This window comes from Amphibalanus amphitrite, unplaced genomic scaffold, assembly GCF_019059575.1.
Source record: "Amphibalanus amphitrite isolate SeventyFive unplaced genomic scaffold, NRLGWU_Aamphi_draft 000460F_arrow, whole genome shotgun sequence".
In the NCBI taxonomy this organism is placed as follows: domain Eukaryota; kingdom Metazoa; phylum Arthropoda; class Thecostraca; order Balanomorpha; family Balanidae; genus Amphibalanus; species Amphibalanus amphitrite.
The window spans coordinates 193,338-481,695 of NW_024881954.1; the positions used below are offsets into that span (position 1 = coordinate 193,338).

The 288,358-nt window shown below is 50.0% G+C and overlaps 9 protein-coding genes across 14 annotated transcripts; 6 read left to right on the plus strand and 3 right to left on the minus strand.

Moving 5' to 3' along the window:
* The first annotated feature begins 3,953 nt into the window (after positions 1-3,953).
* On the plus strand, positions 3,954-97,662 carry LOC122391891 (growth factor receptor-bound protein 10-like). Of its 2 annotated transcripts, none has more exons than XM_043386212.1 (13): positions 3,954-4,090; positions 4,747-4,823; positions 30,298-30,410; positions 40,532-40,691; positions 50,923-51,047; positions 61,102-61,188; positions 89,152-89,289; positions 89,757-89,963; positions 90,757-91,074; positions 92,328-92,466; positions 93,322-93,448; positions 94,760-94,853; positions 96,504-97,662. In XM_043386212.1, the coding sequence occupies exons 3-13, from the start codon at positions 30,318-30,320 to the stop codon at positions 96,696-96,698; spliced, it is 1,683 nt and encodes a 560-aa protein (XP_043242147.1). In that variant the 5' UTR covers positions 3,954-4,090; positions 4,747-4,823; positions 30,298-30,317; the 3' UTR covers positions 96,699-97,662. The 2 variants fall into 2 exon arrangements, with proteins under 2 accessions (XP_043242147.1, XP_043242148.1); XM_043386213.1 differs by having other exon boundaries at positions 90,757-91,026; positions 96,504-97,661.
* Positions 97,663-98,745: 1,083 nt separating this feature from the next.
* On the plus strand, positions 98,746-100,598 carry LOC122391893 (ribose-phosphate pyrophosphokinase 1). The gene has a single exon (XM_043386214.1). It carries the CDS (start codon positions 98,943-98,945, stop codon positions 99,897-99,899), a length of 957 nt encoding a protein of 318 aa, XP_043242149.1. The 5' UTR covers positions 98,746-98,942; the 3' UTR covers positions 99,900-100,598.
* Positions 100,599-107,617: 7,019 nt separating this feature from the next.
* On the minus strand, positions 107,618-119,005 carry LOC122391894 (TATA-binding protein-associated factor 2N-like). 3 transcript variants are annotated; one of them, XM_043386216.1, is made up of 7 exons: positions 118,901-118,926; positions 112,494-112,567; positions 111,501-112,199; positions 111,132-111,185; positions 110,552-110,595; positions 109,263-109,313; positions 107,618-108,333 (listed from the first exon to the last, which is right to left on the minus strand). In XM_043386216.1, exons 2-7 carry the CDS (start codon positions 112,556-112,558, stop codon positions 108,320-108,322), a joined length of 927 nt encoding a protein of 308 aa, XP_043242151.1. In that variant the 5' UTR covers positions 112,559-112,567; positions 118,901-118,926; the 3' UTR covers positions 107,618-108,319. The 3 variants fall into 3 exon arrangements, with proteins under 3 accessions (XP_043242151.1, XP_043242150.1, XP_043242153.1); XM_043386215.1 differs by lacking the exon at positions 118,901-118,926 and adding an exon at positions 118,721-118,871; XM_043386218.1 differs by lacking the exon at positions 111,132-111,185 and having other exon boundaries at positions 118,721-119,005.
* Positions 119,006-119,205: 200 nt separating this feature from the next.
* LOC122391895 (60S ribosomal protein L27-like) lies at positions 119,206-124,012 on the plus strand. Its single transcript, XM_043386219.1, has 4 exons — positions 119,206-119,403; positions 119,902-120,124; positions 122,080-122,222; positions 123,915-124,012. Exons 2-4 carry the CDS (start codon positions 119,906-119,908, stop codon positions 123,961-123,963), a joined length of 411 nt encoding a protein of 136 aa, XP_043242154.1. The 5' UTR covers positions 119,206-119,403; positions 119,902-119,905; the 3' UTR covers positions 123,964-124,012.
* A 2,770-nt stretch (positions 124,013-126,782) lies between these two features.
* Positions 126,783-145,202, plus strand: LOC122391887 (DISP complex protein LRCH3-like). 2 transcript variants are annotated; one of them, XM_043386206.1, is made up of 12 exons: positions 126,783-126,948; positions 134,150-134,316; positions 134,835-134,982; positions 135,266-135,369; positions 135,919-136,050; positions 136,506-136,645; positions 136,991-137,294; positions 137,619-138,034; positions 138,420-138,557; positions 139,296-139,373; positions 140,870-141,117; positions 142,981-145,202. In XM_043386206.1, the coding sequence occupies exons 2-11, from the start codon at positions 134,172-134,174 to the stop codon at positions 141,074-141,076; spliced, it is 1,812 nt and encodes a 603-aa protein (XP_043242141.1). In that variant the 5' UTR covers positions 126,783-126,948; positions 134,150-134,171; the 3' UTR covers positions 141,077-141,117; positions 142,981-145,202. The 2 variants fall into 2 exon arrangements, with proteins under 2 accessions (XP_043242141.1, XP_043242142.1); XM_043386207.1 differs by lacking the exon at positions 140,870-141,117 and having other exon boundaries at positions 126,813-126,948.
* A 188-nt stretch (positions 145,203-145,390) lies between these two features.
* On the minus strand, positions 145,391-219,284 carry LOC122391888 (beta-arrestin-1-like). Its single transcript, XM_043386208.1, has 12 exons — positions 218,994-219,284; positions 215,663-215,706; positions 205,311-205,402; positions 200,226-200,416; positions 196,672-196,768; positions 187,301-187,382; positions 165,948-166,168; positions 164,021-164,093; positions 150,961-151,104; positions 150,088-150,174; positions 147,710-147,844; positions 145,391-146,612 (listed from the first exon to the last, which is right to left on the minus strand). The coding sequence occupies exons 2-12, from the start codon at positions 215,698-215,700 to the stop codon at positions 146,516-146,518; spliced, it is 1,257 nt and encodes a 418-aa protein (XP_043242143.1). The 5' UTR covers positions 215,701-215,706; positions 218,994-219,284; the 3' UTR covers positions 145,391-146,515.
* A 20,835-nt stretch (positions 219,285-240,119) lies between these two features.
* LOC122391889 lies at positions 240,120-246,489 on the plus strand. 2 transcript variants are annotated; one of them, XM_043386210.1, is made up of 3 exons: positions 240,120-240,323; positions 242,838-243,296; positions 245,491-246,489. In XM_043386210.1, exons 2-3 carry the CDS (start codon positions 242,852-242,854, stop codon positions 246,483-246,485), a joined length of 1,440 nt encoding a protein of 479 aa, XP_043242145.1. In that variant the 5' UTR covers positions 240,120-240,323; positions 242,838-242,851; the 3' UTR covers positions 246,486-246,489. The 2 variants fall into 2 exon arrangements, with proteins under 2 accessions (XP_043242145.1, XP_043242144.1); XM_043386209.1 differs by lacking the exon at positions 240,120-240,323 and having other exon boundaries at positions 241,784-243,296.
* Positions 246,490-257,030: 10,541 nt separating this feature from the next.
* LOC122391890 lies at positions 257,031-260,660 on the plus strand. The gene has a single exon (XM_043386211.1). It carries the CDS (start codon positions 257,382-257,384, stop codon positions 260,466-260,468), a length of 3,087 nt encoding a protein of 1,028 aa, XP_043242146.1. The 5' UTR covers positions 257,031-257,381; the 3' UTR covers positions 260,469-260,660.
* A 13,937-nt stretch (positions 260,661-274,597) lies between these two features.
* Positions 274,598-278,088, minus strand: LOC122391902 (trithorax group protein osa-like). The gene has a single exon (XM_043386228.1). The coding sequence runs from the start codon at positions 277,772-277,774 to the stop codon at positions 275,528-275,530; it is 2,247 nt and encodes a 748-aa protein (XP_043242163.1). The 5' UTR covers positions 277,775-278,088; the 3' UTR covers positions 274,598-275,527.
* Between the last annotated feature and the right edge of the window lie 10,270 nt (positions 278,089-288,358).

The following is a 288,358-nucleotide window of genomic DNA, read 5'->3' on the forward strand; positions in this document are numbered from 1 at the left end:
GCCGTCGGTGCTGCTGGCACAGCTGGTCACCCTGTCCCAGTTGCCGGCAGACGAGCTGACCATGCAGATGGAGACCGAGATGCCTCCTCGGACCGAGCGGCCGCCGCCGGCTGGCCCGGAGGCGGACCCGCTGCGTCACTACCTGCCCGTGGTACTGGGGATTGTGGGTGGCCTCTGGTTCATCCTGCTCGCTGTAGCCATCCTCTGCTACGTGCAGTCGGAGCGACGCAGCGCGGCCGAGCCGCCGCCGCCGCCGCCGCTGGCGACCGACGCCACCTCCTGTCATCTGGCTGACTCGGATGAGTCGGGAAGCAGCGGCTCTGCCAGCAGCGCCTCGCCGGGAGGAGGCTCCCTCACCTCCGCGGCCACGACGGTGGCGCCCTCAGACGAAGGTAGCGGCTCCACGCACGTGCAGTTCGCAGAGCCGCCGGTAGATGACGAGGTGGTCGTTTCGACCTCGTCCCAGCACGCCATTGACCGTAGGGCGAGCATGTATAATAGCATTTTTTCGTAACGTAAGCGACGCAGTTTGCAGTGGTGGAATGATTAAGTGATGAATGCCGGACCCGATGCCTGATGTATAAAGGGAAGAAGCGGAACGTCTATGATTAGACCTACGATGACACAGACTACCTATCGAAAGAACGGAGATGCTCATAAAGTATTAATAATATAATTGCAAATGGTGTGATAAGTTGACGTTTGGCCGACGTGAATTCATCTACAATTGAGGATGCATCGAAGCTGGGTAATAATTTACACATTGTCAGCCGTCAGGAACACGGATAAGCCACGAACTATACGGGCCACGGATCACGGATACCGCCCAAATGGTTCTCTGCTATTACAAATGCAAACGATTCAAACTAGTTTTACAAGTGTATCGAAACTTCATCCGTCTATGCGTTTTCAAGTTTCAAGGAAACTCAACTGTTTGACGTCATGGCTGACCGAAATACAAAGTTGTGACGTCACGGGACGGGGAGTTGGGAGTGATGACGTCATTGAATACGCTAGTCTCATATCCGTGTGTGCAGCTGAACCGGTGGAATATATAATGGGAGCAAGGTCGAACGCAATTATTAATGATTGCGGGGCGGGAACTGGTAATGGATACGCAACTACGCAGTAATGGTGCAACACATCCGTGTAGCCAACGCACGAATATCCGTGAAGCTGGCACCGACTACCGAAATTGTCGTGATGGACATGATGACGCACGAGTCCGATCCCGGAGATCCCCCTTCATTTCACGTCATCGTGGACTGAGTTATGCCGAGGACGGAATAGACGCTGACGATAGACACGTCGTCTCGTGCTCACTCCTCTACCGCGGTGGAGACGATATAGCCCTTCCCGTTTCCCTTCTCTTGACCTGAAGTCAACTTTTTAACATCTTTTGAGGTCAAGCATAGACCTCTGTACAGGGTGTCTCAAAAGTTCGTTCACACATTTCCCATGCCAATAAAGCATATAAGAACCGGCCAAAAGTATAAGGTTTTGGTGTCTGTGTGTACACTAGACAAATATGCATGCTTTGACAACTGATTAAGAAGGTTGGAAGCCAACCCCTTTGCTGTATCTCCAAAAATATTTGCCCATACCGATTTTTGTTGCTCCGTCAGCTGCCGGAGGCTGATAAAAGGTTACCAGCTTTCAAGCTCTTGCAGGGGAATCCCCTGCAGTTTCTGCGTCGGATTTAGTTTTGACTAGCTCCCCGGCAACATCTGATTTTCCCTGAAAGCCGACAGCTTGCATCGACACCATTCTTGAGTATTTTGTAGGCATTCTCTGGCGCTAACTCCTTCATGAATGACTGGCGCCGACATCCCAAGCGCCATTTTCCTTTTCAAAACGACCCCAGTCCTGAACAAACGGGAAGTGCCAGGAGTAAATTTTTCGCACCATATGGTAGCAGAATGTGTCGGACGTCTGTTTCTCAGACACATTGTGCAAATTTTGCAAATTCCAAGCGCTCGTCATTCCCCATGCCAAGACCTTCGCTCGGTTGCGGAGTGTTTTCCTCGGGAGATGTTCTGCTTTGTAAACGGCCCAAACCTGTCCATCGTGTGGTTTTATCGGGATTTTGTTTTTAAAAGAAAATTATTCGCTGCAGATCTGCCTCTTAAAACTTCGTTAGACAACATTTTACAATAACTGACACTTTTGGAGGGTCAGGTGTCCTTGGCATTGACGATTTTTGTGTTTTTGTCCCCAAAAATTAGCGGTATAGATATTATAAACAATTTTAAATTATAATTTGTCTTTATTTTACGATGGCCTGCACTTTTTGAAAATGGGTAACCTCTGTCTGTGACCTTCTTGCCAGTTTTCAATAGTTATGACCGCATTTTCAGCTGCTTTCCGGAACACGAGTCTGCTGTCGTGCGAGGGTCGTTCAAAACGCCGTTAGTCTCGCATAATTTCGTCCTTCAAAAATTTTAGCCACCGTTTTTATGAGATGATCATCATGTTGCACTCATCCTCGCCGACCCTTAGCCATGTGTCATTTCCGACTTAACCATTCTCATTACTCCTGAAACAGAGAGTTTCACAACATACCCGACTTTGCAACCTACATTTTCGTGCCTGACCCATGGTCAGAGGTGAACCCTTTTTGTGAGCTCATGAAGGGTCGAATGCACTTGAAAACAATGAGACTTCTTGAGGAAGGTTGTCACCAATGCCCATGCAAAATTTCGACTGTTAATTTCTTGTTGATTCAGAATTATTGACAAAAAAGCATGGCTGGTACCTGTGAACGAACTTTTGAGACACCCTGTATACAGAGGTCTATGGGTCAAGCTATGGAATCGACGAAAGCAACTCTGTGCTATACCGGCTATAGTAACAAAAATGCCATTTATTGTCTTACTTTTCAGCAATAGGTACTGAAGGAAGATAACTGTAGGAAGAAATATGATGACCTCATGAAAGGTCATCATTAGCTTTGGAGAATGACTTTTTCATAGATACATCATGCGCGAGTGAGAACTACTCGTAGACGTCCCCGCCCCAATGCATGATCCGGGATCCCGCTGCGCCGCCCTGGCGGCTGGCGGTGGCGCTCTATCAATAGCCCTTTTCGTGATGCGGTATCTCTGCCGGTACCGTTCACGAGTAATAGAACATTTGTCCCAAATAGTCACAACTCACAGTCAGAAAAAATGATCTGTAATAGCTCCCGGTGGCCTGATTTGTTGGCCTCCCTGACTCATGACTGAAATTGTTTCTTATTGATTTTATACTATCAATTGAACGCTTCCTATCTCTTGTCGTTATAAGGCCGACCAGGCTGGGGTAACGGGAACATCCCCGCCCCCCCCCCCCACATTACGAGGTGTCACGGTCACTGACCAGTGACCACCGTAGACGTCTTTCTCCAGCTCGTAAGTCATAGACGTCTACGGACTACATTCTGCGCCAGCCGTTTCACGCATCCAATCGTAGCTTTCTCATAAAAAATTAGTGGCAATACGCCAAGGGCTCGGGATGCTGCACCATCCCAAGCATATCTGGAGCGCGCGTCCGCCTGGCGCCTGGGTATCCTCTCACCTCTGGGACCTGCCGAATCCACAACAAACACTTCCCACCGTACAGCCTGGCGCGCTGCGTCGCAGCAGTTTCGAGACTGTACCGTCTCTCTACTACGATCTGTTTTGAACGGGATATGCGTAGTAAATACGGTTCGCCGCTCTGCGTGCGCTCAGCTATAAAACAGAGGAACGAGAAAAGCATTATTTATAGTAAGGCGACCACTATAAAACTATTTTGGTATCTATTTCAAAACAAGCATTATCAAACATAGCGTAGAGATTTGAGTAAAATGAGGTTTTGTTGTCCCGTGTTTGAGAGCTGAGCGCACCAAATGGGCGGAGCCTCGCCGCTCGTCAATATCATTCAGCGTTGCGCGCGGGACCGCCAGGCGGCGCGTGCGGCGCGCCCCCTATGGCGGCGCGCCAGAACTTTCAGTTGGAGAGCGACTGTGGACGTGTGTGGACAGCTCCCGTTTGGTTGAGCTGAGTGTTCACGATTTTTGGGAAAACAGATAGCCAGCAGTAACCTAGGGAGTCGCTGCGTACGACCTAAGGTATGTGTGACTGTCTTTCAGCTTGTAGACGACCCAGTGCACCTTCTGCATGCCTTGACCTGCGCTGTCTGCAATTTTGCAATGCGAAACGTTCCCTTGACTGGTCAGTTTCTTGTGCGGCGCCGTGGCTGAAAAAAAACTGACGCATGATGAGGCGTTCCTTCTCTACTATTTGCACATCTTCATGACCCACTGCCGCGGCTCGAAAGCTGGAGCTTCTTTACTCTCTCACTGAAGCAACGTCAGCTGCTTGTGTCGGTTTCACCGAGTCTTGGCCCGGATGTGCGCCGAGCCACTAACCGGACCACTTCTCGTTCGTTGGCTGTTCATGAGTGAATTTAACACTCGACGTGGTGCTTGTAATTGTGTTTTCATAGTCGCGGTCGTCATTCATGAAGCACCGTCATTCACTCATTCATTCATTCGTTCATTCATTTACACCGTGTTCCCTGTGGCCTGTTTCTTGGTTCTTGCATATTCACTTCGTATCGGGCAATTCTAAAAAGCACGATATGCTGCGTGGTACAGCAAAGCCTGACCGACATTTGATGACGTCTCGAGCCGATTACGACCGCTCACGGTTGATTTACCGCGAAGCCGTTTATTTACTCTGTTACTTCCGGTCCGCCCGCTAACCAGCTGGTTTTTCCCCGTAGGTTCCGGTGGCCCCGAGCTGAAAATATAGGAGGCCTGACATCGTCTCTGAAGGACTTGGCGTCGTCTGCTAGACGAGGTAAGTTCTCATTCAGGGTCGTCCGTCGTCCGTTGTCCGTCTGTATTTGTCGCATGGCGTTGTTTCCGTTACGGAACTAGCTACTTCCGCCCTCTCCGACTGTCTTTCCAGGAGGCAAGGCTACGTCGCGCTGGGCTGCGTGGTGGCACTCGATAGGTCTGAATGCTTTTCGTATTTGATAATGAAGTCTGTAGGTGTCTGCCCTCTGATGACGTCTTTTGCTAACGCGATGGTGTCTTCCTTTTGATGGGGCTCAATGAGACGGCTGCGAGACGGTTAAAGGGACCCTCCCACCTTCAAAAAAGTTAATGAATTGGCATAAAAGTGATGTAGCGTGAATCACAAAGAGCGAAAATGAACATCTACCAAATTTTACCGGAAAATATTCACCCGTTTTCGAGATATAAGACTTTTATTTTTGTTTACTTTTTGGGAACTCCGCTGCTTCTATGACGTCACATAAAGGTTTTCTTTACGTCGGCATTTGGAAGCAATAGTTTGGTATCAAAGTGCGACAAATATTGCGCGAATGATGCGTTTATCTTATCAAGGTCAATATATAATGGCCAATAAAGGATTCCAGGACAATTCTTCTTATGGCATTTCTTCGTATCGCAATTCTTCGTCTGCAAATCTTCGTCAGGGCATTTATTCGTATCGCATTACTTTGTCTCGCATCAGGGTATATGAAAATCGGCTCGCATTTCTTCTTCAACGCAAATATATGCAAGAGTAAGCATTGATGGACAAATAAATGCACCGACGAAGATTTGTAGACGAAGAAATGCGGACGAAGAAATGTCATGCGAGGATTCGTTCGGGTACCATGACATTTATGTGATTTCAAAGTCAAGGTCTAAATCAAGCCAATAATCCAAACTATCAAAAAACTATAAATATTTGTTTGTCTGTCACAGAGGTCTCAAGCAATATAAGGTTGACATATGTTGAATCAAAAATCTACTGCCACAACTCACATCTCCTGCCTTAGTTTATCATTGTTGTTTTAACTTGCTTTCAAGAGAAACAGAAGCCAGTATCTGATATCACTTCAGATGATTGTTTCAAGATCTGAGTTCAAATGGAATTAAAAGCAAGATCAAGATGAAACAGGGATTATTGCTGTTAAAGTAGTTTGGCCATGATACAACAGGCACATAAATCATTAGCCAAATCAAATACTGGTTGGTTTGTCAAGATGTTTGTTGTCTGTCGTCTGTCGAGCTGCTATGAACACTGAACGCTCTCACTCTTACTTTAAAGAGAGTAGTTTAACTTGAATGGTAGTGAGCTGTAATTAGACAAAGCAGCTATTCAGTGCTCACATCAAGCCAGGCTAGGAAATGGCATCAACTGTGGTGGGAGGAAGCAGGTTCGGCAGCCCTATGTTGTAAACTTCTGTTGTGTCTTGTGTTTGATCAACTGATGTTTTCTGCTCTGTTTTGTGCAGTGATAGTAGCAGGTAACTGCATGCTTGTCAAATTATGTGAATAAACAAATTCATAACATTGCATTTTTCTCTCCATGCAAGGAACAAGTAAGATATTGTAGAAAATGTAATAGAGGGCTGCATTGCTGATTTTGCACTTTATCAGAGCTTTATTTAGAATTGCTTTCCTGAAAGCTACACACAGGCCACAGCACTGAAATTCACAATGTCATAGCTTTTGGCAGAAAAAAAGAAAAGACTTACCTAGGTTTAAATTGGCTTAAAGTATGGCAGAGCAGGTCTTGATGCGTATGCCCATCCGTGTGCTTGCCGAAGCCGAACTGACTGCAACACATTAACACTGACCCACCATGGTGGCTGGCATATCCTGAACTTTCACCACTCTAAACAAGACAACTTTCAGCCCCCAGCATTGTATTAAAACACTGTACATGACACTCAAAATTTGTTTCAGTGCCATCCACGGACAACATCAGTCGCCATTCACCAGGCCAGTAAAAACAGAATAGATAATAGCTTCAAACCCATGTAGTCAGAGTTACTAGGTCTGCACCTCAAAACAAAATCCAGGTGACATTCACCACGCCAGTAAAAAACAGGTACTTAGGTAACGTATCAGCTTCAAATCTGGTAGCATGTTGGTCAGACTTTACAATACCATATTTACATGGAATAATATGATACCAAACAATAGTGCAACCATTCTGGACAACAAAAGTGTATGATAAAATTAATTTAGAATACTTTGGCAGCATGATTTAAGAGCACAGGCAGGTGTTACCTACCAGCCTTCTCAATGCTCGTAAAACCAACATTGTAGTTTTGATTTTACCTTACATGATAACACACTTGGCTGCAATGGCACATTTAATTTAATACTGTGAAAAGACCAGTTATAACCACTTCACAAGCACAATTGCACCTCATGCCGACATCCTTTTCCAAAGACAGTCAGCAGCGTCTTTCGTCAAAACTGGAAGATCAATCCCCTTTCAACTGTTAACATCAAAAATATTTCTTCATGGTGTGATCTCCATATGGAAACCTTGCAGGAAAAGAATTAATGTCAATTGTCAGCTCTTCAAATTTCTTTGGACTTTAACTTGCAGTACCATATCCAGTTTGCTTTGATATTTTGTTTTTTATTCCATGTTGAAGTTGAACACCAAGCTCCAGATATAGCAGGCAGCTTGATCATCATGGTAAAAGTAATCTTCGGCCTTGGTATAATATCAGTCCAAGTTCCAGTGGTGGGTACCTTCTAATATTCAAATTAAAATGAAAGCAATAGGCTTTCTCAGTGCCGACGACGGATTTCACGTTGATAAAAAAGGGAGCTCAAGGTCAGCAAAACTCGGGTTCAAGGAATGGCGGGCGTTGAAATGACTGCTGACGTCATCAAAAAACCGCTAATGGTTAAGAGATAGGGACTAAGCTGGTCCCACCCTGCAAGTAAAGGGAAGAAATTTCTTGAACACCATAAAGCTGCGGGGGTTGCGACCAGGATAAATGGTGATTTCTGAGCCTGGCCGCAAACTTGGCTATCTCAACTCAAAACTAATGTTAAGGTGGGATGGTCCCTTTAAATTGTGTGATATAGCCCGACCTCACCCCGCTCTATGATGAACTCTGATGAGGGATGCCGTACCCGCGGAGCGAATTCAGACGGCTGGGAAAGCCCGACGGCGGCGGCGGCGGCAGAATGACGCAGTTTGAACGTCGTTCCGACGCCGGGTCATCAACCCGGCCGGTCGGGCGCGTTGACCCGTGGCCACTCGCCGCGCGTCGCGAGACGTTTCGCCACGTTTCGCAGTGTCTCCGCCGCAGTGTGGCGGGGTTGGCTTACTTCGGTGTAATACCAACACATTGGGAAGACGTATGACAGCGTGCTGGACAAACGCGCGGTAGCTCGGGGAGTTATGAGGTGGATTAATTTGGCGGATCTGAACAGGAAGCCCGTGAGGTCGTGCACCGTCGGGCGCGGGGCCGCGGCGGGACTGGGGTAGATCGATACAGGGGAGAGTGACACCCCCTGACATGTTCCGACCTGCTACATGCCTATGGGGACGGGAGGGAGGGGAGAGGGCCAAAGGTGGGCCTAGAGGGGGTGATCTACTTGACTACAGCGGCGTCGAGAAGCTAGGCCGTACGGCCAAAGTTTTGAAGCCTAATTTTTCACTGGATCTTGCGCATGGAATAGATTTCTTACCCGTTAGATACTGCACTGTGCACTATTGAATTATTCATCTCCTATCATGCCTACCCCGCCTTGCTTTACTTTCATCGTGAACCGCCTCCTAGCATAATTATTTACTTCAAATCTCTCCGCCATCCTCAGCCCTTCACCTTGGCTGTTTCGCGCCATTTCTTCGCCGCCCGCGGCCGACCTCGTTGGCGCCACATTCAAATGCCCTGTGTGCCTCCTCCTCCCTCCGCCCACCACGCGGCACCGGAGCGCGGAGGTGGCCCGCGGCGATGGCCCGCCCCTCGGAGCAGTAAACAGGCTACCGCCGCCCGTGTGCCGACGCTGTTTGCCACATCAGACATTCCCGGCCCCGGGATGCAGGTGTGCTCACGCGGAGAATAGTGATGCAGAGGTTTCTGCCGAGGCTGGAGCTGGGGCGTTGTTTGCTTCCGAAGTTAGAGCTGGTTTATGGGCAATTTACTCACGAGGTCAAAGCCGGCTCATGTCTCACGGGTATTCCCGAGGTGTCAGAGCTAGCGGACGGGTTTTTGTGAGATCGGAGCTGGCGCACTGTGGCGTGTCTTCTTTTCTTTTTGGGAAGAGTGAAAACGAGATGAACTGTTGCCGCTCTCTGTAATGGATGGAACGGCTTGGGCGTTGGACGGTGCGAGCGTCCACTGTCCGAGGTGTCACGTACTATGGACATTGGACTCTATGAGCCTCTGTCCAGACGACTGTGAAATGGCCATCGAACCGGCCACCGACTGTGAGATGGCCATACTGTGACAGCCCCGAACTTTTCTGGCGTTTGAAAGTTTTATGGAGTCGTGCGCCAGATCCGGGATGCATCGGTAGTCGATATGTCAATAGCAGTCGAGTTGAGATGGAGCGGACTGGGGTTTGCTCACAGTGAGGTAGTCTGACTGAGGTGTCTCTTCTTCTATCGCTGAGGAGTAACAATTTTCACCGCCCTTTGCCGATACTCATCCTGCGCCGACGCCCCCAATCGCTGCACCAACGCCCCTCGAACGCGATTGTTCAGTCTTTATCAACGCCCCTCTTCTGATTGTCCGACTTCTGGCGCCCACTTCACCGATTTTTCTGGGAATATTACACAGCTGCCGATTGCTTTGACGTCTCGCTGATGAAAACCACGCAGTGAGAATCGGAGCCCTTATCTCGTATCCCAACAATCGTATCCCGTGCTCATTCTATTTTTATCTCACCGGCTCTATTTATCATCCTGATTACTGTAATCGTTGACCTAAAAATAGATTCGTGTGCTGCTGCCACTAGTCTAACAGTGGCTCGCCATTTGAAGGTTAAATTCATCACAACTTATTTGCTAAGGAGCCGCAGGTCATAATTCCTGCAGTCTGGTCCAGCAAGGTGAAATGCCCACATCGCTGAACTAATTGCCCCGAACACGGTTCGAACTTGAATGAAAGGGCAAGGGAGAAAAGAAAAGCAGCACATGTTACGCTCTTTCCAGTGCAGAAAACGGCAGCAGCCCATTTCTCTCTCGTCGGTTCCCGTTGATAAACGTCATTTTATATTTCGGTAACATGTACGTCGCAATTACACATCTGCAATGCTTCTAACAAAACGGTTACGAACCAGACACAAGATCCCCCCCCCCCCCCCCGAGACGACGACCTAACGACCTTCGTCACTTCTTCTGGGCGAGCGAACACGCGCGCACCCAGTGCTCTGGACCGGACCCCCCCCCCTTCGCGGTGACGCGCGTGCCTGTGCACAAGGTGACCCCCGTGTGCGTTTGCCTGGACCTGGCCGGACATTGGCTTCACTGGGTGTTGTGCGCAGAACCACAAGTTTATGTGGCCGTGCCCTCGAGGCTCCAATACCGTAGTTTGAAGTCTGCGTCCTTCTGAAGGCCGTGTTTTAGGGGACCGGCTTCAATGTATTGTTTATATTACGGACCCACAATTCGAACCGAGGCGTGGGTACCGTGTGGTCAAGGGCGACGGACGACGGTAAAGCCACGTGGACCATGACAGCATTGAACCAACCGCGTGGTGCGCCGGGACAGCCTCTAGTTGTGTGCCGCAAAGTCTTCGTACTGAGGGACCCTGTGAACTCCTTTTCGTCGGACCCTGTGAACTCCTTTTCGTAGTTTTCCCCTGATTGCGCAGTGAGCTGACCTTCCTGACCTCAGCCAACCTCGCTGACCTCTTAGCTGACCTCGGTGACCTCTTAGCTGACCTCGCTGACATATGGCGGCCGGACGAACTGCAGCCGCCAGCTGATTAGCGGCGTATTTCAGCGGGCCCTAATTCAAGCCGACAACTGCGGACCGGCATGGTGTTAATTTCCAACATTAACGTATTTATTCTGTGTCATTTGTGACATAATGACCGGCAAAGTGGCAAACATAATTCTTTGGCCAACGAACTGCTGCCACACTTATGAGGTGAGAATTATGGTCTGATGCACCGATGCTGTGGTACAGCTGCGGTTGTGGACTTCCTGTTTCGTGCTGGGTCCTAGCTGAATGAATCCAACGTAAGCATAATTCGCTGTCATTTGTGTACGGCTTCTGGAATGTAGCCCATAAATTTGCACGTGTCTACTGGGGAATTTGATAAACCCATTCAGTAGTGGAAGTCCGCACTTTATAAAGCGATGGGGTAAGCTCAGTCCATTTCTGGCTCGCTCCCTGTGCTGCCGCCGGTGACAGCTAAGGTCATTGGGTCACAGGGTTGGGCCATAGACACCGGGGTCAGTTGACCTCCTCAGCAACAGCCCAAAGCCCGCTCCCGTTCTCCCTTGCTGAGCTCTTCACCCAACACCCCCAGCCGTGTCCACGTGGGGGTCCTGTGGGGTCGCTGCTCGGGGTGGAGTACGCCCAGCAACCCACCATTATATTGCCAGCCCAGGTAGTCGGTACCGGTTCGGGGCCCTGATCGCCTCCGTCTGCCGCCCCCTGCGAGTGGCCCCTGTTGCCGAGCCCGCGTCGCTAGGCTGGCTGACAGGACGAGTTGAGCTATATCCGGAGAACTGTTTATCACACCGCTGAGCCCTCGAGTTTCCCGCGAAACGATAAGGCGACTTCTGTCCCCGGCCAGGATAAGGCGATGCTTCACTACGGTGGGCTCTGAAAGGGTTTCTCTTCAGAAACAGAAAGGAGCGCTGTCAGGAAAGGCCGAGTGACTGCTGCCCATGTGGAATGTTGTTGTTTATTGTTCGTAGCTGAAAAATCGGCAATTGAATTAGGCGAGACACGTACTGTAATCGCCGTACCGTTTCTCCTTGATACTTTTATCGATTGTTGTGAACAACAGCGGACGGTTTTCCCAGTATCCCCATCCTGTTTTCAATAGCTCCTCCCTCCGCTTCTGTTTCTGCTACTCGCCATTCTCACTTTCCCTCCTTCCTCTCTTTTTCTCCCTCCATCACCGTCCCAATGCACACTGTGATATGTCATGAATATTTTACACACTTGACAGTATGCTGTCACCCCTATATCGCTTAGTTCCATTGACCTACTACGCAGCTCGCGGCAGAGCATCCCACACCGGAAAATCCGGCCTAAAAGCGCCCCAGTTGCATTCATTTGAGAGGTGCAGCGCAGAGTGGACTTAATGGAAAAATGAGCGCGCATAACTTCATTTATGAAAAAATGTCAGGGCCATGAAAACTCCCCAACTCCTCAGCCTGCTCAGTTTTTGCTGACGTCTTGGCACGCACTTAGCACATCAACGTAAAAGGAACTCGAGGTCATGATATGGTCTCCTGCTCTTTCAACCATGGACTGGTATGGAGCTTAGATGCATAGGCAGCGGAACGGGGGGGGGGGGGGCACCGGGGCACCGTGTCCCCTTGATTTTGGTATTTTAACATTAGCCCTATGGGCGTTGCATGGAAAGAATGGGACCAAAAGTCGGCAGCGCCCCCCTTAATGGAAGGTGTTTCTCCGCTACTATTTATATGATTCAAGCCTGACTTCCCACGGATTTGCCTCTAAAACTTGGTACGTCCTGGCTGTGAAATTGAATGCTTGATGATAATGGTAATGTCGGATGTAGGTCCATGACGCCTGTCGTGATCTAGTGGTGTGAAACGGCCTGTGGTTTTGTTCCCCGTCAGATTTCGTTGGCTGTTTATTTTTCTGCTGGCGTATCGCAGTTTGTCATTTGTGTGAACATCACGTAACTCATTTGCTGGCACGGGATTTCTACTTCATTCAACCATTCAACCGTTGTGATTGCTGGCATTAGCTTGAACGGAAGATGTTGTATACGCGCTCTGGCGGAAGTACACTTTGCTACACTTTTGTTTGAGGGCCGTGACCTTTTCGGAGGAGGCGACCAGGGTCACGGGAAGGCAGACGTAACCCTCGCTCGTGCCCTTCAGTCGGGGTTGACCCAGATGTCTAATGACTTCGATCGCCGGTCTCACCACCAATAATTTGTCAAAGGCTGAATGCGCGCTACCACCACGGACGAGTGAAATATCCCGTTTTCCGAAGCTGTGGTTGGTTTACTAGTATTTGGGCGCGCTGGAGTTTATTGTTAAATACATTGCCATGATGCGCCTGCTGCCGGCCGGTGGCAGTGCCCGGTCCAGTGACGCTGACCAGCAGTGGCGGTGGCGTTGACCCTGTGCCTGATGACGGAGCTGGTGGCATCGACCTGACCCTGCCGGCCTCCCCAGTGGCGCAGCTGACCAGCAGTCCGGCCGGACGGGCGTGGGAGAGAGCCCTGCGTCGGCGACCGCTTACGCCACGGGCCGGGAAATTGTGGGACAAGGCCACTCCGCTGCGTCACACTAACACTGGAGCGCACCTTGCTCAGAAGGTCCACGCTTTGCGCCGCGTGCGCAGTTGCGGAAAATGTGGAAAGACGAACTGCAAATTTAGCAACCTGCAACCAGACGCCTATATTTAGCGTGCTAATTTGGTGAGCACTGACGTTTGCAATACGATTACGGGAGTGTTTTTTTCCGTGTATTATTGATTGGACATGTTGCATTTCGTCATTTTCTTTCTAATCGGGATACCTAGCTATCAGACGGTTGTGCGCAGTATGACCAATGGCACTGATTATCTTCATCACAGCAGGCTCTGTGTTCAAAGCTGAAAGCTCCATGATTAATGGCCTTGTTTGTTGTTCGCCCGTTGCTTAAATCGCTATTCATTTCAATTTAAGTCATGAGGATTGATGGCGGATGTGTCAACTGGGCAGCTGAGTGCACAGATCATTGTGATTTGTCGACATCACATTGATGCTTCTGGCGCCGCATCATTGCACGCGAAACTGGAGAAGACCAGCGAACTGCGAAATTTTTATAGATTTTGGCGGCGCACCAGTAATAAATACATGCTGCTCATCTCAACGTCATCGTTCGTCGATTCTGCAGAGTGCAAATAATTGTTTTCTGTGGCGTAGTTTACCTTGATTTTGGCGACGGAAGGATATTTAACCAATAACACACTGCGTGACGCCATACATTCCGTCACTCCCTGGTCCGTCGATGCCCCAATTTCGACAAGTTTTAGCATGTCCCGACCGACACACCGTCCACTACCCGAGGGCCGCCTGAACGGACCTCGGGGCGGTGCGTTTGGGATAGGCATTCCCCCACGTGGCGCGACGTGTTCCGACACGTCTCGCCCCCGTGGCACCGGGCTACCGGGCAGGAGTGCGATGTACTACGTCAGAAGTCCTACGTGCTCTCACGCTCATTGAAGTTTCATGGCCAATGACGTGTCACGTGCTACCCGTGACTCATGTGCCGATCAAGTAGCGGAGCAGCACATACCCTTTCAAATCAATCCTGACAGCGTTTTGCGAGATATTCGCCAACGCTCATCATCGGTCAGATAAGTTCCGTGAGTCATCTCTACAGTTGGGTGACCTTGGTGCGGTCATGTGGTGGGTCAAATGAGCATCGGAGGAGCCGGGTGCTGTTATCCACGCCCCTCTGTGGGCTGCGTCCGATCCGATCGTATCCTGATCCTGATCCTGGTCTGGCTACACTTGCCGGATGTGTCTGGGAAGGGTGTGGTCGATTGGAGGCCCACTCCAGTTGAGCGACCTCCATCCTGTCTGACGAGGGGGGAGGTACCGTTACAGGACACGCATGGGAGGGAAGGCGAGGGGAGGCCCGGGAGGGAGATCGGTGAGCATGTTGTTTTGATTATCAGTTGGCCTAAAATCAGACGTGTGCACTATGCAGTATGCACTTTATACGTCTTGGTAACCAGGGCCTCGTTTCATAAAAGGAATTACTTACGGCGTTCCGTCAATTATGCCAGATTTGGCGTATTTGATGCCAATTCGGTTTCATAAAGCCGGAGACCGGAGTAATTCACGCCATCGAAAGTACGGAGCTTCATTTACGGCAAATGCTCGATTCCGGACCAATTGATGCCATTTGGGTTTCATAAAACGACGTAATTAACGCCAAATATTTTATCAAGCTCTTGATATCAGTGGTGTAAACTACGCACAAAAATGTTGCGTGATTTTGAATTAATGTGAAGATTCGAAGCTAATTTTTAATATATTTAATAATGTTGAGCCCGGTGAGGAAGAAAGAACAGCCAAAATGAGAAAAAGAAACTGCAAATCTTCTGTAGGGGAAGTTGGGGCAATGCCGGAGTTGGGGCAAAGCCGAAATTCGAGATATTTCGAAAACTGTACGACATGAATGCCACCTGTCAGTGATGCTCTGAATCTTAAGTGACTACAATTATCGCATGTTTGTTACGAGTCGTCATTCGGAAAACTTCGGCTGTGAGGGCGCCAAGAGCGTTTTCAAGGTACGTTTCCCTTGTACTACATGCGCCTTTGAAGCTGCATTTGTTACTCATTATGCTACCGTTTGTCTGGCCAATTCGGTCAAGTAATCTTCAGCATGTCTTTGCATAAGTGTGCTGCCTATTTGAAATTTATACAGCACGTTGAAAAGTAATGGGCCTGCAAATGAAAGTATGGCTGGCTGGGGTAATGCCGAAAACGTGCAATTACGCACGTTAAAGCACGCTACATGGACTTTACTGCTGTAGAATAGCAACGCGTATTTTTAGCCACACAAATTACACTTTCAACCGACACAACGGCCTGTTACCTATAAGGAATGATTTACCTGGCATTTACCTGGCATCACACAATTATAACTTCCAGTGTGCACCAAGCGTCCTCAAGATCTTAAACGCGTGTCAGCTTTGATGAATTCTGGATAAAGTTTGAGATAAAATGGCAAAACATCAATGTCGGCATTCCCCGTAGATCATTTTTCCCATTTTCGGCTTTCCCCGCAGTCCGGGGCAACGCCGAAAAAGTCACTTCTTTGATATTCTTAGTTTGTGTGCTTAACGGTATGCGAATTCATCAAATGCGCCTGGTATGTTTGAAAGGCAAACGACTGGCCTCTCAAATGACGCCAACAAGAATAGCTTATGTTGTCTACGTTGCGTGCTACAGGCGTCAGAAAAAAAGTATTCGGCGTTCCCCCAACTTCCCCTACCAGTCGCTTTTTGTGGCCACTATCGGAATTTTGTTTATTCGCCGCGCCGCGCCACTTTCGTAGTTAGGCACTTCTGCTTAGCTGGCTTTCTGCTGTTTTTAATATATTGTTTTAATAAAGGATGGTCATCAATATCAATTTTGTGTTTTCATACATAATTTTCAAGATTTAAATTCAACATAATTGTTTTATAAATTCTCGTAAAAAAATAAGTGTTTGTATGTTGGTGACCTTAAGCCCTAGTGTAAAGACAAAAGAAACCAGACTGACCTCCAGATGATGTGAAGACGATGCTGTAGTCGACGATGATGAGGAGAAGACGACGAAGAGAGGACGACGAAGAGAAGTGTGCACAAATTTTCGGCCCTAGGCCATCCTCAGGTGATGAGAGGGGAGGTAGAGGTAAGGAGGGGGAGGGAAGACCACCTCCGACGGTCGCCGCGGCGAGGCACCAACTGACGCCAGACGGAGGTTTGAAATGACACCAGTTGGCGCGCGAGGTGACCTGCAGCGCCACCTGTCTCGGTAGGCCATCTGTCGGTCACCGTTCGGACTGGCAACTCCTTCAGCCGCCGGTTATAATATCGGCCATGATGTGGTTTGGGTGTTCAGCGATGGTCTGCGGTCTCGAATAAATAGCGATTCTGCGATTTTCCTGTTTGGGCCGTCTTTGCATACCATCAAGATGTTGATGCGGAAGCAGTTGGTGATGTCTGTTTGTTCGTTTGGGTGGCAGGTAGTCATGTGGTCGCCGAGGGGAGTGTCCGGGTTTCTGTGCCGCGCGTCTCGGAGGTGCTCGTTAAATCTCAGTCGCACGCTTCGTCTTGTCTCTCCGATATAAATATTCCGCGTCTTTACTTTTTCACACAGCTCACAGGCTATCTCATAGACCACATTTTTTGTGTGACACCTGCCACCCAGACCGCTCATACAAGTCGCGCATTTGCGACCCCCTCCAGGGCAGGGGGGCGGTACCAGAGCGGAGCGCACTAGGCTCTTTTTGAGGCTATTGTCGTTTTTCCACGCCACTTGGAATGCCAGCCCTGACGCCCGGACTGTGCCCTGGATTTTGTGAGCGAGCGAGTCATCGATGAATGGCAGTGAGATGAATGTTCGGTCATCTTGGCGCCGCCGCGCCCGGCTCTGTTCGTTCTGCCTTTCCCGAGGTATCGACATCACCTGGGCCGTAGAGGAACGAACCAGACGCGGCGGGTAACCGTTTGAGATGAACAGATCTGTCACCTTGGCGACACTCCGGTCCCTTGCGGCGGGGTCAGATGACAAACGCACCGCTCGTTTCAGCTGTGCCTTCAGCACAGACTTTTTCATCTGAGCGGGATGAGCAGAGTCATATGGCATAATGATTGGGGCTGCCATGGGTTTGTAGTAGAGTTCAGTTTGGTAGGTGCCATCTGGGTGGATTGTGACCAAAGTGTCTAAGAATGGTAACTGTCCTCCGTTCGTATCTGAGCGCTCAGCTGTGAATGTGATCGACGGGTGTACGGTGTTGATGAACTGTAAGTACGCGTCCAGTTCCTCTGCTCCGTGCGGCCACACTCCAAATACGTCATCGATGTATCTGAGGTAGAGGGTGGGTTGCAGGCGGGGTGAGCTCAGAATACGCTCTTCTACCTTTCCCATGAATACCACCGCCAGTGGAGGAGCGACGCGGCTGCCCATCGCAATTCCCCTCGTTTGTCGGTAGTACCTGTCACCGAATCGAAGGTAATTGTTGTTAAGGCAGTGAGAGAGAAGCGTCTTAACATCGGTCAGTGTCAGACCGAACATACAGATGTTGTCTGCATGCCTCTCTAGGAGTTCAGTGGCTGTCTCGATCGCTTCATTTACTGTATGTTCGGTCTGTATGTTCGGTCTGACACTGACCGATGTTAAGACGCTTCTCTCTCACTGCCTTAACAACAATTACCTTCGATTCGGTGACAGGTACTACCGACAAACGAGGGGAATTGCGATGGGCAGCCGCGTCGCTCCTCCACTGGCGGTGGTATTCATGGGAAAGGTAGAAGAGCGTATTCTGAGCTCACCCCGCCTGCAACCCACCCTCTACCTCAGATACATCGATGACGTATTTGGAGTGTGGCCGCACGGAGCAGAGGAACTGGACGCGTACTTACAGTTCATCAACCGGTGCGAGCGAGTTTAGCGAGTGTCATTTGAGCGAACGTCATTTGAGCGAACCACTTTCAGCGACTGGCAACTTAGCGAATATCAAATTGAGCGATTATCAAATAAAGCGATTATCAATTTAAGCGAAAGCTATGTTTCAGCGACATCTATTTCGTCGACTACAGTTTGAGCGACTGTCATTTCAGCGAAACACTTCATCGTCCCGCAACGGTGTTTTTTTTTCTACTTTTGCGAGCGTACGTGCGACGAATGTTTCCGGAACTTTTCATGGTTATCCGGAACTGGATGGCGGATGTCACGTTCAAAGTTCAGACATCAACCTTCAAATTTAATTGGAGCTTAATGTCTGAACCGCTTTAATTTTGATCAGTTCCCCATGTTGTAAAATTTGTTCTTGGCCCCAAGCAACATACGAATTTCCAGATATTTGGGCGAGGTCCCTGAAACATAGACTGGATCCCCCTGTGCCATCCCTCGAGTTTATTATTGGTCCTTGGCATTCCTTCCGTCGTCCTATCTCTCACGTTCCACATTTCCAGATCAAAGTTGCAGAATGAAGCCAGATATTTTTTCTGGTTTCCAATCTTAAAAACAAATTTTTAATTTGCCACGCGCAGCTTGAAGCATGACACATACCTACCAAGCGGGTATTCCAAGGGCGAGAATTCCCGAAAAGTAGCAAATGATTGACTTCCGTCGCGTTCGGTTTCGCTGTAACTGTATTCGCTCAATTGGTACCCCATTGACCTCCATATATTCGCTCAATCTGGTTTCGCTGATTCTGGTCCTCGCTTAAGTTGATATTCGCTGTGATTGAATTCGCCGACTTGGCAATCGCTGAAAAAGTCAATCGCTTAAATTGATAATCGCTGAAAAGGCTTCGCTCAAATGTCGTTCGCTGAAATGACGCTCGCTCAGGTGTCGCAGAACCTTCATCAACACCGTACACCCGTCGATCACATTCACAGCTGAGCGCTCAGATACGAACGGAGGACAGTTACCATTCTTAGACACTTTGGTCACAATCCACCCAGATGGCACCTACCAAACTGAACTCTACTACAAACCCATGGCAGCCCCAATCATTATGCCATATGACTCTGCTCATCCCGCTCAGATGAAAAAGTCTGTGCTGAAGGCACAGCTGAAACGAGCGGTGCGTTTGTCATCTGACCCCGCCGCAAGGGACCGGAGTGTCGCCAAGGTGACAGATCTGTTCATCTCAAACGGTTACCCGCCGCGTCTGGTTCGTTCCTCTACGGCCCAGGTGATGTCGATACCTCGGGAAAGGCAGAACGAACAGAGCCGGGCGCGGCGGCGCCAAGATGACCGAACATTCATCTCACTGCCATTCATCGATGACTCGCTCGCTCACAAAATCCAGGGCACAGTCCGGGCGTCAGGGCTGGCATTCCAAGTGGCGTGGAAAAACGACAATAGCCTCAAAAAGAGCCTAGTGCGCTCCGCTCTGGAACCGCCCCCCTGCCCTGGAGGGGGTCGCAAATGCGCGACTTGTATGAGCGGTCTGGGTGGCAGGTGTCACACAAAAAATGTGGTCTATGAGATAGCCTGTGAGCTGTGTGAAAAAGTAAAGACGCGGAATATTTATATCGGAGAGACAAGACGAAGCGTGCGACTGAGATTTAACGAGCACCTCCGAGACGCGCGGCACAGAAACCCGGACACTCCCCTCGGCGACCACATGACTACCTGCCACCCAAACGAACAAACAGACATCACCAACTGCTTCCGCATCAACATCTTGACGGTATGCAAAGACGGCCCAAACAGGAAAATCGCAGAATCGCTATTTATTCGAGACCGCAGACCATCGCTGAACACCCAAACCACATCATGGCCGATATTATAACCGGCGGCTGAAGGAGTTGCCAGTCCGAACGGTGACCGACAGATGGCCTACCGAGACAGGTGGCGCTGCAGGTCACCTCGCGCGCCAACTGGTGTCATTTCAAACCTCCGTCTGGCGTCAGTTGGTGCCTCGCCGCGGCGACCGTCGGAGGTGGTCTTCCTCCCCCTCCTTACCTCTACCTCCCCTCTCATCACCTGAGGATGGCCTAGGGCCGAAAATTTGTGCACACTTCTCTTCGTCGTCCTCTCTTCGTCGTCTTCTCCTCATCATCGTCGACTACAGCATCGTCTTCACATCATCTGGAGGTCAGTCTGGTTTCTTTTGTCTTTACACTAGGGCTTAAGGTCACCAACATACAAATATTCAAGTTGAAACAATGCCCTACATCCAAGAGGCGTTCCGACAATTAAACAAAAATAAGTGTTGACATGAAATTGTAATTTGTAGGACGCTTGATAAATTACGGTAACTACGCAAATGTGCTTAGTTACTGAGGTGTAAACAATTCCAGGGCCTCGTTTCATAAAAGGAATTACTTACGGCGTTCCGTCAATTATGCCAGATTTGGCGTATTTGATGCCAATTCGGTTTCATAAAGCCGGAGACCGGAGTAATTCACGCCATCGAAAGTACGGAGCTTCATTTACGGCAAATGCTCGATTCCGGACCAATTGATGCCATTTGGGTTTCATAAAACGACGTAATTAACGCCAAATATTTTATCAAGCTCTTGATATCAGTGGTGTAAACTACGCACAAAAATGTTGCGTGATTTTGAATTAATGTGAAGATTCGAAGCTAATTTGTAATATATTTTATAATGTTGAGCCCGGTGAGGAAGAAAGAACAGCCAAAATGAGAAAAAGAAACTGCAAATCTTCTGTACCAGTCGCTTTTTGTGGCCACTATCGGAATTTTGTTTATTCGCCGCGCCGCGCCACTTTCGTAGTTAGGCACTTCTGCTAAGCTGGCTTTCTGCTGTTTTTAATATATTGTTTTAATAAAGGATGGTCATCAATATCAATTTTGTTTTTTCATACATAATTTTTAAGATTTAAATTCAACATAATTGTTTTATAAATTCTCGTAAAAAAATAAGTGTTGACATGAAATTGTAATTTGTAGGACGCTTGATAAATTACGGTAACTACGCAAATGTGCTTAGTTACGGAGGTGTAAACAATTCCAGTTGTGGCTTTGTGAAACGGATTTATTTGCGCTCCGTAGTTTTGAAAGGGTGTGAATTACGGAAAGGTGTAAGTTACGGCAGAGTTTTATGAAACGAGGCCCAGTTGTGGCTTTGTGAAACGAATTTATTTGCGCTCCGTAGTTTGAAAGGGTGTGAATTACGGAAAGGTGTAAGTTACGGCAGAGTTTTATGAAACGAGGCCCAGATGTGAAGAAGAAAAATATCGATATGATTACAGCATATTACATCTGCTTCGTTTACTGTTGAGCCGCTGTATCTTGAACAGCGATATTGTGGGTTATGCTTCGTTCGTGAGAGACTCGTTGTTTTGTTCCCCGCTTGTGCCGAGAAATTCACGATAGGCGTGACATGATAGCAGCTCTGTCGCTGGTTTGACCATGCCTGATTGTGTTAGCTGCTAAATTCCGTCATGAACTGTCATTTGATCCCATAATGACCACGAACAGCCGAGCGATGGGGTTCTTACCAGCTGTTTCGTTGTCCTGAGTTTGTTCTTTGAATAGCCTCTAACCTTTAGAGGAAAAGCGTTAGTCGATCGGGGGGGGGGAGGGGAGGAGGGATATGTCATTTCTGTACCCTCTTTCGGACTGGAAAAAGTATTTACGCAAAATAAATATACCGACGAGAGTCAAGTGAGATGACCAAAAAGCGCGTAAAAAGCCGCTGTTCGGAGAACCTTTCCGAGAACCTTTCGAAGAACAGGCAGCTCGTTAAACCAGCTACACCTCGGAGCCCATTACCTGAATTTAGTTAAGTGCTATCTGCGCCTGGACTGTCACTCATGAGGCGCTGTGCACCTTTTCACCATTCAGCGGAACTGACTCCTTTCACGCCTTTCAGTGGAACTGACCAGTTGACTTATGAGAGAGAGAGAGAACTTTGTATTTACAGACACTTAGTCCAATGCTACATAACATGAAGATTCATGGCACTCCCAGAGCATCATTCCATGCCGCTCTTAGCGGTGATCGCCGGCGTATGTCACTGTCAACCAGGACATTGATGATCGCGTTGGTGGATGCATCTAAACGCTGCATGAAACTCCATGCTGCTTTTCGGTACATCACGTCAAAATTATCTAATCCTTCACACACATGCATAGACGAAGCGCTACAGAACCTGGAGTAGCCAAAGAATATTCTGACAGCATTGTTAAGACACACTTTGAATTTTCTTATAACCGCAGCACTATAAGCACGCCACAAGTGAACACAGTACACAGAAGCACAGTAGGTCGTGAATAAATACTTTTTCACAGCATACGTACACATGCCAAATTTGCGAAGAGGTGTCGTTTTGACAAGTCTGGTAGCTGGTGTAGTACGTTTTTGTTGCCTCGAGCCGTGCATGTCCAATCCCTGATCCGTTTCTCTACGCATGTTGGTTGTTAAGTCAACCTTTGCAGTCCGTTAACCTGCGGTTGAAGGAAGGAGAAATAGGGCAACAACCAAAAAGCCATGCACAGGGGAGCGCTGTACTTGGGAACCGCCTTCACAATGATCTAAATTATCGCGACACTCTGGCAAAATCTCCTGGTGTCTAACTGGAGTCCTACTGGAGTCGGTGACGTTGTGATAAATTATCCCAGTGAGACCCATATGATCGACTAGTCGCGACGCAGCTGCCGCATGGAAAATTGGACGCCTTTCGCGAGTTGGCGATGTATGCTAATACGATCACTGATCTGTACCAATGCGTGCTGTATTGCGTGCGATACCACAGTATATTATGTCTGATAGCGTAATTTTATGTGTGGTTACGGTTGAAATGGCTTAGTATGGTGGTAACCATGATAATTCGCAATATCAGGGTTTACTGCTCGTTATAAAACGGTACGCATGTGTTATAAACGCGAAATGTGCGATAACATGGCATAGCATACGATATATATGGCTCTACCTTCAGCAGCCCTGTCATCACCTTCTTAGCAAATGTGGCGTTGGCAATTCCGTTTGCCGATTCCAACAGCTGTATCGAGACGATTCGGACAAAACCTTGGCAGCGGTACATATGTGGACCGTGTACGTGGCTCCTTCCGTGTTCGCTGTCCCACTGACCGCATCAAATGTGCGTACTGCGCAGGAAGTCCCTCCCTCCCCTCCCCCTCCCCCATCACAACGGGACTGGGACGCGGCGCAGGTAATGGGGCTAAGGTCATCCCTCCCCTCCCTCCCTCCCCCCACACCTCGGACTGCCTGCGTACTACGCATCTCCTCCCCTCCCCAACCGCAATATGGCGTCCATGTGTTCGATGCGACACATGGCTTCACCACACGGAATCGTCACGTACGAACTCTTAGAAAAGAACCTCCATATACCCTTCCTTTACGCAATCGACAGACTCGTATGCGAGCCTCCATATATATGCGAGACGCTGGCAGAATCTCTATGGAACTGCTGCATTACCTGATACGCCGGGGAGTTTACCAGTTCGCGGTGAGGCTATACACGGCGTTGTATCAGCTGGCTGATACCAGGTACTCCACCAGTGGTGATGTCTGAGAGCGAAAATACTCCGCCCCGCGCCGATGTCTGCCAGTGTTTGTTCACCGGTGATTGCGGATTGTTTGTCGTCGGCGATTGCCGTATCTGGTAAATGCGCTGCCCCGTTGGCTGAAGCTTTGCTCAAGTGGCTGCGTTGTTTGTAGTCACATGATTTCCCTAAGGGAAACTATATGTCACATGCTGAGTTGTTAGATAGGGTAGTTTTTAGACGTTGGGTCCCACCTATAATGCGCTCACAGTATGAAATCCTAAAATTCATTGCAATATTCACTATTTGGCTGCTTTCATGTTTACATTGTGGATTCCTGCTTGATCCCGCGAGCCCACAGCCAGGTATATCGTCTAAATAGCGATTGAGGGGCTCCATTTCCTGTCATTTAGATCGGATCGTGATCTCACGTAATGCACTCCAGTGGTCTCAAATGTCGATCTCCGATCTCTGGAAGACACCTGCACTGCTCAGAAGCCATCGGATTCGGAAGCCATCTGCGCCATTGGATAACATGTGAGACCCCGGGGTCAAGGCGTGGCCCCTGCTCCGGACCTCTGAAGTATTGACGAGCGAGAGGGGTCCACTGGGGGCATCACGGCCCCTCCACGTGGCACTTGCTGGACTTATAACCGCTGACGCCTGTTCACGCTTCTGCTGACGCCTGTTCACGCTTCTGGTGACGTCTGTTCACGCGGTTGTTCTGTACTCAGCGCAGATTGATGATGCTGACAGTTAAGGAATCGCACGCTCCTTTCGACGTTCGTCTGGCGTTATCGTAGAGTGCTGGGTGACTGGCAAGTTGGGAGTCTGTTGGCGAATGGAAATCCCACTCATGGTGCAGGCTGGCGCGGGCTCTCCAGAATGCTTCTCAAGTTACACATAACGAGGGAGGGAAAGTTCGGAGAAAACGCCTTACTTGAATCCTTGCGGGTGACTCGAATCTGTTCGTCGATTTTATTTATACACATACGATAGAAGGCTAATCGAAGATGTAGCATACATACATTTAAACGTTTACTTAAATCGGAGAGCTGCTAGCAAAGATGATTCATGGATGATACCATGAATCAAACACATTATATGCATGTGTTTTCGCCGACCGGAAGAGTTGCTCCTCAATTCAGATAAGTAACGGGCGCGGACGGTTTGATTTGGATTTCCCCTTGCACTGCGGTCAAGTCACTTTACCTTGTACACGGTGAGCTGTCCGATGTGCAGTTGTGCATTGTTGAATGTGCACTGTGCACGGCATGCATTGCAGCGCGAACGGAGCCATGTATCTGAACGGGATCACCCCAGCGTTTGGTCCCATGATATCGGCAGGCTTTCCCGCCTTCTGCTATGTAGTACGGAGCTAACTTAGCAAACGGACCTCTGTCCAAGATCGTTGACCTCACAGCTCTGAGACTCAGAGCATGGCAGACCGTCATGCCTTCTTGGTCTTTGAGATGCGTCGTAGCATGTCATTTAGCGGTCATTCCACATGCTTTGACCTCATCTGGCCTCTGCAAGGCTGCTGAATTATGCGCGGTCAAGACAGGCAAGGACGGACTGCCGTTTTAGACCTGCATTGATCTAATCGTAGCTAGCCTGTTGAAATGTATCACATGCAGTGATGTGAGAGATGTGGATGGATGTATTTATTGCAAACGGGTCATCGTTTATGTAGGTATTTGTAGATAGAAGCTATTAAAAACACATTGTGACGAATCTCTTTAAAACACATTGTGCCAGCCTGTATGGATGCGAGCTTTGGGTAGCGTATCGTGTTCAGAAAGCAGCTCGCGAGCTGTGCGTTGCGTACCACAACTGCTTGAAAAGGCTTCTCAAGGTTCCGAAGTGGGCACGTAATCACGAACTCTGCCATGACCTTGGAATGTTGACTTGTCCAATGCAAATAGCATATAGACAGATGTTATTTTGGCGCCGCCTTTCGCTCTCGCCCAACACTCTGGTTGCTGCCGTGTTGGCAAGTCCAGCTGGCCAAACGGGGCTGACGGCCCAAACGCACTTGCGACTGCGTCAGCAGTATGAACTGAATGATTTGGATTTGTCCGCCATCTCCCCTTCTGAGCTAAATAATGTGTTCGTTGCGCGCATCGAAAATGTTGTACGACAGAGGGGGAATGATGGTGCCGCAGATCGGTTTGTGTACCAGTTGTTCTAGGGATCTTGCTGTTTTGCATTAGTTATTTTTTGTGTATATTGATGAATGATGTGTAATGTATGTGTGCGGTTTGTGTATTATATGTACCGACTTCGGTATGCAATAAACATTATTATTATTATTATTATTATTATTAGTTGGCCCTCAAACTCTGTTGACCGCACCAGTGCAGAGGCATGGCAGTCTTGAATTAATGTCCCTTGACATGCAGCTTGGCCTCTTTGCCCAAGACCTGGCAGCGTTAAAGGGACCCTCCCACCTTCAAAAAAGTTAATGAATTGGCATGAAAGTGATGTCGCTCGGTTCAGAAAGAGCAAAAACGAATATCTACCAAATTTCATCGAAAAATATTCACCGGTTTTCAAGATATTAGACTTTTACTTTTGTTTACTTTTTGGGATCTCCGCTGTTCCTAGCGACTTTATTTGAAAGTGCGGCATTTGTTGCGCGCAAAGCAGCATATGCCACCGCGTGCTACCAAACGTTTTAGTAAAAGATTTAAAATCGTTAGATCTCCGCTGACGTCACAAATTCTAAGGGGGCATACCAATGCATTAGCCCCTTAGAATCCGAAAACTGCAAGTTTGAAATTCGATATCTCCGAATTAAAGCATTTTTCGATGTTGTGAGTGCCCAAACCGGTATGTTCAGGCCATGGCCATCAATTTGGCTATCTCAACTCAAATCTAATGTTAAGGTGGGAGGGTCCCTTTAAAACAACTCAGTACCCGCAATTTACCTAGATAAACCGAAACGCTTTTTCAACCCCGTCGACAACGCCAACTGCTGCACACAGGGCTGCGGAGTCGGAGTCGGAGTCGGAGTCGGAGTCGGAGTCGGAGTCGGTCGGAGTCGACAGTTGTGACCGGAGTCGGAGTCTGAGTCGGAGTCAATTTTAGAAACCCGAGCCGGAGTCGGAGTCGGAGTCGGAGTCACCGAAAATCTGTCGACTCCGCAGCCCTGCTAGTTCTGCGGAGTCGGGAGTTGGAGTCGGTCGGAGTCGACAATTCTGCCCGGAGTCGGAGTCGGAGCTGGTTTTTGAAAGCCGGAGTCGGAGTCGGAGTCGGAGTCGGAGTCGCCGAAAATCCATCGACTCCGCAGCCCTGGCGCCTGCACAAAGCTTTGGCTTCAAATGGCATGGATCGCGAATTTAGAAATGTTTAGTGCTGACTGAGCCCTTCTGCCACACTCAGATCGGCTCGGTATTTCGAACACTGCTCTCCAGACGGGTCCAGGTTCTCAGGGTCTTGATCAGGAGCGAAAAAGGAGAGATAGCGTGATGCTGTTCTTCTCTTGCATCCCCTCACCGCCGCGCCGGCGTCTCTCAAAACGGACCGGGATGACCCGGAAATCGTCGGCTCTATCTCGCTGTTCCGTTCGGCCGAAATTATGGCGGTTGCGTCAGCACAAACTGCCGTGTGGCCACGGTATATTTTCCGCCGGCAGCCCTGAATAATATAAGACCGCGCTGAATTGTGATAACCGGCCGTCGTGACGTCACTGGGCGGTGTTGTGACGTCACGGGTCGGTCGTTGCATCACTGTCGCCGAGCCGCGTGTCAGCTGAGAGCAAGATGCCATCGGGTCTGGACGTGCAAATGTGGGTTTTATGCGTTCATGCAAATGGGTTTCTATGGGCCATTCAGTCACCCTATTCATCTGTATGGGCAAGGAGTTTCTCCGGAAAAGAATGTTTTTACGCTAAACCACTAAGAGCTGCACAAATAAATGCAGTTTATTATTCAAGCGACCATTATAGAGTTCAGTGCAAGCGACATACCTCAGCATGGTTCATTATTGTCTCGAGGTGAAGAACTTTCTGCTCAAATGATTTTCACCGTAGTTTTCACGCATCGTTTCGCCTGTGGTTCTCATGCGAACTTTCAGCATTCGCTTTTCAGCTGCGAATCCCCACCTTCTCGTGACTTGGATATCACCTGAACGCTATCGTGTCTCATGACTCATGTGATACTGCATCAGCAATGAGCGTCGACTGCCGATCGTCGGTTCGAACCGACTTAGTTCTGAACCCACTGTTCGCGGCCGCGGGTCAGGCTTCGCTCTGAACTCAGCCAAGGTGACGCGACTGACAGCATGGAGGCTACGACGACAGTTTGGGAGACGCCGATCGACGTGTCAATGGTGGACTTTTCTTTCTTTATATATTTGCGAATTTATTGTTTTTTTTTTTTTAAATGCGCCACAAGCTTTACCATGCAATTAGATGTTCAATTCTGCGCGCTCGGAATACCTCGTTTGTTTTTTCATTGTGCATTTATACCCAGAACTACTTATTCCCGTTTCATGGTTATGTTGCAGATCTGAAGGGAACGGTAGATAGATACCGGTAGAGTCATACTCATAACTCGAATGCCATCGTAAATTACATGCGAATTCACCTTTTGAATGCGACCACTTGCTGCGTTCCACGTGCCGGTCAAAACCAGTGTGATCTGGTTCAGTGCAGGCTAACGGAAAGAGGCCACTTCGGGGTGATCGCATGACCTGTTGCAATCTGGCAAACCGTCTGCTAAGTGTCTTATTTTTAGCATCACCTTTTGGTGAAGTGGTTCGCAAGCACAACAGATTTTCTTCAAGCTAGTTCCGTCCTTTTGATCTTTCGTGCCTGCTGGACTGAAATGTCAGGAGCAGCGGCAGTCGCGGGCCCCATGTCCTGGCGTTTTGTTAGCGCCGGCCAGGCGAGGCCAGCCAGACGTGTTCGCACTTCTGGGAAGGCGCCGGCGGCCGGTCGAGGCTCGCGCAGGGCAGGTGTGGCGACCGACGTTCGAGGAACCCCGTCCCGTGACTGGTGACGTCACAGGGGGCGGGGCCAATACCGGGCCCCGTCTGGACAGGCCCGCCGGCCAATGGGAGGCGGCCGTGGCTGAAATACGAGGCTGCGTTTTTTTTTGCACCTCAGACGTGCCTCCTCCAGGTAAAGCGTGAATCAGCAACTTTCAGGGTGCGGCGCTAGCACCGTTTGGATACCGGATCCGAAACATAACTGCGTTTTAGGAAGTTGAAATTTGTGGTGAAGAGGAATTAGGTACTGGCATTTGGTGGAGAGTGCAGCCAAACGATATTGTCTGAAACGTTTTTTTTTTTCTCTACATCTCATTAGCCGTCTCATTGTTACTGACATTATCGTTACGTAGAGGAGAAATTTGAGGTTATTAAATCCAATTGATTCCAATTACGCCTGAGCGTAGCAAGAAATGCAAGATTAAGGTGTGGAGCTGCTAGTAAAATTAAGCACTTCAGCACCTGACCTGGCCACTCGAACCAGCTGAGCTGTCGCTAACTGAGAAGGGAACTCCACCCCTGCGCATAATGCATGCATTAGCATTTATGTTGGGTTATAATTCGATAGGGTGTCGCCCGTTACCCTGTTGGTAGGCAGCAACAGGGGCTTGGCTCCGTTACCTAACCGCTTACGAAAAGATCGCCCGTGCCTTCTTTGAACCATCGGACACGGTCACCGAGCTGGGCTTGCGCGTCAGATGATAATTATTTCAGCATACCGCTGATCTCAGTGAATTTGTTCTGCAAGGAATGCATGCTGAATTCAGTAGGCTACTTCTAAAGATGATGGGTAGTGCAGCACGTGTCTTTACTTAGCTTTCGTGACTGTTCTAACGCAGCCGAACCCCGCATCGTCAAATAAAGCGGTTATCAGGTTATTTCCAGGCTGAGTATTCAGCTACTTTGGGCTCGACTTGCTTCAATAACGGATCATCGATTACCAGGTGACAATTACCCGCATGACCCGAGTACAAACCAGGATTTCAAACCACACAACTCTTTCACTATCAAGTAAACAGAACATCATAACCAAAGGTTTGTAATCCGTGGATTAATTCTTTGCTAATGGCGTGTAAACCACATTTGTCCGTGGCTTATCCCGACATTAATCACGCTTAGACATGCATTGGCGTTGGTTGTAATGCAGCATGTAATGCATTGATGGCCATTGAGTGCATAATTGATACATTCCATTGCTATCTGAACACCTGCACGGTGCACCTTACCATTAGTCCCTGCCTTTTCGGAACCGCCTTCATTATGACGTAGAGGTATGAATTGAGCAGTCGGTCTGGATCGGTCCTGTCTTACTCTGCTTTTGTATTTCTATGAACGGTAGTGGTGTTATGAGTGGGATTCGAGCCGGAGTTCATATACCCGTCTGCTGTATTCGATGTGACATAGTCTTCCGGCTTCAGCCGACACTAAGTGCGCTAACCTGCACCAATTGGATCATGTCAGACTGAGTGTCAGACTTCGATTATCTGCATCCACGTGGAGAGCAGAGCAGGATGATGTGATCACCGACCACTGACGCGTGCTGAAAATGAAATTTTTACCGCCGCCGTTTTTTGTGTCTGTTGTCAGGATCGTTGTGGTGTGATTACAACATCGGCTCCGTCACTGACGCTAACGCTGTCTTCCTTTGCCCGCAGGCGAAGCAGCTGAGGGCACCATGACGGCGTGCCTCGGAAGGACGTGGGATCGTGGCTACAACCACTTCACCGACAGTTCCATCAGCCTCAACAACAGCCTAGACGACGACGACGTAAGTGTTCACAACCTCGCATGACACGGCATGATTCTTCGGGATGAATCGCTGCCGAAAAGAACCACTTCCTTTTTTAAGGAATGATAATTGAGAAACGTCTTCCTCCTAAGCTACTCCGTTCGTTTATTCCCACATTTTCAAGATACTTTTCTTATGAGGAGCACCGCAGTCAGCACTGCAAATGCCTATCGAACTGTTTGGATGTCATGAAACCTGATCGGGTCTCGCTGCTCGAAGAGCTGCTCTGCTGTGTTTACACAAGAGGCGCCCTGCCAGCGACCCGCCCCGGTCCTCTCCCACCCGACTGTGCAGCCTTTCTCTCGGCCACTTGTGCTCTGTCACTGCTCGAAGGCGGTGGTGGACGTGTGCGTCTGTCGTGATTCGCCGTCAACGGCTCCATCCACGCCGCGACTTGCTAGCGAGTGCTTCTTTGTGCTTTTCACGCTTTTTGCCAGCGTGCGCTGGACTTTTCTGTGCCGATTCAACCTCTGGAAGCAGCGTTCGACGAACCTCGAGTTTCTCGTTTGCTCATGCGCATGAAGTGGCACCGTCTGCGAGATGACGTCACTCAGGATGGCGTCACTCATGATGACGTCACCGGTCGACTGGGCAGAAGGACCAGGCGCCCTGCGCCGCCACTGCGCACCTTGTCGGGATTTTCGCCAGCTGACGGTTTCCCGGTACGTTGTCGATGTTTGATTAGTTTTTTTTTTTTAGTACGGTGTTTCGACACTCTTCGCCCCAGACCCTCGGCAATTTTCTGTCGTTCCCTCAGGTTTTCATTCATTGTTTCTCGTCTTTCGTTATTTCTATTTCCTCGCATTCTCATGTCCTCCGCCCGTCATGATCCTTTTCCTACCATATTTCCTTCTCTACCTACTTCCACGTATGTACCTCTGTGCTAGCATCCATTCATCCACTTCTGGGTTCTATCATGATTGACGACTTTGCCTTCATGTGTCTGAGACCCCCAGACTCGCCTGTGTTCTGCCAACATTGTCATGTTGTGTCTGGCTCTGGCAAACACCCTCACCTGGAATGCGCCTCTCCGGTCACGGGATCTCACACGTCACCGGGCTAAAATCGGCGGAACGAAGCACGTGCTTCGCGACGCCGCGGAACCTGTGCCATGCGCGGAATGTTTATGTATTGGGTGTTTTCGAGTGATGCATTCTCTTGGAAGCGCAAGGTGCTGTGATTCACGCCTCCTAGACAGGTCTGAGGGACACGAGAGCGGCGCATCGGCGTAGGCAATCCCTCCTTTCACGAAACGTTATGTTTGTGTGTTATGCATAGCGGAGTTTCAGTTTTACCTTTGCAAAGCATTTGTACTTCGTAGATATCTGAATGTAGGTGTGTTGCACGTACGTGGCACACACCTGCCTAATAAATAATATTCAATAGGAAGACATGCAGTTCCACTTTTAAAATCCCGTGCGTCTCTTCAAGGAGAAACACTCATCTGTAACGTTATTTTTGTCCCATCGAAGGACGAGCAATATCATTTCTGAGGCCTTATGAGTCTCATCTAAAGACTTGCGATGTCCTTTCCACCCACCTTTGAAGCTCATCCCGTGGCCATCGTTCCCATCCTCGGCTATGATGGGCACCGCTCCAGTGCATTCGTTTCGATGAACTGCGGAGGTGCGCGGCTCGTGCCTTCCCACCGATCAATGCCGCCCCCCCCCCCCACCGCCATCGACCCCCCCCCGTCCGTCTGCGTCTGAGGTCTACCAACGCAGTTCTGCCTAATCAAGGCGCGTGCCCGCTAACCTCAGGTCGAACCGCTCTGTCAATTTGCGTCGCTCGTACCGGTGTGCCACTATCTGTACAGGACCGGACAGGTTCTCTGCGCAGTTTGCCGATACCATCCAAGACTGATACATCTACCCGAGATGGACGCGTGCCAAAATCCTACGTCAACGCGCGTCGAGTCGTCGACCGTTCAACCCCTTTCGCTCGAGCCCATGGAATTCCCCGGCCTTCGTTCCGCGCGGAGGCAACTGCGCAGTTGTCGCCGATGACGTCACGGGCCGCGCGGCACGCACACACGGCGGGGCGCTTTCTCTCCATGGTGGTGGGTTGAGCTGGCGGCTGTCGCAGCCCGGGGCCGCTGCGAGCTGGCGAGTTACAGCCTTCAGCCTCCATGGCTGCAGTTTCGGCACAGCCTTCTGCTAGCTGCAGTCGTGAGATCGCCACCGATCAGACGGTGCTCGAGATGAAATTTCAGTCCGTTTTTATTTCATTGTTAGCAGCGTCCGGATTTGTGAGCCCCTGCAGACGTTTAGTAAATCTAGTTTTTATTTGATTAAATGCCTGTTTTGCAATGATGGCCATAACGTTGCTTTGCAGAAGGTTAAGGAATAGCGGTTTCCTCATGGTGTGTTCTAAATTCTTCTTTCTTTGACGCGCACGTTGTTTTAGTGCCTAATTCACTGGACGCAAATTATTATCAAACACAATGATGAGATAAATGATTCATTTCTTTCATGTTGTAAGACATATACTGAAAATATTTGTTTGCTCCCCACCATCATTGGTGGGTCTCATGGTCTCATTTTTCAACGAGATGAGTGTTGGGGTGGGGGAGGAGGGGAGAAGAGGTAAGCTCCTTAATCATTCGTTTCATCTACTGACGGAGGCTTATGCCGAATTAATCCTTTTGTTCAGAGCACTTCTGCCTTGTCCTTTGAACCAGTTAAAGCTTACGCCTACGTTTCGTAATGACAGCATCATTTCATGAGGATACATGCCTTTGACCACGGGGCTCACTATAATGCTCTCAGACGAGGCTTTCCCCGCGGCAGAGGTGCTCATGTGTTGGTCCACATCCGCCCACACACGGACTCCGGGCTGACTGGCCGCCGTGCCGTTACAGCGCCGTGTCGTTACATAAAGCACGAGTCACGGTCGTTGACGGGATGGAATCTGAAGTCGTTACATAACGACCGCGCTATGGTCCGAGGCCTCAACGGCAGGTGTGTAACACACAGAGACTGGGAAAACGCCGTCCAGTAGTGACATACAAACAGAACTGGTTCTCGCAGAAAAGTGTGTAAAGACGAGACGTGTCCGTACCAGCAATGACGGTGCGATTCGCAATGTTAGCAGGGTTGATGTTCGTACTGGGTCAATTGTTGCTCACTTAATCACACCACTCCACTTCGTGCTTTGTGGTTTTGATCTAGATTCTGTCCTTTTTTAACACATCCTGTGATCTCAATCGCTTCTCGCAAAGCCGATCTTATCTGTCAAGAAATAAGTATTTTTCCGTCAACGACCTTTCGTACCTTCCCATACCTTGCAATGCAGTTATGAATCGAGAGCGGTAGCCGTTTATATAATGTCCGCGCTGCGGCTTCCCAAGAGATTATCTCTCCCTGGACTTGGCTCATTATGCGCGTTTGTACCCGTTGACCTTACCCCAAGTCGAAACCATGAAATGCACCCGGTCATCGTCCGGCGTATTCATGTCCATATGTCACATCTTTCACGCTCCGTCAAATTCTTACTAACGGTACGCTAGAGAGAACTTGTAGCTCAGGATAGGTCGCATTTTATGACGCCGAGTGCTCGGAAGACACGTAATGTTGGAATTGAGCGATATAGTAATGATGTAGTAGACGTTCATGTCAAGAGATCTCGCCGTACCCTTCAGTTCTCATCATTGATATGTGCGTGACGATGATTCCTGCATGGCGCATGAACCTGCTCGATTACGCTTACGTCTTGTGGAAGGCAATGAGTAGGGACTTGCATTCACTTTTCGTTTTTTTTTTACATGATACGGTCAACGTGCGATTGCCTAATTACCTTGCATTATTAATATAATGACGCGTTTTCGCTTAGCGTAAAACAACGCAATTTGGTTTATTCACCCTGCACGCTGCATTTACTTACTTTTTTATTTGGCGTAATATGAATTAAACGACCATTTTTACCTGTCGCATCTCTCACCTTTTCCACTGACCCACTTTTCTTCCTTTCTAGAACATCCCTGGTGCACCGCCCGCACTTCTCATAGCTCCTCGGCCGCCTGCCTGACGTGCGGCGGCGCACATCGCGTCCTCTCCCGTCCACCTACTCCCTCCCTCTCCCTCCCTCTCCCCTCCCTCCCGGCTCTCGAGTCGTAACTGCGTAGTAGCCGCGCCGCGCCGCGCCGCTCCTCCTGCGTACGACGCAGAAACGTGCGTGAGGGGGACGGTCCGGTCCGGGGAGGGGAGGGGAGGGGAGGGGCGGGCGGGCGGGCGGCCCAGGCAGGTGGCCTCAATTGCTGCGCCGCGCGGCTGCGTGAGCCGACGCATGGCCGCGCCAGCTGAATATGCGTGTGTCGGACCAGCTGTATGTGTAGGTAATGTGCGTGTCCACGAGGAGAGCCGAACAACTGCGCGCCTGTCAAACTGAATTATTGGTATGAGGAGCTCAGAGAGTTGTATGCGGAACCGTCGCATTGTCCTTGCTATTTTCCACACAAGGGGTCTCTCAGGATCGCTGGCTGGCCGGTGAAGATCGAAGCTGAAAATCAGACGCTCGGAGCCAAATAATGATAAGCCTTGTGACTCATGAAATACTCTGGATCGTATCAGATTTCCCGTTATTAGTCTGATTAGCCGGGCTGGGACAGGGGACTATTACGCGGCTCTGCCGTGGGCCCGGGGCGCTGGTCGTTACATCGACTGCGGCCGTGCCTTTGACGTAGTGGGCTCAGTTATTAGTTACTGCTGGGCTATCCGTTATTTACAGAGGCGGCAGGGCTTCCCGTACAGTATCCGGATTTTGAGATTGATCCTAACCGGTAATGACCAACATCCAATAGGTGTGTAAATTTAATCTTACATAGCGATATGTGAATATATGTTTTATATAGGGGTATGACGACCGCCGACCGGTGTATATCTGGGGATTGTGACCAAATTAATGACCGAACACTGTAATTAAGGCACAAGGGGAATAACACGACTTGGTGGGAAAGTAAATTTGGATTTATGAATAAGTCACACAAATTGTAATAAAGAAAGGGAGTATGAAATGAAGCAACCTTATCGTTCTTATTCTGTCGATGATTAATGACTTTTCGCGCACAAGAGCCGCGAGTGTGCTATTTTAAACTCGTTCATTCCAAAGTCAACGAATCACGTTCTTTCAGTGCGAGGAAACCAACGTCTTTGGCCCACAGGAGGACCAGGTTTCCATGTTGTCAGTCCGGATAGGGCCCAGTTTCCGTGACCCTCAGTCCGTTCTGTCGGATCCATGTTCTGTCACCCATGTCCCATGTTCTTCCAGTCCGATCGGATGACCTGGCGAGCTGTCCTCCATCATCCTGCGATCGATACCCGGTGGCTCCCAAAGTTTTTGTCGCGTCACTGGTATGTCTTTGTTTCGCCGACTGTTTGTTCGATGCTGGCGGCTGCACGGACGTCCTTTGTGGTGTGGGCCTATAGACGCCCCGGGGACCTGGACCTCTCTGAACGCTGTAGCCCTTCCTTTCTTAGAAGTTAAGAGCCACCCATTATTGAGTCCATTCTCGTGGAGCCTGCAGTCCCGTTATGCTCTGTTTTCTGCTAAAAAATTATCTGCAAGAATTATCTTCCCTAACCACATCATAAATACCTTCCAATTTTTCTGTAATGCTCTGGTTCCGATAACTGGTTATGTGCATGATTAACTCGCTACTGGGCTACCATACCAATCTCCTTTAACTTCAAGGAACCCTATTGCTCCCGGCAAAGCTAATCCAGACTGGGACAGACCATTTCAACTGCGCCTTCAGGGACGCGCAGGAGCCCAACTGCGTCTGACAGAGCCACCCTCTGCGCCGTTCTCGGAACGCCCGGTGGTCCTCTGTCGTGCTTCGTCCCATTATTCTGATACGCCGGCATGCAATCACGTAATGATGCGGTCTGTGTGATGATGAAGTGTCCGGGAACCGCCACTGACGGACTCCGGCCGCTCTCGCCGTAGGTCGCAGCGACGGCAAAGGCTTTGTTGCGGTCAAATCTCCCGGTAGTGACTTATTGATTTGTATGCACCGTCTTTTCTGCTTTTTTAGCTATGCGAGAACATGCTCGGTAAAACTCATAAGACAAAGTTATGTTTTTAGGTTTAAGTTTGCGTTTTCGAGCTGATATTTACATATTCAACAATTGCAACTTGCATCCTCTCCCTCCCTATCTCTTCATATCCCTCTCGCTCTCCATCCTCCCCCCTCGCCCTCCGTCCCCTACCCGTCTCGCTCCCCCTCTTTCCACCGTCATGTGCCACCCGAAGCACGTCTGCAGGGACACGCCACCAGGCGCGCCCGTGCAACCTTCCAGCTGGGACGACGTCACGTGACCTGACCGATGCGCGCGCCGTAGCGTGTCATTCGATGACGTCAGCGTGTCCATTTGGGGCGTCGTCTTCCGCGAACCCTACGACTTGTGCGGCGTGGAGCGCCGCGGGCCGCTGGGGGTGGTGCGTCAGTGGGCTTTCTGGTGATGGAGCCCCAGCGAGTGGTTTATCGGCCATGTTGGTGGGGTGCTGACTGGAAAATGACCGTCTTTTGTAGACGAGTTAGTGAAATTTGAGCTGAGTTTGACGGTAAACGAGCGAAGAGATTGAGTTAAGTGGGCAGAAGATGGTCATGGCTGATACTGGATAAGGTGGTTTACTTTTTGGTTTCTGAGTTCTGACTCGTGCGTGGGGGTGTGTGCCTCATACATGCTGTGTCGGATGGGCTTTTTGAGTTCCTGGCTTGGAAATCGTCTTTTTTAGGTCTGTGGGAATGCTGCTCTGTTAATTCAATGTGACATGTAAAGCTGCCTTCCTGAGTGGCCCACGCAGCGGCCATGGCTTCAACTTAACTTCCATCCGGAACCCCGTAATCCTAACATACATTACTCAGTGGGCCCATTTTCAAACACCGTCACGTGCGAAATCTGGTAATCTTCATCCCCCTGCCGGGTATTGCGCACTAGCACGTGAGTGATGACGGCCGTTGCTCGTGACATTTCCGTAACCAGTTATCACTCCGTGAGCGCAGCGACCTGCAGCGCTAACAGTTTCGACCTCCACCGCGCAGTATTGGGGAACCGTTCGACCTACATGTTTATTGCTCTTGTACCGACGACTGCTCGTCATTGTAACAGCTTCAAGTGCAAGTCACCATCATGCGCCATCACGTCACAGTTCTCAGACATGGGGTGCATGTCCTCTTGGGCCTCGTTTGCTCTTTGTGAGCTCTTTGATGCATGATTCAGGTCCCTTGTTCTCTGATTGCGTGCACTGATTGCTGGATGTAGCTCCGATGCAATCCTTCCTGCTACTGATCGCTGCTTCTCGTCGGTCCTAGCCAGTTCCGACTAATTCAGTCCGGCGCTTGAGCTGAAACTGTCGAACCGCCAACCGCTGCCGACATGGATTGCTGCAATGACTGACATGCAACGACTGTCCTGTCTCGACTCCCCTCTCTGACCAACTCCTGTCCTGCCCGGCGAAATCCGCTCGAATCTGCCTGTGGGCGGACTTTGCCCGTGTGCGGCAGAGGCCCACAGTAGCGGACTACGGTCGATGAAGGCCGGTGCCGTTTTTACCGGTGGACTGAGAGAGCGAGGCAGCCTCCGCCGCGACCGAACTGTGCGCCGGCCGTGGGCTGGGCAGCTCGTTGGAGGCTTTTTGTCGGACGCAGCTGCTGGGCGACGCCACGCCACGCCACGCCACGCCACGCCACGCCACGCCACGCCACGCGCTGTACCACACCTCGCCGCGCCACAGCACCCACACCATGCGTTGCTGATAACTGATTCCTAAACTTGCTTTTAATCAGTAAAATGATAAAGTTGTAGCAACTCGCTCTCCGTTAGGTATTTGTTTGTGGTTTTACTGTTAAGTGTTCGTGACAATGCTGTTCCGTGTTGCATTCGCAATTCTTGTGTTGACTGTGTGCGTGTATTTCCCCAATTCATCTTGCAAGTCCCGTCCCTCCTGCGTCCCTATGCCACGTAACCATTGCACCATGCGGCGCAACCATCGCTAGCAGCATTTGGTCGACCACTTGTGCTCTCGATCGCACCGGAACTGTGCAGTTTCGTCTGCCGCGCAGCTGTCGTCTATGCAGATCGCTCTACCGTGTCCGGGGGCGACGAGCGCTTCTGCGAGGGTTCAATGGGTACATTGGGTGCTCCTGTGGAGGGTGAAGGGTACAATGGGTGCTCCTTTGGAGGGTGCAGGGTACAATGGGTGCACGTAGGGCAGGGGATGTCGAATACTACTGACAATCGGAACCAACCACGGGGTGCAATGGTCACCGTATACCGTCGGTCAGTCGGGTACAAAGGACGCACGATGCACAATGCACATGCCCTGATTTAGTACAACGGGTGCTCCTCGACTTGATACATTGGCTGCTGGTCCTGTGCTTAACATGACATGACGGCCGAACGCATTGTCCGTCATTGCGGTCATCTGTGTACGGTAGTCCCTCCTGCGGTGACCTGTGGGTGCAGTCTGCCCCGCGGCGGGGGACCGAGTACAATGGCCGCCCCCTGAGGCGGGCGGTGGCCAGATTTCCCCGGCGGGCGGCGGCGGGCGGTTATCGGACCCACTCACCCCCGGCGGCGCTGGCCTTGCCGGCTTGGAGTATTGACCCAGCCGAACGCGGCCCGGTCAGGGGGAACGGACCCAGCGGCCGCCCGCAGCTGAGGGGCCGAAACGCGCAGTCGACGGCAGCCCGAGCGATAGAGCGATAGAGCCTGTTATGAGAGCCTGTTATGAGCGGCGCGGCGTGGAAAGACTGCTGCTCTGAAATAGTCACTATCCTATACCGTTAGGTGGATTTTGAAGACCATGCTCACTTCCACTGGAATACCTGAAGTAGCTCCCGGAGTATGTAACGACGAAATCATTCGTAAAAATAGCACCGCGCTTTTAATGCTTTTGTCCTCCTAACTAGAGAACAGTGGACGACCTTCCTGCGATGGTGAATGGATTGAAAGTAATGAGTCAACGATTGGTTGGTCAAAGGAGTTAGGACCAGGGGCGAAGCTTCCTATACAGTTTGTGGGGCAGCTGCCCCACAAACTTTGCATTTTGGCCCACCAATAAGCGTTTTGCCCCACCAACTTAAGGTGATTTGTAGGACTTTGTTGCTTTGAAACTCTTTTTTTTCGCATTGAAGAGCCTTGGGATGTCTGTGTAATGCAACATATTGTATCTCAAATGATACGAATTTTATCATTGTGGCATTTTATTCAACTTGACACTCAGACATTGCAGATTTGACGACTTTTTGCCCCACCAACTTTCCTGGAAAAGCTCCACCCATGGTTAGGACAATTAGTTAGCAATGGTTGCCGCCACTACATAGTCTTCGTGGCCTCCTGAGGACATCTAGCGTACTCCAGAGTAGAGTAACATCGGCTCCGTGCCGCAAAAAGCGTCTGTTGGCCTCTCAAGGCCTCAGACGCGCCGCCGTTTTTGCACCGTCTGGGCGTTGGAACGCCCCCCCCCCCGCGTGGGGGCGGGGGGGGGAGGGAGGGAGGGTGGAGAGGCCCAGCGGGTGTCCACTAAGGTGTGTCCGGGATGGCCCACACGAGACCCGCCGACACGTGTGACGTCGTGCCACGCGTGTGTCACGCGCGCGGGAGTTTCGTGACGCTCTGCGTGACGGCCCATGGGAAGTAACCCGGTGTTGTTCAGAGGTCACGATGGTACCTGAGGTCATGTGAGTGACGTAGCCTGAGGGGGATGGGTTAATAATTCGAGAAAAAGCCCCACCCATGTGGAGTGCGAACGACCCGGCCCGTCAGGCCGAGATAACTGGTTGTAACCGGTTCGATCTGCTGGTGTGTCATCTCAGGCCCGTGACGTGATGTTTGGCGCTGATGAATGATGATAGGTGAATGGTGGCTGACCTGACATGTTTGTGAATGGTATGCACTGAAGGGATGTGGAACAACATTATTGTGTGACATAAATAACTATACTGTAATTTCGTGAGCTTCGTGAACCAATCAGCAAACGAGTTATTGGAGATGAAGAGACGACAAATGCGACTCCATAGTTTCTCGTTTTTAGTAACAGAACAACGTTTCTTTTTCGTGATTTTTTTTTTGACTCGCACTCCTTTCTTTTCTCCCCAGACGGAGCTCGTCGTCTGCAATGAAGACGGCACATGGAAGTCGGTGATCGTGGCCGAGGGGCTGCGTACCTGCGACCTCTGCGAACTGCTGGCGCACAAGAACAACGTGACCAATGACGTCAACTGGTCGCTGGTGGAGCGGTGGCAGGACCCGGCCATCGGTGAGTAGCGACCAATGACGTAATAATAGAGCAGTGGAGCGGTGGCAGGACCCGGCCATCGGTGAGTAGCGACCAATGACGTAATAATAGAGCAGTGGAGCGGTGGCAGGACCCGGCCATCGGTGAGTGACGACCAGTGACGTAATGGTAGACCGGTGGAGCGGTGGCAGGACCCGGCCATCGGTGAGTAGAGACCAATGACGTAATAATAGAGTGGCAGAGCGGTGGCAGGACCCGGCCATCGGTGAGTAGCATCCAATGACGTAAGAAGTCTCTTATGGAGCGGCGGTGGAGCAGGAATTGTCCTTTAGTTAGCGAACACACCTCGCCAGCCTCACTAGTCCATCTTTCTGCTTAGAAGTTGAAATTCCATACACATCTTTATGGATGAATTGCTACTAATATTTGTAGTGATAACACCCATGCTATCTCGCTGCCGCCAGGATGTCCACACGGGCTTCCTTTGGCGCAAGGAGGCGTCTGCCGTGCCAAAAACGACGCAAAACCCATCACTTTGTTGGTACTGCATTGTCTGGGACAAAATTAACCGACAAAGCTGCGTCGCCCTACCTCAATTATTTCTGGGAAGTTTTTCTACGGACCACAGCTGGTGGCATTTTCTTTGGCTGCGTAGCCCATGAACCCGTCTGGTCAGCGGTGGGGTACGATATATTTTTGGGGCGAGTCTCGTCCTCACCTGTCGTCTGTGGTACACGTTGAAACAGGACACGTCGACACAGACCTGTCGACGCTGCCACGTGCCATGTGCCGCCCTTACTAAGACGTTGCACGCGCCTGTCTGTCTGGCGTTCCCTGGCAGAGGAGTGCGCGCCGCTTGTTCCACTCTCTCATTCGGGCTGTCTGGAAGTCTGGCCGGCGTAATAGAAGCCATGAGCCCGCGGCGGTAGTGGTGGTGGTAGTGGGGGTGGGGGGGGGGGGTCTAGACGGTGTGACCTGGTGACCTTTCCCGACGTGTCCAGCCGTGTCTGACGACAGGCCGCCGGCCGCCGTCGGGCAGACGACTAAAACACCAGACTTAATTCTGTCGGACCTTTCGCTGTTCAGTTCACATTTGCTGATCCCGTTACCAAAAGAAATTGTGACCAGTGATTGAGCTCATGTCAGGGAATGTCAGCATGACATGACGTCAGCAATTGAACACCACACATAGTTGCAAATTCGTCTGCTGATATTATTCTGCGCCTTGCGTCTACCCAGCAGGGGCCAGGCCAGGGGACAGTTATGTATCATGAGTAGTGAATACCGTTTGTACGGTTCCGTTCCCTGTATTACAGTAGGTAGATGACACGTGTCATGTGCTTAAACTGAGCTTCAGTGGGGTAGCGGTATGATGTAAACAGTGGTGTTCGCATTAATGGGATCCGGCTGTATCACTGCTTTGGGTGACTCAAACTCTTGCTGACTGCCAAGTAGAAATGATTGCTGCTATCCAGGACGTTCGCTTATATGTTCAGGCAGTGACCTTACATTACATTTTGTATGGATGCCGCTATAAAGGCTAGGACGTAAACATCTGTGCCGTTTCCTTGCATTAAAGCAAGGGCTTCAAATTTCTATGCCGTGATTTTGCAGAGCAATGGAGGCGTGCATTGCTGCCCAGTTCATGAAAACTTTAATAGCGGTTTTGACCGATTTGGCTTGACCTGAGGACTGCCGATCTGCGTTACCAATCTAATTTAGGTAGATATATGATGATTTGTTAAGTCATGAGTAGTGGAATGAATATTAACGGTGTTCAATTATAGCCTGGGTAAGCTGCGGAAGACCTTAAAGCAGGAGTAGCGTATTTTGCATGGACAAGATATCCTAAAATGGCTGGGAAGCTCAAGAACAATTATCATAGACTTAGTTTGGTTTAATTTCTGATCTATATCGCTTCAGGCAAACATCCGTGAGAAATCACAGCCTATTTCCTGATTTACAACGAACATGGGCTTTTATTTCACACCTGCCTATCGAGGATACCTGGGTATTTTGTATTCATGGAGCCAACCATGAGCGTACTCCAAATGCCTCCGAGCTTTAAATAGGGCGGACTGTTGCAGTATCAGTGCCTCATCCTACTGTCTCATGGGTCTCAAACTATCTTCGATATAAAACTACCCGATGGTGATAAAACATAAATGCGTCACAGTCTCGGCCACGACATTGGGATCTACGAACAAGCGAAGAACGGTTTGGGAGACGGGCTAGTATCCCAGATCGTAACCATTCATGTTGGATTTTTCCCCTTACTTTAGCTACGAGCAAATGGTTTTTATTGACTCTGAATGCGGCAATGAGCATAATCATGCTAAAAAGGTTTTAAACCATCCGAACCGTGACATGCACCCGAAACTGATTCCGATACAATGCGAGGTCGATTCGCCTTGTCACACCTGACGCCATTCTGCGTTCCGAGGCGGACGGGGGAGGGGAGGGGAGGGGAGGGGGACTTCCGACCGGTCCAACCAGCCAGCAGGCTCGGTTCCGATTGTTTTCCCAGTAGGCCTGGTAACGCAGCTCTTCGTGGAATCCTATTAGCCAACGAAAGCGACGCAGCCGGCGGCGGCGGGCCTGAATCGTTCGACAGAGACCTTGGCCGCCGCATAGTCACCGTGGCCGCCGCTAGAACGTTCTGTCGATGCTGGCAGTCGTCTTTGATGAAATGTCATGACGCAGGAGTGGATGTCATCTTTTGTTATTGAGACTTCTGAGGGGTAGAATGTTTGCGGTGCTTTTACGCTAATTGGAAATTATTTGCGACGTGAGGTTGCGCGCTTGTGTAAAAACTGCGCAGATGGAAGTTGGGAACATTCTACGTATACTTCCCGAGGCGAATGCACCTCATGGAACTTAGCTGTGTCATAGTTGAGCAACATCTTTGTTGTTCTGGTTGACATTATATAAGCACCGGTGGGTGTGCAACACCTACTGTGTGCGTATACCAATTTCTTCGCACTTTGCCATGTGCATCGATAAGTCTGGAGGTGGCTGGAAGGAAATAGGCATTACTTGAAATAATTATCGGTGCTGAGATATGACAGCGTATCGATCGGCACATTATGATTGGAACGGTTCGCGTATCGAAACCATTCGCTGGCCTGTCACTCCACGTGCACTGTGCCGGTGCATTCACACCTCACGCGACCATCGCCCCACCTGACGCGATGCACCGTGCTGTTGCATCGCTGTCGTGTCGCACGGCCGCGTGGGGTGTACCGTGAGGTGACGGGCATGAATGGTGTCTAGACATGCGTGGGCTGCCCCATGCGGGGGTGGGACAAGTGTCTTTATTTACTTCACAGCTGCATTTTTAAAGGTCATGTAGTAAACTCCTTACGTCCACATTGCCGTTGTATTGCCAGCTGCCTCCGTCGCGCGCCGGCCCAGACTGGCCGGGGGTCGTACGTGACCCACCTTTTATTCAACAGGTTACGAAACGTCTAGAACACGCCCAAAACGAGTGCGAACTTGCACAGCAGCGACGAGGTGACGGAAGGCGCCAGCTTGGCGGCCTACGTGCCTTAAATGACATATCTTAAATTTACAATTGCGCTGCGCGTGCCGCCGGCCGTTTCCTCCCGGCCCCGCCCCGCACAATGCCATATAACTCATCCCGAGCCTGGACGGGGCGGCGGCGGCGCCGCAGTGGCACGGCGGCCACAAGATTCTAATACACTCCCCCCTGATCTACAAATCATCGTACTGGGTCAGAACGGCAGGGCGTCTTTCCCGCATGCCGCGGCGTAGAACTTCAGCGTACGTCACAGGGGGCACATTTTCCCCGTGGCTTTCGTGCGCACACTCTCGCAAGATAATTGGGCCAGAGTCGTCATTGTCATTGTTCGGCGGCTCAGTCTGGCCACTCTCCGGACTGGGAACGAAAGCCAGTCTCAGATCTCTCACGTGACGGGGGACATTGTCTACCTCCACACACTGCGCCGACACTTGTCGGGTGACTGTTCCTATGGAACTTGGCACATCACACCGGCGACTAGGGTCTCTGATCCATACCTTATCGCCTACACTGAACATAGCACACTCACTCTCTTCGCACTTTTCCTCACTCTCCACGTCCGGCACTCTCAGTTTGTAGTTGAACAGTACGTTGGCAGGACTAGAGTTCAGGTCATCACTGCGCGGCATCACATTATACCGGTATACTGCTTCCGCCACTGAGCAGCCTTTGCGCGCTACGATTGTTTTGACCGACCTATGGTTTCTCTCAGAGACACCATTGCCGAACGGCGCATGGGCAGCTCGGTACCGGACGCTGACACCCCACCGGCTGACGAACTCGTGGAATGCGGCACTGCGGAATGAGGTGAAGTTGTCCGTCAGCAGCTCCCTCGGAGCGCCGCGCTCCAGGAATACCGACTCCAGAGCCGTGATGATGCTGTCGGTGTCCTGTCGCTTTATCCGCCGCCAGATCGCGTACCGAGACGGACCGCAGTCAATCAGAGTCAGGTACAGCTGATCGTTTACGTGACAGACGTCCATGCTGACCCTGTCCCAGCATTTGGTCACGCTCAGCGAACCATGTGTCCACCGCTGGGGCGCTGGATCGATGGACTGGCACCTTTCGCACTGGCTAACGACACTGCGCACCTGGTGCCTGCTCACAGCCGGATCGTGCTCCCTACACAGGCGCAGCGTTCTCCCGATGCCTGGGTGTCCGCTTGTTTCATGGATCCTGACCACATCCGGCGCCGAGAAGGCAGCGCCGGAGACCTCAGGATCGCTTTGTTGGTTCAGCCACTTCTTCGGCACTCTCGTCAGTGCGTCAGCTCTGTTGTCCACTGACGGAACGCACTTCACGGTCAGCTGGAGGCCGTATTCATCTCTCAGACTCTTCACGGTCTCCAGGCGCCTTCTAATCAGCATTTCACTTGCCGCCTTCGTCTTTATCCGAGCTCTGCCGGAGAGCGCATCTGTTAGCCAGTGATAGACCGTTTTCGAGTCCGTCACGACAGTCACTTTCTTCAGGTTCCATGCCAGGGACAGATTGATGCCACGCACAACAGAGTCCAGTTCTGCAAGGTTCACGTGTGTCTCGGGATTTTTCCGAAGCCAGCAGGCGTCCTCAACGATGCTGCCTTCCATCTCCAGCACGGCTCCTATGGCGAGGGAGCTGGCATCCACCCACACGACTCCCTCGTCGCCGGTGACATCCCAGCGACCTCGTGCGGGATCGGCCGTTTTCACGCGCTGCAGCGTTTCCATGACCATTTTCTGGAGTTCTGGGTCGGTGATCTCGTCATCCCAGCCGTCTGTCGCTGCAGTGGCGCGTCTTTTCAGGTAGGATGCGGAGACACGCAGCCAGCCACACACCGGGACCTGACTTGTCAGACGTCCGCACAGCGAGAAGACCTCTCTCCTCGTCAGCTTTGGCGGCGGCTGTAGATCCTGGTTGTCCCGCTTCCAGAACAGTCCTTGCCGCTCCCCCCAGACTCGAATGCCCAGGACACGAGCACCTTCTGACACCTTCTCCGGGGATTTGCAGGTCAGACCGAGCGCCTCCAGATGACCCTTCACCTCCAATGCAGTAGCGATGTTTTCATTTACGAGTATGTCGTCCACGTAAGGTGATGTAGCGGTGTGCACCCTCGGGTCACGTTTCAGGGCCATTTCCAGCACCTTTCTCATCACCATCGGTGCGAGACTGAGCCCAAAGCCAAGTCTGCTCAGACACCACCGTCTGCCCTGGAACACTACAGTCTGATACGGCCACAGCGATGCGTGCACGTGGATCTGCAGGTAAGCGTCTCGCAGATCTAGGAGAGACACGTTTCGTCCACACCGACGCCACTCACGGATTTTTTCACTGCAAACATCCGCGTCAGCTGTATGCGGGTCCAGGTGCGTATTTAACTCCCTGAAATCCATGACGGGACGCACTTTGTCCTTCTTCGGTTGGATGACCGCCATGAGCGGGATCGTGCCTTTGACCCTCCCGTGCACGCTCTCATCATAAGGGACGAGCCATTGATTCGCCACCCACTTGGAGAGTTCTCGCTCGTATTCGTGTCGGGCTTCTGTTGGAATCGCGTACTCCTCTGCTGTATTGTGCAGCTGCTCGGGCTCCTTTCCTCCACACCATTTCCACTCCACCGACCACTTCTTTTCTGTCTCATCAAAGCTCACCACAAAGTCCTTCTCGTCGGCTCGATTAGCCGGTGCGGCGGCCGCCGCCGCACCCAACACCGGATCCCCCTTACTGCTGTCAGCTCGATTCACTGCTGCAGCTGCAGCTGCCGCCGCTGCACCTGACGTTGGGGCCGCCTCACTGCTCGCCTGATCGTGACTCACCCGTGCAGTCGCTGCCACTGCACGCGACACCCCAGTCCTCTCACCATCACAGCTGACCCGGTCACCGGGTGAGGCCACTGACGCCGCTCTATGAGACACCGCTGCCTCAACTCCGAATCTGACTCGGTCATCCGAACTCACTGTAGCGCCACCCAGTGCTCTGATACCATTCATCCCGAGGATGAACTCAAACCCCAGTGGCTTACGTGCTACGACGAGCACATCTACGGACACTGATTCACCGGACCGCAGCTGCACGCGTGCCACGCCTGACCCCTCACACCAATAACGCCCTCCACTCACTGTCATCACGCTCACCGGGCGTCGGTTCCACTTCCGACAAACTGACACGTGAGCTACACACTGGCTGCATCCTGTATCAACCAGCGCTTTGCAGCTCGCTCCGTCCACCGACAGCTGCGCGACTGGCAGCGCCCCGTTCACTGGTCGACAGGAGAGGAGGCTGGCGCTGATCTCTCCCCTCCCGCGTCGTTTTCCGGACACGCAGAGGCGATGTGCCCCTGCCGGTTGCAGTTGTAGCACCTCACGAGGCTCCGTCCACCACGGGGGCCTCCACGGCCCCGCTGTCCGCGGCCTGCCGTGCAGTCGCGGGCGATATGGTTCGGTTGCCCGCACGAGTAGCATTTCATTGTGGCCGGGAGTGCTCCAGTCCTTGTGCCAGCGGCGGCGGCCGCGGTGTTTGTTTCCTCGTCGGCTAGCACGGCCCGAGCGCGACCGATTAGCTGGCTAAACGGCATGTCCTCCATCCGTGATCCAGCCCGGAGCGCACGGCGTGCTGAATCTGGCAGTTTGGCCACGAAGGCACAGGCCAGGCTGTCGTCCGGCATACCTCCGAACAAGCCAGCCAGCCGGCGCAGCTCAGAGACGAACACGTCCACCGTCTCACCTGGACGCAGCCTTCTACGTTCAAATTGGTCGTAGGCTTCAAACCGATCCGAAGCAAACGCCGATGTCAGGGCCCTTTTGATGTCCTCGTACTTCTTCTTCTCATCTTCTCCGAGCTGTTGATATACCGCAAACGCACCACCAGTGAGTCTCAGCGGGACGACGACGTGCAGTCCCTTGATGCCGCGCAGCTGACACACAAGTTCGACCTTGTCCAGCCACTCGCACACGGGCTGCGACACACCGTCAAACTCCGGGATTAAGCGGAGATCAGCCGCAGCGTCCGAACCATCACAGGTCTCCTTCTCGTTCCCCATCACGGCAGTCTTCCAAGGCCGAAATAGCTTGTAGTAAACTCCTTACGTCCACATTGCCGTTGTATTGCCAGCTGCCTCCGTCGCGCGCCGGCCCAGACTGGCCGGGGGTCGTACGTGACCCACCTTTTATTCAACAGGTTACGAAACGTCTAGAACACGCCCAAAACGAGTGCGAACTTGCACAGCAGCGACGAGGTGACGGAAGGCGCCAGCTTGGCGGCCTACGTGCCTTAAATGACATATGGGGCATTCCACGATAGATCGTACCACTTTTTTCCAATTTGACACCCTCATCTCTCGGATTTTAACGATAATTGGTCTAAGGGGTAATCAGGGGCTCTGAATCCTCCTGTAACAATTTCAGGCTTATCAGACGAGTGGTTTTTGAGTTATAGTGTATAACATGTTTTGGATCTTGCGTTGCAGCCCCAAGTTTCGCGGGCTGTAACTCTAAGACGGATAATCCAAATGCCAAATGCTATACGGCATTGAACTTGCATTGAAACAAAGAATCATATGCATTTTTAAAATTTTGAAATATATACTATCTTTTATATATAACACCTCGAGTTTCCTTTCATTTGCATTTTGATGCCTTTGGGACCAAATTTTTTTGAATTTTTATTTGCTTAAAAACATTTTTGGATCATTTTAAAGTAGTATGCAAAAAATTAGGAAGGTGTTCTTTCTATAAATGTACTTATTTTGCGTCACCGTAATGGTCTCGAATTGTGATTTTGGAAGAGAGCCTACAAATTGTGTGGTAAAGCTGCATAGTGACATCACTGGTTACTGAAAGTTCAATTGAAGTCATTTTTGCCTCACTTTTGCGTTGTTGACCTTGCGTGACGTCATTCGTACGTCACTAGGGTCATAAGAGTTTTTCGTCAATAACTCTCGATCAAATTGAGCTAGAGAGACGGGAAGGCTACCGATGGACTCGGGAAGACCTTGCGAATCGAATGATGTGCAAAATGATCTCATTCACCCAGCTTCGTGGCCTGACTCGACTGTTAACCATCTCTGTAGCGGCGCTGTTTGTCCAGCGCCGCGCTGGTTGGCTTTGCCGCGGACTCGGGGAGGTCACGTGATGCCCGGCGGCTAGCTGCCGGCTGGGCCGCCCGGTCGGGGCGCGGAGCCAAATACACGGCACTGTGCTTACCCGAGGTCAGCGACTTAAGCTGACTTCACCAGAACAAACAGTATACCATTCGACGCGCCGGAGCTAGGCAAACACAAAGATGCTAAAATCGCGGCTCTGCGACCATTTGTTGCGAAGTTATCTATCAAAAACCGGACCCGTAATTTTGGGTCACTTGAAATGACCTCAGGGGTCACCAATGAACCCGAGACCTTAAAATTTGGTATCATTCGATGCATCTTGTAACGGCGCACATGCTCGTTTTTTCCGCAAGGTTCTAGCTTCATTAGAGGCGAAACGGCGAGCTGGGGTCGTACCGACCCCCCGGAAACACATTTTGTATACATTTAAATGAGGAACTTATAGAAAGAACACCTTTCTAATTTTTTGCATGTCGATTTTAAAGGACCTGAGGTTTATTTTTAAGAAATAAAAATGGCAAAAATTTTGGTCCCAAGGGCCATTATAGACAATTTAAAAAAATACTACGACTTTTTTCAATATGTAAAGCTTTTCTTTCCAATTTTAAAAATACTGTATTTATCTTTGATTCATCGTAAATTCAAAGCTGTTTACCGTTTGTTGCTTGCTTAGCTCGTTTTTGAGTTATAGCTCAACAAACTCACCCTTACAATCTGAAGCTAAGAAAATATTATGCAGTGTAACTCAAAAAGTTTTCATCTGAGAAGTCTGATATTTTGGCAGGTGTTTTTGGAGCCTATGATTACCCCTTGTACCAATTTTCATTCAAATCTGAGAGATGAGGGTGACGGGCCTGGTACGATCTATCGTGGAATGCCCCATATCTTAAATTTACAATTGCGCTGCGCGTGCCGCCGGCCGTTTCCTCCCGGCCCCGCCCCGCACAATGCCATATAACTCATCCCGAGCCTGGACGGGGCGGCGGCGGCGCCGCAGTGGCACGGCGGCCACAAGATTCTAATACAGGTCAAAACCACCACCTGCCGAGCTATTTGAATTGGAACGGAACTTTTTTATTTCCCGCTGGCTGTTCAGGTGTTCAAGTGTAATGTGGCTGGTTGGTCAATTCGTTGACCCTGATATTTTTTTTTGCCCTACGATTCACTTCTTTTACAGGCTTGCTCCCTGAACAATGAACATGTATGGTTTATTCGTACCTTGTTAATTGATTTGACCTTTTCTTCTTGAACCAAAACCTTATGCAGTAGTTGCCCGCTTCAAATCCCCAATTCAAAACTCATTTGCTCAACAGCTCAACATTAGACATAACTACCTAGTTATTAAGTCAGATTTTCCACGCATATGCATTTACTAAATTGGTCGGAGGCTACCCTTGATCAGCGTATAAAAGCCTAAGCGGGGCCTTTGTAAGATTAACAGATAACGACAGGGACTAACGGTTTGAATTTTAAAAGAAATGAGATAAGTTCCTTCATACATTTCGCGTAGCATATACTTTTCGTCCGTTGTTGAAAGCGCCCTTTGATCCAGCACTTAATGTTATGACGTTTGTAACCAGTCTCGCCGTATGAAACAGTACGGTTCTAGTGATTGCTGTCCTCCCTTTCCCCAGAGAGGACTGTGGAGGATCACGAGGATGTGTTGAACACTTACCGCATCATGAAGACTGCGCACAGCAATTCGTCCTTCTACTTCAAGAAGGACTTTGGCAAGTACGAGTTCTTCCACAATCCCCAGGTAAGTCAACTTTCATCGTCATAACAATCCATCCGACCCATAGGCACGACATGTGAAGGATCTGTGTAACAGAGCGTTTCCAATGGGAGAGCTTGGTATTATTGACTTGAGCCCTGAAAAACTTACTATCTCTATGCCATCTTTTAAGCACCATGTTTTTTATGACATGCAACATCAGCGATGAATGATTTGTACCGAAATAATTCATCTGTACATGCCGTAGGTGCTTGCTTACATGAAATGCAATTGGACGGGAAGAACAAGTTCTGCTTTTCGCAACACCTTGCCGGTGGTGATTCCTGATAGTTTCAGAAATAAAAAATATCATCCTCTTCCAGGGATAAGCCATGCTCTAGTTGAGCGATTTTCTATTCGGTACAGTTGGACTATCCTTACTCTGATTTCGCTCCACATATCCTGCGCTTCTTCCATTTCTCGATTCTCACGTCCAGTCTCTCGGCTCTCCGACGGTCGTCTAACCGCCATGCCGCCACATAACCCTAGGTCATGGTGGCCGACTATGACGTCACGGTGACGTCACCGAAAGGCCCGGGGTCGCCGTGGCCGTCTGGCCGGGTCGGATTGGGCCATCGGAGCTGCCGAAATGTGTTCGTGCCCATCGCCCGGTCGTTGGCAGGCGCCCGGCCCGGCTGGAGCTGCGGCCCTGCGCGGCCCGACCCTGGCCCGGCCCCGGGGCGCAGAGGGTCCCTGGGTGCAGACTGAGCTCGATTTCCAGCGGAGCACAGCATCGAACCCGCTGTTCACTGTTCAGGTCCAATATTCGTGAGTGAACCGCTGCAGGAAATGTGCTGTGGTCCCAGCGACATGCCTTGGGGAAGGCTGGACGATTCGCCATGCAGGGACGGGGATGGAAAGTTGGCGGTTGAGCGTGGACGAACAAGTCTGCTCAGGCATACAAATTCGAAAGTTGACTGGTGTTAACTGCTAGTTGACACGCTGAAGTGTGTCCACAATGGCCACGGGTCCTTTCATGACCTACCCCGCCCTCAAGAGGATTGTGTGTCGCGACGAAAGACATTTGCGACGCTCGTAAGTCGCTGGCGACGGCCTCCATAAGACTCTGAATAATCGATAGGTGGTGGCGGCTGAAGGCACTGTGACAGGGCTTCCCCGCTATAAATAATACACACGGTAGGCAGCATACTGCGTACGCCATCCACTGCAAAAATGGAAATATTGGTAGGAGCATGGCTCAGCAGCCCAATAACCAGTCACTGCAGTGTCCATACTCCAAGCTAGCACCCCGTCCTTATAACGTAATTACAAAGCAATGAACGAAACTAATAATCTCATCACAAAGAGCAGCTTTGCAGGCCTATTGTCTGTTCCGAGACATCTGTGTTGCGAATGCTATCCGTAACCCTGGCATCGCCGGTCAATGCCACGTCGTAGACTGTGACCAGACAGTGGATGGGTCTGTGATCTGAATTTATACCCGTATCGTCTGGCTCGATTTGAAACCAGTATCGTCTGCGGTCTGATTTTGTAGTCCCGTGTGTCGCAATGCATCGTGCTTGGGACTAGATTGACCGGATGATGCATTTCAAATGGCAGTTCTGGTGCAGTGGGGGCACAAGCGACGTCGGCGCGACACGGGCGGTTGCACTATGTTCTCGAACGTAATTGGACGTCCCTTTATCATATTAAACCTTCAAAGGTAGAAACTCGACGACGCTTTGTAGACTTATAATTGAAAAGAAATGTTTCATTCCTTTTTCATAAAGCTGTCATCGTCGGCGTTATAAATTGCGCACCTTATGATCAAAGCGAGATCGTGAAGGTTCCGTGAAAGCTGATCAGGAACCCTCGTGTTAACTTCATCCCCGCGTTGCCATTGCGTCAGCCAGAATTGAAGAACTGAAACACGGATGACGCAAGCCGAGCGGCTCAGACTAGACGCGCGTGCGTCTGGGGTGCTTGTTCAGCACCTTTGCTCGGCCCGGCCAAGTGACAGCCACACGTGCAGTTTGGTGTGTTACACGAGGTGCCTGCACAGACTGGTCAGTGAGGGTTGCGGCGGCGAGGCGCGAGTCTGAGTCTTGAGGCCAATAACGACGGTAGACGTGTCCGAGCCTGGTTTGCGGTGACTGTCTAGGAGTCTGGAGTCTTAGGTCAATAACGACGGTATGCGAGTTTGTGTCTGGTGTGTGGTGACTGTCTAAGAGTCTGAGTCTAAGGTCAATAACGACGGTACTCGAGTCAAAGTCTAGTTTGCGGTGACTGCCTGGAAGTCCGAGTCTGGCGCGCAGTGACGGTGGCGACGGTACGCCCGAGCGGTCGCTCCCTGATCTCTGTCCCGTTCAGTCGGTGCGCAGTTGGCCGTTCGCCACCGGAAGGCGACGCTCACGCGGTCACCGGCCCGTCGCCGTCGCCGCCGACGGCTGTCTGACTGCCCCAGACGGTGACGCCGAAATTCTGTCTGACGCCCCGCGCCCCCTCCCCTGCCCCGGGGGTGCTCGAGAGAGGCCACCCGCCGGGGCCGCCGCAACTCGCGTTGGGAATTATGAGAGTCTGATGCCCACAGATTGCCTGCGGATGCAGAATGACCTCGGAATTCGGATGATCCGTGCATCAATGACTTGCTGCTGCTAGCTGCGTTATTAGAGGTGGCAAAAGATGAAAATTTTGGGAACCAGACTCGAACCAGACCCGGCTGGACATTTCTGGAACCAGTCGGACCCGGTCTTAGTTGGAATCGGAACCAGTTGGACCCGTTCCCCAAAAGTCAATTAATACAAAGTACTTGTAGTCATCATTAGTTGCATCATGTAAAACAGCGTATTTCCAATTGGGAATACTCATGAGCTACTGTGTGCAAAAACACATTCACTTAATTCACTTCATATTTTGCAATAATGTGTAGTGTGCAAGATGTATAGTTTATGGTAGGACCCGGTTGGACCCGTCAGAAAATTTCCAGGAACCGGTCTGGACCCATGTAGGTCCAGACTGGTTCTTTGGACCGGGTCCTCGGGTCCACATTTTGCCACCTCTATGCGTTATCCTTTTATTACGATTATTTGCGACATTTTACGATCCTGTAAACGGTCCTATCCCTACATGTTTTTTCGGGGAGGGGAATATTTTAACTCATTTAGATAAGGCGTCAGTCACCCTTTTGCCATGCGCAGAAAGATGCCTGTGGAAATATTACGACAACTTCGCCGTTGTGTAGCAAAATTTATCTTGAGGTGGGTCGGGCCCCCATGGGACTCTTTATTGCCACGATAGCGGTAAGATCAGCAGGTGCCAGCACAAAAATGGTCAGGGCGACCTTCCCTGGCCAGTCTGCCAGCTCGTTAGGATGAAGATCAACTCGTTGGGGGTCCATGGGCTAGTTTTACGAGACAGGTAGCGGCTTGCAACTACCTACGGTGAATGACCGACAGCCCGACAGGCCGTAAAGCCTTTTCGCCTCTGGTTGTTAATAACAAAAAGAAAACCTACGATGTCATAATGGGTTGTGCTATTACGACAAAATTTGTTACGAATGGTCGACCGTCTGACTTTCGGTGGTTTTCGTGCACGGATGCAACATTTGTGTGCTGTTGCAATATTGCTGCCGGGGGTGTCGCAATGACCGCAAGTGGTGCAAGTGATCGTTTGACAGCTGGGACAGATATTCGATCAATTACCGTGACGAGATTGAACGAAGCTATGCGTTTCTGGCGCCCTAGAGCTTACCCTGGCGATTGCCTGCACTCAGGTGGACGCCGGTCCTAAGTGTAAGCAGCCATCGACCTATCGGGTGGCGGGCCCGCCCCCCCCCCCCTTCCTCCCCCATCCAGTCGTGGGACAGGTCAGGTTCGCACCGACTGGTTGCAACCGCAGAGGGGGGGGGGTGAGGGGGTGATGCACCGAGGTCTGCACTGTGCATAGTGCAAACACGCTGCCAGCTCCGCTGCTGGAATGTCCAGGCTCGGACGAGGCGCGCCCAGTCGATTTGTGACCTTTTGCTGACGTCGGGGCACGGCTCAGGCCGCCGCCGTCTATCCGTGGACGATACGAATGGTGGCGTACGGTGCTAATTAGATTCCGAATAAGTAACATACATAAAGAGCTGTGATATTTAAAAAAAGCTGAGATGTTTAATTATCTCAACGAGGATATTGTAGTTTGCAACTTATAGCTGTAGCTCATGCATAGTGTAGCTCGCACAAGCGTAAAGCGGTTTCTCGAACAGCTTCGTTTCTCTTCACGGTAGCGGCTTCATGTATCTACCGTTATCTGACTCATGTTTTCAGCATAGTTAACTGTTACTGCGTTCCACAAACTCAGCTTTTCCTCTGCTATGGTGAACGTGCGTCCTTGGGGCTCGCCCCTTTCGGAGAACCCGGCCGTCGTGTGAGACAGAAATGTGGCCAGCTGATCCACCCTCGAGGTCGGGGTCACCACACCGGAACCAGACACTTCCGGCGAGTGTTTCCGGCATTAGGAGTCAGTGTCTGTTTTTATAACTGTTAATGATCGTTTTGCCTGACCACTGGCTTCTGCTGCCAGTTTTTAGACAGTTTTATTGGTAAATTAGGTGGTTCATTAAGATAAAGCGATTCACATAAAGAATGCACAAATGAATGAATGAATGAAAGAACGAATGAATGAATTTATATCACCGAAATAACTCGAGGTGTGGCGACGTGTCCTGTCAGGCGCGTGACTGTTCCAGGAGGGCCTCTGATCTCCTGTCGCAGCGATGCCAGACCGTCGAGAAAAGCCCATGACCTGTCTTTGATGAGTGCCAACTGGCCAACTATGGCGTAGTCTCCAGCTGATGAGTCTTAACTCTGTGTTTTCGTATCCGTGGGGCCCAAATTGAGTCACAGGACCGAATTTTTTTTGGAATATTAAATTATTTGCTAACACCTGCATCATAAATTGCATTTCCACTGCGTTCGGCCGACTCTGCAGTTGAGCTCAGTGGAAATTATGGCGCCCTTTGTACTAAAGCTGAATGCTATCCTCCGGGGTAGTCCAGTTGGGCCGTTCAGGAAGGCAGCTAATGGCGGCCTTACCCCGAACAGTTTGTTGATACGTTTCTGTCGATCTCAACGTCATCGTCATTCGCCCCAGACATATACTGATGCCGTCGTCTTGAAAGGTTTCCGAGCCGGCGGAGGCCTTTCTGCTTAGTTTCCTCGTCTCAGACAGTTTTTTTTTTTCTGAAATATTTGTTTAGTCGCTGGAACGATCGATACAGGGAGTCGAAGCGTCCTGATGCAATGCGGATCGGTGAGAGAAGGTCGATGTGCGGCACAATGGTTCCATTAGGCTGAAATGATGTCCCTCAGTCTAACTCTAGTTACTCCGCTTTTCATTTCGGCGGACTCAGTGAGTGACATTAGACAGACGTGCTCCTCAGCTTGCACACGGGGCAGCATATAGGTAGATAGGCAAATGGCAATGCCCACTTCTACAGTGGCATTTTAGTGATGGGATTTTTGATGAGCATCCCCGAGTCATCTAGGAGATGTCTGCACTAAATCATCGCTCGGATGCCTTCACTAATTATCCTGATTTGAACCCATTGCCTTGAATGCTAGGTGCCCGGGCCTGAATATCATGGTCCACGTTCACGTGGGACACATGGGACATGGGAACCTGGGACGCGCTCCACATTATTGTGAAGGAATTAGCAGACCTATCGCGTGCTGTTTTTTTTTTCTCTCAATCGGCATTGCTTCCGCTGCCGATTTCTTATTAGATGCAGACTGCATAGGTATTCCATTGCAAATAATCGGGAAGCGTTCACAAATAATTCGTGCATTTCTGGTAGCTTTCCGTTTTTACCAAACGATCATTGACATTACTCATGAGGACTTTAAGTTTTGAGCAATGCTAATCATCTAAAATAGATAGCAGACATTTGCGGTTTCAGCAAAACTTTTGATGCTGGACGTGCTCTGGAAGACGCCATTTATTTAATTGTCTACAAATAAAATGCTAATAGGATCCATGTACTACGTTGTATCCCCGATGACATCTGCATCAGTTTCCCAGATACATCAGTATGCATGCGTCAATGCAAAGTATGCCCGGCATCTGCCGGGGGATGTCGAACAATGTGTGGGGGGAGGTGGGAGAGGGAGGGGGAGGGGTCGCCCGGCTGCGAGCCAGTGCGTGGGTGTGGGCCGGGCGTGCGGGCCAGGGCTACCGCCTACAGCTGTCCGACCTGAAGAGAATTTGCCGCGCCGGAACCGGTGGGCGGCGACTGACGTCACGGGGATAATAAGGGCGTCAGGAGGCGGTGGGTGAGAATATCTCCAGGGGGGAGAGGGGGGGAGGGAGATAGCCTGCCCTGACCGGCCCCCGGGCACAGCGTGGAGGTCGGCCGTCGATGAAGCCAGACCGACTCTGAAAATAATCACGTTGCAGTGCGCGAGCGGCGCCGGTAGTGGAGGCGGCGATAAAAGTGAACCGTTGTACCCGCTCCCGGCTGTCAGGGTGACTGTCACCACCGCTCGGACGGGAGGTGTCCCGACAGCTCGGCGGGCGCGGACGGCTGCCCCCTACCCCGTCCTCCTCCCCACCCCTGTCTGGGGCGTGTCAACTGCCGGTGGGCGCCCGAAATTATGACGTCATGACAAGGCGCAGCGGGCGTCAGATAGATCTGTCGTCTGTCTCCCAGACAGGGTCGCGAGGAGCGAGGCGACGTTGAAGGATGGGGTGGCTCAATTGGATATATTATCTACATAGGAGTGGCGCCAGAAATTATTTGTGGTCTCCGTGAGTCTTGTGATATGATTTATGGCACATGCGTGGCACACGCCCTTTTTCATGTCCTGTTTCGCCAGCTATATTTCTGTCCTTTTTGCATCCTTTAGGTACTTGGTGCTGCGTAATCACTGAAATTTGAGAGTGATCAGCTGAGAACCTTCCCCATCTTCCCCACCCCTCTACCAAGTGGTGGGTGGTAAAAATGAATGCATTGGCGTCTTCCCCCCGGGGGGGGGGGAGGGGGTCGGCTTGGCAGGACACCCCGCCTCGTGGGCCGCCCAGGTAGGGTAGGGTGGGGTGGGGTGGGGTGGGGGAGGGGAGACTGATATGTCCGCCGCCGGAAATTGTTGCGCGGTCTGGCCAGACGGGGGGGGGGGGGGGGTTGCACAGGCGGGAGGGGCCTTGTAGAGAGTCCAGGATGACGCACGTCGGGCCGACGTCAAAGAGAGAATGGTCGAGAGCATTAGTCACCACTCATCAGCATAGCATACGTTTGTGGTATGTTCACAGAAAATGACGCTGTACATTTTGAAAATGACCACAATTTGCATTCAAATTGACAATGTGTCAGACTACAAATTATGATTTTCAGTATGCGCCGGCTATCAGTTGACACTTGGGTTAGAACCCCTAGAGGTTAATGTGTAGAAAATTGCTAGATATTTACGAGTGCCAGGCACCAGCTCGGTAAAAGGAGAAATTCGGGTTCACGAAGGACCCGCGCTTTCCACTAGCAGTTTGTTTGTTTCAATGTTTTTTGCTTAATCACCACGAAAAGTTTTGCTGGGCATTTGTATCACGCTTAGGTATATCCAGACAAAAGATTCCCTGAAATGCTTGCATTCAAGCTTTCGACTTTCGAGCATCGTTAGTTTGACCCTTGAACCTGAAAATGTCACAGCTTGTCAGCGCCTGGTTCTGCGCAATAGTTGCCGGTATGTTTCTATCAATAGCCTGCCATATTGGGTGGGCTGCCAGAGAACGCCTGAAGCAGCTGCTCTGTGCAACTCCCGTGACCCGTCCTGGCCGACTGAGTGACCCGGCTAGAGATCAGACACCGCCATCTGACCGACTGTCTGACCCATTGACTGCCGTCTGACCCGCCGTCTGACCGACTGTCTGACCTGCCGTCTCAGGCCGACCGTCTGACCTATCGTCTGACCTGCCGTTTGACTTACCGTCTGATCCGCTGCCTGACCTATCCTCTGACCGACCGTCTGTCTTATCGTCTAGAATCAGTAGATCGACCGTCTGACCCGCCGCCTGACGTTTCCGTATTGTCGAGATCTGTTCTAATGTGCGACCGATTGCCGCCCGACTACCGCCATTATAGTTGGCTGGGTCCATCTGCTGTGTCGGAAATGGAATTGAGAAAATAAGCGCGTTTGTTTAAATTGTTTTGATGTCATGTTGATGTACAAGTTTGTCTTTATTTGTGTCATCAAATCGTACCGTTTTTGAAGTATCAGCCAGCTATAACTGCGCAGTGCATTCCTTCGAAGCCTCTTCCTTATTTCGAAAGAACCCATCTCGTCAATGATCATCTGATGTGTCTTTGAGTTAATCCATCAGCTTATCAGGAAGCTGAGCTACCTCACGGCGGTATTCACATGCGCTATGCACAGCATTCCTCTCCCACAAACTACGTATGATCAGAGCGATGCCACTGAATAACCACCGCCGATCAATCTCATTCGGAAAATTCCACCGACATTTTATCATCGGTTCTACGTCCCCGTCCAATGTTTTCCGCTTCACTGTGTTGAAGCCCGCTCTGCTCAATACTCATACTCGGCCGATGGGCTCAGCGCCACCGTTCATGTGTGGGAGGAGTGCAGTCCACCCGGTCTGTCCGTCGCACTTCCCCCACGACCCCGTGTCTGCAGCGTATACGAAGGCTGGCTCACGCCTTGGGATGAGCAATAGTGGCGGCAACGAAATTCGTTTTAACCCTCACAGGTGGGGAAGTTATTTTGGGGAAGCTATTTCGATTTGGCGTTGTTCGGAGTAAGCCAATTGCTTCGCGATGGCATAAAGCAACGTAGTGCCCCCCAATTTTTTTTTTTTAAAGACAATGTCGCGTAACGTTTCGAAAATTTCAATCCGACGCGCTGAGTGTTAAAGGGTCCTGAAGCCTCAAACAGCCGGAGAGGCGCTTCTCAGCGGGAGCCGCTGAGGGCGGGGCTCCGCCATGTCCCGTTGGTGAAGTTCAGGGTCAGTCTGCGGTGTACCCCTCCCGAGCCCCCGCAGCGGTGTTGGCCGCCGGACTGCAACGGTCTGCCAGCCGCCGGCGGCCAGACAAGCCTTTTCACGGCCAATCTGGCGGGGCGCGGCGGGCGAGCCCCCGCCGGGTCCCGCCCGGGCGGGGGCGGGGGCGGGGGCGCGGTGTTTGCGGGGCTCGCTGGCGGCCGGCCGCGCTGGATTCCGCGACAGCGTCGTCGGAAATGCCTCGGCGGCGACGGACTCGCTGCACTGGCCAAGGTCACTCACTGCGCGCAGCCGGGCACGGTGGACCTGTGGGGTGGGGAGGGTAGGGGTGCCGAGCGCACGGGCCGAGAGGTAGAGGAGGAGGGTGAGGGGGGGGGCGGCTTCCACCTGCCCAGATGATGACGTTGAGTGATTTGAAAAGTAATAGACTCGATTCTGGATTTACCTTTGTCCAACAGTCTGAACATTGAATGTTTGCTGGATAAGCTACTCAGATCTTTATTCCGCTGCATTGTCGTTTTGCTATTTACTACCTGTGATCAACTTCTGGACGTTTGTCCTAGATCGATTCTTAACACAGCCGAGAAAATGGGTCTGCCCGGGAAAGTCAATACCGCGCCGAAGCTGCATCCTTAGAAATGCCTTTAAAAACCAAATATATTTCACAGTTCGATAAACAGTTTCTGGTTTTAGCCGGTTTCCCTATAGGTGCGTAACGGAGGTTGCATCCGCCTGTGGGGCGATTACTCTGAAATGATCGTCAATGACCTGTTCAAATAATCATTTGCTCCCACGCAGCTACCGTTGTTAGGTAACATAACTGCATTGTTCGATAGTCCATCGAAAGACGCGCATTTTTTATTATGTTAATTGTTACGTACTCCTCACCTCACATATAACTACACGCACTTTTTTTTTGCACGGGCAGTATTTACTTGACTTTTTTGTCAATGGACAAAACAAATAAGCTGCCTCCTTGCTAGTATTATCCTGACCGGAATGGTTGATAAAGGAAGAAGGGAGGCAGTTAGCTTTCTGTCAACATTTTCATCCCCTTCCCCTGATAGTTATTCAATTTGCTCTGTGGTGAAACCCTGTCTCTATTTTTCAGCAATTTTTCCCGGACAGTATGATCGAGTTGCCGAATGGGAAGAGTTCGGCCAACACCACCAGTCTGGCCAGGATTATCGCTCTGCAGGTAAGTCAGGTCGTCTCGGCGACGTGTGGGCAGTCGTGACTCGGTTATTAGTAATCGTGATAAGGCCGCTCCTAGTTGACCGAGGGACTCCCCCCAGACTGCTGCCTTTCTGAGCAGACACTCGCTTCTCCGCGCAGCTATTGCGTCTGAGCTACTATACTATGTCGACTGAAAGCATGCTTGCTTATATAACCACATACGAGTAAAATCCCAGCCAAGACATCCTCAGTACTCTCGGCTTGACTGAAAGGGAACAGCTTCAACTTCTGTCATTTCTATCTCATTTCTATCCCACTTTGCCACTATCTTCCTTCTTCAAATGTAAGACGCCGAGTTCTATATATCCCGATGGTGGATCGTCACAGGCGGCACCCACCACCTGTCACGGCTGTACTATCCGCTCTTCGCCGAGTGGCTCTGCCTGTGGCGACTGAAGTATCGATTAGCCGATGGAGAGGTCGGAGCTTTGGGTAAGCTTCCTCCAGACAGCTCAGACAGCCAGACAGCGTCTTTGACAGCGTCTGAGCCTTCTTCAGACAGTGTGTAAGGCCTAGCTGGCTAGTCGCCAATCGGGGTTTCGTGTATTTTTTCCTATTTGTTTAGGGCCTGCCGCACATTCCTTTTTCGTGACCATTTCGTTTCGAGGCTTAGGAGTCGATCACGTTGTGGCTTAATCAGTTATGCCCTTTCGAGGTATGAAAAATCATTTGGTATCCGCATTTTGATCTGACATTTCACGAGACATACATACCTGGCTTGCGATAATGTCTGTGTACCAAGAATAAAAACATGCAAATATTTGTGACCTGCCGTTGGTTTCGGAAGTTTCTTGCTAAGCTCATTGTTGACCGTGTCTTTGGTATTAATAGGTACTCTGCTTTTAATAGTGAGATAAATATATGTTTCTGTCGGCTATGTGCGGCTGGAAATGACACCAGGAACTAACAGTAACAACTACTGGAAAGTTCAATGCTTTTGTCACTCCGAAGCATAGTTACCATAATTGGGTTACTGCTCGGTTCACTGAGTGTCAGGGGGACATTTGACATAAGCAGTAGCGACCCTCGCATGCAATGCAAGTATCAGAACTAAACGACAGTTTGTCATCCGAGTCGTTATCTGAATAATTACTAGATGCCGGCAGCGCTCGTGCGTTGCCTTGGGCCAGAATTGGAGGATCCATAGCCCAATGAAATGTGCATTATTTTGGAGGCCTTGCCTGGGACTACCATTGAACCGATTTTGAGGTTGATAGCTTAAAATTTCTTTGAGCCAGAGGACCTCACGTCAAAACGGTTTTCCGACCCCAGCACGTGCAGCCTGCACCCCTCGCAGACGGTGACCCCCCTGGAAACTGGTTCAAGGTGTTACCGATGTGTCCCGCCAGTATGGCTTTGCCCGTGACCTCGGGCTGACCTGTAGCCTTGACAAAAAATTTCGTGTCACCGAAACTTTGAAGCGGAATAGCATGTGCCACGAAGCACCGAGCGAACCGAGGCCAGCACCAAAAGTTTACCTCGCCGGAGACGAATCAAACGATCCCACTTTCGTCCCGATCGGTCCACCCATTTTGACTCCAGGTCCAAAAAAGCTTGGACAAACTCACTCACATACTCACTCACTGACAAACAGGTTCAGCCGAACTTTTTTTCAGCGACCCACCAATGGGAATTTCCGGATGCAAAAGCATGCTATCGCATGCTTTTGATCCTCCAATTCTGGATGAAGGCAGAGGAGGACTAGCACCGTTTCCTTGCGAGGGGATGTTTCTTATTGCATGCATGCTTTTTGCAACAAAGAACTGCGACATTTCCAGGAATACTCAACCCGCGACCTGGTGTGGGGGGGGGGCTATTTTTTGCCCCCCCCCCCTCCAGACTTTTCGATATATCTCCAGAACCGCTGCGCCGATCGTCACCAAACTTTCAGTACCCTCCCGGACATCAATTTTACACATTGTGACCAAAAATTTTTTCCAAAGACTGTGATAGGTTGGCCGGAAATGACGTCAGAGTGACGTCATGTTCTGCCGTTTTCGACCCAAAAAAAGGTTTCGCGGGAAGAGCTGTCAGGCCTATAGCTTTGCAAATACAGAAAAATGATAAAGACATAAAAGCTGTAGATTGAACAGGGCTACAAAACTGCTATCTCGGATTTTTGAAAGTTTTGGATTTTGACCCCCAAAAATCAAAAAATAGATTTTTCGGATATAATAATCGAAAAATCCAAAAAGTTTTTTGAATTTCGTAAAAACCGGAATATATATGATAGTCCTTACCGCCTTCCATCCACATACCAAATTTGAGATTGATACCTCTTTTTTTTGGCGAAGTTATAGCGAAAAAACTGATCAAAATTGGTGACGTCAAATTTTCAAACTCAATTTTTAGCAATTCTAGACCCCGTAGCGCAAAACAAAGACCACCATTAGACTCCCCGTGACGAGCTGCATCGAATCAATACCCATTTTATGCAAAACTATCAACTTTAAAATTTGACCTTTTTTGGCCTGACCTTGACCTGACCTTGACCTGAACTTCACCAGAAAGTGACCTAAGCCGTACTTGATAGTCTTATAACCAACACCATTGAGTTGGAAATGAAAAATTGGCCATAAAACATGTATCACACAACCTTAGTAAAGTTGGGCTCATGTGACCTGACCTGTGACCCTTGGTGACCTGACCTGTGACCTGACCTGGTATTGCCAGTGACCTCTAATAGCAACATATCTACTAGGCAACTGACGCCCTACCGCTGATTCTCGACAAAATGCGTTTTCCTCGGTGTTATAGCGCATTCCCTAGAACACCCGTGAACGGAGAAACATTTCATCTTTGACCTGACCTGTGACGTCATCGGTGACCCCGAGGTCAATGAAATTTGGTTTCTTGCGACAAATTTGACAGGCCTTTCGAACGCCGTTTGAATTTTGCGGATCCGTCCAGTAGTTTCGGAGATACGAGGGGGGCAAAAAATAGCCCCCCCCCCCCACCAGGTCGCGTTATAAACAGACCCCACCAGGGCGCGGGTTAAGACATTGAGCAGCGGGCTCATAAACATCAATACAACCGATCAATACAATACAACCGAGTAATAACGGAACATCAATGCAACCGATCCCCAGCAACCACGGATCATAGAAAGCTTTGTGACAGCAACAACATCCGCTGCTTCCAGTCAGCCGACTGATGTGGACTCGCGTCTCACTCTGAAAATTCGCGCCGTATCCGGCCGCGCAGAGGTGCTCGTGGTCTCTCCCCTCCCCCTCCCCCTCTCTCTCCCTCCCCTCTCCCCCAGCCACCACTCCCTGCCTTCCTCTCATGTCACGCCCGGCAGCCATCGGAGAGGGGTCACCGTTGGACTCCCCAATGATTCACCGCCGGCCTGTCGTGACCGGCATTCAATCGACCTGGCTCGACACAGCGATTGGGGCAAAGGCAGATCATAGCTCTGTCGTAGTCAGTTTGTGATATTGTTTGAAACGTCTCCGCACTGTATGCTGAGGTCGTCTCGTGATGCGCCAGATGTGCGGAAAGGCTTGACAAATGTTGTGTGAGTCGGGCAGTTGTGTGAGTGGGAGCGGCAATCGGCATTGAGTAATAACGTCTGAAAAATCCTAACCCAGGCCGTGAGAGCTGGGCTGCCGCATCTCTAAATGCTGAAGAGCCAAGCGGTTAAGTACTTTTCTGTACCGAACTGATCAAGGAACGTTTCCGAATAACATCGGAGGAAGTGGACGGGGGACGGTGGATGTGATGGACGAGTTTCACCTGAGGAGTCATGAGAGCCATGCCGTTCCTAAGAGCTCGCTACATTGCTTGCCAAGTGTTTCGTGCCAGCTGTAGAAACTGCTCAGCTGAACGAAGACTGCGGTAACAATATGCTGGCTTATGTGCAATCGATCCACGGATATGTATAATTGATACCCGCATTTCAATTTATTTCTTTCGGAATATACCTACAATTATTTCGTGAATACAAGAAACAGTGCAGCATGTTTGCAAACAAAAGTTAAGCATTGCTGCCATCATTATTTAATTTATTCTGAATCAAAGTTCCGCTGAATTCAGCTCGTTTGCTGGCATCATTTGCTCGCTGAATTATGGGACATCGGCTTCTGACCACAGCCCTCCATGTTTTTTATGTGCTGTTGTATGCGAGCGTTTTGTTACGCTGACCGGCGGCACCTGGCTGCTGCTTTAATTTCCGCCCAGCGTGGATCCTTTGTTCCGCACGGCGTTGTGCCTCGTTATCTTCATTGCTGCAACGTTCCGCTGTCGGCAGTTGCACCGTTAGCCTGTGATCGAATCAGACGTTTCCAAATTCCTGTGACGGCCGCCGGAAACCAGCGTTGTAAGATAATTAATCGTTTGTCAACCGCAGTTTGAACTGTCAGGTTGGGCTTTTGGCGGCGCTCAAAGCTCCTGTCTTCCTATATTTTATCACGCTCATCGTTTGTTATCGACTCGAGCTTATGCCATTTCGTTTATTTGACATAAGCCTACAATAATAGCATGTCTACCCGTATGTTATTATCCACTGACTACTCATGACCTAAGGTGCAAGATGCAAGTAGCAGGGCAGGCAAAACTCATCACACCGTTGAGTTTTGAGCGCGGTAAATTTATTGTACATGCGTCATTCGTAATGCGATCATGGCATGCCGTCAGTATGCAGCATTTATTCTAGTCACACTTAGAGCAGTCATTTACATCCGGACATCATGACGAATTCGTCGCTCCAGCATTCGTCTCGGATTGTTCCGACGATTAGTGGCGCATTCGTCTCTTTCTGAGTACGGCCTGCAGTGACGCCGAGTGGCGTACGACGGCGTGTTTTGGCGCTGTTGTGGCGAATAGTGGCGCCCTGCGCCGCTATCTGTCATCTTGGGATGACAGCCGGCAGATCTGCATGTCACATGGAGGTCAGCAGACGGCGAAGGCGATTATATTTGGTTCTCTGAGGCGTCGGTTTGTGACCGCCGCGCCGATTCGCCTCGGGCGAAGCAGAGAATATGTGACGTGACGGAGCGTAACGTAGAGCGACGTGACGTCAGTCTGGTCATCCGTGACGTGCCAACAGACAGGTCAGCCACTGATTGACAGAATTATGTCAGCTACTTACAGCGGGCCGTGGTCACGTTTTCTTCATGTGGAGCGCGGCAAAACTGCAGCCGCAGGTAGTGAATTCGATTGTTGGATCGGCTCTGTTAAAGCAAGGTTGTATTCGTTATTTGTCATTCCAGTTTATTTTCTCCATTTGGCATAATGATTGAAAGCCAGCATGCGATATGATAGTGATATTTTCATTTTTACCTGTCCACCTGTCCAGCTTCCACTACCCAATGTCCTGTCGTTACCTCTCGGCGCTGGATTCATGTCCCTCTACAGCCATCCCCAATTTCCCCATAGCCTGCTACCCCTCCCAAACGTTCCCATTGCACCGGGCCGGCAGCTGCCGGGTTCGACCGCCCAGCTGACGGACGCCACTGCTCAGCTGCCGGTGCGTGGCTCTTTCCGCGCCTATCAGGGCCGCTGACGCCGACTTGCATCAGCCGGCGGGAAGCGCGTGGCGGCCGGTTGCGTCATCGGGTATGCGGCGGCGATGGCGGCGGGTGGGCAGCCTTTATGGACCACGTGTTTCCGTGTGGTCGGATTGTCTGGATCTGCGGTTCCGGGGAGGGCGAAGGGGAAGGGAGGGAAGGGGAAAGCAAGTGGCACATGGCGTGCGACGAGGAAGCAGACCATGACAAACACCGTCATCCGATGACACAAAGATAATCCAGTAGAACTAGTGCATCGAGATGGCAGTAGAGCCGGCTATGACGTTGTTGTTTCCGAGCCGTACTCGGCACGGCGTCGAATGCCAGCAGACGTACCCTGCGGCTATCGACCTGGTTAGCGGTACGTCGCCAGGAAGTCTGAATGGTCTCATTCAGCGGGATTAACTCCCCGAGCGCCTGTAAGCCAGGTTAAGTGAGCATATCGGAAACGAAGCGTATCCACTCTCGAGTTAATCCAATCTGTTTCTCTTGCCGGGGCCGATATCCGTGGCAGAACTGGTGCACTTATACGGTGGCACGGGATGTGATTAAATACTCCATTTCCATCCACACGTGGCTGAAGAGAGTCTTCATACAATCTGCGTTTTCCTTAGGCTGTCAGAAGGAGCCAGCCCAGCGGATGTAGGTATTTTTCTGTTTTCTGTGAGCTGGAAGATGATCACGGAGTGTGTTTAGCGCAGCGCTGACACTCTTGAAGGGTGCTCCTCGTTCCCAGTGGCTTAGGGAGTTTGCCTTACTCCTGCCCTCGATCTTCAACCCAGAAGATCGATTTGATCATTGCCTGAAGGCGGATAGGTACTGTATGAGCTGTTGCTGCTCTGTCACTTCCGGCCGGCGGATTGCACGCACATTCAACGAGATACGATACACTGCTCTATAAAAAGTCTAAGTAGATCCGGCTGCAACGAGAAGCTGAGCCAAGACACGGACACTGTCGCTCAATGCTCATTTCATTTTTGAAGTTAATGATCTTAGACGGGTTACATTTCCTGAAGCCTCGCGAATATGGGGTTCCGCTTGCAGTCGTCACGCTCATGGTCGTGAAGAAACCACACCAGCGCTTTAGAATATTTGATGTAATTACAAATTATTGCAGCCATTTTCCATAGATTCCGATTAGGTAGTGAATAGAGGTGTCAATCGGAACCGAAAATTTTGGAATTCCGAAAATTTCCGAATTCCGATTCGGAAATCGGACGGACCAGTGACAAACACATTGGACATATTCGGAAAACTAGTTGAAATTTACAAATTTCTTAAAAAAAAGTTTAAGTTCAAACTTATTTCCATCATCAATATGCAAATTGCAAAACATGTCATCAAAATTGGCAGGGGATAGGTGTTTTATACATCATTCATAATTATAGTGCAAGATGAACATTAACGTGATTGCATGTAGCGGGTAGCTCTGAGTCAAATAAGGTACATACCTACCTATAGGTACTGTGCCAACTTTTAACTCTAAATTTGAAAATGTGTTTACAAATGGCAATTGCCAATAGATGACATTATTGTCAGCAAGCCCATCATGAGATAACACAGTTATGAATACCTATGATGTACAATCATAGACGTGTGGGAAGCACTAGACACCAAAGCAGTAAAGTAGGGAATCCAAAAATAGATTTGCCTCACTTGAAAGTTAACATAAAAGAGACTGAAGAAAATTGCAAATATCAAGGTGTGCTAAGTAGCACAAGAGTCTTACCTAGAACCTCCTATCATAAAGTCATCCCCTTCTACCTCTTCCCCCCAAAAAAACTCCGTGCCGAAATATCGAATAAAATGCTACATAATATGCAGACAGCCTTTCAATAAACAGATTACCAAAAGATGATGAAATGCGGCGAAAGCGTCATAAATGTCACTTAAGGAAAGATGGCCCCCCGATGAGAATCAGAGGAGACAAAAAAAAAAATGACGTCTCAAACAATAAATACAGTCATTTCGCTTCACAATTGAATAATTTTCGAAAAATTATATTACTTTGCAATACATATTAAATTTTAATAAAACAACAAATGGTAAATGCACTTCAATAGGACAAATGAAATGATAATGACGTCATATTATTGATTTACTTTCACATCATCGACTCAAGGCCGGATACCACGTTCCATGCTACCGAGAATGGTAGCATGAAATGTGTTTTCATTCTACCAAGAATGATTACAACTTCTTTTCGCTTGTGAATTTTAGTGAATTTGTGTTAAATCATAAAAGCAATTTTATTTTTTGTGATCGCTTATTCTTTTGGATTTAGAGATGTGTGGCTCAGTGAAAAGCACGTTTCTTCCAGATGTACCTATCTCACATGTTCTTCTCACATTAACTATTTCAATTTTGCTTTTGCAAGAAGCTCAAACTTTACATCTCAGCCAGTGTGATATAAGATGAAGATATGCATCATTATTGTAAGTTACTAGCTTCTTGCATTATTGCTGTATTATTCATCATCAGGTGGCTTAGTGTCAAAGGGGTGTGGCAAGAAGTCAATACCTTTTTGAGAACGCAAATTTGAGGGATAATGATAATGCAATGTTTTGCATTATTCTTGCTTACTCAGCTTCAGTTGTAGGCTGTAGCACATTTTGAAGCAGAATAGGCTTGTCTCAATATGCTGTTTGTGTTGTATATCAGATTAGGCCTATTGCCCAAATGCCCATTCCCCATTGCATATGATATTGCTTCAACATTTTTAGTTTGCAATATTTTGCACTCAAAACCAGGTGGCGGATATCTGTTATTCTAGTTATCATGTGGTACATACAAACATGTACTTAATATAGATCAATTCTACCATCCTCTCTTTCCATATCCAGCTTTCGGACATTTTTCGGACAAATCCATGCTTTGGACATTTTTCGGACAAAAGTGAGCTAGGATTTTGGACATTGGACGGACATCGGACAAGAAATTTCTGAAATTGACACCTCTAGTAGTGAAGCTGTCATTACGAATTATTCCTTGTGCAGTTTCATGTGTGTGCTCCATTTCACCTAAAAGCCGCCATCACCACTTAGCAAACACCACAGACAAACATACGACCACGGTTACGAGCGGTACCGTCGGCAGTGCCGACCCGTTAACTGTCACGACCACTATTACGGCCAATATGCGCCGTACAGTCTGCATACTGCGGCACACGGGCGTAATCCAGCGGCGGGTCACCGGTAGGTGCGGCCTGTGACGTCACACATCTGCGCACCTGGTGACGTCACAAGGACGGGTTCTGCGCCGCTGGACCGACTGACCGTGCGGCGGCCTTTGTGAGGCAACGGACAATGCGGCGGCATGAACAGAGGCAGGTCATGGCGGCCGCGAGTGGCGAAATGACACCGGTTTGACGTCAGGCGTGCTCTCCAGCCGTTGCAGCACCCGGCAGCCGCGCCAGGAATGCTGCAGGCACACCACTGGCATTTTGTCGGGACCAGGAGAAACCTGCTCGGCAGAAATGCCATTGGAAAGGTCATTTCCAGACCGGATTTGTACAGGGGATTTTGCGGATAGGTAGTATAGCGCTGCCAGCGCTGGTTATCGTTTCATTGCTGGTATGATTAAGCTGCAATATAGCATGGTAAAGTCAGTTGCTTAGGCATAGGTTCGGTTGCGGATGACTGCATTAGCCTATTTTGATTAGGCTAATGCAGATAGATGATTTTGGTCCATCGGCTACGGTCTTCTACGTGATTAATTACAACATAAATGGGGAAATACAACGCATAAACAATAAACTTAAACTTAAACATAGGTACTGTATAAACAACGCATGGCAAATACTTTAGAATGAAAAGCCTTTGTATTCGATCAATGACTTAATGCGAAGCAATGCAATCTGTATTTGGAAGCCCACCGATGAACACGTGCCCGCGTGCAAGTCGAATTGTAGGTATATAATCATGCACCATTCTTTTCCATGTCGCTGCCTTTTTCCAGAATTGCGGTCGCTGACACCAAACTCGTTAACCAGTGCACCGCTCGGCGCCATTTTCTGAAAACCCGCCGTCATAATTTCTTCCCTAACGCTAAACCAACTCCCATCCTTATCAAAATCATCCCAATTTTCCGTCCATTCCGGGCGCACGCGGGGGTCCAATCGCGCTCTGGTATGGGGCCGCCGCCACTCCTATACCCAGTCTAGCGCTACGGCGCGGGCCATGGGACGACGGCAGACACCGTTACCGAAGCCATGGCACCGGCGCGGCGGCGAGCGGTGAGCGAGCGTGACTCAGATTTGGGGTACTACGCAGCGCGTCGCCGCCGGCCCGTCTGGGCCGTGAGCGCTGTCTGTGTGCTGTCTGGGCGCTGACCGGGTGACCTTTGATCTCACAAGATCGACGAGCGAGTTCTCCTCTCACTCTCCACTCTCGGATATGCTGCCATTGATTGTTCCGGTCTCCCTTGCTCTGCTCTGCTCTGCTTTGCTCTGCTCTATTCTACTATTCTCTTCTCTGCACTGCTATTTTCTGTTCTCTCTTCCGTTTCTCTACTATTCTCTTACACCTTGTATCCTCATCAGCTATCGCCTTCTCCTACTTCTTTCCTCTTATCCCCTATACGTCTCTTCACCTCATAAGTGCCGTCTGCCGGTACCTGTCGCTGCTCTCTCCCTCCCTCCCCCTCTCTCCTCTCTCTCCCTCCCCTTTCACACTCTTTCCCATCCTCTGCACCATCTGGCTACTTCGTCACTTGATTTTTCATTTCACCCCTCTGCTACTTTCCTTCTTCTCTCTCACGCTGTTGTCGTTTCGGTTTCTCGTGAGTGAACCGCTTCACGGTGGGGAAAACTGCCAGGTGCCCTGTCTCTAATGGGTAATGGGTGATGCCTTGATGCCTCTTTTCTTTATTATGTCTCGGATGATTTGTGATAAAGAGCAAGACGTGCATATCTTTAGGTGGCGTATTGGTGGTTGGTGATCAATTGCGTTCCTTTTTGTCTCCTCTGTTGCTTTTCAATGAGTAGGTACCTAGGTACGTTTCCTTTCAGGTCAAAATCCTTTTCGAGGTCTTGTCAGCAGCATTCGAAATTGTGTTCACTTGAAGTTAATGGCCTGGAACGGTATTGAAATCATTTGTCTCATATTTTTTCCAAGTTATCTGATTCAGAAAAACTGAAAACCAACCCCATCCAAATTTCAATGACTTTGCCCATCGAACCACCCCATTAAAACAGGGTGGTTTGCTAGCTACCTAAAAAACCAACGCCAAAGCCTTGTCCGTACACAGCAAGAAGCTCCCATTTCGCAATGTATCACATGCCTCCCTTGAGTGTCTGTCCAGATAACAACTGAAGTCTTAGATAACACTGCTTCTGCAATCTCGTCATTATTTGAAACCTTACATAATGCGGGCACGCCTTGCCCAAGAAGGTTGGCAATGAACAGACTATCGCTGATAGTGATACCTATACTCGTAGTGAACTTATCATTTATCATAGGTATCGATGATACTTTGCTCAGTATCCGCCCCCCTATTGCGGCCCCCGGCGGCCGTTGGCAGACCGTTGAAGTGCTAAGAGCGCACTCAGAGGGGCTCTTTGGGGTGCGCTGCGCTCGTCGCTGCGCCCGCCATGACACCTTACCTCCCTGACCGGCCTCTCTGGCCATGTGCGCGGAAAAATCGAGCTCAGCAGCGACTTATCCGTCAGACACTAATGGAATGGCGACGAGCAGGCATTCCTGCCGGCCAAATGCACTTAGACCGTGCTGAAAAACTCTGGGTAAAGCTGTTGTCAAGAGAACGGATTTCAAGATGTTCTACGTCGCACCACAGCGCGTGAAAGCCGGATTTCGGTGGCATGCGATGTCATGTACCCAAAAATGATGCCTTCGATATAGGCCACTTGTGTGGAGCCGAAGTCAGAGCCTGAGGAGGATTTGGCGGTGTCAATGTCTTTTGGAAGATAGAAACATTTGAATTTTAGAAGGAAGACTTAGTACACAGACAGTATATTGGTAGGTCGGTACTTTTGAGCCTGGTGGACAGTGCACAATACTCAAGGAAACCTTTTTGTGCCATGCGGGCCTTGCAAAATGTGCATTTTGCTACAGAAATCGTGTAAAATCAGCCTGCAGTTGATTCTTCCGCTTCTGCATGTTTTCTCCCCCGCCCCCCGGAGTCATTGGCTTTACTTGTTCGTCAGTACCATCCAGCCACCTCTCTCCGGTGGGAAATGAATGAGTGCCGCGCCTGACGCATGCCGACGTTCCATTTGCGGCTGCCACCGGTCAATTGGTGTTCCATTTGTCGGTTTTTGCGTGCCAGACTGGTATGTCGGCGCGGACGTCACCGTTGTCCGTCAAAGCCGACCACACGGGCTGGACGGCGCTGTGGCTTTGTGGACTGTATAGCTTTCTTTGGCTGTGGCTTTTGATGTGTGAGCAGGTGAAGCAGCTTACGCTTTTAGGTGCGTGAGATAGGCTGTTTTCATTTTCATCTGCTTGGTCGAAAGTGTGCTAGGGTCACCGGTCGAACGAGGTTCCGTCGACATTCGACAGTCGACGCACATTCTGCTGACAGCTGGGGCTGAAAAGCTGCAGACTGTCCAACCCGCGTGTAACGCAAAATACGATGTTCCGACAGCATGGGCCGCAGTCGGGGGCTAATCCCCATGGCCCAAGCTCTCTTGTATACTCGTAAAGTGCGTCTTATTTCTAACTGCTGAACGAGAAGCTCAATTCCACCTAGCGATCACATTAAAGGATGCCGCCCCATGATCGGGATACATGATCGGGATACACGACTGTTATTGTCGTATAAACGACCCCTTTTTGAGATTAATGCCTGCCATCTTGAACCGTCTTTTTACTTTGTCTTGTGATGCTCTCATATCTGAGTAAGTGTGTCATTATTAGATAGGTGCTTAATTATGATTTTGCATGTGGTCACTAAACAGCGCTTTCAGTTGCAACATGCGACTTTCGGCGGAAATGCGCAAGCTTGAAGGAGAGAGCCATGAGATGTGTGGTTTCGATTCAATACAGCGCACGTAGCTGGATATAGACCCTGAGGCGTCTGAAGTCCCTGAGGCGTCCAAATGCGTCTGCGGGCCGGTTACGGTCACGGATTTTCATCCCGTTCACGTTGATTTACGATTCATGTCTCGTCTGCCACGACCAGACCTGTGACATTTAGCTGGGCGCTGGCGTTACATAACCGTGCTTTCTGACCCGACGTTTAGGAGCGGGGCGTGCGGTCCCACCTTCAGGTCTCGTGTCTCGTGCCGTCGGTATTTTATTCGTCAGTACTCAGCAGTATGTCTTCTGTCGTCCATCCTCGTGATGAGTTATTCGTCGCTTCCAGTGGTGACTTGTGCATGTCAATTTTGTTCCAAACAGCGTGCTGTTCCACCAGCTTGAGCGGGTACACGTCCCCATTATGGCCTGGATACCTACCTGCTCGTTGTTCTTTTCTTATCGAAATCAAAGGTCAAAAGTCAGCTCACCATGCGATTTACCTTTATCGATCCAAGACTGTTTTGCCACTCTCCGATGTTTGATCTCACGAAATGTGTCTGGTGTTTTTTTTTTTTCGGTGACATTTACATACTTCAGAGCCGCGAACTCCACATTGTATGTGTGGGAAGTTCGTGACATCACTCGCCTTCGATTGCAGTCTGTGAGGGAGCCGCTTCACATCTGAATGAGATTTTGCTACTCCTTCGAGCACTGCAATGCCTTTCTGTCGGTAGATCGGCAAAGGTCAGGCGTACGCTCGGTTCAGAGTTTAGCTGTCCAGAGCTCAGAGCATGGGTCGGATGTTGGTTGCGTTATGAAATGACTCGAGTGTTGCGTTATCAGATTGAAGTCGACAGCTCCCGCCTCCTCGCTGCTATTTTTGTGTGGGCTTTTGTGCGTTACTAATGGTCGAGAACTGCCATTGTCAGTTTAAATGAGAAATACTGAAAATCATACCGTATGTGATATTTTTAGATATTTCTTATTCGACGCCCGGAACTGACAACTTACCGGTCTCGGACCTATTGCAGCCTAAAATCTCAGACAGCCTTTATCAGAGCTCTGATGGTCCTGTTATTGTGTGTTCACTAATGCTACTGATACTCAAAAACATACACGCGGATAATGGATGTTTTTGGCCCTAACTTATACCGCAGTTTATTGATTTCCCTGCAGTTAATGGTAGTTTATATAACCGTGCAGTGTGCATTGTATTGATCGGGGGAACTGGCAGAGGCACTGATAAGGCTCTGAAGCCGGGCTCGGGTGGAAGCTCAATGGCCTGCGACTTTGACCACAACAGATGCAAATTCTTATTCGTTTGCTTCGAATACGTATGGTGCATTCTGTGATATGCAGCGGGAGATGACAAATGCCAAAGTCGCCTGTATGTGATGGCTCACTTGGGTCTACGGTTGCATCCAAACAGCCTCTCTTACGTGTTACGGAGACCAATTACGGAGCACTTCCGTGACCGTTGCTTGGCCGTTTTGCTGGCCCACCACTGCTATATGGAACTCTCACTCTCCCTCCGTTGATATGCCTTTACTCGCCATTGCGCTCATGATTCCCGGGTCGACTGGCTGGACGGATTTCGCCCCAAAGAACAAAATCAGACAGATATTCTCGTCCCAAGGAATGGTCAGTTAACCTTCGTGACTGCTCCGTGAGTGGTCGATTCTGTTTTGTTTTTGGGGCATTCCACGTCAAGTGGGACAAAAAATGATCATTTCGAACCTCACCTCCTCCGATTTTTGCGAAACTTTGTGAAACTGCTCATCTATATCTGAAAAGAAAGGAGACATATTTTTGTCAAGATATGACGTCACGTTTCCGAGATACACGTCATCAAACATTGACTTAGGCAAGGCACATTATCATCTTTAAAGCGTCATAACCATAGAAGTTTTAGACATATCACCACGAGACAAAGTGTGAAATGGAGGGAATAGGTCAGGCTTTAATTTGAGGATAACAATATTGACGTATTTAACTAATTAGTGATCTTAATTAAAATTCAAAAAAATAAATTTTGATTTTCTGAAAAATGGGTACCCTTCGATTTTGCTAATTTTTACATATTTTATTCTCCTATACATTTATAGACGGCTGAGTTTCGCCGCCCGCATCTGTCCGCGGGAGGAGGCCGTCGGCCGTCTCCTAGCAACTGTTGCTAGGGCAACGCCACCCCGCTCCCCGCGTGGGCAGGGACAGCTGATCGGAGAGACGAGAGGAGAGAGTCGGCAGAGCAGGGGCCGGCCGGGCTTGTGCCTGTTTTGAGTTATTGTTTACCCAATATAGCAAACATGTGATTTTAAATATCGGCTTTGTCATAAGAGACTCAACAACAGTTTACATTGGTGGCAGCGGTGCGTGTGTATCGCAAGACCATGCCTTTTGAGCGCCGCTACAAAGTGAGAAAAAGTAAAGCCGATCATTTTGTGTGCCTTTTGCACTGACATTTTGGCCCGCTTGATGCGTGGCGACTGCGAGACAGTGAAGATTGAGCTGGCTTGCTTGCTGGCTATGATGAAGCCAGATGAGACTACAACGGCTGCGGTGGCCAGCTACCACACCGTCTGCACTGCAACATCTTCGAGACTGCGCCATGAGACAGGTCAACTTCGAGCTTTCGTCCATTGAGGTTGGTGACACGCTGCTCCATGACCTGTGTGCGCATATTCAACATGTCGCTCGTAAAAACTGTCTCGGCTCCGGACAATGACTGCACAGTGGCAGTGAGTCGCGCAGTTTCTGTGAAATTTGTCGAGTGACTGAGGCCTCGTTCACTGCCTCACTGAACTGAACTTTCTTTCACTGATTTCTTCACCGCTGTGGCTCATCGTTAATCGTCGTTTTTTTATGGAGGAAAAGTTATAACGCTATTTTTTATCGCAAGAAAGTTAAAACGTTACATCCTTTCCGTGTACTATCCTTTCGTGTGTAGGTGCCTTTATTTTTCCTGGTCCTTTCATATGTGAGAAACGATCATTTGACTGTATCCTATCCTTTCCCAGTCGTACCCATTTTCCGTATTTTTTCCGTGTGTTTGTGCATTTCATTACGATGCCGGATGATGTAAAGCCACCTGATCTGGATTCTGGTTCTGAGATGGCTGTTAGACCCACAGTGCGTGACCCCGCTGACATTGCGATGTCGTCTTTTGTTTCTTTGCCGCGTTTTAATGGGGATGGATCTGTGCGCCGGTATTTGGAGGATTATGACCGCTATGCTCGGATTCAGGGGTGGGATGAGCGACGCAAACTTGACGTTTTGCCACTGACTTTGACTGGCATTGCTCGCGATGCGTACGATGGGCTGCCTGCGTCCCAGCTTGGTTCATTTTCTGGTGTGGTTAAGGGGCTACAGTCGGCCTTTACCAAGGCGTCGGTGACTGACCACCATTTGGCGCTTCGGAACTTGCGCTACAGTGCAGAGGAGCCCCTGGATGCATTTGTCATTCGTTTCAAAAAGCTGATGAAGCTGGCCTTCCCTACAGTAGATGACCTCACTCCTCTCCTGTTCAGTCACTTCCTCGCTACGCTTCCGCAGGAGTATTACACTGCTGTAATTTCCGACGGCATTTCTTCCTTTGACTCTGCCGTCACAAAGGTGCGCAACATTCAATGTTCACGAGTAACAATCGGTGCTGCAGCATCCCCGCTTGCTTCCGCTGCGTCTCCCGACCAGCGTGCTCCAGGCTCTCAGTCCGCTGTGAAACCAGTCCGTGTGCTTGAGTCTGAACAGTCTGTTGTCGATGCTCTGAACAAACGTGTCTCTGAGCTTGAGGCCCGCCTGGCTGCAGTGACGCACCAGGCCCAGATGAACCCAACCGTGTCAAACCGTCCCAACCGTGTCCAGCGTCCGAGAGGTGACGCCGCTGCTTCAGTGACGTGTCACTGTTGTGGCCGTGCCGGTCATGTCCGTAACCGGTGCCGTCTGAATCGCTGTCGATGTTTTGTGTGTGGCGGTGAAGGTCACATTGCCAAAGTGTGCCCAGAACGACAGCAGGGAAACGACCAAGGGTCCGGTCGTTCACACGGGGTCGCCGATCGGACCCAGTAAGCAATGATGAAAAGTCAATCCCGATCACTGATACGATGCGCATTACGGGAAGCGTGTCTGGTGTCAAATGTGAGTGTTTGCTGGACACCGGCAGTTCAATTAGCATCTTGCATAGCTCAGTGTTTGATGCCCTCCCAAATGTGACCCTGAAACGTACCAGTGTAACGGCCAAGACTGCGTCTCAAGAAGACTTGCCTTTGTTGGGTCGGGTCGTAGTGCCATTCCAGATCGGTGATGTCACTTACCCCCTTCCCCTGTTTGTGTCTGACGCAGTTGACGTGCCTTGTTTGTTGGGAGTGGATTTCCTGCAACACTGTCCTTGTGTGATAGATTTGAGTCGGAGACGTCTTGTCATGGTTCCCAACGTGTCCGTTCGCTCAGTTTCTGCACAGGCTGTGAGTTTGGGCAATGTGTCTCTGAGCTGTGACCGTGTGATTGCTCCTGGTAGTGAAATGGTCCTACAAGGTCTTGTGCCAAATTGCGATTACGTCGGCCCAGCTCTGATTGAGCCAGATGATGTCCCCTCTGGTGTTGAGGTGGTGCGTGCCATTGTCAATGTTGATCGTGCTTGTGTTCCCGTGGTCGTTCGGAATGTGACAGCAGAGCCGATCACGCTTTTCAAAAAGCGAAGTTTGGCTTCGGTCGAGGTTGGATTTGTAGAGCAGGCACCGGAGCTCTCGGCGTCGACAGATGTTGATGTGAAGAAACTGGCCAAACTCGATCAGTCTCTCCTCACTGACGAACAGCGTCAGAGAGTCCACGAGCTGTTGTCCCGCTATGCGGATATGTTGACGGCCATATCGGCTTCACTGATGTGGTCACCCACGACATAGACACCGGCGACCACCCGCCCATTCGACAGGCACCCAGACGTGTTCCCCCTCACCTTGCAGCCGAGGTAAAGGCACAGATCAGTGAGTTGGTGGACCAAGGGATTCTTGAGGAGTCGAATGGCACATGGTCGTCCCCAATCGTTATGGTTCGAAAGAAGAATGGAAAGTTTCGTTTGGTTGCTGATCTGAGACGTTTGAATGCTTGCAGTAAGATTCCTGTGTATCAGATCCCGCGTATTGATGATACGCTGGATGCGCTGTCTGGTTCTGATACGTTTTGCCAACTTGACATGAACAGCGCGTATTTTCAGATCGGTGTGTCCGAGAAAGATAGAGATAAGACCACCATCACTACACCCTTCGGTTCGTACCGCTTTCGAAGGATGATTTTTGGTTTGGCGGGAGGACCTGCTACCTGTGCTCGTCTGCTTGATCGTGTGTTGGGAGATATCACGCCGAAAGACTGTGTTCATTATTTTGATGATATTGTGGTTCACGGGAATGGAGTGGAGGATGTGTTGGCCAAACTTGATAAGGTGCTGCAGAGGTTGCAGGCCGCAGGGCTTACACTGAATCTGGAGAAATGTTCTTTGTTTTGTAAAGAGGTCAACTTTTTGGGTCATGTAGTGTCAGGTGGTGGCGTGAGAGCTGATCCCGAAAAAGTAGCCAAGGTGGTTGACTGGCCTGTTCCTCGTACAGTCAAGGAACTGTCGAGCTTTTTGGGACTCGCGTCATATTTCAGAAAGTTTGTGCGCAATTTCGCCGAAATAGCTGCACCTCTGTTCCAGCTGACGCACAAAGATGCGAAGTTTCAATGGGGTGACATGCAGCAGAGTGCGTTTGAGCAGCTGAAGTGTGCGCTGACGAGCGCACCAGTGGTCTCATTTCCCAGATTTTCAGCTGGTGCTGGCCGATTCCGGCTTGATACCGATGCTTCTGACACAGGCATTGGTGCTACTCTCTTCCAGGAGCAGGATGGAGAGGACAAGGTGATCGCGTTCGCGTCTCACAGGCTGTCGAAGGCGCAACGCAACTACAGCACCACGCGAAAGGAGTTGCTGGCTTGTGTTATTTTCGTCCAGCATTTCAGACACTACCTGCTTGGTAGGCGTTTTGAGCTGAGGACTGACCATGCGAGCCTTCGCTGGCTTCTCAATTTCAAAAATCCCTCAGGAGTGCTGGCGAGATGGCTGGAGATACTGTCCGAATATGACTTCGAGATTATCTTTCGTCCAGGGTCTGAGAACGTACCAGCTGATGTCATGAGCCGACGTCCGCCGGTGACCCAGGATGCCGCGACTCAAACTGTACCAGAGAGTGTCCCGGTCATGAGAGTGTCTCCTGGCTCGTGGTCAAATGGCTTTCTTCGCCACGAGCAGGACCAGGACCCTGCGATAGCTGACATTGCGAGACACATGTCCACAGGAAAGAGGCCGAGATCGACGAACGTGACCCCCAGCGCTGTGACGCTGCTGAGACAGTGGCACCGCCTGAAGCTGCTGGACGGTGTGCTGTTCCGTGTCTATCGTGTCCGTGCAGGTGGAGAGGAGCAGTTGCAGCTGGTCGTACCGCAGCAACTTGTTCCCGGTGTGCTGACCTCTCTGCACGCAGGTCCAGCTGGAGGCCACTACAGTGCTGATGCCCTTGTCGCGACTGCCAGACGCGAGTTCTGGTGGCCCAATATGGACGAATCCGTGAAGGATTTCTGCAGCCGATGCGAGCGCTGCAACACGAGAGCTGCTCCAGTGCCCCGACCGAGAGCGTCGATGGGCGAGCTTTACGCTGAGGAGCCTCTGGAGACCATTTCAATCGATTTCCTTTCAGGTTTGCCGACTACTTCACAGGGCAATCGACATTTGCTTGTGGTTGTTGACCATTTCACCAGGTGGTGTGAGGCTTACCCAGTGCCAGACATGAAGGCAGTAACAGTAGCAGACGTCCTGGTGAATCAGTTTGTTTCTCGTTTTGGCTGCCCGAGACGAATTCATTCTGATAACGCTGCCAATTTCACAGGAGCTCTCATCGAAGAGGTTTGTCGCCTGCTAGGCGTTGAGAAAACTAAGATTTCCCCCTATCATCCGGAGGGTAACGCCAAATGTGAGCGCATGATGAGAACCATTCTGGGAATGCTTTCAAAGCATCTGGACGGTAACCATGATGACTGGGATGTCCATCTGCCGCTATTGATGTTGGGCTACCGTGCAAAGGTGCATTCGTCGATTGGTTACTCACCGTATTTCATGCTCTTCGGCAGGAACCCAACGATGCCTGCCACTCTTCAGTTTCAGGTGCCGTCAACGAAGACCAAAACAGCCACTGTGTCAGAGTACCTGGAGAAGCTCACGCAACGGTTGAAACTGACCCACGACATCGCTATCCAGTCTTCCAACAGCAGACATCAGCGCAACAAGAGGCTTTACGAGAAGAAGCTGACACAGCATCAGTTCGAGGTTGGTGACCCCGTTTATTTGTTTAAAGCTGTAGTACCACGTGGTGAATACTACAAGTTCGTCAGGCCGTGGAAGGCAGCTATTGTGACCGCGAAGCTGTCGGATTTGAATTACAGAGTTCGTTTGCTGGGTGGCAGAAAATCGGTTATTGTGCATCATAACAGGTTGAAGCCCAGACATGACGGCTCAGTGGTTCCAGTCCCAGATAGTGACCTTACCTTTTCAGAGACTGATAACCCGAACGTGGCGGCCGGAGCGGCGATTGATTCCACAGATGACCTCCAGCCGGATGGGAGGACTGCAGGTTCTCCGCTGGCCGCCGGGCCAGCTGGTCCGTCTCACCCACAGACTGTGTGGCCCACAGGAGATGATTATGTCCCACCGGCTCCTCTCGGCATTTCAGACGCCGATGAGCCTGCTGGCGTGACGGACGTCACTGATGACCTGTCGACAGGCATTGCAGTTGCAGGTGATGACTCCGCTGTGACAGTTCCTTCCGATGTCGCTGCTGGGTTGGCGATTGATGTCGCAGACGTCACCGAGGCCGTAGAGCCGGTGGCCGCCAGCAACGCTGGTTCAGCGCCGGTGCCGGCGCCACGCCACAGTTCCCGGATTCCCAAGCCTGTCGATCGTTTTGTTCCCGGGTGATGTGCTAGATTAAGAGGTTGTTGATTGTTAGATGTAATTGTGCTGTGTTGTGGCTGTAAGAGTTGTAAGTTGGTCTGTGAAATCGTAGTTAGTGTGCTGTAAGGCTTATTGGGACTGTGCAGAACCAGAAGGGAGTTGTCGAGTTTGGTATTGGTGTAGCACCCATGTGTTGTCCGAGTGGCCACGACGACATCGCTTGGTTCCCTGTGAACGGGGATAATGCAAAGCACCATTGACTTGCCGATTTGCGACTTCTGAGAACGCACTTATCCTTCTTCCGTTAGCCACCACTGCTCTGTCCTCTCAGGCCGGTTAGAAGAGATAATTTGATAAAGAGCACCTGCACCAGGCAAACCTCTGTTTCTGTTGTCGTAGGGTAACGACACGCTTTGTGGTGGGTACTGTGTTCACCGTTGTGTTCTTTTGCGCCCGAACTAGTGCCCGCCGTTGCGAGTTTACTGTGTTGTTCCGGATATCGCGTTGCTCCGGCCACTGTTCAGCTGTGGCTCCGCGAGCCATGGCCTGGTCTGCGGATTGTGTGGCCGCCAGCAAGGACCGACGCGGCTCGCCATGCCGTCACCGCTCTTCGCCTGGGACTGGCGTTCCGGGCGCGCCTGCCGCCGTCTGACTGCACGCCCAGGACAGGCGCCGCGGTGAGACTGACACAGTGACATATCGGATGGCTGCCCCGGTGCACTGGACAGTGAAGTGCGGGAGTACCAGTGAACGTGGTGTTTTATGCGTGGGACCAGGGACATGCGCTTCCGCGATGTGCTGTGTTTGATTAGGTGAGCGCTCGCTTTCGTGTCTTGTTTCGCGTACCAGCGTGTCGTTTTTTTTATGGTGCGTCGGATATAGACGGCTGAGTTTCGCCGCCCGCATCTGTCCGCGGGAGGAGGCCGTCGGCCGTCTCCTAGCAACTGTTGCTAGGGCAACGCCACCCCGCTCCCCGCGTGGGCAGGGACAGCTGATCGGAGAGACGAGAGGAGAGAGTCGGCAGAGCAGGGGCCGGCCGGGCTTGTGCCTGTTTTGAGTTATTGTTTACCCAATATAGCAAACATGTGATTTTAAATATCGGCTTTGTCATAAGAGACTCAACAACAGTTTACACATTAGCTACATCATATAAAAAATCCAGAATGGGCCGACGACTACGTAACTGTCTTTTGGACTTCGTAATGTCTGGCACTCGCGTGTTTCGTTTTAGCAACCAAGGAGAGGCGCTACCCGGAGATGCTTCTTTCTACCCCAAACCAAAGCAAACCTAACCTGACCTGACGTGACCTGACCTAATCTAACACGCGTAAATATGTACAGCCCTCACGGCAGTTGCCGACTGGCCAAATGCTACCTAGATACGAACATTAGCCCTCACGACAGTTTCCGGCTGGCCAGATGCTACTTGAAAAAACAAATGCGTAGGGGAGAGCGGGGAGAGTTGTATCATGTCCAAGTTGTATCAGGGCTAATTGTGTCAAACTTATCCAATGGATGGCGCTCGTGACACGTCTCAGCCGACCAGAGACGAGGTGCCATCTTTCCCTGTTCTGTCGTGTGGCTGGGTGGACGCGTCTCGAGGTGAGAGCCGATTTTATGTTTTTTTTAATGTCATTCTAAAAAAATAAGCTGCAAGAAAATGTGTGTTTTGGGCATTTAGATGTGCACGAATTTGAAAGATCTCCGTAGCGGTGGTGAGGGTAGGTTCTAAGGCTGCGTGAGTGATAAAGGATTTCTCCAGCTTTCCGCTGTTTTTGAGCACGAGGATGTTTTTTTCGAAGATGGCGGCGAGGTACGGTTCTCCAGGGTATTAGTCGTTGGTCGCTCGGCGGGCGGGAGGGCAACCAGTTCCGCCCCTGTATCGCGTGACCCCTTGCTCCGCCCAGTTACGCACGAGCGTACTCCACGCCGCGTAGTAGCGTTGGGAGGGGAGGGTTAGAATGGTGGCATGTGTAGAGGCTAGAACCGGTTTCCACCGCCATGCCACCGCCCAGCGACATGGAGCGGGGTCAGTGACCAGGGCGCAGGGAAAGGTCAGAGGTCGGCTATAACGTAGAGCTTTGTGTCTCCCTCCCCTCCGCGTGTAACGACCGCACGACAGCGGCCGGCCGCCGATCAGGCTTGACATGTCAAGGTCACCCGCAGTCAACGGGCTCAGAGGGTTGGTCGAGTGCGCGTCCGTGGCGGACGACAGTCGACCATGTGCTATGGTGCCGATAGACTAGCGTGCGTAATAAGTTTTTGTTCAGTGCATATGGCTGCTGGGGTGTGTCATCTTGATATGATGCTTTGTAACGTCTATGATACGCTTAAAACCTCCCTGGCAGTGGCCGAGAGGGGGGGGGGGGAGGCGGGTGCCGCCTCCACATATTTATTTTTGTTGATAGCTGCGAGAGCTGAAATTTGGCAAGCCTTTGATTCAAGCTGAAACCTTTGATTCAAGCTGAATTTTTAGGACAGCAGCTGTATTTTCACCCTCGCCCATATTGGTGTTTTGCCAGCGTCTATCGTAAAGGGGGGAGGAGGGTCCGTTGGACCCCTTTGCCGTTCAACCCCTGATCGAGCTAGAGCTTCGCGGAAAAAGTGCGTGTTGCCCGTGACGAGAGGAGGCCGATGATACCCAATTTTAATATCCTAGGTCATTGGTTGACAGGTCAGAAGTCTAAGTTGACAAAGTTGTCAAAGTTGACAGTTCAACAACTCAAAAGTCGGGGAATCGGGACCTGTTAGAGCTTCGTAAAGTGAAGCTGTTATAGGGTTTTGCGGGGTGCTGATCACGAATTTCAAGTTAGTTTTGATCACAGATGATGTTTTCGTGCATTTAGGCCAGGTCAGGTCAGGTCAGGTCAGCACATCACATGTTACAAGGGAACCAAAACTACTTCTTAAATTTTCAAACGGTTTCTAAATGCGAAATCAACTCCAAAATCTACCCCAGAAACATGTAGAACTCGAAAGAGTGAACAAAGGTAATCAAAGGTCAGTGACGCTGACTGACCTTCACGTGACCTTGATACCCACTAGAATCCATGGGATCAACATCCTTTCACATGTTTGATCGCTTAAAGCCACAAAAAGACAATAAAACGCGCTCTCCTCGAAATACGCCAAAACGCGATTCCGGCCAAACATCATCTCGGAAAACAGGTCACAAGTCAAAGGTCTTTTGAGCCAGGGTCATACAAATTATAGGGTAGGCGCAATATTGATTAACTCGAGGGTACTGAAAGTTTCGTCGCAATCAGCCGCTTTTTGCGCGAGTTATTTGCGAAAAACTGAGGGTAGGAGGTCTGTTCGACACCCTCCTACAAGTGCGAAGGTTAAGGTCAGGCCGTTGACCAATGACATCAAAAGTGAACCTCTGTAAGGACCCAAAATGTCGCGACGTCGCAGCACCCTTCGTGCCAGGGGACTTTTCAACGGGGAATGAAGTTTATATGATCTAGTACTATCTCCCAAAGGCCTCACAACTTGTATGTAGCTATCTCGTATTTTTCTTTAGAGTCACCTGAAGTCAGGTCGGTCACGCACCTCACGATTATTAGTCAATTGGGAAATATGAAAGCTGTTATTTTGGCGCCGGGAGCCATCTAAAGCTGTCGCAAGCGCATTAATTCGCGATTTTATACAATCTTAGCAAGCCCCAGCATTCACTTTTCCATTCTTAAAGTTAGGCGACTTCATTTATGACGTCACTAAAGTCACAGGAGTTTTCACCAAAAAGTCTCGATAAAATTGAGCCAGCGAGTCGTGAAGCCACCAGTGGACTTGTGAGGACCTACCGAATCGAAGAAGCGATATGACCTCCTTGAACCAGCCTCGTGGCCTGAGTGGCTCTGCCCTGACATGACCTGAGGTGAACACCTTAAATTGACCTCAACAAAAACAAAGCGTATACTATTCGACGCGCTTGAGCATGCAAAACTCGATGGTGCCATTGTCTTGGCTCTGTAACCACTTATGGTAAAGTAGTTTACTAAAAACCGATCCCGCGACTTGGCCAGCACTTATACTGACCTCAGAGTTAATCGGTTGACCTGAGACATTCAACTCGGGTACCAGTTGCTGCATCTCATACGACGCACCCGCTCAGTTTCATCCGCAAGACGCTAGCTCAATTAGGGGCAAAAAGACGGAGAGGGGTCGTAATCGCCCCCCCCCTCGGCCGGGGTATATGCAGAAAATCCAAAATTCCGTTGAGGATTAAGCACTGAAGTGATATATTATGATGCGAGAAGTTATAGTTAAAAACAAGTATGCACACGAGGGGATGTGAATAAAACTGTGTTTGAGGTATGCCTTTTTTTATTATACATTCGATTTGCTTTAGTTATTGGTAGGAACAGATACAACCAAGAAGAGCGCCCCCGAAGAAAAGGTGGCGCACCGGCCGGGTGCGATTTTAAGGTCTAAGGTCAGTCGGGGACCTCTAAGTTCGGATCAAGCGCTGCATGTTAGGGGTAAAAAGATGGGGGCAAAAAAGCATCCCGATTTTGGCAGCATCGTCATTCGTCAATCGTCATGCTTTGTCACGGCACTCATCCACTCCCTCGGCCGAAATGTTATTTCCTTTTTGTATGAGTTCTGGCATAATCCCGCACATTATGCTGCATGTTGTTTGCGATGAAAAAAAATGCATGTTCAGCTACGTTCTACGCAGTACGCACTAACATAACCACCATCCCATCATCCACCACTAGCCACCATCCCGTTCTGTGCTCCCTTCACCCCACACGAATCAGCCGAGATACTAGTCAGTCGGGCTAGCGCAATCCTATGCTCCTTTCCTGACTGCACAGCGCTAAAACCCAGAGCCGAGACTTCCCGAGCGCGACCTCTGACCCCACGCGGTCCGAAGGGTCGGCCGATGCCTGAGGGCGCGCCGCGCGCCGGCCACCCGGATAGCCTCTGCCGAGTCTCCCTTTCATACACCGTTTACTACGCACTCGATTCATTCATGATCCTGTGTTTCCGCGTTCCTCTCGTTAGATGGCTCTACTGATGTCATAGGCGACCCCAGGAAGATTGCGGCCAGAATACCCCAAACGGCAGAAAATGAGGTTTTTGGTGAATATCTCGGAAAGTATTTGGCATACAACGATGCAATTTCACAGTCTCGTGGTAAATGTGCATACACATAATTCGGGTTGATACTTATGCATTTGAACATTATATAGGACCAGATATGTCCGAAAAAGCAAAACCAACAAGACTTTTACTGGAGAACCGTACATGTTGTATCAGAGCCGGGTGGGGTATGTTGTAACATGTATGTACATTGTATGTATGTATGTATGGGTATGTTGCTTTTGATCGCGAAAGCTAAGCCCTGGCTCGCGTTTGTAGGTAGCTAGTCAATACTCGTTCCATTTCGGCACAATGTGTTGGCTTCTTTGCTCTTAACGGGCCACTTTTGCGTCTAGTCTGTTGATGTTTCGTTCGTTTCGATGTTTCGTTCGGATTGACCTAAGTTTGGTCTAATAAAAGTGAAGCCTTTGAGCAGATACATTGTATTAACCCCATTTAATGTTGTTGTTATGTTCAAAACCAGTAGCAAGCACACTCCCTGAAACGTGAAATAGTGTTACAAATTACCCCACTATGTGATACAACTCACCCAAGCCATGGGGCAAGTTGTATCAAAAACATTGTTCTATTCGGCAGACCGTAGAAGAAAAACTGGTAGAGGTAGCGGAAAAGTTACTTTGCACAAAAAAGCAGAAGAATCAAGGAAGGAGATAGTATGGAAATAATGAGTTTATCACGGATAGTTACGAGGTTATGGGTCTCGGAGTAAAAACTGATACAACCCACCCCACTCTCCCCTATTGAACACTTCAGGCTGACTCGCTGCGAGCTAGCGACCTTTAGATTTCGAGGTGGGTACACTCGGCACACTTACTACTAAGCCACGAAGATAGCTGGTCATCGTAAGCCAGTTTTTTAATGATGAAATTGGGCATTCTCCGGGCAGCGCCTCTCTTTGGTTGCAAAAAGAAAATACGCATGACTTTCCCAGCGCTAGGGGAGAAAAGCCCGGTTTAGCCAAAAAAGGTATAAAAAAATGGAATTTGAATTGTAGGTGGGGCGGTGGGGAACTTTATCGTGTGCCGATTTCATGGCCCTAGATCAATATATTCAAGATCAAATGAGGTTAAACGTGATCAAATTTGCTATAGTGACTATTTTGCGTTTATACGCCCATAGCTCTAAGAGATACTGGCCGATTTTCCTATTTCTTCCTTTTTACGACATTTGTAATGTTATGAGAATCTCTAGTTAATCTTACCATAAACTTGGCAGTTAGTGGCTTGCTAAGAGTAAGATGTCGCCGGCAGTGGCGGGGATCGGCCGACGCGGGAAACGTCATAGTCACATATTGTGTTTGCACCCTAAAAATTTAATTTTGCCAGTTGATTTTCGTATTTATTTGAACATTAGATTGCCTGTACATTTTTAAGCCTTCACACAAAGTTTGACACGAATCGATCATAATCAGCGGTAAGAAGCGCGGTGCAAAGATTGAACCGTCCCGCGCCGGCACAGTATACCATTCAGGCGGCAACGGCCGGCGCCGGCCGCCGAGCCGCTCCGGCAGGAATGTTTGACTTTACACCGCTATTACCAGAAAAATTGTGGACCGATTTACCTATTTCTTGCACGGGAGGATTTGCAATTCGATTCTGGACAGATACTTAAAGTTTGACGTTAATATGATAATTATGGCGTGAGTTATTGGCGATAAACAGGTGGAGTTAGCGAAATCGGCCCCTTCCACCGCCCGTGCTACGTTGCACTACTTGTTGCTATATCATCCAAAGTTATCGTTGGCCCACTCTAATTTTCTCAGCACGTGTACCTTACGTCTAGTGGAAGACAATATCTAAATTTGAGCAAAATCGAAGGGTACCCATTTTTCACAAATTACATTTTAAGAAATTAATTCAAAATAAAATAAATTCAAAATCACCAAAAAATGTAAAAATTGTCAAATTTTACTTGCATAACTCCTTATGTACACGTTTCAGTTTGTTTGACATTAATAGCTTCAAAAATGTTGAAGCTATAGATCTTTCAAGATTGCAATACACGTCCAATTCTGCTCAAAAAGCAGAAGTTTAGCGACTTGTATCTCTGTAGCCCGAGGGCATATGACAAAATCCTTTCACCCTCAGAGGTTTTACCCAATAGCCAATAAGTTTACCAAGTTTGAACAAAATCGCAGAGGTGGCCGATTTTGGCTGTCCCGGTTGACATGGAATGCCCCTTTTGCGCTTTGTTTGTACATATTATGCACTCGCCTATTATGCTCGCACTCATTTTTCCCTTCCCGAGATCTGAGATCCCTCCCTTTTGCGATCCATCGGACTGCCTGCAATATGACCTGTGACCTGACCTCTGGTTTGACCTCTGACCAGTGACCTGACCTGTGACCCCTTGTGTTTCAGAGCCTGCTCACTACCTCTGCACCCACACCTCAAGTGTTCGGCTGGCTATGGCTGGCCGGCCCCGAGTCTCGGGTCTGGAGAAGAGCGTATTTCTGGCTCCGCAATGACGTCCTCTACTATACCATGGAGGCGACAGATGTAAGTGATGTGCGTGCCATCTATCGGTGACCTGCGGAAGTGATATTCAGGGGACGAATAGGTGGGCCGCATCGTTGACGTTAAAACGTTCACATTTTTTGACGGCTGGACTTTGTGACTAGAACTGAGTTGTGCGTGAATTTCATTTGCTGGTAGAGTCTGTCTAGGTGTCTGGTTTGTACTTTTTAGCGTCATTGCAACGAGCCGAACTGATTGCGTAATGTCTCATTTACGGAAAGGGTTATCATGATTCATGAACGTCCTTTTTCAGCTTCAGTGCCATTTTTTCAACGCACCATGTTTTCCGTACCAATCAACTGACCGCCGATGTTAAGCCGTTATGTGATTACTCGGAAACCATCTCCAAACCAAGAACTACCGCGATCTACGTGGCGCTGACACACTTGCAGCCTCTCATCTCCCGACCGGACACGTCCTGACCCCTCCCCTCCCCTTCTGACCCCCAGGACCCTCCTCCCCGGGAGCGGGACAAGTTCGCCGTGTTCGCCCAGCTGGAGCACTACTCCGTCTACGGGTGCTCGGACGCGCGGCGCGACTTCAAGGCGCCGTGCGACGAGGCTGTCATCCTGAGAACGGGTCACCAGCTGCGCTGCCTCGCCTGCGACGACTCTGCCACGCGGCGCTGTTGGCAGACGGCCCTCCGAGTAGCCAAGGTACGAGGGGAGTAGCCAAGGTACGAGGTAAAGCGGGATAATAGCCAAGGTACGAGGGAGAACTGAATAGTAACCAAGGTACGGGGAGTAGCCAAGGTATGCGGGAAGGCGCTCCGAGTAGCCAAGGTATTTACGGAAAAGGCGCTCCGAGTAGCCAAGGTATTTACGGAGAAGACGCTCCGAGTAGCCAAGGTACGGGGAGCGGAAGGGTAGCTAAGGAGAGGCCAAGGTGCTAGAATAGGCCCAGGGAGAAATGAGAATCAAATATTAGGGGGCATTTCCTTTCTGTCGGCTTAAATCCAATGTGCCTCTTCATGATTGCCCAGAGACATGCATGGGGCTGGTATGTGACGCACCACCACTTCGCATCAGTTCGCGTTTTTCTCCTTTTGTCTGTAAGTGCGCCCAGGTGTTGTGTGCCATTGTGTCTACTGTTGGACACCAGCTGCGTCCATGCAGGGGTCTGGCTGACCAGTCGCTGAGGTGGCAGTCGTCAGTGGGTGATCAGGGACTGCGTTGGTGTTCATATCATCCTCATTTGTGTGACGTGGTGTGACTTTCATTCTGCGTATATGTAAAAAGAACCGTGGCTTAAGCGAGTCTTAGGAAACTTTCGTCATACGTGCATACAATTTTTTTCTTATCCTCACCCAGTTTATCATCTCTGCTGGCTTACCCTTTTCTTGCCTCCCCTCGGTTCTTGCCAGCCCTGCTTCGCTCACCGTCTGTCTCTCCCTGCCTCCCACCGTCTCGCTCTCTCCCTCTTCTCACTCTCCGCCGCTCTCTCCCACAGTACGGCAAGCAGCTGCACGAAAACTACAACTTCCAGCGAATCCAGCACGAAAACGAACAGAGCAGCAGTCCGCGCGAGCGCTACTGCTACTCTGCCTCGCCCAAGATGCCCATCCCGCGCTCACGGACTCTCTCGAACGCTGGTCTATCGGGCAGCGGCAGCGGCGGCGGCAGCCTGCCGCGTGCTGCGCCCGTCTCCCGCACCTCCTGCTCTGACTACGAGACGACTCGAGTCCGGCCGTCCGACTACGACTCGGTGCGAGTCCCTAACGTGAGTCGATTCGACTCGCGCAGCCGGAGGGACTCGCTAACCCGCGAGGTAGGAGCGAGCTCGAGATACGCAATACGCATGATGGTGGAGGATGGATCGGTGGTGGAAAGCCTTTCACGTTTCTCTGATTTCTTATGTGACTGATGGTTAGGTTTTCATCTCCACTGCGCTACTCACCTGCATGCGATATATGCTTTGTTTTCTCGTGTCATCTTACTGCCATGCCCGTCCTCTTCGATGTTTGTGTCCGTCGTCCTCAACTTCTCTTTCATTTGTACCCGTCTTCGGTATTTTCGCTGTCTCGCGCTTTGGTAATATCTTCTGCTTTTGAATCAGAGATGTAGTCACAATGCTGCGGACCCTGACCCTAATACCGTTATCTGCACTTTTTATCACGTCTTAGTGACATCAGTGGTGGCTCTCAATGACGCGTATTCAGGGTCCCCAGGGCTCGCCATTAGGTGCTGGCCTTCTCGACGGCTCTCCTTTAGAGACTGTGTTGACAGGCGCACCATCACGCATATGACTGGTTTTTACTGTCAACTAATGCACACTTTTTGCGTCCCGTGCATGAAAAAGGCGTCTAATGACCAAGTCACGCAGAAAAGTAGTGACATGTTTTGATCGCTTGGACAGGCGGTAACACGTGAGTTGCCTGTTTCACATTTTCAGAATTATCGCACATAACAGCTGCGGGTTGTTAGGTGATATAAATTCTAGCTTTTGATACAAGTATCACAAAAGTTTGGGTTAACTCTCTGCGCTCTGATGCCTTTGCCACCGTCACTCTCTCTCTCTCCTCACTCGCCTCTCTCTCTCTCTCTCTCTCTCTCTCTCTCTCTCTCTCTCTCTCTCTCTCTCTCTCTCTCTCTCTCTTCACTCCTCCACTGTAATTATGCTGTGCAGTGTCCATATTGCTTCTACCACCGGTCAATGCCCGGTCTTTCCCCGCGGATTGACGCATAACCTATTACCTCCAGCCTTCGGGGACAGTCTATCAATGTCCACGACTCATGCACTAGAGGAGAGAGGGAGGGAGGAGGGCAGAGGGATGGGGACGGGAGTTTTGGCACGACGATTCACCGTCGGCTGGCGCGCGACCATGTTTTGTGAGCGGGACGGTCCCTGACTCCTCGACGTTTCCTGAGATTGTTTATGACTTTTTGTTGCCTGGCTGCGCGATGTTTTGTGCCTCGTCTGGGCACCCTCCATGTGCGCCGTTTGTCCGATGTAGATTCTAGGTCAGCTCTCTACCCCTCCCCTCTGCCGAACTCCTGACCGCCCCCTCTCTCCCTCTGCAGCAAAGTATGCGCTCTCTGGTGGCGATGGACTTCACCGGCAGCTGTGGCAGGGTGGTCAGTGATCCGGTCGAGGCCAGGGCCATCGAGCTGGCAGAAGGCCACCATCTCAGGAGAACGCACGCGCTAAAGAGGCTCTCAGGTATGTATTTTGACAACGGACGGAACGGGATAGGTGAACGCTGATGTCGCTTTGCTTTGCTCTGTGGCTTTATAGTCTATAGACTATAGAGTATTTTTGAGAGCATGAGTCTCAGAGATATACGCGAGGCCCTAAGATATACGTATGCTTATATGGAACGATGACGTAACGTTCCTGGAAGATCTGGTGCGCTGTGGAACAGTGGGGTCACTCACCGACTAAGTGGGCTATCAAATAACCTCCAGCAGATGTGATGGATCCTTCGTCTAAGCCGTACGCCTTATTTGCAATATCCTCCCCCTGACTGGATATGCAAGGATGTATATTTTGGTTTTGTTGAGACTGTTGGCCTGCCAGCGACATGTCTGCATTCCAGCGGGGCAGATTTATTGATAGATGCTGGGGGCGCCGTTATAAATCAGACGCCTCTGTGAGTGACACCGCGTCTGTATGACTAGGGCGCCGGGGCCGGGTGGCTCCCGTGACAGCCGTCTGGCGATTTTGGGGGCCCGTTGAAAACAAACAATGGCTGGGCTAGAGTGATCGAGGGATATAGTATAACACGAGGGATGTAGTATAACGTATCATAGATGAGACATTTGATTGGCTCGATGAGTTCTATCTCACTTGTCGTTTTTACGAGTTGGTGATGTCTCGTAGGTCAGAGCAATGACTGTCATCTGAATGATGAGAGCAGTAGACAAGTTTTCCAGATCAACAGGCCTGGCTTACTTCAATCCTTGGTGCCTGGTGGTCCAACTTTTGAATTTAAGTCAACTTATCCGCGTCAAATCTGGCCTCTGGTGGTGAACTTCGCGAGTCACTGGACTAACCCACCCGTTCTTTGTTTCACAGAACTGGCGGCGGGCGCGTCTGCGCGAGACATTGAAGGAGCGATACACAACACACAGCCGTGGTACCATGGCAACCTGACCCGGGACGAGGCATCGCAACTGCTGCACAAACACAACGGCCGAGACGGGTTAGTACATACAGAGGGCTGTGAAGGGTTAGTACGGCGGACTGGGGAGATAAAAGTACCGCCGAGACGGGTTAGTACTTAGTACGGAGTGCTGTGAGGGGTAAGTACGGCGGACTGGGAAGAGAATAGTACCGCCGAGACGGGTTAGTAGGTACGGAAGGCTGGGAGAGTTGTACGGTGGAGGGAATAGTACGGCCGAGACGGGTTAGTAATGAGGGCTGTGAGGGGTTAGAACTTAGATCGCACCAGGGATGATAGCAGCCGGAGTTTTAGGGCGATATCAAGACTCAAGCCATCATTGGCTATAAGGCTAGCACTTTTCTCCGCATCAGTGAAGTTTTTATCATTATCCTCAATGGAAGTATGGGCGTGACTATTAATCGAAATTTCTTAAGATAATTAAATGAAAATTGACGAACCCATGAGAATTATTAGCGGACACGCCCACTTGGTCATGTTTGTTTGCTGTAGCCCACTGAGATGTGCACGTGACGATCACAACCCAGGCCCCTGCTCTGGTGAAGGGCGTGCCACCCCGTGGCATTCCGTGCGGCCTCCCGTCACGGCCAGGTCAGGGGGCGGAGCGGCTTCCTGGAACTTCCCCCCCCCCCCGCGGCGCCCCCCGGGCGGTGTTTGGACGGCGGCCATTGCGCCACCGCGGGGGCGGCCGGGGTGGCGACCCGGCTGGGTCACAAAGGTCACGAGCCGCGCCGGTGGGCGGTACCGGTTATGGGCGGTAACGAGGGGGCTCGTTTGTATAAACGGGTGCGCCCTGTGGCTTCTCCGCCAGCTGGGCGTCATGAAAGCGCTCGTTAGATGGACACACGACCCTGTTGCTCAATGTGTTTGGTAGGACATGGGATGGCGTATCTCTTGATCTTTATGTAGCACTGCAAGAGCGTTTTTACAAACAACGACATCATTGTGGCGATCATTCATGCCGGATATAGTCTCGGATGGGCTCGTTATGTGCTATTTTTGGCTAAAAATAGACGTCTAAGAAGTCACTCCGTCGGTCAGCTTTTATATCGTGTTTATTTTGGTTAGTATGATAGTGTGGTACCGGAATGCTGAAATTAGGAGGAACCACGTCGCGTTATTTTTGGGTCTTTGACCCCGTCACATCTTCGACTTCACATTTTTTTTTTTTTATGTGTGCACTCTGAGTTTGATTCGTGCCATGTCTTGAATGAGATTTACCGTTGTCTTCGTACCGGCTGTGCTGACCGCTCGATCTGGTACAACTTCTTCACACTTGTCGCTTTGTGTGTTTGACCTCGCACTGACCCTGCCGTCCCGTTTGTTCGACAGAGTGTTCCTGGTCAGAGAGAGCCGCAGCAACCCCGTGGCCTTCGTCCTCTCGTTCATCTTCCGGATGAAGCTGTACCACGCGCAAATAATGCCGGTGAGTGACTTTAGTTCTATCGCGTCAGACTGCAACTTGTGAGTTTTTTGGTCAACTATTAGACCCATTGGAAGAGAAAGGAAGTCTGCTACTTTTTGTGACGCAGTCTCCCCTAAATTTTCTAGATGTTTTCGTTCGTTTGATCGGTACCGTTGTCCGCAGCTCGCTTGGCCGAGGTCTGTCTTCTATCATTTAACCCTCGCCCGCACATGCCATTTTCCCATCCTAGAACGCACATGGGGGGGGGGGGGTGGTTGCCACCCCCCCCCCCGCGCCATTTCGTTCCTGTTGGAGATAGAGCTTAGCAGTAAAGACCAAAAAGATTCTTTGGGAAGAGACGAATCCAATGATACCCAGTTTTACCTTCTCAGGTCAGTCATTGACCTTCCAGGTCAGGTCAAACTAAAAAAATGTTGCTGTTTTGGGTCACCGTTGGATATCAAGTGTGCTGCTTATCAAATACCGATGACGATGCTGTTTTCTGGTGCCAAGCCAGCTAGAACCTCTTTGTCACACTACCCGACCTGAATTTTGCTGCTGAGGTCATTTCAGGTCAAGTTAGGTCAAGGTCAATTATATGTGTTTGTATGTCTGTGTGTGTCTGTGTGTATACTGATGTGTGCACCGATTGTTTTTGGGTCCATATTACATGAAATCATGATCTGAGAAGTTTTTACCAAAAATGCAGTCAAAAAACTTCACAAAAAGTAAATTCAGCTTGCCTAAAACGCAATTATCTTAGATGACCTAGGTTGACCTTGACCCTGACCTTGACCCCTGTACATCGTCGAACAACATGTTCCATGATAGGTGGGAGGTAAGACTGGCAAAAAAGGCCGAAATCAGGGTGTCAAAAGCTCATAAGGCCCATGGCAAACGCAAGATGTTGAGAATCGGCCATTTGGGTCATGACATGACCTGAAAAACAAGGTCATATCTCCGAAACCAAAAATCACAGAAACTTGAAATTTTCAGTGGACATCAAGAAAGGATAGAGGAGCAGCTATACGAAAAATCAGCCTTCTAGCTCTAAAAATGTTGAGTGCAGAGCACAAAGACTACCTGGGGGGGGGGTGGCAACCCCCCCCCCCCATGTGCGGGCGAGGGTTAAATGTTTTTACTGTTTGTCAGAGATGGCCTCCTGGGACGTGTCAGGTTCGTTGCGGATTGCCCTCATTATGTCGTTGCACTGCATCACGCCATGGTTAATTAGTATCGGGCCTGTCCAACTGTGTCATCACGGTGCTATCAAAGGGGTGTGTCGAGGCTGGCTTAATCTGGGACGGCTGGTCGGCAGCTCACATTTCAAAGGAAATAGTGACGCTCATGAACTAGGCATAATGAATGAGCGACGGACGTGAGTCCAGTTGGTAGCAGTGGTGAAATGCCCAGGAAGGCTCTGGAGGGGAGGAGCGGAGCCCAGCTGGCTCGATGTCAGTGGACTTTGGCTGGGTTCTGGTGCCAATTGTTGGCGTAGATCACGGATTATTGTGCAACGGGCTCGGAATTTGCGACGATTAATCGTTGTCTTCCGACAGCTTCTACTGTTAATTTTTCCTCGGCCGATATCTTACCGGCTGAGCTATCGTTGATAGGCATAATACGTGTATTAAATAACTCTGGTGAGCTAACTACTTTCTTCCCCCGCAGGTAAAGGACACCAGTCAGTCGCCAGTCACGTGCTATTTCTCGCTGGACGGCGGCAAGACGCGCTTCTACGACCTCATCCAGCTGGTGGAGTTTTACCAGCTGAACGCCGGAGTGCTGCCCACCCGTCTCATATACTTCATCACGCACACCGCGCCGTCGTCATCGGCGCTCCGCCACGTCGCGCAGAGCTTCTAACGGCCGCCGCACCGCCGCCAGCGCCACCGGCGGCGGAAACGCGCGGCTGTAGTTCGTGGCAGCGGCGCTTGGCGGCGCTGCGAGCGCCAGTGCTCGTCCATACGCGACTCTGCAATATGCGCGCGTGTAAGGCGTCGCTGACGCGTCTTGGTTGTTTGGTGTGAGTCAAAGTAGTGCATAACATAGAGCGGACCAAAGAGAATGGGAGCGGCGGTGGGGCGCCTGGCGCCTCCTGTGTGCGAGTACTGAGAGTGTGTCTGCCGTGTCACTGTGCGTGTTCCCGGGACCTGAGCGCGTGCCGAGGACAGAGTCCGGCGGCGGCGTGCTCCGGTCACGGGACGAACCCTGGGCCCCCGGGGCTACAGAGTGGGTAGCGCGGTGGAGTCTCCCTGCTGCCATCTACCGGCGCGGCGAGCAGGCTCTACTGTCGCGTCTAGTCACCAGGGCGATCGGAGACGGTCGGTCTGGACCTCCGGTTTGGATGCCCGTTCGAGTCCACATGGACAGCGGGCGGATACCTCAGTACCTGTCTGCACCTGTGTCTTGGAGGGGTCGTGTGTGGCCCTGCGGCGTCAGAGGAGGCCCCCGCGTGCTCACAGGGTGGGGGCTGTCGCGGTCCGCGCGGCGGGCGGGGCGGGGCAGCTACTGCTGGCCCTGTACACTGTTCTGTTGAGTTCCTGGCGCGGCTGGCGACGCTGCGTGATCTCACGGCCGGCTCTGCCGCCGGTGACCCAGTATTCAGTTGCTAGGGAGCGTGTGGTGCTCGCGCCTGTTGGCCGGTCGTGTCCGGTGATATGTCGAGTTTCTGTGCACCTCTCGATCAATTCTCAGAGCTGGCCGCTGCGACTGGGCCGGGGACATGTGTGCTACTTGACCTTTCGTATTACTGTTTCCTTATTTAATAATTTCGTCCACGCGTATGTCCAGTACCCGAGAAATACATTGTATGTAAATATGTTGCACTTCCTTTCTTTTGCTTCAAGCCGGATGTGCCGAGGTGCCAGAGGCACACAACAAACGAGCTAGTTTGCGGCCGCACGTAGCTCCCTTCGGCTTTGATCACAATAGGACTGGCTTAGGACTAAGGTGTCCTCAGAATGGCACCTAATACAAAATATGCCACCTTATATGGGAGGACGTCTAAGGCCACCACTGAGTCATCTGGCGCCCCAGAAGCTGGAAAGGACCCCCTTAGGTGAATTTAAAAGCACTTATGTGTCCTAAGGGATTTTGGGACAGCCAACAGTCAATTGCGACACAACTTGTACATTTTCGGAACCTGAGGGGTGTTCACGGGCACCGCACACTGCTGCGTGCGGTGTGTGCGGTGCGTCCAGCAGGCGTGGGGGTAGGGGATGGGTAGGCGGCTCTGACGTCACGGCTGCGTGCGGTGGACGGTCCGCTGTGGCCAGTCCCGACCGGCCACAGCGATCGCTGTGTGCGGTGACGGAAGGCTGACGTAGGGACGCAGTGGGCGGAGCTTCGAGGCTGTGTGCGGTCCGACCGCACACAGGGCCCGTGAACAGCCCTCTGATTTCCTCAGTTCCGTATCTTGAAGAATCTTCAGGATCTTCAGCATTCGAAAACTATACTCTGTTCCGTTTCAAGCTTGCAGCCGAAGTGCCCTGCTGAAAGCAATACGTGATTTCTGTATATACAGCTCTTACATTTTAAGACGTAAATTCTTGAGCGGAGGAGCGATCTGCCGAAGAAACTCCGACTGCAAGCTTGATATGGAACAGACTATAGCTGCTTTTACTGAAATACGGCGGCTCTAAAAATAGACCTTCTACATTGACGTCATATACCGTCAAAGAATCGAGTTTCCCGTGCATGATCACCCTAACTTTCGAAACCTTTGTGTTGTAAATTAAATTGTTTATCTTTAGAATATATCTTAAGATTCCTCCAAGATTACTTAAGATAGATTTTCCCACAAAACTCAATAAAAACAAAATAAAACGTCATCGCTTGAATGCATTTTTAGTGCAGAACTGATTTACAAAGGATTTCATTTCTACCTTCCTTGAAAGTAAAGCGCCACATAAAGATCATGAGCTGAAAGTGCGCCACTTCGATCGGCGAGGCTCGCCGTTTGTTTACGTTCATTTTCGCAGCGCGCCCCCGCAGGAGCTCGTGTGGTTCCTCTGCGCCCGGGGCACGTGACTGAGAGGGGGACGCCGCCTGTCGAGGTCGAGCTTACTTCATACAAAGATTGAGTCTTCGACACAACAAGAACACAGGATGCCGAACATCAAGGTATTTTCTGGGAGTTCCCACCCCGATTTTGCTGCCAAGGTGGTCGATCGTTTGGGTATCGACCTGGGACGCGTGGTCACCAAGAAGTTCAGCAACCTGGAGACATGTGTAGAAATTGGAGAGTCTGTGCGTGGTGAAGATGTCTACATAGTTCAGAGTGGGTGTGGTGAGATCAATGACAACCTGATGGAGCTTCTGATCATGATAAATGCATGCAAGATAGCCTCGGCTGCTCGTGTGACTGCTGTGGTCCCTTGCTTCCCTTACGCAAGGCAGGACAAGAAGGACAAGTCGAGAGCTCCTGTGTCAGCCAAGCTGGTGGCCAACATGCTTACTGCTGCTGGGATGGATCACATTATCACCATGGACTTGCACGCCTCTCAGATTCAGGGCTTCTTTGATTTGCCGGTGGACAACCTGTACGCTGAGCCAGCTGTCCTGAAGTGGATCAAAGAAAACATCAGTGAGTGGAAGACCAGCATCATTGTTTCACCAGATGCTGGAGGTGCAAAGAGGGTTACATCTATAGCTGACAGTCTGAAAGTGGATTTTGCTCTTATCCACAAGGAGAGGAAGAAAGCCAATGAGGTTTCTGACATGGTGCTAGTGGGCAACGTCACAGACCGAGTGGCGATCCTGGTCGACGACATGGCTGACACCTGTGGGACCATAGTCAAGGCAGCAGACAAGCTGAAGGAAGCTGGAGCAACCAAGGTTTATGCTATCCTGACTCATGGTATTTTCTCAGGTCCAGCCATTGCTCGGATCAACGGAGCCTGCTTTGAGGCTGTGGTCGCCACCAACACCATCCCTCAGGATGAGCACATGATCCAGTGTGATAAGATCAGGTGCATTGATGTGGCCATGATATTCGCAGAGGCCCTGAGAAGAACCCACAATGGCGAGTCTGTCTCTTACCTGTTTGCCAATGTGCCCTACTGAGTGACCAGAAGGATGAAAGCTGCATCTGTGGCTGGCATTAGATGGAGGACTGTGGCATGTCTGGTTACATAATCTGATGAAGCAGATTTTTGCTTATTTGGAGCCAAGATTTGGTTGCAGCTGGTGTTACTGGATTTGAACTGAAGGCAAACAATTCAGTTGAAGCATCCTCTTGGTCAGTTGTACCATGATGACTGAGAAACATGGGCATAAATAATCTGTGCAATACATGCTGGCCACCCTCAGAAATAAGTAAATCATTCCAGTGCCATGCACGTTTTCCCTGCACAGCTTGGTAGAAAGGAACTGTATACTCATACCCTTTTCTTTATAAACAGTAGGTAGATTGCCTCAACTAACCACATAACATTTACTCTACCAATGTTGTTCATTGTTTTTCCCGTGCAGTATTGCCACTGTCGGTGGCTGGCTGAATCATTAGCTACTAGAGTGTGAAGATAGTTAGGACTGTAACATGACAACATTTGAATTGAAAACTGTTATTGGCAAGCTGTGACAAGGGTGAGGCCTGCTGTAACGCAGTTTGTTTCACATTTCCCCCTGCCAAATCAGAAGCTGATGTTTAGTGGCGGTTTTGTACGCGAGCAGTTTTCTCATTTGATATCGCATGTACCTCTGGATGACTGCATTGGTTATTGTGAATGTGAAAAGCGAATATAATGTGCATACTTGTCAACATTTAGGGCGTTTGCAGTGGGGTGAGGATTGAGGAACTCTTCCAGTGGGCGGTCGTGCTGAACTCAAAGCAGTGCAGAACGGCGGAGGGGTTGAGCGGTAAAACATCAGTTGAGCGCGCTGTAGCTGCAGGCTGATTGTTGCTGGGATGAAAGATAAGTGCTTGCCGGGAACCAGGACTCGGATAACTTTCATCCAGCCGCTGTAGACCGTGTATCTGATGCCGTTGCCGGTTGTCGATCCGTTGCTCGTCCCGACGGCAGATGGGCTGTTCAAGTTACGGTGCGTGAACGAGCTGTTTGTTCAGTCCTCCTTCGCCCCCCCCCCCCAACCTCGCTGCTGCCGACAGAAGATACCTGACCGTGGAAAGGGGTAGGGGGGGGGGGTCCAGGAAGTGACCACCGAGCCCCTCACCCGACACCAGGCCTGCGAGACGATCCGAGTCGGGGTCGCCGGGCACGGGACAACTGGTCGGGGGAGAGGGGGGGGGGGTAGATGTGACCTGACTACCCCTTCCGGTCACGGCTCGGCTGACCCAAGGTGGCGCCCGACAAACGATGCGAGTACATGATTCTCGCTCAGTTTCCGCACTAGTTTCCGCACTCATCAATGGTAGATGCGCTCATAAGCAGGATGCGCACCTTTGTGTATGCGATGTGTGCTGTCTTGGAATGTAGCGCCGATCGTTTCAAAGTTCAAACCCATCCACATAACACTGCAGCAGCTGTGTTTAGATTCTGCGAGAAGACAGATTCCAATGCCGGGCGACGGACGTCGGACGCTCGTGAGCGTGCCAGCTGCCAAGTGCTGAGTGAGGGACTCCTCTGATTAGCGCAGAGGCGCGGTTTGACAGCTATACTCACAAATCAGTGCCCACGTGTCGACACAAGGAGAGATGTAAATTGGCGGGTGGTATTCGAAGTGCGGGCAAGCATCCCTTGGCTAGCCAGCACGGTGTGCCTAGTAACGAGTGCTCATATCTCGTCAACGCCTCTTTCTATGTTACTCTTTATATATGACACCAATCACGTAGAAACATAACCGCTCATCCTCAGTAAACAGTTCAGTAAAGGCAGCCGAATTTGCACCTCTAGTTTCGGTCGTCGCCAGGCGCCGGAGCGTGCCAGAGCCTCCCAGACAGCCGGTGAGTTCAGTCAGTCGGAGTCGCACTAGCGTTCCCACCTCCGCAGGCAATGGCGCATCTCCACTCCAATCCTACAACGAACACAATCCTGTTGTTGGGTCAAAGTTGCCTCGAAATAGTCGCTGCGCAGTCGCCCGAACATAGTCAGCGCTCATAGATCTCAAACGAATCGGGTCAATGATTTCGAAATGTTTATTTGACATGAGCACTCAGCCGGCCTTACGGGCATAACGGTAAACATGAGCGTTTGTCAACGTAAGGAATGCATATAAATTACAAACCTTTACCTAAGGGTACAACTGGAAGGGGAAAATGAATGAAAGAATGAATGGATCGATGGATGGATAGGTAAATGAATGAACGAGTGAATCATGAATGAATGAAAGACGATAGGTAGTGATCCATAACGGTTCTAAAACATACATCCTAACTTCTAAGAGCGCCGCTATCGGAGCTTGGTGCCGGCGTTCACGGATAGTTTGAAAAACGAACGCACTTGTCCCGACCTATGCTGAGGCGACCGGGACCGTCCGGTCCCGATTCTGGTCCTCTGGTGTGTCACCGCCTGTGGTCCCGGTCCAGGACCGTCCGCGGTTCCCCCGCTGGGTGATCTGGTCCGCCAGCTCAGGTGCCGGCAGACGCAAGCCGACCGAATCCTGCAATCAGACAGCCATCACTCAGTGAGGAACACATCCCGGTAGTGGCAATGTCGTGTCTCTGTACGAGTAAAACTGATACCATCCATACAAACCAGTAATACTAACGCGGTAAAACCGAGCCCCTCCACAGCATTCAACTAGCGTGACTGGAGGCTTTGAGCCCATTTACAATTCGGTCGATGTCTTACACGCGAGGCTCGCGAAACATTCATTGAGCCGCACGGTCTGATTCATGGTCGACATTGTTAAATTTACCCGGAATAGCGTCGCTAGCTAACATGCAGTCTGTACAACACGCCAGCAGAATTGTAAACCATTCTCACATGGTAACAGGGCTCAAGGACACTCTAAAATACACAAATCGTAGACTCGTCTGAAGTTACCGTTAACTACAACTCATGCATGGGAGGACCAAGGGTTCATGGCTATCGCTGTGGCTGTAGCGGAGATCAACAATTGAGCCCATGATTGCACAAGGTCAAATCAACCACCATCGTCAGTTGAGAGTGAAATAAAGTGGTACGAGGATGGTTCGCCTTGGCCAGCGGCCGGTCTGGCTCGCTTCCTGTCAATCGGTTGTGTCAAAAGTGTCATGGATTGGTCGTTGTATCATGACGTTAACCCTATTAGTGGCAGGGGGGGGGGGTTGTTTTTATCCACCCCTCAGGTTTTTCGGGAATATCTCCGAAACCGCTGAAGCTACGATGCTGAAATTTTCTGACTTTTCCTAAAACTAAATTGGGCACATTCCCTGAAAATTTCAAGTTCATAACTTTACCAGGGGCGGCTCCAGAGCACTGGGAATTGGGGGGTCCTATTCGTGAAGCGAGTCATTTGGGCGAAGATCACGATGCTGCACCAGTTTTACGAACAGTGAATAAAAGGTATCATGTGATAACATATACAGTTATTGTGCATCCTCTTTTGACACGTTTTTGCTATAATAGGCGGATCCAGGCGTCCAAAAAGGGGGGTATGTTTTACCTCCCAACATAGGTGCCCTGACACCGCCTATGCATTACCAATACAATTTTAGTCGTTCTCTCATAAGAAAATTATAACATAACAAGACCATTACCACCCTTTTTAGAAACAGTACCAACAAAAACCTTATTTACTATACTTTTTGTGTACCCCCAATCTCAATTATCTGTATCCGCCTATTATTTTTGAAAATGCATATTTTTAGGATCCATGTGAATTCCTGGTTCATTCTCTATCGATCGGCAAAAGTTGCGTTAAGATTGGTTCAGAAACCTGGCCGTGATGAACAGTCTAAAATGTATCTGCAATTTGCCCGTTTTTACCCCCCTCTACCCCCCCCCCCCCCTATTGACATTTTTTAATTTTTATTTTTTAGAAATGTAGATCACGTTGAGCGAAATTGAATGCCGTTTGAATTTTGAAAATCGGCCCGTTAGATCTCGAGATATCAAGGAGGGGTCGTAAACAGCCCCCCCCCCCCTGCCACTAATAGGGGGTAGCCAGGAGCCTGCCACTAATAGGGTTAAAGGTAGGCGTATCAGGATGCTATTGGAGGGTGTCTGGGTGTTATTGGTCGGTGGGACAGGGCTTTATTGGTTGGATGACGGATGTGTCACGGTTCATCTGGTCAGCGTGCCTGGATGTTATTGGTCGGTGGGTCAGGGTGTTATTGGTCGGTGGGTCAGGTTGACACTGGTTGGCACGTCAGTGGTGTTATTGGCAGGCGGATCAGGGCTCGCCGGCGGGTACTGACAGATCTCCATCGATTAGGTCAGGGTCAGGGATCTAGCTTGACGAGACTACAGGTCCTCTCACTATTAACCCGCGCCCCGTAGGGCTACCGGCGGACCCTACCACCCGTAGGGGGGGGGGGCCGTTTCGCCCCCCCCCTAAGATCTCGGAAAGTTACCGGCCGATTTTCAAAATTCAAACGGCGTTTGATAGCCCTACCCGGGAACTACCTTGTGACCCAATTTCATTGACCTAGGTCAAACCGATGACGTCACAGGTCAGGTCAAAGGTCAGATTTTCACCGTTCACAGGCAATTCAAGAAATGTGCTGTGAAATCGAGTAAATTGGTAATTTATTGAAAACCATCGATGGTATATTGTTCGTCAAACACATACTTTGCTATCTGAGGTCACTGATACCAGGTCAGGTCACAGCGAGGTCAGGTCACCGGGGGTCACAATATGAATGTGTCGTGTGATACATGTTTTATGGTCCATTTTACATGACAAATGCGATTATGTGGGTTAGGCAGCCTTTGGGGCCAGCCTAGGCCACGTTTTGGTGAAGGTCAGGTCAAGGTCAGGTCAAATTAGGTCAAATTTCAAAGTTGATATTTTTGCATAAAATGGGTATCCATTCGATGCAGCTCATCACGGGGAGTCTAATGGTGGTCTTTGTTTTGCTCTACGAGTTCTAGAATTGCCAAAAATTGAGTTTGAAAATTTGACGTCATCATTTTTGAACAGTTTTTTCGCTATAACTTGGCCAAAAAACGAGGTATCGATCTGAAATTTGGTATGTAGATAGAAGACCGTAGGTACTATCACATATATTCCGGTTTTTTTGAAACTCAAAAAACTTTTTGGATTTTTTGGCTAATATATCCAAAAAAATGCTTTTTTGATTTTTGGGGATCAAAACTCAAAAATTTCAAAAATCCGAGATAGCAGTTTTGTAGCCCTGTCAATTCTACACCTTTTATGTCTTGATCATTTTTCTGTATCTTCAAAGCTGTAGGCCTGACAGGTCTTCTCGCGAAGGTCTTTTTCGGTCGAAAATGACAGAACATGACGTCACTCTGACGTCATTTGTGGCCAACCTATCACAGCCTTTGGAAAAATTTTTGGTCACAATGTGTAAAATTGATGCCCGGAGGGGTCCTGAAAGTTTGGTTGCGATATCTCCAGCCGTTTAGGAGATATCGACCGAAAAGGACAGGGGGGGGGCCGTTTCGGCCCCCCCCTACGGGGCGCGGGTTAAGCGTAGGTATTCAAACGATGCCTTCGACCGTCACCACCGTTATTGAATGAGATCAAAGATGATTCCGAATCCGATCCAGCTTTGTCAAAGAGAGGGGTATTACGACCAACAGTGACGGCAACATTACGGTAAGTCGGCGGCAAACCCAGTCTTGGCGTCACGGCGCTCGATGTTATCACTGGATATCATGGGTGTTAGTGTCAGGACATGTGTCTAAGCATCACCAGAGGGCCGGGGGACATCACAGGGAAGATCGGCACTAACTAGAACAGAACAACTAATCACCACAACAGGCCACCACACTGCCAGTGGACACCGTCCTCCAGACCAACCCCCACACCCTGTCTCACCTGTGATTGTCCTCTCCGACCAGGTCAGGTCACCAGCGCGGCGGTCAGCCGACGGACGTCTTCATCCAGCCGGTCAGGTCAGGTCAGGTCAGGTCACACGGGACGCTGACCTGACCCGTCAGCCTGATCATCAGACCTCGGTCAACGGTGACGAAGCTGGGTGGGGTGAATTCACAAAGACAAGAATGACGGAGAAGACATAACGTTCGATAGGTGATAGTTTATGTATTCAGTGAAAATCTGTTGTCTACAAAAGATCATTTAATTTTCAAGAGATAAGAAGCGTAATATATTTACTATCAAGTTGATGCCTCATAACAAGAGAACGAAAGTCAAAGTGCATGCAGGAAAGGATCGAAAGGGTACTACTTGACCTAGGAAATCATAGCTTCCTCCAGCTGACCAAAAATGCCTAAAACAAAATGACCCTCAGCACATTGTTCGGACTATTTGGTTCCGAGTCATTTCATCTAGAGTTGGCTAGCTAGAAAACATTGAACATTGACCAGTGCATAGGCTTCTCTGAATATAGAGAAGTCTGTGACCAGTGATATTTAGTTTTAATGTTAAACAGTAAACAAAGTTGCGTCTGATTACGCTGCATACGAATCCACATTACGATCGTATACTTCTTTGAATGTGAGCTTTTCAAGCTTCCTTGGCATTACGTTACTCTCCATCTAAGTCCAGCACCGGCATTTGCCCTCGGCCAGCTTGGACAACAGGCCGCTCCTATAGCTATTCACTCCGCGCCATCCCTACCTGAGGACGTCTTGAGCCTCAGTCATCCGTATTTTGGGGCATCCTGACCCTCGGTCACTCCTACCTGGCGTTGTCCTGAGTGCTGACACTCCTGACCCTCTCCGTGCGACCGGGCCCTGCGCTGACCTCTCCCGACTCCTGTTCATTGCCAGAAGCCTGCAGTTTCACGACCCGGTTCGTTGCGTCCGGTCATCGCTCATTTCACGTCATCGGTTTACCGCTTGGCATCGGCTAACAGACATAAAGCACACTAGCCTGACCAAACTCAGCCGGGTAGGCCCACATGAACGCTGCTTGGTGCTCACACGAGGTTCATAAAGCAATGAGCTATCTACTTATCATGCGTTATAAGATACGTGACCAAATTACTAAAGATCACTTGAAGAAGCGATCGAATCGAGCTCCGTTTCCGTGCATCACTTTTCATTGGTCTCGAATCTCGATCTAAGATCACACACTCGAGCTCGGAGCTTTGCTCAATAGAGACCATTCATTGATCTGTCGTCGAAGACCAGAGCTAACCTAGTAAGGGACGGCATGCTAGCTCGCGTCTCAGCCGTTTCCACACTCTCTGGTCACCTGGCGAGCCGGTTTAATCCGCCTCCATCCGGTGATCTACCTATCTGGCGCTGGAGGCCGGCCAGTGGTGACCCCCGGTCCACCTGGGGGCCCACTCCCCCGCCTGGGGGCCTCAGCCTCCCCCGCCTGGCTCGCCACCAAGCTACTGCGCGACACGTCAGAGGCGGGCACTGGGCCAGCCCCACCCGCCGCCGGCCAACGCCCACGGCTGTCATACCCGGCGCCGGCATCAGACTCCGCTTACCACACACGGGACACTATAAAACGACACATTCGCAACGGTCAGAATTGTAGCGCCTAGTCTTTTTGTAACGCTTGTCTTGTTCCTGATGTCATGAAGGCAGAATAATGCGATTGGTTTCAAAACGTACCAATACTGTTTGTAAACATACGCCACATATTCATGAATGTCTACAAAATAAGCTACATGGTTTCGGAGAGTTCTATTCCCGAATACATCGCGGACTACATAGCATCCCTTCACCTTTCAGCCACCGCAATCGCCTTGTGAAATGCATCCAACATTGAGCATTTCTGGTAATAACTACATGTTCGTCATGATTTTTATTGAGACATTGAAATGCCAATGATCGCGACCAATCAGGTTATGACATCGACATCGAAGGAACTAATACGCTGATGATGGGCTTCATTTCCGTAAGTACATATCAAAGTTTGTCGCGCTATGTCTTACACTATAACCGAAGAAACAGAAAAAGCAACAATTATCCTTTCGTAAAATTACTGCAGACGTTTTGACGCCAGTATATTATGAAATTGTTCGCGCATCCACCTTTATGACGCGGTCAGGATGAGATAGTCTTACAACACTAATCGGGCGCCCGTTACTTTCCTTCGCTTTCTCCAGCGAGAAAGAACAGCAACAAATGGCGGCCACTAACGAAGATGGTAAGATGAAAGTAGTACATGAACGTGGATCTCAGTGAATTCGACATATAAAACAGCACTACGTCGAACCTAGCTCCAGACTCCGCAGACATCAAGGTCAGCTCCCGCCTCGCGGCTCACAGGCATGTTCACGCCACTCATCTGTACGTCACAGTTTCTCTCGTGGCCTCGACGCGTCAGCTCTGTCTTTCTCTTTGTCTCAGTTCCTCTCTCACGCTCTCGAGGGAATCACCCGACTTTAGAGTAAGCGCCTAGCAGGCGTGTGCGGAGCCCCTTTGTCAGGCCAGCGTTCTACCGTAGCGGTCTACCGTGCCCGCGCAACAGCCTTGGGCACATGTAACCTACTACCAACGGCCACCTAGAACAGATGAGAGCACAACATGTCAGCCAAGCCTCAGTATGGCGTCTCGGCCTCCGGTGGACGCCTAAATAGCTACACTAGCGCCTCCAGCGGCCAGAGCCGGCGTTACCGGTAAAAGCTCGGCATAGAATAGCTTGCTGCTCGTACCGGTCTGCAATGGCTAATGACATTCATCGTTATATCAATAGGCAACAGATCCACTGTTCATGAGTCGACGCCGTTTCTTAACGTTATCATGGTTTCAGCATACTGAAAGCCCGCAAGTCATCTAATCATCTACTTTGACTTTTACTGACAGCTGATAGCAAGCCAGTCAATTCTGCTCAATTTTGGCGTGATGAATGAACACAGACACCTTGTTATCAAATTGAGAAATACAACACTTCACATAAAAATGTGTAACAGGTTTTCTAATCGAGACGTTCCGGCTTATATCGCTGACCATTTTAGGCCATAACAGCGTTTCTGACATGCATGACAGCATTGGGACATCACTATTGCATCACATGGAGGTACGTTCACCTCATCCATTCATAGCCCGACCCTCCTCAAGGGCCACCGTCGCCGCCATCATCGTCTGGCTATCATTAACATTTTTATACCAATTTTGTGGCCAGTTTATTCAATTTTTGATGACTGGCAAAACAGCTGGCATGCTGTTGCATTAAGAACAGGATCATTGATCGTTGCTTCACGTATAAAAACGGCATTAAAAGCGGCGTATAGTCGCGATCTATATAAATAGTCATCCATCTAAATATGGTCAAGTCGAGCTTATAGGTACTACTTGACTGGCCTAAACCACCTCACTCTTTGAAAGCGATGATTGTATTCACTAGCCTACCTCCTACCCTCTCTACACTACGCTGCGGGTTAGGGTAAGGATACGGGCATCGTTCCCTTCCCAGGGGCAAGGAGATACGTACCAGCCTGGTATCCGTGACCGTTAGAGTAGCCGTCATCCATCGCTCGGCCGTCTGTGGAAAACGGACACAAAGTCAGTGTTAAAGGTAGTGTGCCAGCTTTCCAGGACCATATGGAGTTAATGACCCGGATAAGGAGAACCGGATTTTTAGAACTCATCCATAGGTACCTTCAAAACTCATGGAAACGTCTTAAATTCTTCAAATTTTGAGTGCCCCAGTGCGAAATTCGCTCCAACGGGTTGTCGGTTCTACCCCAACCACATTTCACACCACTATGAACAATAAATGCACACACTAAAATCGCTATTACCGATAGGCTCATCTAATCAAGTTTCGATAAACCCGTTCATCATCATCTCCTGCGGTTTCGAACACGCCTGTTAGGTGGCTTCCGATGCTCGTCGAGGTCGGAATTTCCAAATACGCTGCTCATATTTTGTGGTGCGGTGGTGGTGCGTCGGGCCGCGCGCTCTGACTTCGGCGAAGAAAAATGCGTCAGCTGATCATTGCCATTTCTGCCACTTTCGTGTGGTGAAATGGGGTCATAATTTAAGAGACGGCTGTTTCATATGAATTATTTTACATAAAATCATATTTCAAACCATAAATTAATGTTCGACAGCCAAATTAAAGAAACAATACCAATACAGGCTTACAGTTTAAGTTCGACATTGTGTTGTCTACGATTAGACAGCTGATAACTCATTCCCGTACGTCGTAACTCTATAATGACCTTTGCTTATTGTCACATGTGCGCCGCATTCGCGATTGTTGCCGACGCCTGTTTGCAGGTCAGCCTACTAGAGTTGTTATACATATAAACTTTTAAACCGATTAAACTTTTAAAACTTTTAAACCGAAAAACCGATAAACTTTAAGGCAAAAAAGGCACTATTCCAGGCCCATTTTTGATTTTTTTTTGCGATATTAGGTAAAAACAGAAGCTTCTTATCCTAGGAAAAATAAAATGGGAAATCTGTGAAAGGTGGCACACTACCTTTAATGACTGGTGACAGCCAGCGCCTCACAGCAATGGACAGAACACATCGCCGAACACCAAATCAATGCCGCGCTAGGCTGTGCTCTTTAGCCTCCAATCCAATGCAACTTTAACGAATTGTCCAAATCCAATCATATTGCACCATGACGAGCGAGGATTTATTGGATCTTATAGCATTCCCATGTCATCTATCGTTGAGTTGAATATGCTCACACATTCTCTTCACTTATTCACAGGTCAGTGTGTGTATATAGTGTGTAACTTTCAGGGAGCGCGCAAATGTACTCACTGTAGCCGCCGTTGTAGCGGTCGCCGCCATAGTCGTCACCACCGCTGTAAAAGGACCAGAGACGAATTAGCAAACAGCCGGACGAAAGACGCATACGGCGCACAAATCGGAGATACGGACTGGTGTGGGCGGATGTGATCTGAATGTGGATGAGCTGCGAGTCCAGACAGAACGGGAAGCGAGATAAAAAAAAAAACGGTGGTCGGAGTAAAGCGAAGACGCGACATGGGGGAGGACGGTGAAGACGGGACTGAACGTCAGCGTAGATGGGATAGTATTATCTTCAATCTTCATCAAATTCCACAGAGCACGGTCAATAACTAAAAAAGTCTATCAAAACTGGCAGACAATTACATACCTATACACGACACATTAACCGGCATGCCAAAAAATCATAACATTTCAAATGGCTAAAATGAAATGAATGAAAATGAACTGAATGAAATGAATGAAATGAATGGAACTGTCACTTGAATAAGCAAATTCAAAAATAGTGCCGAATGCTTGAGATGCTAGGACTCTGGGAAATAGTAAACAAAATACGTTGGGAATGTGATGCAACATGTGTGATTTGACTCACTATGACCGCTTTCCATATCCGGGCTCCACTGGCTCGGCGTCATAGGTGGAGTAACTACAAAACAAAATAAAAAGAAACGTGAGTAGAAAACAGACAACCAGAGGGACGAAGCCAATTAGCAGGAAGCCTTTAAAACATAAATACTAAAGTGATATTAGCAAAAAACAGCATCATGCGAAGAACAAATAATCAGATCGGCAAATTACTAGAAAAGGCAGCAGCTTAAAAATGGAGCGATAAGCAAAATAAAGCAGCGAGCGACAAAAACGCAGTCACTCTGTCACAACTCACAAGCTACATCGCGATGGTGTTTTGCCACACGTGTTGGCGTGTGTGGCAAAGAGCGGCGCGCGTGCTGTGTGTACTCACCCGCCTCGGTACGGACGGGGCTCGGCCGCGTACCCCCGCGGCTCCTCCACGTACTCCGCCGCGTAGCCGCGCTCCTCGGGCGGGTACTCGCCCCAGCCGCCGCCGCCCACGAAGCGGCCGCGCTTGGGCGGCGGCGCCTCCGGGTAGCCGGCGTCCTCGAAGTGAGGCCGACCGCGGCCGCCGCGGCCGCGCGGCTCGTAACCACCGCGACCTCTGGGTTCGTAGCCACCGCGGCCACGACCCTCGTATCCTCCGCGGCCGCGCGGCTCGTACCCTCCGCGACCGCGGGGCTCATAACCACCTCCGCGGCCGCGGGACTCGTAGCCACCCCGACCTCTGGGTTCGTAGCCTCCTCGGCCACGGGGCTCATAGCCGCCCCTGCCACGACCCTCGTACCCTCCGCGGCCGCGAGGCTCATAGCTCCGACGGCCTCTGGGCTCGTACTCGGCCGCCGGCTCCTCATAAGGGGCCGGCTCGTAGCTGTCCATGGGTTCGTAGTCGCCGTGCTCCATCCCGCCGCGTCGGCTCGGGTAGCCGCGGCCGCGGCCGTAGCCGCGCGGGGAGTCGTAGCCACCGCCGCGCGGTGGATAGCCGCCCCGGCCGCCACGCTCGCCCCGGCCCCTATAGCCGCGCGCGCCGCGCTCCCCCCGACCGCGGTACCCGCCGCGCTCCGGGTCACCGCCACGGTAGCCGCCGCCCCTGGAGAGCGAGACGAGGGGGTATTCAGACACCGGGACATACAGCAGCCGAGCCATTGGGAAACATCGAAGAGATCAAAATCTGCGTATAATGGACTCTGCATGAAAACCTTATCATTACTTTTGATTTATAAACCATAGGACTATTCCAGGACCGCAGTCACTTGTTACTTGTTAGGCGACATATTTCCCATGATTGCTGCCGATCACGATTAAAAACCATGCAGAGATCTGCATATATAAATACCACAAAACTTCAAGATCCAAAGAAGGCTGATGATAGCATCGAACCTACCTGCCACGTCCGCGCATCATCCCTCGTCCTCTACCACGGGGAACAAAGCCAAAATCTTCCTCCATGGTCAATTACTGTGGGAAGAAATGGCTTTGTTAGTATAAGTATTGGCAATGACATGGTTATTGTTTTAAATATGGGTGCTTAAACTGATTCCTACCGAAAAAAATAAAAAAATACGAAGTAGTCATTGTTCAATACTTTCCAGGTTTAAGAATTTAAACAGGCGCCAGTGACTCCCATGTCTGCAACTGATGGCACAGTGACTCAGACTCCTGACAGAACTTTGAAAACTCCAGCACACTGAGAAATTCCTAAGAAAAATCCGTAACTTTTCCCTAGCCACTAGGTCTGGCAATTTGGGCAACATCTATTAGAGATATTCACACCAACACATCTAAAAAACAGGGCAGATATCAAAATAGAAAATAGCCCCGGATGACAGTAATTAAACTAGCATAATTACTCGAGTCTGGCGCTCGTCTTGAGGCCAACGCTCATCACCCGCCTTCAGCTACATATATCCACATAAGTATATATGTATGACACCTGCCTGAACACTACCACTGTAACTGATACTGTTCAAATTCATCAGGATTGGGCTGTTGCCCTGTATTCCCTACTCTCCCAAACTCATAGCAGCCATATCCCAATTGTCAACCAACAATCTGTCAGTCAGTGGTGGAATTTGCTCCTCTGGTCATTGCTACATACTCAATGGATTTTTTGGTGACTCAGACTCCAACTCCAACTCAAGCCTGAAAACAAAAATCAACTCCAGCTTTGCTGCTGTGCAAGGTTAAAGCAATGAAACTGTCAACTTCAACCGACTCAAGCTCTACACCCATGGCAGGCCCATGGAGTTGATGGATTTTCTGTGGCTCCAACTCAGACTCCAGGGCCCTGTTCCAGTGTCTGCGGGCGTCATGGCTTCGGTGGTAAAGAAAGCTGGGCTTCATTGGCAGCCAATCAGGCAAGAGCTGCATTCTGGGTATGACCTCACACTTCCTGCTGCTCCCACAGCTGCTCGAAAGCGACCACAGGAAATCTTACGACATAAACTGCACACACAACACAAAACATTGTGGGTATTAGTAGAGCAGACGTCACACAAAGGATTGCCCGACTTCAACGGAACATAGTGGGACTCAGCCGAAAACAGCGGGAGATAGTGGGACTCGGTTGGTCCCAGCGGGACACAATGGGACTCGACCGGTCCCAGCGGGGCAAAGTGGGACTCAGCCGACTGCAGCGGGACAAAGTGGGACTCAGCCGGTCCCAGCGAAACAAAGTGGGACTCCGCTGGTGACACAATGATGGGACTCGGCCGGTCCCAGCGGGACAAAGTGGGACTCAGCCGGTCCCAGCGGGACACAATGGGACTCGGCCTGTCCCAGCAGGACAAAGTCAGATTCAGAAGTGCCGCCAAAATGTCGACTCAGACAGACTCCGAAATCTGAATCCAAAGGACTGCAGCTCTGTTCTGATAGGCATTTTGATTTCCATTAACTCACCTCAACCTGTTCAACTCACCTGTTGGGTTTCCTTCATTACCAGTGCATGAGGAGAGGCAGGAAACAGTCAAACCATCATCATCAACGTCACTTATAAGCAGTGAAGTGTGAACTCAAGGAAGGTAATACTTACTTACTTATACTTATAAAGTTCGGAATTTTGAAAGGCCACTTGGCCTCAAGGATCCGGTCCTATCGAGCTCCTTACTGACTCAGTGTCCTGACTCAGTCGTTAAGGTGAGTTGTGTGTTTCAAATGTGCCCAGTGTTTGTCCAGTCTGGCTTTGAAGGCGTTTAGGCTGGGGGGATCGACAAGTGATGGCGGGAGTCCGTTCCAATCGTTGATGACTCGGACGGAGAAGACATTTCGACGCACTCGGGATACGGCCCTCGGTTTCGACAGCTTCCATTGGTGTCCGCGGGTGTTGCCTGTCGCTGCCGCCGCAAAGAATCTCTCTGCCTCGAGGTCAATCCCCTGTCTGAGCACCTGGTAGACAGTTATCATGTCGCCCCGGCGTCGGCGATGGTATAGAGACGGCAGGTCGAGAATCCGGAGCCTCTCCTCGTATGGCTGATTTCGGATGGCGGCAACCAGCTTCGTAGCTCTCCTCTGGACCTTTTCAACGCGCCTCTGGTCCTCCCGATTGAAAGGTCCCCAGATGGAGTTCGCGTATTCCAGGTGAGGTCGCACCATCGTTCGGAACAGCAGAGGCAGAGTGTTCTCGTCTAGGAGGGCGAAGCTTCGCCGGATCACGGACAGGATGCGCGATGCTTTCGAAATCGCCGCGGCTGCCTGCTCACGGAACTTGAGTTGGTGGTCGACGTGGATTCCGAGGTCCTTCTCTACCGAGGTCTGGTCCAGCTGCGTGTCGCCCATGTGGTAGACGTAGTTTCCATTGTGGGAGCCCAGATGCAGTGACTTGCACTTTGTTCGGTTGAAGGGCAGCTGCCAGCGTTCCGACCATTCAACGAGTGTATCTAGGTCAGCTTGGAGGGTGAGAACGTCTGATGCCCGGCTGACACTCCTGTAAATTTTCGTGTCGTTTGCGAACATCTTGATTGAGGACGCGACTTCACCGGGCAGATCGTTGACGTACACGACAAATAGCAGCGGCCCCAAGACAGTTCCCTGTGGCACCCCGCTGGTCACAGCGGCCCATTCCGACCTTGAGTTGTTCACCCGAACCCTCTGTTGCCTCCCCGTGAGGAACGCCTGCAACCAGTTCAGAAGCTTGCCATCAACGCCGCAGGCCCGCAGCTTCAGAAGCAGGCGCTGGTGTGGAACAGAGTTAAAGGCTTTGCTGAAGTCGAGGTAGATGGCATCGATTGCCTCACCTCTTTCCAGTCCACTGGTCCACTCCTCGAGAGTCTCAAGCAGTTGGGTACAACAGGATCTCCTGGGTCTGAATCCGTGCTGCGCGCCACTCAACTGCCCCGTCCGGGTTATATGCTTCTTCTTCTTCTTCTTCCTTGCCAGCTTAGGCCGGGTCCCGCGGGGCCCGGCCCGTCTCCACCAGGAAGTCTACGATGAGGTCAGCTTCGGTGGAGAATATCTCCCCCAGCGTCGGCAGGGGCCCCCACCGGCGGGTCCGAGGCCCCTGGTGTGCGGGGCAGTCCATCAGCAGGTGCGGGACCGAGTCCGGCTCGCCGCAGTCGACGCACGCGTCGGACTCGGCCAGTCCGAGTCGGTGCCGGGTGTCTCCTGTCAGGGGCGAACATCCCACCCGGAGCTGCGCCACGGTCACCGACGCTCGGCGGTCCAGTCCGTCGTGCCCGGGCGTCGGGTCAGGGTGCGGGTGGCTGCGTCTGGCGCGCGCATCACACATCGCCCGCGCCCGGCGGGCCACCGCGGCTCTCGCCGACCACAGGTCCACGGGGATCTGGTCCTGTCTGCGCGAGCTCCCGATCGCTGCCAGACGGTCCGCCTCCTCGTTCTCCGGCAGGCCCGCGTGGCCGGGCACCCACTGCAAGTGGAGCCTGTGGCCTGAACGAGTGATGGTGTCTAGCAGGTCCCTGATCTCCGCTACCAGAGCCGACTGGGAGTCCGCCGTGTCTTGTAGCGACTGGATGGCTGCGCGCGAGTCGCAGCAGAGGAGGAGCATACTCGGCCGGTCAGGCAGATCGCCCGCGGCCTCGGCCAGCGCCTCGAGGATGGCCACGAGTTCGGCCCGGGTGCTGCTGCATACCTTCCCGGCCGCTACCGTTAGCTTGAGATGCTAACGGGTGAGATGCTCCATCAGCTGGTCGCGAATCAGTGATTCCAGCACTTTACAGGGGACTGATGTGAGGGTGACCGGTATGTAGTTAAGGGGACACGTCCTGAGGCCCTTTTTGAAGATTGGGACGATCTCGTCCACGCGCCAGTCCCTTGGGAGGTGGCTCGAGTCCACGGAGGAACAAAACAGCCTCGTCCATGTCTCCGCCATCGCTTCAGCCGTCTCTCGGAGAACCCTGGGGTGTAGTCCGTCTGGGCCCGGAGCACTGTCCACGTTGAGTTTGAGGAGCTTCCGCTTCACCGATGCAGAGCTGATGTCCACGTCTTCCAGACGGGTACCCCCATAGGAGGCAGTCACCGTGGGCAAGACAGTTGACTCAGTGGTGAAAACACTCTGGAAACAATGGTTGAGCAGGTTCGCTTTCTCACTGTCTTTCCGTGCCATCGTCCCATCGTCGTTTTTGAGGTCTTCAACTCTTATTTTGGTGCGCAATCGTGAGCCAGTGTAACGCCAGAATCCCTTGGGGTTTTCTCGGATACTATCTAAGACAAGCCTCTTCTCAAAATCTGCTCTGAGGTTTCGGGTAGGGGTGCGGAGCTTATTCCGAGCGCGGGTGAAGCGTGCATAGTCCAGTGGGTCTCTTGTGCGCACATACTGGAACCACATAGCGCGCTTGTGTTTCTTGAGCCGCAGGGCCTCCTGGTTAACATACAGGCTCTTGTTCGTTGACCTTGGTTTGGCGAGGGGTATGCAATTGGAGGCCAGAGACAGAAGCGTGTCTTTGATGACATTGTACAATGCTTCGGTCTCGAGTTCTGTCGTGAGTGCCCAGTTAATTGAAGACAGTCGAGCATTCATGAGACGATAGTTCCCTTTGTTCAGGTTGTAACGAGGTTCAGCTGGTTCTACTACTTCCGAGTAGCAGTTCAGCTTGAATTTGAGGACAACATGGTCGCTTGATCCTAGTCCAGGGAGGGACTGTAGGCCTTGGATCATCCCCTCCTCATTTGACAGGACCAGGTCCAATGTGTGTGGTGTTTCACCCAGTCTAAACCTCGTTGGTTGAGTGACATGTTGGTGCAGGAAGCAGTCATTCACTATGTCAACAAAGTTGTGGGAGCAATGTGCAGGTGGGGCAGTGGAAGCGCCAAGATCCCAGTCAATTTGTGGCAGGTTGAAATCACCGGTTATGACTACATGCGAGTGAGAAGACCTGCATGCTGTCTTTAGCAGTTCACCAATCTCTACAACATCTTGCTCTGCCGTTCCAGAAGGACTGCGGTAAATGCAACCTAGCAGTAGGCTGTCCTGGCCATACAAAGGCATCTCAATCCAGAGCTGGTCCTTGGGGGATGACATGTTGAAGGTGACCTCTGACACATGCAGATTTGTCCTCGCATAGATACATATCCCTCTCTGACCACTGTTGCCAAGGTTACATGCAGAGGGGTCAAAGTTCACATACATGTTGTAGCCTGGGATGGTTAAGAGAGATGGAGAGATAGGGTGGAGCTGGGCTTCCGGCATTACCTCATTAACTAACATAAAGTTGGGCTCATTACCTGCAAGGAGCATGCAAAGATCGTCTCTTTTACTAATGAATTGATCAGCGTTTGTATAAAGCACCTTAAAACCTGTTGCATTCTTCGCTGTGCTAGACTGTCAATACTGCCTCACCGCATCCGGTGGGACACCGTCTCCCCGCTGCAGCTGACGCTTTTCTGCTGGGGACCAGATGTTCTTGCATGGGCAGCCGACTGGCTCCCACTGGCTTGAATTTGCTGCCGAGCTGGGGCTGCTGTCAGGTTTTCATCTTCATTTCTGGTCCGTTTCACAATGCGACCTCACTTAATGATGAGGTTTCCCTCCCCTGCATCCGTGCGTCTTCTCAGTTCTTCCCTCAGCTTCCTGCCTTCTTCACGGTCTTTCCAAGTAAGGTCTGGAGTGATGTACACATTTTGCCATCTCTCTGTTGAACTGAGCTGTGGGGCCATCTTCAGCACTTCTATCTTAACTTCAGCATTCTTCAGACCAACTATCATCAGTCTTGGCCTCTCCTGACCGACCTTTCCAACTCTGTAAGCCTTTGTCACATTAATATTGAGTCTCAGCCCTTCCTTGATGATCTCCTTAAATGTGGCTTTATCCTGCTCCACTCTCTCAGAGAAGCTCTCACCTTGAGGCCCAGGGATGTTGTGTACAACAACGTTCAGCTTTCGCTTTTCCTTATCCAGGAAGTTGTCGAAGACTCCCGCTATGGCTGTCTCAGTATGACGGCCTCCCTGGTCTTTATCACGGAGAGGGATTGCTTCGATCTTCCTTGCAACCTCTTGCATGACATCACAACTTCCTTTGACAGTTTCAGCATATGACTTCTTGTCATCTTGAATTTTCTTCAAAGCGACATCTGTAATGTTTTATTTTCAGAAAAAATGTGTAAATTTAACGTCAGTTCGGAGGAACTTAATTAATTTAAGGGCATATATGACTCAACTTACTGAAATACCAATAATTCCAGTGAATTCCAGCTGCAGACCCTAATCCAATGCCAGCGATCGGCAAGCACGTGAAATTCAATTCAAAATTTTAACACAAGTGCGTGTAAAATTCAATTTATCAATTCATTAGACCTCCTCTCAAGGTATAGTAAAAACGAAACATGCTGCTCAAATCCTTATCTTTTGACGACAGATACCGAAAGCCAATCAGCTCTTCCTTTTTTTTAAATATTTCGACTGTTTCTTCAATAAATGCGGTTTCAAACCGTCCCGCTACACTTCTACGATTTTTATGGGCAGAAAAGGACTGAAATAAAAAGTTATTGTTCTGTTCGTTCACCTGCGAAACGTTTTTTTCTATAAATTTTCCAATGAATCTAATGACGTAATAAAAACATAAAGCGTTTCAGAAAAAGGGAACTTTGGGAGGAAGAAAATGGGCAGAAATAGGTAAAATGGTTCTCATTTTACCTTAGGTAAAATGAGATTATGGAAAATTTTTCTGCAATTAAATAAGAATTGACTACAATAATTTCATTAAAAACGGCCGAAAATTCATCTTAACTTAGCCATTAATAGCTTTGCATTTTACAAGCTCAGGTCATAGCACAGGTGGCTTTGTGCTTTTGAAAGTGTTTTTGAGACGTGGCAACGTCCTTTTTCCGGTAACAACAATTGCCGACGTGAGTACAAATCATAAAATGTTCAAATATTCGGCTTTCTAATTAGGATAATATAATTTTGCGTTGGTTCTAGCATGATATGCTTTCTTTATCGATCTTTTTGAGGGTTTTTAGCGAGCTATGGACTTGCGTCGTTACTTTCGATTTACATTTGCGCTTCATGCGCTTTTGAGACATACGTGGTGGACTTAGTTGATTCTAAAGAATGCCATGAAGATTTTGTTATTTAGTGCTGATGCCAGTTTTACCAACAGAATAGAGCCACCTGCTGGAATTTTTGACTAAAGACTGCTTCACATACAGAGCGAAAATGGAAAAGCCTTACGCGCTTATGCGCCCATCGCATTTGCATTCCGTACGTGAAGCGGTTTTTAGGCAAGAAATTCAGGCAGGCAGCTATTTTTCTGTTGGTAAAATTGGCCACTGATCAATTTCTGGCTTGCAGAAGCTACTTGCATTATCAGGCACTGTTGCTAATGGTTACATGCTCTTTTTCAGAACCATGGGGAAGATTATGAAAGGTGGGAAGGTGGTGATTTTGCTGAGTGGCCGCTTTGCTGGTCGCAAGGGAATCATTGTCAAGAGCAACGATGAAGGCACCACTGACAGGCCCTATGGACACTGCCTTGTGGCTGGCATCGACAGATATCCTCGCCAGGTCAGGAAGGGAATGAGCAAGAAGAAGATTGCTCGCCGGACGCGCATGAAGCCTTTTGTGAGGGTAAGTACTAAAAGTAGGCATGCCTTTTAATTATCTTTTGGACTTAAGCATTGTTTGAGGCCTAGCTTTCTGGTAATGATTGTAGGTACCTGTGTACTCAGTACTAACCCTGATTGTAGGCACCTACTTAATCATCTAGGCTCCCTCACATTTATGGTGCTTCATCAAAATTTGTGTAATAAATGTCCATTGTTCTCTTGGCATAGTGTAGCAACTTACACTCCAATTTTGTTTTGCTCTGTTGGATTTGGAGCCTTTTGCCCATTGAGTTTTTTGGTCTCTTGTCATATCCAGTAATGCATTGTCTGAACTTGGTGAGCGTCCAATTCCATGTTTATTAAGAGTTAACTGATAGGAATGATGAATGAGTTTGTAACTCCCAAGATAAAAAGGTTGATACATCTTCAAATTGAGTGTATTGCTACACTGACCATTATTCTTTGATAATGTTCATGATGTTGTAATGGACTTTACTTTAACATGGTAGACTGGTAGAGTGACTTATGAAATTGAAAAATCAGGACATGTACTTGTCAAAAGAGTCTCAGAGTTTGACTGATTGTTATGCCGGTCTGAACCCTAGCAGTTGCAATATCTGGGGCACCTGGAGAGTTCAACAAGTACTTGTACAACCTTGTCATGTTCTTTTTTTGCCATCATTACCAGGTTGTCTTTCATGTGTAAAAAGTTGATTCTTTGGCCATTTGTTGATCTATTCTGACCTTACATTGTTGTGAACCCCAATATGGGTTAACAATGACAGCCTTCCCCCAAATATATGGCCCACAGACACTTACTGAACTCAGCAGAATCATTTCCCTGTGTGATCAAGGGATCTCAGGTTTAGACATGATGGTTATGGGTTACTCTTGTGTTCTAGTTTAGAAGCTATGCTGAGTAGTAGAACCTTGCTCCCCAGCCAACTGAATGTGACTGAATTATCCAGCTGATGTTTGGCTAGGTTAAGTAATTGGTGGTATTTTATGCCTACTGATAAGTTAAATATATACAGCTGACTGTAGTTATGGACTTCAAATGATCTAGAGGTATGGTGGCCATACTGAAAGATAATTTAGAATTATAACACTATATATTTGTTAGGTATTGCCTAATGCACCACTGCTGACTTCCTTTCCAGAAGTGTAAACTGTATTTTATGTTCACATATTACAGCCACATGCAAGTTTAACAGTGTTTAATAATTGGTTCAAACAGCTTCTGAGCTGATTGTTACTGCTATGGTGCTCTTTTTTTCCTTCATAGCAAATTTTTTATGCATTTATTCCAGCCTGGCTGATAGATTGTGATTCATTTAACATCGCTACCTCATACCTGTATGATTACGGTTGTGTGTACCAGGACTGATGTATTTTTAATGACCCTGACTCTGACTTTCAAAAATTGACTTAGTCCCAGACTTCAGGTCAAACCCTGGCTGCCTGGAGTCTGGACATCTGTCTAAGAGTCTGCGTCATGATAGTCAAGTTCATGTGAGGCGATTTGTCTTGCCAGAAACAATACCTTACTGCCCATATTCCATTGCCTTACATTGCAAACATACCTACTTTTCATATGTTATACTGACTTTGAAAGGTGCTTGAGTGGCCGCCATCTTCTGCTGTGCACGCTCAAAACGCCGTTCCAAAACGGGAGTATATCTTAACCTTCAACAAAGTATGTCTTGTAAAGGCCAATGAATGTAATATTTTTCAGCGAACGTGCATTGGCATGAGTTGTGTGCTTCAACTCCGACTCCGCGGTGTGCGGATGTCTGTGCGGCGTGCTCTTGATCAGAGCCGCGCCAACCTCCTTCTGGCTATGTTCACATCCATTGAGTGTGCTGTTCCGGTCCAAAAAGTGTGTGTATCGGTCCAGAGAACTGGCTAGCGCTCCACTCAGCATCCGCAGTGCGTCGGCTGACCTCATTTCTAACGCCGCCGCGCCTCTGTCGCCAGGTTGTGAACCTGAACCACATGATGCCGACCCGCTACACCGTGGACATCGGCTTCGAGAAGGAGAAGGTGAACAAGGAGACCATCAAGAACCCCGTCAAGCGGAGGAAGGCCAAGCTGCACGTCAAGCAGGCCCTCGAGGAGAGGTACGATGCATATTTATTCCACATTGATAAAGTTTCAACAGAGGTAATCCAAGTACAAATTTAATGTTGTCCGTGATGATTGTTTTATTGTGATCCGCATTCACGCAATCGACCCTCGGATCTGATTTTGGCGCTAATATAACACCTCGGGCCGGTGCTCGGCGCCACCGTCGTCCCGGGGGGGGGGGGGAGGTTGGGGGCTATTTGAATGCCCCCAGGCTGACTGGCCTTCTGGGCCACTTTAAGACACGCGCTAAGCCTCTTTAGAAAGACCGTAAAATTAATTACAAACGTGCTTAAGTTAATTGTGAGTCAGGTCAAAGATCGGGGCGCCGACAGAGGTCAAATGTCGCCCTTTTTTAACACTCACCAATCGACGCATAACTCGGGAGCCAGTAGAGCTACAGCGCGGCGGAAAGCGCATTCGAATAATTCGATAGCTCTTTCAAAGCTCTTTCTATGTTTTGCTCTCAGATTTGACCCAGGGTCAACGGTTTAGCCTCTAGACGACAGATTAACACTAAGGGCGTATTCGCAGTCCGCGGACTAAGAACATTTTAAGTTGTCCGGCCAATCCCGTTCGATAACCGCAGCCCAGCCCCCGCCGACCGTGAACGGCATTGGCCGGACGACGTAGAATCTTCGTCGTCCGGGAGACTCCGAATCCAGGGCAAATTCACGTTTTTTACGGAAATGTTGCAATAACCCTTGACGCTTAGCATGTGTTACGTTTATATTATCAGCGTCCTGTACGTAAGATGACCAAAGGTGTCAAAGGTCGGGGTCATAGGTGCCTCTTTTCCGGTTCATTATGCAATATTATCTTGATACACGATGTTGTATGGTGTTTATAATTGTCCAAAAGATGCGTTTTGTACATCCAGTCACTCTTTCCATCACTGAATGTTTCAAAGTAATCAGCTCGGCGTCTATCTGTGATGAGGACGAAAACCTTTTGAGGTTCTGAAATTTTCAAATGTGCAGGAAAAGGAGCGCCGTCGTTTTTGATGCATTTGCGGAAAGCTGCATTGGTGGGGGGTTCCAACATCGCTCTTTCCGGCGCGGGTTAATTTACATCCATTCCATACGCAGTGCCGAGCTCACTGTACTACCCAACAATGTACGATTTGTGGTATGACAGTTGGACGTTTGTGAAAAGCGATAATGTGAACACATAGTTATATTGCACAAACCGGTTTCGATATTACTTTATCAGTGTGCAAATACATGTATAAATAAAACACACTATTACTACTTCATTACTTCATTTTGTGATATTACTTTATTTTGTGTGTTTTATTTATATATTTGCACACTGATGAAGTAATCGAAACCGGTTCGTGCAATATATGTGTTCACATTATCGCTTTTCACAATGTACGATTTCGTTGTTTCTTTTTGCTGGATAACGCGGTAATGCAAATTTATGACGATAGCCGTAATAATTTATACCGTATGCTGTCACTTTATTTGTATGTCCCTACCACTGTTTGTAGTTGACCCTTAGTTTTATTATTTTTTCTTTGACACCGAAATATAACAAATTCGATCTATGCAGGTGATCCTATGGGATAAGTCATGACATTTTCATGGGGATGTGTTGTGCTCCCGCCGCCCCCCCCCCCCCCCCCAGTATTTTAAAGTGTCGTGCCGGTTTTACTCTGTGCTTAAATACTTTTATTTTCTTTGCAGGTACAAGACGGGAAAGAACAAGTGGTTCTTCCAGAAGCTGAAGTTCTAAGATTCCTCTGTATGTCGGCCTCGCGCAAATAAAAAAAAGAAAAACCTGATTGTTTGTTTTTACTTTTGAGCGTTCAAAACGATCTCGTCCATCATCATGTGTTTGATCAGATAAGGTTCGAAAGACTGGGCATGGATTCAGGGCCCAATCTTACCAATGCCGTGAATGCGCATTTCACGGCATTTGGTAACATTCAGAACTATTCCGCATTCACTTATTCATTCTTTCAGACAACATTCATAATCGTTCACGCTATCAAAATCATTGGACAAGATTAGCTGGATGTAAATAAAAAAGATATCATTGATATCAGTGCCGTAAGCTCCGGCCAGTGCTGCCAAATCCTATCCACGGCATTGGTAAGATTGGGCCCTGGTTCCGTGTGGAACTTACAATTAGCAATATGCGCAATTCATCACTCACCTCAACCTTGCAGGAAACAGTCTGTGAGGTGATCGTCGGGCGTGCGCCTTTTACCCTTTGGCGATGGATAGTGGGGGGGGGGGGGGGTAAAAGGCCTACGAATTAAGCAGTTAACAGTGATATGTTTTTGTATAGCCTGAAATCGCAATTACAACTGGACACTGGTAGTGGTTTGCAGAATTCGAACGGTTTCGGCCAGATGCCGTGCGCTTGGTCGTTGGCCAAGGTAGGCCCATGCATCGGGGAGTTCATTCGATGTTCCGGAAGGCAAATTTCAGCTCGTGCCTTTGTAGCTGGTAGATAGAAAAGGGCTTGGAAGTTTGATGTTCACCTAAATGCTGGTCACATTGTGATAATGGCCCCGAGCACTGCCATGAGTATATCTGAAGGTGGTCGCGGTCAAGATAACTTTACTACTCGTCGCGGTTCCCCTGGACCGGAACTTCGTTTTTACTTCTCTCAGTCTCCAGAGTCCGCTAGAACACGATTTTTGCAACTTGTTCCTCCATCCTCGACTGAAAAATAACGCAAGCTGCCAAGTAACACGCGCACTGCAGGGGGGGGGTTGTTTTCAACCCCCCCCCCCTGTGGTTTTTCGCAGATCGCAAGAAAACGGCGGCGCGCAGCGCCGCCAAATTTTGCATACCTGTTCTCCCAACTGTTGCGCACCTTGAGTGAAAATTTTGACCCCAGGTGACCTATGGTCAGGTCACCAGGTCAGGTCAAGTGACCCTACCTCAGAACGTAAATTTCGAAGTTTGCAATCCCACCAAGCCCACAGTTGTTGAGATAGGATCTTGAAACCCGCAGGAAGTAGTAAGGGCATCACGAGCTACAATTTGTATATCTCGGAATTTTTATATCGATGACCTAAGGTCAGGTCATTTTTGCGACCGGCCCATTATAAGTCAATGGGAGAAATTTCAACTTACTCTGAATGCCATCCTATGACTTCAATATGCTCAGGATCATAGTATTACAGGTCCCTGTTGGTGATTTCGCCGAAACATATCACTTGTGACCTTTGGAAGGTGACCTCCAGGTCATCTGAGGTCACCTGAGGTCACCAACGGTTTTTCTTCAATAACTTGAGATTGAATAGAGATAGAGACTCCGTTCGACGTTTATCGTGTTTGTCTCGTCAATGCGGATCGAATGATATGCAACATGACCTATTTCGGTCAGGTCATGACCTTGACCTGAGGTCAAATTTTCAACTTGACCTTTCGAGGTCATATTATATATCATTCGATGCGCCTTGACGAGCTAAGAACGATGGCGTTCGAATCAACTCTCTATCTCTTCTGTGTAACGAGTTATTCAAGAAAAACTACCGCGAAATTCCCGTTGTGAAAATCGTAACATTTTGTCTTCGGTGACCTCTGGTGACCTCGTTTTTGACCTAGGACAAAAATGACCTTAGTATTTCCTCTAGATAACATCCCGACCTATCCAACGCCGTTAACCGCTTGTCGCTACGTTGCGCCGTTTTTGAGATCTCAGGGGGGGGGGTTGTTTTCAACCCCCCCCCCCCCCCCCTGCAGTTCGTGTTCGGCTCAGACCCGCTACAGTGCGCGTGTTAAAGGTTGACATGCGCGTTTCTTCGTAGACATTAGTCTGTTGCCTGGTCCATCACAACTGCAGAAAGGTCCTACCGATACGCAACTAAATTATCACTCAGCACTCAGCACCAAAACGCGTAGGCACTAGGCAGCGAGGCGCGAGCGGCCAGGCCAGCTGAACTCGCCGAGACAGCAACCACCAACTAAATCCAGCGAGACAGCGAGGAGCGAGCAACCAGCTAAACACAAGACAGGGAGTCTCAAATACCGAGATGGTAGGCATCGGCCACTGCTTCCGCCGGTCACTTCCGGCTTGGACGCGTGGTTGCCCGCTTCGACAGACTGGGTCTCCGGTCGAGGGCTAGTGGCATGAGAGGAACCAGCTAGTGCTCGGATAATCCGTTTGGGAATGCTATCCGCTCTTACGCTGTCACAAAAATATCCGAGGAATTGTTGCTAGGTCAGGTTGCTCTGAGGCAGTAACCGTAGTAACTGGGTCTGGGAAGTTGATGGACGGAACACTAGTTCTTGGTTGTTTCATCAAAAAATGCAGCGAATGCATTCCTCCGTCAAAAATGGTATTCCGGAATGGTAGAACTGGAGCAAACAGTAGGTATTTTTATCTACCGTGGAGCAAAATGTCCATGGGCTCCTGTTCATCAGAGCTTGCATCGAAATGGCTGTCCTCGGGGCGGTGATGAATGATACATCAGAGGCTATAAAACTCTGAGGCTATAGAAGGATGCATCCAAGGCGGTACATCCTTTATGTCGTTTTTAAATTAGTGGCCGCTTTCTGGGGTAAACATTTAATGTCTGCGGCATTTTTTCGCGCACCTGTGACGCAGCCGCCCAGCCCTCTCTCACTCCCCGACTCCCGACTGTATCATATATGATATGATTTTGAAGTAGCGCTTATAGCGTGAGAAAATCGGATTGAGTGAAATATTTACATGTTACGCTATAGACTGAAAACTGTTCAAGAAGCCTGCCCACAACAGGTGAGCCAAATAAGTGCCGCTTGATGCTGTGTTGAAATTAATGCTAAAATGAAGTCAACTTTGATTGCCTACATCAATATATCTATTTGACCAATTATGATGATAAATTTAGCTCTTATTTACAAGTTAAGACGGTGGACTGGCTTTGGTGATCTTGCTGGTTGGATTTGCTTATCCTGCATGTGATAATCAAGCATGACGAATGAAGAGAGCATTCCCGCCTAAGCTGCCTGCTGCTGCACATCACGCCGCCAAAGCCTGCTGGGTAGTACCAACTGTCTCTGCTAGTCTGCTCCCCCGCCTGCATTTCCCAGCCCATCCCACGGCTCTGTGTGTTCTTGCCCAGTCTTTCCGGTCTTTCCACTTTTTCTTCGCCCCTGAGTGTTGCTTGCTTGTGTGGTGGCTGCTAACTGTGTCGGAATGTCGCGTGGCGTGCGTGGTGGGCGTGGCGGGCGGGGTGGTGGGCGTGGCGGGTGGTGCTGGTGCTCCATCGCCTGCTGCGGAAATGTCCTCTGTTGCACCTGATGCTGCAGCGAGCCCTTCTGCTGTGACTGCTGCTTCGGCGGCTGGCACCCGCAGAGGACGCAGTGCTAAAGCTAAGGTCCCTGATGAGCAGTTATGCGGAACATGTGGCAAGGATGTTGAAGGTAGCTCTATTGGATGTGATGGATGCCAGGCCTGGGTTCACTGCACTGAGATGTGCTGCGGTCTCTCGTGTGATATGATACAGGCTATTGAAAAGTATGAAGGAGCTGGCATCATGTACATATGCACCAAATGTAGACTTGATTTTAGTCTCACTGCCTGGCATGGGGGCTCTCACGCGAACAGTACTGAGACTCAGCTGGTTGAACTGGTCAAACATCTGTCCCAACAGTTACATGGAATGAGCTCTGTCGTGCAGCAGTTGAAGGCGGAGATTGGCCTGATACGTGCCGGGCCTCCACCGGATCCGTCCTGGCCTAGCCTGTCTGCCTCCAACCCACCAGTGCCTGACGCTGCTGCCACTCCCGGTGCTGCCCAACGTGAAGTCCCCAGACCACCAGCTAACCCTGATGTCCCTCCCGCCTCAGCCTCATCTGAGTACAGGAAAATTGTTCGAGAGGAGCTGCGTGAGCTGCAGGAGCAGCAAAAGCGCAGGTCTTCCCTGGTCATTCGAGGCCTGGGGGCCCGCTCAGCTAATGCTGCTGTACAGGCTTTCGAACAGGTGACTGATTTCCTCATTCACCAGAAAGTTTCTCTGACTGATGTAGTCCGAATCCCCTCGGAAACTGACCTTTACAGAGGCAAAGTTTGTGATGATGATGTCCGGAAGCTCATACTCGACAGGGCCAAGCAGCTGAAAGACTCTGACCGTTTTGGCTCCGTCTTTATTCACAGAGATCTAACTTACAAACAGAGATCGGAGCTCCGAGCTAAGCGTGCTGCTACTGAGACTGGCACTGCCTCCAACCCTCACCATACTGCTGATTCTAGGTGCGAGAGCAGAGTACCAGAACCAGCTGTCAACACGAGTGTTCAACCAGCTCGTGTCAGGGACGGGAACCAGGACACCCAGGATGACAACCCCCCGGCCCTGCTGCCCCGCCCTCTGATGACCACCCTAACAACTCCAACAACAATGATGTCCCTGACCCTGAGTCAAACGTGTAGCTTTGACTACCAGTTCCTACAGCCGCAGCACATTCGTCCTTAACATAAGTCAGTCTAATGTGAACTCGCTAGTCCGTAAGCTGCCGGTGGTGCAAGATTTTATACTGTGTCACAGTGTCCATATCATGTGTATAACGGAATCTCATCTCCTCAGCTCTATGGCAGATTCATTTATCGACATTCCTGGCTTCAGAGTGGTCAGAAAAGATACTGAAGGCTCTTTTGCCAAGCACGGTGTTTGTATCTATGTTAAAAATTGCTTGAAGTTCGAACAAATTGAAACTGATTGTCCTAACACTGTTGCCATTGTATTGCCAGAGTTCAGTGTACATATTGTTGCAGTCTACCGCCCCCCGTCGTCGGAGCCTGAAGCCAATCAGCATCTCTTGGATTTTCTCATTTCTTTTTGTGCAGACCGTGAAGTCGTGCTCATGGGGGACTTCAATCTCCCGTCCCTCGCGTGGGATTCCAGCAGCCCCTCATCTCGCGCGTCAGGCTGTGACACTGATTTCTATGACACCTTCATGTCGCTTGGATTAACTCAATGGATCTGCGTCCCCACTTACCCCCGCTCTGGAAGCACACTCGATCTTGTGCTTACAACTGAAACTGACAGGATGGGTACTTCTTCGGTACTTCCGCCCCTGCCGGGCTGCGATCACTGCCCGGTGCTTTGTAACTATGTGTTTGACTATTCACCCCCAACGTCCCAATCTAGCACTCAGTCCAGGAAGTGGCACAGGGCGAAATTTGATCGCATCTCCCGCGAACTGAACGTTATTGACTGGAGCGCTGAATTTACAGGCTGCGATGTCAACCAGATGTACACCCGCTTCCTGGACAGACTGTCGCCTCTTATCGACGATTTTGTCCCTACAGGAACTTCCTCTGCTGACAACACCCGTCCCCCATGGAGGACAAACCCCCCTGGCAGCCTCAGACACCGGAGGAGACACGCATGGGAGACGTACAAAAAGATGAGATTTACCCATGGCAGGCGATCTGCAGCGGCCATATCAGCACTCGATACTTTCTTCACCCTCAATCGCTCTCTGAAAAGGTTTGCCCTGGAGTCCCAGGCGTGCTACGAACAGAAACTGCTCCAGGAGTCTGCCTCTAACCCTAAGGCTCTGCATGCACATCTCAGGCGTAAAAAGGTAGGCTGCCCTGGCGTTGGTCCCTTACGACTTTGCAATGACACGCTTTCAGATGACCCTGCTACAATGGCTGAAGCCTTTGCTGAGGCCTTTGAGAGCGTCTTCGGCCGCGGTCCCCCCAACCCTAACCAGTCCCCTCACGAAACAGCGGACTCTGTTATGCCACCCGTTGACTTCTCTGTTGACGAGGTTCTTGCAGTGCTGCGATCACTGGACCCCCACTCAGCTGCTGGCCCAGACAACCTTCACCCATCGCTCTTACGAGCTTGTGCAAACAGCCTAGCATTTCCCTTGTTTGTTATTTTCAGACAGTCACTCAGAGAACGTCGCTTACCTGCTTCTTGGAAGATATCCGTCGTAATTCCTTTATTCAAGAAGGGCTCGAGGTATAACCCCCTGAACTATCGTCCCATCAGCTTGACTTCGGTGTCTTGCAAATGTCTAGAGCGCCTGATCTGCCAGCAGCTTACAACCTACCTGGAAGAGAACTCTATGCTGACAAATAACCAATTCGGTTTCAGAGCCGGGAGATCCACTCAGGATCAGCTGATCCTTGTATATGACGAGGTGTCTAAATGGCTTGATGATGGCTGTGTTACTGACCTCGTGATGTTTGACTTTGCCAAAGCATTTGATGTTGTCTCTCACTCTATCCTTCTTCGCAAGCTTCGCATGATCGGCATTGCAGAGCCCCTCATCTACTGGATTGAAGATTTTCTGATTGGTCGATCTCTGTCTGTGTCAGTGAAAGGTGTTCTGAGCAAAACTCGCCCCGTGTCCAGTGGGGTCCCACAGGGCTCGGTCCTTGGTCCGATTTTGTTTTTAGTTTTTATTAACCATATTGGTAGCAGTCTCGCATCTAGTCACAAGATTTTCGCTGACGATCTGAAGCTTTACATGAAAGTTGCCCACAGCTCAGCAGACGCATATGACCATGCCTCCTCGCTTTGTCAACAGGACATCACTGCCCTGCACCGTATTTCTTCGTCATGGGACCTTCGCCTGAACCGTGACAAATGTGTGGTCATACGTTTTCAGAGCAAGGCTCAATCTCAATCTCTTCCACCTCCAGTGTATGACATCGATAATTCCCCGATTCGAGTTGTCCCCTCCCATCCGGATCTCGGAGTACTGGTGGACTCGAGCCTCAAATTCCACGACCACATATCCGCTACTGCCCACAAGGCCGCAGGTCTTTCTCAAAACCTCCTGAGGAGCACGGTGTGCCGATCTCCGGACTTTATGCTGACACTTTTCCGTACTCACATAAGACCAGTTATCGAGTACTGCTCGTGTGTGTGGCACACTGGGTACCTGGGGGACCTGCGCGCTCTGGAGTCGGTCCAGCGTCGCTGGACCAAGCATATCGCTGGCCTGTCGAGTCTGGATTATCGGTCCCGGCTCTCATCGCTGAACTTGTATTCAATTCAAGGCAGACTGCTAAGGGCTGATATGATTCAGTACTGGAAGGTGTTCCATGACAAATGTGCGTTGTCCCCCGCTGACTTGTTCACTCTACCTCCTCAGTTAGGCATGCGCGGACATTGCTTTAAGATTTTCCATTCCCGCTCGCAGACTGATATCAGGCGTAGGTCATTCTCGGTGCGCGGTGTGAGACTATGGAACTCCCTCCCGGAGCACGTCGTAATGGAACCTAACTACAAAACCTTTAAGGGTTTGCTGGCGGAAGCCCTAGGCGACGCTCTGTATGACTTTCACTAACCGCCTTGTTTTGTTCTCCGTCTTGCGAAATGCACTGTACCATGGACACATTTAAAGTAGCATTGACTTTGTCTTTCTCCTGCATCAATTATGTACAACATAACTACTCTTGTTTGCATCTTGAACCATGCCTGTTTTCGCGCAAACATATGTGCAGGCGCTCCACTCCGGTAGTAGCAACTGCTGGTGCGCCTTGTGTCTGCGGGTTCCTACTGTATCCCTGCCTACTCCTTCCTGTCTGCAGACGTGAGATTGGGAACCCCACCAGGTGAGTGAACCAGGTGAGGGACTTAAGTTGAAAGTAAAAAATGCAGACTTGTACTTAACAGAATAGCGTTTTTTTTGCATTTGGAACCCACTTCCGACTGCCCAGAATGGAAAACATCCATGCACTTTGCCGGATGCCTGAGATGTGGGCAATTTTGTCCTGAAGTTCCTGCATGGTTTGTGTAAAAAAATTGGATGCCTAGTTGTGCCAAAATTAAGTCGCTTTTGTACAAAGCACGTGTACACATTGACTGATCAAGGCTATATCAACCAGACAAAGCATTCTGGGGGGGGGGGGGGCATGGATGCTTTTCTAAATGATAGTGTCTGAATAAGTTTGTATTTCCTCTGAAACCTAATACCTCAATACGCTCTGTGCACGTTGCGCCGTGAAGCAAGGCATCCCGCAGCCTGTCCCGTAGCTCAGTTGGTAGAGCATTGGACTCTGCGGTGTGAGAGCACTCGTTCCCGGTTACAACAGTCCTGGTTCCTAGCGCGATGGGCGCTTGACATTTATGTGCCTTCTGACAGGTATGGTTGCGGTTGGTGGCAGGCCGTAGCCGGGCGAAGTCAGTGAGGGGACCGGCCGTGCGCACGTTAAACCTTGGGCTCTAAATTCTGCCATAGAACTGGAATTGCGCGATTGGAGGGTAGAGGGCAGGGTCACCACAACAAGCTTCGCTTAGCGGTGGCTCTGTCCTTGTGAATCCTTCCTATCAAAAAGGTTCAGACTAAATTTATAAAAAAAAAGGTTGGGGCTGGAAGCCCTGGGGTCACACAAATCGTTAGAGCGGTGTGTTTGAGGCTGGCAGGAGCCAGTGAGGGGTGGGCAGCAGAGCAGCACGTGCTCAGGCACATCAGCCTCTTCTTGGCACGCACACTGCACAGATCGCCGCAGGGCACCGCTTGTATGGGCACTGCTGGCACGTCGCAGAAGGGAGACAGCCGATTCGGCGTACGTACTGGAGCGAGCGACCCCAGTGACCCGCCCTCATCTGGTGCACCAAAACGGCGTCCTCTCGGTCTTATCCGGAGATAGGGAGCGGCGGCGTGCTCCCTAGGAGTGGCTTATAGGGACTCGGACGGTATATAGGGCCTTGACTCGGACCAGTTGTCGCGCCATTGATGCAGGGCCGCACAATGAACCACCCTGGTCAGCGAGCGAGCGTTTGAGGGCAGAGCGACCGCTTGTTTCGCCAGGTCATCCACGCTCTCATTCCCCTCGATACCGCAGTGGGCAGGAACCTACTGCAGTATTGCTTAAAGACGCTCGGCGATGTTCAACAAGGTCTTCCATACCTATCTCCACGCCGAGGGTTGAGGCCTCACCTGGGCGGCCGCTCCTCCGGTGAGCTCAGGGCGGCTCGCCAGTTCGAGCACGCGACGACTGGGGCGGGTATGTATCGTTCTGAAACCTCTCCAGAGCCGCCCGTAGGGCGAATCTGCTTCTAGATTGACCAGCGTGCCGACTAAGTTCGGTCTTCATAGTTCGGTGACGGTCTTTCGCCAAAAAATCCTGCGGCCGCCCTGCGCCGAAAAATTCGGCCGCCGCCATGCACTGAATTCGGCGCATGCGAAGTTGCGCCGGAAGTGCGCTGAAATTTTCGGCGCATTCCTTCCCGTCACTACGCCGGACAATTCGGCATAACGTGTATTTTTTCAGTATGGCCCACTTCTCTTTTGGCTATTGCTATGCAAATAATTATTTGGAAACGATCGTGTAAATGTTTGGTTAGGTGTTTGGTTAGGCGTAGCAAATCCGCCGCCGCCCTAGCGGTGACCTTGACCCGCGCCGTCTGTTGGGGCTCCAAAGACAAGCCAGCGGGAATTTGGAGAGCTCGGTCACCCCCAACCCGGCGGAACTCAACATTGATGATCACGAGTGAAACAGGTGCAGGCAAGGTGGGATGGTGAGCCTGGTGTCATTTACAACAAGCGTTGCATAGCGTGGCACCCAGACCAATTCATACATTCAGACAAAATTTCCAAAAATAAAAGAAGATGAAAGAATCGCATGATCTGTGGACTGACGGCTGTGAGTTTCGCCAATGAGAAACCAAGAAATCCCAGCAGGGATCTTTTTAAGTTTCATACCTATGTGTTAAAACCAGCAGTATGCTGATAAAAACAACACCAAACAGCACTCTGATTCCAGTCATAAAATAATTTGAAAAAAAAAACAATTTCTGACCATCTCCAAATTGAAATGCATATCATGTTTTTATCATTCTGTCTTATTGCCTCACCTTTTCTCCCCTTTCCAACCTCTCTCTCCCCTCACTCGCCCTCCCTATTTTCATCAGTCGACTATGACTAGTCCTTCTGCCTCAGCTAACTATTTGATGCTGTGAATTGATTGGTCCAGTCCTATTGTGACCGACCCCCCTGGGCTGCACCCACAGAGCGGCTGGGCCGGCGCCTGCAATGGCAGTCGGCCCGCCAGCTCGCACCACCGACAAAGTGCTGGAGGAAAGTCAGCTGACTGGAGAACTGCGGCTCAGCGGTCGCGGCCTCAAGGAGATGCCTGGCATGGTGCCTCCATTTCCCTATGAGGATCTCCTGGTGGCAGGTGAGCACTCAGTGGACAGCCCCTGGCAGTGCTGGGAGACGATGGGTGATGACTGGTGAGGTGCCATCGCGGGTTGGTGAGGTTCCTGACTAGTGGGGGAGGGCCTCAGAAGAGGAAGGTGTCACGACCGTCGACCATGACAGTCTCCTAAGCGGGCAAACTCTGCCGTGCAAAGGCGAGCGATTACCTGAGCAGTTATGTTCAGGTGACCCCTGAACTGACGTAATGGCCTCTGACGCAACGTAATTGTTTTTGCCTTTGCACGGCAGAACAGGGTGAAGCAGTGTCAGATATGCCAATGTGGATCGTATGGACTGATGTCTTACTAAGTATAATGTCATTCATTCATATATCGAATTACGATGATCATATTATTTATAAAGAGAGAAAGAATCTGTATTTTAACTACAAGCACATCATAATGTGAGGTCTGGTTTCACATATGTTGTCTCATATCAATGTTCAAGTTAAGTTTTCGAGCACCCAGGTGTGCTGACAGTTTGTATCTGTTTGTCCAGACCTGTCCAAGAACCGTCTATCGGAGATTCCACCGGGCTTGGTGGAGAATGGTCGGAGCCTGGAGGAGCTGGACGTCCACCACAACTGCATCCGGGGCATTCCCGAGCGGATCCACCAGCTGCGCAACCTCACCATCCTCAACCTCAGGTCAGGCCGGGAAGTCAGAGGGCTGGTCAATCAGGTCGGGCAGCTCAGGGCAGGGAGCCCGTCGACGTCTTATTTCACAGCTGCTAAAGCCGTGAAATCAACTATTGTCAAAGCCTATAAAGTTTTAACTGATACAGAAAATTGTGCATCGCTTAAAACTTTCACTCTGTTTTCTTACATTACATCGTTGTTTTACAGACCAATGCCACTACTAAGCTCACGAAGTTTGTAGACTTTGGTCACTACCTCTCCCTTTGACGGCACGTTTCTTGTTGTTCCACAGCCGAAACCAGCTTACGTTCCTCCCTCCTGCGTTGTGCGCGTTACCGCGGCTCGAGGTGCTGATAGTCTCCTACAACAAGCTCGTCTCGCTGCCAGAGGAAATCGGTATGTAAACCGCCTCCAGGGGCTTCTGCCTGTTTACGCTGGTAGCGATGTAGGTTTTTAGTTTTACATTGACGACCCGCTCACATGTAAGATAAGTATCGTTCTCAACTTCCGTTTAACTGTTTAATGTAAAATCATGCAAGTATCAATAGGCGTAAATGGGTAGGAGGTCAATAGGAGGCTTGATATGTAACGGTACTACAATGTGTCTGTAGTCTCGATTGTTGATCGTAACTTATGTAAGTTTCCACTGCCCGTAAAGAATAGTGTTTTGATGTACCACAGCGGAGTGTTATAAGTGGCCCTACTACCAGATATCAGATTGATCGATAATCCTATCGCCCATATATAACGCCCCTCTGAATGAGAGCCTGTGACGGTTGGGTTGGCTCCTTTGACTTGCTCGTGATAACACACTGAATGTACTGGTGTTTATGCCTTTATGCCTTTATACAATGCGTTGTGCATTATCGTATCGTTGTTATGCGCTTAATGTTATGCGTTGTGTGCTGCCGTGTCTATCGTATTGTTCTGCCACGATCGTTCCAGGCCAGCTGACCCATCTAACCGAGCTGGACTCGCGCTGTAACGAGATCAATCAGCTACCGGTGACGCTGAAGCGGTTGGAGTCACTCGTCTCGCTCAGCTTGCGCCGTAACTCACTGCAGCGGCTCCCTGACGGTCAGTGGTGCAGGCGACTGCAGAGGGGCGATATCACTGTTGTTGAATGGTTTTAGGGCGGGTTTTGGTTGTGGTAGGGACGGTCTGGTGCAGACGACTGCAGAGGAGGGGGGGGGGGGGGGTATCACGGCTGGTGGATGATCTCGGCGGGATTTGTGGTTGTGATTGGGTGACTTTAATACTGGTATATGCTATTTCAGTTCGATAGAGCTTATCTGATATTACATCAATGTGCAATGTGCATACATTCCGCAAATCTGTTTACCTATGACACGTGCAGGTCTTTGCTGTCGGTGATATGACGATCACATTCTGGGCAATGATAAAGGACAATGTTTGTAAAACCAACCAGCTGGCTCCCAGTGCAATACGCTTTTTATTATTAAGACATGTTCTTTTTGTAGTCACCTCGTCTCCTCCTGTCTGACCATGCCTGCTGGCCGCCGCCGCTGCAGATATCCACTGTCTGCTGGGTCTCCGGGTACTGGACGTGGCAGAAAACCAGATCAAAGCGCTACCTCTGCAGCTGCGGCTCATGTCCAGCCTGGAGAAGCTCATTGTCACCTGTAACCCGCTAGAGTTTCCGCCGGCAACGGTGAGTGGACACAGGACAATCACGTCCGACATCACGTCCGTCCCCTTCCCAATAAGCCGACATGTAGCGGCTCATATTGCAATGACTGCGTTTGCTTTGATGTGGATGCTTGTGTGATATGCTTTCTCTACAGATGCAAGTGATAGGACTTTCGACACCATTTTGAGTTTTGATCTAAATTTCACAGCCTTTTCCGACTACTAACATCCGTAATACGAACGCCTCGGTTCGAACATTCTAAAGAATCGTGTATGATTCCTTCGTGCTGTAAGTTTCGCAATTCTTATGTACATGGACATAAAACTAATGCTCCCACCCATAACTGAAGCCGTTAACTTCCAACAGGTGTGTGCTCGGGGACGGCTGCACATCTACAAGTTCCTGGAGATCAAGGCGGTGCGGGGTGAGCAGGAGGAGCGGCACAGACGCGGAGCCTCTGACGAGCTCGAGCTCCGATCGGCGCGGCCGCCGCCCGTCGGAGGAAATGACGTGCGGACTCCTCAGCCGCGCGCCCCCGCTCCGCCTCCGGTTCCGGTGCCAACCCCGGCGCCTGTGCCAGTGACACCGGCCGGTCCTGAGAGCAGGACGTCAATAGTCAGCCAGAGGGGCTCGCACGCACCGCCCAAACATGAGGCGGCGGCATACTCAGGTGGGTATTTCAGGGCCACGGAGATAGCTGGGAATCGGAGTATGGGGAGTAAAGGACGTAGCCTCAGATCGGGATCGAGTATCACAACCAAATAATCATGCTTTCATTGTCCTGGCTGGCACATTTTCCAGCATTTGAGATTCCATGCTTTCATATCGAGTGGAGTAAATTATTAGTTCCACGCTGCTGCCTGCCTGTGCGACTAATATGATCTGCGACCTGACGTGGCCTGACTTGTGACCTGTCAACCTGACCCTTGACATGCATGTCGGGCTGGCTGTCTCTTCGTGACCAGCAGCGTCTGACGGTGTTTGCCCTCCCCAGGGTACGAGCCGGACCGGTCGAGCCAGGTCGTGATGCGTCGGTTCGAGCCAGCCCGCTCCGCCTCCGGGCTAAATCACACACCGTCCTCACGGCACTACGGGCTGGGCACCAAGCCGTCAGGAGTGCCATCTAGCGGCACGTCCAGCGGCTATAGTTCGTCATCCAGCCAGCAGGGAGCTGCTGGTGGCTATACTTCGCCTCCCAGCCAGCAGGGCGCTACTGGTGGCTATACTTCGCCTCCCAGTCACCAGGGAGCTACTGGCGGGTATAGTTCCCCACCCGGTCACCAGGGTGCGTCTGGAGGCTATAGTTCACCGCCTAGTCACCAGAGTGCATCTAGTGGCTACAGCTCATCATCCGGCCACCAGGCGGGGCTCAGCGCGCGGGAAAAGGAAGCCATCGAGAGGCTACGTCAGGTGCGTGGTGAGGGAATATGGACTGGGGTGTTGCTCAAGTTGAACAGACGGCCTGAGTGATGGCTGGGTTCCGGAACGATATAGGCTACTCCGATCCTAGACGCTCCATTGCCTATGTGCGCACACAAAGACAGGAAAGGTGGTGTCGTTTCCAGTGTCATAGCCGGCAGACACAGTGCATTTTGTATCCGTTTTATAGCTCTTCTGTTACCTGTTAAATGTAGCGCTCGACTTACTAGCTCACACACTTGTCACTCGTCATATGACCATGTCCGCTGGCTTCTACCCTCTTTCCTTACCACACTGCCCCCTGTCCCCCGACATCAGCTACCGTGTACCCTCCATCCCTAGTCTATCTCTAACCCCCACCCTCTACCTCCCTCAGAACATCGAGGGCCGTCTGCACGTGTCGCTACCGGACGACCTGCGCTCGGCGCTCGGTGACGGTGTGGTGCTCTGCCACCTGGCCAACCACGTGCGACCACGTGCCGTCTCGTCCATACACGTGCCGTCACCAGCCGTGGTGAGTCACCCGTGGCGCCGTGCACGTGCTGTGGAACATGCCAGGGAGGGGAGGATAGTCTGTCCGTGAATAAGCATAGGTTTTCTTTCTGTGTGCGTGCTCTAACTTAATGACATGCCACTTGCCAGAAATTAGAAATCACTCTTTGTGATAATTAAGTTCTTGATACTAGTTTAAATGCATATTTAATTAGCTACCTACCTATTTAGTCACGTTTTGCAACCAGTCCTTATATTACCACTGAGGTATAAAGTTAATCAACTTTTGAGTGAGCTTTCCTTTTTCCTGCAATCGGAACAGTTGCAGGTATGCTTGTACTATTTGCCTTGCATTTATAGCACTGTTGTGTATCGATTGCTTTGTTTGGTGCAGAACTGACTGAGGCTGTGCAAGGTGGATGTGCACGGTGGATGCATATGCTCTGTTGTATACTTTGTAGCCTCAGCATCGCATATCCATCCTTTGACTGCAGAACCTGTCTTGCTAGTTGAAATACCTATGTAATCATTTATCAACTAACAGCAACTTGCCATTCACTCGAATTTCGAGTTAGTTCTTGTATGAAAAGTTGCCAAAATCTCTATTGAGACCATATTCTCTGTCTCAGATGCTGTGTTTCCTACCATCTTTGGCTGTGCATTGTGCAATGCCTGCCCTTTCAATCGGTGCTCATGTCTTACTGGTTACTCCGACGTGGCCTATCCTACTGACACCCTCTGACTAATGTCGACCTTCCAGCCCAAGCTGAACGAAGCCAAGTGTCGTCGGAATCTGCAGAATTTCCTCGAGGCCTGCCGAAGGATCGGTGTGGAGGAGGTAAGATAGACGGAGTACTGCGAGACGCTGTAAGGGAAGGGATGGGAGTGCATGAGGGCCCGGCGCTGGCACCAGGGACTAATAGCACAACCTCCGGGCGGCTGCCTCCTTTCGAGGCAGTGAGCGCTGGTTGGGTTGGTCAGTATATGGATAGTGTGGATACGGTGATGGTGGGAGGGTATATTGCTCGGGTGATGGGTGGTGGGATTGTGGGTCAGGATAGCGAGGATGGATGGGACGTGTGGTGGGTAGGTGATGGGTGGGTACTGCTGGGATATCGTGTGTATTCATGATACGTCGCCGCCCTGCTCGAATGCACGGCTTTGCACGTGCACGCGCTACTGTGTGGTGGAGGCCGGTGTGCAAACCGATGTGCATTCGTTGTGCATGACGAGATCACAGCGCAGGGAAGCGCCGTGAAGCCAGGAGCTGCCATGGCCGCCGCTACTGCCAGGGGCCGCCCCCGCCCCCGCCCCCGCGCCGCCTCCGCCGCACTCGGTCACGTCGCCAGCCGCCGCCGCACCGCTGAGCCAGTCTGTCTGTCTGTCTGTCTGTCTGTCTGTCTGTGACGCACTGCACCGCACACACCACCCACCGCTCACCGTCTGTCTTTCTCTCTCTGTTCTCTGTCCGCTTTCGATATGGCTCGGGTCGGGTCATTTCCTGAAAACTCCTCTCTACGGGACTTCGGGAGGTGCTCAGTCGCGTCTCTGTCCTTCAGTAGGTCCGCGCTAGACTTGGCTAGGCGTGAGACCCTGCTGTTTGTTGTAGATACGTGTTCAGCGTCTGTAGTTGGCTGCGTGTTGTTGTCTAGTGGCGTCCTGCTCGTCTTGCGCTGGTTCTTTTAGTTGGCTTCTTCTCTTTTCTTGTCTGGTCTATCTATTTCCTGTTCTGCATCTTTCGATGCCTGGACTTCAATTGGTGGTGGATGTTTAGACATATATGCCCACGGTTAGTGTTCAGAGTTAAATGGTCGATGGTATGCATGTTAGGCCAGATTTAAAACTTTTTAATACTAGTTAAAGTTATTATCGATGTGCAACAGTCTTGTTGTAGTTCGATCTCATGTCTTGGTGTTACCTGTTTATTCTATATCTTTCTCGATACACACATACCATTACTAGCTCTATTTTCCTGTTTCTCTTCACATCATGCTCTGCCCTTCAAAATCCTCTCATTAACCTAGTGATTTGAAGTGCGTCCACGTAGTTTTTATCAGACACCGTCGCTGGCGCGGTTGACAGATCAGCACGCTCAGTTATCCAGTTCAGGCTCCCTTGTAGTTTTCCGCCCGATACCTACCCAGTTACCACCAGTTCCGTCCGCCCCGGTCGGGCTGGCGGCTGATGAAACCCGTCCCCCAGACCGGTGAGTGGAGCTGTGCAGTGCGCCGCTGACAGTCCGTCAGACAGGCGCGGATACACAGACAGACAGACGGACAGACGGTCAGCCGGCGGCGGCGTGTCGCTGATGACCGGGCGGCCGCTCTGTTACAGGAGCCGCTGCGCTCAGCCCACCTGGTGGCGCGCGACCTGCTGCCGGCCCCGCTCCGCCCCGTCACGCCGCCCCCGCCCCCGCCCCTGCCCGCGCCCGCGCCCCGGTCAGCGCCTGCGGCGGCTGACGCCGCCTGGCTGACCCCCGTGCTGCTGAGCACGCTGGTCGGCTCGTGGCTGGTGCTGTACCTGCTGCCCGAGCCGCAGTGACAGCCGGCCACCGCCTCCCTCCCAGTGCCGCCGGCGGCCCCGTGAGTGCCCGCGGCCGCGCCGGCCGGGGACAGACGGTCTGGGCACGGCGGGCACCCTCCCCACCTCCCCACCTCTGCCCCTCTGCTCTGCTCCCGCGGCCATCCTGCTCTGTCTCTCCCTGTGTCTCCGACCCGGCTGAGTTACATGTCTGTTCTGTTCCGTTTGGGAATCGTGTCTAAGTTGCGTATTTTGTTTTTAATTTTCTGAATGCGCCCCGCCGCTTGCTGCTAGTTAGATTTATTGGCCCGGTTTTGTTTTCCGAGCGTTTGACGTTGACCTCTGGTGCTAACGGCATGCATTCGCTGCTGGTTGTAACCTAGCTCGATTCGCCGTGTAGTAGCGGGCTCGTGCAACTTGAAGGGCAGGCGGCGCGGCGCCCTCCATTCTACTCGGACGGGTATCTACCGAAAGTGGGAGAGCTCGGGGCAGTATTCTACGAGGGTGGTGGTGATAAGGTTAACTATCTGCTGTGTAAAACCTCTTTCAGTAGCGGTTTGGCGATTGGATCAGCCGTCCGCGATTTCTTCTTTTTGTATTTCTTCTTTTTATCTTCTGTTTTGTTTCCTTGCCTTCTTTCTCTGTCGTTCTGTTCGGGTGAGTTTTATTTGGCCGCGGGAGCCGGGAGCCGGGAAACGAGCGCTTGAAGCTAAGGGCCGACGAGGAGCTAAAGCTGGGCCGAGGAGCTAGAGCTGAGAGCCAAGCGGCTAAAGCAAGCCCATCGCTTAAAGCTGAACGCCAAGCGTCTTTTGCTGACATTCCAGCGCTTGGAAATAAGAGCTCAGTATCTTTTGCAGAGTCTTCAGCGCTGGAACCCAAGCGCACGGTATTGGCGGAATCGGGGAGGATTGGAGGGATAATTTCGGTGGAGGGGGTCACAGTGTCGCCCTTAGACCGTCTGTCCTTCGTATTTCGGTGCCTGGCGACCGCTGCGACTTGTGCCGTTTGGTGTGCCGTGGCCAGGCCAACTAGGAACAGAGATTGTTCAGGTTTAACTTATAACGTAAGTGGGATTTTCTAGTCGGGCATGGTACACCTATTCAGAACCTAGCCTTACCAGGTGGTTTGGCAACATCGACAGATGTTTAGCTCAAGGCTGACGTTGAGCCGCTCTGTACTAGAGGCTAAAGCAAAATGTTGCATGTAATAAATATCCGTTCATCCAATGTTGTCTGCTGATGCTGCCAACACTTGCTTGGAATGAAAAGTGAATGCACATTTGCCAGTGCATTCGTGCTGTGCATCACCTGGTAAGCTTGGGCTCTGAAACGGCGGTCGCAGTGGTATTTTGGGATTGGGGAAGGGTTTGGTGTGGTGTTTGCCAGTACCTAGTATGTCTGTGGGTCGACGTTTGGTGTAGGGTACTTTGGTGAGATAATCCAACCTGTATTTTAGCGATTAACCAATACCAATGTATGATTGCGTTGACGCAGGTAAGTTCTATTGAAGTCTGCTGTCTTTTGATGCTGTCTGGCGTCATGTATCGTGTGTGTCATGTTCTGTGTTGGTACGACGATAACATTACGCTGACAGTAAAATCGCTTGTCGCGGGATGATTCGTTCGTTGGGCCAGCTAGTTTTCATAACACAAAGTTTGTAAGCTCTTAGTTCATCTTTCACTCTGTTCAATACCGCAGTAAGCCGGATGTGCCTTTTATTGCCGATAAATAGACGACATTGGCTGGCATACGTTTTCATTGAACTTCATTGCCATCAATTGTAGCTGTCTAACATTGTCCAGTGACCAGTGTCCATGTACTGTGACCCCGTTGCCCTTCCCCACCCCTGCACCGTACTGTGCCCATTGCCCATCCGCCTCCCTCCCCTGCCCTCCATCTAACCGGCGCTGTCGGGCTGACCCTCAGGAGCATCTCTGCGCGCCTACGGACGTCAACCAGCTGCACACGCTGCCGCGAATCAGCATCACTGTCGATCGGTTACTGAGGTTCGCTGCCCAGCCGCCGCAGCAGCTGCAGAGCAACGTGTGACCGATTCAGCACCTTTAGTAGTAAAGTTATCCTGCTCAGCTTTGAAGACAGGCGTGTGAGGGACTCGGCTCTGCGGAGGGATGTCTGAGGGCTCCCAGCGCGGCAGAGGAACGCGAGAGGACTGCCAACAATCAGAGCAACGTCTGAGGAATCAGCTGCGCAGGCAGTATCTGGGAACTCACCACTGCCGCTACGGCTTCAGAGCGTCGTCTTAGGTCTCGCCACAGCCACCGAACAACGTTTGGGGATTCAGCTATATAGAGCATAATGTCTGAGGAATTGTCACAGCCAGCCCACGGCTTCTGAGCAACGTCTGGGGATTGTCAGCACTGCAAAGCAACCCCTGGAGACTCAGCATTACAAAGCAACGTCTGAGGATGGTTAACACTGGTGAGCAAGGCGGCTGATGTGAGGTGTCCAAATCGGCTTTGCAAAGCAACGTTTCAGAGGATCGTCTGAAAGCTTTCCGAAAACTTTGGGCAGAGCAATGTCCCGATGACCCGCGGGCACTGCATAGCACCGTTTGAGGACGAAAAGCACCCTTTAAGCAACGCTACGGAGAAAGGTCTGATGACCATCGCACCGCAAGACAACATCGGAAGAGGCTCGTTACTGCAGGGTAGTCTGGGAACTCAGCGCTGGTTTGAGGACTGGCATCACTGCCGCCTCATTTGGGAGATTTGAGGATTGTGTCACTCCTCAGCTGTGGAGATTATGGAGTCGCCCACTGCTACCGGTACACTCAAGAACATTTGAGAACTGACAGAGGCGCCGTTGTAATATCAAGCTGTCGAGCTGCGCTTCACTTCATTGTTCCGACCTTCGTCACTCGGCTTTTCACCATCTGATGGCGGGAATGGGTTTTATTTACCGACCGAACATTGCGAAATTACCAATTCCACCAGAGTTCTATTGTTCACTTTTGTGATAGTATATTTGTGTGATTTATTGTGTTCATTATGCTGGAGTAGGTTGTGTGCGAACGCCTGCTGTTGCAGTGGGCTGTTGTGCCAACAAACCTTGTGCAACCTTGCCAATGTCGACGTCTTAGAGTAAGTTCGTGACATTTTGGGCACCATTCCTTACTCGTTTTCAATTATCATTTTGTTGCTCATTGCTCTTCACATATGCTTTTAAAGCTAGCAATTTTCAGTACTCAGTCGTGTGGCTTGTTACAGACATAGCCTACGAATTATTGTGCAAATGATGGCGCGTTAGCATCCCACTATCGTAGATGCGCGGTCTGTCCGATTTTTCTCTCAGCGGGCGGATATGTGCTCATACTCTCATGCCTTGCTCTCCAAGCGGCGTGTCGCTGACTTTCCGTGTTTGTCACCTAGTCACTGGCGGTCACCCCTGTCCCAGCGGCCTGCCGAGGACAAACTCCAGACACGGCCGGGGCAGTTGGAGCGGGTATTACATCGTGGGGGTTTCGCCGTCTTCACCGTGTCAGAAAGGTGGTGGGTGGCGGGCGGGTAGGCTTCCGTGTGGAGATGGCATTAGTACGATGTACTTAGTTCGAAAACGATATATTATGGATGAGAGTTGTATTGTGCTATGAAGGAAGAAAGGCGTAAGCGCGTAAATGCTGATATATGAACATAGTATGTACTGTGATGGCCGATATCTTGCTTTGCGACATACCTACTGGTGAGCGAAAGGTTGAAAGGTTGGTGCGACGGCTTGCTATGTCACATTAGCAGAGTATTTATTGTAAACGTACTTAGACCACCGCACCGCGGAGCATCTCAGCCCGTCACATATGCTTGATTCATGTGTCGAATCAAAACACCACTGGATTAATGTGTTTGTCTTAAGTCACGTGACCAGGGTCTATGTCTACCAGTGGTGGAGCCAGGATTCTATTTTGCTTGTGGCCACACCTCGCGATCTTCCGTTGGCCGACGTTTCGTCCTCCTGTGACGAACTATGGCTCCTGTCGCTGTGATACCGTGATGTGAGCGTGGTTATACGACCGCAGGTGAATACGAACTGCAACCGTGTCCCATGTCGCTGTCACCTACCGTCGTCTGCCTCGCTTGGCCGTTCATTGTTTGTATTGCAAGTTCGTATTGTACAATATGAAACTGGAGCTTCGAGCGTGTTTGTTGAGTTGGCTTAGACGCATTCACATATGAGAGATGCACACGGGATACATGGGAATGTCTTGAGCTAATTAACTGAATTCTTATCGGTACCGCAAAGTTGATACAGCCAAGTTGGCTTCCGTTCCCTTCCAACCCACCACACTATCCGCTGCATATTTCATTCTCAAACACCACCGAGCCACAGTCAGACAGTTTATGTGGAAAAGTCTCCTCTTTCTCTCGCTCCCACTCTCTCATCACAAGCACCATGACAGAGCATACCGAAGAGGGTGGTTGTGGCGGCAGCGCGGCCACCTCGCCCATCACAGGGACGCCACGAGGGTGTGCGCGATCGCGTTAGAAAAGCAGCTCTCACAGACGGCGGCGCAGTCTGCCAGAGCGTACGTATTTTCACCGGCCGGCGGCTCGGCGCGGGCCGCCCAGTACGAGCGTCATGGCACACACGCACATTCATGGAACGGAGCGGCAGGCGAGTCACCGCGGCCGGTCAGTCCGCCGCTCCATAAACCGCCGCTAAAGCAGGAAACGAACAGCGCTCCGCCGGAGCAGCCGCCGCGCGCGAACCACATTTGTAGGAGGGGCAGTCTGTGCGCGGAAGTAAATGTTCGCTACACCGATGAGAACAGGCGCCACACCAATGACACTGACACCACCATTCACAGCTGTAAAAGAGCCGGCGGCCGACACAGCCGCCGCCGCCGCCGGCCCTGCCCCACATCGCCAGCCTCGCGCGGCGGGTCGCCCCAACCAGTGACGTCACCCAGTGACCAGTGACGTCACCACCGCCCACTGAGGTACCCTGGAGGCCGGCGCCGTTTGACTAGCGCTACATTTCGGTCTCTCACTGACCCACGCCGGCGCGCGTCGTATTAGTCTCTGTGCGGCAGTCGCCGCGCACCACCCTACCGCCCGCGTACACAGAGGGGCGGGCTGATAGCAGCGCCACTCTTACCAGTGGCGCCGCAGGTCCGTTTGTGTGTCTGTGTGCGTCTGTGTCACTGTGCGGGAGGGATGTATGTATTTACCGCATGCCTCTCGCGGCCGCTCGCGAGCGTAGTTAGAACATCTCTGATTGGACGAGGCCGTGACCTGGGCTGACCTCAGGTGACCCCTGTCGGCCGACGTCGTGCACACGTCACGACACGGGATCACCGAGACCAGTCAGCTTCCGAGCCTCACGACACGACTCGACGCGACGCAACACATACCGACGCAGCACGAAAACACCACGAGAAGCGAAGCGCGCGCTCGCACACATGTGAGGAATGACAGTCTGGCAGAGGGAGCGAGGCGGGCCGGGCCGCTCAGGCCTCCGTCTCCCCCGCCTTCAGCCGCAGTCGAGCAAAGTCCTCGAAGATGAGGTCGTCGTCGTGGTCGCCGGCGCCTGCCGTGCCCGTGTCCCTGCGGAGAGTGGAGCGGAGGTCAGGTGACGGATCAGCTTATTCAGTAAGGGTACATGGCGAACAGACTAGGCAGGCGAACAGACTAGGCACACCTAGTCAGGGAGACCGTTTTCAAAACACAGGAGGGAGTAACGTGGATCGTCACGCCTAGTTAGAAAGTAGCTGGCTTCAACTGAACCAGCCAAAGTTCCCCATACGAAATTCCTCATCCCTGAGGCAAACAGATTCACAAAATGGTTTATTTAACTCGACATTATTTATTTCTCTAGCTCACTGGGGCCTCCTATCCTCCTGTTCACGCCCCACCACCCCTGCTATCAGGCTGAGATCCATCAGTTCCACTGGTTCAGCTAAGTACTACTCCGTCCGCCCGACGGGACGAGCGCTGCCCACCCGACCGACCCGACCCGGTAGCTCCGAACAGACGTGATCAAAGCCAGACCCGCCACGCCAGCGGGCTTGGACTGACTGCAATTACACTGATTAGAATGGGCTCCACGAATCCCACTTCACAGGCCCCCGGATACGGACCTTCATCAAAATCGAAATCAATATGGCCATATTAAATGGAGCACGCTGTCAGGCATGTCATATCGGGTAGACAGGCCCACGCCAATGAGGCACCGGATAATGAATCAAGAGCCGGTTAAAACTGGGCAGCAGCATTCAGGCGCTGTTGCATAATATTCTTCTAAAAGCATAAATTAGGTTTAAGTTGGGCGATAATCAACTCAGAATACGGGCAAACTTCGAACATTAGACAGCGTAACCAAACATATCTCATAGGAATACAAGCACCAAGAAATTTGCAATACAAATGTAACCTAATAAATTTGAAATGGATCATAGTTCAGGAAGAAGTTAGCAGTGCAACATACGAATAACACACGTGTCGTGTCTGACATGAGAATGAACTAACGTCAGCTCCAAACACCAGTTGGTTCATCTCATGCCGCTCCACAGCCACTGCATCCTAAATAAAGCACAAGACCAATCCATCATCTCGCAGTCTACCAATCGTTCTGTGAGGTCCCAAGGGTCACGTCTAGGGTCCCCGAGGGTTACAGAGGACGCCCTGTCGCGTGTGTCACTCACTCTAGCTGGATGAGATTGGCGTCTGCCGGCTCCTCGCTGGGTGACTCGGCGCGCGGCGACGCCGCCGGCTTCGTCACCTCCTCTTCCTCCGGCTTGGGGTGCATCAGCGTGAAGGGCAGCTCGGCTGACAGCTCTCTGTCGAACGGAACAGGACTGTGAGACAGCGGGCAAAAAATCAGCGTGAGGGGCAACTCGGAAGGTTGGACAAGACAAGACAGTTAACACCGGACAGACCATCAATGGCGAGGGAAAATTAATATTTGACAAGTAATGAGACAGAATAGGAACGGATCTTGACGTTCTAAAATAACCTGACCACAGTCGCTCGGTTAGGGAGTATGACAGCGCGTCACTGCATCGCTATCCCCTCTCTTCGATTGAGCACTTTCGCACCCGCGTCTCCCCAATCTCTCCTCCCCGCCCCGCCTGTCCAGTCTGCATATTTAGCCTCGCGCTGACCCGCCGCTGACCTCAGCATCCCGTCAGCGTCCGGCCCGCTGACACCCAGTCGCCGCCACGGTACGAGACCCCACGACATTCTGCTGGTCAGCTCCCTGGGATCCTTCCTGGTCCATATACTCGACTGCCTCCCTGACTCAGCCTGTCTGGAGTCACGGGATGCCCTAGTGGGACCCATGTGGGGTGCCGAGGTCACCAGAGGTCAGATCGCAGGACACTGAGACATATCCTGTGTCAAAGGTGTGCCACCGGAGGTGGACGGAACGTGCTGGTCAGGACTGGGCCTCTGGATGCCGCTGACGAAAGGGGACATGATGTCCGCTGTGAGGCCCTGTTGGAGGGAGGACACTGTGGGATCATTCCTGTATCTGCGATTAACCGGGAAAGGGTGGGAGAAATACCGTGGTTGGGGAGTGAAGGTTGAGCACCAGCTGATTTTGAGAGCATTTGGAAACAGAAACCGATGAGCTATCCCTTAGCAGGTCAGGCACAACTTGGTGGGTTTTGCCACCACGCATCATGAACCAATCTCGTCAATGTCCATCACTTCCAGGGCAGTCTTATGACCATCACACCGTCACCAACACGCTGACCCATCTTTGATCAAATAGTTTCAGTTCCACCGGATAGCTAGAACTGAGTCTCGTCATGTGCCCTCAGCCCCGCTCCGACCCTGACGGCCAAATCTGATCGACTGCCGAGTTCGATCGGCCGGCCGTCTCCGCGCCGGCTGCTGGGGACCGATGGCGGCGTCGCTGACGTCGCGACATCACTCTGGCGTCACTGATGGCCCTAGCAGTGATTTACGTCCGCCCCAGCCGGCGCCCCCACCGCCGACCGACCAGACGTTCGTGGGCGGATGGCTGAGGTCAGGCCAGTGACCAGGGTATCCGTCAGGAGAGCGTGTTGTTCCTTCCAGTTCTGACCAGAGTCAGAGTCGATTTTTGGAAGCCGGACTCGGAGTCGGAGTCACCGAAAAATCGTCGACTGCGGAGTTAGAGTCGGTCGGAGTCGACAGTTCTGCCCAGAGTCGGAGTCGATTTTTGGAAGCCGGACTCGGAGTCGCTGAAACCCCATGGACTCCGCGGCTCTGGTAAGCAGCTCCCACTATGGACCACAGATCACGCCACTCCAGATGTTCCATCATATCCATCATAGACAGATTAGAGACCGAGAGGCTTCATGGCAGATCAGAATCCCAGGAAAACAAAGAAATGTTTTCACAGATCAGACAACTCGGACATCGAGCAGATTCCTTCAGACCAGGACAGACTACAAGAAATCGAGTGCTTTCCTCACATACAAAACTCTCAGAAACCAAGCAATCCGGAGCGATCGAACACATCAATGACGGGCTCAATCGAATGTCAATCCGTAGCTGTGGAAATGACATTTGATGACGACTTTATGACTTTGTACCCTATGCTCTTTGGCAATAGGTTTACTGGGAGCATCAAATGATTCTGAAGAAAGAAAGCCCGCTATAAATGACGGCGATGTATTTCAGAGGACAGCGCGGACGTTTCGTGGCGACAGTTCAGCCTCTGTATCTTATAACGCTCGAGCTTTGTGAGAAGGCACGCCCGAGCTCTCAGCGTTCATGCAATATTAATGTCGGGACCATGAGGGTTCAGAGTTCAAACCGTGAGCCTTTAGACACCCACACAATGACAATTCAAGCGCATCGAATAAGGTTTTGCTGACACAAAGCGCGCCAGCCAATATACCGATGATTTGTTGTCTCAGTTAACGTAGTCATAAATATGAAATCAAATGACAGCATTTCATAATTCAGTTAGTTAACCACCAATCCATCAAACCACTCAATCAGCTCTAAACATAAGACGATCAAACAACTGCACCCATGCAGGTCGTAGTTGAATTGGAAATGCATTTCGGATGTTGACTGCGTCACTCACCCTGCTAATCCGCCGAGGATCAGGCGAACCTTCACCTTGTACTTGACTATGATGCCGAGACTCTCCTTTGGGACAGTCTCCGAGATTCTGCAACGTAGGGAACGCGTCACGGTCAGACTCATAAGGAAAGACCACACCCTTCTGCCAGACCTCTGCCCAGACATGGCATTTGCATACACTAGTGGGACATACTGGTAGTTCATGCCTCAGCTAATTTACAACGCTTAGCCGTTTCAGAACGAAATATTTACATACAACTACAACAGCGACAGACTGTTATAGCCACACACACGCCCTATTAGCCTACATAAGCCCCACCAGCCCCACATTGAGACATTTCAGACAACTAAAGACGTCTAACCTGACGACTAAGTGGGCCGAGGAGCCGGGATTACATTGCACATTCAGGGTCATTAGTGAATACCGAGATATGCACGACTGCCCAGACGGGGCAAAGAGCACTCGCGGGAACAGACGACAATATAACTCATCTAGCCGGGACATCGACCTCACAGGGGCGACGGTCAATACCGTAGACCCGCGAGCCGAGAAACGTCGCCACTTTTAACTTCATCCAGCACATCATTTTGGGACGTGAGGTGACATTAAAACGAGGACGTGAAAAGTTGTGCCGTGCGCATGAGGACGCTGAGACACAATGAATCAAAGCCATACGGTGCAAGAATCTTAAATTTGCAATGCTGACCTTTACGTCTTGGTCTACGAGAATTACATTGCGCTGGTATGACGGCAAAATGTTAGGAGCACGTTCATAACCATTGCAAAGCAGACATTTCATATTGCTATATACAGCGCACCACGCGTCACGCGCCACCCTGTTCTGCCTGTGCACAGGTTGCCATGGTTACGTACATGGTTGATGACGCCAAGTTGGTGTCTTCACACTTGAGTTGTCCATCGAGCGCCAGACCGTACTTGTCCTTGTTGTGCGCCAGTAGTGGAGTTAGAGTGTACACTTTACTAAGTGTGAAACCCGGTCCAACCGGACAGCCCTCCCTGGCGACAGAAAAACGACACAGTGTCAGGTCAGGTCAGGTCAGGTGTTAGTGTACAGTTTACTGAGTGTGAAACCCGGTCCAACCGGACAGCCCTCCCTGGCGACAGAAAAACGACACAGTGTCAGGTCAGGTCAGGTCAGGTCAGGTGTTAGAGTGTACAGTTTACTGAGTGTGAAACCCGGTCCAACCGGACAGACAGCCCTCCCGGGCGACAGAGAAACGACACAGCACAGGTCAGGTCAGGTCAGGTTACGCCAGGTGAGGTCATGCTTCCATAAGTGTGAGACCCGTTCCAGTCCGATAACCTATCTGGCGACGCAACTGTTATAACGGAGTACAGAACAAGGGTATTCAGATGGGACTGAACTTGACAGCATAATCGAATGAACATTGAGCACAGTTTACACATCGTATCATCTTTAACATAAGCACACAAGCATCAAATACTAAGCAGTTGCGTTATTTTAAACAGCGTTACGAAGGCGACGGGGTCCGTAAAGACTAGACAGGAAGGACGATGAGCTAACACAACGGCCCATGTGGCCCGTATTGATCAGATATGCCACGATCAGGACACCCCAGAAGACCTGCGGAGGTCATGATATTTGGGGGCTGTGGCGCCTGGACTGCAGATGTCATCAATGTTCAGTGGAGGTCACTGGCCGGTCATGTCAGCTCAGTGGAGATAGTGGGTCGCCAATGTCAATTCAGTATAGGTCACGGACTGGGTTACTCCAATAAAGGTCACGGAACAGTGGAGATCGGTGGAGTGAAAAGTAGCTGGGATCAATGAAGCCCAACAGAGCACCGGTTCGATCGACACGCCATCCGACCATACCAACGTCTCGCCGTATCCCTGTGTAAATCAGCACTGACCGCAGACAGAGGGTACAACCTTACTGTCCACAAAAACATTGAGCGAGAAACTTTCTCGGACACAAGAAAAAAAAAAACGTTTCATACGTATAACAGAGACAGTCACACAGCGATAAAATAGGATCACAGCGACGCTTTGATCATTGAAGCATACATTTTGCAGTTGTCAACAATGCAGCTCGTTCCAGTAATCATATTCTACGCGCGATCCGCTAATCAGAACAGCCCGCCACAGACCACCAAAAGCCACAGCTAATCAGACTGTCCTAAATACTGGGTTGCCGTCAACAAACGCTGCTTCCAACGACAAACAATGTGAATTGTTAAAGATAAAATGACCCGTCCGCTCGGGAACACAATATGTTGCGTTATAGGAATGTTAGGTGGGCAGTGATATATCAGACAAAGGATGTATCCGACGTGGTGAATAACTCACAACAACCAAGCGCAAACACTGCCTGATTAAAACCTAATCGGGCATTCTGGAAATGCATTCCAAATAAAAGCAACACATGACCAGACTACTGGTAGAGTCCGCTGAAGTCCGCTAACCACTTTACGTTGATCGGCTTGGAGCACAACTTTGGCAGAAAGACAAACTCTGGGGAGGCGTGACGGTACTAATTAAGCTCGGTTCTAATGGCTACCCCACCGACAAGTCGTTAACCATGGGTTCAAGGTTTGCTGTAGATTGACGGTCTGTGCGAACGTCCCGTGAGGAAAGGCGCAGGGATGATTCATAATATCGACGCTCCTCTCGTCTAGACACGGCCTCCCAAAGACCTTCTTGCACTCGTTGACGTCAGGAAGAAGACAATCAATACCACCTGATGTCTCTGTCCGCAGCTCGTGACCAGCTAGGACAGGTCAAGTGGGTAATCAGCGAACTGGTTCGAAAACGGGAAACGGGAAGAGACAGGACAGGATAAGGGCCATCGGACAGCACGGACGGGATGGGACAGGGCAGGGTTCGGTCCAGAAAACGGGACGGGGTGAATGGGAGAGGGCAGAGCAGGATAAGACTCAGACAAGACGAGTTGGACAGGTTGTGGCACCACAGCTTCACACTGCCGCATAAATTTTGCTTCCGACAGCCAGTATCCACTATCATAACCGCATGACTGCGAAAGCAATCCAAATAAGGTTGAACGCCACTTCATGCCATTTCCCCTCAACATACCAAGTCCTTTCATTAGACACACGCCCGACAGAAATTGCACAGAATTCACGGTTCTCTAACCCTCAAGAAGCGACTGACTATGTACATCCCAAGTAATCCAAGTATCTCCCTAATCACCAACCACTTAATTATGCTGACAATGACCCTCCGTCGATTGTCGGACAGCCGTCGCATATCCCCATCGGCGTCGACGCTGGGCCGTCCATTCCCCGACTGTCCACCCCGCCCGACGAAAGCGACGCGTCGACGGCGACGACACGACGTCGGTACCACGTCGGTACGACGGATGGGCGTCAACACTGCCGACGGCGGCGGCAGATATCTCACTTGTCTCCAACCGGGGATGGGCTTCGGTTCCGTGATCTGAGCGTCTGGGCGAGGAGGGGACGCGGCGACGGGACTGGAATAGGCTGCAGTGGTCTTGGGATGTTGGGGAGAGAGCGGCGCTTCGAAAAGCATATTTGAGACTGCGATATAAGTTGAAAATGAAATGAATAATTAAATACTTATTAAAACTTATGGTAAACATCACATCACAGAAGTTTAAAAAAGTCTAGTGTTCTCAGAACTTGGTTCTCAGATTGGTTCTGCCGGACACTTAGTTTCAGCAAAATAGCACTGCACAGAGTAATGCGCCCACGCTCTCACAGTCTGCCAAAAAGTAGGAAGCATAAAACGACTTGCTTGGTAAGCATCACTCGGAGAGGCGAATGGCGCTCATAACCTTGCACCTAAGTCGATACGTCTGATACCCTGGTCGGTAAATCGTTCCGATGACCCAATGGAATTAGCCGACTCAAAGTGGAGCCACGTGCGGGTCGAGCACGCCTCGCTATCGAAAGGTCGTCAATTTCTTATAATGATCTCTAATACAGGGCCGAACAGCAGATTCTCCGCCAACACGGTAAACCCCGAGCCACAATTATACGGCAGACATTAGCTATCGATAGCGCCGGCCGGACACCGTGAGCCATATATAGAGCACCGGCGCACGCCATCAATATCACTTCACAGCAGTGGGCGACTCCGGTCGGCCGAGAGGTGGGTGTTTCGCGTTTATTTGCGCCCCAATAGAGACGCCATTGGCCAGTCCCGAGCGGATGCGTATAGGGAGAGTCCCTGTTTCGTTTGATACCGTTTCCTCCCACTCTGTCCACATGCAATGGACACCATTATGGCAGCCACCCCGCGCGGCAGGAAGCCAGGCAGGTGCGTCGTCAGCCGAGAAAAAAGTAACGAGCCAGAGCCTTTCATAACTCAGGCCACCGACGACCACACGCAGAGGGTCAGACAGCTGCGACCCTGAGGTCACTGACTGACCTCTGCCTCCTAACTGTTCAGCTCAGTGAGTATTCAAGTCACGCAGTCCACGCAGCAGTTAGAGTTCGTTCTGCGTTGAGATCTGTTGCTGAAGCTACGCACGCAGTCTGCATAGATCTGCATCAACGGTCAGTCTGCAAACCTGACGTAAATCTGGCCAACTGTCTACATCCCTAAATCATATCCCTATCATGCCTGTGCCACATTGGTTTCAATTTCCAGACGAATGATCTCCAGCGATGGAAAAATCCATCATATCTGAGAATGTCAGCGCGGATTCCAATATCGCCCATTTGGAATTGTGCGTCGATATATAAAAGACCACAGCCCTAGCTGAGTGAAAGGTCCCTCTGGCAAAACACTCGGCGGCCGCTATTGGAGTGGCTCTGTGCGCCACCTTTATTTTCCTGGCAATCACATATTAAATTTCTTCAGAGCGGCCTGCGTGAAGGAAAAAGCTCTCATCATAGCAATGCTGAAAGGTTATGGAAATGGTATAAACGAAATAGCCCATCCCAATTTTTCCGCGCCACTCGGAGGGCCTCACACTATACCGCACAATGGAAGATACCCACTGGCCGGGCGTGGCTGGAGAATTAATAAATCACCCGTTCATATACAGAACAAAAATGCTTCTCAATATTCCAGAAGCCTCTGAGCCGTGTTTTCTATTGCTTCCACACCGACTAATAAAAACGGCAAGAAAAATAGCGCGAACCATCAATTGTAGTCCAATTTGGTAAACACATTTTTCACAATCTCTCTTTGGTGGATGGCTTTTGGTTACCAACTTGTTGCCCTATAGTGAAACGACGGGCTATGCTCCATTCAGTACATAATCGTACAATAAAACATAACGCAAACAACAATATACCTACTGGTAATTTGCCCACAAGTGTTCATTGGTAATAGGTAATAACACTGAATGCGTGAGATCAACGCCACATCAACAGCTTCTTCAGCATGCCAAGGTAATAAATTCCCAAAACAGCTAACGAGTTAAAATTAAAACTAACGGCATGCTGAAGACATAAGCTGCAAATTACCATGACACTAACGACCACACCAGGATACATGAATGCTGCAGAACTGCTCAGCAGCGCCACAGGTCTGCCGGCTTCCTGGAGTCGGCCGCCCACACGCCCAGCATTTTCACTGACTTCCTGGGCAATCCCGTGCCGCACCGGTCTCATCAGGCGCGCGCGCTATGAGATGGCCGCTCATCATGGGGCTGGAAACGAATCACGCTTCCGGGATTGCCGAGTCCGAGACGGTGTGAGAGAAAGATGGCATGGTAATGATAGGTGGGCAACGCACCGGATGAGACGCAAGGAATTGAAATTCCCCGCGGAGGGGGGGGGGGGGCTGATGGGAAAAGGTGGGCGGGAGTTGTCATGGTGTCGGTGATGGTGATTGGTGATGTCCGAGAGAGTGATGGTGACGGTCATCGTGCGGGTGACGATGACGGTGGCTTTGGGTGAGGGATAGGAATCGATCGGCTGCAGCCTCGCCCGTGTCTCTATTGTTACTGGACTTCGGTTGAGGCCGGCTTATGGATAAATGAGAAGCTGCTTATATTCGAAACAAAGGCCCCGCAAAATAGTCCAGATTACACGCCGTTAGCATTTTCATTAACGCTCTCTGACAATCGGTGTCGAAAATTTCATTAAAGGTGGTGTGCCAGCTTTCTTGGACCATATGGAGTTAATGACCCGGATAAGGAGAACCGGATTTTTAGAACTTATCCATACCTTCAAAACTTATGGAAACGTCTTAAATTCTTCAAATTTTGAGTACCCCAGTGCGAAATTCGCCCCGACGGGTTGTCGGTCGTACCCCAACCACATTTCACACCACTATGAACAATAAATGCACACACTAAAATCGCTATTACCGATAGGCTCATCCAATCAAGTTTCGATAAACCCGTTCATCATCATCTCCTGTGGTTTCGAACACGCCTGTTAGGTGGCTTCTGATGCTCGTCGAGGTCGGAATTTCCAAATACGCGTGGTGCGTCGGGCCGCGCGCTCTGACTTCGGCCAAGAAAAATGAGTCAGCTGATCATTGTCATTTCTGCCACTTGCGTGTGGTGTAATGGGGTCATAACTTAAGAGACGGCTGTTTCATATCAATTATTTTACATAAAATCATATTTCAAACCACAAATTAATGTTCGACAGCCAAATTTAAGAAACAATACCAATACAGGCTTACAGTTTAAGGCTCGACATTGTGTTGTCTACGATTAGACAGCTGATAACTCATTCCCGTACGTCGTATGGTCGTAACACTATAATGACCTTTGCTTATTGTCACAAGTGCGCCGCATTCGCGATTGTTGCCCGACGCCTGTTTGCAGGTGAGCCCACTACAGTTGTTATACATATCTAAAAACCGATAAACTTTTAGGCGAAAAAGGCACTATTCCAGGCCCATTTTTGATTTTTTTTGCGATATTAGGTAAAAACAGAAGCTTCTTATCCTAGGAAAAATAAAACGGGAAATCTTTCAAAGGTGGCACACTACCTTTAACCAGGGACAATTTCAAAGCACCAAATGTTTACGGCACGTTAGCCATCTCTGGGATTCTGGCTTTCAAGTCACGGTTAATAATTTCGTATTAAAACAAGGCGAGCATTAATAAGTGACGCGAGACTTTTCAGTTCAAATATAAGACAAGATTAAAGGGACCCTCCCACCTTAACAATAGATTTGAGTTGAGATAGCCAAAACGGTGTCCCTGGCTCACAATTACCGGTTTCGGCACTCACAACATCGAGAAATGCCTTAACCCGCGCCCGGCTGGGGGTCCTGGATTTCCACGCCCTGCTGGGGGGGGGGTGTTCAAACACCCCCCCCCCCCCCTTGTAACTCGGCTCCTGGGCCACGTAACGATACGCGGAAGGCGGCGTTCGAAAGAGCGTAACAAATAATGACGAAATCAATTCGGTCAATTTTTTGGTCAGGTCAAAGGTGACGTCACCAGAAGTCATTGAAGGCAAAATTTCGCCGATTTCCAGGTCGAATGTCGAAAATTTCCAAAAAGCCAACGCATAACTCGGGAACCAATAGAGCTACAGCGCTGCGGAAAAGTGCATTCGATAGCCCTATTAACGCTCTTTCTGAGTAATTATCTCAGATTTGACCTAACGTCAACGGTTTTGCCTGCCAGGGGGCAAAAACTGCAAAAATAGCCGATTTTTTCGGAAACAGTTTTTCTGCAATAACTTTTGACCCAAGCCTTGTACGAGCTTACTTTCACCGGCATCGTGTTCCTCTCGTCAAGACGCATCGAATGAACTATAACTTGACCTTGAAAGGTCAACTTGAAAATTTGACCTCAGGTCAAGGTCATGACCTGACCGGAAAGGGTCATGTTGCATATCAGTCGATCCGTATCGTCGAGCTGAACACATATAAGGCGTTTTCATCGCTCTAGCATGCCTCTATCAAAAGTTATTTGCGAAAAACTGTTAGATACCATTCGTGACCTAAGATGACCTCAGGGCACAAACAAGGGTCACGGACACCATTTTCATGTTCAGTGTGTCTAAACCACTTGTAATTCGGTGCTTGGGAGTGTTTATAATGTCTTTCGTCCAAAAGAGGCGCATTTCAATTTTCTCCCATTGACTTATAATGGGGAGGTCGCAAAATTGACCTGACCTTAGGTCATCGATATCAAAATTCTGATATACATTTTGTACATGCTATTGCTCTTAGCAATCGCTAAAAGTTTCAAAGCGATCGGTCACTCGGTGTAGCTATGACAGACATTGAAACTTTTTATGAGGTGAGGTCACTTCAAGTGACCTGGTGACCTGACGTTGACTGACCTTGGTCTGAAATTTTCACAACATGTGTAGAATTGATGTATGATAAGGTGTACCAAAAACGGCGGCGCTCCGCGCCGCCGTTTTTTGAGATATTCGCGAAAAATCACAAGGGGGGTGTTCAAACCCCCCCCCCCCAGCAGGGCGCGGGTTAAATCGGAAATATTGAATTTCAAAATTGCAGCATTTTGATTCAGAGGGGCTAATGCATAGGAATACCCCTCTGAATGTGTGACGTCAGCGCAGATATCTAACGATTTTTAAATGTTTGACTAAAACGTTTAGTAGCACGCGGTGGTATATGCTGCTTTGCGCGCAACATCTGCCGCAAACGCCGCACTTCCAAAATGAAGTCGCTAGAAACAGCGGAGATCCCAAAAAGTAAACAAAAGTAAATGTCTAATATCTTGAAAACCGGTGAATATTTTTCGGTGAAATTTGGTAGATAGTCGTTTTTGCTCTTTCTGAACCGAGCGACATCACTTTCATGCCAATTCATTAACTTTTTTGAAGGTGGGAGGGTCCCTTTAAGGCAAAATGCAAACATAAACAAATAAACCACGTTCTCCAAAATTAGATATCAGCGTACCACCATTTTCACCTTACAGCATCCTCGCTACCAACACCATCAAATACCCCAGCATTACTCACGACCCATCTGACCGCCAAACACCTCTCCCAATCCAGTTCCGTCCTATGCACGTGACCCTCTCAATCTATTGCTCGCTGAAGTCCGCCTGGTCACCGTCTCCAGCTCTATTTCGCCGTTCAATAGGCCGCTCGGGGTCATCCCAGCGACCATCTATCTCGGTGGGACGCGCGTTAGTGGCGATCCAATGACTATGGGAGGACAGCGGCGCGGCGGCGACAAGACATCGTGTCGACAGACATTGGCGATGGAGGTAGTGTCAGGACGATGATGCTGGAGAATACTTGGGCACTGGAGCACAGCAAACACTTGCAACAGTGGAGAGGAGCGAAGGCGATGACAGCAACGCTGATGGACGGTGCAGACGTCGACAATATTGTCGAGGGCGGCGGACTGTATGGGAGACGGTGGGCGGTGGAGGCAATGATGGCGGCGGCGGGTGATGACTGATGATGCCGGTGGACAAGATACCTTAGCAGCTCTGATGGCGGTGGACCGCGGCACCTCCGCAGCTCTGATGGCGACGTCTCTCGGCCGGTGATAAGACCAGGCGGACCGCGGCGTTACGGCCCGGCCCTGATGGCGGCGGACCGAAGCGGACCACGGTGGACCGCGGCGGCTCGGCGGCTCTGATGAGACCATCCATCAGGGAGGCGGCCGTGAAGCGCCGCCGGCACCGGCCGGCACGCGTCGCTTGAATTCCACGGCCGCCGCGGGGCGCCACACCGGCCCAGAGCCGCGGCAGGGCAGGATGAACACGGGACTGGGATAGAGTGGAGCAAAGCGGAGCAAAGCAGACAGATGAAGCAATATCAATGGAACGCCTTACTCGTCTCGCCTACCTAATCAAGACTTAAAATTCCGACCAAACGCTATAGGTGCTCTTCGTAGACGAAGAAATTTCCACATAGAATGGAATTTGCACAAATATAAAACTCATGCACTTTACCAACGTCCTCTCACATTTCCCAAAACACACCCCTGCCACGGCGCCCGCAGCGGCGGCGCCGGTCTCCGGCCAGCAACAAGTGGCGCCCGCCGGTGCCGACAGATATACGAGCCGTTCGCACGGGCGGGACCCGGTCGATCGGTCCATGGCCCGCGGCGAACATAGAGGTCACGGTCCCGTCTAGCAGGCAGCGAGGGAAGGTGAAAGGTGGACGGCGGACGGTGGTCGGTGGACAGTGGACAGTGCAGCGGTCGGTTGTCGGTGGACGGTAGGTGTTGGTCAGCTGGTTGTATGCACGGTGGATGGTGGAGACTGGATGGTGGACGCAGGATGCTGGTCCCGCGTTGGGTGATCGTTGGTCAACGGTCGGTGGTGTACGGTGGGCGGTGGGTGGTAGTCCGTGGTTGGTGGCTAGTAGTCAGTGTTCTACGGCCGGTGGTTAGTTGTCGACGTGCGGTGGTTGGTGGTCGGGTGTCAATGGTTGGCGTTCGGCATTGCCCGGTGGTCGGTAGTCGGCGAAAAACACTCGACGGGAGCCCATGCATGCTCCCACCACGTCCTAAATCTGCGGAATGTGTGCCATTATGTAAACGAGACCACATCAGCGTTCGTTTGCACACGAACAGGGTGACAAATCATCCCAAATGTGTGGAAGAAGAGGCTTTTCCATAGAGAACGAGTGGAAATGAGGAGGGAAACATCACGATGGGTAGAGCGAGCGAGAGAGAGAGAGAGAGAGAGAGAGAGAGAGAGAGAGAGAGAGAGAGAGGGAGAGAGAAAGAGAGAAAGAGAGAGAGAGAAAGAGAGAAAGAGAGAGAGAGAGAGAGAGAGAGAGAGAGAGAGAGAGAGAGAGAGAGAGAGAGAGAGAGGGAGAGAGAGAGAGCATCTGCCTTCCGAGTTTGGAACGTCATGATTTAATAGTCCGCCTTATCAAAACTCGTCTGGAATGACTTGGAGCATGCAGACTGGGCGCAGCCATTCTGCTCGGCGCAGATGACAAAAGTTAGCGGCCCGCTCTGAATTCTCACACACTCGATCACACACAGCTCCTCCGGGAGGCGCCAGTCCATCACAGATAGCCTGATCGAGAGGACGAGACTGGTCGGGCCGGCCGCGGGAGCCGCGGCGCAGTCAGTCGGTGTCTGACCCGCTGGTCATTCAAAGGTCGTGGAAGTCTGAGGGATCATGGCAGCAGCTTCCGTGCGCGGGGTCATAACACCAGACCTCAGGTGGAAAGTAAGACCAAGACCGCTCACGGGAGTAAGCAGGTCTACCAAGATATTAGTCTTGAACCAGCAGACCACAGGAAGAATGCAGAGCATCCCTAGTCACACCACGTCTTACCAGTCGGGGTGGGATAAAATATGGTCTCTGGAAGTTGTAAAGGCGGGGCAGTTGTGGGTCGACAGTGGAAACGTATTTCCCTTGTGTGACGTCCTGAGTCTTGTACTGCGCGCAGTGCAGATGCAGAATGTAGACAAGGTGATGCGACGGTGTGGCATACATGTGTCCTTATCAAACCGGCAAAAGGCGTTCTAGATTTGATTTGATTTACCCCATAATTCATCAGTCGAAGTTAGGTAGGTAGCATCACCGATAAAACATAGCTCAAGGGAGTTTAGCAGTTTGTCAAAAATCTAGGCATTCATCTAAGTCATTCTTGCTTATAAAATCTGACAATTTCAATCCCCTGCTGAGTTGCTGACTGCTCACATATGGACGGCCACCGTAAATTGAAAACAAGTTCCGCTCGGGACTTCCTGACCTACTCCCCATCCCCCCGCTGACCGCACCCGCCCATCGCCCGTGCCATCCCGTTTGGTAGTGGCTCGCGGGGGCCATTCTGCCGGCCGCCACTCAGCAGAGCAGCCGGGGACGAGCCGGTCATCACGGCCGACAATGGCCGGCCGTCCGGCTGAGTGGCCACGAGTTCAGCCGGGGAGATCTGACGCTGACACCGGCCGTCAGGCGCAGTCGGACCGGTGATGGTGTCAGCAGCGCGGGGACAGAGCCGGGTGATCGCCGGAGCGGTAACGCCACGAGCATGGAAACGAGCACAGCTCCTGTGCATGGTAACACTCGTATCCATGGTCGTAGACCCATCCCACTGATGCCACCACCCGAGCTGTGTCCACACACACGGGTGGAACGGGCCGCCAGCAGCAGCCCCAGTGCCTCACAATGCCTGCATTCGGATCACGCCGCAAACTAATGGACTAATCTCGGTCCACAATGACGCGCCAGCCAGCCGGCTGGCGGCCGGTCGGCTGCGGACCCAGCAGCGGCAGGCACGCCCAGGCAGCGCCCTGCACGGCGACCACGCGTGACAAGAGGCAGTTACCCGTCCTGGGACAATACTCCCGACATTACCAACATGCACCGGATATTGATTTATAGACATGACGTTGGTCAACATCGAGCTAACTTACGGCGCCGCGAATGGGGTGATGGCCGCAATAAGGGGGATCAGCGTCACTGAATATTCTCGACTCAACAAGTAGCTGGAACTCAAGCAAGTCAAAGCTGTTGTTGCCATGGCAACTGGTACAAGCGACAGATCTCCCGGGCAACCGGCACAACAGCGCCCACCGTTACCGACACGCTTACTGAGTAGTGAGTATCCAGCATTGAGCACTTCCCCGGAGCCGACCGGGCGACCCGCATCGACCAAAAGTCGTGCACAGGAAGCTAACGCGGATCGGCGACCGGCGCCAATCGAGATGGGATTGCAGTGGTATTGAACGCCGTTTTCACGGGTGGAGAATGTTTGAAAAAGTTACCCCGGCCGGCGACCGAAAGTCAGAAAGACGATGATGCTGGCAAATATTTGTTAACGGTTATCAACAAACCCCTATTCTGTGGCATAGAATAATGGATGTCTGCCGTTTGTGCGTTTTTAGGGAAAACTGCTGCACGCAGGTGCGGAAGATTTCGTAATTGTAACAACAATTTTGAAACACGCCTTAAAGTTTCGGACGCATGTCACCTAGTGCTAGATCAGGTCATCAGGTCAAATTTGCTGGATGATCGTGCTAAAAATGCCATCATGCCCTTTGCAAAGCTTATTCCGTGGAAGTTGCAACCTTCTCACACAAAACAAAACGTCAAATTTGACCGTTTTGACCCTCTTATTGGTTTGAGCTCGCACATGAAATATTATTCGCGACCGAGCCTTAAACGAGTAATCGAATGTTTTGTTTGCAGTGTTTAAGCTCCGTTATGTTCATGAACTGTGAGAAAAGTTGTCGGAGAACGCTAAAATCAGAGAAATTTGGCTTTTGATGATCTATGGTGATTTTATTATTGAGCTTGCCTAAAACATGGCCAGATTTCTCTGATCACGTTTGTCGCTCTTTCAAACGTCGTTCCGCTTCTCGCCTCGTATCCCAGTAGCCGAGTTAGGAGTGCGAAAAGCCCACCTCTCGACTCAACGTGTTACGATTAGGCCACCACCCTGGCGCGGGTTAAGTTGGGGGAGCCTTGAGCCCCAGCAGCTCGTCCTTCTATCTCACTGATATTACCCTCGTCCTGTCTTGTGATGTTATTACAGTGCCATCTTACGATAACGGCCCTAAAATATGATTTACTTCTGTAATCTGTTTGATGAAACATGTCTGGCTCCGCGATGAAAAGGCTTAAAAACATAGAAGCTCCAAAATGAAAATAAAGTAAATTTTCAAGATCTTTTCAAGGTAGATAAGAATAATGAGAGACGCTTTTATAGATGGCAGTTTTTTTTTTGTATGGAGACAGCTTTTAGGATTTACAAAAGTGGAAAAAGTTACCCCGGCCGCGCCGGGGTCGGCTGAAAGTTACCCCGGCCACGGCCGGGGTGGCCGGGGCAGGTTCTCCACCCATGGCCGTTTTTGTGCTGTTTTGCGGGCAATCAGTGGAAAGGTCGGCAGGCTGGGCGGCAGCATAGTGCAACGAATTCAATGAACTATCGTGGTATTTGAGTTGGCTTCAGTAAATTGCCGTCATATTGGAGTTGAACAGAAACAAACAAGAGCTGGTGGCGACTATGACTGACCGATGGACCGACAGATTTTGACGGCGATGACTTGGGCAGGGGACGACCGACCGAGAGGTGGTCAGAATACTCACTCTGATTCCACTTCTGCGACAGAACACTTGTACTGCGCCGTCGAGAACAGGCAGATATCGGCAAACTGACGAACTGCAATCAGACGCAACATGGCTCAGCGTCAGTCAGGGATGTTAGGTAAAACTGCGATCATACACACGCCACAGAGCGTCAGAACGAAAGGCCATGTTAAACTGTAATCAGACACACACCGCACAGCGTCACAACGGGATGCTAGTTTAAACTGTAATCAGACACACATTACACAGCGTCAGAAGGGAGGCTAGACAAAGCAGTGGCGTCAGGGGTAAAACCGCCATCGAGGTAATAGACCTACACTACAGTAACAGGCCAAGTGAGATTCAAATCAAGCACATCGTCGTAAATGTGACTCAAGCAGGTAGGCAATGACAGCCACAATGACTTACAATGTTTGGATTTGATGCATCACCATCAGGCACACCAAAACAAGCAGATCGTTGGCAACAAAGGACAGGTCAGAAGAGACCGCACGCGATAGCCTCGCCAACTTCAAAGTCAGCCATGGGCAAACGTGACGATGATCTCAAAATAAACAAGACTGAGAAGGCGGCCATCAGCTTACACTAAGCCCTCAAGTGTTTAGGAACGATTCAGTTTGATCATCGAAGGCCGGCTGATTTCTTTCATTCCATGAACTCTGAAACTCAAGCTGAGGTCAAAGCTGAGTATTTCTGCTGAGCCTAGCTCTGCAATAAAGCTATCATCTGAAACGACAAACAGGGGCTGCATTTCGGTAAAATCAACACACGAAAAGCAGCTCAACTCAAGGGCTTAGCGATCCTATTGTGGCCCAGCGTTTCCAGTGTGATAAAACTGAAGCCCTTTGTTTATTTGTTTAATCAGCGGCGTACTTATATTCCCCACAAAATGACAACACATAAGCAGCGCTCAACACTCAAGCAGGAACACATAAGCAGTGCTTATGCGATGCAGGTGTGAAATAAGCATCACACTGTGGTCCCTGTGCACTATGCAGCCACACCTGAACATTGTTATGGTCAACGTGCCAGTCGTGCCTGCGGTAAGCTCTAAGCACTTCCAAAATAAGGAGACACCAAAACACACCTATTACATGGAATAAATATGAAGCTCGAACCATGCATGCAACAACTGTTAAAGTCGTATAAACAAAATGACCATTCCAATCCAACCGCTATTAGCAACATCAACACGTCGAAGTGAGGGCGATACCGCCACCTCTGCCCCCCCCCCCCCCCAGCTATACCACTGTCGCCACCACCACGCCACCGCCGATGCCACCGCCGCTTCACGACACCCTTGGGAGCGCCTGGGCAAGATTACGTCGGCGGCCGGCCACCGAAATGGGACATTTAACACTGCCATGGCGCAATGACCTCACACCGACGCTCCGACGCGCGGCGTGGCGCGCCCTTAGAGCCTGGTGCGAGGGAAAGGAAGGAGATAAGGAAGAAATGCAGCGTACACTATGGTACAAGTGACGATACTAGACACTGACGGCAACACTGGCCAAGGACTGGGGTTGGGGAACGATTTTCAATGAAACTACGAGCTGTCTCGGCCACAAGTACGGCCGACTGGCTAAAATCAACAGGTATCAGACTGAGGGCAGACAGTGGGCCCAGGATATGGCCGTGGATCGCAGCACATCTCGCCCAGGGAACAGGGAGGGACGTTCGTCAAGCACCATCACTATTCTCCACATGACCATTAGGTACCCCCCACCCAATGTTTTTGCCATTTATAGCAGTCATGAATAAGAGACAACATGCAAAACCGACATACATACCCGATGAACTTACGCATTACGTAACCGTCACCAGTCTAGAACCAAGTCACCAGTCTAGAACCAAGACAGCAAAGCACCTCACTCACTCTCCCACCCCTCCCAAGCCTACCAACACCCACCACCCGACCGATACGCACCTGACACCCGGATTTTCTTCATAGTCTTGCTGCTGTTGTTCTGCACGTGCACATTGACGTTAATGGGCTCTCCGTGGTAGTAGATGTCCTTGTCGAGAGACGCCTCCAGGTGTAGCTTGTTGGGCGACATCATAAACTCCTTGCTGGTCTCCACGGAGGGCTGCTCGCCGGGCTTGGACGGCGCGTACATGATTTTCCGGATGGCTAACCTTACGGAGTTCCTGCGGGCAAAGAAGGGAAGGAGTCAGTCGGCTGATAGGGCAGCAACTGGGGTGGCGAGCATTGCAAGGACCACATGGCAAAGGACTCGTATGGGCAACAAATAGCTGCGGCGTGAACTGATGAGCTATCACATCACATTACATCACCAAAGTTCGGACCACTTTAAAGAATTGCTTCGAAAGACATGATGTATAACCGCCATAATTCATTTTACATTTTTCATGTTCGGCTATAGACACTGTAGACACTTATGACTTAACCATGATAAATTGTCGTTTAAACTGAAGTCACACAGCACAAGCCCATCTATCACATGAGTAATGCCGACGTGGTAGTGGTACTCAGCTATAAATACATGAGCACTGTTGTGACTACTTTGCAAATGCTCAGCACAACTTCATAGCACGCGGACAGTACCACATTCGCATATCAGAATGGCATCGTACCACTGAAGCGACGATGCTCTCAACTAAACGCTTCATAACGACTTGTCACCTACTTCACATATTGTATCGACCGTCCCTAGACATGTCGTGTGACAACCAGTAACCATAATGGGTGGCAGTCATGCCACCTGTCTTAGTTACACAAGAATAATGACTTGTGACGTCAAGTTCAGCACCTTCAAGTGGTGCTTATCGTAATGTCCACATTACAACCTCGAGTAGATGATAAAAAGGTGTTGTTTAAACATCATCCATGTCAGTAATAGCCAGTGGGCAGCATTCAATAAACGATCACGAATAGAGTGGAGTTGTAACATACTCGACACAAGAAGAAACGATGTTTCGACCTTCTAACGGAGTTGGCGGTCCGGTTTTGGGCACAGCGTGTTTGGGTTCAGCGTGGATCAGATGTGATCGCGATAGCACTGATATGCCGGCAAAACATGAGACTGTGAGTTATGTTTCAAAGCTCAACTTTTAAAACCGGTTCATTGACGCATATGGTACAGTTATTTCCCAGCGTCATATGTTTCAGTCGCATCGTATTACGTCCGGCAGGATGTCCGTCATGTTAAGTAAATTGTTATTCTTGAGAATATCAGACAGGAATATGGCACCCAGTATTATATGGCAAACATCCGGTAGAAACAGCTCATCAGACACAGGAAGCCGTTTGCCTGTCTCTGAGCTAGTAAATCAACCCATCAACCCACCAACCCAGTGAAACACGCGAGCTCAACAGAGCCATTGAGCCCATTCAGCCCATTAGGTGCCATTGTCCGGACGGGGTTCACGTTAATTCCGGACCCGACAGGGACCCAGTGACGCAGATCCGGTGCCGGTGACATCATACCCTACCACGGTCTGGCCCGGTCGGGCTTCAGTCGAGTGTGAGAGCGGCTCGGTCACAGGCCCACTCCAATGGAGTGACTGCGAATAGTCGGTACGTGGAATCTATAAACCACCTCTCCGGATCGACTGAGGAGGCTGCCAAGCTGACGCTCAAGAGGATGGAAGCAGGGGCTAAATTGGAAATCGTGCTCCGTGTATGTTGGTAAAAACGTGCGAGGTTCTTTGGAGCAGAGACTGCAATCAAAGACAGTCAATAATAAATCACGTTGAATAAAATATTTCACTTGAAGACTGGTCAGTGCTCAATCCTGATGCAGAGGGAGGTTTCGTGAGTGACCTGCAAGGTGAAAAATGATTACCCCCAGCCGATCGGAGAGCCGAGAATAGCAGGAGACGACGGGGGAGGAGTGTCGCGGGTCAGGGACGTGACCCATAACTACCCCCGGCGGCACTCTCGGTAGCTCGACACCGCCCCTCCGATCGACCCCACGGTCCACTCTCCAGTGGCGCCCCGCCCCTCCCCGCTCCACCACCAATCTCCCTAATGAGAGCCAGCCAGCCGCCTGGCGCCGCCGCAGCCGCCCAGTCACACGCAGACTTGTTTGTTATTCGGCAGTTGCGCGCGCGCGTCTAGCTCACCGGTACCGCCACAGGTTGGTAATCCAGTTACGCGTGCGGGTGATCCCTGGCGTCCTCAATCACCGGTAACTCTTAGAGATCCAAGCACGCAGAACTGCTACAAACTACCGCGGAAGAGCTTCGAAACCGTCTTCCTAAACTCCACTTCCGCTCGAAATCACAGTCACCGTGCAGCTTCACAAGGGCGTCTCTCTCTCTCTCTCTCTCTCTCTCTCTCTCTCTCTCTCTCTCTCTCTCTCTCTCTCTCTCTCTCTCTCTCTTCTCTCTCTCTCTCTCTCTCTCTCTCTCTCTCTCCTCTCTCTCTCCCCTCTCTCTCTCTCTCTCTCTCTCTCTCTCTCTCTCTCTCTCTCTCTCTCTCCAGCGGTGAGCTCACCGGTCAGGTCCGGGTCGGCGCTCGGTTCAGCAGACCCCCGGGACACCTGCCCGGTATCTGACGGCCCCCGCTGCTCCGTCATGCCCCCTGACCCGGACAGAGAGCGCAGCTTCAGAAGGTCGGTAGCGTGCCCCAAGGGACGTCCCAGGCCGCTCCGGCCAACTTCCCAGCAGATGCACATAAATTTCAAACGATTTCGATAGTATTCGGCCGGACGGTCGGCCAAAGTTTGGTGACCGAGTTTTCAGGGCTGCTGGCGAGCACCGACCCGACACAGGGTGGGGTACGCCGGATGGAGAGCAGAGCAGCTCGGGCAGAGGGGGTGGGGTGGGGGCTCGGGTCAGAGGGAAAGGAAAGAGAGCTTGGGTAAGGGAAAGAAAGAGTTAAGGTAGAGGGAGGGACAGACAGCCGCATATGGCAGATGAAAGACCTGGATCCGGGGAGCAGCTCGGGGCAGAAGAAGAAGAAGCTAAGATAAGAGGGGGAGCACGGGGCTGAGGGGGCAGGTCGGGACAGAGGACGCAGCTCGGGACAGAGGGGTGAGTCGCGGCAGAGGACACAGCTCTGGGCAGAGGGAGTCTAAGGACGCCCAACATCCGGCAGCGTCTGCGGAAGGTCGTCGAAAGGTCGTCTGCCGACCAGCCGGATCTGCAGTTGGGTCGTTTGTCAGTGCTCGGGCCGTGGCCAGCCGACGAGACCCGCCACCGCCGGCCGGTGTCTGCGGTGATCCATCGTACTGCTCCACTGGAAGACCTGGTGCCCCCCGGCTAACAGCACGGTCAGTGGTCAGACCAGGTGTTGTGAGAGACGTCTCATGGGTTCTTCTTCAATTTCCTTCCGATAAAACGGTAGAAGACACCCATGACTCAATTCACCGCAAACAAATGTTTAGATGAATAGCAGTTTAACAACAATCAGTTGCGCCAATACACTAGAAATTCGGAGAAATCGGAGCCCCTAGGGCCATCATATGTTATCCCAAGGAAACCCCCCAGAGCTGAGGAGTGACCGCACGATGACCAGTTGCGCCTGACGAATACAATGCCCGACGTCTGGCAGGGATAGTGGTCGTTCTTCCATCCAGTTTTGTCGGCGACAGCTGCCTGGGCCATCGAGCTAAAGCTGGCATCGTGTGGTATTGTGTGGCAAAAGTGGTCCGGGGCAGAGTTATGTGAGACAAGTGACGAAAGGCGTCCCATTCAGTGGCAGGCAGACATTCAAGGGTTTTGACAATGAACGAAGACAGCTTCCATCAGAGAAAATGAAGCAAGGCCTGAGGACACATCACCAGGGAACTCATCAAACAGGAAATTCACAAGAATACATGCCATTCATTAGCTCTAAACTCGCTATTTTCCGGAATCCACCATTGAACTCCACCAGAATTTCCAATAAAGTCCCGAATAGCTCCCCTAAACCGCCCAGACTGTTTCCCACGAGAGTGTCTCGGCGGCGCTGTTCCCTCGCCACCAGAGGCGATTCGCATGAGTCTGGGACGCCGTGAACTGCCAAAGCAGCCATTCTCAGGCAGTCGACTGACGACTGGCGTTAGCGGCACCCAGCGGACCAGCCAGGGAGCCCGGCTCTCCACTGAAGGTCCGGTAAATAGAGCCGGCCGCCCGGCGGTCCTCAGTGGAATGAGCTCTCCTCACGGCCGGGGCGATATCTTCAGCGGCTCTCAGCACCACAATTTCACTCAGTCAGTCCGGAAACCAGCGTCGGGATGGAGTAAAATGTGGTCTGAGAGGCTGAGACTTTCAATATTGCTGAGCTCGGAGGTCACCGTGCGATGGTTTGGTTACGCTGGACAATCAACTGAGCTGCTGATAACTGGCAATGTCATTGACACAGAAGTATAAAACACCACATGCAGCAGTACTGACAGAAAGTTGATTTCTGAACGAGTAGACAAACACGCACAACGTGATTCACAGAAAGAAAAAGAAGCGAATTAAGCTACCTATAACACTCAGCAGAGCCACTAAGTTTACCGAAGGCACCAGCCGAGCGCTTGGTGCGTCAGGCTACTGAGCTGTGCTGGGTCGAGTCAGCGGCGGTCCCAATCACCCACCACCATCCCATCATTGTCCGCTGAGCCGGCCGGTAGTGCGGGCCACCGAACCGACCGGTCAGTGCCACTCCAATGAGCAGTGAGCGCCCAGTAAACCCGACGACGACGGCTCAATTATGTCCGGAGAGGGCACAGCGACCAGCTGCTCCGTCGTTACAAAGCCACAGGCCAGACGACGAATTCGACAGTCAAGATCATACGCGCCGTTTATGATATTTTTTTCTCGTAGGTTCGCGCTCGCAAAGACAGTGGTGTGGTTCCGGGTCTATGTATTGGCTTTCCCACACTGTCTTTGGGTGAGGGAAAAGCCCATAGCCGATCACAAACAATCAAATGATAAAGCTTTTCACAGAGCACAAGCATGTATAACACAGTTGCTGGCTAGATACATATGCCAAAGCTGGCGGCGGTGGGGCGGACGGTGGATGTCGCGCCAAATCGAACCGTGCGCTCAGGTGACACGCGCGCAGTGAAATGGCCCGGCGCAGCCGGCTACCACTCGGGTCACATTGTAGATGGCGCTGGGCTCGCGCTCGCCCGCGAGAAAGGTCATTTGTGCTCGTGCGCGCAAAAATGCTGCATTTTTTTTGGGGGGGGGGGAGTTCAGCTCATGTAGGCTATCGAACACTTCAGCCGGCTGTTTAGAACATGCTGGCCCTAGGCTAGCCACCTCATACGCGGAGCCACCTCATACGCCCTAAAGTGAGTGGCTGGGCTGGTAGGGAAGCCACCGACCCCACGGAAATAGCGACAGTATTCCGCACTTTGGCGAGTCAGCAGGTTTATGCACAAGCCAGGGACATTATGGAAGCGTATAAATCGCAGAGCCGGATGCATGGTTCAGTGCATTAGAGACAGGTTTGCCGAAGCGCTGCTGGCAAAGACAGCGTCTAGGGCCCAGTCTCAAACTGCCTCTTCAATGGGAAAAACAGACCTTCGAGGAGTAGATTTCGCACTTGAGACCCAGGACTTGGGAACTTTTAATGGACTCCAGGACTCGTTAAATCAGAACTCAAGTTCAGCATCCCGGGCCACTGCAGACACAAACATCGATCCAGATGGTGTGACCAAATCGGAAGCAAAAAGGATGTTATTTGATTATCCTAAACTACCAAAACACAAAAAGCAAAAAAAAGATTAAAAACATAACTAAAGCCTAGTATCTAAATTTGAACCCAAAACAGACAAAAATTAACAATTTTGCCAAAAATGTCTTTCTACCGCCGCGCTGGCCCTAATAAAAAGGGATGAATACTTTTTTGTTACTATGCCAAAGTCACTCTAAACGCCTGAACAAGCGGAACACCAGCAGCTATGAGTCTACTGGCGAGACGGTAAGGTTCTCCCTCAGTATGGTTCGCTGATGCGTCAGCAGCACGCTATGAGCCTGGCAGTTCCGACGACGGTAAAGGTCAGACACGGGAGCCCCGTCGACCGTCCAGCCCCCGAGAATATCAACACTTCATGGAAGCCCGCGGAGCCGTGCAGTGCAGGGCGGACCGTCCTGTCTACAGGCGGCGGGCGCGAGCTAACCGCCTGCTCGTCAGATCTGAGACCGCTCCTGACACGGTGACGGTCGGGAATAGTGATGTCAATCACAGGTAATTTGGAAACCGATACCAAACCAAATACCAACTGAACCCTTGAAAAATAGGCACCAAAACCGAGCCAACTCGCGAATTCAGGAGAAATACCAACTTTTTACCAAATTTCTAATGTTTAATACATTACCAAGTCCTCACAATACCAACAAAATACCAAAATCAGTAGGTTTGAAATAGCAAATACCAAATTGGTATTGGTATGGTATCAGTATACCAAACAGTTGGTATCCGATTGACATCTCTAGTCGGGAAGGTGCCCAAAAGTGAAAACATTATCCGTGGCTAGGTTTAGCTACCACTGCCACGGCCAAACTATTCAATCGTTCAAAAAGTCAAACATTCCCAGAGCAATCAGCGTGGTCAGCATGGTCAAACAGCTATTCGCCATCAAAGTCTTTGTTCCCGACCATTTTTCCACCACCTCGTCAGAATTCATTCGATTCTCGTTCCCCACTTTCGTAGCGCCCCAATCACGATGTTTGTCGGTGCGGTAGAGCGTATCGAGCGGACCCACCCCTAATTCCAGCTGCCCGGCCGGTCCGAGAAACTCCCGATTAGCTGAGACCGGGAGGAGGAGGGCATATTTGGCTCGATACTGACGAGAACGCGATACTATAAAGAGGCTCTAGCTCAGGTAGCCGCCGGGCACTAATGCGCCAGCTCAGGTGGCTTGCAGTTGCCATGGAGACGGGATATCAACAGCGGACTGAATGCCGCAGGCCGATCCAGATGAAGACATTCATCTGGGCCTTATTAGACATTCAGAAGAACTGCCCGCATGTTATTCATGGGACTTTGTTAGTGGGAAGAAATAAATAAGACGCTGCACCATGCCTCCTCCATCAGTGGCTGGCCCGAACGGCTGGAGATGCTGCAGCCGGCGGAAGCGACTCAGCTCTGGCAGATTCAGCAGCGCCGCCGGCGGTCGGGGCGTCTAAGTTGGGTACACAAAAGTAGAAACTCTGCAAATACTTGTTTGCCCATCGGAAACATTCATCGGTTACAATTAATGCCATAAAAAGCGAACAACAAATTGTTAAGAATGAAACTTAAATGGTTGAACTCAAAGGAGTCTGAAGCGAAAGTAATTAAGGCCGGTGCAAAACAGCTTTATCAGCGACCATTGACGGACCAAAATTAGGCAAAGGAGGACATTTCGTTAGATTTGACAATCTGAGAACAGCAAAAGCATAAGTAAATATATCATTTCGACCTCAAGGAAATGCCCATCCCTCTCACCGTGTCATGAAAACAAATGGTACATGCTTTCAGTCCAAAGAACTTCATGAAATCCTTCGAGAAAATAGCGAAAGTAAGCGCTACCATATGCTAGCTGCATTAAGTGTCACATTGAGGTCCAAATGCCTGGGGAGAGGGAATTCTGCAGATTTTCCGTCTCTAATTTTACACACACTAATTTCGCAATTACCAAATCTTCCACGAGCAGCCCAAGCCCCATCTATATAAAATCAGCGTCTTTTAGGAGAGCCTCAGAATGTCGCCCGGGGAATTCCTGAGGCATGAGCTGACACTCCATGATATAATCCGCGGTAAATTTCCCGGCATTTTCAACTCCCGCAGTCTGCGCTCTGAGCAGGGTCTGAAGCGAGGTAAGCCTCTTACACCGGGAGCCAATCAGTTTCGGAGCGAACAGGAAACTTTGATGCCAAAAAAAAAAAAAACAGATACACCGAAATGTAGGTCGGTATATGATTCGAAAAAAAACTCCTTATGATGACAAACAGACACAGCATCACACTCAAAACACATATAAAAAAATGATCAACGAAGTCATCTCTTTCATCAGTTTCAAGCCCATATTTCAATCGGACCACATCTCCCCATTTGTTTCAATGTGATTTCTGTTTGAGACAGTTCCATTTCCTTTCACCCGGCGGACCGGATCAGCGTCTGTGACTACCCCGACAAACCGCGACTTGTCGCCAGCGGTACCAATTTCGGACGATCAGTGGCAGACACTTCTGAAATAAAGCTCCTCCGCCCGGCCCGACCGTCCCGCCGCCACCCTCACCGTCTCGTCCAAAGGTCAAGGTCACCTGCTGCTGCCACCGTCGGCCGGAGATCAAACGAGCCGCTCGGCATAGGGCCCCGCCCTGCCACTCGAGCCCCCTCCCAACCCCAACCTCCCTTCGTGCAGAGCCGGACTCAGGCAGTTGCCAGAGTGCCCAGAGGTCTCACAAACGCCACTGCCATGTGTCCACTGAAAGGAGCCTGATGTCTGTTTTTTTTTCCGAGAGTTGTTTTATCAGAAGAGTTCCCAAATTAACTATACCAGCTTCACCGTCTTTATCTCTTCTCACTTTCTTCAAAAGAACAGCTAAGCAAAAACGGTCTGGATTTTACACGACCTGCATTCAACATTGCACTCAACATTGAATATTGCAAAATATCTCAAAGTCACTGGTTCGACCGGGTTGGCCTTACAATAAGCAGAAAAGCTGGAACAATGCACTCAGCCGCAATGCCGAGCGGTGTGCTATGCGGTACAGCATACCTGCAGGCGCTCGCAGCCAGCGCCATCTCTTGTCAGTAACGTCAGCTGTTGTTTGTCTGATGCATTAGCCGCTCTCCACGCCAGACGGCGCCCCGAAGCGAAACAAAATTAGTTTACAGCAACGTGATTACAGTAAAGGGTTTAGAAATTAGAGGTTCACAGCTGAGATACACACACATCCCGCCAGAGCACAAATTCCTGAGGAGTGAGGACCGCTACCGAATAATGAAGCATTTAAGTCCAGCTGAGCCGGTGACAAGCAAGAAGCTACTCCGAGTACGCATTACTTCAATAGCATAGGTTCCCTCAAACACACATCATCCGCTTACTGACATTGCATCAGTACACAGCTAACTGCGCCATTCGAGACATATCCAGCGCCGCCCCGCCACGCCAGGCGAGCCGAACCATGCAATCCCGGATGCAGGATGCCATCCATGACACCCAGCCGGGCGGTATCAGCCGACCAGGCCTCCGGTCAGAGTATCTACCCTCCTTCCGTTCAGGGCAGATCACCACAGCCGCCCACGGCATGCGGGCGCGGATGCGGGCTGGAATAACCCGCCCGCATCGGCTTCCAGTGAAGCATGACTCCGATCGGGACTGTCGCGACGGTGCAGACTGCAGGTCACCAGGTCAGTCACCCAAGGTCACTGAAGGTCGTCAGGAGACCGGCGCTCGGCCAGCCCCAGACATGCGTCAGCAGTGCCCTTTAAAGCCCGGATCTTTGCGGCTGAATGATGCCAGCCAAGCAGGACGGTATATATGGATCGGTTGTCGCAATCGAGAGGTTCGGGAAATAAGCTATAGGTGACGTAAAGCTTCCACCCACGCTAAGGGTATACAAGAACTCCGTAAGTGTTTAATATTCCGGTCCAAGCGTCGGGGTGGGATTTCAGAGTGCTCACGGGGTCTTCTGGGCCACCTGTAGCTGCCGCTACCTCATCCGGCCAGCACCATTGACCGGTGCCAGCCGATACACCCACCGCGCCGACACCGGTACCGATATAGACACCGGTCGGGTCGAACCAGCGGCGGGGCCCGGAGGTGATGGGGGGGGGGGGGGGTGCTCCGATCTGATTAGGCCCACCCCCACTCTCCTCAGAGACAGTGTGCCGATCAATGAGACTCCAGCGGCGGCGGCGCAAACTGCACTCCCGCCCGGACAGACGGGCCGACAATGGCGTCCTCCGGGGGACTCAGCGTGAGTGCCGCCGCGCCGCGCCGGGACAGGCCGCCGCCTAGTCGCAGCCCGCACCGGCCACCGATGATCGATAACTACTTAGCAGGCGGCCGGCATTCGCCGTGGAGGGCGGCTCAGCGGGTCAGGTGGCGCCGCCAGCCGCATATGAAAGCAGCTTAGTCACAGACGGAAACATAACACGCCCGGTTCCGGCGGCTGCTAACGTGTCAGCTAAGTGGTTCCGGGAGACGGTGCCGAGAGAACACGTTACATTACGATTACGAAAGTCGAGCAAGTTCCCCTTCCGTCAAGCTATCCTACCAGAATATGGTACAAAATAAGTGCTAATAATTTATCAGGCTTGGATGCTAAAGCACGCTGCCGTACCGTAGCACTGCGTTCTTTTCCCATTGTAACCAACTGTCAAATGAATAGCTTTATACCATGACATTTCCTTTCAACAGTATTATCGGATATAACTTTTATGGAATAGCAAGAGCTTTAAAATCTATTTGACTGTTTTGAAATAAGACAATATTTGATCAACGTGTGTCACGTATCAATAAGAACAGGAATTGAAATAAATCATTAACTACAGGTCCGATAACTGACACCGCTTTCCCTTTCATCGCTTGCAATCTATCTGACAAACCAACACACCATCCCGGATTCAATAACAATTTGGTGAAAAACAGCACAATGCCACTGCCGCGCGACCACTGCGCAGGTCGCGTTAACCCAGGTTAGTTCTGTTGTCACCACCCCATTGCCAGATCGATTCAGAGCGGCGAGTTTCACAAACACCAATCCACAGCGCTGGCGAGTCCCGAACCAACAGCAATCTTGCGCGGTAACGATCATTGCGGACATTCCCGGCGCCTGCGGCACGCCGTTGCAGCTGATAACACTGAAAGTGTCGCCGCAAAGCCCGGGCGAGCGGGTCATATCTGCCCACCGCCGTGGTCGTCAGTATTTGACCCACACGGGGTACGAGGCACGGGCAGTTTGGAGACAACAAGCCGGAGGTTGGTGGTGATAACACCGACCGGCACACCCTGTGCCATTACATTCTCAATGCGTAGACGACAGTTCGAACAAATTGCACCACGGTTACATTGAAACAGAGCGCCATCCCGAGCTTCATCTGGCTTGAAAATGTACGACATTCCGCGGGACGCGAAATGGCTGTGTCAGCTGTAGTGATCCTAATCCCTACCATATATGCCAGCAATTCTCAAGAGTCAATGAGCTTTTATTTAAATAAGGCTAGACGATATAAGCCGAAAACACGTAACGGACCAGCGGAGGATGACACCGACCAAAAAAAGTGTGACGTGCCAATTCACGCGACCTATGTATTTAGGCAGCCACAAACGGAAGTCTGTATTCCACCTGCATGTTTTCCGGCCCTCCTAGGCCAATTGTTGCAGTTGTTCCGGATCGCCGTGCCTATAGGAGGTGCGTAGCCGCTGCTGCCGGGACTGGCGGCGGGCTGAGCAGTGAGCACAATTACCTACCTAGCGAGCTGCGCCTGGCTGCATCGACCAGACGACGGCGCCGACCGGTGAGCGAGGGGTGAGTAGAGAGCTACGAATGAAGAGTGGAGTGGAGGAGAGTGAAGAGTGGATGATGGTGGAGAGTGGAGTGGAGGATAGTGGAGAGTGGTGAAGAGTGGAAAATGGAGAGTGGAGAGTGGAGTGTGGTGAAGAGAGAAGGATGGTGACAGTTGGGAGAGAGGACTACTGTCTGCAGTGGGTGCAGGGTGGATGATTATCGGCGATGGGATGGCGAATGGTGGATGAATTCGGAGAAAAGTGGACTGTAGGAGATGTTGGAGTGGTGCTGAACTCTGATAACTTCACCCTCCACCGACGCGACATTTGAAGTTGAAGCAAAGGCGGCGTTACCGAACAAGGCCAGCTAAAATGGAACAAAGCTTAGCCAAATCACAAAACAACTGTGGCGTTGTCATCGAGCGTGCGTTGAAATGTAAACCAGTCGTTGGCCGAGCTTAGGTTGTGAAGAAAATAACAGACGACCTCATAACTCTTCTACTGATTATTAAAACGCTCTAAGAAGTTTTTAAGATTAAAAGAAACAGTCGCGGATATATACAATAACTTCATTGCAATGAAACAAAATTATCTATCTAATGCTGAGATATAACATGGTCGCAATAAAAAGTAGGCAGTGCTATCATCTACAACACTACTTTTATCATGTTTACACGGCCAACAAATTAAGTAATTTTCATGTTGACACTCGGAATTATTTCTGAAAGCCAATTTACAGAAAAGGCAGTACAAACACCATTCAGTTTGGTCTGATGGAGTACAGCCTTCTGCGAACTGCGTGGTAGGTATTCTTTTTTTTTCTTCGATAAAACCGAGATAAACGCGAAAACTATGCTGTCGGTCACTCGGAAATCGTCACAGCAAGACCCGCGAGACTCCATAACTTATATTGGCATTATCATCGTATTCATTTTCCATCCAGTTTTGCAACAAAACCCAAAAGTTTATAGTTGGCCCAAAAACAAACCTTTGCATTTTGTTGCAACATAAGGCGTATACTTTGTTTAGTAATAGACCCAATCGAAGGAGTGGAGCATGGCGCATCTATTTGCAGTGAGTTCCGACCGACTGATAGAATAGCCTTTGAGTTATTATCGGTTTTGTCGAAAAAAGAATATCTACCACGTAGTCTGCTGAGGGCTGTACAATCAAAGCCAGTCCCGAAGCGAAACCGTTGAAAATTGAGCAACGATCTGCGGATTTGTGAAAAATGCAATAAACCGTTAGCCATTTCAGCTATCACAGAAATGTGGTCAAATACGTACACCGAAAAACGACGCCCAAACCGGCAAAACTTTCAGCGACGTCAACACAAACCATCATTACGGCTTGTCCTTGCTGATCACGGGGTAATATATCACTGGACACGTAAGTAACCTTCCTTAATTCGCGGAGGCATTCTTCGTTGTTAATCCGACCACCAGTCGCGATAATCCACCTACAACAAGACGTTGAGCTTGCGGTCGTCATGCATTTTTGCAAACTTCACAAAGTGCTATTATTCGAAGCAAATATGAGGCATGTGGCTCCTCGTTTCAAGGATCAATTAATTGTATCTTTTGCTGCGTGCAATACTGCAATAGCTAAAATGGTCGGTGATTATTAGGGTTTCAAGTGCTCGAGCTGTGCACTGGGCAGTCATTCGCGCCCATTGCTAAATTATTTATGTCTTCAAGCTGTTTGAACCTACGCGGCAGGTACTAGTTACCATTGGCAAAATGTGCACGTGAGGCATGTGACTAGCAATGTGAGGTGAAACCAACCCATTCGGCATTCCTCCCAATACCCAACGCCTCACCTTGGCGTGCTGTTGGCAGTTTTCCAATTCTGTTCAGCCTGGCAGTTTTACAACCCGTTAAACTCCTAATACCGGACGTCAGCTGAGCAAAGCTTTGAACCGAGTTGGCTGGTATGGGCCATTTTCTCGTTTCTGGCTGTTCAAACGGCTGGCCCATACGGTCGGTATCGGCCCACGCGTTCCGTCATAGCCGACAGACCGACTCCCCCTCCCCCAATCCCGCAGCCACGGCCGCGGGGACCTCAAGTCACACCAAAGGTGCCATCGAACCAGTCAGCGGCGACACCGAGCTAGAGTTGACACAGGCGTCCAGACATCAGCAGCGGCACGCGACCGAAGTCGGCCGCACAAGGCACGGCGGCGACACCTCTCCGAATCGACACCTCAGGCCGCCACTGGCCGTCACGAAGTGCCGCGCTGCTCGTTAGCGATCTTTTACAGGAGGGTGGAACAAAGACAAGCCGACACAGGGGGGTGGTAGCAGCAGGATATGCTGGAAAAGCAGGCGAGGGAGAGACCATCAATCTACTATCCTCGCCACCACCACTTCTGCGCACGTATGAAAAATTCTCACATCAATGAATGTCATTTACAGTCCGACATACACGTCACCGAGCTGCTAACAGCGGCGAAAGACAGCAGCTCCGGAGATGAACTGGACGACGGACATCCTTAAGAACGACCTGAACACGGCGCTGTCGACTCCACCTTCCCAGTTCTGGATGCTAATGAGGTGTGGCGTGGGATAACGTGAGGATCTCCAGTGCAAACAGAAGTCCAAGCCCAGATAATCCATCAGCGAACCATCCGTCAAAAGTTAATCAGCGTGGCGGCTGAGATTCGACGGAGCTTCAGGAGCTACTCAGTAGTCATTCGTCTTTCATAAACGCCAGTTTTCTGCTGACTTCGCCAGCAATCACCACAAAATATACCACCACAGATGTCAAAACATGTTAACTACAGTTGCCACGGAGGCCACCAGCTGCTGCGACCGTGCCGAGCAATGGGAAGATTATAGATAGAAAATAGGATTACCCGGTGTCTTCTTTGCGAACATTGCTCCCGCCGCTGCCGACTAGCGACTGCACCGAGAACGGCGACATGTATACCGTCGGTTCGTCGAATCGCCAGACACGGCGCCGCCAGCTGCCAACCGGGTGTCGCCAGCACATTGCTGAGTTCGTGGTAGACGGATCGGTGGACGGGGGATGGACGGAAGGAAGCACGCTACTGAATTCGGCAAGACCCCTGCACCGCCAGCTGACGGTGGGGTGTCCGCGTTACGCCGACGGGTTCATGACAGTCGGACAGATGGACAGATGAACGGACGACGGAAGGAGGTACGAGTCTTTGTCACTGACGAATTCGGTTAGACAGATGAGTGAACAGAAGGAGCTCGCCGCACAAACGGGCGCAACTCGCCACCTCTGAGAAGGCTCGAAATGCGCGCCGCGGCACCAAAGAGCGGTGACTGGTGACGGGTAGCGTGCACCTTCCGACAGAAACTTTAACATTACGCAGGGGCAATGGGCGATCCCGTGGCGAGGGTTAGTAGGTGCTCTCGTGCAGCTGTCTTATTCTTAACCCGCGACCGCCTGGGGGGGTCGGATCCGACCCCCCCCCCTCCGTTTTTCTTGAATAACTCATGAATCACTTTCGCTATCTACTTGAAACTTGGCATACCTTCTCCCCCATCAATTTTACGTCTCCTGTGCAGTTTTTAAGAAAAAATTTCCAAAAATTTTTGAGATATATCGATTTTAGTGATGTAACTACATGGCGTTTTTAGTCAAAAAGTGGTAAATGTTTAAAAAATCGCCAAAAATCAGGGTTTGAAGCAAATTGCAAATTAAGGACATCAAAAGACGCAGCTCAACGAGTTCTTTAAAATGGCTATCTCGGATTTTCCATAAAATGCGTTTTTCACCCCTAAAAATTCAAAAATTTATATTTTTTGGAAAACAGCTAATAAAATCCAAAATTTTGGGAATTTCCAAAAAACCGGAATATATGTTGTAGAGCTCTATTAGAACATTAGATGCCCCAAATTTCAACTTTCTATCTTGATTTTTGACCCCCAAATTGTAAAAAATGGCTCCAACATGCATAGGGCATGGTGACGTCATAAGCATTTTCGTGAATTAGAGGCACTTCTGAACATCGCATGTGAAAACAAATGGCACCACTAGATTCCTGGGACGAAACTCGTTTAGAAAAGTGCATTTTTATGTCAAAAATAAAAAGTTGAAAAAATGACCTTTTTTTCTTAGCCCTCGTTTAGTTATGTATAGTATAAACGATTTTTTATGCTTTCAATGCACACTTATCACCAGCACAGTGACTTGGGGTCACATATAACCATTACCAACGGATTCGGCGTGAAAAATAAGCCATAAAACATGTGTCGCACGCCCATGTAGCAGAAAGTGAAAACCGTGACCTTTCGTGACCTGACCTGACCTTGACCTGTACCTAGTATGACCCCTATACGCACATGGTACCTTCACTAGGCCTTTGAGGTCATTTTTGGTGAGTTTCGAGCAGCAGCTATCGATTCCGCTGTCCGTAAGCCGATTCATGCAAAACCCCTGAATTTGACCTTTGACCTGACCTTGACCCGAAAGTTGACCTCAATCTTAAAATCTTAAGAGTGCTTTGGGAAGGTCTCGTAGAGACCTTTCGAACGCCGCCTCGCGGGGCTCGATACGACCATTGGTTCTCGAGATAACAGGGGGGGGGGTCGGATCCGACCCCCCCCCCCAGGCTGTCGTGGGTACGGAAATAGCCCAGGCGGTGCCGGGTTAAGGCCTGGCTACACTATGCGTTTTCTTCGTGCGTTTTTTGCGTGTTTGCGTGTTTTGCGTGATATCGTTCTAGAAAAAAAAGAAGGATATTACGTTTTTGTGATGTTTTTCACTTAAATTTTAGTTACATAAGAGTTATATTAGCTTTTGTATATAACCAAAGTAAAAATTATATAGTTTATAACTTTTTTCCTAGAACGATATTACGCAAAACACGCAAACCTGCAAAAACGCACGCAGAAAACGCATAGTGTAGCCAGGCCTTTATACTGTCCTCGGTTTACAGCATCAACGTCTGCAGGAGTGGGTCTATTGAGGTCGGGAAGTCTTAGCACGTTGACAACTTACAAACGACAATGTAGCGATTACGACAGATACAAGAGGAAAATAAATGCGCATTGCAAACGGGTTAGCAGGCGACGTTCAGTGCAACATCTGTTTGCAAGCTCAATTCATTTGCTCATGCATTCGCGGCCAATAAAACATCGTCACACTCGCGTACTTGTAACAGCGGTGCTGTCTTACATTGAAAGGTCAAACAGAAGGGACATTGCGACGTAGAACTGTAACTCTTTGGCTGAAATACTGCGACGATAATCGTTCCATTTAAAGAATATGTGAGGTAGTCCTGTCAGCTTATTGAACCACAGACATGCTAATTAAGACGAAAACGTTCTTCAAACGCTCTTTATGTAAAGGCCAGTTTATCTTACTCATTCCGTATTCGACTAACACACCAAATATCCGCCAGCCTGCATTCAGCCAACTAATGCCTACTTCATTATTTGCCAGTTCGATTCGGTAATCCACCCCATTACAAACCATTTACCAGCCAACACGTTCGTCGAAACGGGGTCCAACCGTAACGACCGCTGCCGCTACCACCCCATCACTCGAACCGCACCTCACGACCGGTCAATACGGGAGCGTCAGAAGCCGCCGTTCGCGAGCCATCAGCGTGTACCGGTGGCACGCTATGCCGGTCGGATCGCCACCTAAACCGTCCGGCAGTCCACCCGGCCTGAGTCACCAGGGTAGCAGCCGGCACGTCCCACGTGGCCGGCCGGCCGCCAGCCGTACCGACGCCCATGCATAGGCAACGAGGGTGGCACGCGGCGGCTGCACGTGCTCTTCGGCCGGGCATCGCAGTGAGCTTTCGGCCGCGCTCAGGCTGCACGGTGGCTGTCCTGCCCCGGCCCCGGGCCTGATATCATTACGGTGATCGGGACCACGGACTGAATACTCGTACTGAGCCGAGTCACTATCAAGGAGGAGGGAGTTGTGAAAGGGTAAACGGCACCAAAGAAAATTGGTCCAATGACTACAGAGATGTTGCAAGCGTCACCAAGAAACCGGAAGAACCCCAAACATGAGACTTATGTAACCCTGGTATCCCTACCGTTCAGCGTCGGTGCTGACACCCTGAGGAAAAATATACTGCAATCCTAGAAAGAAAGAAAAAACAGACACCTGCCAATTTCAGCCCTCAAAACAAATACAGCCAACAACTTCGACATGACAACGAAACTAAAGGAAGTAATCCACATCCCAAACTTTTCATTCTCCAACAGCAATACCGTCGAACATTTCCAGCATTCGTTGCTTTTCCCCTTACGCTGAAGCTCCTTTTCCCAGAACACGCCTAGAGGCACGACCCTCGGTGCTGTGCGTGGATCCGGCTCATTAACGGGGCAGTCGGGACGCCGCAGGGGTCAGCGAGGACATTACCGGCGGGACCGTTATGGCGGATATCCCGCTGGCACCCCCGCAGCCCCCGGGCGCAGCCGCCGGGTCAGGACAGCACTCCACACAGCTGTGCAAGCAGTAATGATAGCATACCGACCGGGCACTGGGGTACAGGGTGAGGTAGGACGCCATGATTAAACCAAATCAGTTGGTGACACACCAGGGAAATAAGCTAAAATTAGAGCGCTCTATTTATTGCTCCCGCTACTTCACTGCCTCCCATAGGGTCCTGTGTTGAGCTGGTGTCGAGGCTCTAAAAATGACACCGATTTTTGTACCCTTCTCACGAAAACCGCTCGGACCGCCTGGAAACTAATTGTTCCGCTCTAAAAAATTTATGATCGACGTGAAAATGAACGAGGAAAAGATTGGTCCTGAAATAATTCTGAACTCCCTGTAGAACATATCGAAATATGGCTGCAAACTAGGAGCGTGTCAAAATCGACAAAACAATACAAATAATTTACCGGGATTTTTTAAATTTTCCATGCATCTGTATATGAAATCAGTCGGTTTTTTGGAAAGATCATCTTCTGTTTAATAAATAATTCCACAATTGCAATCGAGAAAAAAAAACATTTCTGCTGTGACAGCAGTTTTGGCATTGTGCCAGTAGCGTGGCGTGCTCGGTGCCGGGTGGACGTCGGGGCAGAGTTGTGAGTATTTTCGGTGTTTTAAATGGTTGATGGCCATTGGAACCAGCTTTATATTATTTCCTACCAATTTTTGCATCAAATTATTGCTTTGAAAGACCATTGAAACCCCTTATCTCTTCATGTAATGCAATCATAATCATCGTCGACGAAAATGGCGCGGGACTCGACGTGCGTTTCGATCGAATTAAATCGTAAATTAAATAATATTCGATGATAAGTATCATATTCTTGTGACACATTTTCATAAAATAAGGCATAAACTTTGCAAGGAAGTCAACATTGGATAATTGGATTCTTATTTTGCTCAAATATCCTTGTAGTAGTCAAATGGCTCAATTGTTGGATAAATATAAGTATATGTTTTGGCTTGATGTTTCCTGTGAAACCACCCAGCCACTTGCTGGTTGAGTGGTTTTCTGATAATTACCTGATAATCATTTCTCCTTTTCCTTAAAAGAAACTAAAATTATTTTCAAAGCAACCCATTTTTAGGAAAGGCGGCTTGCTCATTGACATTTCATGTTCTTGTTTTGTTATTGCTGGCAGTATTTTGATACTATAAATGCAATATGAATTTTTTGCAATAATAAAACCCAAGACAAACTTAAGTTAATGCGTCAATCAAACACCCAACAGAAAGATTGTGAGTCCTTGTGACGTGAAGTAGAATATTCTGTGAATGTGTTTCATAGAATATGCCAAATTTTAAATAAATTTATTATTTGATACTGATAGCCGAGTATGTGAATTATGCCACAATATAATTTCATTTTCTGGTTTTGAAATAGCTGGCAGTATTTTACTTCAACAAATGTAATATAAAAGTTTAATAACAGCCAACAGAAGGGGCTGTTTCAGCAGATATTGTTTGTAACTTATGCATTACCTTTTCTTCTGCAGGACCATGCTTCCGCTGGGTGGTCGACATTTGCCTCCTGAAGAAGTTGAGTAACATGAAGACCACTAGATGAGGTGTCTGCAGTTCATGTGGAACTCTGCAGACTACAAGTGTTATGCCAACCACAACCAAAGTGCTGTGATCATGGAGGCATGAACCTCATGATAACACTTCAGAGGGCTGTTCACGGGCCCTGTGTGCGGTCGGACCGCACACAGCCTCCAAGCTCCGCCCACTACGTCCCTACGTCAGCCTTCCGTCACCGCACACAGCGATCGCTGTGGCCGGTCGGGACTGGCCACAGCGGACCGTTCACCGCACGCAGCCGTGACGTCAGAGCCGCCTACCCATCCCCTACCCCCACGCCTGCTGGACGCACCGCACACACCGCACGCAGCAGTGTGCGGTGCCCGTGAACACCCCTCAGATTTGCAGTTGTACCAAAGTGTGATTCAAACCACCTGTGGCATCTCACTCAATGCGTGAACAGTGTGATCATTGTGCAGTGTTCAGCTGCAACTAAGACATTTATTAGTGACTTGTTTGCAATTAGCCACCAAAAGTATTTTTGGGCTGGCTGCTGTAATTTGTTGTGCACTGCGCAATAGTGGTAGTGTTTTGTCACTTGTCAAGTTGTCAGTTGTGCATGTTGCATGTTTCTCTCCCCTCGGCCCTCATTATCAGTTAAGTGGTGAATTGGCATCACTCAGTCTCCCCAGATCTCCATTGACTGTCTGTCAACCACCTAACTTGAGATGGTATTTGCTAATAGTGTCAGAAAAGAAGTGCTTGTAGACATTTTTAGGAATATGAGCTCCGTTTCATGCGTGTTCCAGTGGTCATTTTGTCACATGTCCCATAGTGTAATAAATGGAAACTGTTGTTCCCTTTTGAAGGTACTCGCGGATGCAGAAAGCGTTGGGCCTAATTATTAAACGCACCCTCCTATCAGCGACGCACGAAATCGACAAATATCACCCTTTTTAGAACAGGAGGAAACGAAAACTTGTGAACATAGCTGTACCTACAACAGTGCATAAGGAATTGAAATTCTGGAAGTTTTTGAAATTCGGAGAAACTCAAGTTGTCGACAGGTATGCCCCCTTGTACGTCAAAGACCGCCTAAAAACAAACGTCTACAAAAGAAGGCAGTATTCGTATGTTCGTTGCAATTGCAGCAGCCTAGCAACATGCATTGCGGTCCGATGGCGAATTACACTCGTGCTCAAAAACTATGCCGGCAACTGCCAATGCACTTAGGTCATAGGTGAGGAGAGGAAGGGTTATGTCAAATGTCAACATCATAGAAATGGCTTCATCTATTGAGCTGTGCCTATCGTACATAATTCAACCAATCTATGCATTTCGTTTCTTGCAATCTGCTCATGCTTTCACTCCAGCTTCAGAGTCAAGGCTATATATTCAGAGTAATCATCCCATATTGTACGTCTTAAGATATTGATTTCTATGGTGGTTTGCAATTGCTAGCCACGTCTTATCTCAGTTTGGTGGCCCCGCATCGGTCCACTCGGCCGCTCTAAAATTGACTTACAGAGGAGGATGGTGGCTTTTATTTTAGCTTCTCCGCTGACTGCGGGGAGCGCCGTCGCCGAGGTAGGAGCAATAATTAGCCTATGTTTGGGACTTATTTCTACGCTTAATTAACACTTTAATGTTATTTTAATTTGTTCATGTTAATCTTTGACGCATTCTCTTTCTATTGGTACCATCCACCGGTCTGAGAAGTACTGCCTTGCTGCGTAAGGGCCGATAAAAGATCACGCTTTTAGGGGTATCTCTTCAACATGGGGCAGGAGCAATAAATAGAGCGCTCTAATTTTAGCTTATTTCCCTGGTGTGTCACCAACTGAAATGACGGGAGCGGAGAAGTGTGAGTCGTGCAGGCCGGTGTGAAAGTCATGGGGCGGCACTAGGAATGCAGCTGGGATCCCAGCTCTGAGGCAGCGCTCACCTTTTGTGTGCCTTGTCGTCCGAGTGGTCTCCGACGAACGTTTTCAGCTCGTAGTCGACCCCACATGGTTTGCCGGTATCACCTGCCGACAGACGTCACATGAGGTCACTGAAAAACACACGCAAGACGGAAAGAGAGCCATGTTTGGGCGAGGGACAGAAATAGAAAACTTTGTCTTGAATGGGTATGATCAATATCAGCGGCGAGTTATGTAAGCACATTCTTTAAACGGTTTTACAAAACATTTTTGTAGCATATTCATAAGTCGGTGAACCAAGATCGTGGCCACGTTACAAAAAGTCATGTATGAGCTTCAACGTTTCAAACAAAAATCGTGGTCACGTTACAAAAAGTAATGCAAATCTTCCAACGAACTTCAGCGTTTTATCACTTAAAGAAAAACGTTTTTAGCCTTTACATAACATCTTCATTTGCCTCGCGGTTAACCAATGCATCTTTACGTAACGACTCGCAAGTTGATTTCTAAAAGGTAGCCAATCACTCCATTGTTTACAACAAATTACCGCACACCATTATCGAAAACTATTGCTCGACACGAATACCGGCAGATAATGACGATAACTAGCCGAACCAACTTGAAATGACCACCTTACACACATCACCGTGAACAACTGCGTCACTGGAATGTAGAACCGGCTTCTCGGCACTCTTATCTCCGCACAAAGTGTGAATCATCTCGTATTAAAGCCAGTGCGTGTGAATAAAACGAGGACAAGCCTCGGGGGATTCCAGCGCGGCGCTTCCTCCCTAATGACTCCGGCGCGTCTCATTAATGAGGGAGACGCCTCCGAGTTGACGGAGACAGACCCAGCCGCCGGACGGAGCCCGAGGGAGCGCGGCCGAGAGCTAGGAGACGGCCGGCTGCAGACGGTGGAGAGGGGGAGGGAGGAGGGAGAGAGGGAGGGATATGTAAGAGTTTGTTAACCCGCGCCCTGGTGGGGTCTGTTTATAACGCGACCTGGTGGGGGGGGCTATTTTTTGCCCCCCCCTCGTATCTCCGAAACTACTGGACGGATCCGCAAAATTCAAACGGCGTTCGAAAGGCCTGTCAAATTTGTCGAAGGAAACCAAATTTCATTGACCTCGGGGTCACCGATGACGTCACAGGTCAGGTCAAAGATGAAATGTTTCACCGTTCACGGGTCTTCTAGGGAATGCGCTATAACACCGAGGAAAACGCATTTTGTCAATAATCAGCGGTAGGGCGTCAGTTGCCTAGTAGATATGTTGCTATTAGAGGTCACTGGCAATACCAGGTCAGGTCACAGGTCAGGTCACCAAGGGTCACAGGTCAGGTCACATGAGCCCAACTTTACTAAGGTTGTGTGATACATGTTTTATGGCCAATTTTTCATTTCCTACCCAATGGTGTTGGTTGTAAGACTATCAGGTACGGCTTAGGTCACTTTCTGGTGAAGTTCAGGTCGAGGTCAGGTCAAGGTCAGGCCAAAAAAGGTCAAATTTTAAAGTTGATAGTTTTGCATAAAATGGGTATTGATTCGATGCAGCTCGTCACGGGGAGTCTAATGGTGGTCTTTGTTTTGCGCTACGGGGTCTAGAATTGCTAAAAATTGAGTTTGAAAATTTGACGTCATCAATTATCAACAGTTTTTTCGCTATAACTTCGCCAAAAAAAGAGGTATCAATCTCAAATTTGGTATATGGATGGACGGCGGTAAGGACTATCACATATATTCTGGTTTTTGCGAAATTAAAAAAAAAACTTTTTGGATTTTTCGATTATTATGTCCAAAAAATCTATTTTTTATTTTTGGGGGTCAAAATCAAAAAATTTCAAAAATCCGAGATAGCAGTTTTGTAGCCCTGTCCAATCTACAGCTTTTATATTCTTATCATTTTTCTGTATTTGCAAAGCTATAGGCCTGACAGCTCTTCCCGCGAAACCCTTTTTTGGGTCGAAAACGGCAGAACATGACGTCACTCTGACGTCATTTCCTGCCAAGCTATCATATAGCCTTTGGAAAATTTTTTGGTCACAATGTGTAAAATTGATGTCCGGGAGGGTACTGAGAGTTTGGTGACGATCGGCGCAGCGGTTCTGGAGATATATCGAAAAGTCTGGAGGGGGGGGGGGGGCAAAAAATAGCCCCCCCCACCAGGTCGCGGGTTAAGGATATGGTCACTCGTCCATTGGATAGGTCGTATAGCTGTTATACGCGACTATGGACCATCCCGTATTTTAGCTGCTATTACTGCATCGATATGGTAGCTGTTTCACATTGTCCCCATTGAACAGTTCATAACGCTAGGCTTTGTTCAGACATGGCGCTTAAATTTCGATGATTGTCTAAATATGTAAATCGGATGATTATAATGGTGATTTCAACATAGTTATGAACTGTCCACTGTCCAGTTTCCATTATCCACTGTTCAAGCATGCTAACTAACGATTACCTTGCTATTTGACGTACAAGACCTGGGTCAATTTGACGCAGTTGAAGCACTTTGAAGTAATCTCAGACAACGCCTTTGTGAAATTTCCATTACAAAGTCACAACAAGGAAGAATCCAACACTTCAAAGAAGAAGGCTGCTGCGCGTCTCATTCCTTCAGCCTAAAAACTCGGCAGAGGCTCATTCTCGGCTAGGGAGAAGAAAATAGCAGCAGGACGCCTCAATCAGTCGAGTGCGCCTCCCTAAATGAGGCGGTCTTCAGCGGCGGCGGGGCGGGCGCCCATTCAAGGCTGATTGATCAGATCGACTCCGGCCCGGAGCCGACTAAGGCTGTCCAAAGAGCACGGGCGGCCGGCCTCGTCAGGTAAGTAGACGTATGGAGCACTCAATGCCCGGTAACGAGTGCATTATTTAGTTATGAGAGCATAAGAGCATGCTCACAACATTACAGCCACAGGGGAGTTTCAGTCCCAAGGCAGTTATGAACATGGATCGGCTGCTCCCTTGGACCGACGAGAAATGGCCAGCGATTGATGGTACACAAAATCACATGAGAAAATATAATAAAAATACTGTTGAAAAGCAAAATTGCAAGTGCAAGCCGACATATACATGAAATAAAACCCTCATAAACATGAAATAAAACCCTGCTAAGTGTTTCGAAGTCCAAGCCCAAAGCGCAACATACAGCTATGAGGGGCTCCTAAAACAACTAGAAACCGCCTGGACCGTTGTACTCGTATCTCTTCTCGACATGATCCACACCGGCATGGCATTGGCCCAGACTCACACCGGAACTGGGCCGGCGGCCGTCCGGCGAGAGAAGGCGTCACGGCCGTTCGACAATGTGACACTGGCGGCGCGCACTGACGTCATCCGCTGACGCGCGGCGCCGCGCGATGACGCGCAGGCACGCCGCCGGTGAGACGCCATCGGCGGATGACGCTCCGCGCGGCGGACGACACCGGGGGCCGGTCAGGGGCCCGCCTGAGATCTCCATTCCGATCGCGTACCGCACCCAGACTCCCGTAACAGGCGTATGCCAAAATAGGAATAATGTAAAGCGATAAAAAACGGAAGTGAGGATAGCGAAAAAAAACACAATAGAACAATGGAAGGATAAAAATAGAAAACGCAAAACGTAAAAAGTGGAACCGAAAATAGTTTTGCACACTCATATTATCAGTCATTCTTATTTAGAGAGCGAAACAAAACAATCTCTTGAAGCCGGAGGGCGGAGCACGCTCCAAATGCATACATACCGCTGACGCCTGCCAACTATCAGGCCGAGCCCAATCACCGAATCGATGGCGTTTAGCCAGGCTCAAAGCCTGGTGGCATACGATCGATGAACAATTTGCATAATGGCCTTTAGCAAATGATCAAACGGGAGGGAGAACAGAAAGTGGACGATATCTGACTGGTAAAATATCGGTGGGAGGCGGTGATAGATATCAGTTGGTTCCGGTGTTATGTTCAAGTTTATGTGTATTTATGAGGCAACAAATGACAGACACAACTCACAGTAAAATACAAGTCGAACGATCTGTCAAAGCAAAACATGAAATACTGGAAGAACTGCAACGACATGAAATCGAATCACCCATAACGAACAGATAAAACATGAATGAAGGGTCGTAACGTCCGAGTAATTAAACCAGAGCTCCACACGCTAAAAGCAGATAATTCTAGTACGTATCTTTCCCGCTTTCCCGTGTCCGCGCGAAAGCTAACTGAAAGCGTGGCACGACGAGCCTCTCTAGCAGTAGACATAACCTCCAAAGGTCCAACAAGGCTGCCGTGTGACCCGCCGCCTACAGTCGAGTCCAGTCTGTGTGCCCGCTGCTATCTACTGCGTGTGCGCCCAAACCTATCCGTTGACGTCATCAATGTATCGCACAACGCACGTCGCACATTGCATTAGCGTCAGATAAGAGGAGGGTTCCAAGAGAACACGCCTACAGAAGTACCCTGGAGAGTTCCTAGAGAAGTAGTGCTGCGTTACACGCCTACACATGGATTAATGAGCATTCAGTGCGCCTTAGGGCTTGTCAGTGAATGTTTCATCATGCTTTCTGCCCTAACAGCGCAGATTCCCCGGTTCGCTAGAGCTGACTTCTCGCTGCTGTCCCTTTAATTACCACGTCGCTATGGTCTGCGGTCGCCCAGCAGGTCATGCTGCGACCTTACAGTGCGCCGTATAGCGGAGAGTGACACTCCACACCAGGATTAAACCGGCATTCCTCCTGCAATCCGCCGCCGCCGGCGACCGGCTCTGTGACGTCACGTATGCCGCCCGTGACGTCATCGACCACCAGTGGTGACGCACAGTCCACAGACGCCAAAAGCGGCTGCTGGGTCCCGGGACCGGACCCGACTGACCGGCCGGTGGCTCGTGAGACGGCGAGTCGAGCCGCTGAGAGTCGTTGAGTGCTGTCGACGAGTGACAAATTGACGGGCCGACCTTGTCATGTTGGAGTCAATTCGACGCAGGCGCGACAAAAATGGATTACTGAACTAGTCGGCGATCGATGGAGACTGAAACGCCTTGACTCGGCCCTACGTCCATAGCACGTAGTGGTTCCCATTCTGGAGAGTAGTGCGAACTACCACACCGCATTACTATTCCGCACACGTACCCGTACCCAAAATAGCCCGCCTGTTCAGCCCACAGCCAAAGGGCGGTGCTATTGTCACCAGCGTAGCGGAGAGCTCCTGCATACACCGATGAGGCTCATGGACTTAACGCTGCACCAGTGCGCCTCCGCACTATTCCTCGCTGCGCCGGCCCGCGCTTACCGCGTACCGATGGTGGAATGTGCGATGTCCTTGGCCCACCCTCCGACCGCCGAAAAGATTGGTGCCGAGGTTTGGCGATTTACCCGGAGCGCCAGATCCTGAAGACATTCCTCCTAGCCGCAGCAACGTTACAATGAGCGGGCGGCGAGAAAAATCGCTGATCCACCGACAAAAAGGCATATGGTCGGAAAAGCGTCAATGCGAGGACGGTAGGATCTGCTGTCGAATTCGTCCCAAGTTCAACTCGTGGCTTGTTTATCGTGACAGTCAGTTCGTGATTGTCACGGGGACTGTCCGGTTCACGAACCGCCACCGGTGGCATCCGGCAGTCTGCACGTGCCACGAGCGTGACAACCAGCAACGACTGAATGCCTTTTGTAGTGGCTGCAGTGTAGCCGCGCATTGTTAAGAGCAGTGCGATATCGCTACGTCCTGGGACACCTTATGGCGTCACACTCCTCAGTTTACAATGTTTTGTACGATAAAGAACGTCCATCAAAGACCGAACAAAGTTAAGATGATAAGGATTATTACATCAGTGTCGCAGATGTCTTGACCTTTCTGACCTATGACGTTCGACGACGATTACAAACACCGAGAGAAAAAGGTGTCGCAGAGTAGAACAAAGCCAGTAGTCGGGTCAAGTGGCCCTGACACCAGTATTTGCCCACCTGCGAACCAGCCGCAATCAGCCGGAAAGGTTTCGGTACGGCAGCGCCATTTCAGATTGCCCCTTCGAGAAAAAAACGCACTTCCGAGCAATTCAAACGTTCGTTTAACATAAAAAGATAAAATACCTGACGTCAAAACAGACGTGGATACAGCATAGGGGATAAAAACTAGCGAAGACTCTCGGGCAAACCAATTTGACTTCAGCTGTCACTCGTAAAACTCGTAACCGACGATTCCCCGATTTTACCACGTCTGACAAGAAACAAAACAAACAAACACCACCACTTTTTGCAGAGAAAGATCAACAAGCGGCGCTGTGCCGCCGAAGTGTTGACACCCAATCCTCCCTCGCTAGTCTGCAGGGGCTGAGCAGCAGGCAGTCTTGCCAGAACCGGACTGGCCTTGTAAGGAAGAGGGCGGTTGCCCATTGCGGGAACTCCATGCCCACTACACCCAGCCCATACAGGGATGAGCGAGGTAGACGGATGAGTCGCATCCATCACCGATGTTCATAGTCCTCATACACATGTCAAAATATCCGACAGTCCGTCAGTCTGCAGACGAAACGAACGGCTGATTGATCGGGATTCAAGAAAGAGTACTCAGAATCATAACTAGCTGTTTGGAATGATTTAGAATGAATCTAGTATTTGCAGTAATATTCTGAAACATTCACCCGGTCACCGACATTCCAACTGGCATACGCCGCCCGATCGATCCTTCGCCCTACACGCCACCAGTCGACTTGACGCAGCCTGCACGAGAAGTGACGTACGCTCGCATTCAGTCAGTGAGTTACGTCGAAATGTTGAAATAATTTCCTCTGTAACCTTGAAACAGAAGGCATTTAAGCAGTTACAACAAAAAGTTGAGGAAAAGGCCTTATTCGTCACACACCACTCGCCAATTTCAGTTTTCAGTTTTGTTCCCAATTTTTTAATCACCAGCCCAGTCAGTCTGCACCCCCCCCCCCCTCCCCGCCGACCGATGAGATAGCCTGTGCCATCTGGAGAGGCTGACGATCGCCCCCCGTGGCGCTCGGCAGAAGCCATGACAGGCCGCCCCTCATCGGTCATACATGGCGGCGTCCGTTCTGGAAATTCAGGGCCGCACTGGCAATCCCGGCCTGCTGCTTCACTGCACGTCGAATCGCTATCCGGCGTCGAACCGTAAAACTGAGCCTGTCTGCCAGGATAGCGGTGGTAATGCATCATATGCCGGACAAACCATGAAGCTAATGCCGGTGCCATATTCCACGGTAATGCAACCTCGCTAATAATACAGCCAGAAGACCATCAGTGGCTCGAGCGCCGGCGAGTACGGAACGTCTGAGAAGGCACGCCAGCAATCGCTCGTCCCGCTCCCTCATCTACGCTGATGGGCGAGGCACAAGAGCCTCCCCGCCCATGCCCCGGGGCAGGATTCACATATCCAGGCAAAACAGCGGAGGTTGGCTCGGCGGAGCGGTCGGTCGGTCAGGGATTCTCTTCGGAAGCAGAGATGGGAGAGGGAATGGGAGGGGGAAGATAGAGGAAAGACGGAAGGAGGGGAGGGGATGGCATCCAGCCGGGCGGTCGGCGAGCGAACACATAAATCTGGAGCTGTCGGCCCGGCACGCGATCGGCACATGCCTCGCTGGAGGGATGGCTGCGCTGCGAGGGACGAGGTGGAGGGGAAGAGGCGTGGTTGACGGAGACGAGTGTGAGAGATATCCAACACAAATACGACACAAATGGCAGCGAAGAAGAAACGGAAGAGGGAAACCCACACACTACACAGCTCAGTGACAAAAGTGGATCATACCATTTGTCTGTCTATCTCTGTCTCTCCTTTAAAAGCACAGACCCAAGCAACTGTTCCAACTCCATTCCACAGCCCAGCGAAAAACCCAGCAAGGTGTCATCATTGCGAAAACCCCAGCCCACCGGTTCCAGAGCCGCGTCTCAGGACCACCTGCGGTCGTGCCGCATTAGTGCGTTTCCATTTCCTTTTTGTGGTCGCCCACGCCGGTGTTATTGCCAATGTCGGCGACAAAGCGCCGGGAAGATTCTCCCTCCCTCAGACCCGGCTGGAGGGAGCGGTCTCCCGTCGAGCGGTGTCCCTAGCAGCCACGTCCGTCGGACGGGCCCCGGGAAGTGGGTAGATAAGAGACGGGACTGCACAGAGACGCCACGCTGAGCGACAGCCCCATTTTCCGCGGAGAAACAGATACGTGAGAGGAGAAATGCAGCAAGTGCGATAGAATTGCAAGTTAAAACTGGTTTGTGGACGATGAGAGAAGCTCTAATGCACCGGTGAGCCTAAGAATTATGAAACCGAATACACCCACAGGCCCACGAAATGTCTTTTTTCGTGCAGACAAAAATGCGAAACTATGTTGCAAAGAATGATAGTAACAAATGGCGTGTCGGCTGAACACCCTTTCGAACTTCAGAATGCCAGCAATTTGCAAGCTTTGCTCAGCCCACAGCATACCCAGCTTGGAAACAAGCCACCCCTTCCTTGTCACGCACGCGACGCTACCACGCCCTCTTCCCACGCACCGCCTTCTGTCGCGCTGCACGAAACCTCACCCACCCAAGCTACCCCACGAGCCCCAGACGTCACCGTGGGCCGCCGCCAACACCAGCACACAACCCCGACTTAGCCGGCTGACGAACGTCCCACGAAGTTCGGCGTAACGACCGGCGGTTGGGTATCCGATCACGCGCGTCGTCGCCGGTCCGTTATTAGGGGCAGAGTTCACCGGGCCGTAGACAGTAACTGTGACAGGTATTAAGTGTGATGAAGCGGCCATTATACTCGGCCCAGGAGCGGCTTGGGGCTACGTGACGACCGGATCACTACTCGGCTGCGTTCGGTTATGAGGATAGCGAGAACGCTGGTCTGAAATGCTTGGCTTCATGGAGGTACGAAAGCCATCGAGTCTCACACGTTTCTACCAAGAAACAATGGAGAGCCATAAATTCACTCCTTTACCATCTGTGTCAGCTTCATGCGACTGGATTGAAATCAATAGCTCCAGCAACAAAAAGTCTGAAGATCAATAATAATATAAGAATAACCAGTAACCTCGTAATATAAATCAGAAATAGGAGCCAAAAAGTTATATTTAAAATTATCGAATATTTCGCTCCTGGAGCTTCGTCAGAGATAATTACAGAAAAACATATACGTTTTTCAAAAACGTATATGTTTCAAAAACGTATGTTTTTTGTAATTATCGCTGACGAAGCTCCAGAAGCGAAATATTCGATAATTTTAAATATAACTTTTTGGGTCCTATTTCTGATTTATATTATGAGGTTACTGGTTATTCTTATATTATTATTATTATTCATCATGAGCCTCAAGCAGAGTTTCAGCTTTTTAAGAAGTCTGAAGACCTTCAGTTCCAGGCCAATTGACCATTTTCCATGTGCCATCTCATCCATCCCCAGTTCATGTATCGCACCGTGGCCTTACCTGGAGCGGGTTGTAGGGTCACCGACGCCGGACAGTGTGGTGGCAGCTCGAAGAAAAACGGAAACGCGTTCGAGCCGAGCTTCTTGATGAGACGCTCCTAAGAAAAATCAGCGTTTGGTTACGAGACAGTCTGACACAGAAGGAAAATTAGCACATATTGTTAGCCTGGCACGTTAGACATGAATTTCAGAATAATACGGAATAGAATAGTGGACCAGGAAATCAAAAAAAAAAAAAAACGATAGACATTAGACAAATGTCTTGTCGATAGGCACACACAATAGTTGATATCGATGACAGAGCGTTAGTGGCATTACAGCAGCAGCAAGATAATGATATTGACAGATCAGACACATTGACAACATAAACGACGACAGCGACGACTAATGACTGCTCACAGATCGCCCCGAAAGTCAGCGATGTTGCTGAAACCGCGTCCGTGACGGTCGGATCGCTGCCACCGCGGCGGTCGGAACACCCCGATATAAACACACACACAGGTCTCGGGCGGGCCGGGCTGGGTCGGGCCGACGTGACGCCATAGAAGGCATGTTTACACCCTGGGAAAGAGGAGGGGAGGATGGGGAGAGAGCAAGGCCGTCCGACGGTCTGGAATGACTCCAAAATGCCCGGGAAGGAGACAGGGTGAGTGTTGGTGAGATAAACTGATGCAATGAATACTGTCATTATTGACTGGTGATAAATAATTCAGCGAATGTGTTGAATCGCCAATAGGCAACAACTCAAACACTTTGAATAAATCATATTTCCGATGCATGCAGGGGTGGGACGAATTTTAAGACAGAAATATGGTCAACGCTCTCTTTGATTTCAAACTTCAGAGTTCCATCGATTGATATCCAGCTGAAAAGCGACAAGAATCTTCAGCGGACAACATTTTCAGGGCTTTGATACAAGTGACTTTGATAGAAGACCAGCAATATAACGATCCCATCAATATTTATGGCATTACGCAACAGTTGACGCTGCAGAGACTCCAAATTCGTCCAGTTGGCGTCACCCCGGGCCGACATCGCTCACAACGCCTTCCCGAACACCTTAGCAGCACGGTCCGTGTCCGCAGCCCGCCGCGGCGGTCGGGACTGCCGCTCCAATAAACGAATGACTCACACCCCAGCCACGTAGGTCTGTATGTGGCAGGCCGCAGGGCCGACCGACCCGGACGCAGGGGTCGCACTGAATGGGTCGGGCGTCGATGGGTCGTCGTGCCGGCACAGGACCAATGGAATGACAGGGAGCCGAGCCGTTTGCTTTCAGTCAGTGGCACCGATGATACCTGAAGACGTCAAAATGCACTGAAATATTTTTCTACAGAAGTACCATGTGTCATGCCTGTTGAAAGCAGTGTATAACGCATTTTCAACGAGCATAATCGTAGTATCCAGCAATCTGAACGACACTCAGCTTTTTTAAAGCAACACATCGATGGAAAAGAACCCCATTACCACGACCTTTTCAGTTAAGCAGACGTCAAACGCACTGTACCCGTGTAATAGCACCTGAGCTGCGTGTCGATAGCTCCAACGACTCCCAAGACGGTCAGTAGCCCAGTGACCCCGCGACCGTCTGAGTCACCCCGGCCCGCGGGAGGTGTTGACCCCCAGGTCACTGTCCGGCACTGACAGTGTGCCCCGAGGCGGCAACGAGCAGGAGTCGAGACGGCCTACACGGTGTCCGGTGGACGAACCCCGTCCGCTGCTCTGATACCCCGTGAAATTCAGAGCAAAGTCCGGCAGTCGACACAGGGTGGACGACGAGGGGGGGGGGGGGAGGGGAGAAACTGGTTCGGTAGACGACTCCGCCCCACTCCTAAAAAAAACGTTTCAACCCTTCACTTTTCAGCCATATCCGACAGGAAACTGGGACGCTTTGATCCTGCAATATCGCTCTTTGCGCCTTTTGCATTCATCGTTCGCATCAAAGAGGAGAAAGATTAAAAATGAAACGCCGCAACCGTGCCTCAGATAAAAATGGCGCACGCACATATTCAGAAGGAAACCTTCCCAAAAGTAATCCTTGTATAGGATAATGATGTTTGCTTTGATGCAGAAATATCATAAAACATTTTAGACCAGCTCGGAACAGGCGTAACAAAGTTTAGTTATTGGACAATTTGGATGTCTACGCTGGAGCATTAAACACAATAGATATGGGTTCAAGTTTCGGATACAAGTTTTGTCTCCTAACATTACAAGTCACCTAAGATGTGGTTTACGTCACCTAACCCTTTTTTAGTTACCACCACACCCGCCTGCTCAGAGTTGCAGCGCAGCGACACGGAAGCAATCATTTCAGGAGGGATGATGAAGAAGCTCGACGATAGGACCCGCCCCGCCTTCCCTCACTCAGCCTCCAGAGTGCCCCGCCTCCGAACCGATGGCGACATTAGAAAGCTTTCAACCAAAACAAAGTTTCCCAGAATGATGGATTTCATTTCTTTACCTCGTCTGTGTCGCCGCCAACATCCAAAGTTAGGTGAAAGGATGCATTACTCAAGCAAGAAGGAAGGAAAATGTGAAAGTATCGTTGCCGCTAGGTTCCACCGCGCAAGGAAATACCGCTTAATACCAGGCTTCAGGATATTTTATCGTCAGGACCATAATAAATTTGCACAGCTGTGAGGAGCTTTAACAGACCGCACCTACCATTCACAATCAGATAGAGCCGTCGCGACTACGGCAATACCTGGTGAGGCTGGCACCAAGGCCGGTATGTGGAAAATACCAATTCCACGAAACACCGCAAGGTGATTGACGTGTTGCACAGACTTAGAGACGTTGCCAAAATGCGCCATTTATTGCCAGGTACACGCAAAATAGCGTTGGTGGGACTGGACCCAAACGCGAAACAAAGGACATATCTGGGCGCAGTCCTTTCTTCAAAAACCTTTACATGGCAGCGTGCCCAAGCGAGATTCTACCTTAGCTGTTCGCTAACTTTGATTTATTGTGCGCCTCTGTTTCCGCTAAAAACACCCCCGGAGTAACCAAAATCGTCATTGCGTTCTTGAGGTATGATTCTATTAGTCAAAAATGTCTAAAACAGGAAATACGAGCTTCAATGTCCTCTGGTATCATCACCCCTAAACTCAAATAAAAAGTAGCCAATCTTTCCCTCAAACTAGTTTGCGAATAGCTCTCAAACAGGGACATTGCTTGCCGCTGCGTAACTGGTGACTACCACCAGCACGACATACTTTGATAATTACCATTTTCGTGTCGGTTGATCTCTCAACTGCATCACCTCACGTTCGCAGGACAGGATAAGGACGATCATCCAGATGCATGGAAAGAAAGGCAATTCAGGTTATAAAAAAAAATAAAAAAGCATAGTTATGAGCAACACAAAAAAGTTCACAGGACAGCAAGGTAGGAATGCAAGTCAACGACAAGGAAGACTTAATCTTTGAATTGGTCAACGCCAACGGGAGGAGGAGTTGCGTTTCACATGGGAAGGATACAACAATACCTCTATTAAGGCTAGCCTGGCCCCATCAGCCCACCCACCCACCGATCCCCATCTCTGATCCTTACCTGTAGCCGCGTGGGCGGCCGCTTGCTGTTCTCCGGCTGCGGGAAGATCTGCTCCGAGGCCAGGTACAGGTCCTTGCGGAAGGTCAGACCCAGCACATCCAGGTCCTCCCGGCCGTACCGGAACGCCGCCAATACGTGGCCGTAGACCTTGCGGTCGCGCAGGTACTCCGGGTCCACCAGCACAACGCCATCTGTGGGAGACATGGGAGACTAAGATGATGGCACTGAACGAACAGCCAAGGATAATAACCGGATGCTCAACAGGGCTAGCGAGAGCATGAGCCGATGACAATAGTCAACTACACAGTCTAGGGTAAATACAGAGCACTCGCAGCATTTATGTACTGCATGAAGCATCAAAACAGGCTTTATATAGCTCTGTGCTGTCGACACAGTACTTGACATTTGAAGGAGAAATTAACATTGCATTATCGTAATGGTAAGCCTGGATTGAGTGCGTACAGCGTATCAACGTTCTAAGCTCTGTAGGTGTCGGTTATGATCCACTAGATCGGCCTATTACACCGGTGAAATATGATCATCGCATATTCGATTTTTCATAAAATTCGGGACCATCAATATCGTTCGCAAATACCCATATTCCAGCCAAGGCAGCATTCTACTTAATCTTCTGGCATATACCATCTAAACTCACGAAAAGATATGTGAGAGACGACTGTTAAATTATTCCAGTTCTAAAGAGCCTGCGGCGGACATGGTGCCACGACGATATGATGATGATCGCGTTCTAAGAATCCATTAAGATTAAATAGCTGAACGGTGAGCGGTAAAGTTCAAGGTGGGCCTAAAGGTCCTTCTGCAACGACTTGACATTGCCTTTAACCAGAGCGTGTCGCATTACAAATCGATCCCATACCCTTTAGTGCGTGGTTCACTCGTGAGTCGACGCAAAATGGATCTTCAACAAGTTCCATCGAAGAGGACGGACATCGTCTCTAATGAAGTCACTGATGTCTCCGCCGCGTGCAGAGCTGACGCAGATCAGATATCATGTAGAGAACACGTCACTAAAAAAGAGATTACTTCTTTGTCGTCTCCAGGCCTGCTACGAACTGCAGCAGTCTGATGCGCATATGCCGCTGACGCATTTGGTCCTACAACCAAAGAACTTTTCACTCACTAACAGCCAGCTCGATTTAACCCTCGCATGTGTAGGGGGGGGGGGGGGTCGGATGGACCCCCCCATGGTTTTTCGCGAATAACTCGCGTAAAAAGCGGCCGATCGCGACGAAACTTTCAGTACCCTCACATTGATCAATTTTACACCTACCCTGAAAATTTCATGACCCTGACCCAAATGACCTTTGACCTGTGACCTCTTTTCCGAGACCATGTTTGGCCGGAATCGCGATTCTGCGTATGTCGGCTCGCATTAGCCGCGCGTTTGCAAGCTTTTCGTGGCTTCAAACGTTCAAACATGTGATTTGATGTTGCTTCCATGCATTAGGGTGGGTGTCAAGGTCACCTGAAGGTCAGGTCAGGTCATTGACCTTTGGTGACCTCGGGTGACCTCGGTTCACTTTTTCGAGCTGTACATGTTTCTAGGCTAGTTTTTCGAGCTGAATTCGAATTTAGCAACCATTTGAACATTTACGAAGTAGTTTTGGTGCTTTCGTAACATGTTACGAAGCTGTCAGAGGCGGTTGACACGTACTATACGAATACCCGTCACGATGCCTACTGGTTGACCTGATCTGACCTGACCCGACCTGGTCTAAATGCTTAAAGACATCATCTGTGATCAAAACTAACACGATATTCGTGATCAGCACCCCGAAAACCCCCTTAGCAGCCACACTTTACGACTTTCTAGCAGGTCCCGATTTTCCCGACTTTGGGTCATTGACCTGACCTGGAAGGTCACCCAATGACCTAGGACCTTAAAATTGGGTATCATCGACTTCCTCTCGTCACGGGCAACACGCTCGTTTTTTCCGCGAAGCTCTAGCTCGATCAGGGGCCAAACGGCAAGGGGGGGGTCCAACCGACCCCCCCCCCCTACACATTAGAAGCTGGAAAACGCCGCACACATGCGAGGGTTAAGTACGTGTATCACTGAAAGCAATGACGGTAGGCGACCATTTTGCGATACTGTGAAGGTTCACAGTCCTCCACAGTCCACAGTTATTCACAGCATACCGCCGTCCACCACAACCCTCCAAAATCCACCGGGGTCCACCGATCCACCTCTTTCAGCCAAGCAGCCCGGAAGGGTGGCGCTATCCACCGTCCACCAATATCCACAGAGAGTTAAACCACCAAACATCTCCCTAACACGAATAATAACACGAGAAGGCGAACACGCGGAACAAATACATCACAAAACACTGAAAGTAAACGTCCCGCGAACATCAATACAGGAGCAGATATATCAATATAGAGAAATCCCGGCAATTTACAACAGAGAACCAGTTTGACCAGCATCGTCTTTGACGACTAAAAAGTAAAGGGAGAGCGAGACGAACGACCAGAGATAAGAGGTCGCGGAAGAGAGACCACCAAATCTTTTCAGCGCACCAGCGGGTAACAAATGAACCGGGAACTACGCCAAAGAGCGACATGGCGACCACCACTACAGGGATCGTCAGGAATGTGCAGAGAAGGCGAACAATCAATCACTGGGCGGCACCACCCCATAGGGCGGTTTCTCTTCCAACAGCTACTGAAGTTAACATCGATCTCCTTTTGCTATTTCTATCTGGTGTCCCACTTGTCCCACTTCGGTGACCGGTACGGTCCAATTGGCAGACACTTTCAGCCATCGATCCTATTCAGTGTCGAGTTCACAGTTTTGGCGAGCAGTAGGTACTCGATAACAGCGGTTCGGTATAACCAGTGGCCTTACATTACATGACCCAAGCCTAACGCAAAGCACTCTAATGTGACATTTTCAACCAAATCGAGAACACTTATTTTTTTACAAAGGTCTTTGATGTCAACTTTCAGACTTGAAAGAGCTTTAGGGTTTATTGATGTTTTTGATAGTGAGCAAAAAAAAACTCAAAAGGCCGAGAATGAAAAAAAAACACTTCGACATTTCAGTTCATCCCTCGACTATTCTTATGTCCACAGGCACAAATCTCTCTTCATTTCATCCGTAAAACATGACAGAGGTCACATTCTTAGTGTGCCGGAGCGTGCCAAGACCGCATGCCGCCCCCATGCCGCGTCCCCGACGCCAAAACATTCCACCGTTCTACAGGATGTCACTATTTTCACCATCCCAAAATCGCTCTTCTCTCATTATGGGTAATGGATATTGTTTCCACCATCCCTTCATGCTATAGACGTCGCCCCGCCATCCAACGGAAGCCATTTCATTCCACAGACGTCACTTTAACTTCACGCGACTGCAGCCAACGTCCGCGGTCGTCCACGGTGACAGGTAACGCAGGTCAGGTTCCATTGGACGCACCACGCACGGGTGTCGAAACCTCGGAGAAGTATCCGAAAAACAGCTGTGTTCCGAGCAAATGGTCACACTAAGCTACCAGCAGATGTGTTGGCAAGTTTGCGCCGATGGATCAGTTTGAGAAACCGCCGGACCATCTCCGGGCAATCAGACCCAACAAACTCGCCCATAAACTGCAGCGTCGAGACAGACAGACTGCCGGACGAGATTGTGGCTGCCCGTCACGGGCGCGAGAGAGCGTCACGGTTCCATCGTATCACGTCACAGTCCGTGACGTGACGCGTCCAGTGGCGGTGACGGAGCGGCCGTCAGACCGCTCCTCCCCGGGGACTGACGGGCCGAGTCGGGCTCAGTCGATACCCGGGCAGTGCGCGCGGCGGGCTCCGCTCGCCAGCGCCGACAACACGCCACGGTCGACCCAGCCAAAGGGCGTGACCGCTGGCGGTCCCAAACGGTCCGCAGGCAACTTGGGCGTCACGGCTGGCACTTAATCGGCCCAATCCAGCGATATTGAAACGTATATCCCAGAAAATAAATAACAGAAGGGATTTTAAGGCGCGGCCGCCGCGTCACTATGCCTTTCATCTCAGATGCCAAAAACAATTGGCTAGCGCGTCAGAGACGGTTGCTAAGTTGTGCTTACGGCATACCGAGAACGTAATACTAGAAACAAACATAATCAGTGAGCGAATACAAACACCCACAGCCCTAAAATAGGTCCGTCTACATTCCTGGCAGGCCAACAGACCCGCTCGACCCACTCACAGCGCCGAAGTTCATCTCGTAGACGTCATAGCCGGGCGCGACACGTCTACGCTCAGATCGTAACACTATTTGGCTTGGCCGATCCAGGCAAACACCTTCCCCGTCGAGTGGCCGTCGGCCCAAAACATCGAATTCTTCTGTGTCGACGACGGCGGCGACGGGGAGAGAGGAAAGGAGGGGGAGAGAGGGGGTCTGGCTCGGTGCCAGGCACACAGACCGTCTCCACACGGGTCAGGCGGGACACGAGGTGTTGGCCCCTGGCACCGCGGGCACGGGAGAATCTGGTAGAGTGGAAGATGACTATGTAAAGGCGTCAGCCATGTCGAGGGCGGACCGAGCTGGCGACAGGCGACAGGGGCACTGGGCCAGGTCACGGCTGATGGGTAGGTACTGATTCCGTGTGGGGTCGGCCGTTAGGAGTCAAGGGCAGATGGAAGGAAGATGATAATAGATAAGAGATACGGATCGGGGAGGCAAGACGGATATAAAACAGGAGACAAGAATTTGGGAAAGGAGTCAGGAAACGCACGACCTAGGCAAGAGGCATTGACTTGAGTGAAAGAGGGATAAGCTTTGGAGCGTAAAATGTCAACGCCAAGCACAATTTCGCTTCGACATGCGGTCCCTGCAGATGTTAAAAGAAGATCACAAAACGCAAACTTCTGCCTACTGAGCTCAGTTCCTTTTGGCGTCTAGCAAAACTTTTAAAATCCAAGTTCTATCGAAGTTGCAGCCGAATGGACCACCGCCAACTGCTACTGATATCTCATATCACACGGAACTTTAACTCTATGGTCTGCACTCACAGACACTCTTACTCTGCACCCAGGGCACTGTTACACTTCATTGATCGAGCTCTGAACTCGGGCTTGGGACTGAGAACTCACCTATTGGGTCAACGTGAGTGATGTGGTCGACAAAGTCACGTTTCCCTAGGTACACCGTGATCTTGCCATTGGGCGAACTCTTCTTGAAGACCCTGCGAAGAAAAATATAGCGAGTTAGTAGGTGGCTCACATTTCGGCAGTGTTTACATGAGCGATACATGAGCGCAGTGCTTGATATTCCATACACGAGCTACGTCCTAATTTACGAAGTAAATGGCCTATGGCAGCCATCCGGGCATGGGCGGCGGAACGAGGGGGCACCGGGGCACCGTGCCCCCTTTGATTTTGGCATTTTAACATTAGCCCTATGGGCGTTGCATGGAAAGAATGAGACCAAAAGTCGGCAGTGCCCCCCCCCCTTTAATTGAAGGTGTTCCGCCGCCACTGTATCCGGGGTAACTCAAGACATATTTTTTGAGACAGACGTCTTTATCTTGAATGATGTTGAGGGTTTCTTTGAAAATGAGCCCCATTATTATTAAAAGATAAGCAAGTAATAGCCTTTGGCTCATTGTAGACGTCTTCATTGTAGACGTTGGCTCGTTAGACGTCTTTATCGCTTTTTTAACAGATGGCTTCCAAATGCGTTTGAAACGAAGACAGCCACGACTCCTGTCTGAGATATCATCCACTCCCCTGCAGCTCAGCATGCCACTCGTCCAATACAATATCTCTGACGGACGTAACAGTCAGCTGTCGTCCGAGCTCAAGTGGCTGACTGTCGGCGACCAATACGCGCGGCTGTCCCATATTGGCCGTCACCGTTCCCGCGTCATCGCGTGCCATCGATCGCCCCCCTGCCCCCCCCCCCCCCCGCGTCCCCCCACCGGTGGAGAGGACCCACATCCTGATCCCAGCCGTCGGCTTACGTCACCGGTCGGCGAGCGACGTCCGTCTGGTGCGCCGCGCGAACTGGTGACCAGCTGGTCTCCGGGACCACCCCGGGAGACCGTCAGAAAAGGACCATCCAGATGGACTAGCTGGACAGAAGTGGACCATCCGTACAACTACAGGCCGTCGGAAAAGGACCGCCACAACGGACCATCTTGACGAAACATCATATGCCATCTCAGCTCGACTATCGTAACGTCTATCGGACAGGACAATTCTGACATACCATCCTGACGTACCTTCCATGCAGACCATCGGGGCTGAACAGTGGACACATTCGGTCAAGGCCGTCCAGAAATCCAGCATCCCTTCGAACTATTCGGACACCCTATCCACGACAAAATCATTCCATCACCTCACCACAAGCCAAGTCGCACCTACACAGTACCATACATAACGCTGGTGAAAACCTCACGCCTCGACTTATGAGCCGCGAGGTCATGTCACCAGACAGAGCGACCAGCAGTGGCAGGATGTGACATAAACAGGCGACGGGAGAGGGAGGGACGGCGAGATAACGCGGAAACGGAGCAGTGTAGCCAGACAGCCGCAGTTATATCTGAATGGGATCGACGGTGGGCATTGGTCGATACTACGTTAACGAGATTAACTAGCTATCAGATAGTGAAATACCGAGAGCAACCAACGATAAACACAAACAAGTCTGGAAAATAAATCACAAGAAATGTGTATTGTGTAAGGCAAAGGCATCTTCTTGTTTGAGCAATTAACAGTTATCAAGAGGACCACAAAGTTATTTCATGCGTGACGCACATACAGAAATGACAATTAGCACGTCGAATTAAGCCGACTCTAAACAAAGCAAACAACTTGATAAAGAGGCATCCGGCTTGACTTCAAACACGTCGGCATCATTATTTTCAGCGACACGCGAGGCTCCGTATTTACGTCGCACTGAGTGACCCATCTATTCCTAGGAAGCTGAGAGATTCAGCCGGCATTCTTGCACGTAATTGGTCGGGTGTTTTGCAATTCACTGGTCAGGCGGGTGGATGGTCAGCTGGCACGTAACAGGTTCACCAACAACAGTCGCTATCCGTCAACAAAGTGACCGGCTTTCATTCAAAAAATAAGTTCAATGAGTGGATCACTGGAAGCCTAAGATGCATAAATCAAATAACAACGATACAAACAAAGGTTCCAGTAGGAAACGCTAGCTGGCCTGTAAACTACTAACAGGACCGATTGCAATGATTTAGGCCACTTGCACATTACTTCAGAAGTGCAGCAAAAGCCCGAAGGCCACTTCGATAGACAAACGATTCATCAAATTGCAAATGCAATTTGGCAATTGCAGAGTTTGTCCATGGTCATGCTCGCTCATGTTCATTTATCGGACCAGAGGTTTTGAGCCCTTGGTATTAAATCATACTGAGCCAGAGGTTAACAAAGTGCGCCATTACACAACATGCAGTTAACAGCCGAACATGGCCGAACAATGTGCTGTGTCAACACGAACATTACCGCCTACAAACTAAAATGTCACCAGTTCCGGTAACTGTGCAAAGGCGACATACAGCGAATGAAGCATTACATGGCTTCTGAATAGTAGCTTTGACGCACTCTGAAGGACGGCGAACACTAAATTCCGTCCAGAATATACCGGGGACAAGACAGCGCATTAAAACCTACGCAAGCTCGCAAACGGCTCCTGCTAAGCATAATTCTCAATTAGCTCACTATTGTCTCCACTGCAGGATGCAGCCAACATTTAGATGTAGGTGGACTGCTCTAGTAAGAATTATCTCAAGGAAGTTGGAATTCAAAGGCGAACTAACTAGGCGAGCTAGGAAGTGAGCGCTGCGGGACACCCAGGATAACACATCCACCAGTAAAGGAAGCGCCAGACGAAATGGCGCCCAATATCTCGACGCAAAGTTTGCCCTGACGGCGTTATTGAACAGCTGATTCCATGGCGCTTCGTGGAAGGTTGCGTCCGGGGACGTCGTCGCCGGCAGCATATGACTCCTCAAGCAACACAACAGCAACGGACGCTGGGGAAATGTTCTTGGAAGTCGCATAAGACATGGGTACTAAATGTGTGAGGCGCTCAATCGATACATTTCTAGTACTGACACAGCACGTCAATTGATATTGTTTATATCTAGGGACCACTCCAGAAGTGTGAACCGTCCACTTTAAGAGTCAGCCAACAGTTGAAGTTGGAGTTCCTGCAAACACGGGTGGAGAATGTTTGAAAAAGTTACCCCGGCCGGCGACCGAAAGTCGAAAGACGATGATGCTCAAATATTTGTCAACGGTTACAACAAACCCCTATTCTGGCATAGAATAATGGATTCTGCCGTTTGTACGTTTTTAGGGAAAACTGCTGTACGCAGGGCGGAAGATTTCGTAATTGTAACAATTTTGCAACACGCCTTAAAATTTCGGACGCATGTCATAGTTGCTAGCTCAGGTCATCAGGTCAAATTTGCTGGATGATCGTGCTAAAATGCCATCATGCCCCCTTTGGAAAGCTTATTCCGTGGAAGTTGCAACCTTCCCACACAAAAAAAAATGTCAAATTTGACCGTTTTGCATGACCCTTTATTGATTTGAGCTCGCACCTGAAATATTATTCGCGACCGAGCCTTAAACGAGTAATCGAATGCTTTGTTTGCAGTGTTTAAGCTCCGTTATGTCATGAACTGTGAGAAAGTTGTCGGAGAACGCTAAAATCAGAGAAATTTGGCTTTTGATGATCTATGGTGATTTTATTATTGAGCTTGCCTAAAACATGACTTGATTTCTCTGATCACGTTTGTCGCTCTTTCAAACGTCGTTCCGCTTCTCGCCTCGTAGCCAGTACCGAGTTAGAAGGAGCGTGAGAAAGAAAAGCCCACCTCTCGACTCAACGTGTTACGATAAGGCCACACCCTGGCGCAGGAAGTTGGGGAGCCTTGAGCCCCAGCAGTTCGTCCTTCTATCTCACTGATATTACCCTCGTCCTGTCTTGTGATGTTATTACAGTGCCATCTTACGATAACGGCCCTTAAATATGATTTACTTCTGTGTCATGAAACACGTCGGGCTCCGCGATGAAAAGACTTAAAAACATAGAAGCTCCAAAATGAAAATAAAGTTTTCAAGAACTTTTCAATGTAGATAAGAATAATGAGAGACGCTTTTATAGATGGCAGTTGTTTTTCGTATGGAGACAGCTTTAGGATTTACAAAAGTGGAAAAAGTTACCCGGCCGCGCCGGGGTCGGCTGAAGGTTACCCGGCCACGGCCGGGGTGGCCGGGGCAGGTTCTCCACCCATGCCTGCAACCAGGATTGTGTTGATCTACCAAACACACATAGCTCACCGATAACGCGATGCCATGACACGTCTCCGATAAGTCTCAACTAGTACCATAAAGTTGTTATGTGATGATACACGAGCCCCGATAGCGAGACAAACAGACCAGGTGCAAAACCTATCCATTTAAATTCCCACAGTGCTGGAGATAGTGTTATCGATGGTGCGGATTAATGATGACGACAGTAAGCAATACGCATACAATTCAAGCAGCAAGTGCATTCAATTACAACAGAATCCGAAAGTGGCCTGAAAGGTAGAATCTTTGGGGATGTTTCCAAGTTCATCTTTCATGAAGACGACCACAGACCAAAAAACTCTGCGAGGAAAAGGCAGAGGCAAGGGCTCATGGGATGAATCGTGAACAACAATAAAATATGCATTGCATGGCGTAAAAGCACACATAACCAATATGAGCACCAAAACCTAACTACGAAAAGATCCAATAATAAGAAGAAACAAACTATGTCGCTCATTGCCCTGCCCTGCTGCCCGGCTGCCACAGACGCATTTCGACTCCGCAGTCCGCACGTCGCTCGCAGATACCGCTCCTCCCGCCGCCAGACTCCGCCGAGCCAGCCGCCCGCCCCCTCCCCCGGGCGGCGCATCCGGCTTTCGACCGCCCCCCCCCCCGGTCCCGGCCCAACACCGACGCTATCTGTCGACCGACGAGACGATGGGGCGGGCATCCGGGCCGACTGTCGGAGGCAGACGGTCGGTCGTGTGTCGCCGTCAGGTCAGACCACCACGGATTCCGCCCGCCCAGCAGGCCAGACGCAGCGGTTCCGCTGATCTGACGCAGAGGATTCAATAGCTTTCATTTACAGAGACGTATGAAATTAAAAGTTCAGCGCAGATACATGAAAAATGCACACATATCCAATGAAGAAAGACTTGACCAACGTCTAAATCAACCTAAAGAGATACGTCGCTGTCGCATCTCAGCATTCACAAGTAGCATAAGCTTCCACAACAATATCGCCAGCATAAGGGCTAAAGGGCGGGTCCAGATTGCGTTTGACCACCTTCCATCAGGCACAACTTCAGAGCTTATCTGACTGTGAACCCGCCTCAAAGATGCACTTGTGAGCCAAGTTACATCACCGCATCAATCTCTGGTGGCACAAGATCGAGTAGCCGATACACGTTCGGTGAAAGAAAACTTTCCAGTCAGACAGGCAAGTCGATAGCCGATAGTGGCAGACCGCCGTCACGGCAGACTGCTACTATCTAGTGCGTCTGCAGCGACTGATCGCAATGTTTGTCTTGCTTTGGTCGGACGGAGCGACCCGGAGCAGCATCTGGCTACGGAAGATCAGTGCAGAATACCATTATAGCCATTGAGTAGTGACCAAAAGTACCCGTCATTGGGTACCGAAAATCAAGTACTACCCACAACGAGACTGTACCAGCCACCCACTGTTAATGCTGAGCTGGGGGGTGGATCATCAATGGAACCAACACCGTGTCACCACCGGCACACCGAACACACCGTCAGAGTCGATCAGTTGTCCGTTTACTGACATAGTGGACGGAGGTAGCGGAGAGGGAGAGAGAGAGTCGCAAAAACGCCGACATACGACACCGCCGGTAGTCCGGAGAGAGCGGCACACATCAACATCACTTGGTGTTGTCGATGATTATGACACACTACACAGTTACCTGGCAACTAACAGCATAGAAGACAATGCGATGGGTAGGAAGGGCATTGTGATCATAATGGGTAGCAATATTCGAGTTATGCCAATACAGTGGATACTCATACCTAAATCGGCAAAATGGTGAGCGATCGCCAGCCTCCAGGCTTTTGTTCGGTGGTTGCACAGCTCGACACAATTTTGGGGGAAAGTACCTCGATCGCTGACTTTGATCGCACACTGCGATTTCCGGCGGTCACGACAAAACAAGACAATGCGAACTCCTTTTTTCAAACCACTGTCAATAGAGACAGAGCCGACAGTGGAAGCCAGCAACAGCGCTGGAGCGTCGGTGGAGCGGAAACGTTGTTGGTTCGGATCTAGCAAAACATTGCCCGGCGGCAGACCAGTCGAAGAAGTTTTGTGGGCTTCACAATGATTGGCCTCAATCGAATTAAATGCCTGCTAGATAGAGCTGAGCCAGAACGTAACCATGAGCTATTAAAGGGACTATCCCACCTTTAACATGGGGTTTGAGTTGAGATAGCCAAGTTTGCGGCGAGGTTCAGAAACCACTATCTATCTAGGTTGGGGTGCACGTCAGAATAGCTAGTGACATTTGAGCTAGTGACTTTTCAGCTAGTGCAAAACAGCTAGTGCCTCAAAACAGCTAGTGACAAAATCGCTAGCGTCAAAATAGCTAGTGAAATAAAATAGCTAGTGCTTCAAAACAGCTAGTGACAAAATCGCTAGAGTCGAAATAACTAGTGAAGCAAAATAGCTAGTGGATCAAGATCGCTAGTGGCAGAATAGCTCGAGTCAAATGAAAAAGAATCCCTCTACTGAGATGGTAGGAAAGACATCGCGGAGGGCCCTAGGCTGGCCAAATTCAAAGTCAATTATACACGTGCGTTGTCGTAAATGACTTAGTTTCGTAGATTGTCGGTACCTATGTTGCCAAAAGTTTTTCCCAGAAGACGTAAACGTATACCCTCTGAGACCACCTGCGCCCTCTAAAGCACCGCGTACAACCACGTTAATCTTGCATATTTGACTGAAACTGAAAGTCACTGGTCATATTTTTGTCAGATCAGTAACTTTCATGTCAGATCAGACTTCTTACCTTCGAGCACCCATGCATTTTTCTTCATCAATTCGTCAAACATCTGATCGGTCGCAAAAGTATGATTCGGTCATTAGGTCGTACTTACAACTGCTTCTCCTAGCCTAACAATTCTATTTTTTCTGGCGTTTGGATTCCTGCTCTAGTAACCGGTTCTGGTGCATAGCCTTCGAGCCTTCTTCTTTTCCTTTGAAGCCTTAAATAAATGTTCGTGCATTTTGGCGCCATGGCCTGCACCTCAATGCCAACGTTCATGTCACAATCTTCTTAAAGGACCCGTCGGGAAAGAATTCACACTAGCTGCTCGCACTTCGTCGGCACTAGCTATTTTGCTTCACTAGCTATTTTGACGCTAGCGTTTATAGCACTAGCTGTTTTGAAGCACTAGCTATTTTGTTTCACTAGCTATTTTGACGCTAGCGATTTTGTCGCTAGCTGTTTTGAGGCACTAGCTTATTTGTACTAGCTCAAAAGTCACTAGCTCAAATGTCACTAGCTGTTTTGACGTGGACCCCTAGGTTGCACCCCCGCGGCCTCTTGGTGTTGAAGAAATTCGTTCCCTTCATTTGAAAATGGGCCTTGTACAAGGCCCTATCTTCAACATGGAGCGACCGTTAGTGTGACGTCACCTCGTTTAGTCATTCTGATTTAAATGGGTTTGTTCGTTGAAAAATCACTTAAAACTTGGTCTGAACTTTGTTGTGGTGCCTACAGAGTAAAAAGAATCAGCTTTATGACAGTAATGTGGCCTGGGGAAGGAGGTAATTTTGGGCTGTGACGTCACATATTTGAAAGCTTGTGTTTGGAATATGGGAAGCCTAAGATGTCTAATGAAAAATAAATGCCAGAACCGTGTTCCTGGTCATCCAATCTATAAAGTCGGGCACAATTTAACTGGTTTTAACAACATTTTAGTCCTTTAAGACATTCTGAAATAATTACGATCTCGCGTGGCTTTGTCAAAATATTTTCAATGAGACGTGGTCTGTCCACCAAAACGACTTCGTGACTTCGCAAAAGCGAACACTTTCCATTATTTCGTGGATGATGGAAATAGCTGCCCAACATTTGAATACCCAATGTGCTAATGAAGACCTATAAGCTGCAAAGCTGGAGGCACGGTTTAAATTTAGTCCCTCGGCACCTCACAGAGCACGGTTTAACAGCCTCATTCGGACGTGCCCATGGTCGGCAGCCGCCTTCCAGACAGCTCCTGTATTCGGACCGCGCGTTTGGCACAGTGGCCGTTCTTAGAACCGTCACTGGCCCACTGTTTACGGTGCCGGCGCCGTGAGGTAGCACGGTTCTGGCTGTGACTAACCAGCAGAGCGGGGCCGACACCGGCCGCCGGCGCCGTGCTATCAATGGAGACCAAACCTAGCCGGCTCCCGGGGGAGGCACTGGTTGGCTGTGTCATCAGCCCACCAGCAGCGGGCGGCACACAGCTCACCATGCACGGCGCGCAGCCCGGCTAATTCGGCAACCACGCGCCGACTCTGCGTGACACTGCTCCGTTAGCCGAAGGGCGCAGCCGAGGGTAATGCAAAGGAGCACGGCCCGCTGCTGCAATACCCACATCGTCCACGGCGCTGCTTTACATTTTGTTTCGATCGTTGTTTATTTTTGGCATTAACTGACGTAGACGGGTCGACAAATCATATTCGCCAGTACAGGAACCTCGTTGGTAAGCCGACGACGATAGATGAGGTGAATAGGGGTCCACTTATTTGGGTGTCCCTACAGACATAAGTCAAATAAACAGACAGCATACACCGCTTAACGGACACGGTTCGGATGCCTCTCTTTTTCGGCACAAAAATAAATCATGCAGTAGCGATGAACAAGACAGAATTCGCCGTAAAAAGCACGACGATCTCTAGGAAAAGGAATGATAGACAAGCCAACTGGGAAAAAGAATTTGATAAATAAAGTTAAAAACAATGAGGGAGAACCGTAATTCCCAACCAAATTTCCATTCGGCTTGCCGCGCCTTATCCTCTGTGCAAGGTGCATCATAGACAAATACAGTTCTGGCGACTCCAGTTGAACTACTGGCTATCGCAAGGCTTTGACCCGTGTCGGTTTTTCACTACCATACGATTGCATAGGGTTGTCCAACGGACCAACGAAAACGTCGCCACAGGTAAGTAACACTAAAAAATGGATAATCGACCTTATGGTCACCACCTCAACTTTGCGTTGAACAGCATCGTAACTTTGCATACGCCGCAACTAGCTTGGCAACTAGCAGCCAGCAATAGGGTCGCCCCGGCAGGTGACAGGTTTGGACCGGGTGGGAGCGGCTCCACGACAGGTCGCACCGCCACTGCAGCAGCAGCTTCCTAACGGGGAAATAACGGCAATGTCAAATCAGACAACCCAATAGCCATCCTCGTGGCGTCCCAAACGGCAGTGTCGACAGTCCAGCTAGATGCAGAGCTGTATCCACGGTGACAATATCGCTGCCATATGCAGCCATATCTGGGATCACTGGAGCCCCCGACATGGTCCTGCTCTCGGCTGGCAATGTCTGGCCAATGCCCACTGCCCGGTGACGCTAGCCGGAGTGGAGAGGCGCCTTCCAGAGAGTGAGCCGCAGTGGGCGGACGGGCGGGCACCGTCTCGCGGCCGCCGCAGAGGACACAAGTCACTCTGACGTCACATCGGCGGCAGGGCGGAGCTGCGGTCAACAATGACAACAACAGGTCCGGGGGCCGCCCGCCAGCCGCCGCCCGCGCGCAGCGCGCCCGCACAAAAACGACCACCGGCATACGCTTTTCCCGGACCTCAACTGGGCCCTCACCTCGGTCTCAACGGCCCACTGCTACCGGCGAGGGGTAAACTTTAATCTCGGAAATGGACCACGGATACCAGGGGGATTTGAATCTCAAGAGTGAGCCGCAAGACGCCTGAATCTTAGAATATGCCACAAGTAACCAGGCGCGTTTTAATTTCCGGAGAAGACCGCATATTGCGATTATATAACCAGTAGAAGCTGCACCTCGGAAATGAGTCCCAACGATAACAGCTGCGCGTGAATCTCGAATAAACTAGGAACGCGTGCGTTTTAGGAAAATAGCCGGGACATCTACTACCGGCTACATGTGCGATAAGTCAATGATAGGCAAGGTACCACTACATCATAATTCAATTGCTGCTGTCTACTCCAGGGAGGTGACAGGGGTGTACTTGCGACTCAAAGTAAGATCGACCCGGCGTCCACACCAAGTACCCACGATGTCCATTGATTGAAAGGCCGACCGGACGCAATGCCATTGGTGAAGTCTTACTGCGTCCGGTGGGCAGGCACTCGGTTCTTAACACTGCCACTATGACGAAAGACAGCTCACACCCAACAGCAGTCAGTCGGTTACTCACCTAGTTCCCTGGCGTTTACTGTTGCTTGTATCCGCCATCTCAGCCTGCAAAACGGACGTACGAAGGTCATAAGACAATACTGATCAGAGTACAAACACTTAAGAGCATTAAAACACAATCACCACTTGGCAACATCACCCGACACCGCATATAACCCAACGCTGACATGCCCCGAGCATAGCAACTACGTCCATTACAACGTTCCAGTCGTATAATACAGCCGGCCCGTGTCAGAGCACGCCCCCTGTCTAGGGTGGCGGTATTCACCGGGTCAGGTATCTCATCCTCCTGGGTCACCATGGGCACCAATCGGGCGGGCAGGGAGCCGCCGTCCCCGCCCGCCGCCGTGGAAACGAGCGCCACACCTTAGCTGCGCTTCTGAGACAGCTGAGTTCCGTCAGCCAAGGCGTTACTGCACTACGCCCGGTCACCCAGGACCGGACGGTGAACGGAAATCCGCTTCACAGCACAACAGTACATCCGTTCAACAAAAGAAAACTAAGTAATGCTCTTTCAGTCTTTCCTGTGTCTTCCTTGCCACGGCGATTCACTGTAGCGGCGGCCTCACTCGCCACGGACGACTATCACCTTCACTCAATTCGCCAAACCTCCGCTGCATCTTATCAAACTTCACTTAACCACTAGTCTGCACTACCACTGCTAGACGAGCTGCTTCACTCACTTCACCAAACTTCCACACAGCGTCGCTAGCACGTCCTGCAAATAATACTGGCTGCTGCACAGACTACAGCACGATACACAGGCAGCTGTCAGCGCGTGGCGCCGTGGCAGACCGGTACTGCGACACTGGCGGATGAGGCGCCCTGACACGGGAGCGCCGCCGAGAGCGTGCTGCTGTCTAAGGAAGAACTACCAGCCGGTTGGCCAGATGACACGACACGGAGACACGCCAGCCACTGGACCTGCGCGAGCGGCACAGTCCCAGGCAATAATTACCGCACATCGGAGCACGCGACAGAAGACAGCACAAGTGAGGCTTCAGAATGACTGAGTCCAGCTTCCGGTAAGGAAATGAGACGAAAATAATTATTTCAGATCAGACAGGAATGCAACATATTACGGTATCAAATAATTCGCGAATATCTGAAATGTTACCCAGCTGTTGTTTTCAAAAAAGGCGACGACCGACGAAGTGAAATACCAGTACGGGCTTAAATAAAAGAGCCCAACCGCAAATGTGATGACTTGCTGACAATGAGACCGGAATGCCTGCTAATCCGGATTGTGGATGGCGTCGCATGCAATAACGAGTGTAAGACCACCAGCACCGTAGGTACCTACTAGGATTAGCTAGAAGCTGCTGAGAAACAACTCAACAGTAACGCCTAAAACTTCATCAGTAAACCTTGACACCGATCGAGCCTCTCTCTCCCACCCCCGCCGCCAGTCTGTCCCCGCGGTCACCGTTCACAGTCCAGTCCACCGGGAGCCAAACCGCGGCTCTGACGGTATGTGACACCAGCGCACGCGACCGATGGAAAGTCGCGTGCCGACCGACAGTTGTCACACCTTTCTGGCTTTATCTGCCATCGCCGTGGGCCGCTGCCAGGTAAGCCGCAGAGGTGCGCCCGGCTTGCAGTGGTGACTGCGCGGTGCGGGCTGCCGGGACAGCTTTCAAAGGGTGATGGCGAGTGATTCGACAGTCTTCTTATCACAACCCATTGATTTATCACAACCCATTGATTTGCTTTTTTCCTAAGGTAGTTGTCTGAGCTGGACAGTGGACAACAACTTGAACTGGTAGCCGAGATAGAAGTGGAATAACTTCATGGAGTGCACCCCCCCCCCCCCTCCCCCAGGCCAGTCAGCTAGTGCGACACAGTGGCCTTGGGGTTCATCCTTCAGAACAACTGGGCACCCCACCACCATTTCTCTCAGATCACCTTGCCACATGGGTTGAATATAGACTTATCAGAGTAAAATGTTCTTCGCAAACATGACAAAACACAACAAATAAAACACTCTACAGCAGGTAAATGAGACTTTCAACTCTTGCCAGTTAACAAATGATCTTCTTTTACACTGTTTCACCTTTGAACCATCCTGATTTTTAAGACATGTAGCATAGCTATTTATTAATTTTTAGGTCTTTTCATAGCCATTTGGTGCAGATAACTGTTACCACTTACCTACCATCCTGGTAAGTGGTAACTTTTTTCTGTGAGACCTTAGAGCAGGTAGCCCCTTGGCATTCTTTGACTTGGGCAGTGGGCACTGGGCACCTTCTACCAGGTGAAAAGCAGCTGTTGCTGTTAAGTAGGTACCTATAAGGTAAGATTTTTCATACATTTGGGTTGGGCATTTGAATAAACAAGTTGAGGGGAGCTGGAGCCTGTGCTAGGCACAGCTCACTCCATAGGGGCCTGCCCCTACCATCTGTTTAGGCAATTCTGGGAAATGGGGAGAGTTTAGGAGTAAAAATTTAGCATACCCATGAAAACAAGGTACATCCAGCCCCACTTAAATGACTCTACTAGCTGCGGCTGCTACCACCAACTGCAGACCATCCCTGCTGGAAGTCTTGTGAATCTACCAATGGTATACCAATAATGGTATAACTAACACAGAGCAACAAAAACAAAGCCCTCACCACCACAAGTCCAAGTCTCGTCTCTACAAAATGAGCTACAGAACAGGCCTCTACTTATGTTCTATAAATTGATTTGGTTGGCCACAATGCAACTGTGACATTTACAGGGCAGAGGATGTTCGAATAATCCTGGGAAAAGTAATAAGAATACCAAGTTTGTTACCATAACTTGATGGCTTAGATTAGGAAATAACTGATAGTCATTTGTACTGAAATGTCATGCACTCCAACTCTGAATTTAATGGAAACAAAGTATCAGAACATTCAAGCCTTGAAACATTTCAATTTACCTGCCTTTTTGTTTTAGGACAACATCTACACAATGTGAAAAGTTACTATGACATATCCCATGAGAACTTGCTTACAGACTTAATAAAGATGCACAGAAATTTAGAGAGACAAGTTACCATATACTGCCAGGCACATAGAAAGGATTTTGCTCAGAGAGGGGCCACAGGTAGCAGCCTAGTGCCGTACCCCTCCATAAAAGGAAAACTCATCAGATTTGGCCCACTATATCATTATTAACTTTTTCATTTTATTTCTTTTACTTTTAGCCTTCAGGGAGGGCCATGCCTCCCCCCTAGCGATGTCCCTGTATAGCGCCCGCTGCAGACAAGTTTGTTAGTTCAAGTTGGAGTGTTACTGATTGACAGCATTGCGCTTACCACAGCCCCAGTGTTATCATGACACAATGTCTATAGAAAATAAAAGTCTCACCTTTGATGAACTCACAGATGACACACGGGCTGAATCTCCATAACAATCGAGAACGGTTAAAAAAGGGCAGCAAACCGCACAAACCCCGTTCAGATCAAAATTGATTTCCTTTAGCACTGCGCATCAATCTATTCGTCCAAATGACAATTTTTTAGGGCAAATAGTGGCCGAAGTCCTTTTCTCCCGATCCTCATCACATATATCACCACTCGAGCACTGATAAATATTTAATCAGCGACCAACTGGCGAACCGACCTCACCCACCGCGCTCACCAAACAAACTGAGGGTGAATGCGCAGCATTTGTCTCTATCGCCATCTTGCGAAAACAGCTGACTACTCAACTGACAAAAATTGTTGAAGCATATGACGTCAAATTAAAAGTATTTCAAAATGCAGTCATCAGCAAAAGGTGTTCAAGTTGTTTTGAATATAAACATAGGCGGATTTCGATTTTGCTTTATGACTGATGGAAGATGAGGCTTTCAATCCATATACACTCATGCTGGTGCTCAAGGCCAGGAGAAGGCCGACGCCCAGGTATTCTTTTGTTTGACTAGTGCTTCTCATGTCACTCAGAAGATGTCGCTAAAACGCACGGTGTCTGCCAGACTGGTAGCTTGTGCTGCCACCTACGTAAATTATTATGGTGCAGATGACGCTGCATGTGACCATCCAACCACCGCATACCGCTTGCACGTTCTCCCCGTTCTCCCTCACAAACAACATTACCAGGTCCTCCGGGCTGACGGCTGACGGACCAACCAGACAACCAGTGGTGTGGGCAAGCCCTTGATTTGACTGCAGGGGCATTCCACGTCAAATCGAACAAAAATCGGCTGTTTTGCACCTTACCATCAGCGATTTCATTATAAATTGGTGAGCGAGTTCCTGTGTGGCCCCGGGCATTACATTGATGTTTTTTGCACATTCTGACCACAGGTCTTCTAAATATAGGGCATCAAATTTTTACAAAATGTTGCATCTTTATATTTTTGAACGACCATAACTTTGGTTGTACTTGTTTGATTTGAATGAAATAAACCTTACTGTTTAGGTAATTTCTTAAGCATTTGTTTAGAATTGCACCTACTTAAATATATGACCTTGAAATTTGCTTAACTCTGTTCTTAAGCACAAATATTGAAATAGCAAAAAACACGTCACCTTCGATTTGGCTCATTTTCATATATTTTATTGCCTACCATATTCTTAATAACCTGTGAAAAAATTAGAGTGGGCCATTCATAAGTTTTGAAGAAAATTGCACATATGCAAACGTATGTTAGCACGCGCAGTGGAGGGGGGAAGAGCGAATTTCGCCCACCCCTCCTGTTTTTCGCCAATATCTCATAAGATTAATGCGAAATTAATTATGGCTACCTGTCAAGAATTGAATGGGGCATCTCATCGTGCAAGCAATAAGAAAATCGGTTCACAATTGTTCTAGTAATAGCGGTGTAAAGTGAACATCCTGTCGCCGCAGCGACCCGGCGACTCGGCAGCCGGCGCCGACCGCTACGCGCCGCCTGAATTGTAGACTGTGCCGGGACGGAACGGAACGGTTCCGTCTTTACATCGCGCTCCCTACCGCTGATTACGTTCGATTCGCGTCAAATTTTGTGGGAAGACTAAGAAATGTACAGGCAATCTTATGGCGCAAGAAATTTGTAAATCGGTTGGTAAACAATTGAAATATGAACGTGTAAACACAAAATTGTGATTGCTGCGTTTCCCGCATCGGCCGAGCCCGCCTCAGCCGGCGACATGTTACTCTTAGCAGGCCTCTAACTGCCATATTTATTATTGGATTAACTAGAAATTCCCCATACATACTAAAAAATGTATGTTCTTTCGTATAGTGAAGATCAAAAGACGTGAAGATATCGTTGCGTGATAATGTTTTCGTTGAATTTACTTTATGATGCATTTCCACACGGCTCAAAATTCACCGCAAAATACCGTTTGCCTGAGACATTTTTACTATGGAACGTGAATGCTTGACTACGATGACTATGCATTTCCATCCTCGCAGAGTTTGGGATATCACTAATCAGCAATCATTCATTTCAGAAAGTGTACACAAGCAAGCATGTCTTGACTCTGTCTTTCAAGGTCACGCGCGGTTGCGTGATGTTGATGCATGAAAACGGCGTTTGCCGCGAAAGTTATGAATGGCCCACTCCAATTTTTTCACAGATGGTTAGGAACATTGTGACGGACATAATATGTAAAAATTACCCAAATCGAAGGTGACGTGTTTTTTGCTATTTAAATTTTTCTGTTTTAATTCAAGGTCAAATGCATTTCAAGGTCACTTCAATTTAATTTTATAATTAAAAATCAAAGCCTTATCAATTGCCTATAAGACCCTGTTAATATCATTTTGATACCAGAAAAGGAATCAGAGTTATAGCCATTTAAAAAATTGATGTGTGACATTTTTCGCTATATTCGATGACCTATATCTCAGCGATACGTTATCAAATTTCGAAAATATTATACGTAACTCAGTTTTGAACCATGCCCAGTCTGCCTACAAATTTTCAGAAAAATCGAAGGGGATGACGGATTTCGGTGTTTGATTTGACGTGGAATGCCCCTGCATCCTCTCTGGGGGAGGGGGCGGGGCGCATACTGAGTGGCAGGGCGGGCTGTCCCAGTGTCCCATTAGGACAGCCCCGTCCCACCGGACAGAGCGGTCTGCGCCACTGGAGAGTACCGTCTACGGGCAGTGACTCGCTCAGTCAAATGTCTCCACCCTGTCCCTATCCTGTCATCCAATAGTCCAAACTGATGGCGCTGCTAGCACTCAACCACGCCAGACATGTGTTGCTACCCTTCACACTGAAGCCGATCGTTACCTCACTTGTCGTGTCCACACTGAGATATTGTATAGCCATCTACGGGACATGCGGCGCCACTGAACTCAGTCGTGTGCAGCGAGTACTGAATTTCAGTGCGCGAGTAATAAGCGGTCGCCGGAAGTACAGTCATGTGACCGATGTGCTGAAAGTTTTGAAGTGGTTGAGCGCGACAAACCTAGCCCGTAATCACAGAATATGTATCGTGCGAACCATTCGACAAACTGGACAGCCGACGAATATCGCATCCAGGCTGGAAACCGCAGACGATCACGGCCATAACACCCGCGGTACGCACAGCGGTTGCGTCTACCTCGGATACGCACCGAGGCGGGTAGAAGGCAGCTAGTGTATAGCGGTGCCAATGCATTCAATGAGTTCTGTGCGACGTATGATGGCCAGTCGTCCTTTAAACGAGCAGCCAGGGCGCACCTGCTGGCGACCCAGACATAATCGCCATAGTTAACGGTGTGGTGAATCTTCCCGATGATGACGTGAATTTCTGATGTAGTTATGTATGATGAGTGTGTGTTCTCCATCTCCCGTTTTACCATTTCCACGTGCGTTGGTGAAAAGCCGCATGAGAGCGGATTCGACGTGAATAAACGAACTTGAACTTGAACTTGATGAGGCCGAGCTTGCCGTAAACAAAAGAAACAAACATGAACGCAGGTAGGTAGGTAGGATGTGACATGATATTGGACAAGGCAATACTTCCCGATAGTATTGTAACAACTAACACCGGAACTACTAACGAATAGTAAGGGAGAACCGTGTAAAACGCCCAGGGTAGGTAAAACGCCCCATGCCATTATTTATGACACAGTTGTTTTCTTCCTTTGATAAATTCATCACAGGTGATGTCTGATGAAACAGGTGCTGTGGAAGCAAAACGTTGATGAAGTTTGGTGGGCGACATTAGGTATCATTGGGGTGATTTTATAGCCAAAAACATGATTTAATGAGATTTCTTAAATATGTAAATATCTGTACTAAAAACTAAATTAATTCACTGTTCAGTTGTCACTTTGATCTGAGATGCTTCGGTAGGCAAGACCGAAGCATTGTCTACCAAGAGCAGTGCGAAATGACTGTTCCATGTTTGCTGATTTGTCAGATAGGTATGTCGCCACACAGAGGCATTGTAAAATTCGCAAAACGCCTCGGCACCTGGTTTCTAAAACGCCAATACCATTTTTACATGTAAAAATGTCTTGCATTCCAAAAGTGGCTTAATTGCGATGCATTGTTGCTGTCGGGCAAAGAGGTGACAAAAATATTGGAAACAGTGATTTTTTTTTGCAATGGGTCAGTTTATTGAGCGATATAACTTTGCTTGCAAATGCTGAAGTAGCGTTTGTTTTCGAAACGGTACTTCATCTTAACTCTTTTCTCCGAAGGCCATGCTCCTGACCTTAATAAGTTTCTACTTACCTAAATAATAGAATAGTAGGCTGAAAACTAAATCCTACTTCGTGCAATATTTATGCAAACGAAACTCATCAACAGGTGACAACCAAAGTGGGGCGTTTTAAAACACCCGTATTGTAAAACGCCCCGTTTGCAGAGGTCTTGCAAAAGCTCATTCTTGCCGGAATGCAACATCATGTGCTGCATGATGTTGCCTTGCGTATTATTTTGTTCAATGGTTGGAAAATAAATAAGATTTAAACAAAATGCCCAAAACGGCATGGTGAAATAACCAGTTTAGTGGTGACATACTGTTTTTCCTTAACCCTATATTACTGGTGGGCTTTGTGGACTACGTTAACTGGTGGGGGGGGGGGGGGGAGATTCGGCCCCCCTTGATAGCTCGAAAACTAAATGTCCGATCCTAATGGGACAAACTCCATTCGATCGCTCTCATCGTTAACCTTCAGATTCGCTATAAAAAGTCAAAAAAAGTTCAAAATTGAGGGTCCTGAAAGCAAAATTTTCGAGAAAAAAATCACGTTTTGCACCTCATCACTGAAAATGTTATAGCTTCTTTATTTGTTGACTGAGTTTGATGAAACTGCAGGGGACCCTTCTTCATGAACTAAGCCATCATATATATTCCGGCTTTTTGGTGTTTCAAAAATCATAGGCGGATTCAGGTAACCTAACTTGGGATGATGTTTTGAGTTTTGGTCATGGTATGTCATGTGTCTTATGACATGATATATGCAACGTGAGCACAAAATATACGTTTTCGTTAAGCATAGGATAGGCGGATTCAGGCACACTAAGATGGGGGGCAGTACATTGAGATTACCCCTCTTCCTTAGGTACCTGGGTCCGCCTATTCCAATATTTTTATTGTAGAATGACGTCACATAGTCTTTAGGTGCATACATATGACGGGTGGTGCCACTGATCACCAGTACAAACCTAACTAAGTCACTGCTTAGCGGCCAATGTCGGGACAGTCAAAGCTGGGCCAAAACTACCCCCGAGAAACTCGTCCTGGAGACGCCTCTGCGCAAGCTAGAAACTCAAAAATTTGACACAATGTGCCCAATTAATGACAAGGGAAAGTCATCGAATTTCAAGCCCCTAGCTTAAGTGGTTTTCCGTCGAGAGCAAAAAACCTACAGGTGGGGCCGATTCGCCTCCCCCCACCCCACTGCAGTAATAGGTTAAGGGGGCGTTTTGGACGGTTCTCCCCTAGGTATTTGTCTATACTCTATTTCAAACAACCTCCGGTTATTTGGAAGTTGGAGCATGTTGATAACGGGCTTGGCAGATAAATTGGTCCGATCGTGACACACGTAAACATCAAGCTGAGGCAAGAAGTCACGGGCTCCCTCTATCTCTCCCTCCCCTACCATCTATCTCTCCCTCCCCCTCCCTCTATCTTACAGCTTTTTACAGCTTTTAAAAATATTTTAACCCTCGCCCGCACATGGGGGGGGGGGGGTTGCCACCCCCCCCCAGGCAGTCTTTCTGCTGTGCACTCAACATTTTTAGAGCTAGAAGGCTGATTTTTCGTATAGCTGCTCGTCTATCCTTTCTTGATGTTCACTGAAAATTTCAAGTTTCTGTGATTTTTGGTTTCGGAGATATGACCTTGTTTTTCAGGTCATGTCATGACCCAAATGGCCAATTCTCAACATCTTGCGTTTGCCATGGGCCTTGTGAGCTTTTGACACCCTGATTTCGGCCTTTTTTTGCCAGTCTTACCTCCCACCTATCATGGAACATGTTGTTCGACGATGTACAGGGGTCAAGGTCAGGGTCAAGGTCAACCTAGGTCATCTAAGATAATTGCGTTTTAGGCAAGCTGAATTTACTTTTTGTGAAGTTTTTTGACTGCATTTTTGGTAAAAGCTTCTCAGATCATGATTTCATGTGATATGGACCCAAAAACAATCGGTGCACACATCAGTATACACACAGACATACACAGACATACAAACACATATAATTGACCTTGACCTAACTTGACCTGAAATGACCTCAGCAGCAAAATTGTGGTCGTATAGTGTGACAAAAAGGTTCTAGCTGGCTTGGCACCAGAAAACAGCATCGTCATCGGTATTTGATAAGCAGCGCACTTGATATCCAACAGTGACCCAAAACAGCAACATTTTTTAGTTTGACCTGACCTGGAAGGTCAATGACTGACCTGAGAAGGTAAAACTGGGTATCATTGGATTTGTCTCTTCCCAAAGAATCTTTTTGGTCTTTACTGCTAAGCTCTATCTCCAACAGGAACGAAATGGCGCGGGGGGGGGGTGGCAACCCCCCCCCCCCTATGTGCGTTCTAGGATGGGAAAATGGCATGTGCGGGCGAGGGTTAAAGGCAAACGACTTCAGTTGTAAGGATTATTATGCCTTAAAGGGTTGGTACTTTCCAGGTATCAAATATGGTTCCACCGCAAAAGTCCCGTCGTGAAACGGCCATTGAAACCAATCGCGTTCATTACGGGGGCATTCCACGTCAAATCAAACACCGAAATCCGTCATTCCCTCCGATTTTTCTGAAAATTTGTAGGCAGACTGAGCATGGTTCAAAACTGAGTTACGTATAATATTTTCGAAATTTGATAACGTATCGCTGAGATATAGGTCATCGAATATAGCGAAAAATGCCACACATCAATTTTTTAAATGGCTATAACTGTGGTTCCTTTTCTGGTATTGTTGGAAAGCTTTCTACACTGATCATTAACGCGCTTTAAGATGACAGTGAGAGTTTATTCATAAGAAATAAACAATAATATGTTGCATAATCAATGCATTGTTAACAGTGTTTAACTTCCAAAGCACATCCCCGGGTATTCTTGTCTTCTAGCACACAATTACAAATATATACGTGCGCGTGACAGCTGCATGACAGAACTCTTAATTTGATATACTTCACAACATCACCCCGTCGCCAAAACACACGTCGCAACAGCATTGAGAACGTTCAACCGTGCGCTACTTTCGTCGAGCTTCGAACACCTCACTCCACAAGGAGATTACAGCCGCAGGAATTGTGGTCGCCTGCGAGCGCGAGTAGGGTACCGACGCCCCGCAGCCACCTGGTAGTCAGCCGTGTCGCCCAGCTCGCTCATGACCTCCGGACGGGCCACAGAGGAGGGTGGGCAGTGCAGCAACACCCCCCGTGACACCTCTTCTTCATCTCGACGAACGGGACCAGGATCCTGAGTGGAGCGGTCCTCAGTTCCAACGTTCGAGCCGGAAGAGGAGCCGGCTACGGATGGGGCTGTCGGTACAGGCGGCGCGTCAGGAATCTGTTCCCGGTTTACACACTTTTTACAGCGGTTCAAGTGCACCACTTGCTCCCCACTTTGCATATTTAAGAGCACATTTGCACCACGTCTGCTGCTAACCAGGAATGGCCCATCATACACAGGGTCCAAAGAGGAGTTTCTAACCTCTTTGCGCAGATACACATAATCACCCGCCCTAACATCGCTATCCTTCTTCCCCTGGTCGTAGTAAAACTTAGAAGAGGCATGTGCCGCTGAAGAGTTTTTCTTTGCCTGACTGTGCAGTTCCGTCAGCCTGAACTGTGTTTCCTCAGAGTGGGTTTCAGGGCTGAAGCTCTGCTCGGCGACTATGCCGTCCCTGGCCCGGCCGCCCCCCACCGGTGTCCGAACGCTCACGCCGAACATGAGTTCGTTGGGTTCATATTTTGTTGAGTTGCTAGGCAGCGAGTTATAAATACTTCGCACTTCACTAAGCAAAGCAGGCCACTGATCTGTTACCATTTGTTGACTTTGCAGCTTGCACCTCAAAAGCTGTTTCACAGTCTGGATAGTGCGTTCCGCGAGACCGTCCCCCTCTGGGTGGTACGGTGACGATCTCCGTTTCTCAATGCCAAAGGATTCGCACAGCTGGCTCATCATCTGACCATCTACATTTTTCCCTTGATCAGTAATGATGCGGAGTGGTGGCCCATGTCTGTGAATCCATTCGGACCTTACTGCGTTACATATGCTTTCTGCCGACTGGTCCTTGAGCGGAACGAGCTCAACGTAGCGGGAAAACATGTCTACAATGACCAGGAGGTAACGGCTGCCGTCTGGCGCCCTGGGCATGGTGGCTATGTCGAGGGCTATGCTTGACCGAGGTGATACGTCGCCTGTTTCGTACTGTTGCATCGTCTGCTTGGGTGCATACGTTCGTTTGCTCTTCTGACAGGTATCGCATGCCATGCACATGTGTAAGCGTGGGCCGGGGCGACGACGTCGGCGTCGGCTCTCGAGCACGCGGGCCAACACAGCAGTCGGTCATCTTCTAATTTATTACAACCATAGTCTGGCCAACAAAGCCCGCGTCCTTCAAACCGCGTCCTTCAAACCGCGTCCGTTCGAGATCAGACGCACTCAATCACCATGTGCACTTCACAGCGGTCGGCACGGAAATAGCCCACCTGCGCGGACACGCCCCGACCCCCGGCCGGCTCAGGGCCGGACGGCACGCGATTGGTCGGCGCCGGGCGGTCACGTGACAGGTCGCGCAGGACGTCACATCCGCCGGACAAAAGGAAAGCGACAACTAAATAATAATAACGCGTTAAACAGTGCACCACTTACACTCTTCCCCCTAATGAAAAAAAGACACGCGAGTAACCGTACTTCGGTAGCCGGATCACCAACACTCACAGAGGCGCAGCAAGCACACCGCGTCATCAGTAATGTCACTAATGCGTCTTTAGATGACGACCTCAGAAACGTTATGATTATCAGCCATTTCCGGTACAGAAACTTTCCAAGCACAGGCGAGCGCTACCTTCATTCACCAAAGGCACAACACCGACTAGAATTCGTATACAATTCAGACGCTGTCCGCTACAATGCCCATATCACTTATCAGTAACTGCTGTCCGATAATATCACGCTGAACAATCACGCATTCTACTCACCTAACTAACACACAAACAGCAAAACTAGTCATAGGTCAGGCGGTCTGGAGGCACGCCCTTTGTGCTCCTAGCTGACCTACGGGGAGCGGGTAGTGGCCTCGCGAGACCCACAACCGTCTGCTCATCTCTCGAGCTCGCCTGAGTATCACACATCACTTGGGGAGTGAAAAGCATAGAAGACGGGATCAGGAACGGATGAGGGGCTCGGTCTGGCTGCTCGACAGGATTCACAGGTTCAGCTGGTACACTTGAATGCCCATTCCACTGAAACCCATTTATCTCACTGTCAATGCCACCTCTACCCCTCAGCGCAGAGCCCGAGCGAGTCCCACCTCCCACTGGGGCGGGAGTCGACTGTCCCGGCGCTGGATCTACGTCATCACACACTCGAGGCTTGAGACGATTGTGATGGACCAGCAATGTCGACTTTGCACCTAGCACTCGTATCCTATAATTTAACTCTCCCACCTTGTCTACAACGACTGCCGGCTTCCAGGGTCTCAGAAACTTGTAGTACGCTCCCCTGGGAACCACGCCTTTGTGTAAATAAACCTTGTCTCCTGGCATGAAATTGAAATCATGAATTCTCCGATCATAAATACACTTGTTTTTCCTATGGTTCTCTCGCGACTTCTGAAGAGCCGCACTGTGGAAGCTCCTTAGGTTAGATCTGAGCTCGTCCAAGTACTCAGTGATGGACTTTGTCCGACCTTTGATCGGCTCACCGAGCTCAAGCTGAACGGGCAGACGAGGCTCACGCCCGAACAGGACACAATAGGGAGAAACGCCCAGTGGCCGGTGTACTTGGGAGCGCAACCCAAGCAGTAACAGTGGTAGATTCCGGTCCCACTCGGCATGCTGATGGCTCTCGAGAAACTTTGAAAACATGCTCAGCAGCGTACGATTGGTCCTCTCCACGATGGAGTTGGCCTGGGGATGAAAACTAGTCGTCTTTGACTGATCAATTCCCATCATCTCACAAGTCAGTCTCATTACTTCCCCAACAAAGCAACCTCCGCGATCAGAGTGGACCCGTCTGGGACAACCAAATCGGGACACAAACTCATTCACAAACACCGATGCAACTTCAGTTGCCTCCTGCGTCTTCAGCGGGTAAGCCTCCACCCACCGAGAGAAATGGTCAACAACCAGCAGGATATGCTTGTGGCCACTGGCCGTCTCCGGCAGAGACGAGAGAATGTCGAGGCCAACAACCTCGAGTGGCTCACTCGCCGAGAGCTCGCCAAGAGACGCTCTGGGCGCGGGAATAGGAGCATTCCTGGATCCACACTGAGAGCAGTGCTTACAGAAATCGTCAATGGCGGTTCTCATCTTGGGCCACCAGAATCTGAGGCGGACCTGCTCAAATAGCTTATCGGCCGCGAAATGGCCTCCAGCTGGTCCGGCGTGAAGTGATGCCAGCGTACCGGCAATCAGAGATCTGGGCAGAACAAACTGCAACTGATCAGAGTCATGCGGCTGTCGTCTGTAAACTCGGTACAGTACTCCGTCAATCAGCCGCAAGCGTGACCACTGCGAAAGGAATTGACTCGCGTCAGGCGAGTGGAGCTCGCGCTTCTTCGGCTTCCTGCCCGCAGACAGATGCCGTGTCATCTCACAGATGTCTGGATCAGCGTCCTGCTCAGCGCTGATGAAGCTGGTGGACCAGTCAGTCGCAGTCACACGAAGTGTCTGCTCAGAACCGAGCGGCTCAGTCTGACACGCCTTGTCAGTGACGTCATCAGCCGGGAGTCTGCTGAGGGCGTCAGCCAGCACGTGCTCAGCGCCCGGGCGGTGCTCAATTGAGAACTGAAATCGCGCGAGAATCTCGAGCCAACGAGCGATAATGCCGGTAGGGTTGCGGAAATTCATTATCCAACGGAGCGATGAATAGTCAGTGCGGATAACGAATTGTCGACCGAGAAGGTACGGGGCAAACTTCTCGACAAAAATCACCACGGCCAGTAGCTCTCTCTTAGTGGTGCTGTAATTGGTCTGAGCTTTTGAAAATCGATGACTGCCATAGGCAATCACCTTCTCCTGATCACCAAAACGCTGCTTCAGACAAGCACCAGCCGCCTCGAGAGAAGCGTCGGTCTCGAGAATAAACGTGCCAGAGTCAGGCCTGAAGTCGGGAACTGCGAGGATCGGCGCCTCACACAATGCTCGACGCAGCTGGTCGAACGACGTCTGTGCCTCATCGGACCACTGAAATCGAGTGTCCTTGTGCAGAAGTTTCTGCAGAGGCGCGGCGATGAGGGCGAAATCTTTCACATGCTTTCGCATGTAGCTGGCCATTCCCAGAAAAGAGGCTAGCTGCTTGGCCGTGCGCGGAACAGGCCACTTCGCCACTTTGTCGATTTTGTCTGTATCGACAGCGACGCCCTCACTGGAAATCACATGGCCCAAAAACTTAACGCTCTTCTGGAAAAATGAGCACTTGCTCAAATTAATAGTCAAACCTGCAGCGTGTAGCCGGCTCAAAACCAGCTCCAACTTCCCCATCACATCGGAAAAATCGTTGCCGCCGATCAAAATGTCATCAAAATAAGGCCAAGCTGTGTCACGCCGCAGTGGAGGATCTGGAGCAGCGTGTCACCACATCCCTCTCCAGAGACCTCCACGAGTTCCGCGAGAGGATGTCGGCTCAGATCGAGAAGCTCCTCGGTCGCGTTCAGGATCTCGAGCATCACGTCGAGGAACGGGACAACATTATAGATCGGCTATCGGACGACCTTCGCCAGTCAAGACAGGAGATTTCGGCTCTACAAGCGCGCGTCGAGGATGCCGAAATCAACTCTCGCTTGCCCTGTCTCGTGCTCTCCGGCCCGGCCATGGCGCCTCGCCGGGCGGCTCGCCTGGAGCCGCCCCTGCCAGGGCAGCCGCCCGCGGCGGTGCCGGCCGGGCAGCCGGGACCTGACCCGGGACGCGCGGTGGAGTCACGATCAGCTGACCGCCGGGCCGGCGAGGAGGGCGGAGCCGGTCAGTGTGCGGCCGGTGCTGGTGGTGAGCGGCGTGACACGCGTGACCAGTCCTCGGCTCGCGGTGACACGTGGGGAGACAGAGAGGACGTGAACGCGCTCGTAGTGTCGACATTGAACCAGTGTATGCCCGGACTCAGCATGAACTTGAAAGACATCGACCGAGCGCATCGGCTTCCGGGCCCGAACAATCGCGTCATCGTGCGTTTTGTGCAGTCGGGACAGGGTAGTGTGCGCGACGTAGTGATGAGCCGGCGTCTCGAGTTGCGGGGTAGGGACTTGTTCATCAACGAGTCCTTGACCAAGCTGCGGAGCAGCATCTTCCAGTCTCTCCTGGCCGCCAAGCGAGAAAAGAAGATTTTTACAGTCTACACTCGCGGTGGCCAGGTCTTCTTCAAGGAGAAGCAGCACGGTGTGGGAACGAGAGTCAACTCCCTGCAGCAGCTGCGCGGGCTTGGCTACACGCCACTCCAGCGCTGATACATCGCTGCAGCCCCGGAGACTGGCCCGGTGGCCCGCGCGAAGCGGCCACCCGCACTGCGTCAGTGATGAGGACTCGGATCATGTTGATTTGTGCTCCAAGGAGAGACAACAGCAAACTGAGGTAATGTAGTTATATTGGGCAAGTGTGTGGTGGGGAGCGGGTCGTCTGCGGATATGCGTAGTTTGGGCGGGCCGGTTTCGTCTGTGGGGGACTTTTTCGGCGTTTTTTTTTCAAAACGTATTTGAGGAGACGCTGGGGGGGGGGGGGCATTTTGTGGGCGGGGCCGGTTCGCTTGATTGTGCGTGATTGTTTCTTTGATGTATTTGTGGACTGCTCGCTCCTTGCTACAAACTGAAGTAATGTTTGTGTCCTCACCCGTGCTACGTCTTCCAAGGCGAAGTCAACGTCATTTGTTTAAAACTTGTTAGCTTGATAGTTACACGCATGTGTTCAGCTAGCGTTCGCTTCTCACGATGCCACTTATCGACTTTGATATGTTTCTCCTGTTGCTTGATTTTTGCACTCCGTTTAAACGTATTTTGACCACTCGAGAATGTCAGTGGGCTCCGTCCCCGTTATTGTTTTTATTTGCTTTTCTTCTACTTTTTAGTATGCCTAATTTGCACTTTTTGCACCCACTTCTAGCAAGCACACACATATTATGCATGCACACACACAAACACACCACAACTACTCACAAATACACACATCAATATGCACAAATACAAGGCCGGAGTTCGACTCTGGCGCGGCGCGCGGCTTCCGCGCGGTCGTTTCTGGCTCGGTGGTTTCTACTTCTAAATTTTATTTCAGAGCGCCTCTTTCAAACTTTAACTAAACATGTCTGAACTGAAATTTGCTACATTAAACTGCAGAGGGCTGAGTAATATCAAGAAAAGGAGAGACGTAATGAGTTATCTGAGATCTAAAAAATTCGATATTTTATTCCTTCAAGACACGCACATGACAGAAAACTCAACACAATATTTTAACAGCTTATGGAAAGGGAAAGCCTATCATTCGTGCCACACAAATCGTAGTAGGGGTGTTGCTATTATGATCAACCACAATATACAACATGAACTTATTGATATTCAAAAAGCTAATTGTGGAAACTTCTTAATAATAATATGCAAAATAGGTACGAGAACATACCTTCTTGCAAATATATACGGCCCTAATGAAGATAATCCTAATTTTTACCTTTCCCTTCAGAGTCGCATTGAATCTTGTCATACTGATCATATCATTTTGGCCGGAGATTTCAATTTTGTAATGAATTTCAATAAAGACACGTTACATTACGCACGCGAACACAATATAAATGCCAAAAGAGTTTTCAGTAGCTTTGTGAATGAAAACACACTTCAGGATATATGGCGAAAATTATATCCAAATGACCTACAGTATACATGGACAAAAAGGAATCCATTGAGATGTGGGAGATTGGATATGATTTTCGTAGATGAGACGCTGGTGCCGTTAGTACAACACGTCTTGATTAACCCCGGTTATAAAACCGATCATTGTATAGTAGAAATGACCATACACATTGCGGAAATAAATAAAGGCCCAGGATTGTGGAAATTCAACGAATCAGTATTAAAAGAGGATGAGTACATAAACATAATACAATCAACAATAATAAATGTAGTAAGTCAATATGCTATCCCAGTATATAATGCAAAATACCTACAAAATGAAAATAACTTCAATTCAGTTGAATTTACAATAGAGGACGGTCTCTTCTATGAGACTCTTATTATGTCGTTAACAGGAGAAACAGTAAGATACTGCAAAAGAAAAGCAAAGGAAAGACGATTAGTAGAAAGAAATTTAAATAACAAAATAGAAATAGCACACACAAATTTCAACCAAAATAAATGCGAAGAAAATGCACGTTTATTAAATAAAGCTCAAGAAGAGTTAGAAACCTACCGAAAACCTTACGTTGAAGGGCTTATCATTAGATCAAGGACACAATGGCACGAAGAAGGAGAAAAGAACACAAAATATTTTTTGTCACTTGAAAAACGAAATATAATTAAGAAGTCTATACAGTACATTAAACACAATGAACAAACAATAACAACAGCAAAGGATATACTCTCCATATTTACGAATGTCCTGCAAGATAAATATTCAGAGCATAATACAACTTCGAACGAAGAGTTCATACGAGAAAACATCAACCAATCTCTCACAGAGAACGAAAAGAATGAATTAGATACAGACATAACCATACGGGAACTAAAATCTGCTCTGGACTCAATGAAAAAAGGAAAATCCCCGGGAAGTAATGGATTCACCGTTGATTTCTTTCGCTGTTTCTGGAATCAGTTAGGTATTTTCCTACATAGAGCTTTCAAGTCAAACTTAAATCGAGGGCAATTATTAGCAACGCATCGAGAAGGTATTATAACACTTATCCCTAAAGCCGGAAAACCAACACACTCTGTTAAAGGATGGCGCCCCATTTCACTGCTCAACGTAGATTATAAGATTATTTCAACGGCAATCTCAATCAGGTTTAAGAAAATAATTGACCGTATCATCGGCCCGTCGCAATCGGCATATATAAAGGGTAGGTATATTGGCGAAAACACGCGACTATTATATGACGTTATATCACATGTAAATGAAAAAAGCAAAGCGGGGATCATCATGGCTGCGGATTTCGAAGCGGCTTTCGAAACGGTATCATGGCCATATATGAGAACAGTATTAAAGGAGTTAAATTTTGGCAATAATTTCTTAAGACTTCTAAATACAATGTACTTTAATAAACAAAATTTTGCTAGGATAATCATGAATGGGTATTTAGGAGACAAAATATACCTGAATAGAGGGATACGACAGGGAGATCCAGTGTCCGGTCATCTTTTTAACTTAGCGGTGCTGATATTAGAAAGACAGATAAACAACTCTAGAATGTTAACAGGCATTCGTTTGAACAGAAACACAGAAGTAAGAATCAGCCAATATGCTGATGACACAATACTCTTTCTTGAGAATACAGAACGTTCGTTAAACGGGGCCATTAATGAAATCTCACAATTTTCTAAGCAATCTGGACTCCGAATTAACTGGGAAAAAACTTCTTGTTTAAATTTGGGATGTCAGCAACCTCCGATTAACATAAATACAAGTATTATGCATAAGTTAAAATGGGTCCAAGAACTTAAAGTTTTAGGAATATATTTCAAAAACAATATAGACACTATAACTGACGATAATGTAGAGAGAAAGTTAGCAAACCTGCGTTATGATATCGTGCAATGGAAACGACGAAACATCACTTTGTTGGGAAAAATCACAGTAATAAAATCGATACTTGTATCCAAGTTAGTGCACTTGTTCTTAGCGCTCCCAAATCCATCACAAAAGTATGTCAAGAAGATTGAGCAATTGTTGTTTAATTTTCTTTGGGACAATAAACCTGACCGCATTAAAAGAACGAAAATAATTCAAACTCTTGAATTCGACGGACTTAAGATGATAGATTTAAAGTCTTTTATAGATAGTCTCAAGATATCTTGGCTAAAACGCATGGCGAAGTTTTCAAACAGTTGCCTTGCCTCAAGTGATACGCAACTTTTAAACCCCGAATTACTTTTAACACGTAATGTAACAAGACTAAATGAAATTAGAACTGAAGTACAGAATGTTTTCTGGAAAGAAGTCGTTGAAGCGGTCATTCGATTTCATAAAATTGCCCAAATAGAAACCAGTCAAATCTTCAGTGAACCTTTGTGGTATTCCGATTACACAAAATTTAAGAAATCAATCGTTAGAAAATGGGACCAGCGTGGTCTACGATTTATCGGAGATCTGTTCAACCCAAAAACTGGAAATATTATGACTCGAGAAGAAATCAAACTGCACTACAGAATTTCAATGACATTCCTGTGCTACGAATCATTAATACGAAGCCTGCCAGAAGAAGTCAGAAAAGCAAAGAAAGTATTTTTTGAAAGACCAAATATTCCGTACAAATTGCAATTATTTTTTGGGAAACCAAAGTTTAATAGACACTGTTACACCCTATTCGTTAATGAAATACGGAAGAATTCCAACGATGCATTTAACAATGTACAACGGAAATGGCGTTCAGACATAAACTTTCACGAAAAAGGTAGCTTAGTGCACCTAAAAAAAGCGACAAGTTCTCCATACTTATTATATCTGCACTACCGAATAATTAACAGAATAATCACCACTAATACGTTCCTGAATATCATACATATAACAGAGAGCAATTTATGTACCTTTTGTAAACAAGAAACCGAAACCATTACACACCTTTTCTGGCATTGTCATGTCACAAAACAGTTTTTGCAGCAAATCGATGTTGAACTTTTCTCAAAATTTCAAATGCATGTGAGACCTAGAATAGATACATGGTTTTTCCCAAACGCAGTAGACCAGATACAATCTTTAATCAATATAATAGCGAAGGCCGTCATTTACAAGGCACGAAATAACAATGAAAAACCAACTGTTGCTCACTTCTTAAATTATCTAAAAAGTGAAGCGCAAAAAGAGCGACTTGCAACTCAACTTAAGAACAAACCAGAGGACTTCCAAAAGAAATGGAAATCATTGGGCAGAATAATCTCATGATTGAGAGCTGCGTCCGTGCGGGCTGCGCCCCGCGCCGGTGCCTATCAGACAGTCGCGCGTGCGCGCATACACACGCACACAACTGTACGCACATACACGCGCGCGCGCGCACACACACAAACACACACACACACCAACACACTCACACACGCACACACACACACACACACACACACACCAGCACACTCGCCATTACACTCGCTTTCATAAACACATTCATTTGATTTTTTGATTTCGATTTCGTTTCTGTTGTTTTTGAACCGCGACGTTGGCAGGCAGCGCAAACAAACTGTAAAATTAACTCGAGTGTACAGACGAAATGTGTACTGTCAATGCACTTGCATAATGTACAGGTGAATGGGAACCTTTGTGATGGTTTTTGACCTGTATGTTTTCACTTGTTTCTGAAATAAAAGTGTCAGCGGAAAAAAAAAAGCTGTGTCAGGAGGCAGATCACGGAGTACCAGATCCATGAGGCGCGCACAAGTCATCGGCGCACCGCTGATACCTAGCGGCATACGGCGGTGACGATACGAGCCGAACGGAGTGACGATAGTAGTCTTATCGGCGTCTTCAGGGCTCATGCCGATCTGATAAAAGAACTGCTTCAGATCCAGCACACAAAATAAAGAGCAACCTCCGAGGGAATCCAAAATGACATCAATACGCGGAATCCCATACGCCGGAATTCGGGTAAGGGCATTAACGCGACGCAAATCGGCACAAATGCGAATGCTACCATCCTTCTTTGTCACCACACAAATCGGTGAACCCCAACAACTGCCGAAGTTTTCCTCCAAAATTCCAGCTTTCACCATACGATCCAATTCAGCTTTCACCTGATCCTGCTGAAACGGAGGGATCCTGCGAGGAGATGATCTCACAGGCGGGGCGTCGACCATATCGATACGATGCTGAATCAGAGGAGTAAATCCAACATGACCATCTATCATGTCCTCGTAAGTTGAAAATAAAGAAATTACTCGCTCCTTCTCAGGCTCACTGAGATCGGCACCGGACAACTGAGAAATTAAATCGGCTCGCCAGTCCGACTTGGATTGGCTCTCAGGATAAAGCGGATGCTCGGCTACACCCACTTCGAGTTGTCCCAGCTCAAAACGCTTCGGAATGGTCACTGGCTCAGTGGAAACATTCCGGACGACACAAGGGACGGCCTGACCGGACACTGTAACCATGGACGGCACAAACTCGAGTCCCTCGATGTCAGCAGACGGCTCTAACATCGCTGGACCACTGAAATCAACATTTGGAACGAATCCCGGAATGATCAGCTCATGACCCGGAGGGACGGACAAATCGTGCTGTAAAATAACTCGGCCTACGGAAATAACTGAAGCCGACACCGATCGCACCACCCGAGATGGTGTCATCACGAGCTGTCCCCTGGAAACATCCACGACACATGGACAGGCTGACAAAAACTCCAATCCCAGCAAGACGGGAACGTCAATGCTATCGGTCACGAAAAACGAAACTGCAGTTGTCTGTCCTCCCAGCTTGAGTGAAGTCTTTACTTTTCCCAGCAAAGGCAAGGGATCCTGGGTTGCTGTCTTAGCCTGCGTTGAAGTCTTCATGAGCGGTGGCTGGTGGGGTAAAACGTCAAAAACGCTCTTACTAAGCAAATTAATTGAACTTCCTGTATCCAACAAAAGTGAACAATTAACCCCTCCAACTACACCGTCAAAAGTCATGTCGTTCCTCAGAGGTACAACTCTATCGGGAGCTACCGAGGCAGAGACAGACTCGCCGCCGGAGCGCTGCTCGGGAGCGGCGCGCGACTGAGCGCGGTCAGCTGACTGGCCGGTGCGGGCGGCGGAACCGCCTGAGGCACGCCTGGCGTCCCTCTGACCTGCTGTTGAGCGGGTCCTACCGTCGGGACGGTGGCGGGGACCCACTGGGAGTTTCCCGACTCAATCTGACACACAGAGGACAGATGACCCTTGCCACCACAGCGGTAACACACCGAGTTCCTATGGCGACAATCCCGTCTGACGTGTCCCTTCCTCCCACAACAAAAGCACGTCCTATCCTGTCTCATCGGTCTACTGGGACGCTGCAGGCGAGCTAGCTGTCCCTCGAGCTCCTTTACCCTGTCGCGGAGAGCCTCTGTCTCCGAGGAGACCTGTCTCACTGGTGCAGCCTGGGCACCAGCAAGTCGAGCTGCACAGCACATGTTGCGAATCGACGCGACTGCAGCCTCAAAAGTAGTGACACCGTCTGAGACGAGCTTCGATTGGAAAGTCATCGGGAGTGACTGCAGAAAGTAATTGAACAAAAGTCCCTCCTCGTCACTATCGGGGAATGCGGCTGAGACTAAGCCCCTGAGGCGAATCACAAAGGAGTCTAGGTCAGCATTCTGATCAAACTTCACAGCCCTCAGCTGGACCTGGGCCTCGACGACACCACGAGAGGGGAAAGCCTTACGAAGGCCGATGAAGGCAGCTTTGACAGTTTTACGTGACTCTTCCGGCAAACAATCGTACGCGTCCCTAGCTACCCCGGAAAGACACAACGGCAAAAGTGAAGCTTGTTTGGTTGCATCAAAACCTTGCAAGAGTGAAAACGTTTCAAAATCCTGAATGAATCTCGTAATCGAGCCAGAAGGGCCAGAAAAAGTAGGCAAACCAACTGAAGCTGCGAAAGGCTGAGAGGTAGCCATGATCAAATGTAAGACGGAACAAAAGGAAAGAAGGATGCACAATTAGCGACACTGCGTATCAACAAACACCTTTTTGAGTACGAATCAGTAAAACATAGTACCTAACTACACGGCAAGGCGGACAGCGATTGGAATTTTAACAATATGAAACAGGTTACCCAAGCATCAATTAAACGTAACGGCTACAGTCACACTCACGAATAAAAAAAAAATCAGTCTACGTAACACTCACGGTATCGTTGCAGTCCTCATTCAGTCACCTGATGTGTAGCACACACTCAGCTCGGCGTCGTGCGGGGTCCTTGGCAGTCTGCCAGCCGCACGGTGTCACGGCCGGTCACGGCCTGCGGCTCCTGGCACTCCGCCAGCTCCGGCCCGCTCGGTCGCGGCGAGTCGGCCCCCGGAGGGTAGGCTGTGCCGCCGGGCGCCGGCAGCGGACGGTCCTCGGCGGGCGGCGAACAGGTGTCAGCAGCAGCTGCGGCTGCGGCTGCGGCTGCGTCTTCGGCGACGGATGGAGACAGGTGGCTCAGGGCCACGCTGGTAGCTCCACGTTGGCGGTGTCGGTGGCTCAGCAGGCCACGGAGTGCTGGAACTCAGCGCAGGCCAGCGAAGCTGAGAGCCAGCCCACGGCGACGCAGATGAAGCAGGCCATCGGAAGTCGCCACGGCTCGAGTCTGAGTCGACGGTCCAGTCGCTTCGCCCAGGCGTGTGGCTCGAAGAGACCAGTAGCTGCCATAGTTGCAGGCGCTGTCGGCTGTCTTCAACAGATCCCACCGCTGCCACCAAATGTAAGCGTGGGCCGGGGCGACGACGTCGGCGTCGGCTCTCGAGCACGCGGGCCAACACAGCAGTCGGTCATCTTCTAATTTATTACAACCATAGTCTGGCCAACAAAGCCCGCGTCCTTCAAACCGCGTCCTTCAAACCGCGTCCGTTCGAGATCAGACGCACTCAATCACCATGTGCACTTCACAGCGGTCGGCACGGAAATAGCCCACCTGCGCGGACACGCCCCGACCCCCGGCCGGCTCAGGGCCGGACGGCACGCGATTGGTCGGCGCCGGGCGGTCACGTGACAGGTCGCGCAGGACGTCACATCCGCCGGACAAAAGGAAAGCGACAACTAAATGTATCATTATAAGCCAACTGATAATGATTTTTCTTCGCGGTGAGAGCTAGCGCCACCTATGTGATTGCGTCATACCGCCCGCTCGTCAAGTCTGCATGACCCGGGCACGGGTCATTCGTGCGCGCGGCACCGGCGGGAGCGGGCGACCGATACCGAGCGCGGGCATCGCATTCGCAGTTCGTCAGCAGCACAGGCAATTTGGCACTGCAGAGGTGAGCCGGCTTTGAGTTCGCCCTGACGAAAACTAATTCTGATATACTGTGAGCGTGTTGCCGATCAGTTTTTGACATCGCATATTTATTCTTTGCGCATATTAACTATTTGCATGAGCATTCGTTTCACTGGTCTCGGCTCTGAGGGCCGCTTGATTTTTCGCGTCATATACGACCCTACTAATTAAACTCTCTGTACTGTGTGCACACATTGCTCGGCCCCCGTTATTCTCCGGTCGAGAAGCATGTGTGTGCAGATGTAGCTTTTTCAGATTTTGTCGGTATCACCACTTGCGGCGCTAGTTCAAATGAACTTACACTGGGTCTTGAGCTGCATGTGACTATTGGTTCCCGTCCCCGCCTGTGCCGTGGTCGATAGCCGCATCGGCTGCCCGTGCCCCAGGGCACTGTCGGCATCTGGTGCCTGGCCGGCGCGGCCCGGACGCCAGGCCGGCCGACCTGCCCTCTGGGCCCCCGGGGCATTGACCTACTGACCTCACTCGAGCATGGGGCAACATCAGTCACCGGACCCGGGCGCACAGACCTCAGCGAGGGGTGAGCAACGGGCTCATGCGTCAGTGCATAGATTGCTTCGGCCCGGTCGTCTCCGGTCGTTTTTCTGTGCCAAAATTAGTAAAACACGCCTCATGCTACATCACCGCCTGTGTACCATTTTCCTCGTAATCCGTTCGTCTACGGTTTTACGAGTCATCAACATTTTTCTCGTGTATATCGCTTATAGGCATTACGGCTGCGTTTGTCGCCTCAGCGCAGGGCTAGTCTCTGCTCCGGTCGTCTCTGGTGCCGCGTCATCAACATTTTTCTCGCGTATATCGCAACGGCACCGCCATACAGAACTAGTCTCCGGTCGTCTCCGGCAAACAGAACAGCCAGACGCATTCGATGCTGTGTTTTCTGGCATGAGCCAGTAGCACATGTTTTTTTTTTTTTTTTTGCACCGTCGCCTCGGTGCAATGCTTGCAAATGCTGCAGCCGTTTACGGTACGCCAGCTCATACTGCGCAGGTCAAATGGCCCGTTCCTACTAATATTTTGCTTGGCACCGTACTGTGTCTCATTTGCTCAATGGCGGTTTCTTTCGTTTTTTGAATGGCAGATTGAGTCAAAATGCTGCAGCATTCTTGCAATTTTCGCCGCTTATAGGCATCACGGCTGCGTTTGTCGCCTCAGCGCAGGGCTAGTCTCGGCTCCGGTCGTCTCTGGATGGTCTCTGGTGCTGCGTTTCAGCCGAGCGCGCTCAAGCTCCGGTCGACTCCGGTAATGCATTTATGCCATGTGTAGCTGTCTCCCATAACACAACATGTATAGCTACCACGCTAGAAGCACATAGCTTAATTTGCGCTTAATCTCTTTATCATATCACATTTTCATAAACTGAAATCTCCCTTGAAATCGCATTAATTCAAGACATGTCGGCTCAGTACATAGCTCGCCTATATGCTTAGGTCGTCCCCGGTATTGCGGGCTGCAATTTCGAAGTTATCTTTCACACACCTTGTAAGGGCAGGTCACTTGGCAATTTGTTTTGCATCACGCCTCTATCAATCGTCCCCGCACAGAGCTGTTTTCTTGGCCCAAACCTTCTCCGGTATTTGCCGATGACAAGCTACTGAATCAAAGCCTGTTTCTACCATAAGCATAATATATTTAAGACTGTCTCAGTGGCATGGTCGTCTCAATGCCGAGCGTGACAGTGAGCCGGTCGTCTCCGGTACCGCCTGCTTATGGCCGTGCATATTCAACGCTGTCGCTGACGCGTTACCCTGTTCCGCATACGCGATACCTTGGCCTCTAGCTACGTGTTTACGCAATGACACCACGCTTTTAACAATTAATTGGTAATGTTGTGCCTCTCCCCTTAATATCACCCTATTTTCAGATGCTTCTCGTAGTGGGGCATAGCTACGCTGCCCATCTACAATCACGAGGCGTCGACGTTTCCGGCATTCAAGCCGTCGGATGGCGTGGCGCGCGCATCGGCGATGAGCGTTTCCGCCGCTGGGCTCTTGACCAAGTCCTGCAGCGCCAGCCTAAACAGGTCGCCCTGCTCCTCGGCGGCAATGACATCGCAAGCAGGGCCTTCCGGCAGCGCGAGTTCCTGCAGCAAATGGAGGAGCTCTGCACGGGTTTTTTGGCTGCAGGCGTAGAAATGGTGCACATTTATCCAGTCATGCCCCGTATGAAGCTGCGGGACACTGATGTCTCCCGCGCTACCTACCGACGTCGGCGCCACCTGACAAATAACATATTGCGCTCCAAGTTCCGCCATGCGCCCACTGTCTTCCAAGCATTTAACCCCGGCCCTGCCTTCCTGGGGCGGGATGGCGTCCACCCCTCGCACATGGGATGGAGAGCCCTGGTAGGGTCCCTAGCCGCCCTCGCCTAAGCACGACAGTGAGCAGTGTGTGTTCCCCTGTGTACGATGTGTTGTGGTGCATTATGTTAACATACAAATTGAGCATGATTTTTGTTTTCTTTTCATGTCTGCTACGAGCTCATATCATCAACATGCCGAAGGCGTCACCTCCGACACGCCGCAGCCGGTCTACCAAGCGCACCCCATCCAGCGGCGCTCCCCGGCGCACGAGGAGCGCCGCCAGGGGCCGCTCAGCGCCTAGAGGCAGCTCAGTCGCGGCTACGCCCCAACGTTCTCCTGTCCCAGCGCCAGCGGACGCCGGGACCTCTATGATGACGGCCACGAGTGTCCAGCCACACTCGTCCGGTGCACCAGCTGCACCAGCTGCCCCTGCCGACACCGTCACGTTCAGCAGGGAGCAGCTGAGCGAGATGATCGGTGAGATGGTTCAGGCTGCTGTGGCAGCCGCTGTGCCAGCGGCCGTCTCCGTCCCATCGACGTCTCAACATACGTCGCCGGGGGCACCGCTAGACCTCAGGCAGCCGGCGACCGCAGTGTTCCCGCCGCAAATGGGCTCTGGAGGAAACGAACAACCAGGTAACTCCCCAGGCTCCGCGGCATGCGTGTCCTCAGACATCAGTTTTCACGTAACAGCCACTACCAGGCACAACATTGTAGGCCACCGTTTTGTCGATCTTGGCTCATTGCTCGACACTTCTGATCCTCGCTCTCAAGCGCCTGAAGGCACCTTCAACCTCGTTGATGGTCGTCTGCAGCCAGCACGTTCCACACGCGTCATTCAGACGTTCGGAACATGGTCAGTTGCTTTTCTTCGGTACGCAGGTATTTACCTGCAAGCCCATCCGGAGGATGCCCTCGGGCTCATCACTCACATGCGCCAAGTCAGCTCCCTCTCAGCTCCCGGCATGGGGTTCGCTTGGAGGGAATATGACGAGCAGTTTCGCCGCGCTCGCGAGCTCTTCCCACACGCGTACAAGTGGGGCGAATCCGATGCAAACTCGCCAATTTGGCTGAACGCTATCGGCCGCGGCATCGCCAGCGTCTCAAAGGGGCAGGTCCCGGGGCCTTCGGGGGCGCGGAATTTTCAACCCATCTGCCTCTCATTCAATCGCCCCGGTGGATGTACGCGCGGCCGCTGCCGCTACATCCACTCCTGTCGGTTCTGTCGCGGAAACCACAGCGCCCTCCGCTGCCCTCGGCGCAACGCCATGCGCAGCCAGCGGCCGGTCACCCCGCACGCCGCCCTCCCCGCTACTAGGAAATAGCGGACTACCCACTGGCATTGTGCCCGCTGTCAGCGTGCCACCTACCGTGCTTCGTGAGCTCCTTCTTGGCTATGATGAAATTCTTGCATCCTATTTGGTGGACGGGTTCGAAAGAGGCTTCTCAATCGGCTGTTTGGGGCTGCCCTCGGGTGGCATGCAGCCCAATCTACCTTCATGCGATCTCGCGCCCGAAGTAATCGACGCATACATCGATTCCGAGAGGCGTGCGGGTCGCATTGCCGGTCCTTTTCACCCACACTGTTCATGGATTTTCCCCGATCGGGCTCATCCCGAAAAAGACGCCGGGGACTTATCGCGTCATCCATCACCTTTCCTTCCCAACCGGTGGATCTGTCAATGACTTCATCCCCAGAGAATTCACATCAGTTCACTATGGCTCAGTGGACGATGCTGTTAAGTTGATTTCCACCATGCATTTTCCTTACTTGGCCAAGACAGATATCGCCAGTGCATTTCGCATCATTCCAATTCGCCCAGCGGACTGCCCTATGCTGGGTTTTCACTGGCGCGGCTCCGCGTATGTTGACCTGGCTCTGCCCATGGGATGTTCGAGCAGCTCAAAAATTTTTCAGACGTTCAGCGACTCCCTGATATGGATGGCTCAGAACAAATTTTCTGTCGGACGGATGGTTTCTGTGCTAGATGATTTTCTATTTATTGACGGAAGTCATGAGGAATGCTTGTCGTCTCTGAATGCGTTTCGACGCATGTGCACAGAGCTCCATGTTCCACTGCGCGCTGACAAAACAGTTGAGCCATGCCGTGCCCTCACATTCCTGGGCATAGAATTGGATGTGGACGCTCAAGAACTGCGCTTGCCTCCTGAAAAGCTCCAGCGTGCGATCGCAGGAGTGAGTTCGCTATTGACGCGCAAAAAGGCTCCCCTACGGGAGGTTCAATCCTGCCTTGGTCTTCTTAACTTTGCCTGCATGGCTGTACCTCTTGGACGTGTGTTCCTTCGCCGAATGTACGATCTCTGTCGAGGCGCGCTCCGTCCACACCACCGTGTGACGCTCACCAAGGCGGCCCGGCTGGATCTCCAGGCATGGCAGATCATGCTGACGTCCTTCCATGGTCGATCTCTCCTGGAATCAAGGCGCTGGGATCGAGAGCCTGGAATCAGCCTCGAAACTGATGCGTCAGGAAGCACGGGTATTGGGGCCATCTGTGGAAATGCGTGGCTATCAGGCCAATGGCCTGACCAGCTTAGTAGTGCTGACATCTGTGTTAAAGAACTGATTGCCGTCGTCATTGCCGTCTCCGTGTGGTGCACACGACTCAGCAATCGTTGTGTGCTCGTTCGCTGCGACAATGCAGCGGTGGTAGAGTGCATCACCTCTCAATCGTCCCGTTCACCAGAACTGATGCACTGGCTGAGGAGACTTTTTGTCACTACATGTTTGCACAACATTCTTGTCCGCGCTATTCACACCCCTGGTTCCCTTAATCTCGCAGCTGACGCCTTTTCGCGTGGCTTGCTTCAGGTGTTCAGACGCCTCAGGCCTCTCGCGGATCAGCAGCCCACGCCTTGGGACTGGGCCGACCACGTCCCCCGTCAACCATAGCAGCGCTCCTGTCAGCGGCGCTGGCTCCTGCAACGGCCCGGGCCTATCACGCCATCTGGGCGGAGCTGCGGAATTTTCTTCGGCGGTCGGCCTCGGACAGCCTGTTTCCAGTCAGTGTCGATGAACTGGCCTGTTTCATCGCGTCTCGATACGATGCTGGATCTGCAGCTGCCACTCTATCTAGTGTCGTGTCTGCTATTTCATATGGCCACAAAGTCCATGGTTTAGCCGACCCCTCAACGAATTTTCGCATCAGACAGATGTTGACAGGTGCTCGTCGCCTGCGGCCGAGCCGGGATATGCGTACTGCAATCACCTTGCCAGAACTGGGACAGCTGTGTAACGCTCTTCGGCAGGCCGCCATGTCTCCTTTAGAACGTTCCGCGTTCCATGCCATTTTCACGCTGGCGTTCTTTGCCCTTCTCCGACCCGGCGAAGTGGTCCGTTGTGGCCGACAGGAACATTTCCTACGGATGGGTGGAGTGCGGTTGCAGCACAGGCATCTTTTCATTACCATTCCCTCGTCCAAGACCTCACAGACGCCGGTCACGTTCCAGTTGGAGGAGCGGTCAGACCTCCCGGAATGTCCTGTGGCTGCTGTCCGCTCCTATTTGCTGCTGCGCGGGGCCGGGCACCAGCATGAGGCTCTCTTCGTCGGTGATGGGCGCCGTCCAATCACTGGAAATCAGCTCAATCGTGCCCTCCGGCAGACAAGCCAAATAGCCGGTCTGTCTAGGGCCCATCTGTCTGGCCATTGCCTACGCATTGGCGGGGCGTCGCATGGCGCTATTATCGGCATGACTGAGGTGCAACTCAGTCAGGCGGGACGCTGGTCCTCTCAGGCTATGCATCGATATGTCCGACGTCACGTCTCTGTTTTACGAGCTACTCCTCAGGCACCTGCAGTGCCTTAGGGTCCAGGTCACGACGCACTGATACTATTCCGCCCGTTCCCTTGTTGTATGGCGCGTTTTGGTCTCTGCTCTGCTATGCGCCTGTCGTGGTGCCAAAATTCGTTAGCGGAGCAATGTAAATGATTCTCGTGGTTCTGCTGTGCGCTGGTCTGAGATTGGTGCTAGTTTCGCCGGCTGATTTTTCGTTGCACTGCTCAGCCGTGCGCTAGTCCAAGCTTAGTGCCAGTTACGCCGGCCGACCTCTCGTTGCATTGCTGAGCCGTGCGCTGGTCCAAAAATTGGTGCCAGTTACGCCGGCCGACCTTTTCGCTGCATTTGCTGAACCGTGCGCTGGTCCAAGATTGGTGCCAGTTACGCCGGCCAATTTTTCGATACACCGTTTCAGCCGTGCGCTGGTCCGAGATTGGTGCCAGTTACGCCGGCCGATTTTTCGCTACACCGTTCAGCCGTGCGCTGGTCCGAAATTGGTGCCAGTTACGCCGGCAGGCATTCGCAACATGAATGTTCCCTACGCTGCACATCTCCCCCGCTTGCATCTCATTATTCGTCGTCTGTACACTAATGTAACTCGTCAGGGCCTTCGTGTGAGCGGCAAATGTAATCTTGCAATCATTCGCAGTATAGCTAATTCGTTTCGCATCGCTGTGTGCAGACAAGGTGTTGATGCGAGCGGTGTCTGGCGCGTTCTTCCGCCTGTCTTCTGCGTTATGTGGCTGTTTGTGCTGGCCAGGTGCGTAGCAATGTTTTTGTTTGGCTTGTATGCGTATGCGTTATTTGCTTGAATCTGCCTAGAATTATCTTATTACGTTTTCCCTGCCTACGCATCGTTCTCGGGTTCGTGGGGGTAGTGGGCTTTTCCTCACCCAAAGGCATCGTTGAACTGCACAATACATAGACCCATAATCACAACGACGCCTTTGCGAGCTCGAACGAAGCGTAGAAATGTATCATTATAAGCCAACTGATAATGATTTTTCTTCGCGGTGAGAGCTAGCGCCACCTATGTGATTGCGTCATACCGCCCGCTCGTCAAGTCTGCATGACCCGGGCACGGGTCATTCGTGCGCGCGGCACCGGCGGGAGCGGGCGACCGATACCGAGCGCGGGCATCGCATTCTTCACCACCCACCTCCCCGCCGCCACCGACTGTACTGTTTCACGTCGTAGTGGGTAATCCATGTTGCATGCACTACTATGTTGCAACTGCTCAATCTCCGCGTATATGCTTCATGCCTTGTATGTTCCCATATCTTCGGCTATGTATTGTGGGCTTTTCCTCACCCAAAGGCATCGTTGAACTGCACAATACATAGACCCATAATCACAACGACGCCTTTGCGAGCTCGAACGAAGCGTAGAAATAATAATAACGCGTTAAACAGTGCACCACTTACACATGGTTTGTATGTATTTAAACATTCCAATCCAGAAATAGTGTTCCCGGATAAGCAAATATGTTTTGTGCACACCGGCATGGTGCACGGAGTGTTCCATTTCAAAAACTGTCCCACGCATGCTGTTTGGCACCACGATTTGTCCCTTACGTTTTAGGACGCCGTTCTCCAGCCTCATGCCACCATAAGATTTATATCGACCCTTAGTTACTTTGCCTTCGGTACGTAACTGATGAGCGGCATAGGCTATGCTAGAGTCCTCTTGCTGTCCTGCTTTGATGCTGTCGAGCGTGTTAGCACCTCTAACAGGATGAACATGTCTCTCAAAATGTTCGACATCATCGTTCACTACCCTGTCCACCTCCGAGTCGATCCTGCTGAGGAAGTCAGGCGCAGCGTGATCCTTGCCCTTGCGATACACCACAGTGTAGTTGAGACATTCCAGTTCGGCTATCCATCTCGCGAACTTCCGGCGTGGGTCTCGCTGTTGTCTTAACCAGGTGAGCGGATTGTGATCGCTTATGAGAATCACCTCCGGTGCTGCGCTCACATATACCTCCCACTTCCTAGTAGCGGATATCAGGGCCCAACATTCGATCTCAGATGCCGAGTAATTCCGCTGGGTAGCGGTGAGGCCAGATGAATAATAAGCGATCGGGCGAAGTCTCCCCGAGCTGTCTTCCTGTGAGAGAATGGCTCCCACACCGGACCCGGACCCGTCAACCTCTATAAAAAACGACTTGTCCCACTGCGGGAAGGCCAGCACCATTTCGGATGTCAGGATGTCCCTTAGAGTGCAGAAACTCTTCTCACATTCTTCTGACCATGACCAGCGTGCGTTCGCGCCGGTGAGCGCATACAGCGGCGAGGCGATCTCAGCCATGCGGGGTATGAATGACCTGTAGTAGTTCAACATACCCAAGAACAGGGTTGTATACGACTCAATCAATAGCAATCAATTCAATCACGACAAATTTGGGAAACCAATCAAGTCAATCAAGTCAGAGCAGTTTTCGGGAATTAATTCAATCGACTCAAACGCGACAATGAAAGGAATCAATCGACTCAATCAAACGACTCAAACCAAGACATACATTAGGTTTTTTGCCCCACCAACTTGGAAAAGTGTCCATAGCAGTCTGATGTACCTACCTACCTACCTACCTACCTACCTACCTACAGAAGAAAGATAAAAATATTGTCATTTAAAAATTAAAATTATAAATTGCCATGCCATTCAAAGTTTCTATGTGATTAGGAAGGATACCTAGTGATGGACAGGTGGATCATGATATTGAGGTTCAATGGGTAGAATTGGAGCAGAAGTTTCATTTAATGGGTGCAAAATAACCCAGTAGTTGACTCGCCCCTTAACCCAAATCACCACCTTTCACCTAAAAGTTGTCAATTTAATTTTGGCCATATTCCAACTCCATTTACACTAAATATCAGATATTGCAGTTGAAATTTGGCTGCTCGGATTTTGGCAGTGTTCGTGATTTGGCCATTTACCCTACACCATGTCTATTTTAATGGATAATATGCATCAATAACATATTAACCATAGGGAAATAGAAATAAATATCTTACCTGCATGTGACAGTTTCGGTTAGACAGAGACTGACGGGCAGCCTGAAAAATCTTTCCACACCATGTGCATTTGAGACGTGGGATGTTGTCAGATTAAGAAGGAAGAGATTTGAAGTATTTAGCGGTCCACGACTCTGGACGTGGCATGTCAATGCTAGGTACCTATGTAAAGAATTCAAAACATTTTATTGCAATACAATTTGAAACTGTTAGGACTGGGGGATAGGGATGAGGATTAAAAATATATTTAAAAGGAAATGGAGAGGACAGGGACTCTGGAACCACAGGATAAGTTAAGGACAAAGGAAGTAGGAACAAGGAAAATTAAAACGCGAAAACGGCACGGTGCGAGAAAACGTTTTGCCAATAAGTATGCTAAGCTTTTATAAATCCTTATTCTACGTCTTTTGATTTTTTGGTAAGATGACGTCATTGATTATCATGTAGTATGGTAGATCATCATAAAATAAATCGGTTGTACAACACCAATTTCGTTTTAATTATTATTTCATTTGAAATAAAACCACTTACTAATATTCGGTAAAATATTTTAAGGAAAATGAAACATATTAAATATGTTATGCTTAGGCTCTCAGGAGAAAAGGATCAACAAACTTTCTGCTGCAAATTAAACAATGCAGCAAATTAGCTATTAATTAGGTACGTAAACAACGTAATTAGTGAGACGAAAACGGCGCTTTTGTTTCAGCTATTTTTGTAGGGGTTTCTGATATTTATAGAGTTCAGTGGGTTGTTTCTGATGAGATGTGGAGATGTGAATTATTAATTAATCACACTTTATTAGTATATAGGGCCTTGCACTTTATCATCTGGATTAAAAAAAAAAACGTTTCCTGCTGAGTGCAGAAAGGTAGGTAGGTGCATCGCCAAGTTCTATCACCAGGATTGGAGCAGTTATTGCAGTTGAAAGTCAAAGTTGGCTTAGTTGGCTGTTCATGTTTAGGCCCTGTTCTTTATTTGGCCATGTACCCCATATTGCAGTTGTGATGACAAGCAGTTTTCAGAGTAGTTTTGTGATCTTTGATGTCATCAATTGGTGTCATTATTTTTCGTCAACTAAAACATTTGAACTTTCCATTCAATCGACTCAATCATACGAGTCACTCTAATTTTCGGGAATCAAATCAGTCAAACAGTCGCTAAAGTCAAACGAGTCAGTCAACCAGTCATCGCGAAAAGTCAATCGACTCAATCCAATCAACTCAAAATACGCGTTGAAACAAATCAATCAATTCAATCGACTTGATTGGTATACAACCCTGCCCAAGAACCTCTGAAGCTCTTTCTTGCTGGTCGGTCTAGCACAGTCTTGAATAGCTTCAACGTTTTCGGGAAGAGGGGAACACCCTTCAGCCGAGACGGTGTGTCCCAGGAATGCGCCGCTTCCGTAACCGAAGCGACACTTATCTGTTCGGAGCTGCAAGTTGGCGGACTGCAGGCGCTTCAGGGTTTGTTCCAAGTCCACAAGCTGCTGTTCGAAGTCAGAAGAGTAACAACAGACGTCATCAATGTACGCTACTGTAGCTTCTACGCCCTTCAAAATGCTGTCGATCGTTCTCTGGTATGTGCTCTGGCTATTACATAGTCCAAAAGCCATGACGTTCATCTCATACTGGCCCCTCGGAACGGAAAACGCTGTCTTGTAGCGATCGTTTTCGTCCATTTCAATGCTCCAGTAGGCACTAGCGCAGTCCATGAAAGAAAATACCTTACTGTTATGCATCTTGTCAAAGAGGTCCTTTGCATTCGGGAGAGGGTACGCGTCTTTTTTCGTGACACTATTTAACTGTCTGTAATCGACTACAAACCGCTGTGTGCCGTCTCGTTTCCGCACTAAAATGACGCTACTGCTCCACGGCGAGTCTGACGGACGGCAAACGCCGTTGGCCAGCATCTCCTCGACCTGCCTGTTGATCTCTTGAGTATCGCTAGGGGACATCCGCCGCATCTTTTGTTTTACCGGCCTGGCGTCTCCTGTTTCAATTTTATGTTTGCCCATGTTGCATAAGGCCGGTTTTTTAGGGTTGGTCGCCCAGACAGAGCCATATGTTGAGAGAAGCTTGTGCATTCTCTGTTTCTCGTCATCCGATAGACGCGGATTTATGTCAAACGCCTGGCTAGCATCAATGTGGTCGTGCTGCTCCAAACGTGCCACATCAACCCTACCATTCACTTCTCCCCCGCTTAACATGATGCTAGTATCGTACCATGTTTCTCCCAGACGGATGCGATGACCGGCCCAGTCGAACTCTAGAGACGGAAACTTGCACAGAAAGGTACGCCCCAGTAGGATGGTCTCATCATACGAGTCAATCACCGTGAACTCTGACGCTTCGACCCGACCGTCAGCTAATGTCACAGACAAGTTCGCATGACCATATATGGGCACTTGTACGTTTCCTACCCCTAGTACATGCCTGTCTTTGGTTCGTCTAATCTTTCTGAGAAGGTTCAGCTTAAGAAGAGACCCCTTGTCAATCACGGAGGGCCCCGCGCCAGAATCTATCAGAGCAGAAGCATCGTGACCGTCTAGTTTAACAGGCAGGAGCACGGCGCAGCTTGTACTAGTCTGGCACGAATCATCCGCTCGATTCACAAAATCCATTTCCGCGCTCTGACTTACTTTTGAGGCAGTGCAGTGGAACAGATCATGCCCCTTTTCTCCGCAGCGTGGACATCTTTTTGCTGAGCACGATTTCATCAGATGGTTGCCTCCACAGATGTAACACTTGCCCTTGAATGTCCCTGTTGCCGATCGTGACTGTTGGTACTTCTTTCTTGACTCTTTAATGTCTACTCGAGCGACAGACTCATCAGCCAGCGGTGAGTCTGCTCCTGCTGACGTTGCACTCTGTGGACGCGACGTCGGGTGCTGGCTGAGCTCATTTCCGCCATTACAGGTGAGCACTCTCTGTGGCACTTCGGATGGAGGGCTGCATCCCGTTCCGTGAAACCCGATATCCAGTGGTATGCCGCGCTCAACCATCCATGCCTTCACATTGACCAGCAAACTTCTTGCGGATTCATCGGTCACGGTGTTTTCCGCCAACCAGCATTTGGTTTTGCCTTGGACCTCTTTGGGTAGTTGAGAGCACAGGATGGAGCACACGAAGTCGAGGTCTGCTTCAGCACGTCTGGCTTCTCTTTTAAGGCCATAGAAAAAATCGTCCACTTGCTCGCCTTGCATCCAGTTGGTGCGGCATAACACTTGCATAGCCGAAAACTTATCAACTGGAGGGTCCAAGGTCCTTAGACTTTCGAAGGCACCGTCCAAACTCGTTTCAGTAGCCACAAGTTCTCTAACTAGAGCAACCTCGGCTGGCCTCCTATTCACAAATGCTGGGAGGAGACCTACGACAAACTTTTCTCCCTTCTCGGCTAGCAGATAAGAAGACGTTGCTGCCCTTAAAGCCGTCTCCCACTCTTCAATGCGATCCCCGCTTCGCAGCGGAGGGATCACCAGTTGCATTGGATTTGCAGAATTTTCCATGATATCCTCTCCGTTTCTAAGTAATATTATTGTTTATTTATGTTGGAAAGCTTTCTACACTGATCATTAACGCGCTTTAAGATGACAGTGAGAGTTTATTCATAAGAAATAAACAATAATATGTTGCATAATCAATGCATTGTTAACAGTGTTTAACTTCCAAAGCACATCCCCGGGTATTCTTGTCTTCTAGCACACAATTACAAATATATACGTGCGCGTGACAGCTGCATGACAGAACTCTTAATTTGATATACTTCACAACAGTATCAAAATGATATCAACAGGGTCTTATAGGCAATTGATAAGGCTTTGATTTTTAATTATAAAATTAAATTGAAGTGACCTTGAAATGCATTTGACCTTGAATTAAAACAGAAAAATTTAAATAGCAAAAAACACGTCACCTCCGATTTGGGTAATTTTTACATATTATGTCCGTCACAATGTTCCTAACCATCTGTGAAAAAAATTGGAGTGGGCCATTTATAACTTTCGCGGCAAACGCCGTTTTCATGCATCAACATCACGCAACCGCGCGTGACCTTGAAAGACAGAGTCAAGACATGCTTGCTTGTGTACACTTTCTGAAATGAATGATTGCTGATTAGTGATATCCCAAACTCTGCGAGAATGGAAATGCATAGTCATCGTAGTCAAGCATTCACGTTCCATAGTAAAAGTGTCTCAGGCAAACGGTATTTTGCGGTGAATTTTGAGCCGTGTGGAAATGCATCATGAAGTAAATTCAACGAAAACATTATCACGCAACGATATCTTCACGTCTTTTGATCTTCACTATACGAAAGAACATACATTTTTTAGTATGTATGGGGAATTTCTAGTTAATCCAATAATAAATATGGCAATTAGAGGCCTGCTAAGAGTAACATGTCGCCGGCTGAGGCGGGCTCGGCCGATGCGGGAAACGCAGCAATCACAATTTTGTGTTTACACGTTCATATTTCAATTGTTTACCAACCGATTTTCAAAATTCTTTCACCATAAGATTGCCTGTACATTTCTTAGTCTTCTCACAAAATTTGACGCGAATCGAACGTGATCAGCGGTAGGGAGCGCGATGTAAAGACGGAACCGTTCCGTTCCGTCCCGGCACAGTCTACAATTCAGGCGGCGCGTAGCGGTCGGCGCCCGCTGCCGAGTCGCCGCGTTGCTGCGGCGACAGGATGCTCACTTTACACCGCTATTACTAGAACAGTTGTGAACCGATTTTCTAATTGCTTGCACGATGAGATGTCCAATTCAATTCTTGACAGGTAGCCATAATTAATTTCGCATTAATCTTATGAGATATTGGCGAAAAACAGGAGGGGTGGGCGAAATTCGTTCTTCCCCCTCCACTGCGCGTGCTAACATACGTTTGCATATGTGCAATTTTCTTCAAAACTTATGAATGGCCCACTCTAATTTGTTCACAGGTTGTTAAGAATATGGTAGGCAATAAAATATATGAAAATGAGCCAAATCGAAGGTGACGTGTTTTTTGCTATTTCAATATTTGTGCTTAAGAACAGAGTTAAGCAAATTTTAAGGTCATATATTTAAGTAGGTAAAATTCTAAACAAATGCTTAAGAAACTACCTAAACAGTAAGGTTTATTTCATTCAAATCAAACAAGTACAACCAAAGTTATGGTCGTTCAAAAATATAAAGATGCAGCATTTTTTAAAAATTTGATGCCCTGTATTTAGAAGACCTGTGGTCAGAATGTGCAAAAAACATCAATGTAATGTCCGGGGCCACACAGGAACTCGCTCACAAATTTATAATGAAATTGCTGATGGTAAGGTGCAAAACAGCCGATTTTTGTTCGATTTGACGTGGAATGCCCCTACGAGCAACGTCCAGTACACGATATCCATGCTCCTATTTTGTGCGCCATTGCAAGGTTTTGCGGTCAACATATTGCCTGTTTCGTATATTGTTCCTTGATGCCTTTGCTTATTTTGTTTTTAGATATTTTATTTTCTGTTGTGTTATCTCTTCGGTCTAAGGAACCGACTCGATGTTTTGAGATATAATTCTTTTGCGCTTCGATTTTGTTGTCCGGGACCCATTGAAATGCCGCAAAAGCAGCACATCTCCTCATCGGACGATGATCTCTGTTGGACGTCGAACATATTTGTTCATTATATAGCTTTGCTTTTAAACTTACATTTTTGTCCTTATTGCCTGAGAAGTGAGAAGGTAAGGGTAACGTCGCGCATTGCTATGCATCGCCATTTCGATATTAGGTACATGCATAATATAGTCGACCTTTTGATTACAATATCAGAAAATTAATTGAAGAAGTCCATGAACTTCTTAATTTTCCCAGTGTTCTTAATTTTCTTAATTCGGAAATTTTTTAATTATCCTCCATGGACTTTTAGATACCTAAATAAATTTTCTGTCGGTATCAGCAAAGGTCAATTATAACGGGGAATATTTGTTTCTGGTCCCTAAAAAGCTGTTTCTGGCACCTAATTTCTGATCAGCCCCAAAATGCTTATTCGACCCTAATATCTGAATCTGGCACCTAATTTCTTCCACACAGCCTAAAGTTGCCAGATCGTCTAGTTGAACTCCGTATTTGCTGTTTGCTGATTCAGCACCAAAACCAAAACATCCAGCACCTATTTTATTCCACGTTTGCCTACCTAATTCGCGTAATCTTCCTGATTTTATGTATCCTAACAAACATGAACGTTGCATTCGGTGATGTCAAGTGCCATTTTCGCCAGTGGAGATATTGATTAATGTCATTTCTAGCCAAAAGAGAATCACTAGCCAGCTATGGTGCAGCATAGCAAGACGCTCCTATACCAGCCCGCTATGTAGAGATTATTGCACCCTCAGCCATTTTAACGTGAAAAGTTTGGATCCGTCACTTCCAGCCAGGCTCTCAGGTCATAAACTGGAGTAAAGCAAAATGTCAACTCTGAACAGACATGCCACGCAACCGGCCCTCTTTTCAATATTATTAGCTTTCTGCATTCATCGTCTGACTCCATCTCGATCAAACGCAGCATCCGGTTTCTACAGGGGCGTTTGACTGACCGGCCACACAATAACCAAAAACAAAATCAAAGCTTCATGCACACTTAAGTAAGAAACGGATGAAAAAGGCACAACCACGGCACAACTCTGCACGGCAAACAACGGACAATGTCCCACGCAAGATCCCGCGTTTCTTCAGCGGCCTTGAACGGAATGAAAACATTACATTTCTTTTTTGGAGCTATTTGATGACGTCAAAAAATACAATACCCGTTGTAATGGTCAAAATCGAGACAATTACTCACAAAAATGTTTCCCTTTAAGCATTGCAAATAAATAATTTAAAACATTTAAATGACGTTGTTTTTTTCAAACAAATCAATATTATTTGCTTACTTAAACGTCATATACAATGCTGAGATCACTACGGGGCTGTCTTAGAGTGTAGCTGCACTGGCAACCTTTAGGCTAGACTCCAGGGGTCATTATACCAGAACAACATGATTCTACCAGCCAGTAGTTCATTTTTCTACTAGATTGGTGCTACGCTCAGCATTTAGGTGCCAGATTCAGAAAAAAGAGTAAGGCGTACCGATGAATAGGTGCCAGAAACAGCTAATTAAGGTCATTTTCCATGATTGGTGCTGGTATCCACCAAATAGGTGCTGAGGACCAATTTTGGGGCGAGTCAGCTTTTAGGTGCCAGAAATAGCTTTTCTGGGACGCAATTAAATGGCGTCCAATTATAACATACATAACAGTGATATTAATGAAGATCAATCAAAAGCTGAACCACATAAAAGTATCGCAATTTGCATGAAGCTGCATTATGAATAGATCAAACCCCAACGAATAGATCAAACGAATAGATCCAATCCAACGAATAGATCCAACGAATAGATCAAACCCACTTGAAAATACGTCCGTGACTTGAAAAAGCACTATTGGAACCCAGAAATGTGGAGTGCGTACGTTTGGTGGTCACGGGCACTGCCACACCTGTTCAAAATAATAAGCACTTTATTTGAATGCGTCCAAGGCGATAAATGCGCCACGTTTTCCACGCTGTCTGGTCTAATCTGTTGTTACTTGGAAAGTGCATAGCCTTGGAAAGTGCACCTGCTATCTGATCACCCTTTTATATCATCACTGTCATGTGTATGTTGTAAAAGTGATCACATGTTAAAAGGCTCCTTTAAATATGCTTGGCCGTATTAAAACAGGCCCAAGATTTTATAATAATGCTTACCACTGAACTGACTAAAAACGGTGCCTGCAACTCGCGGATATTGCGACACTTAGATCATCAGAGAAACAAAGCTATGTAATAAGAGGTGATTATGATCTTTCTATGGACATATTTCCCCTTTTATCTTTCCAAAGGCAACATTAGGCGGGAGCATGCAAGTAAGTTTGAAAATCCTGATAAGTATTATGCTGTCGGCAGAATTAACCGATTTTCCCATGCCGATTCGTAGCGAACCACAATTCAATATTGCAAGAAACAAAGGCTATCCCAAGATCAGCATTGTGTCAACCCAGTTCTCTGAAGCACGAATTGAGCAGGGCCATGAATCGGGTGATGACGCTGCTGAATATCCCAGCATTCGCATTGCTCTGAATGATGAAGAATCGGCCGAAATAAGTCAGCCTTTGCCTTTGAACGAGTCCGTGCACGGTGTACTAGGTGAGCGGGATGTCAAAATGTATGCGTCAAGGCTGCCGCCTTCGGGTGGAGGAGCTTTGAAGCTATTTGTTCAGGCACGAGGTCGACCTGAACCATCAGAAGCTGCGCCGCTAATTGTCAGCGTCCGAACTCGTGATGGAGGTTACACGTTCACCCTACCACAGCTCAACAAACGCGACACACATCCCCATGCGAGTCCAGAAGGCGACCACCCAGCGACAACTCAATCGCCAATATCAGTGTACAGCATGAGTGTGTCCCGTTTCATGTGTCCCTCGGCGGGTGAGCGAGACGTCTGCTACGTGACGATGGGAGTCGGCACCAGCGTCGGGCCTGACATGGGTCACATCGTCTACGACTACGACCTGCGCCTGATGGAGCTGGATGCAGACTTCTGGTACCTCGACACGAGCTCGTCACCGCGGGGCGTCCTAATCACCCCCGTGATGCCGGCGCTATTCCAGTACCGCTGGCCGCTGGACCCTTCTGTGCAGACTGTGCGAGTAGCTGTGGCCAGTGGCGAGAGTCTCGACTGTACCGCCGACAACCGACCCTGTGTCGGAGAAGACTGTTCAGAAGAGAGCGATGCCGACTCGTGCGCCTTCCTCGCAGTGCACAACCCCATCTGCCCTCTGACGCTGACGCAGGCTGATATCCTTTCGTCGGCCTGGCACCTCTCCTTCACCAGGTGTGGTACCATGGTGGTGCGGCGCAAGCAGTTCCCGGACGGCTTCTTCGTCTCCGTTCTGCTGAACAGCGACGATCGGCCCTGCTGTCCCCGTGATAGCTGCAGCAAAAATAAAACCATGACGCCGCGGCGCAAGGTCGTCCGCACTTCAGTCATGAAGTACGAGGCCAACTTTCGGGCGGCCTCCGCACCGAGCGTGATGGGTGCCTTCTTTATTCTCATCGGACTGTTGAGTGTCTGTCTGAGGCCCGTTCTTGCACGTGCTGCAATATCGAGCTCCTGGGAGCCAGTTGCAGTGGCGAAGGCAATCTCATCGCGCATCCTGGGCCAACCAGACATGGAGTCGTTTCCTCATGGTCTCGAGCTACATGAAAACGAAGAGTCAGACATAGGCGTGGTGCTGGACACAAGTAAGCCTCATCCGGGAGACTACACCCCCTATCACAAGTCGGGGCTGAAGGCGGAGTCGGCTACTGTTGCAAGCAGCGGCAAATCGCCGTCTGATGCTGGTGGCATTAGCCACAGTAATAGCTGGCCATCTAACGTCAATCCCAGCGTAGTAGACCAACGGAAGACAGAGGTCAGTAATGCTAGTGGCAAAGGTACATCTTACAAAGGCAACAGTGCTCTAAGTCCCATTGCCAGCCTGCAGGAGCAGCCAGATGCAGGAGCTGCCGGTCCCATGGGCAGTCTGAAATCAGAAATAGACTCTCCACAGCACATTAACAGGACATGGAGCCCACTCGCAAGTGACGATGCGCATGCTACAGTGCAGGTCAAGAGATACAAAGCACCCATCGCGGCTGAAACGGTGAGGTATGGGGATCGTCGGGCGACGGAGCCCACATACGTACACTTTAGTGGAACCTCGGATCCGGAGAAGGGCACCAGCACCCGCCGCACCACGGGAAACTCGCTGCAGGTCCCCGGGCGTGAGACGGCTCCGGAGACCACGGCACGAGTCCCGAATACAGTCGTTCTGAACCCCGTGAGTCTGCAGCTGACATGTGCGCTCCTGATCGCCGCGTTCGGGATTAGCAACGTGGCCATCGACGTAGCCGCCGAGCGGCGCACCGGCAACTTCGACCGCTGCTACCGCAACGACCTGTGCTGCCACAACGGCCAGGTGATGCCCGACCTCAACCACCTGCTCTCGAACGTGCCGTACATCGGTGCTGGCATCGGCTTCCTGCTGGCCGTGTACGCCCAGTGGCACGTTTACGAGATAGCTGGCGACCACGGCCGTGGCGTGCCGCGTGGAGTGCCGCACGACTTCAACATGTTCACGACGATCGGCGCCGCGCTGGCCATCGAGGGCGTCACTAGCGGCCTGTACCACGTCTGTCCCAACAACCGCAACTCGCACATCGACTTCTTCTTCATCTACTACCTGTGCGCGGCGATGGGCGCCAAGCTGTTTCAGACGCGTCGCGGAGTGACGACGCGCTTCCACTACACGCCGGCACTGCTGGTGGCCACCATCACGCTGCTCGGCTCACTGCAGCAGGTGCCCGGCATGACGCCGCACTCGTGGCAGCTGGCCGTGGTGCTCACACACTTCAGCAGCTCGTTTTTGTGGGCGGCGCAAATGTACCTGACCGGCCACGTCGGCCTGTTTGTGCCCTGGTGCTGGGAGATCACATCAGACCTGCGCACGAGGCGACTGGCCGCCGCGCATATCATCCTGAACGGCGGCCTGGCGCTCTGGGGTCTGTTCTGGCCCGATTCCGGCAGTGACGTGTTCCACTCCAGTACGTACGCGCTGCTGTATTTCTCACTCAACTCAGGTATGTATGTGTTCTACTACATGATCATGAAACTGGTCGTCTGCCGGGAGCGGCCGCCTGGTCTCTCGGTGTTCAATATCCTAGTAGGCATCGCCAGCGCAGTGCCAGCGCTATACTTCTTCGTCATTCGTAAATCCTACAACACCAACGAGTCGCCGGCACTGTCGCGCACCGTCAACCACCCCTGTGTCATGTTTGACTTCTACGACGGCCACGACATCTGGCACTTTCTGTCAGCGTCAGCGCTCTTCTTTCTGATGCTGGGAGTGCTGACACTGGACGACGATCTTCTGGCTACCCCGAGAGACAGGATTCCGGTGTTTTGAGCTCAGAGTGGCTCAGAGTGAGACACTTCGAGTGGCTGATTATTGTGCTTGTCTCTAATAAGCTCTTCTTCTTGATCCCCGACGACGCACTGTGATTTATCACTTCGATCCACCTGTTACATGTCTTACTGTCATGTTGTGCGATTATGCTTTCAGAGGTAATCAGCTAATATAAATATGTAGCAAAATAAACCTTGGATGTATGGTGAAACGTATGGTGGAATGCAATTTGACTCGTTGTATTTAAATTTCAACTTTCTAGCTACCATAGATCGGCCGAAAATGACATCAGAGTGACGGCATGTCAGCCGATTTATATGCAAAACATTAAACTACGGCAATCCCTCTCAAGAGTACAGTTTTTAGGCTAGATGTACTTTCTTTGCATGATCAGATTTAGAATAAACTTGACTATGATACTGCTTTCTCCGATTTCCCAACTTGAGACAATTTCGAAAAATATACATATACAATTACAAAAGTATACTTTTTGGTTTTTCACTTTTCGGAAAACCGGAATGTATGTAATAGAACACCCACAGATGACCAACTTAAGATAGTTTTAGCCCAATATCTTAAAAAATGGCCAAGTTATACGCATGATAGTAAAAATTTCACAAATATCGATTTTCAAATCAATTTTCAGCGTGTTTTCGACATCACACAGCAATAATAATAGGACCATCGTGTTCCTGAGCTCAAACTCCTCAAGAGGCAAATACGACACTGTTTTCGAAATCCATGAGTAAATTAGATCATAAAACATGTGTCAGTTACCGATACATGATTTGAATTTTCTTGACCTAGGATGACCTGGCCTTGACCTGAAAAATTCAAAGTACATACAAGTTTGTTAACCCGGCAGGCGGTGGGCCTACCAGCCACCTTCCGCGCGGTGGGGGGGGGGCATTTTTTGCCCCCCCCCGTATCTCCGAAACTACTAGACGGATCCGGAAAATTCAAACGGCGTTCGATAGCCCTGTCAAATTTGTCGAGAGAAACCATATTTCATTGACCTCGGGGTCACCGATGACGTCACAGGTCAGGTCAAAGATAAAATGTTTCACCGTTCACGGGGCTTCTAGGGAAAGCGCTATAACACCGAGTAAAACGCATTTTTTTTTTCGAAAATCAGCGATAAGGCGTCAGTTGTCTAGTACATATGTTGCTATTAGAGGTCACTGGTCATGCCAGGTCAGGTCACAGGTCAGGTCACCAAAGGTCACCAAGGGTCACCACATGAGCCCAACTTTACTAAGGTTATGCGATGCATGTTTTATGGCCAGTTTTTCATTTCCAACTCAATGGTGTTGGTTTTAAGACCATCAGGTACGGTTTAGGTCACTTTCTGGTGAAGGTCAGGTCAAGGTCAGGTCAAAAAAGGTCAAATTTCAAAGTTGATTTTTTTGCATAAAATGGGTATCGATTCGATGCAACTCGTCACGGGGAGTCTAATGGTGGTCTTTGTTTTGCGCTACCAGGTTTAGAATGGCTAAAAATTGAGTTTGAAAATTTGACGTCATCAATTTTGAACAGTTTTTTCGCTATAACTTGGCCAAAAAAGAGGTATCGATCTCAAATTTGGTATGTAGATAGAAGGCGGTAGTTACTATCATATATACTCCGTTTTTTCGAAATTCAAAAAACTTTTTGGATTTTTTGGCTATTATATTCAAAAAATCTAGTTTTTGATTTTTGGGGGTCAAAATCCAAAAAATTCGAAAAACCGAAATAGCAGTTTTGTAGCCCTTTTAATTCCACACCTTTTATATTGAAATATTTTTCTGTATCTCTAAAGCTGTAGGCCTGACAGCTCTTCCCGCGAAACCTTTTTTTGGGTCGAAAATGGCAAAAATGACGTCCCTCTGACGTCATTAGCGGCCAACCTATCATAGCCTTTGGAAATTTGTTTGGTCACCATGTGTGCTAGCTGCTCCCGGGAGCGAGTTACCTAAGTGTGGAACTACCCAGCGCCGAGCCGGCCGGATGACGTCACACCACGGCCAGTGCCGGCGCAGCGGCAGACTGGCCGAGATTGGCATGGTCTTAACTTGGCGAAGAGGCATCGGACGCCAAACTTCTGCTGCAGCTATAAATCACATTTCATGTGTTTCTTCCATGTGTATGAGCTATTAAGTCCTTCGAATACCTAATGTGTAGGTGAGCGTACTACCTGCATTTAGCAGTGTGTGCTATGCTATGTGGATTGAAAACTGGGGGCACATCCGACACACTGCGCAATGGATTCCGATATTGCTTGGCTGATTCTGGCTTTGTGTCTTCGCACGAACCATGAAAGGGACGACGTCATTTTTACCTAAAGGTTGTCAGGTGCACTCAAACGTTTTAATAAGCAACTGCTGATTGAATTTCTGGCGAGGGGTGGTGGAACGTTCTGTTCACAAATGAGTATCTACCTACCTAGTGCCTACCTGCATTGGCAAATAACTTGGTCGCGGTCAATTAGGCATGATTCACGAAGCCCCTTATCTTTTATTAGACTTATTAAGCCCAATGTGCAACATTTGCGTCTTTTCGCGTTGTATCGGGTAGCAAATGAGAAAATCTGCCTCTTCTCCACAGCCCTCAATTCAAGAAACCGTCCTTTTCCTTATCACATTATTCCATAACATAATTTTCAAACATGGGTATCCTCCCGACAAAAAAAAAAACTGAAGCAGTTTCCTTCGGCTCCAATGCGCCGCTCGCCCAGGGATACGGAAGTGTTATATTCTCGGCGGTCCAGTCTGCATTCTGCAGCACAATTAAACTTGGCGGACCCCCAGCGCACGACTGAACGATTCGTATTGTGAGTGACTGTGACGACAGCAAATGAATTCACTGGTGGTTTCGGAATAATTAACAGGCGGCGCAGCAATGAATTACAGTGGCGAATGCACTATTGCAGAGAAGAAATGGATTGAGCAGATGCCCAACCTCGCTGTATTATCAACTAAACATTAGATACGCTTTACATTTTAATCAGGCAATCATGGAAACAAACGACTTGCGAGTTGCGACCCTTCCGCCTTACATAACTCGGCAGAATGCCCCTGAGTCGGCTAAACTACACTGCATGTCTTCAAACCACAAGTATTTTACAATTTACCACTCAGCTATGCAACAGGCTTATAATTCACTGTTCATGTCTCAACTCCTTTTCCCCTATCATCTTTTTGGCACCGTCAATCGCCATCTGCGCTGCCCACTGTCCAGCAAATAATCCGGCCGTCTCCAGTCCTCTGGCAGGGGCTTCCAAACTCAAGCGAACTCGCCGAAGTTTCGCCATTCAATGCGCAGGATCTGTACAATTGAGTTTGAGAGCCTCTGGGTTGGCTCGGCGCGCCTGCGCTGCGCCGTTGGTCCGGCCAAGTACGCGAGTGACGTCATGCTATAAGCGTCATCCCCCGACCAAAGTCACCAATCAGAGCCCTAGAATCGACTTGTAGTTCCACACTTAGGTAACTCGCCTCCCGGGAGGGTACTGAAAGTTTGGTGACGATCGGCGCAGCGGTTCTCGAGATATATTGAAAAAACTAAAGGGGGGGGGGGCAAAAAAATGCCCCCCCCCCCCCACCGCCTGGAAGGTTAAAGGAAAAGGGCCACCTTTAACATGGGGATTGAAACTGAGATAGCCATCTTGTAGCCCGTGTCCGAAAACCTTTCTGTCTACCTCCTTACGGCCGATTTCGGCCTCCATTCGTAGTTATCGGCAATTTTAAAAGAAAATACGCCAGGAATGCGTCCTTATCCCAGGAATGCGTTCTTATCCGACAATACAGCCACCCGCGGCGAGGCTTTGGTTTTTTACCAATCAGCTCCAACCAGCTCAGCTTTAACCAATCAGCTCATCTGACACAATCCGACGAGTCTGTCTTCTGAACGCTGATTGGCTTGAGTGTGACGTCATCGCTATGCCATCATACAGTAGGTGCCGTAGAGAGTATCAACATAGTACCAGTATGTTAAATAGTTTTAAATACTTTTTAGCGAATTGTGCACTTCTGGCACCAGTTTTAAAAAGAAAATGAAAAATAATAATGTCAAAATGAAAAACAACGATATCTTCATATTTCACGAAGGTGGCCCTTTTCCTTTAACCCTTCAGGGTGTCTAAGGCATATATATATATATATATCAATGAGCGCGTAAACACAAAATGAGCCTGAACCGACGTGTTAGCCGGCGGCCAGAGCCTAAATTGTGAATAAGCCAAAATGTTGATAATTTTTATTTCGACTCGACCTGTGGCGTCATCGGTGACCTTGAGGTCAATGAAATTAGTTTTTCTTCAACAGTTTTTTCAGCCGTTGTTCGAATTTTGACAATCGGCCCAGTAGACTCGGAGATAGGAGGAGGGGGCTCAGGCTCTGTAGAGCTGTTGCATAACGTCACCCGCGTTATGGAAAATAGTCATGCGCGGGCTAAGAAGCATTTCCCTACCACTGGCAAGCAAAGGGAGACGGCACTGGCGTTTCAACGTTGTTCCTTGACTGAAATTCAAGGTAACGCGGTGTCTGCTTCCTGACAAGCAAGAGGCAAAAGACGCCCACAAAAGAAATATGTGCCTTTTGAAAATAATACGCTGCAGTGCAGCATACACATTTGCATCGATTGGGCTTACCATATCTTATATCAGGGTTCAATGTGTAAGGCTATTGTGGATTCCAAAACTACATAAACGCTGATATTGGATGCGCTTAAAGGAAATACAGTAGAGTTCGCTTAATAAATCCTCGGACAATGAATCTAGCCGCTTATTGTGGCCACATGAGCTGTTCACGGATTTCTCCATAGAAGTACGTACCTCTAATGTAGGTAAGTCAATGGGATAAAATTGAAATGCGCCTTTTTTAGACGAATGGAATTCAGAACCCTCTCAAACATCAGTTCATAGGTAAACATGACACACCGAATCGGAAAAATGCACCTGTGACTCCTCTGTGTGCCCCTAAGGTCATCTCAGGTCATGAACGGTCACCACCAGTTTTTTGGCTATAACTTTTGATAAAAACGTGCTAGAGCGATGAAACACGTCAGATGTATTCAGCTCGACGATACGGATCGACTGATATGCAACATGATCCTTTTCGGTCAGGTTATGACCTTGACCTGAGGTCAAATTTTCAAAGTGACCTTCCAAGGTCAACAAATAGTTCATTCGACGCGTCTCGACAAGAGGAGCACGATGCTGCCAAAAGTTATTTCGTGGCACTCTTAAGTCAAAAGTTATTGCCGAAAAACAGCTTTCGTGAAAACTGCTATTTTTACAGTTTTTGCCCTCTGAAGGCTACACCGTTGACCTGAGGTCAAATCTAAGAATAATACTCAGAAAGGTCTGTAAAAGGGCTATCGAACGCGCTTTTCAGCGGCGCTGTAGCTTTATTGGTTCCCAAGTTAGCTGCTGGCAATTTCCAAAATTGTTGAAATAGACAAAATTTGACCTTTGATGACATTTAGTGACCTGACCTTTGACCTGAGCTTAAAATGACTACAGTATTTCCGTCATCAATTTTACGCTCTTTCTATTGCCGCTTACCGCGTGTCGCTACTCAGGCCACCAGCACGGTGCGGGCTAATCGTTGAGTTCAAAATATCGTGCTAGACACGATAGTGTTGGAAACATTACAGGCACAGCAAGCACGCAAGTTCTAAAACATGACTGATGAACTATTTTCTTGATGATATTACATCACTCATGCTCTACCTTTTACTGCCTTTCCGGTTGTTATTGGATGCCAGTCAACTCGGTAGAAATTGTGATATGCAATATGCATATGCATTCGTTGCAGTAGGCGAGATCCTTTGTCCCACTATAACGTCTGTAATTAGGCAGGCATTTGCGCAATGTTACATGCACCTCTGTCCGCTTTAATTCGAAACGAAATAAACATTGTCTCAGCCTCATTATTTCAGTAGGTAATCAAGCAAAAAGTTGGAAATGTATCACGACGGTCGACGGATTTCCAATCACACTGTTCAAACTGTTGTATGGAGAACCAAACCATCAATTGACGTAATTACCTGGACTGTTTTGACGCCAGTAGTGCGTTGCTCATTGAACTGTTTTCACCAAACAGTATTTACACCTAGACTTTGATTTTGAATCCAGCATAAACAAGTTTTGGCTTACACAGCTGGTAAAATAACCGCTAACCTGCCTCAATTAGAGACCAGAAGTGCTCTAAAATTATATGTTTCCCAGCCAGCCAGTCCCGGAGCTATATAAGCAAGCCAGTCTGAAGCTGGCACCACATAGGTGACTTCGGATCAGAGCGGTCCGTGCCGCCACCATGCCGCCTCTGCTGCTGATCTGCCTGCTGGCCACCACCTGGGCCCCCTCTGAGGGCACAACAGACTACACCCATTCCGGAGACTACAGCCATACCGAAGACTACAGCCATTCCGGAGACTACAGCGATACCGGGGACTACAGCCATTCCTGGGACTACAGCCATCCCGCTGACAGTAATATCCCCACCAAATACTGGCACCGTCCCGGAGCGGTGGGTGAGCGCCGCATGGGGTTCCTCGCCGCCTACTGGTCACCCACGCAGCTGCTGAGGACAGAGACTCCGCTGGCCGCCCTCCAGGTGACCTCTGAGTGCCGCTGCCGGACAGCCTGTCAGGCCAACCCGCGCTGTCTCAGCTACGTGCTCGACTGGAGCGGACAGTGCCGCCTGTTCAGACGCAGAGGATCACCCGACGTCGGTATCGCGCTCGAGGACTGGTACGTCTACTACTACCGTACAGGGGTGGCACTGCCCGGCGACTTCTGCGAGAGCGACCGCAAATGCTCCAACGCGCTGGCAGCCACCACTTGCGAGAGTGAGACGTGCGTCTGCAATGATAGCACCGACACTGCGTGCAGCTCGTACCTGCCAGGCGTTCCGAGCGTCTCGACAGTTCGACCGACAGTTAGTGAGCCGGCCGTGGCACCAGGAGTGACCGCCGAGGTCACGGTCTCCACTCGGCAGGCCAGTTCAGCTGCTCAGACCACGGCTCCGGTCACCTCCACCACGAGCACGGGTATACCAACCACCACTGCTGGCGATCAGTCGGGCGTATTCCCCCAGTCCAGCGCAGCATCTTCTGCATCTACAACCATCAGAGCCCCTTATAGCCAGAACACTACAACCTCGTCTACACCTACCACAAACACTACAACCTCGCCTACATCTACCAAAAACACTACAACCTCGTCTACAGCTACCACAAACACTACAACTTCGTCTACATCTACTACGAATACTACAACCTCGTCTTCATCAACCACGGACAGCTCAACCTCTTCAGCCTCAACGACAAATGCCGTAAATAGGCCGACGTATTTTGTAGGGACAACTCCAGCCACTTCATCTACCTTATTGACGGATTCTACTCTACCCAGTTCCACCACGACAGACACCATTCCACCCATGTCTACTGTAGGGAGCACTTCTCCACCGGCAACTACCAAGAAAGCTCTACCGACGACTAGCACTGGAATTATGTATTCTGCCTCTGCTACCGGAGACGCTCACATTTCTACCGCTGCTGAAACAACAACGCTACTCCATACCACTGCAGGTACTGAAACAACAACTCTAGCCCATGCCACTGCAGGTACTGAAACAACAACTCTATCCCATACCACTGCAGGTACTGAAACAACAACTCTACCCCATACCACTGCAGGTACTGAAACTACAACTCTACCCCATACCAATGCAGGTACTGAAACAACAACTCTACTCCATACCACTGCAGGTACTGAAACAACAACTCTACCCCATACCACTGCAGGTACTGAAACAACAACTCTACCCCATACCACTGCAGGTACTGAAACAACAACTCTACCCGATACCACTGCAGGCACTGAAACTACAGCGTCACAAACCACTGCAGTTACTGAAACAACAACTCTACCCCATACCACTGCAGGTACTGAAACAACAACTCTGCCCCATACCACTGCAGGTACTGGAACAACAACTCTACCCCATACCACTGCAGGTACTGAGACTACAGCGCTGCCACAAACCACTGCGGGTGTTGACATACCCTCCAGCTCCACGTCCCAGCCTGGCAGTGGATCTCAAACTCACTCCCCTAGTTCCGTCTCGCCCACCACCACCACCACCGCCCGTACGACAGAGACGGCCGCCTGGCCCGGTTCGACCATGCCCGTGACCATGCCGCTGACGGCTGGCGGACAGATCGACCAGGTCTCCACCTGGCCCTCGGCGTGTCCTCCCGACACCGCCATCAGCGGCCTGATCAGGTACGACTCGAGCCTGCAGCGGATGACGTGCTCGGTGCCGCGGTATGCCGGCGCCCTGGACTCGCAGACAGTTCAGCTGGTTCACGGCGCCGGATGGGTCCACTGCAACTCCGGCATGGTGATGACGGCACTCTTTGACGGAGACGACACGGAGTCTTTCGAGGTGCAGGCCGCCCGCTGCACGGCCGTCGCAGCGCCGCGGTACTGGCTGGAAGAATGTCGCCCTACGTCGTACATGTTGGAGCATATGCTGCTCTACTGCGTGACGGGAAGTTTCATGGTCGGGTACAGCCTGACCACCGAGAGGATAGATATATGGTGCTGCTACCTGAAAACGATCACTTAATCGATGTTAGATTACCAGCAAAGGAAGGTAAAAATGTCATTTGACATTTTGTCGATTGTAACGTTTTACCGGCTTTATCAATAAAAGACATTTTGGAGAGCCAAATGTCATTTTCATATTGCACATTTTACCTAAATGAGGTCAGTTTATTGTTTTACATCTATTTGTGCAGCCATACAGGCTAATAGAAAAAGTGAAGAAACTACTCTTCGACACTTCCAATGTGTTTTCCCTGATTACTAAGTTAGAATTCCTACCTTCACTTACCTGAGCATCTGAAATGTTTTACCTGCCCAACAAAAATAATGAATTTGAACATAACACAAAATTAATCGGATGAGACGGAACCGCAGTCAGCATACCCTCTATAGGCCCACACCCCACCCTAACTAAATCACCAGCGAGTTCCCTCTAACGCTACAGCCTGTCTCTACCATCTCCACACCGCGAACTGGTTCACTCGCTGTCACTGCTGCTGGCTCGACGACCGCCGGTTGACGTCTCTGTACTGCAGCTTGAGATTTAGCCGCCGGTGACGCCCAGCAGCTGTTTGCGGGCTGTCCTGACTCTTCATGCGTGTGCCCGCCGTCGCAGTATCGTGGCTTTACCCGACCAGTTCGGTGTGGTGCTGATCAATGTTGTTTGCACTTTGTCGCGTATTTTGTGCGTGCGGGAAGCTGTGTTGTCTGCATAATTGCTTTGCTAGCAAAGCTTTTTGTCGTGATACTGACAACTTTATAGGCTTAGCAGTTATGCAACATAACTAGAGATGTCAATCGGATACCAACTTTTTGGTATACCGATACCAAACCGATACCAACTTGGTATTTGGTATTTCAATCGTAATGTGTTTGGTATTTTGTTGGTATCATAAACCCTCACTAATTACGGAGCGAGCGAAGCGAGCGTAGTCTTTCCTTAGATTAACGGAAATTTCTGAGTATGAGCGGCCGGCCGGCCGGCCGGCCGTGCGGACGCTTTTGCGAGGCTTATATCTCAGCAACCACTTGACCGATTTACACGGGGTAATTTTTGTAGGGTAGCTTCATTCCTTCTACCAAGTATTGGACTATTCCCGATGCATGTGGGTGACCCCTTATGCACGTGCCACGTGCAAAACGAAGAGGTGTCAGTTTTGGAATTGTTGCAATATCTCGGTAACGACTCGGCCGATTGCGCTGAAAGTTGGCATGTAGGTAGGCACCCACTAGGCACTGCATATCCATGTGCCAGAGATGGGGTGCTGCTGCACGTGCGCACGTGCAGGGGTCGTTTCCAGATCTCGAGAACGGCTGGACCGATGGCGCTCAAATTTGGTACACGGTTAGGGACCGGTTAGTAGGGTGCCGTGCACAAGTCAGTTGGGACCCATTCTGCACGTGCGCACGTGCAGGGTGCCGCTTCCAGATCTCGAGAACGGCTGGGCCGATTGTGCTCAAATTTGGCACATCGCTAGACACCGGTTAGTAGGATGCCGTGCACAAGTCAGTTGGAGGTACCCCCTCGAAATTTCGCACGTGCAAGGCTCACCCTCTCGCTCGCTCCGTTAGTCGCCCCAAAAGGCGCTATACTGGTGTATAAGAGGCTAAGAAATCGGTAAAAAGTTGGTATTTCCCTCATTTTCCCAAGTTGGTTTGGTTTCGGTATTTTCTCGTGGTTTTGGTTGGTATTTGGTTTGGTATCGGTATTCCGATTTTCCGTAATTGACATCACTAAACATAACTATGCTAGTTATTTCTGATTGATGCTGACATATAGACAATATTAATAAACATGGACATATATTTTAGCATTTCGAGCAAAGCATTGATAAGCAATCGGAGCGCTGACGGTCCAAGCGAGTATGCTTTTGGGTGCAAATATTATAAGTAGGTACTTACGTTCGAATGAAATAGTCTTTCGAATGGGACAGCTGAGATGACCGTCACGAATAGTATACAAATGCCACAGTAAAACAGGTTGCGTAACTGAGGCCGTCCTGGCTGTTGATGTTAAGCTCTGACTTACCTTAATAATAAATAATCTTCGAAGTGTGTCAATGTAGGCGTAAAGGCCTGGCTACACTATGCGTTTTCTTCGTGCGTTTTTTGCGTGTTTGCGTGTTTTGCGTGATATCGTTCTAGAAAAAAGAAGGATATTACGTTTTTGTGATGTTTTTCACCTTAAATTTTAGTTACACAAGAGTTATATTAGCTTTTGTATATAACCAAAGTAAAAATTATATAGTTTATAACTTTTTTCCTAGAACGATATTACGCAAAACACGCAAACCTGCAAAAACGCACGCAGAAAACGCATAATGTAGCCAGGCCTTAACACTTATACACCTATCATCTAGTCGTGAACTATTCATGTATGATTGCATACAAAATAATACTTTGAAGTATCTCATATCCATGAGGAACGCTCGTTCGGAGGACGGATAGGAATATAATGGTAGGTAATCTTCTCGTAAGATTAATTAAACGTTAAGCCTTTGCGAAATATAATGCTGAAAACAGAACGCTTCTAAATAATCAATTTTGTGTATCGTCGACCTTTCAGCTCTGCCAAAGTTCGTTAGTGATTCCACAGAAGGCGACATGATTGCTTAAACACTGGTGAGGTGCTGGCGGCATAGTGGTCTGAATCACTTTACACTCGTCACTTTGTCGTTTAATTAGTTTGTTTGATGACAGAATAATTTGAGGCAATTCTTATTTTATTAATTGAAATCAAAAGCCTCTTGCGGTAATGATACGCCCTAATTTTATTACAGCCTTTTTCAGATAAATGTGTTACATATGGTACAACTTTTAACCAGCGCCCCACTGGGGCTGCGTATAACGCGCCCTACTGGCGGGGAGGGGGGCTACTCATAGCCCCTCTCCTAACTCCCAAACTACTGGGCTGATCGTCAAAACTCAAACGATGTCTGATAGCCCCGTAAAAACTGGACAGCGAAACCTAATTCCATTGACCTTGAGGTCACCGATGACGTCAAAGGTCAGGTCAAAGTAAAAATTATCGATGTTTGGCTTGTTCACCGTTTGGGCTCTGCCCGCCGTCCTACAAGCCAGATCAGGCTCATTTTTGATTTACACACTCGTGAACAGATACTTTAGATACCCTGATGGTACCAAACTTGTATTTTGATTTTCAGGTCAGGAACAGGTCATCACAGGTCACGGAAATCTTAAATCATGCATTGGTCACGTGACATATGTTTTATCATCAATTTAGGCCATAGATTTCGAATTCGATGTCGTTTATGTCATTCGAGATCATTTTGAGTTGAATTTAGCTTAGGTCAGGCCACTTTCAGGTCAAAAAGGTCAAACCTTAAGTTGAAATTTTTCAACAAAAAAAGTGTCTATCGGATGCAGTTTGAGCTCAGGAACATGATGGTCTAGTTTAGTTTAGTTTAGTTTATTGACAGCATCATCAACGGGCATAGAAGGCCCAATTACAGATGAAGTCGAAGGTTAAAAATGCACTTAATATGCTGACACACAAATAAATACACGTATAAAAACAAATCAAATCCGAGCTGACGATGGTGCTAGTAATATTGGTGTACGATGTCAACCACGTTTGATGTCAAACCATGATTGATTTGAAAAAAACTATAATTTTGAATTTTTTGCTATAATGCATATAACTTGTATATTTTAAAGATATCTGGCTACAACTTGCTGGAGTAAATTAAGTGCATGTGCTCTATTACATATATACCACTTTTTTTCGAAAAGTCAAAACTTTTCGAAAGAACGATATAAACATAAATTTTGAATTTTTTATGTATATTTTTTTTCTCAATATTTTCCAAGTTTTGAAGGCCGAGATAGAATTTGATAGCGCAGTCTATTCGGAGTCCTCTCATGCAAAGAAATTTGATCTAGCTTGAAAACTGAGCTCTTGAGAGCGATTGCCGTGGTTCAATGTTTTGCGTCGAAATCGGACGAACATGACGTCACTCTGACGTCATTTCCGGCGCCCTATGGTAGCTACGATGTTCATATTTTGACATAAGGTGTCAAATTGATGCATTCGAAGGTACTAAAAGTTTGGCGTCGATACTTTTAGTGGTTTAGAAGTTATTCCAGAAAAATGAGAGGGGCGCCCCATTGCCGCCCCCCCCCCCCAGTGGGGCGCGGGCTAAAGGACATAAATGTTTTCATGTGTGATTTCGAAAAAAAAAACGCTAATTGACATTTAAAATGAGTCCAGTTGAATACCAAGTTCGATAACTTAGGTCACACAGCCACCTTATTAGCACTGTAGCAGAAAACTGCCTATTATCGATCGTCACCCACGCCACGTTAATTGCCTGAGTTCTAACCCTGGTGACTGCTAGCCGTCGGACGAGGTGTCGGGCCGCCGTCACTCGCTGTCATCCTCTCTGTCCGTCATCAGGGTGTCCCCCGACAGTCACCGGGGCGTCACCGGTCGTCACAGCCCGTCACCGGCCCACACGTCACCAGACGCTCCCGCCGGCGCCGCCGCGCGGCCGGAGGCCACCGGCCCGGCGCCGCGCTCGGATCGAGTCTCGATGTGGGGCTGAGCTGTCCAAGCCACGATATCCATCTGGCTCCCTTCGGGTCAGATACCATCTGCGCCAGTGACCTTCGCCCGCGGCCGGAGCGGCTCGACCGGCCGAGAGCGGCCACCATTCTTTGCGCCGCGCCGGCCGCGACAGTCGCCGCCGAGCCGCGACGTCCACCACGTGAAATATGGGGCGGCACGCTAAACGAAAGGCCATTTATTTGGCGCGCTGCGCGGCCGGCCCCATTGGTGGTCACGTGGTGAGTCGGCCCGCCCCGGCGGCTCTCGCTCGGTCAGTCGTGTCCACGGGCAGGCCACGACAGAGAAACGTAATCCCAGTGTTTAGCGGATTTTCGTAACACGACCTCCGTGAGCGACGTCGAAGCCAGAGTCTGACGGTGTTCCGCATAAATTAGTGGAGACCTGTGCTATAAAGTATTTTCCAGCTCAGCGAACACTTTCAGGGCGGCCGTGACGATTTTCTTTCAATTTTCTCTCGGTAATGTGGGCCCCAGCTCCGATAATTTCAGAGATCTAGTCGGCCGTTTCAGCTGCTACACACAAGAAGGGCGAAACATCCAAGAAATCTTAATATCTGGCTTTTGGTGACGATATAGTTGGCAAAAATTAGTGGAATAGGAGGAATAAGTTTATAATTTGTTTACCGTTTTTGGGGAGCACCGAGCGGAATCAAACTTGGTAAAACTAGGTAGGTTATGGCCCTGGGTTATGGCTACGATTTACGAAGAGTTATGCCACCCTACAAATCGGCTAATGAAATAAAAATAACGCACCGGCTATTGGTAGACGTTATTTCGGGCAGGTGGGTACTATATCTCCACAAACATGAGGAAATTAGATAATATTTTCACTTTTCATCTTGCGAAACGTGTAGCGCATGTGCCCATCCATGTGCTCCAATTTGGCCCAAGGCAAGCATTCCCAAGGCAAGCAACTAAACAGCATTCATGTAACGAAAAAAAAACGCATACATATGTCCAGCAGCATATTTATTACGTACAAAAACCCATCGAGTATTCGAGCAGAGATCAAAAACTCAAACGGAAATGCTGGATGGCAAGTACACTGCTGGAAATGATGATCGCAAACATGATTAATAACATCCCATTTATAACCAATCCCGATCTGGCAATCATCTTCGCTCGTCAAAAACACGAAGACGCTGGCAACAGTTATTGGCACAAGTCAAATATGGGATTGGGTATGAGCACAACATTATGGGGATCAAAACTATGGCACACGCGTCCCTAAATGGAAGTTCTTATCAGGCCCTTCAATCAAGGCTGTCCTTCTCTTGCACGTGGCGCATGCCTCGCATTTTACTCGCGTCGGAGCTTCCACAATCCACAAAGCTGGTTGAAAATAGTTCATGAGAGTCGCCAGTATGGTCAGCGATAAAACACTGCAATGTTTTCAAACAACCGACCTCGGCTACGTCGTGGTACAAACCCGTCCTGGCAGTGAGCAGCCCGCTCAGGTACAAACATCTGCACACACACTTACAAACACCGTGCCTGAGTTTTCGCCAATCAGTGAACAGGCCTCTCATTCGCGCTCAGCAAATCTCCTGAGCTTGCCACCGCGTGCGAAACACTCACGTAAAACCCTGAGTCGCTCACTGAGTTCGAACCTCGTTCACTCGCACAACAAACCCCTGAGCTCGTCACTGAGAAACCCCTGAGCTCGTCATTGAGATGAATATCAGACCGCCTCGACACCGGCCGGCCTACCTGAGATTCGTCTGAGATGCGTAGGAACTTGGCACATGTCTTTTCCAATGAGATGCACGCGGTCGCTCTCTCTATCACAACACAGTTATATACATGGCACTGAAGCAGAAAGCGTTTACTCTCTGCCCTCTATAAGCGTCCCTGAGCTGTTCGATAGCGGCGCGGAAGTCCTTCAAAAGCTCGGCTGCATCAGATGGCCGTTGCCGTTGACGGCGCCGTTCAGACCGCCGTTGATGCTGCCGTTCATATTGCCGTTCATATTGCTGCCGTTGGCGACTCCGGAGAAGGCCGCCGGGGGCGGGGCGCCGAGCGGCGACCACTGCTGGTGCGGGCTGGCCGCCGGCTGCGGTGCGCCCTCGTGGGTCGGCATGTGCTTCTCCATCTGATCCTTGCGGATGAAGCCCTTGCCGCAGACGTGGCAGATGAAGGGCTTCTCGGCCTGGTGCGTGTAGCGGTGCCGCTTGAGATCGGAGAAGTGCGTGAACTCCTTGTCGCAGATGGAGCACTGGTGGCGGCGCCGGTGTGTGCGGTCGTACTCTGCGCAGCTGACCTCTGGCCGGTGCCGGCGGCAGCACTGGGCGCACTTGGTCTGCCGCTCGCCGCTATGCTGACTCTCGCGGTGCAGCTTGTAGTACTGCAGGCTGCTGAAGCGCTTGTTGCAGCAGATGTAGGGCTCCTCGGTGCATTCTGAGTCCTCAGAGCTCTGCACGCTGCCGCTGGCCGAGCCCGGAGACGGAGCGTCCTCCGACTGCTCGCCGTTCTCCTCCCCGCCCTCCTGTTGCTGCTGAGGCTGGCACGGCGACTGCCCCGGCTGCTGCTGCTGCTGAGGCGGCTGCTGAGGCTGCTGGTGGTGGCCGAAGCCGGGCAGCTGCTGGTGGTGTTGCTGCGCCATCGATTGCTGCTGCTGCGCCATCGACTGCTGCTGCTGCGGCGACGGCAGTGGCAGGCCGGCCTGGCTATAGACCGGCTGCTGCGCTGAGTACGAGCCGAACCCTCCGTACGAAGCCGCCGAGCTGAAGGCGCCCAGGAAGCCGGCGGGCGCCGGGTTGGGCGCCGCCGACACCGACACCTGGTACTCGGGCGCCGCCGGCGGGTAGCCGAGCGGCTGTGGCGGCGGCGCCACGATAGGCGTCGGGCTGCCGAGCGGCTCTGCCGGCCGGCGCCCGAGCTCGCCCGGCGCGCCGCCGCCCTCCTGCAGCGGCGGAGTCATTGGGTACTGCGGCGGCGGCGGCCCGCTCGCCGGCGGGAACGGAAGGCCGTACATGCGCATCCCCTCCGGAGGGCCGGACGGCATGGTCACCAGCGGGGGCACCGGGGCCGGCGGCGGCGGCGGGGCGCTGTCTCCGAACGCGGCCCGGGAGCGCGACTTACTCTTGACGCTGGGCGACGACTTCTTTCCCTCCTTAGTCTGCCGATGCACGATGGTGTTGAAGTGGCGCTTCAGGTGGCCCATGCTGGTGAACTTCTTGTCGCAGACCTCGCAGAGGTAGGTCTTGGGTCTCTTGCACTGCTGCGGCTGGCCGGAGCCGAGCGTCTTGTCACTGCCGGGCGAGTCCGGGCCGGACGGCGGGCCGCCGTAGCCCGGGAACATGTTCGGCGGTGGCATGGCCACCTGCAGACCCGGCGAGCCGTAGCCGGGCTGAGGACCCTGCTGCTGCTGTTGATGCTGCTGGAGCTGCTGCTGATGGGCGTGCTGCTGCTGCTGCTGTTGCTGGAGTTGCTGCTGTTGTTGCTGATGGTACGGCGGGATCATGGGCGGCGGCGGGGTCGAGTTGAACTGGCCGGGAGCGGGGCCGCCCGGCCCGTAGGACGGCGGCAGGTGACCCGGCATCCCCGGGTGTCCATGCAGGTGTCCCAGGTGAGCCGGCAGGCCCGGGTGGCCGGTCAGACCGGGCGGGCCGCCGTAGAAGGGCGGCCACCCACCACCGGCCGCCGGCGTGTAGAAGTGCACCCGGTTCGAGTCCAGGTCGAGGATCTCGGCGCCACTCGTATCGTCGTTGGGCGACTTGGACGAGTGCCCGCCGTAGCCGCTGCTGTCCGGAGTCGGCGGGAAGTGGCCCTCGCTCCAGCCGCCCGTCTCCGGGGGGCCCTGCTCGTGCTGCGGCCCCGGCCCGGGCGGCGGGCCTCCGGGTTGCTCCCAGTACTGCGGGTAGTAGTGTTCCTCTCCGCGCGCCATGTGACCGTTCTTGGAGTCGGCCGGCGCCGGCTCCCACTCGGGTCGGCCGCCCTCGGTCGGGAACGGCTGCCGCTCGGGCGCCGCCGGCTCAGACGCCGGGCCGGGACTGCCGCTCGCCGCCGCCGCCGCCGCCTTGTGGTGATACTTCTCGTGCAGCTCCTTGGAGGTCTCGTTGTTGAAGTTGCTGCCGCACAGTTTGCACACGAACTGCCTGTCGCTGGTATCACCACTCGGACCGTTCATGCTTACACCGCTGCGCCGCTCCGCCGAGACGAGCGAGCGCGCGCGCCGCCGCCGCTGGCGCCCGCTCTTCGCGACTGTCACCGGTCGGCGAGCCCGCTCCGCGCCGCGGTCACCCGACCCGGCTCACTGGCCGCACTCTGCGCGCTCACTCGCTCACACACGTGTCACGACCGCGGCGCGCGGCTCTGCAGATGTTTGCTATCGGCCGCCGCCAGCACTACCGAGCCCATGTGTAGTCTTTTTGTGCGCGGCGCTCAACTGATCGCCTGGCGCTCCGGCGGCGCCGCCAGCGGCCGCGCGTACCTGTACACAACTCTCGCCCTTGTCGACTGACGAAATCCCAAGGTCAAAGGTGGTAATCGCGTCCAACCGGCGACCGGTCAGAGATTTTACGAGGCTGGGGAATAAAAAAGAACATGAACTTATGTTGGCTATCGGCTTCTGAAAAGCCGTTTCGGGCAAATAGTATTTTGAAACATTATCTAGCAGGCGAAAGTTATTTCCCATGAAGTTTGCGCTCACCCCTCCATAAAACACTCGGAATGCGAGCGGTCGGTCCCTCGCGAAGTTAACTTCCCGCCAACCGGCTAAGACGTTCCATACAAATCACGCGGCAGAGGGGGAATAAATTGGAAGAAGCGGGGATGGGGGCAGTAATGTACTGCCCCATGGACGCCAGCCGCCGGCCGACCGGCCACGCGCAGAATTCGCCTGAAAATACGAAATGGCGGCGCTTAGCCCAGATGACTATGCATTTGGCGAGGGACAGGTCGATGAATTTTCCTTTTTTACGGCACCAGTCGTGCCAGAGAAATACAAAAAGAGGAAAAAATGATGCTCAGCTTCAGCCTTATTGCTGACCGTCAGCCATCGCTAAAAACATTTATCTTAGGGATTTCAATTTTCAGTCACTCCCTAGCATCTTGCACAACAGTTCGAATTAAATAATCACGATCGGTTCATGGCAAATGCATCTGCACATACGATTCCAATCTGTCTGCACGACCATAGCTCGGCCGGTGAACTCTCGCACCTGCTGTTCCCTTACACCTGCTGGACCATTTGGCCGTTTTATCATCTGCCCGGCGCTGTACCGGCGCTCGTAAACACCGGCCATCAGCTCCCAGGTTTACGTAAACAGTCTGACCGCCGCGGGACCTCTCCCACACTAACTAAACACACTCCGGCATAGGCGGCGGAACGGGGGGGGCACCGGGGCACCGTGCCCCCCCTTGAATTCTGCAAGGGGGGCACCAATAGCAAGGTGCCCCCCCTTAAATTTGATGTACCTATTAGTACCAGGGGCGGATTCGGGAAAACTCCAAGGGGAGGGTCATGAATCGAAGTGGTGCCCCTACCTATGCCCAAAATTAAAACCTCAACGGATTTCGGCCACTTAATTTTGTTTGGTGGTGCCCTATTTTCAGTTTTTTTTTCTTTATTTTTGGCTAGTCATGTGATGACTGGTGCCCCTGCTAGGCCGCTGGTGCCCCTGGAAAGACTGTGGTACCTACCTACCCTGCCCCCTGACAAGCCTACGGTGGGCCCTGACATGACTTAGGTGCCCATGGGCCCTGACAGGCCCGTGGTGCCCCTGACAGGCCTGTGGTGTCCTTGCTAGGCCTGTGGTGTCCCTGGGTCTTGGCAGGTTTGTGGTGCCCCTGTTAGAACGCAGGTGCCCTTGACAGGTTTGTGGTGCCTCTGACAATCCTAAATTGCCAACGACAGGCTTGTGGTGCCCTCAGGGGCGTAACTTTGTATACTTTTGGGGAGGCAGGTGCCCCCCCAACTTGAAATTTTGCCACCCCAACATTCCGTTTGCCCCCCCAACCTTGGTGGGCGCCCCCAGGCCCGAAAGGCGCCCTCACGGGCCAGCGGCGTCATAGGAGCGCGTGCGCCATCTTTCAAGGGGGCGCCATCGCCTATATGGAAATGGGATGCGTGAGAGGGGAACCTCTGAGGCCGTGGGGGCGCCTGCATGCGAAAGAGGGGCGCCCATGAAGTCCTCAGGGGCGCCTCAATGCAAAACACGGGCGCCTGAGATGGCCACAGGGGCGCCTGCATGCGAGAGAGGGGCACCTTATTGGCCTCTGAGGCCCTTCGGGGTGCCTCTGAGGTCTATAGTATAGGGGGCGCCCACATGAAAAAGGGGCGCCCATTAAGGCCATAATGGCGCCCCAATACGAAAGAGGGGAGACTGCATGCCGAATGGGGGCGCCTCCGAGGCCCATAGAAAGAGGAGCTCCAGTTGAAGCCCAAAGGGGCGCCTCAATGGGAATTAGAGACGCCTGTGAGGTCTATAGGGGCACCTCTGATGCCCATGTCGAGAGAGTCGTCAGTCGTTTGTGTAACGTTCCTCAGGGATGGTGCGCCGCTTGCGGCAAGTAAAAACTTAGCTAAATAGCGTGCCCCATTGGTTAAAAAGCGCCCCTCGAGCCAAAGTGGTGCCCCTCTGACAACACGCACGTCTTATGTCATCTGTTTTGCTAATAACTAATGCCCCCGCATGCAGAGCGGCGCCCCATCCGTTTATCAATGTGACCCTTCAGGTGGATGAAGCGCCCCTCTGGCCAATACCTTATCATCATTGTTGCTAGAACAGCGCCCTCAGTCCGTAGACTGCCCCATTGGCTCCTGAAGGCGCCCCTCGTGCCCGTTTTGGCGCCCCTCTGCACTGAGTAATGAAATGTATGTGGCCTACCAATTCTTAAGGGCGCTCCTTGAGTCATAATCATCGCTCCTCGGGGAGGGGGGGGGGAGGCTAGAGGGCCTAGATACCATAGCACGCTATAGTGTGTTATGGCATCCCTGCTGCTAAAACGGCACACTTAGCTAGGTTAGCGCCTCAACGGTTCATACAAGCGCCCCTCGAGCCGAAGTTCGCGCTCCTCTGACTTACATAATTTCCTTGCTAAGTACGACGCCCCTCGCTGGGCATGGGGTGGCGCCCCACCAGTTTACCAACGCGCCCCTTTAGCCACATGAAGCGCTCCTCTGGTCAATGCGGTCAATACCTTATTTCATCACTGCAGCTAGAGCGGCGCCCCTATTTCGGTGGCTGTTCCATCGGTTCCTGAAGGCACCCCTCGAGACAGTTTGGAGGCCATCTGCAGTGAGTATTAAAATTGATGTGGTTAAGAATGGCGCCCTCTGCACGGTGTCGCACCGATTCTAAAGGGCGCCCCTTGAGTCAATGTAATCGTCCCACAGGGCCTTGTGTGTTATGGTATCCCTGCTGTTAAAGCGCCACTCTTGCTTGGCGTAGCGTCCCAACGGTTCATAGCACCCATCGAGCCAATGTTAGCGCTCCTCTGACTATACTGGTATCCTACATCATCTTTTTTGTTCAAAGGGTGGCAAAATGTGGACCCGAGGACCCGGTCAAAAGAACCGGTCTGGACCCATATGGGTCCGGACCGGTTCCTGGAAATTTTCTGGCGGGTCCAACCGGGTCCTACCATAAACCATACATAGTGGACACTACATATGATTGCAAAATATGAAGTGAATGGAAAGAAAACATTTGCTCATGTATGTTCCTTTGCACACTATAGTTCATAAGTATTATCAGTGGGAAAAGGGCTGTTTTACACGATGCAATTAATTATTTCTACAAACGGTTTGTATTAGGTAATTGACTTTTGGGGAACGGGTCCAACTGGTTCCGATTCCAACTTAGACCGGGTCCGACTGGTTCCAGAAATGTCCAGCCGGGTCTGGTTCGAGTCTGTTTCCCAAAATTTTCACGTTTTGCCACCTCTAGATCAAAGCAGGAGTAATTTATAGGGGAGAGCGGGGAGAGTTGTATCATGTCCAAGTTGTATCAGGGCGAATTGTGCCAAACTTATCCAATGGATGGCGCTCGCGACACGACCAGCCGACGAGGTTTTCCGGGCGCCATCTTTCCCTGTGCTGTCTTGTGGCTGAGTGGACGCGTCTCGAGGTGAGAGCCGATTTTGTTTTTTTTTTAATGTCATTCTAAAAAAATAAGTTGCAAGAAAATGTGTGTTTTGGGCATTTAGATATGCACGAATTTGAAAGATCTCCGTAGCGGTGGTGAGGGTAGGTTCTAAGGCTGCGTGAGTGAAAACGGATTTCTCCAGCTGTCCGCTGTTTTTTTTTTAGCACGAGGATGTTTTTCCAAGATGGCGGCTAGGTACATGTTGTATCAGAGCCGGGTGGGGTATGTTGTAACATGTATGTATGTATGTATGTATGTATGTATGGGTATGTTGCTTTTGATCGCGAAAGCTAAGCCCTGGCTCGCGTTTGTAGGTAGCTAGTCAATGCTCGTTCCATTTCGGCACAATGTGTTGGCTTCTTTGCTCTTAACGGGCCACTTTTGCGTCTAGTCTGTTGATGTCACCAGGGCTATGTTGTCTAGTCACCAGGGCCGCGGCCGCCTGGTCCTGGTGGCGCAGTCGGTTAAGGCGTCGACCCGCGGTGCGGGCGGTGCCGGGTTCGGGTTCGATTCCCGGTTCCGCCCGTTCCGCGGGCGTCGTCCCCGGCTGTGTCACCAGGTGTGGGGTAGGCTCCCATTTCAGCCGTAGCCTGGGGGGCGGGGGAACAAGGGCCAGGAGGAGGAGGAGCCCTCCTGTAAATGGGACATAAGTGCCCGTTGGAGGGAGACCTGAATATAAAAAAAATGTTTCGTTCGGATTGCATTGACCTAAGTTTGGTCTAATAAAGTGAAGCCTTTGAGCATACCTATACATTGTATTAACCCCATTTAATGTTGCTGTTATGTTCAAAACCAGTAGCAAGCACACTCCCTGAAACGTGAAATAGTGATACAAATTACCCCACCATGTGATACAACTCACCCAAGCCATGGGGCAAGTTGTATCAAAAACATTGTTCTATTCGGCAGACCGTAGAAGAAAAACTGGTAGAGGTAGCGGAAAAGTTACTTTGCACAAAAAAGCAGAAGAATCAAGGAAGGGGACAGTATGGAAATAATGAGTTTATCACGGATAGTTACGAGTTTATGGGTCTCGGAGTAAAAACTGATACAACCCACCCCACTCTCCCCTATCATTTCGTGATAACTTGATATCACCTGGTGAGCCACAGACTTCTGCACGTCTCGGTATACAGAGGTATATGGGTGACCTAAGCTTGAACGCTCTCAGCCTGGGATTAACCCGCGCCGGGCTGGTGCTCCGCGACTTCCGCGCCGGGCGGTGAGGGGGGTGTCTGGTCTAACTCGGCTCCTGGGCCACGTAGCGACACGCAGTAAGCATCATTCGAAAGAGCGTCAAAAATAATGACGGAAACACTTCGGTCATTTTTTGGGTCAGGTCAAAGGTCAGGTCGCCTGAGGTCATCGAAGGTCAAATGTAGGCCATTTCAACAATTTTGGAAACTGCAACGGCTAACTCGGGACCAATAGAGCTACAGCGCCGCGGAAAAGCGCATTCGATAGCCCTTTTAAAGACCTTTCTGACCATTGCTCTTAGATTTGACCTAAGGTCAACGGTTTAGCCTCCAAAGGGCAAAAACTGTAAAATAGCAGTTTTCACGAAAACTGTTTTTCGGCAATAACTTTTGACTTAAGAGTGCCACGATATTACTTTTGGCAGCATCATGTTCCTCTCGTCGAGACGCGTCGAATGAACTATTTTTTGACCTTGAAAGGTCATTTTTAAAATTTGACCTCAGGTCAAGGTCATAACCTGACCGAAAAGGGTCATGTTGCATATCAGTCGATCCGTATCGTCGAGCTGAATACATCTGAAGTGTTTTCATCGCTCTAGCACGCCTTTATCAAAAGTTACAGCCAAAAAACTGGTGGTGACCGTCTATGACCTGAGATGACCTCAAGGGCACACAGAGGGGTCACAGGTGCATTTTTTTCGATTCAGTGTATCATGTTTACCTATGAAACGATGTTTGAGAGGGTTCTAAATACCATTCGTCCAAAAAAGGCTCATTTCAATTTTCTCCCATTGACTTATAATGGAGAGGTCGCAAAATTGACCTGACCATAGGTCACTGATATCAAAATTCCGAGATAAACATTTTAGACATACTGTTACTCTTATCAATCGCTGAAAGTTTCAAGGCGATCGTTCAGTCGGTGTAGCTATGACGAGGATTGCAACTTTTTTCTGAGGTGAGGTCTTTTGACGTGACCTGGTGACCTGACCTTGAGAGCTCTGGGTCTGAAATTTGCACATGTGTAAAAAAAAGATGCATGAACAGGTGTGCCAAAAACGGCGGCGCGGAGTTTTGAGATATCTTCGAAAAACCGCAGGGGAGGTGTTCACTCCCCCCCCCCGGCCCGGCGCGGGCGGGGGGGGGGGCAATTTTTTATTTTTTTCGATGAGGGCAAATTTTTGCCACTGGTTTGCTTCTAGAACACGTGCGGAAAAGATGCAGTATGAAGTGTGTTCTTAACTTAAAAGGGGAGGCGTAAAAACGTCCCTTGCTTCTGCGTGGGGTGAAGTTCTACAGATTTGTTTCTTTAATCTCGCCTTTTTATCAGTTGTTTTTTCTTTTCTTTTTGTCAATTCATCAGTTCGTCTCGTTTATTTAGAAGAACTACCATATGAGTTGTTTAATAAGGCGTCACTACCCTGGTCCCCAATTCCACTACCCGCCCCCGGTCGACTCTCTGGTCCCCAAAGTGCTTTCAAAATGTATTTGGTTACAAAATAATTCCGCGCTTTTGGCGCGCTATTTCAGAAAAAAAAACTGCAACATAACGTGCCAAAACACGACGGCACAAAAACAACGTGCTATGGTAAAAAAAAATGCTGCACCGTAAACTGAAATAAGACTTATTTCTAGACAGTCACGGGGAGGCGCCCCCATGCCCTTAAAAAGGCGCCCCCGACAGCGTTGCCCCCCCAACGAAAACCAAAAAGTTACGCCCCTGGGTGCCCTTGACAGGCCCATGGTGCCCTTGCGAGGCCGGTGGTTCCCCTGCGAAGCCGATAGTGCCCCTGGCAGGCCTCTGGTGCCCCTGGCAGGTCTGTGGTGCCCCTGGAAGACCTGTAGTGCTTTTGCTAGGCCGATGGTGCTCCTGACAGGCCTGTGGTGCCACTGACAGGCCTGTGGTGCCCCTGCTAGGCCTTTGGCACCCCTGGCGGGCCTGTGGTGCCCCTGTCGGCTGCTGTCAGGCCTGTGGTGCTCCTGGCAGGCATGTGGTGACCCCAGGCCCTAAGTCATGACCCATGTGACCTCCCCTCTGGGATCCGCCACTGATAAGTACTGCGATGGCTTCTTGAGAATTATACATGTAGGATTAATAGAATTTATCAAACGACAATAAGGAAGAGACAAACACATAGGTACTTGAGGATCAGCTTAAAGTTAACCACACATACGGGCAGGGGAGTAATTTTCCTAAAAGGATTGTGGGTGCCCAGCTGTAGGGGCGCCCGGCGCCAGGCCGTTTTGGGGCGCGATAGATAGGTATTCTTTATGTGGGAGCCCAAATTAACACCGAATTTGATAACATTGCTAGCCGAATGGCGCTTCAAGTGACGTGTCTGACTAAACAAATACACGCTTAAAAGTGGAAACTGACCGGAAGGACGTAAAAAATATGCAGAGAGGCGCCATCCAGTAGGAGGGGCACCAAATGTGGAGGCGCCAGACGGTTCCGACTTACGAGGGCGCCGTGAGACGATGAGAAGGGCGCCATTCTCTTAGGAGGGCGCCGAGTGATTGAAAACGCTATGTGGTCCAGGGGCGCTAAGAGGCCAGAAGGGCGCCGCACAGTCAGTAGTGCTACGTTGGTGGGTTAGGTTAGGTTAGGTTAGGTTAGGACGTGGGGGCGCCAGATGGTTACGAGGGCGCCTTGAGATCATGAAAAGGGCGCCATTCTCGTAAAAGGGTGCCGAGTGATTGAAAACGCTATATGTGGTTTAGGGGCGCTGACAGGGCAGAAGGGCGCCGAACAGTCGAGGGATGCACGGTGAACAGAGACCTAAGGACGCGAGACGGTCAGGAGGGCGCCGTTAGACCATGAGAATGGCGCGGTGCTGTCAAAAGTGCGCCATTCTCCCAGAAGGGCGCCGAGTGATTAAAAACGCTATATTATCCATGAACGCGAGACGGTCAGGACGCCGTTAGAGCATGCGAAGGGCACCGTGCTCTCGAAAGGACGCTTGCAGCCTTGTAAAAGACTTGCGGGTGCATTTTCATCATTGTGGGGGCATAATTCAGGATTGTGGGTACATATGCCCCCACAAAGAGATATAAAATTACACCCCTGCATACGGGGGTGAACTGCCATTTTCGTTTAGTAAAAAAAAAATAAAAAATATAAAAAATCCTCGTGTCAGGGCTGTGACGAAAAATAAGTGGCCTAAATCCGATGAGAAAACAGGATTTGGGGGTACCCTAGGTTTGGCTCCTTGAGCCATGGTGCCCCCCCTTGTCTCAAATCGTTCCGCCGCCTATGCACTCCGGGGAGCAGAGACAAAGCCGTGGCTCAGAGAGACTGGCCGGCTGTGGACGGCAGAGCTGGGGCTATCGAGCAGACCATCGGGTGGAGACTTCAACAGGGCGCCGGTGGGTAGCCACGGCGCGGCGGCAGACGGCGCCGGGCGCCCGACGCCAGCCCGACGCCCTGAGCCGTTACCATGGCGACGAAGGACTGTAATTTGTCGCGCCGCTGACTCAGGCGACATGTCGAACTGACAGCCAGCCTCTTCGACCGAGAGGGAGACTTACACGGCTAATGCGCAAACTCAGAAAACTCGCCGGTCCTCGCAGATCCTTGAAACAATCTGCCAGTGTCAGGTTTTATCCAGTTGAATGGATCTCCTTATCACTGATGGGCTTAGCATGCTAAAAACGGTATTTAGTGAACAAAAATCCTCCTTTTGCATTCTATTGCAATGTGTCTAACAACCAAATGCACCGTTTAAAGCCGAGGTGCCAGGACGACACAACTACCGTTGTTTCCGGCGCGGGCACGATGATTAATCGATGCTCGTCCGATCCGCCCCTTAATTAATGTTTTTGCTAGCATCGGAATTATGTCAGTCGTGACGTGGGTCTGTTTTTGTTCGCGGTACGAGCCAGTGTCACAGGTGGTCCTAGTATCGCTGTCGATTGAATCATCTGAGTTCGGACCGTCGCCGGAGCGGGCAGCCGCCGCCCGGGATACACAGGTGGTCTCCCGTTGAAGTCTCCGGGCGCGGGGCATGGGATGGGATTGGGTGGCCGACCGGCCGACCGGCGACCGGCCGAGCCTTCAGCTCTGCCAAGGCTCGGCTCTGCTGGGGCCTGTGGAGAGGTGTTGGTGAGACTTCCCTGTGCGGTGGCAGGTGTGAGAGTTGAACCAGCGAATGGAATAAAAAAATCTTCGCAAGTTTGAAGAGGCGGTAAGATCTTGAGCAGTGCCTTGTTAATTTCAAAGATATGAAAGATGCCCCAGCCAGCTTTTCGGAGATAGCAGGGCGATAAAAAGAAAAACATTAAAAAATCTGAAAGAATCTAAATTTAATTCATTGAATGAGCCCGAAGTGTTATTAGGTACCTACGAAGCATTTCATTACTGAAGCCTCATCGACGATCGCCAATAAAGCCCCAGTAATGAAGTTGGTCCTGATTTCGAGTTTATGTTGGAAAGAGATGGATTTTTCTTGTTTTTTATTAACTCTGAAAGGTTTTGCCGCCTGATTTTGAGTTTTCTTATTTTCAGTTAAGTGCCAATCCAATTCGAGAAAAATGTGCAGGCTAAAAATTGGGGAGCATATCAAAATAGTGAGACAGAGAGAGCAAACAAGATTGTCCCATAACGGCGAAGAATGCGAGGTGTTTTGACCCGCTCTAGTCATGGACACAGTTTGCCTTGCAAGTAGGCTGGCCCTGCCTTGCCGAACTCTAAATAATCAGACGTGTTCCCTTTTTCAGCAGGCGAAAGCTAAGAAGAGGTTCATACGGGTAAAGTGGGAACTCTGTGGCCGTGACCTAGCAAATCGTACCCGGTCTGACCAGAATCCTATCAAACTTTTCTCTGCTTGACCGGGCCCATGCTAGCCGCTGGTCAGCATATTTACAATTTTCTTGGCGTATTGTGATTGGTCGATAAGACCCCTCGACAGACAGGACGCTAGCCCAATATCCTGCAAGACTGCAGGTCCCTATGTCACTGCAGGCCATTGAACCTTCTGACCAGGGCGCTATTGACCCGTAATACAAAAAAAGGACTTTCTTAGTGACCCGGTTCATATGATACCGTGCGTCATACCGCACCCCGCTCTCTAGTCGGAACTCCTGGGCTGGGTCCGTCCGTCCGCCTGGGTCGCGAATAATCAAACCCTTTGTAACCGGGCTACCATAGAGTCCTTTCCGGACCGCACCGGTCCTCTCCGGGTCCCCAGCGGACCAGGGTAAGGAAAGGACTGACCGTGTCCATACCGACCCCGACCCTGCGACCTGACATCGGACCCTGCCGACCCGGACTTATTGGATCGGACCAATCTGGTCAAACCCTGTGTGAATGAGTCCCTTTTGACCAAGAATCTATTTTGCAGGACTATGCACACTTGCGAGCGCATCTACTACTGTAAGATATCCTTTCGTGGGTTTCTGTGCAAGCAAGACTGGATTGTGTCCCATTCT

What these genes read in the sequence shown, in the direction of transcription:
- LOC122391891 (XM_043386212.1), top strand. Translation starts at nt 30,318, where the DNA reads ATGACGGCGTGCCTCGGAAGGACGTGGGATCGTGGCTACAACCACTTC. An exon ending in GTGGCAGGACCCGGCCATCG is followed by an intron (nt 40,692 to 50,922) that starts GTGAGTAGCGAC and finishes CCCTTTCCCCAG; the next exon opens with AGAGGACTGTGGAGGATCAC. An exon ending in AAACACAACGGCCGAGACGG is followed by an intron (nt 93,449 to 94,759) that starts GTTAGTACATAC and finishes TTTGTTCGACAG; the next exon opens with AGTGTTCCTGGTCAGAGAGA.
- LOC122391893 (XM_043386214.1), top strand. Translation starts at nt 98,943, where the DNA reads ATGCCGAACATCAAGGTATTTTCTGGGAGTTCCCACCCCGATTTTGCT.
- LOC122391894 (XM_043386216.1), bottom strand. Translation starts at nt 112,558, where the DNA reads ATGGAGGAAGATTTTGGCTTTGTTCCCCGTGGTAGAGGACGAGGGATG. An exon ending in GGATATGGAAAGCGGTCATA is followed by an intron (nt 110,596 to 111,131) that starts GTGAGTCAAATC and finishes GTCCTTTTACAG; the next exon opens with CGGTGGTGACGACTATGGCG. An exon ending in CCGCTACAACGGCGGCTACA is followed by an intron (nt 109,314 to 110,551) that starts GTGAGTACATTT and finishes CGTTTTCCACAG; the next exon opens with ACGGCCGAGCGATGGATGAC.
- LOC122391895 (XM_043386219.1), top strand. Translation starts at nt 119,906, where the DNA reads ATGGGGAAGATTATGAAAGGTGGGAAGGTGGTGATTTTGCTGAGTGGC. An exon ending in GCATGAAGCCTTTTGTGAGG is followed by an intron (nt 120,125 to 122,079) that starts GTAAGTACTAAA and finishes CTCTGTCGCCAG; the next exon opens with GTTGTGAACCTGAACCACAT. An exon ending in AAGCAGGCCCTCGAGGAGAG is followed by an intron (nt 122,223 to 123,914) that starts GTACGATGCATA and finishes TTTTCTTTGCAG; the next exon opens with GTACAAGACGGGAAAGAACA.
- LOC122391887 (XM_043386206.1), top strand. Translation starts at nt 134,172, where the DNA reads ATGGCAGTCGGCCCGCCAGCTCGCACCACCGACAAAGTGCTGGAGGAA. An exon ending in TGAGGATCTCCTGGTGGCAG is followed by an intron (nt 134,317 to 134,834) that starts GTGAGCACTCAG and finishes CTGTTTGTCCAG; the next exon opens with ACCTGTCCAAGAACCGTCTA. An exon ending in CTCACCATCCTCAACCTCAG is followed by an intron (nt 134,983 to 135,265) that starts GTCAGGCCGGGA and finishes GTTGTTCCACAG; the next exon opens with CCGAAACCAGCTTACGTTCC.
- LOC122391888 (XM_043386208.1), bottom strand. Translation starts at nt 215,700, where the DNA reads ATGGCGGATACAAGCAACAGTAAACGCCAGGGAACTAG. An exon ending in AGTAAACGCCAGGGAACTAG is followed by an intron (nt 205,403 to 215,662) that starts GTGAGTAACCGA and finishes TTTTCTTCGCAG; the next exon opens with GGTCTTCAAGAAGAGTTCGC. An exon ending in GACGACAAGGCACACAAAAG is followed by an intron (nt 166,169 to 187,300) that starts GTGAGCGCTGCC and finishes CTTTGCCCGCAG; the next exon opens with GAACTCCGTAAGGTTAGCCA.
- LOC122391889 (XM_043386209.1), top strand. Translation starts at nt 242,690, where the DNA reads ATGGAGAGCCCTGGTAGGGTCCCTAGCCGCCCTCGCCTAAGCACGACA. An exon ending in TGGAGGAAACGAACAACCAG is followed by an intron (nt 243,297 to 245,490) that starts GTAACTCCCCAG and finishes GGCTTGCTTCAG; the next exon opens with GTGTTCAGACGCCTCAGGCC.
- LOC122391890 (XM_043386211.1), top strand. Translation starts at nt 257,382, where the DNA reads ATGCAAGTAAGTTTGAAAATCCTGATAAGTATTATGCTGTCGGCAGAA.
- LOC122391902 (XM_043386228.1), bottom strand. Translation starts at nt 277,774, where the DNA reads ATGAACGGTCCGAGTGGTGATACCAGCGACAGGCAGTTCGTGTGCAAA.